This window comes from Phyllostomus discolor, chromosome 7, assembly GCF_004126475.2.
Source record: "Phyllostomus discolor isolate MPI-MPIP mPhyDis1 chromosome 7, mPhyDis1.pri.v3, whole genome shotgun sequence".
Taxonomy (NCBI): Eukaryota; Metazoa; Chordata; class Mammalia; order Chiroptera; family Phyllostomidae; genus Phyllostomus; species Phyllostomus discolor.
Genome location: NC_040909.2, coordinates 73,173,860 through 73,417,652, shown reverse-complemented (window position 1 = coordinate 73,417,652; position 243,793 = coordinate 73,173,860). Strand labels below are relative to the sequence as shown.

The following is a 243,793-nucleotide window of genomic DNA, read 5'->3' as shown; positions in this document are numbered from 1 at the left end:
AAAGATAAACAAAATTAATAAACCTTTAGCTAGACTCACCAACAAAAAAGAGAGAAGACTCAAACAAAATCAGAAATGAAAGAGGAAACATTATAACTGATACCACAGAAATACAAAGGATTGTAAGGAGACCACTATGAACAATTATATACCGACAAATTGGACAACCTAAAAGAAATGAACAAATGCCTAGAAACATAAAACCTATCAAAATTGAATCAGGAAGAGGTAGAAAATCTGAATAAACCACTTACTAGTAAGGAATTTTCTGTGAATGTTTATTAAGCCCATCAGCCTAATGTGTCAGTTAAGGCCAATGTTTCCTTGTTGACCTTGTATGTGGATAATCTCTCCATTTGTGTGAGGTGTTAAATTCTCCTACTATTATTGTGTTGTTGTCTCTTTCTCCCTTAGGTCTGTTAATAGTTACACACACACACACACACACACAAATACACACTAATAAACATTAGGCCATCTTGATGGATTTCCCCCTTTATCCATCTTTGTCTCGTTAGCACTTTTCTGGCTTGAAATCTATTTTGTCTGTTATAAATATGACTAGAACCACTTTCTTTTGGATACCACTTGCTTGGAGTATCATGTGGGTCTCCTGAAGAGTCTCCTTTTGATTTGTGAGTTAAGTCCATTTACATTAGGGTTGATTACTGATATATGAGAATTTACTATTCTTATTTTGTCTTTTGTTTGCTCTATACCTCCATTGTTTCTTTTCTCTTGTGTTTCTGTCTGCTATTTCAACCTGGCGGTTTTCTGATGTTTTCCTCTATTTCCTCCTTTTACGTTTCATGTCTCTGATCTAGATTTTTGTTTTGGGGCTAATATCAAGTTCATATAAAACATCTCAGATAAAATAGTCCTTTTTCTTCTGATAGCATCTTATCTTCACTTGCCTATATCACTTACATTTTTCCTCCTTCCTTTTTATATTTTCAGTCATAAGTTATTCCTTTTTGTGTTGTGCTTGTCACCAAATTGAAGTAGCTATAGTTAGTTTTAATGCTTCCCCCCTTTAACCTTTATGCTATAATTGTTTAACAGTATATTCTGTAATAGAGTTGCAGTTTTCTGATCTTGTCTATCGCCTTATTCAGAGTTTTCTGTATGGTTGCCATTTAACTTCCAGTAGACACTCCTTTCAATGTTTCTTGTAAGGAAGTTCTTGTGGTGGTGAACTCATTCAGCTTTTGTCTGTCTAGAAAAGCCTTTATTTTTCCTTCATATTTGAAGGATAACTTTTTTCTGGATAGAGTATTTTTGGCTGGAAGTTTTAATATTAAAATATTTCTCAATATTTTGAATAGCTTATTTCATTCTCTTTTGGTTTGTAGAGATTCTGGTGAGAAATCTGATAGCCTGATGGGTGGCCCTTCTTTAAAAGTTACTCCACTCCCTCCTGGCTGCTTTGGGAATTCTTTAACATTGACTTTGACACTCTTAACATAATGTGTCTTGGAGAAGGTCTTTTTGCATTGAGCTAATTGGGTGTTCTGTTAGCATCTCTTGCTTGTATGTCTAGCTCCTTCCCTAGATTGGGGATGTTCTTATCTATTAGTTCTTTAAATAGGCTCTCTGTTCCCTTCTCCTGGAATACCATTGCCTTTATAATACTTTATCTAATGGGATTGGATAATTCTAGTAGAGTTCTTCATTTTAATGTTATTTCTCCTTTTCCACCTGAAAGATTTCTCGATTTATGTCTTCAAGCTTGCCAATTCTCTCTTCCACATGGTCTGCTCTAGTTCCAGTGCTTTCTAATGCACTCTTTACCTCATTTATTGAGTTCTCATTTCCAGAATTTGTTTTGTTCTTTCTAGTTTCAATCTTTGGTATAGTACTCCTGTTCATTGTTGTTCCTGAGATCAGTTAACTGCCTTTATGAGGTCTCTTGTATCTCATTGAGTTTCTTTGTGACAGGGGTTTTTGAATTCTCTATCATTTAGATCACAGTCTTCTGTGACTTTGCATTTGGTTCTGAATTATTTCATTTTTGTGATGCCGAGTTACTGACATTGCTCATGGTGCTGGAATGTTTCTCTGCTGGGACATTTGAGGTAGTGAATACATTTAGTGTTTAGGTAAAGCTTTGTTTAAACAATTGAGCAGGTTGGTGATAAGCCTTTCCCCCCAGCCCCACCAATTAGGTTGCATTAGAGCATAAGTTTTTAGTTTTTCTTACCTGAGCTGACTCTTGTTATGTTTGAAGGCCACCCAGCACTTTTCATCACCTCTGTCAGAGGTGTTGCAGGTGTCCTCTCCATTGCAGTTTGTGCTTCTGGGTTGTTAGTGCTACCTCTGTGTGACACCAGGATAGAATGTTTGCAGCATTTGTGGGTGTCACTGTCAGGGTTACAGGGATGAGTGTGGAACTCAGGCAACTCCATTGTGGCAATGGAATGGGTGGGTGGAGGGAAGCTGGTGTTGAAAGCCCTACCACCACTGCTGCCTGTATCCCTGCAGCTGGTGGTGTGGCCCTGCTACAGTGGGAGGAGGCCAGGCACATGTGCTGATGCCACTGCTGTCCTTTCCCTTCACTGGGCCAGTGGGGTTGGACTGGAGTCTCAGTCATCTCCACCACTGCCACTGTACATGGCAGGACTTGCTCATTTGCATGGCAGCCAGAGAACCAGGGTCAAAGGCAGTGAGCCTTCCATTCCCCCAATTCTGCCTCCCCTATGCATTTCAATTCACCCACCTTCAGCTAGAGACATATAGACATCTGTAGGCATCCTAGTGTGTAAGAACAGGAATCTTTGTTGAGTTATAGATGTCCTACTCTTCGTAGTTTGAAGGGGAATAAAAATAAGAGTGTCTTACTCTGCCATGATGATGTCACTCCTTAACAGGGTTTTAAAGAGTTAGTTTAGAAAATAACTAGAGGGTTACTGTAGAAAATGTTCCAGAGAATAACTCCTGAGCCTCTGGGCCTGGTCTAGGGCAGTATCTCCTAGTGCCAGTGACTTTCTCACTGCACATCATGGATCCTGATGTGAAAGTATTACCTCCCTCAGTTGTAAACTTTTTGCAGTTGGCTTCTCATGATTCCATCGTTGTGCTTTACTCAGTGATCTCCAAATAGGAGACACACACAGGAACTCAACTATGGAAGTCTTGACAACCAAAAGTAAAAAATTGTAATCTCAGTGGTGTCATGGAAAATGCCTTAGCAGGACTCCCCGAAAATCCACACCTCCACCAAAGCAACCAATAAGCTGGCCACAAAATGACAGAATCCACATTTTTGGAACTCTGGATTCTCATCCAATACTTACAGAAACAAGGGTAGATGCTTAAGAAAGAAAGAAGCTGTGAAAATTTGACAAGTGTTGTAGTACTTTTGTTTACTTGCCTACCACCCCCACTCCCTTCCCAGCTTTCAGAAGTGACCACAGGGACTGAGCAACATGTTCTTGGTGTGGCTCACTGGTGGCAAGGGAGTGGGGTGGGTGCTGACAGGGCCTTGTTCTAAAAAAACTGTGGTTGTGCATTTTACCTGAGGGACTAGCACTGAAACTTCCTTTTGTCTTTCTCCTCAGCTCAAGCAGCTTTCCAGGATGCAGTGTCAGAGCACTTAAAGACCTATACTACCCATGGGTTTTGGGGGAGGAGGGGAAAAATGGGGCAAGTAGCAGATGGAGCCAATAGTCTGCTTAGAAGCAGGTTGAAGTGTCTTTGGAGTTAGAATAAGGGCTTTGAAAGCCTCTCATGTGCATTGTAGATGCCGAGCCCTGACACATGTAAGGCCCAAGAAAACCCTAAGACTTATACCTATAGTCAGTCCTTGGACACTACATAAGGAGGAGGTGAAGGCTATCACGGAGTTGCAGACAGCTTTGCCAAGTACCCCCATTCAAAACCAACCTGCAAAGTGAAGGAGGTAGTGTTTTTTTCATTCTCTTTGGTACCAGGTGTTTAAGGTAATCTATCATTGGTTCACTGCTAAAACAAGTGAAACAAGGATTTTGGTGATCACACATGACAAGAAATACAGTCTTTGCAAAATAAAAGAAGTTTGGAAAAGCCACTTAAAAATGGACAATTACAACCCTCGGCAAACTGCAGGGAGGGAGGAAAATGGGATTTCCAGAGTCATTGCATTATGATATTCTAAATATCTAAATCTCAACAAAAGATTATAAGGCTTACAGAGAAACACTGGTAAAAGTAACTATATAAATAAATATCGGTTAGTAACTTTCTGTTTATATGATTTGAAAGACAAATGCATAAAACAATAATTATAAATCTATATTGATGAGGATATATTACACAAAGATGTAATTTGTGACAACATAAATTGAGAGAGAGAATGGAATGTTACAGAAGCTCAGTTTTTGTATGCTATTGAAGCTATGTTAGGATCAATTCAGTATTGGAAGAATCCAAGGAAAAAAGATAAAACTTAGAGAAAACAAATAGAAAAATTACAGAAGTGTTTCCTAACCAGAAATCACTCTAAATCTAAAAGGGTGAAACTCACCACTTCAAAGAAAAATATTGACAGAAAAAATCATAAAAACATGATCCAATTATATGGTATCTGCAAGGGACTCATATTATAGACACAGTTAGAAACAGACTGAAAGTGAAAGGGTGGGAAAACACATTCCATGCAGTTATAACCAACAAAAAGATGGCATGGCTACCAATATCAAAAAATAGACTTCAAATAAAACTTATCACAAGAGACCAAAGAAGCCATTTTATATAGATAAAAAGTCAATCCATCAAAATGTTATAACAAGTATAAATATACACACACCAAATAGCAAATTCCCCAAATCTATAAAGCAAATGCTGACAAAACAGAGCCACAATAAATTTGCAGACCTTAATACCCAACATTCAATAATGGATAGGCAGAACATCTACACCAAAGAATAATAAAATAGAGGACTTGAACAACACTATAATGAATTTGACATAATGGACTCTCTACTCCAAAAAAGTGAACTAACATTCTTCAAGGTACACATGGGATATTCTCTAGGATATACCACATATTTGGCCACCAAACAAGTCTCAAAAAGTTGAAAAAGGCTGAACTTTTACAAAGTATCTTCTCTGACCAAAATATAATGAAGATAGACATCAATAAAATGGAAAAGCGAAATATTCCAAGTATGTGGAAATTCAGCAACACACTTTTAAAATATTCAAATCAAAAATGAAATCACAAGGGAAATTAGAAAATACTTTGAGACAAATGAAAACAAAAACACAATATGCTGAAACTTAAGGAATGTAGCAAAAATGATGATCACACTTTAACTCCTACATTAAAAAAGACTGCAAATGAATAACCTAACTCTACACCTTACTGACTAGAAAAAGAGCAAACTAAACAAACTAAACTTAGTTTTCAAAGCTAGCAAACTAAAGAAATAATAAAGATTATAGTACAGATAAACAAAATATAGCAAAACAATAGAACCATTAAAGCTAAAAGCCAGAAGCTCCAGCAGAAAACTAGATATCAATATCCCTTATAAATATTGATTCAAATATCCTCAACAAAATACTAGAAAACAGAACTCAACAGCATATTACAAGGATTATTTTCCATAACCGCATGGGATCTATCCTACCAATGTGGGGCTATTTTAACATCTAAGTATCAATCACTGTAATATATAACATTAATAGACAAAACAGAAAATAACCACAGGTTTATACCAATTGATGTGAAAAAAGCATTTGATAAAATTCAACATCATTTCATGATAAAAAAACACCCAGCAAACTGAGAACAGAAAGAATCTTCTTCAACACAATAAAAAGCATTTATAAAAGCCCACAGCTAACATCATGATGACATTAAAACTTTCCCCTTAAGATCATGAACAAGACAAGCATGCCCACCTCCACTGCTGCTATTCAATATTGTGCTGGGTGTTCGAGCCAAGTACTCAGGCAAGAAAAAGAGATGAAAAAGCATTCAAATTGGAGAAAATGTTAAACTCTCTATTCACAGAAAACATAATCCTATAGATAAAAAACCCTAAAGAGTACACAAAATAAGTACTAGAACTAATAAATTAATTCAGCAAAGTTTCATGAGAAAAGATTAACACACAGCCAATTAACAATCCAAAAGGAAAGTTAGGAAAAACAATTGCATTTGCAGTAGCATCACAAAGAAAATATCTAGGGATAAATTTAACCAAGGAAACTAAAAAATATACCTACCAAAACCAGTCAAGATTATAAAACATTACTGAAAGAAATCAAGACATAAATAAAGATATTCTGTGTTCATAGACTGGAAGACTTAATATTGTTAAAATCTTGATACTCCACAAAACAACCTACAAAATCAATGAAAATCCTATCAAAATTCCAAGCGCTTTTGCTTTTCTTTTTTATTTTAATCATTCTTCAAGTACAGTTTTCTCCCACTTACTCCCATTCCAGCCCACCCACCCAACCCTCCCCTCTTCCCATTACCCCCGACCCCTAGTTTTTGTCCATGTGTCCTCCAAATTTGTTCCTGTAAACCCTACCCATTCCCCCCTGAAATTCCCTCTTCTCTCCCCTCTGGTCACTGTCAGTCTGTCCCCTATTTCAGTGTCTTTGGTTATATTTTGCTTGTTTCTTTGTTTTATTGTTTAGGTTCCCGTTAAAGGTGATACCGTGTGGTATTTCTCTTTCACTGCCTGGCTTGTTTTGCTTAGCATAATGCTTTCCAGCTCCATCCATGCTGTTGCAAAGGGTAGGAGCTCCTTCTTTCTTTCTGCTGCATAGAATTCCATTGTGTAAATGTACCATAGTTTTTTGATCCATTCATTTACTGGTGGGCATCTAGGTTGCTTCCAGCACCTAGCTATTGTAAATTGTGCTGCTATGAACATCGGGGTGCAAAGGTTCTTTTGTATTGGTGTTTCAGTGTTCTTAGGATATAGTCCCAGCAGTGGAATCGCAGGGTCAAAAGGCAGATCCATTTTAGTTTTCTGAGGAAGTTCCATACTGCTTTCTATATTGGTTGTACCAATCTGCAGTCCCACCAACAGTGCACTAGGGTTCCCTTTTCTCCACAACCTCTCCAACACTTGTTGTTTGTTGCTTTGTTTATGATGGCCATTCTGACTGGTGTGGAGTGGTATCTCACTGTGGTTTTAATCTGCATCTCTCTGATAGCGAGCGATGTTGAGCATCGTTTCATGTGTCTTTGGATTTTCTGTATGTCCTCCTTGGAGAAGTGGATGTTCAAGTCCTTTGCCCATTTTTTAATTGGGTTACTTGTCTTCTTAGAGTGGAGTCTTGTAAGTTCTTTATATATTTTGGAGATTAAACCCTTGTCTGAGGTATCTGGCAAATATATTTTCCCATGCAGTTGGTTCTCTTTTTATTTTGATACTGTTTTCTTTAGCTGTGCAGAAGCTTTTAATTTTGATGATGTCCCATTTGTTTATTCTTTCCTTTATGTCCCTTGCTCTAGGAGACAAGTCAGTAAAAAAGTTTCTGTGTGAAATATCTGAGATTTTCCTACCTACGTTCTCTTCTAGAACTTTAATGGTGTCACGTTTTATATTTAAGTCTTTTATCCACCTTGAATTTATTTTTGTATAAGGTGTAAGTTGGTGCTCGAGTTTCATTTTTTTTGCACGTACCTGTCCAGTTCCCTCAAAACCATTTGTTGAAGAGGCTATTTTTATTCCATTTCATGTTGCTGCTTCCTTTGTCAAATATTAATTGACCGTAGAGACTTGGGTATATTTCTGGGTTCTCTATTCTGTTCCATTGGTCCATGTGCCTGTTTTTATGCAAGTACCAGGCAGTTTTGATTACAGTGGCCTTGTAGTATATAGTTTTGTGTCAGGTATTGTGATCCCTCCTATTTCATTCTTCTTTCTCAAAATTGCAGCAGCTATTCGGGGTCATTTATGGTTCCATATAAATTGTTGAAGTGTGTGTTCTATGTCTGTGAAATAAGCCATTGGTACCTTAATAGGTATTGCATTGAATGTGTAAATTGCTATTGGTAGTATGGACATTTTGATGATATTAATTGTTCCAATCCATGAACAGGGTATATGATTCCATTTGTTTGTGTCTTCCTTGATTTCTCTCCTCAGTGTTATGTAGTTTTCTGAATACAGGTCTTTTACCTCTTTGGTTAGGTTTATTCCTAGGTATTTTATGTTTCTTTTTGCTATTTCAAATGGGATTTTTTTCTTGATTTCTGCTTCTGCTGTTTCATTGTTGGTGTACAGTAATGCCTTTGATTTCTGCATATTAACTTTGTATCCCGCTGTTTTGCCAAATTCATTTATTAGTTTGAGCAGTTTTTTGGTGGAGTCTATAGGATGTTCTATGTACACTATCATGTCATCTGCAAACAGTGACAGTTTTGTTTCCTCCTTTCTGATTTGGATTCCTTTTATTCCTTTTTCTTGTCTGATTGCTGTGGCTAAAACTTCCAGTACTATATTGAACAGAAGTGTTGAAAGTGGACATCCTTGTCTTGTTCCTGTTCTTAGTGGAAAAGATTTTAATTTTTGCCCATTGAGTATGATGTTGGCTGTAGGTTTCTCATATATGGCCTTTATTATGTTGAGGAATGCTCCCTCTATTCCCACTTTGCTGAGTGTTTTTATCATAAACGGGTGCTGTACTTTATCAAATGCTTTTTCTGCATCTACTGATATGATCATGTGGTTTTTGTCTTTGCTTTTGTTTATGTGATGTATTACATTTACTGATTTGCGAATATTGTACCATCCTTGCATACCTGGAATGAATCCCACTTGGTCATGGTGTATGATCTTCTTTTTTTTTATTTTTTTTATTTATTATTTGTAGAGAGGGAAGGGAGGGAGATAGAGAGAGAGAAAGAGAGAGAAAGATCAATGTGTGGTTGCTGGGGGTTATAGCCTGCAACCCAGGCATGTACCCTGGCTGGGAATCGAACCTGGGACACTTTGGTTCCCAGCCCGTGCTCAATCCACTGAGCTACGCCAGCCAGGGCTGATCTTCTTAATGTACTGTTCGATGTGGTTTCCCAGTATCTTGTTGAGTATTTTAGCGTCAATGTTCATCAGCGAGATTGGCTTGTAGTTTTCTTTCTTTGTTGTGTCTTTATCTGGTTTTGGAATTAAGATGATGTTGGCCTCATAAAAAGAGTTTGGGAATCTTCCATCCTTTTGGATTTTTTGAAATAGTCTGTGAAGGATAGGTGTTAGCTCTTCCTTAAATGCTTTGTAGAATTCTCCTGTGAAATCATTTCTCCCGGGATTTTGTGTGTTGGGAGTTTTTTCATTACTGCTTCCATTTCTTTTGCTGTTATTGGTTTGTTCAGGCTTTCTTCTTCTTTTTTGTTGAGTTTTGGAAGATTATATTTTTCTAGAAATTTGTCCATTTCATCTAGGTTTTCAAATTTCTTGGCATACAATTCTTCATAGTAATTTCTTACAATCCTTTGTATTTCTGTGGTATCTTGTTGTAATCTCTCCTTTTTCATTTCTGATTGCGTTTATTTGGGTCTTCTCTCTTTTTTTCTTGATCAGTCTGCTTAAAGGCTTGCCAATTTTATCTTTTCAAAGAACCAACTCTTGGATTCATTGATCTTTATAATTGTGCTTTTAGTCTCTATGTCATTTAATTCTGCTCTGATCTTGGTTATTTCCTTCTTTCTGCTTGCTTTGGGCTGTCTTTGTTATTGTTCCTCGAGTTCTTGTAGACGTAGGATTAGGTTGTTTGTTTGGAATGTTTCTAACTTTTTAGGTGGGCCTGTATCGCTATGACCTTCCCTCTCAGGACTGCCTTGGCTGTGTCGCATGTTTTGGGTTGTTGTGAGTTCGTTTTCATTTGCTTCCAGAAACCTTTTGATTTCTTCCCTAATATCATTCTTGATCCATTCATTGTTTAATAGCATGGTATTTAATCTTTCTGATTTTGACTGTTTGGGGTTTTTTTCCTTGGGGTTGGTTTGTAGCTTCAGTCCCTTGTGGTCTGAGAAAATGCTTGGTATGATTTCAATTTTTTTGAAATTGTTGAGACTTGTTTTGTGTCCTATCATGTGGTCAATCTTTGAAAATATTCCATGTACATTTGAAAAGAATGTGTATTTAGCTTCTTTGGGATGGAGGGTTCTGTATATATCAGTAAAGTCCATTTCGTCAAGGGTATTGTTCAATGCCACAATATCTTTGTTGATATTTTGTTTGGAAGATCTGTCCATTTTTGATAGTGGGGTGTTAAAATCCCCCACAATAATTGTGTTGCTGTCAATATCTTTCTTGAAGTCCTGTAAGATTTTCTTTATGTATTTGGGTGCTCCTATGTTGGGTGCATATATATTCACAATATTTATGTCTTCTTGGTGGATTCTTCTCTTGAATATTATGAAATGACCTTCTGGGTCTCTCTTTATGGTCCTTCTTTGGAAATCTATTTTGTCAGATACGAGTATTGTTACCCCGGCTTCTTTTTCCTGTCCATTTGCTTGGAAAATTTGTTTCCAGCCTTTCACTTTCAGCCTGTGCAGATCTTTTATGCTGAGGTGGGTCTCTTGTAGGCAGCATATGTGTGGGTCATGTTTTCTTATCCATTCAGCTATTCTATGTCTTTTGATTGGAACATTTAATCCATTTACATTTAAGGTTATTATTGATAGGTACTTATTCATTGCCTTTTATGTAGGTGTGTTCCTCTCTCACTCTCTCTTTTCCTTTCTTTCCTTAAAGCAGTCCCTTTAGCATCTCTTGCAGAGCTGGTTTAGTGGAGATGTATTCTTTTAGACTTCTTTTGTCTGAGAAACTTCTTATTTGGCCTTCTGTCTTGATTGAGAGCCTTGCTGCGTAGTCGTGGTTGCAGGCCTCTGGTTCTCATTACTTGGATTATTTCTTGCCATTCTCTTCTGGCTTGGAATGTTTCCATTGAGAAGTCAGCTGCTAACCTTATTGGGGCCCCCTTGTATGTTACTTCCTGTTTCTCCCTCTCTGCCTTTAAGATTCTCTTTGTCTTGAAATTTTGCCATTTAATTATGATGTGTCTTGAGGTGGGCCTCTTTGAGTTCCTCTTGATTTGGACTCTGTTTCCTGGATTTGTGTGACTTTTTCTCTCATCAAATTAGGGAAGTTTTCCATCATTACTTTTTCAAATAGGTTTTCCATCCCTTGTTCTTCTTCTTCTCCTTCTGGTATCCCTATTATACGGATATTATTACGTTTCATATTGTCTTGCATTTCTTTTAATCCCTCTTCATTTTTTCTGAGCCTCTTTTCCTTTTCTTGCTCTTTCTGGGTGTTTTCTTCTACTTTGTCCTCTAGCTCGCTGGTCCGATCTTCTGCTTCATCGATGCTGCTTTTCATTCCTTCTACTGTGTTCTTCAGTTCAGAAATTGTATTCTTCATTTCCTCTTGGCCCTTGTTGAGAGTTTCTATTTCCTTTTTATGCTGATGTAGTTTTCAGTGAGTTCATTGTAGCTTCCCTGTAATTTCCGGTAGCTCATTGTGAGCTCATTGAGCTTCCTGACAATCATTGCTTTGAACTCAATATCTGATAGTTGAATTGCCTCTATTTCATTTAGCATTCTTTCTGAGGCTTCCTCCTTTCCTTTCATTTGGGGATTGTTTCTTTGTCTTCCCATTGTTTGTGAGAGTCTTCTTGTTCACCTCACCTTCTTATATTGATCTGTTCTGGCTCCCTGGGTTTATGTTGTGAACTTCTTTAGTAGAATAGCAGTGAGTTTCAGTGGTGCTGTTTCCTTGATCTCCCAAGCTCACTGGTCTTGGGCTGTCGTTTAAGTTGGCTTTGTGTTTGCCTTTAGGTTTTGATTGTTGTTGAGGCCTTCTTTGGTGGTTCCTTCCCACCAGCTGGTTAAATGAGGGTCACTCTGTCCACCACCTCCTGTATTTTGTTGTGCTGGTGAGGGCAGATTGTGTGGAAGCTGGTTCTTCCGTGTGTATAAGGTTTAAAGAAATCTTGTTCAGTTGTTTGTATTGGGTACTGTCTCTACTGTTTAGTTGTATTTCCAGATAGGCCCTGGATTGAGGTTTGTGTGGTTACTACTCCCTCCTTCACCTTCTTTTGCTGTTATCTGTTAGTGATTCCTTTGCTGTTGGGTTTCCTCTTCCAGTGGGTATCCTGGTGTTCACCTCCCCCACCTATTCTTTTTTGTCATCAGTTGGAGGGGGAAGGCAAAATGGTTTAAGACAGCAACAGAGAATTCTATGCTATTTACAGTAGTAGCAAGTAGGGAAGAGATAGGAGATCCTTTGACTATGTATAGTGTTAACCGTGATCTTCCACCCAGCTAGCTGATTTTTAGAAAGGATGGAAAGAAGATAAGACCCTTACGGGGAAGGAAGGATTGTGAGTTGGATCTATAAAGCTGGGAGGTTGTGGGAAGTAATTTTCTCGGGTAAGGTGAGAGTAAAGGATAGTAAATAGGTGAAGTGTGTGAGAGAACAGAGTTATCCACTATAGTAATAGAGTTCAGGAAACTTTGAAATGGGCTAAGATCTGTGTGTGTGTGTGTGGGGGGGTGTTGTGAAGTAATTACAATTGCATGGAACAGCCGTTATTTACAATAATATTATCGCAACATTCATATGACAGTCTATGAGATCTAGGTAACAAGAATAGGGAGTACAGAACATCGAGTAGTGTGCTAATGGGACACAGGTGAGTTAAAGGACAGTAGATTAGTAATACAGTATAGAAAGAGATATCAGGGGAAAGCTGTCAGGTCATACAATATATCCAGCCTAGCAAATTAGACTATACAAAAAGAGGAGGGATATAAAAATACTATTAAAAAAAGATGTAGGAATACTGGAAAAATAATAATAAAACAAATATGCAATAACTTGCAGGTTCTCTGTAATAGCAGAGTGACATTTATCTCACTGTCCCAGCTGTTGTGATGCCCCTTCTTTGGGTTCAACTTTGGTGTTTTCACAGATCCAGGATTTTGTCTCATTGTAGGTATTTAGAAAAAAAATTAAAAAAGTAAAAAATAGAAAAGGCAGACGAAGGAAGGAAGAAGAGATAAAATTGGAGGACAGGAAGGAGGAAGGAATAAAACAAGAAATCAGGTAAGAGAGGAAAAAGAAATCAAAAGAGAATAAAAACAATAAAAATTAAAAAATTAAAAATTGTTAAAAAAAATAGAATCAAATTAAAAAGTCTCTTGGTTTCAAAGTGGCCAAACTGGTTTTTCTGCTCTTGCTGGCTGAGGCAGGCTGAAGAATGATTTGTTTGGCTTTTCTTCCTTGGCCAGTGGAGTTCGCACTGGCTCCTCAGCCTTGCGCCCTGGGTGTGGGAATCAGGTCTTTCCCCAGGGTTACTGCTGTGGACTGGGGTGCGGGGATGCTCTCCTTGCAAGCGTGCGCCCGTGTGCTGGTGTGCCGGTGCACCCGCTGGTCCACCCACGGCTGGGTAGCAGGGAGGCTGGAGCCACTGATCACTTTAGGAGTATTCCCCAAACAGCGTCTGTGTCTATTCACTCCTTCCTCTTGAGAAATTCCTCCCATTCAAGCCTGCCCCTCCCCACAGTGGCCTGGCTTCTCCTACCGCCAAACGCTCCAGCCAGACCGGTGACTGTGGGGGTCTGGGTCCGCTGCACAACTCAGCCCCTCCGGTGTCCACCACCTCCAAAGGTGCTCACAGCCCCCGTGTGTTTGCCAGCAGCTGGATTCCTCCCGGAGCTGCTCAGCCCTTGTTTGGCTGGGACGGGAGCAGTTGACCTGGCTCTCTCCCAAGGACCCTGCAAACCCAGCAGCGGCCCGGGCCTGGGGCTGCAGCCCCGGGACCACACACTGGTCCTGGGACCCTACCTTGTTGCAGCACTCTTCTTAGGGTCTGGTTTTTGTTCTTTTGGTTCTGCCACAATCCTTGGTCCTCTGTTTTCAAAAATGCTGAAGTATGTTGGTTGCTTGCCTCTCTACTCCATAGATCGGTCAGGATTTTCTCCCCTGAGCAGAGGAAAGCCGAATCTGCTCCTTCTTACTCCGACGCCATCTTAGCCCCCCGTCGCACTTTTGCTTTTCAAAAGGCTAATCCTTACATTCCCCAATTCTATTATGTTCAAAGAGAGAAATGCAATCCCAATAGCAGTGCTCTCATTTCAATTCACAGCCAATATTCTGAAGTTTAAAACATACATTTTAGTAGAAGTTATTGGTTGTTAATAAATAGTGCTTCGAAATTTTTGTAGGTCAATGAAAAAAGTTTTAGTTCTCTTAGAAACAGTTTTAAAGTTTTTTTTTTTATCTGGCTAGATTAAACTTTTCAAAAAAATTCTTGTTTATTCTATTACAGTGTCCCCATTTTCCCCTTTTGCAGTCCTCCATCCTGCCCATCCCCTACTCCCACAGTCCACCCCCACCCTGCTGTCCATGCCTGTGGATCATGCACACATGTTCCGTGATGACTCCCTGATGCTTCTTTCCACCATTCCTCCCACCCCACAGCAGCTGTCAGTCTGTTCTCTGCTTCCATGTCTTTCTTTCCCCATTATTTCATCATATGTGCTCTGTGCTGGCACTGCTGGATAATGAGACAGTGATTATGACATTGCCTATATCCCAAAGGAACTTAAGACAGAGATGGTTTTAGTTTGATAAAGTACTCAAATTAATATTCATAAATTATGAATATTTATCATAAATCATGAATATAATAATAAATATTATGAGTATGTTGAATGAATGGGTTCATTCAACACCTTTTCATTGAGTTTTTAATTTTTATTTATTAATTTTAGAGCGATGGAGGTCCCCCACCCCTCATCCCCTCTGCTAATCAGCCTTCTGTTGTATGTGAGCTAAACCAAATATCTTTATTCAATAAGACTCACAGAGTTGAAGTTTGGAGCCTAAGTATGCATCAGACATTAGTCCCTAAGTGTGTAATGAGGACATTTATTATCCTGAGCAATTGTACCAATGTCTGATGAACACTGTCTACTGGAACTCTTCCTTTTCATTGCCTGCTCATGGGTTCTGACAGTATTTTCAAGCAGAAGCTTTGAAACTGGACACACACGCCCAGTCATCTTGTAACAATGAACTTATACTGACATAAAAAGTAGTTGTCAAAAAACAGGATTTCCCATAATATGAGGATTTAGTTAATGAATATAGTTCACATTTTCAGGATTCAAGTGAAAATGATGGTTATTTAATAGGCTTGTTCGGGTTGTTTTTATGCTGTAGCAAAATATTTTTACTAGATCATGTATATACTGGGTTTTCACAAACAGGATCACTTACTGTTCCTTAAATATGAAATCTCTTTGAATAGATGCCATATGTTGAGAACACAGGCATTTATTTTTAATACCATAATGCCTTCAATCTGTCAGTAACAGTAAATTTGAGAGTAAACAGAGTAGAGAGAGATATAACATATAAGATGAACATTTTGCTTTTGAAACTACATAAAAGCTATACACTAATTTGGGGAAAAAACTTTAATGTTCCATATTTTTAAGATTATTATTTCTCAAAATCACACAAGAGTTTCCAGATATAAATGTTGGAAAACAATAATAAAAAAAAGTTGAAGGCAACCTGAAAACAGTCCCAGGTGGTAGAGGAGGGGCAGATATTTTGTGAATGGAAAGAAAGACATTTTTTGTATTTCATAATTTGATCTTGCTGTTCTAGAATGCATGTTTTCTCTTCAAGTGAGGAATCTATTTCATATAGAGATTTATCTGATTTTCCTGGAACTGAAATGCTTAGTGTCATCCCTATCTTCATACCTGGAATTCTTGAAGTTATCCTGAGTTTATCTGTCTACTCATTGTGGTTCAGAACAACAAAAGTGAGTGCTAATACTGGTTGTTTTTTTTTTAATCTGTCCTAGATACTCTCTCTTCTAGAGAACAATTCTATCATAGGTGTCAAAACTAAAAGAGAATAAACTGAAAAAAGAAAAAACTCTACAAAAATATCCTAACATATCAAATGCAATCATATCTGAATATAATAAGCCACAGCCACAGTTTTACTTGCTGTCATTATTCCTGCTCTGCTAACAGAACATAGCAATGTGTCAGTTGAGCAGTGGGCTTTACTTAGTGAATACATTCATCACAGTCTTAGTGATGAAGTGTATGGGTGTGATTTCCAATGTGCCCTAATTACCAATTAGAACCCTGAATGGAATGTTTACATATACCATTTATCAAGATAGATGGTTTATTTAAGTCACAGCACTTGTAATATGCTATAATCTTTGTATGCATATGAGCCTGGGTATGTGTTTTTTATTAAAAGTCTGTTATAACCCTAGCCTAATTTTTATTATAACCCAAATATTCATTCATTTCAATATTCACTTATTCATCATAATCTTGATAAACTTCTGCTCTAAGACTATATCACTAATTAGATTTCTTCTCTTTAGCGCTTAAGGAAAATCAGCTCATTGAAAGTTTAGGAGATTCTTTAAACACTTTCATGTTCTTTATCCGCTGATTCCTACAGACCTCACATCCAGGGCTCCCATCCTGCCCAAGTTCTGCCCAGGATGTTGGGGTCTGTTGCCTGGTCAATCAAGCACTTCACTTGAACTTCTTCTGAGAGCCCACTCTCTGGTTCCTGGGCACGGATGTTGTGATCCTTGCTTCCTCGAGCTACAGCCACAAAATCATCGAAGGCAGGTGCCTTCTCATGGCCCAGGAGTAACTCCTCACTGGAAAAAATGTTACACAAGTTCAGAAACACAAACCATGCATTTTTCCTTTGTTGCCTGCATCCTAGCTACTAAATATTCCCTCTCAACGCTTATAGAATATTTCTGTTTTTCATAACCATGAAGTTAAGAGATTCACTTTGTAGAAAAATAGAACATGAATAATGCTGCTATTAATGTTTGTCTACAAGCTTTTGTGTCAGTCTATACTTTCATTTCTCTTGGTTATACACTGAGAAATTGAACTGATGAGTCAAATGGTAGCTCTGTGTTAAAATTTCTGAGGAACTGCCAGACTGCCATTTTACCTTCCTACCACCAATACATGAGGGCTCCAACATCTGCACATCCTCACCAATACTAGTTATGTTCCACTTTTTATTAGTGGGTGTGAAGTGGTATCTTGTTTGCATTTCTCTGACGCCTAATGATGTTAAGCATTCACTTGTAAAATAAGGATAATATGGCTAATACCAAGACTGAACGTAAAGTTCTCAGCACTTTACACAGCATTTAGTAATCCAATAAATGGTAGTATCAAGCATTTTGTTTGTTTTTTCCACAAATGATGATCTTACCAAGTAATAACTGCTGGATTGGAACCTGCTAGCTTTCTCTTAGCATAAGATATTTTCTGCCGGGGATACCAACTTTTTTCTGTTATATTTGTCTTTTGAATCCATGATCCTCCTTTTTTCAGCATTTTCTGTTCAAAATTCTAAAGGAAAAGAACATGATTTTTTTTTTGCTTACAATAACAGTATATATAACCACATTTGAACAGATTAAATAAGTAATGATCTTAAAACAAACAAACATCTCTGTAACTGGGGGGAGCTCCATAGCTTCTAACGGTAGTACACATAAGAGTGACAATGATCTTGAGGGGCAGTAGTTTGGCTTAACATATCACACTCTACATAAAGGGTGCCATCACTAAGCTTCATTCTTTTGGGGCCATATTATAAAGAACACTTGATATTTAAGAAAGAACTATTTGCCTTTATGATCAAGAAACACCTCTTATAGGACAGACTTTAAATTAAAAGCTGTCTCCTAGAAAAACTGAACCCTCCATCAAGGGGTCCATGTTTCCTCTCCTAGTTAGAAATATACTCTATTTAAAAAACAGTTCTGAGGGGACTTCCGGCAAGACGGAGGAATAGGTGGACGCACCGTACCTCCTTGCACAACCAAGATTAGAACAACAATAATTTACAGACAGAATAACACTCAGAGCTGACAGAGGATTTATCTGAATGGAAGTCGGACAGACAAGAAGTTGAAGTAGACCCGTACATCCAAACTGGTAGGAGATGATGATGAGCCGGGCGGGCGCGGGGCTGGTGCAGGTCGGCAAAATTTGGCGCGAAATCAGTGTGACAGCCATCCGGGGCCCAAGAACACAGCGGTGATCCCTGAGTATGCAAGCTGTGGCTGGCGGACCCAGTGAGGCAGCGATTGTGGAACAGGGCAGAGCTCGCAGCCCAGGATCCCAGAGAAGGGTCTGAGCCCAGGACAACAGAACTACCGCCACTGTTCCCTCCCGTCCCCGCTCCTGCCCCCACATATAATGTCACAATCTAGCGACTGGGGTGCCCAGCCCCGGTGAACACCTATGGCTCCGCCCCCCACCGTAACAAGAGCGACCAGACCGGGGGAAAAAAAAAAAAGGAGAGACAGGGAAAGACATAAGACATGTTTCCAACAGAACAGATCAGTCCCCCAGGACTCATCCTTTTGAGCGACCAAGAAATAGCCAATCTATCAGATGCACAGTTCAAAACACTGGTGATCAGAAAGCTCATGGAATTGGTTGATTTTGGGCGCAAATTAGATGAAAGGATGCAGGTTACCATAAAGAGATGCAGGAAGATACACGGAGGAGAGCCAATAGCGAAAGGAAGGAATCTGAGTCTCAAAACAATACAGAGGACCAGAAGGAAGATAGAATTAACCAAGTAGAAAAGCATGATGAAATAATTCAAAAAAATGAGGAAAAGCTTAAGAGCATCCAGGACACCTTTAAATGTTCCAATATCTGAATTATAGGGGTACCAGAAAGGGAAGGGGAAAAGCAACAAATTGAGCACGTATTTGAACAAATAATAAAGGAGAACTTTCCCAATCTGGCAAAGGGAACAGTCTTCCAAGAAATCCAAGCTCAGAGAGCCCCAAAGAAGTTGGACCCAAGAAGAAACACACCAAGGCACATCATAATTACATTAGCCAAGGTAAAAACGAAGGAGAGAATCCTAGAAGCAGCAAGAGATAAGGGGACAGTCACCTACAAAGGAGTTCCCATCAGACTGTCAGCTGATTTCTCCAAAGAGACCTTACAGGGAAGAAGGGGCTGGAAAGAAATATTCCAAGTCATGAAAGACAAGGACCTACATCCCAGATTGCTCTATCCAGCAAAGCTCTCATTTAGAATGGAAGGGCAGTTAAAGTGCTTTTCAGATAAGGTCAAGTTAAAGGAGTTCATCATCACCAAGCCCTTATTTTATGAAATGCTAAAGGGACTTATCTAAGAAAAGAAGATAAAGAAAAGACATGTATAGTAAAAGGACAGCAAACTCACAATTATTAACAACCACACCTAAAGCAAAACCAAAAGAAACTAAGTAAACAACTAGAACAGGAACAGAACCACAGAAATGGAGGGCACATGGAGGGTTAGCAACAGAGGGGTGGGAGGAGGAGAGAGGGGGAAAAGGTATAGAGAATAAGTAGCATAGAATGTAGGTTGAAAATAGATAGGGGGAGGGCAAGAATAGTACGGGAAATGTAGAAGCTAAAGAACTGATAAATATGACACATGGACATGAACTAAAGGGGGGAACGTGGGTGGGAGAGGGGGTACAGGGTGGAGGGGAGAGAAGGGGGGAAATGGGACAACTGTAATAGCATAATCAATAAAATATATTTAAAAAAAGACGCAAAAAAAAAAAAGTTATATCCAAATAAAAGTATGTTTTTTAGTTGGTTTTCAGGCCAAATAATCCCAAATGTTAATTTCGAGAAATGCTGTAAACAACCAGGTAAATACTTCAGTAAACACAATTTGATGCATTTCAATTATATGTAAGTAGATGGCGCATCAATCACTGGTGCACTGTAATAAATGTGAAAGTGCATATAAACAACCCTACCTTCCAGTCGAAGGAAGGTTCCTTCACAAACACGTCCATGGTGGCAGTGAGCAGGTCAGGGTGTGAGCGGAAGGCTCTCAGTGCGTGCACCATGACACTGTACATAACACCTGTTTCTTTCATTGGTAACATCAGATTGATAAACTGGCGAGTCAGACGGAAAGGCATCAGCTCAGGGACTGGAAGAAACTAAAGAGAAAAATACATGCAAGAAACAGAATATATTAACTAGAAAGAAACCTCAAAATAACAAGCACAAACAAAACATCTCCCCATAGTTACTGTTCAAATTTAGTGAGAATATGAACAACTCTTTTCTCAAAATCAGCTGCATAGATATAAATTTACTGTGCACAAGAGGAATCTACAGAATCATCCTTGCAATGCAGAAACCTATGTGCAGAGGACCATATAACCTGCAGAGATTTAAAAGTGCAATTTAAAACTTTCAGAGTTCAGAGAAAATATTTGTATCATGTCTTGTACAAAGGTATATTGATTATGGGGCTTCAAAAAACATCCTTATAGCCTTCCTTTTTCATAGGAACTCATTTTATTCTTAGCTCTGATTACATAATTTATGACCACACCCTCCATAACCTGTCTGAACCAGGACAAAATGAAGCTGAGAATATCCCTTTCTGTAAGAATGTCAAATTTAATGTTCATGATAAAACTGACTCAACTGATATGTTATTTCTCTTTTAAAAACTATCCATTTCCATACTGTGCAGCCATAAAAAGAAGGAACTCTTACTTTTATAACAGCATGGATGGACCTAGAGATTATTATGCTAAGTGAAATAAGCCAGTCAGAGAAAGAGAAATAACAAATGATCTTACTTAAACGTGGAATCTAATGAACAAAATAAAACTAATGAAAACAATAGAAACAGAGGCATGCCCTGGCTGGCGTAGCTCAGTGGACTGAGCGCGGGCTGCGAACCAAAGCATCGCAGGTTCAATTCCCAGTGAGGGCACACGCCTGAGTTGCAGGCCACGGCCCCCAGCAACTGCACATTGATGTCTCTCTCTCTTTCTCCCTCCCTTCCCTCTCTAAAAATAAATAAATAAAATCTAAAAAAAAGTATTAAAAGAAAAAGAAACAGAGGCATGGATACATGGAATAGACTGACAGCTATTGGGGACAAGGGACTGGATAAAAGGTCTTGAAGGGATTAGTCAAATAACATACATGCATAACCCACAGATACAGACAACAGTGTGGGGATGGCTAGAGGGAAGGGGGAGCATGGGTGGAGGCAGGCACAGGGGAGGAAAATGGGGATATCCGTATTAGTGTCAACAGTAAAAATAAAGAAGGGGGAGAATCTATCCATTTCCAGAGGGTATTACAAAGTCCTATGACAATTGTAAATAGCCAAGAACAATGAAAGCAAGATGAGCCTACCTGAGTAGCTGATCCAAATGCATGTCCAAAGTCGATCCCAATCATTCTGCCTGTCTCCATGCTCACCATAAAATTGTTCAGATGTCTGTCCCCAATGCCCAGAATCCAGTGGCTAATGCACATCAGAGCATGAGAGCTGGCGAAGTGGGAGCGGAGTGCCAGAAAGGCCTCCGGGCCTGTGCTCATCTTCAGGAAGGCGCGTCTAGAACAGGGAGACACAAGTCTGTGGGCTCTGCTGCCGTACCAGCAGGCTGATTAAGATAGAAGTATACTGGTACTTACTTTAAGAGACCAGCTGGTACTCTACTTTCTCTTTTTCTAAACGATGAGACTGTTTCAGTACGATTAGCTTTCCTATGATTTAATAATAGAAAATGTCTGATTAGAACAAACTTCTTGTGACTGGAAATGTAAAATTCTTTGTTTGCATTGAAGCTCAAATATCAAGTAACTGGATTTTGACTTCTTTGAGATAAAACTTTCTAAGAAACAAAAGTATATATGTAACTCTGAGAAGCATGAACTAGTTATTAAAGGGAAAAATCAGAATAAACTTACTTATATATTAGCATGTAAGCACCAATATCATGTTTTCCAGATACCTTTCTCAGCCAGTCTCTATATTCAGATGGTGGTGCTTTGGGATCCCTAACAAATAGGAAAAAGGGAATCAGCATCAGGAAGATATTTAGCATTACATGATTTTAGAGGCAAAGATCACCAAGAATTCATTGAAAAATAGTGAAGAGGTAGGAGAAATAAGTATGACTTTTAATCACATTTAATGTTACCAATGAACCCATGTTACTCTGAATCCAGAATTTCAACATATCATTATCCATTCTTAATTTCTCCTAAAGAAACCAAAGCTATTTCCTGTATAAAAATGCAGGCACAAAACAATCAGATAAAACAATCTTCCCACTTCATACAGAAAGAAACAAGATGACCTAAACATAAGTGTTTAATGATCTTGGCAAATGGTTCTAAAATTCTTGTCCTAGAAAATAACCACAACAAGATGACTGTACTACGTGCAACATTTGAATTAGGCAAGAAATGTGAAGCCATATTAGCACTTCAAACAAGACATACAGATTATTTGTTGAAGACAGACCGAGTCTGTTTTTGTCATTATTTAAAACATTGCCAAACTCTTTTTCTCATTTCCAGTATGCAGATACCTACAAAATCCATATTAAGAACAATAAAGTACTTTTTTAGATGATAATGGATTTGAATTGAATTTGAAAAGCTTTTTTCAATAATGCTTCATAGCAAAAGGCAAGTATGTGGGTAGTTGGAAACAATGTGATATTTGTATGCTTAGCCACTTTTGGGTTTGTGTCAAAGCTTTAACAAGGTTTCCTAAACACAAAACAAAACAAAAACCAGAGAAAGAACAATTTTGCAACATATTACTTAACAGTTCAATCATGTAAGTTGAATCTAATTTCATTAATAGACACTCAATTTTGAGCTAAATTCTCTCCTAGTTCCAAGTGGGATGAAAATTGTTAGTTTGAAAAACTGCAATATGTAAAAAAAAAAAAAATAGCAATGATTTTTTAGTAATGAGGGTTGGAGGTTCCTTGCTTTAAAAAGGTATAGTGGGAAAGTAATGTATACATTTCTGTATCTGAAAAGCAGTTTAAACTCTGTTGACACCTATATTTATCTTATGCATTTTACATTAGTATCCCATCTTACTAACTGGGACATTGGAATAAGTAAGAGGTGAGTTCCTTGTCTAAGATTCTCCTTGTGAGTCAGGACCACTGAGTTAGCACCTGAGTGAGCTTTGGAATGTCTGACTCCAGGAAATAATGTTCATCAGTTTTCCTGTCTCCCAGGGAAGGCAGAAACGATTCCAGACAAAGGACTCAAATGACTGAAATGAAAAGGTGGTAAATACTGTCTTATGTAGCAACTATAACCCACAAATAAGAATTTGATCAAAATGATTAATTTTATAGAAATCGTTCCTGACCGATAAGCATATTGCTCCTATGGAAATACTTTCAGGAAAGAATGAGAGCACAATGAAGAAAAAATAGGCTTTGACACTGTTTGTCACTTCTACCTTTACTCTATATCTCATCATCAAAGCTGGTTAACTGCTCTGTTGGGAACCGCCCTGACTGGTATCAGAAGCTGAAAGCCCCGCCTAGGCTAAGGCTAAGGGAACGCCCTTGGACCTTAAACCAGCAAGGAGACAAAAGCTTATCTCCCTGGCAGGAATGCTGCTTCTGCTGCTTTATTCATAACTGAACCCCAAAAAGCTTGGTCAGTTAGCCAAAGACGGGTAAGATTCCCCACGGCGGGAACGACCTAAGACAGGCACGATCACTTTGGAAGGCCCCCCAAAAGAAGGACTTGTGGGGCTGCAGCAAAAGGGGGTGATGGACCCTCACTCCTCGGCTTTGACAAAGCCTGAGTTCTCATCGTCTGGGAGAAAATCTCCTTATTGCCTTAGTTCCCTTGCTCCACCTAAGCCTGAAACAATGACAGGGTGGTGTAGCTCTGTGCTGAAAAGGGCGGATTCCCTAGGTGATCAGGCCTAAGAAAGAATATGTAAATTACTGTGAAACCTTCTTTGTTTAGAATGTTCTCAGTTGAATGAGAGGGGTACAAGGAGGAAGTTAGTTTGTTCCTCAAAGTCTTACAGCTCTTTGACCCCGACTCAATAGACTGGCAAAGTTCCTTGTTTTCTATAGTTCCTTACTTCCCCCTGATAAGTACTGTACTTTACCTGAATTACTATGCAAAATGAGCCCAATAAAAGCAGGTATGGATTGTAAATCAGGGCGATCCCCACTAGGGGGGGTGGCCATTTCGTCCCTACTTCCCCACAGAAACTGGTGTGTCTCTGTGCATGTTTTTTCTAGCGTGTTTTCGGCGAGCTATCTGCAGTGTTCTGTGGTCACTGCTGGCCAGTGACCCACGCAACACTGCTCTTTCAAAATCTCTTTCAAAGTTGTCCTTATTTTTCTTTATAGAAACAAATAACAAAAAACCTTCTGATTAGCTATACCACTTACATGCTGGCTGATTGAGCACAAATTACTTAAGCTCTTTGGACATCAGCATCCTCATCTGTACAGAGGTAATAATAATACCTCGTAGGTTTTTGTAAAAAATAAATGACTTCATTTATCTTAAGAACTGAGAATAGTGTCTAGCACATAGAAAATGTTTAATGAAATGTTAGCTGCTATTCTTATTATTTATCTTCAAAATTTTCCCTTTTTTTCAAAGTTAGTACTTTTGTTTTTATTGTGGTAAAATATATGCAACTACTGTTTAGACTTCTCTATTCTGTGTCTTATTCATCCAGCCAGGGGCAGATTAAAGACTGGGCTAGGTGTGGCTGAGAGTACCAATTAAAAGGGGCCCTAAAATGTTACTGGAAACACAAGGTGGAGGAAACTGAATTTGAAACAACTCTACTGAGAATATTGTGTCTGGGTAGCAGCAAGGCTTGCTGGGGTAAATCAGAGCAGAGGTGGAGAAAATATTTAGACTCTGTATTACCTTGTATAAGCTGTTTTCTCCTCTTCTGACATGTTACTCAAAAGAAGATCCTTTAAGGTAAAAGTATTTTCAATCCATTCAATTAATCCTAACCTGAAAAGGAGAATAAGAGGTTTATGAATACAAACCCAAACTGTCCTTTCTTCAGTAGAATCAAAGAAAATAGATTTTTTCATGTCAATTCTTCACTTACCTTCTCCACATTAAGATGAAAAGCAAAGGTTTAGGATGGGAGGTAGAAGGTGGGAGATGGGGGTGGGTGGGGTGGAGGAAAGTGGTGGTGGGAAAATGGAGACAGCTGTACTTGAACATTAATACAAAAACAATAAATAAATAAATAAAAGAAAATCATAGATTTAGAAGTGTTTATTAGTCCTGGTTAGCTCTCTGTCTGAGAAATTTAAAACACTGAATTGTAAGTGACCCCCTGCCCCATCTCAGCAAAATTAAACAAGGATTTGGCCCAGTGCTGAAACTTCCATTCATATAAATAAATCTTCTCTAGAATGATAATACCCATGTGGTCATACCTGGAGGTCATGGGAATGACGTGGTATGTCTTTAACTGCATGTTTCTCTGACTACAAGCAGCATCTTGGGACAGAATGACATTCATGACCTCGAAAAGCTGCTCAATGCGTTGGTCCTGCCGCAGGTCTTCCCCACCCTTCACAAGGAAAGGGTACTCTCGCTCATCATGGCCTCGGATGATGATGCGTTTTGGTTTTCTGATAGAAGTCATTGTTTTTACCTGTAAAAATTAAGACAATATTTTTAGGTGTAGTCTGAAAAACTGAGACACTAATCTATCAAATCATCATCCAAAGGGAAAAGCAAGGAGGCGCACATTACTCAAAGAGAGATCTCTCTTTGAAGACAGAGTCAGGTGATACAGAGAAAAAAAAAAGAGAACTTGAGGCCAGTGAAATATTTCTGATACCTGTTTCCACCGTACTATTATGCCCACAGAATTTCATATTCCTGGTTAAAATAATTGCTTATAAATGTGGATGTCCTTAGCAACAAGCCATATACAACTTTCTATAATTACTTAATTTTACATATATTTGATAGTGTATACACATATAGTTTACTCTTAAAGTGTATATGTCTTTAAATATGATTGATATTAAAACACTGGAAATATTAAGAAATTCAGTAAATAAGTGGACCAGAAAACTACATACATTTGAGACCAACAAAGGGAGCTAAATGTCTTTCTTTAGTCATGACAAATACTCTCCTATCTGAAGAACTGAGTGCCACACACTAACAGTCCTGACTGTGATGAATGGGGTCATGATCACCCACACCTACCCGCTCATCAAACCCAGCAACTCGTACGTGATATTCTGGCACTGGTTTTCCTTTGCCATCATACTGACCTAAAACAAAACAAAAAAGCCTCACTTAGATACAGCTATTACAAAACGAGCCCTGTATTTTAAAATGTATCTATTGATCTAATTTTAAAAAGCTTATCAAACATAATAAAATTTTTTACTAAAAGTTTACATTTAAAGAAAATGGCCTTAAAAAAATAAAATTAGCCCTGGCTGGTATAGCTCAGTGGATTGAGCATGGGCCTGTGAAACAAATGGTTGCCGGTTTGGTTCCTAGTCAGGGTACATGCCTGGGTTGCAGGTCAGGTCCCCAGTTGGGGGAGCATGAGGGGCAACAACACACTGATGTTTCTCTCCTTCTCTTTCTCCTTCCCTTCCTCTCTCTCTTAAAAACAAATTAAAAAACAAAACAAAACAATGTAATTACTTCTCCTCAATTTGACTAATGATAGAATTGCAAACAGGAAAAGTAATGCACTGAGCTAGAACACTGTATTATTTTAAGGAGAATCAAGCTGCATATGAGAGGGCTTATGTTTCAAATACTTTCCTTGAAACTTCCTGTATGCAGTGCACAGCTGTTGATAATAACAAAGAAAAGTACTTCTCCAAATGTTTTTTGATATCCACTGGAATGAATAACCATATTAAAACATTTTTTTTTGGTCTTGTGAATTCTAGGGTGAAGAACATGGAATGTACAAAGATTGGCTTTGAAAAATCATGCCAGCTTCATCTGACCAACTTGTCTTTATTCTCAACGTCACAATTCTTTTTCCTGGAGGTAAGTTATTGATCATTATCTCATCACTTCATATGGGACCAACATGTACATCCCAAGAAATGACTTGCATTGATACCTATATTATATTTCTGAGAAAAGGTTATTCAGGAAGAAAGCATGGTGTGTTTAGAAGAAATTACCAGTTACCATTATTATTAGATAAAAATCTGAATAGACAGACATCTTAATCAAGAATATAAGAAAACTATGATCTAATTGGACACTGGGTAAAGTGTACTGAATGACAGTAATTATTAATTTTCCTAATGATGAAAAATGTAGGAAAGTTTTAAAATTACAAAAATTACTGTCAGGATCCTGATATTATTTTAGAAATCAAAGATTCTTGCTACAGTACTATTCTCCTTCAAGTAGTTTGTCACTTCTAAAAGGTTAACTCACCAGGAATCTCCAGCTCATTTCTCAAGAATTCTACTCTGAAGTCACTCATCCAGGGGGAGCATTCTTTCAGGTTCCCAGGTGGCTTTGAGTCTTTGCCCATTTTTGAAAGTAGTAAGTTGGTAATGTCTTCAAAGTCACAAAGCTTCATTCCAGATAGCTTAGAACCTCCTTTCCCAAAGTGTTTATCAAATTCTTTTCCAAAAGCCTAAAATTAATAGCTTAATTAAATATTAACATTTACAGTAAATTTGAACTTTGGAAAAGGTTCTAGGTTTACGAATGTTTATAATACATAAGTACCCAATTAATTATATAGTTTTTTTTCTATGCTTTCACGATTTATAGTTGCTTTCCTCGAATGTTTCAACACTCAGAAACACCTGAAGCCTGTCTTTGTTTGTGTTCCTTTGAAAGAGAAACAGAATTAAATGACATAGAGACTTAAAGAACAATTCAAAGGATCAAAAATACAGGAACTGGTTCTTTGAAAAGATAAACAAAATCAACAAGCCTTTAACCAGACTCATCAAGAAAAAAAAAAAGGACCCAAGTAAATAAAATCAGAAACAACAGAGGAGAAATTACAATAGACATCACAGAAATAGAGAGAATTTTCAGAAATTACTACAAACTATATGCCAAGAAATTTGACAACCTGGGCAAAATGGAAAAATTTCTAGAAACATATAATCTTCCAAAACTGAATCAAGAAGCAGCAGAAAGCCTGAATAGACTGATAACTATTTGTGAAATTGAAGCAATAATTAAAAAAACTCCTGGCATACAAGAGCCCTGGACCAGACAGCTTCACAGGCAAATTTTACCAAACATTTAGGGAAGAGCTAACTCCTTGTCTTTCTCAAACTATTCCAAGAAACTCAAGAAGAGGGAAGACTCCCAAACTCTTTCTATGAGGCCAGTGTTACCCTCACTCCAAAACCAAGTAAAGACACAGTAAAGAAAGAAAACTACAGGCCAATGTTGCTGATGAACATAGATGCTAAAATCCTCAAACAAATATTGGCAAATCAGATCCAGCAATACATAAAAAGATCATACACTATGATCAAGTGGGATTCATCCCAGGGATGCAAGGATGGTATAATATTTGCAAATCAATAAATGTAATATACCACACAGAGAAAATCAAAGACAAAAATCACATGATCATATCAATAGATGCTGAAAATGCATTTGATAAAGGACAGAATCCATTTATGATGAAAGGCTCAGCAAAGTGGGAGTAGAGGGAGCATACCTAAACATAATAAAGGCCATATACGAGAAACCTACAGCCAACATCCACTCAATGGGCAAAAAATAAAAGCTTTCCCTCTAAGATCAGGAACATGACAAGGGTGTCTGCTTTCACCACTTTTATTCAAAATAGTACTGCAACTTCTGGCCATAGTGATCACACAAGAAGAAGAAAATAAAAGGCATCCAAATGGGAAAGGAGGAAATAAAACTGTCATTATTTGCAGATGACATAAAGGTGTACGGAAAAAAACTCTATAGATTCCACCAAAAAACACACAAAAAATTTGACCTAATAAATGAATTTGGCAAAATACCAGGACACAAAGTCAATATTCAGAAGTAAAAGGCATTTTTGTACACCAAAAATGCAATAACAGAAACAGAAACTAGGAAAAGAAATCCCATTTACTATAGCAACAAGAAAAATAAACCTAGGAATAAATTTAACCAATTAGGTAAAAGACCTATATTCAGAAAATTACAGAATACTAAAGAAAGAAATCAAGGAAGACACAAACAAATGGAAGCATGTATCGTGCTCATGGATTGGAAGAATTAACATCATCAAAATGTCCACACTACCCAAAGCAATCTATAGATTCAATTCAATCCCTATTAGAATACCAATGACATATTTCACAGATATAGAAAAAACATTTCAAAAACTTATATGGAACCAAAAATTACTGCAAATAGCTGCAGCAATTTGAGCAAGAGGAATAAAGGAGGAAGGATCACAATACCTGATATCAAACTATACTACAAGGCCACTGTAATCAAAATAGTCTGGTACTGGCATTAGAAGAGACACATAGATCAATGGAACAGAATAGAGAGCCCAGAAATAAACCTATGTCTCTATAGTCAATTAATATTTGACAAAGGGGCAGAAGCATAAAATGGAGTAAAAGTAGCCTCTTCAACAAATGGTGCTGGAAGATCTGGAATGGTACATGCACAAAAATGAAAGTAGACCACCAACTTACAACATACACCAGAATAAACTCAAAATGGATAAAACACTTAAACATAAGCTGCCACACCATAAAAGTCCTAGAGGAAAACATAAGCAGTAAAATTTCAGATATCCCATAAAGCAATATTTTCACTGATGCATCCTCTAGGGCAAGAGAAATAAAGGAAAGAAGAAACAAATGGGGGCTATATCAAATTTAAAATCTTCTGCACAGCTAAAGAAAATATCATCAAAATGGAAAGGAAACCAACCACATGGGAAATCATCCTTGCCAACAATACCTTGGACAAAAGTTTGATCTCCAAAATATATAAGGAACTCATACGACTCCACATCAGGAAGATAATCCAATTAAAAAATGGGCAAAGGACCTGAATAGAGTCTTTTCCAAGGAGGACATACAGAGGGCCTGGAGACATATGAAAAGTTGCTTAACATCACTCACTAGCCATCAGAGAGGTGCAAATTAAAACCACAATGAGATACCACCTCACACCAGTCAGAATGGCCATCATAAACAAATCAGCAAATAAGTGCTGGCAAGGATGTGGAGAAAAGAGAACCCTAGTGAGCTGTTGGTGGGAATGCGGTGAGCTGTTGGTGCAGCCACTATGGAAAACAGTATGGAATTTACTCAGAAAAAGAAAAATGGAACTACCTTTTGACCTGGCAATTCCACTGCTGGGATTATACCCTAAGAATCCTGAAACACCACTTCAAAAGAACCTATGCACTCCTATGTTCACAGCAGTGTTTTTTACGATAGCCAAATTTTGGAAAAAGACTAAGTGCCCATCAGTAAATGAGTGGATAAAAAAACCTGGAGTATATATGCACAATGGCATACTACACAGCAGAAAGAAAGAAGGAACCATGGATGGACCTGGAGAACATTACACTAAGTGAAATAAGCCAGTAGGCGAAAGGCAAATACCATATGATCTCACCTATTAGAGGAAACTAATGAACAAAACAAATGAGCAAAATAGAACCAGAGGCATGGAAACAAGGAACAAACTGACAGGGAACAGAGGGGAGGCAGAGGGGGATGAGGGAGCAAAGAAGGGGAGGGATCTAGTTAAAGAATGAGTACCAATGACCCATGGGGGACATGGACAACAGGGTGGGGACTGACTGGGGGCTAGGGGAGAGCAGTGCGGTGAAAATTGAGATAACTGCAATAGAACAACAATAAAAAAGAGAAAAAATAGAAAAGATTAGAAATAATATGGCTGGTAGTGACTTCTAGTCATAAATTTTAATAAGGGCTTTAAAAACTTGAGAAAGTCATTTAACCTCTTTGAGCCCATTATCTAGTTACTGATCTACACCATTATAATAGGAGTAATTAGAAACAAAGCATAAAACAAATGGAGTAATTCAATTAAAATGAACAGTTACTAAATATTCATCACAGCAGAAGAGAAAAATATAAGCATGCTACTTTCCTTAGTAAGGGTCTTTCAAGTCATTATTTTGAATCATAAACCAGTGTAAACATTAGATAATTTATATTTCTAAAAGCAATTATTATTATAAGTATCTTGGAACATATCAAATATTTCTTTATTTTAGGCTCTACTGAAATATTTAAATTATAATTCTGGTATCAAAATAAAAAAAGAGTTTTTACTAAATTTAGAACTAATCCCACAACCTAAATATAGTTTAAATGAAATATATTCTCTATTTTAACACAATTCACTATAGGAAAATTGACATACATAAAACAAATTTCTTCTTTGATCTATGTATGGATTAAAAATATAGAAACAATCTGCAATTCTTAGAATACATGGAAAGATCGGCTATTTCCCAAACATAACTAGTACCAACAATATATCTGAATGACTTAATGCCCTTAGGATCCTCTAAAGTGAAATTTGAGGCAATTTTGTTTTGGTAGATTATTATTTTAATTGATGCAAATTATTTGTTGATTTGGTACAAAGTAGAAAATTCTGGATTGATTTTCCCAGTAACCTCAAGATAAATATCATGCCTAGTAGAAACAAGGAAGGTAGGTTTTGCCTCTGACATATTCCCTCAGTTAGGGCTGGAGGCAGCCCTACTCAGCAGCAGTTGGGAAGAACTGTAAGTGGTCCACACTAAGAGATTTTCACGTGGAGTCTTATGGTATCCAGCATGCATGGAAAGGAAGTGGCTATGAATTCAAAAGTTGAACATGCAGTCTTTTCTGGGGGCTGTGTAGAATTATTCAACACAAAACAATGAACAGGACCACTGTAGACATTTTCACACTGGTTAAGGAGACAGACAGGTGGGAAACTACAGTGAAACACCTCCTCTCAGTCTGGGGTAGGGGCCAGAATCTCCTGGAGAACAGGGTAGATTAGGAAAGGTTTCAGAAAAGAGGTACTGCTTGAATTAAATCTTTTTACACATGATGGATCAGACCTACTAAGTTGGGAGACTGGGTTCTAATTTCCATTCTGCCACTTTGTTTGACACTGGGCAAGTCACCTAGTTTTCAACTTTAGCTTCTTTGCTTGGAGTAAGGTTTGGCAAACTACCAGTCAAATCCAGCCCCCTGCCTGTTTTTATAAGTAAAAATTTATTGGAATCCCGTCAGATATGATTTTCATTTACATACAATCTAGGGCTGCTTTTGCACTATAATGAAAGATGTGAATACCTGTAACAGAAACTGATATATGGCCTATAAAGCTGAGAATCTGGGTCTTTACAGAAAAAGTATGCCTAAAAGTTTACTAGGCCACTGGTTTAGGAAAACAAACACATACTTTTCTAAATATAGTATTCTGTAATTCTATAAATTTGTTAATGCTAGTACATTAGTTTTATGTACATTTACAATATATGTATTTCCTGTTCTGAGACCCTTGGCATATCCAATGTGCAGCGGTACTGTGAGACAGATTTGATATGATGTGGAGCCTAATGTATGTCATAAAATGAAATACAAAGGTTTATGATTTTATCTTAACTTTTAGGATACATTCCTGGTCACATTTAGGCAACAATAGTTCTGTATATATTTACTTATTCACTCATACCAGTAATTAAAACTACCCTAAGTAGGAATGACCCACCAAAATCTATCTCTGTTTATTAAAACTATACCGTTCATTCATCTAATTCAAGATTCCTCTTTCACATCAGGCAGAGTATTGTAGGTAGTGAAAAGAAAAGATGAACAAGACAAAAATCCCTGTATACAAGTCTAATTTAGGAGACATAAATTAAAGAGTTAAACATAAATATAGCTTTCCACTCCTTAGGATTTCCCCCCAAAGAACTTGTACACTGATGTTCACTGCAGCACTATTCATAAGAGTTAAGGAAGCGGAAAAACCCTAAAGTCCATCAGTTAATGAAAGGATAAACAAAATGTGGCATATTCATATAGTAAAATAATATTCAACAATAAAAAGGAATGATGTACTGACACATGTTATAACATGGATGAACTCTGAAAACATCATGTTTAGAGAAAGAGGCCAGGTCACATATTATATGATTTCATTTACAGAAAATGTCCAGAACAGGCAAATATATAGAGACAGAAAGTAGCTCAGTGGTTGCTGGGGGCTGGCAGGAGATGAGGAGGAGTAACTGCTAAGAGGTACAGGGTTTCTTTTTTTGAGTGAAATGTTCTAAAATTGATGTGGTGATTCACAACTCTGTGAATATAATAAAAACTATGGCATTGTATACTTTAAGGTAAACTGTAGGATATGTGAATTATATCTTTTTTTTCAGGTTTGTTTATTTATTTTTAGAGAGAAGGGAGGGGAGGGAGGGAAAGAAGAGAGAGATACATTAATTGGTTGTCCCTTGCTTACCTCCAACTGGGGACCTGGCCCCCAACCTAGGCATGTGCCCTAAATGGGAATTGAATCAGTGACCTTTTGGTTGGTGGGATGATGCCAAACCCATTGAGCCACACCAGTCAGGGCTGAATTACATCTTAATAAAGCAGTTATTAAACAAAACAGAAGGGGCAAAGACCTTCTTTTGCACTAGAGATTGTGGAACTTGAGAACTCTAGTGACATGAGTACCAGGACTTCTCCTTTAGGCTAACATCCTGAGGTTTAATGAATAAAGGTAGTTCAACCAAAATTGAGCGAAAAACCAGTGTGATGAATGCTAAGAGAGGTGTACATACATGCTTTAGACAGCAGAGAGGAAGGGACATCTAATTCTTCTTCGGGACAGTTAGGAGAAGGAGGTTCAGGGAAAGGCTCTACAGGAGAAATTGTACATAAGCTCTATTTCAAAGGGTGAGTTCTCCAGATGGAGGAGGGACAGAAGATGAATTCATTCAGAGGGAGCAAGAAGCACACGTATGGTGGTGTCAAATGCGGACACATCAAAGCTCATTTCCATCTCTACTTGCTCCAAGAGGCTTTTCCTCATTCACTCCAAACTGAGGTATGTTCTCTTCCTTTCAACTCTAGAACAACTTTAAAACAGGTCTCACATATCACATTTGTCTTTATGTCCCAGTTCTTTAAAGACAATATTCGCCAAACTGTCCCTCTGAATTCCGAATCTGGGTCAATCTTCCCTTTGCACCTCTGTAGCACCCAGGAGAGTGCCTTGAACAGAGATAAGTGCTCACAGATAATTAACCTATATAAAAACACGTATTTTCTTGATTCAATATTCAAATCATTCTGAGAATTAAAATATTAAACTACATGTAACCTTCATATCTAGGAATCTGTGCATGAAGGACATCAATGTAATAAAATCCCCAAGATTTTACCTATTATCCCACTTGCTATTACACATCCTAAAAATATGACATCAATATCTCAGAGAAAGCATCAAATCTGAAGAGAGTTTACATATCCAACAGACATTTTAAAACCAGAATAGTTAACAAACCAGAAAATATCATAAGTATGGGTCTTCACAATGACTCTGTCATCAGAAAGGCAGACTGCCATTTACCCGTACCTGAATAAACTTCCTCCTAAAAGCCCCAAGGCCCGGAGCCTTCGAGTCTCCCAAGGCTGCATGCATTCTTTCATACATCTTTTCAATGTTTCTTTTATTTACAGACTTTTTTGTTAATTCAACTTTGATATCATCAGTCCAGTCCTTTTCAAGGGAAAAAACGAAAAAGAAAAATCAAGCTAGATTGTAAGTAAGTTTTACCTAAGTTCTATGTTTCATGTGCTAGAAGATATAACATTACCTTAAAGATCATTTCAGGATTAGAGAGCTGTTCAAGGGCATTAATAAAATCTTGAATCACTCCTCCTAGATCCAACTTATTTTTAATCCTGTAAAAAAGTTACCAAGTTCAGGTAATCAAACATCTCCCACAGATCAAGGCCTACAGTTTATAATTATCTTTACTTATATATCTATAACCAATTATAGTCCAGGGAAAAAGCAATTTAAAAATTCTATCCAATAGTGGACGAAGGACAATGCATGTACAGTAGTCCCTCTGATCTGTAGTTTCCATGGTATAACTTGCCCAGGGCTAACTGCAGTCCAAAATATTAAATGGAAAATATCCAGAAATAAATAATTCAAAAGTTTTAAACTGCATGCCAGTCTAGTACAGTGACGAAATTTCGCACTATCCCGCTGGGACATCAGTCATCTCTCTGCCCAGTTTACCCAGCCCACTTCATCTCATCAGGTAGCCACTGTGTCATCTCACACCATCACCAGGAAGGTGAGTACAGTGCAGTAACATATTTGTGCAAGAGACGGCAATCACAGAACTTTTATAACAGTGTGTTATTATAATTGTTTTATTATTAATTATTGTTATCAATATTTCTTACTGTGCTAATTTATAAATCAAACTTTATCACAGGTATATATCTATAGGCAAAAACAAAGTATATATAGTGTTTGGTATAATCTGAAGCTTCAGGCACCCACTGGGGGGTCCTGGAACATCTCTCTCATGACTGAAGCAGGACTACTATATTCTATAAAGAGGTTAGAATCTCAATGAGATACAAGTAAATCTTCTTGCAAATAATGTCAACATTTTGACGTATACAATTTGATACATGGAGTTTTGAAGTTATGCTATCAAAGAAAAGGCCTTTCTCGACACATTTTCAAACCTTTTTCCTTTCATTGTTTTTAAAAAAAATTAGTTGCATTGCAGTTGGTTCTGCAGAGCGGCCATGGGGCAGACACCAGCAGTGGCAGATGGTGGAAACACGGCCAACCCACTGACAAACCATGACAAAGCTATGCCCAACTCTTTGCTGTTTTCTTAGAAACAAAGCACTCAATAATACAGAAAATCAGCTCATAACAACAAAAAGCCTTTGATAAAGAATGTCAGCCCTGGCTGGCATAGCTCAGTGGATTGAGCGCAGGCTGCAAACCAAAGTGTTGCAGGTTCGATTCCCAGTCAGGGTACATGCCTGGGTTGCAGGCTATGACCCCCAGCAACCGCATTGATGTTTCTCTCTTTATCTCCCTCCCTTCCCTCTCTAAAAATGAATAAATAAAATCTTTAAAAAAAGGATGTCAACTAAAATACCATGCATTTATAAAATATTCTTGCAAAAGTGATACACCACTGGTAGTTATGTCTCCAGTTATAAATCAACTAAAGAAGTGAAAAGAATGAGACTTCAGGCAGTCTACTAAATCCTAATTAAGAAGAGGGGTCTCCCAGATATTTTCAATTAAAGAAGAATTTCAAGAACTGATTTCATAAAGCATCTCAATCTAATCTGTTTCCACCAATAGATTGCTATTAATAAAAGAACTGAATGTTTCATGAATAACATTCTAAGGAGAAATGTATTTTAAAAAGGAAAGAAATTCTATAACAAATAACATACCCACAGTAAATGCATTCAACAAATATCTAAGATTTTCTATTCTTCAGTGAAAGCGCTAATTAGAAGACAAATGTAAGCTTTCATGTTTGCGCTTTTTATTAACTGTAACATTTAATGACAGTAGAAATCAACCTAATTTCTCTGCAATATTACCTTGCCACAAATTCCTTATTCTTATGACCAGTGGAAGTATCTTTGAAGGAATAGCTTTCACTGCTTATTATAAATGGGTAGACAATTGCCTGTGGATAGTTATCAGCAATCTCTTCCACAGTGCGCTGGACAGCAACGGCTTCCTCTTTGTCTAGTAAGGCCACCATGTGGCTGATCCAGCCAATGAACTGCCAGCAAGGAATGGAAGAAATCTGAAACACAGAGAGCTGTAACTTTGAATAATGACTACAACACTGAACATTGTTCTGCTATAAAAGTAATGTGTCAAAATAAAAAGTATATATATTTATAATAAGAAGTATCAAAACAGACAACTGTAAAATAAAGTGTCCTCTTCCTCTGGCCTCTCAGTTCCTATTCCACTGAGAACCATTCAATTCCTCCAGATGTTTTCTATGCAAGTGCACACATATCCTTTCTTTACAAGAATGGAATCAGACTAAGCATACTGTTGCTGATATTTCTTAGACTTACCTCATTCCTTTCAATGGCTATATGGTATTCCATGTCATTTAGCTACTGCTCTAAAATGACTTCTTAGAGTATTTTCTAATTTTTGCTATTACAGATAAATGCTACAATGGACATCCATATGTTTATGTCTTTGTACTTGTGCTATACACCCACAGGATAAATTCCTAGAAGTAAAATTACTATGTAAACATTAATTACTATGTAAACAATAAAAATTACTATGTAAACAATACAAAATTACTATGTAAACAATAAAAAACATTGCTGGACCTCTCTCCAAAAGACTTCAAATTTTCTTATCTAAAAGTAAATTATGCAAGTACCAGGCTGTTTTGCTTACTATGGTCTAACTGGGTACTAGAAATATCAGGGGGAACACTTTGTAAAGCATGTTTGTCTAACCACTATGCTGTACACCTGAAACTAATATAAAATACTATTGAATGCAAACTGCACTTGAAAAAAAAATAAAAACACAATACTCAAAAAAAGTAAATTAGATTGATACTTTCCAAAATCCTTATAATCATTTTTAAAAATTCACTGTCAACCTGAAAAGGGAAAAATATCTAATTTTAATTTTCATGTCTTATTATGCATAAGGCTGACCAGTTTCTTTGCCTCACCTACATTAATCATGCGTACATTTCTCTTGACTACTTTCTGCTGGTGTATTTATTTCTTAGAGTGGAGACATCAAGTCTATCTCCAATATATAGTGCAAATAGTTTTCTTCTAGTTTTTTAACTTGGGAATTTTTTTCCCTGTGTATCAGTGTCAAATTACTTCCTTCATGTCTTCTGGTTTCTCTTTACTCCAAGACCATTTTCAAAATTTCTTTATGTTTTCCTCTAATGCCTTTTCATGTGTTAATTTTAAGATAAAATCTGACATACTTGGTATACTGGCATGAGGAGTGAATGAATGTAGGCAAGCTTCCTAACTTCATCCATAAAATGAGGAATGAGCAGGGTATGTGAAGATAAAATGCACCAGCCTATACATCTCACAGGGAATATTTGATAAAGCTTAGCTGCCCCATCTCAGGGGTCTCCCCCAGTGTCAAGACATTGACTTAAATGCCCTGTTTATTTTCTCAAAAATTGAAAATGCTATCTTTATTATATATGCATGGAGTATTATTTAAAAAATAATACTTATTATAACTTAAAATTATAACTTATTTCTTATAACTTATAAAATGCTGTAACTTATTATAACTTATTTCTTATAACATAAGAAATTATAACTTAATTCTTTACTTATCTTTAAGAAAAATACATTTACACTGCATCTCTGAATTTACTTTAATCTGCTGTTTAAGACCTACTGAGAAACCCACCCCCATTCCACATCCACAGGAGGGTCAGAGGAGTGGTAAAGCCCTGACAGGCACTGAGTCTCCACAGCTCAGAGACCAGCATTGTTTAAAGCTTACTGTACATAGCTAATAGGGTACTATGTCATCCTTTTTGAACTATTAATTATCAACTCAAAGGTTGGCACTATTTTCCTGTTAAACATTTATTAAAGTCATTAAGGGGCCTTCCAGGTGGCCCTCTACTTTTTAGACGAGGCCTAACTGACAGGAAGGCAGCAGGATGAAGGAGCCCTGCATGGGTGAGGGCAGTAGGGCACACAAGCTGGTGAACAGAACCTATGAGGAACGGCAGGCTGCTCCTGCGAGCCCACACTCAGCAGCTGCTCACTGTGAATTAGGGTCCCTAGAACCCCTCTGGACACCGTGCTGCTGGCAGGAGCCACAGCCACTGGGGGCAGGATGCCAGCCAAAATGTACTCCTTTCTTCCTGAACTAAATAATACACTGAGCACCGGCATCAACAGGTGTTACCAACCACAGCTTTGTCTCTATGGACAGAGAACTGAGCTACAGAAAATTGCCATCTCTGTCCCAACTACACCTCCTCCTCTTTTTCTTAGGGTCCTTGTTCAGACATAGCATTATCAGTACCCACTAAAGAAAAGTAGGTAAATGTAGACATTTCTTTATATGGTTTTAAATTACATATGTTCTTAGAATGTAGCAAAAGTGCATGTCTGTTAGAAAAAGCTATAATATATGCATTATACACATTAATGTGTTTGGATGTAAATAAGAGCATGTCTTTGAGTTCTGTAGATGAAAGATATTACCTCTTTTGTCATTAGGCTCAGGGTCTCCTCGGGATACTGTTCTATAATCTGCAATAGTCTGGGAAACTTCAGCCTGGCTTCACTGGAATGTAATTTTAAAGCTTTCAACATTTTGTCCACCACAAGGGCTGGATACATCTGCAGCTCTATAGACTCAGTAACTAACAAGGAAAGGAAAAAAAACAAAACAGTGGTACATATACATAAATTATAAATTTACTATGTAATTATAGTTTCACTTTTTGGCTTCTACTTTGTAGTATGTCATTTTTTTTCTAACAACTATTTTATATCAACAAACAGCAGACGCAATTTGGACTACAGGTAAAAGTTTCTATCTGAAAGCTGAACTTTTCTATTAAATTACCCACTCTGCATGAAGCAGTTTGCTTTCTTGGTGGGAACAAAAAAGGCAGAGCTGGTTATTGAGCAAGAGGCAGGACACATAAAGCCAATAATACCAAAGCTATAGGCAAAATATGAAAGTATATAAATTAAGTAAATGGGAAGATAGAAGATAGTTTTAGAAAATAGTTTGCATCAGGATAGGAGATAAGCAGAACGTGTTGCTTGGAGATATCGTTCCCTATTAAAAATGCAAGACTTTTCCCATTTACAACAAACAAACAAGCAAACAAAACCCAAAAATATGTACAAAGTTCTTGAAACACTACATGAACATAATGTGACACTGATTTTTTTCTTTTGTAATTCACCTGATGCAGTCTCTTCCTGTTTGCGGAGCTGTTGGTCACAGAAATCCGCCAGTGTCATGTAAGCATCTGCTACCCCAGCTGCAGGCTGCTGGCCCCCATTGGAAGGACAGGCCTCCTCCTTGGCTGTCTGCACGGCCTCAGAAAGGTAATGAAACGCTCTCCGGTATAGCCCTGTGATCACCTAGAATTCACAGAGATCTCAGAAAACTTGTTGGTGTGATGGAGGCTTTGTGGAAAAACTATTTTCCACTTGTGATGATAAAGGAAGAATACTTGTGAGTCATCAGCCATAAAATAATAAATACAGAAAGCTGGCTAAATGAAAAAGGGAGAGTCTGCCCTGATTGTGAAAGAGTAAGCCATTCCAGTAAGATCCTGAGCATGTAAAATACAACCAAAGAAAGAAAAGTAAGCCAAGTGTGGGACAGACAGTCCACTAGTCATACAGAGAGGGTAACCAAAAGTCAATCCGATTGTACAGTTCTGTCAGAAATTTAAACAGAGATGGAAGTTTGGCACCCTGTGGTCAATGTCCTGCATAGATGTTGGTAACACTGTGAAGGAAGAAGGCAAGGCGACCCAACTACAGTGACGTGGACCATGGTGAGATATGGAGAAGTGGTTAACTATCAAAATACAAATAATTTTTAAAAGCAGGCATTAAATAAAAAAGAGAAAAAGGCTGATTTGTACCACAAATTAGTGGAACACCTGAGTGGCAACTACTGGTGAAATTCCATTAGGGAATTCATGAAAGAATACCCATATCATCCCGACACAAATTTCTCACTTTTAATGCTAAAAAAGTGTATCACTCAAATACACAGGAAAAACATGAAGTATGTGAATTTCCCACTAATAAACTTGGTTATGCATAATTGTCAAATATATTAGAAAAACATAAAGCAATGCCCATTATTTATTTATTTTCTTTAATTGTTGTCGCTTTTTAGCCTTTAAGGTCCAGGTTAAAACTAACCCTACCTCGGATCCTGAATGATGGCCCTCTAATCTCAGCTCACCAAAAGCAGCCTAATTCCCAACAGACTGGGAGTGAATTTCCACATTTTATTCTTTTGCAAACTGGTGTGTGACTATTTAAATAATGGAACAAAGTAGAATAAAGGAATTTCAGAGGTTTATACTTTCTCCCAAAGCTGTAATGTCTCTTTCTTGTTTGGTGCTTAACTTAATACCTGGGAAATGCATTGGCAGTAAGATTCCCATTTGGAAACAAGCAAAACGGACAATTACTGAGAATTCCCACTAACCAAAATCACAGGAGTGTATCACAAAACCTTAAAGATTAAGAGTTTAAGATGAACATATGCAAATGACAGAATATACATTTTTCCCTTTGCAGATTTTTTTTCTACAGTTGATTCAGTAAGTTTTCCGTACTTTGATTTTTTAAATTTACTTTTCAGTTATAGTTCACAAACAGTATTATATTAGTTCCCAGTGTAAAACATAAAGATTAAACATTTATACCTTACAAAAGGATTGCCCCAATGTGTCTTGTACCCATCTGGCACCATACAAGAGTTATCACAATGTTACTAACTATATTCCCTTTGCTCTATTTTCAATCCTCATAAATATTTTTATAACTGGCAATCTGTACTTAATCCCTTTCACCATTCACGCCCATCACCCCAAGTCCTCCCATCAGGCCATGATCAGATTATTCACTGGATCTATAAATTTATTTTTGTTTTTTCGTTTGTTTTTTTAGATTCCATATGTAAGTGAAAGCATATAATATTTGTCTTTGTCTGACTTATTTAACTTAGCATAATACCTCCTAGGTCCTTCCATGTTGTTGCAAATGACAAGGTTTCATTTTTATGGCCTGGGAATATTCCATTAAAAAATGTACATCTCCCTTACCCATTTTTATATTGATGGGCACTTAGATTGCTTGCATACCTTGGTGACTGTGAATAGTGCTGCAATGAACACAGGGTGCACATATCTTTTCACATTAGTCCTTTGGATTTCCTTGGGTAAATACCTGAAGTGTGATTGGTGGGTCATATGCTAATTGTTTTTAAGTTTTGAGGAACCTCCACACTGTTTTCCATAGTGGTTGCACCAATTTACAATCTGACTTACAGTGAAGGAAGGTTCCCTTTTCTTCAATCCTTGCCAACTGTTTTGTTGATTTATTGATGATAGCCATTCAGACATGTATGAGGTGATTATCTTATTGTGGTTTTAGATGCATTTCTCTGGTGATTAATGATGTTGGGCATCTTTTCACTAAGTCTATTGGCCTATTTGGAGAAGTGTCTATTCCAGTCCTCTGCTTATTTTTAAATTAATGTGGGTTTTTTTGGTGTTGATTTGTATGTATTCTTTATCAATTTTGGATATTAATGTCTTATTAGATATATCATTGATATCTTCTGCTATTCAAAAGGTTGTCTTTTTGTTTTGTTGATGGTTTCCCTTGCAGCGCAAAAGCTTTTTAGTCTGATGTAATCCTATTTGTTTATTTTTGCTTTTGTTGTATTTGCCATGGGAGATATACCCCCCAAAATATTGCTAAGAACAACATAAAATAGATTATTGACTGTGTTTTCTTCTAGGAATTTCATGGTTTCAGTTCTTATATTTAAGTCTATAACACATTTGGTTTAGTTTTGTATATGGTGCAAGAAAGAGAGTAGTCTTTTTTTTTTTTTTTTTAATTTATCTGCCCATTTTCCCAATGCCATTTATTGAAGGGACCATCTTTACCCAACTGTATATTTTTGCCTCCTTTGTGCGGATTAATTGAATATACAGGTCAGGTGTGAATCTCTGGGCTCTCTATTTTGCTCCGTTGATTTATGTTTGTTTTTATGCTAGCACCATGCTGTTTTAATTACTATAATCTTGTATTGTTTGATATCAGGTAGTGTGATACCTCCAACTTTGTTTTTCTTTCTCAAGATTGCTCTGGTAATGTTGTGGGATAAATATTTTAGGATTATTTGTTTTAGTTTTGTACAAAGCGCCAGTGATATTTTGATTGGGATTACATTGAGTCAGTAGATTCCTTTGGTGTTATAGAAATTTTAACTATGTTAATTCTTCAATTTATTTCTTCAATGTCCTAGTTTTCTGAGTAATGATCATTTACTTCCTTGGTTAAATTTATCCTCAGGTATTTTATTCTTTTTGATGAAATTGTAAATGGGTCTTTCTTTTTCTCCTTGATTGTTACTGGTATATAAAAATGCAATTCTTTCTAAATATTAATTTTGTATTCTGCTACTTTCCTGAATTCATTAATTAGTTTTAATACTTTCTTGGTGAAGCCTTTAGGGTTCTTTATATATAGTATCATGCCATGTGCAGATAATGAAAGTTTTACTTCTTCCTTACAAATTGGGTCTGCTTAATTTTTTTCTTGTTTGCTGAGGTTGGGACTCCTAACACTATGTTGAATAAAAGTGATGAGAGTGAACATCTTTTTCTTGTTCCTGATCTTAAAGAAAAAGCTTTATGCTTTTCACCATAGAGTATGTTAGCTGTGGGTTTGTCATATGTGGGCTTTATTATGTTAAGGTATATTCCCTTTATCCCCACTTTTCTGAGTTTTTTTTATCATAAATGGCTATTTTATCAAATTATTTCTCTGCAGGTATTGATATTATCATGGTATTTTCTCCTTTTTATGTGAGTTATCACTTTAGTTTGCATATATTAAACAAACCTTGCATGTTTGAAATAAATGCCACTTGATTGAGGTGCATCATCTTTTTTTTTAATTTTAATCATTGTTCAAGTACAGTTTTCTCCCCACTACTCCCATTCCAGCCCACCCACCCAACCCTCCCCCCCTTCCCCCCCATTACCCCCCACCCCTAGTTTTTGTCCATGTGTCCTCCAAATTTGTCCCTGTAAACCCTACCCATTCCTCCCTGAAATTCCCTCTTCTCTCCCCTCTGGTCACTGTCAGTCTGTCCCCTATTTCAGTGTCTTTGGTTATATTTTGCTAGTTTTTTTGTTTTGTTTTGTTGTTTAGATTCCTGTTAAAGGTGATATCATGTGGTATTTGTCTTTCACTGCCTGGCTTGTTTTGCTTAGCATAATGCTTTCCAGCTCCATCCATGCTGTTGCAAAGGGTATGAGCTCCTTCCTTCTTTCTGCTGCATAGAATTCCATTGTGTAAATGTACCATAGTTTTTGATCCATTCATTTACTGATGGGCATCTAGGTTGCTTCCAGCACCTAGCTATTGTAAATTGTGCTGCTATGAACATCGGGGTGCAAAGGTTCTTTTGTATTGGTGTTTTAGTGTTCTTAGGATAGAGTCCCAGCAATGGAATTGCCGGGTCAAAAGGCAGATCCATTTTTAGTTTTCTGAGGAAGTTCCAAACTGCTTTCCGTAGTGGTTGTACCAGTCTGCAGTCCCACCAACAGTGCACTAGGGACCCCCTTTCTCCACAGCCTCTCCAACACTTGTTGTTTGTTGCTTTGTTTATGATGGCCATTCTGACTGGTGTGAAGTGGTATCTCATTGTGGTTTTAATCTGCATCTCTCTGATGGCTAGCGATATTGAGCATCATTTCATGTGTCTTTGGATTTTCTGTATGTCCTCCTTGGAGAAGTGTCTGTTCAAGTCCTTTGCCAATTTTTTCATTGGGTTATTTGTCTTCTTAGAGTGGAGTTGTATAAGTTCTTTATATATTTTGGAGATTAAACCCTTGTCTGAGGTATCATTGGCAAATATGTTTTCCCATACAGTTGGTTCTCTTTTTATTTTGATACTGTTTTCTTTAGCTGTGCAAAAGCTTTTAATTTTGATGAGGTCCCATTTGTTTATTCTTTCCTTTATGTCCCTTGCTCTAGGAGACCAGTCAGTAAAAAAGTTTCTGCGTGAAATATCTCAGATTTTCCTACCTACGTTCTCTTCTAGCAAAAAGTCACACAAATACAGGAAACACAGAGAGACCCAATCAAGAGGAACCCAAAGAGGCCCACCTCAAGACACATCATAATTAAAATGGCAAAATTTCAAGACAAAGAGAGAATCTTAAAGGCAGCAAGGGAGAAACAGGAAGTAACATACAAGGGGGCCCCAATAAGGCTAACAGCTGACTTCTCAATGGAGACACTCCAAGCCAGAAGAGAATGGCAAGAAATAATCCAAGTAATGAGAACCAGAGGCCTGCAACCATGACTACTTTACCCAGCAAGGCTCTCAATTAAGATAGAAGGCCAAATAAGAAGCTTCTCAGACAAAAGAAGTCTAAAAGAATACACCTCCACTAAACCAGCTCTGCAAGAGATGCTGAAGGGACTGCTTTAAGGAAAGAAAGGAAAAGAGAGAGTGAGAGAGGAACACACCTACATAAAAGGCAATGAATAAGTACCTATCAATAATAACCTTAAATGTAAATGGATTAAACGCTCCAATCAAAAGACATAGAATAGCTGATTGGATAAGAAAACATGACCCACACATATGCTGCCTACAAGAGACCCACCTCAGCATAAAAGATCTGCACAGGCTGAAAGTGAAAGGCTGGAAACAAATTTTCCAAGCAAATGGACAGGAAAAAAAAGCCGGGGTAGCAATACTCATATCTGACAAAATAGACTTCCAAAGAAGGGCAATAAAGAGAGACCCAGAAGGTCATTTCATAATACTCAAGGGAAGAATTCACCAAGAAGACATAAATATTGTAAATATATATGCACCCAACATAGGAGCACCCAAATACATAAAGAAAATCTTAGAGGACTTCAAGAAAGATATGGACAGCAACACAATTATTGTGGGGGATTTTAACACCCCTCTATCAAAAATGGACAGATCTTCCAAACAAAATATCAACAAAGATATTATGGCATTGAACAATACCCTAGACGAAATGGGCTTTACTGATATTTACAGAACCCTCCATCCCAAAGAAGCTAAATACACATTTTTTTCAAATGTACATGAAACATTTTCAAAGATTGACCACATGATAGGACACAAAACAAGTCTCAACAATTTCAAAAAAATTGAAATCATACCAAGCAATTTCTCGGATCGCAAGGGACTGAAACTAGAAACCAACCCCAAGGAAAAAAAACCCAAAACACTCAAATTCATGCATCATCTTTTTAAAGTATTGCTGACTTTGGTTTGCTAATAATTTGTTAAGATTTTTGCATCTGTGTTCATTAAGGATACTGACTTGTATTTTTCCTTTTTAATATTTTTTAGTGTCTGCCTAGTTTTGGTATCAGGGTAATGTTGGCCTTATAAAATAGGCTTGGGAGACACATAGGCATCAATTCTCCTTTGGTAGAATTCACCTATAAAGCCATCTGGTCTAAAACTTTTATTTAGTGGATGTGTTATGATTACCGATTCTTTTTAATTACTAGTTATCCATCTGTTTAGATGTTCTGTTTCTTCCTGATTTATCTTGGAAGATTATGTATTTCTGAAAATTTATCCATTTCTCTTAGGTTGTCAAATTTGCTAGCATATAAATTTGCATAATTTCCTTATAAAACTATATATATTTTGGGTGTCGTTTGTCACTTCCCCTCTTTCATTATTGCTTTTATTTATTTGGGGTCCCCTTTTTTTCTTGATGAGTCTAGCTAAAGTTTATCAATTTTATCATTTCAAAGAACCAGATCTTATTTGCATTGATCTTTTCAATTTATTTTTTAAACTCATTTATTTCTGCTTTGATACTTATTATTTCTTCTGTCTATGTACTTTGGGCTTTGTTTGTTCTTCTTTTTCTAGTTCCTTTAGGTGTAAGGTTAGATTATTTGAGATTTTCCTTTTTGCTTGAGGTGGCCTGTATTGCTATAAATTTCCCTCTTAAACCTGCTTTGATTGTGTCCTATAGGTTGGGTCATTGTGTTTTCATTTTCATTTGTCTCAAGGCATCTTGATTTCCTCCTTGACCTCATAGTTAATTCATTCATTATTTACTAGCATGATGTTTAGCATCTATGTGTGTGTTTTCCAGTTTTCTTCTCATCTTTCATTCCCAGTTTCATACCATTGTGATCACAGAAGATGCTTGATATGATTTCATCCTCTTAAATTTATTGAGACTTGTTTTGTGGCCTAGTTCTATTCTGGAAAATGTGTCATGAGTCCTTGAAACAAACATACATTCTGCTGCTTTGGGGTGAAAAAAGAAGTCAATCAAATCCATCTCTTCTAATGTGCCATTTAAGGCCTCGGTTTCCTTAATTCTGTCTCACCACCCACCCCACATTTGTTTTTGCCAGTATATTTTACCTGTGTGTGTGAATCTCTTAATATATTGTATTTGCACATAAATTCATACTTTTGACTTTCAATCTAATACCTTTATAATTTTTTGAGTCACTGTTTTTACTAAGTGTTTGCCTGTGTCAGTGAGATTTTTTCTGTTCCATATTTTATTTTTACTTTTGATCTTTTTTTCCTACTTAAAGACATTCCTCCAACATTTGTTGTAATGCTACTTTAGTAGTAAAGTATTTGTTTAGCTTTGCTTATCTGGTAAAAAATCTCTCCTACAATTCCAAATGATAATGTTGTTGGGTAGAAAAACCTTGGTTATAGGTTTTTATCTTTTGTCACCTGAGTAGAATGTGTAATTCACCTTTGGGCCTGCAAAGTTTCTGTTCACCTGATGGTCTTATGGGAAATCCCTTGTATGTAAGTTGATGCTTTTCACTTGCTACTTTTAGTATTATCTTATCATCTTTAATTTTAGGGACTTTAGTTGTGGGCCTCTTTGGGTTCATTTTTTCTGGCATTCTCTATGCCTCCTGGACTTGGAGGTCTATTTCCTTCAAGAGGTTAGAAAAGTTTTCAGTCATTTTTTCTTCAGATAGGATTTTAATCTCTATCTTCTTCTTCTGGGACACCTATGATGTGAATGTTGGGACCCTTAATATTGTCCCACAGGTTCCATAAACTCTCCTTTTTAATGTTTTTTTTCTCTTAGCTGTTCTGATTGGGTGTTTTCTGCTAACTTGTCTTCCAAATCACTGATGTGATTCTCTGCTTCATCTAATCTGTAGTTGATTCTCTGTAGTGTATTTTTTAAAATATATTTTATTGATTATGCTATTACATTTGTCTCATTTTCCCCCTTCTCTCCCCTCCACCCTGTACCCCCCTCCCACCCACATTTCCCCCTTTAGTTCATGTCCATGTGTCATACTTATGAGTTCTTTAGTTTCTACATTTCCCGTACTATTCTTGCCCTCCCCCTATCTATTTTCAACCTACATTCTATGCTACTTATTCTCTGTACCTTTTCCCCCTCTCTCCTCCTCCCACCCCCCTGCTGCTAACCCTCCATGTGCCCTCCATTTCTGTGATTCTGTTCCTGTTCTAATTGTTTACTTAGTTTCTTTTGGTTTTGCTTTAGGTGTGGTTGTTAATATTTGTGAGTTTGCTGACCTTTTACTATACATGTCTTTTCTTTATCTTCTTTTCTTAGATAAGTCCCTTTAGCATTTCATAAAATAAGGGCTTGGTGATGATGAACTCCTTTAACTTGACCTTATCTGAGAAGCCCTTTATCTGCCCTTCCATTCTAAATGAGAGCTTTGCTGGATAGAGCCATCTGGGATGTAGGTCCTTGTCTTTCATGACTTGGAATATTTCTTTCCAGCTCTTTCTTGCCTGGAAGGTCTCTTTGGAGAAATCAGCTGACAGTCTGATGGGAACTCCTTTGTAGGTTACTGTCCCCTTACCTCTTGCTGCTTCTAGGATTCTCTCCTTCGTTTTTACCTTGGCTAATGTAATTATGATGTGCCTTGGTGTGTTTCTTCTTGGGTCCAACTTCTTTGGGGCTCTCTGAGCTTCTTGGATTTCTTGGAAGACTGTTCCCTTTGCCAGATTGGGGAAGTTCTCCTTTATTATTTGTTCAAATACGTGCTCAATCTGTTGCTTTTCCCCTTCCGATTCTGGTACCCCTATAATTCGGATATTGTAACGTTTAAAGGTGTCTTGGATGCTCTTAATCTTTTCCTCAATTTCTTGAATTCTTATTTCATCATTCTTTCCTGCTTGGTTGATTCTATCTTCCTTCTGGTCCACTGTATTGTTTTGAGACTCATATTCCTTCCTTTCACTATTGGCTCTCCTCTGTGTGTCTTCCTGCATCTGTTTTATGGTAATCTGCATTCTTTCATCTAAATTTTGTCCAAAATCAACCAGTTCCGTGAGCTTTCTGATCACCAGTGTTTTGAACTGCGCATCTGATAGACTGGCTAATTCTTGGTCACTCAAAAGGATGAGTCCTGGGGGACTGATCTGCTCTGTTGAAAACATGGTTTTTTCCCCCCGTCTCTCCTTTTTTTTTCTGGTCTGGTTGCTCTTGTTACGGTGGGGGGCGGAGCCTTAGGTGCTCACCGGGGCTGGGCACCCCAGTCGCTAGATTGTGATGTTATATGTGGGGGTGGGGCGGAGCGGGAGCGGGGCGGGAGAAAACAATGGTGGTAGTTCCGTTCCCCTGGACTCAGACCCTTGTCTGGGCTTCTGGGCCGCGTGTTCTGCCCTGGTCCACAATCGCTACCCCTCTGGGTCTGCCAGCCGCAGCTTGCATACTCAGGGATCACCGCTGCCTTCTTGCGCACTGGATGGCTTTTGTGCCGATTTCGCGCCAAACCTTCCCCCGACCTCCGCGTGCCGCCAACCCGAGCCATCCCCGCGCCTACCCGGCTTGTCTTTTCCTACCAGTCCGGATGAACGCGTCTACTTCAACTTCCTGGCTGCCCGACTTCCATTCAGATAAATCCTCTGCCGGATCTGGGTGTTATTCTGATAGTAAATTATTGTTGTAAATTATTGGTTTTCTAATCTTGGTTGTACGAGGAGGTACGGTGCGTCCACCTATTCCTCCATCTTGCCGGAAGTCTGTAGTGTATTTTTCATTTCAGTTATTGTAGCCTAAAACTCTGGTTCATTTTTGTGTTTTCCAAGTATTTGTTGAAGTTCTCCCTCATTTCATCTATTCTTCTCTCATGTGTTTTAATTTAGGACAAGTTTCTCATCTCCTTCTTTTTGCCAACTCTGTTTGTTTCCATGTATTAGGTATATCTGCTCCGTCTCCCATTCTTGAAAGACTGGCCTTACACAGAAAGTATCCAGCGGAGTCTGGTGATGCAGTCTTCCCTGTCACTTGAGCCACAAGCTCCAGAGATGTTTCTGTGTGTGTGTGTGGGGGGGTTATATGCACCCTGCTGATATAATTTGGGCCTCAATTGCTGCTGGGACATCAGTGGGTGGCACTGACCCTCAGGTTGACTGGCTGTGAGGGCCATCTGTGACTTCAGTGGAGCTGTCATTCTAAGGCTGATTCCACAAAGTGGGAGTCACTTTACGGGACTCTGGTGCCAGCTGAGGCTTTCTATCATGTGTGTTGATGAGATAGATGGTTTAGTGGGGCTCTGGTGCAATCTGAGGGTATCCACTGGATATGTTGGGTCTGGAGCCTCTTGGAAGAGGCTCTGGTATGGGTCAAGGTCAGCCACAGCTTGTGCTATGTTTGAGGCCAGTTAGTAGGAGCTATAGATTGACCTGTGGTTGGCTGCTGATTGTATTGGGCTTGGAGGTGCATGAGAGAGCTGAGCCAACTATTGCTTGTGCTGGTCTTAGGACCATTTGGTGGGCACTATGATATCAGCTAAAGCTGGTTGCTGCTTGTGCTAGGTTTATGGCTTCTTAGTTGGAGCTATGCTGCAGCCTGAGACTGGCCACCTCTTATGTAAAGTTTGGGGCCAACTGGTAGGAGATACGATGTAAGCTGAAGTCAGATGCTATTTGTGCTATTTGGGATTACTTGGCAGGAGCTACAATGTACATTGAAGCTGCAGGTATGAAGCTTGTGGAATTTTGAGTCTTCTGCATGAGCTGAGAGGGTGGACAATACTCTTGTGAATTTTGTGGATTTTTGGAGAATCCTCAGGGCAAGCTAAGGAGGCTTGTGATCAAGTTTGGTGGGGCATGGGGTCTCAGGGAGATAACATGGCAGGGCAAATGTTCTTTGTCAGGTTAACAAAGAACACAGATTGGTAGTCACCTGTGCTGGTCCCACTGGGTGGCAAAAGAGTTCAACAAAGGAACACTGGTGTGACTACCAGTGCTTCTGTTCCCTAGAGGGTTCCCCTATTCCCCAACCCTGCAGCTGTCACCCTGAAGTTATCAATTTAGTTCCTATCCTATATCACAAGCACAGGCTGGAGCATTGAGCAAGTGAGTTTGCACATGGGCCCTTCAGAAACAGCATTTCAGTCTTGCATAGCTATTTCTCTCTCTCAACATAATCCCTGCTGGTTTTCAAAGTCAGATGTTATGGGAACTCCTTTTCCCACATCAGGTGCCCCACACTGAAAGCCTGGTGTGGGGTTGGGATCCCTTGGTCCTCAGGGGGGCACCTCCAAAGCCTGTCTATCCTCATTTCTTAATTGCCACACTGTGGGACAGGACTTGCATGGTCTGTATCTTTGTTCCTCCTACCTGTCTTGATGTGGTTTTTTCTTTATATCCTTAGTTATGGGAATTCTGTTCAGCTAGGCTTCAGGTAGTTTATAGAGATGATCATCCTGTTATTGAGTTGTAGTTATTATGACTGATTGGGGAAGAGGCAAGCTCAGTTTATCTACTACACCATCTTGACTCTGCCCTCTACCTATTATTTCTTTCATGTAGCCAGAAGCTGCACATTAAAGACATACAACACACAAAAATAAAAGGTTCATTCTTGCAATAAACATTACCTTTTCTGCATTCTCTGAAGTGGATCCAGAAAGCTCTAAGATTCTTCTAGCCTTGCTTTCCTCAATTTCAGCAAGGCAGCTTGGCTCACTGCTGAGAGCATTAGCTATGATCCTGTAAGTTGTACCCAAGAGAATGTTATGGTGACGGAAAGCCGAAATATTTTTGCTTAAGTAGCTGGATGTGTTCTCGCCTGTTGGATTAAAACACACACATACAAACACACAAGATTTTTTCAGAAATAAATACCAAAAATTAAAAAAAAAATTCACAGTACACAAAGTTATTTTCTATTAAGAAATTAACTAAAATAAATCTTTATGTTATAAGAAACTGAATTCAAACACTGGCTGGATAACCTTGAACTAACATTAATGAAAAATGTTCTGTGTTAGCAGTGAATATATCTAAGTACACAGAGGCTAAACAAGCAATTAAAACCCTAACTTTTATTCAAGTATCATCATTCCGCATTTTGTCCAAAAACCTAATTCTATCTGTTACAAAGAACATGAGGTGCATCTGTGTATACACATTAATAACCCATTGTAGTTTTTAAATTGATACTGTCGCCCACTGCTGATAAAGCAACAGACTGCCACATTTAAAGGCCCAGTTCTTCCCAGATAAAAGCAATATTTCAAGAAATATTAAAGGGACTTCTTTAAGAAAAAGAAAAAATGAGGATGAAAATACTGCAAAAAATTCTAACTAACAAAGTTAAACATAATAAAATCAGTGGATCAACCACAGCTAGTACAACGGTTAAAAGCCCCAAGTAGAGAAAACATATATAAATATAACAGTAGATTAAGCGGTACACAAAAACACACACAAAAGGAATAAAAATAATGACAAAACATAAACATGGAGGGGTTTAGTAACAATGGTAGTGATTTTAGAATGTCTCAAAACTTAAGTGACCATGAACTTAAAGCAGACTGCTATAAAAATGCTTGGTATATATGAAGTACAAGGTAGCCACAAAGCAAAAAAATCTAGAAGAGATACATAAGAAATAAAGAGAAAGGAATCCAAACACAACACTACAGAAAGTTATCAACATATAAGAGAACAAGAGAAAAAGAAAGCAAGAGAGAACTACAAAAACAATCAGAAAACAATTAATAAAACTACATACTATTACTAATTACTTTAAATGTAAATGGATTAAATACTTCAATCAAAAGACAAAAGGATAAAGAAGATTCAGCACATATATCATGGAATATTACTTGGCAATGAAAAAGACTGAAATCTTATCATTTTTTGACAGCAATAGTGGATCTTGATGGTATTATGCTAAGTGAAATAAAACAGAAAGAATAATACTATTTATTTTCACTCATATGTTGTACCTAAAGAACAAAGTAAATGAATAAAGAAAACAGAAACAAACTCATAAATACAGACAACAAACTGATTGATGTTTACCAGAGGGGAGAGGGGTTGGGAGGCTAAATGAAAAGGTGAGGGGATTAAGAAGTACAAACTGGCAGTTACAAAATAGCCATGGGGATATAAAGTACAGCTTAGAGAATACGGTCAATAATATAATATTATAATATTGTAATAACTCTATATGGTGTCAGATGGTACAAGATTTATTGAAGGAATCACTTCATAAACTATATAAATGTCTACCCACTATGCTGTACCACTGAAACTAATATAATATAGAATGTCAACTGTAGTTGGAAAAAAAAATAAAAGGTCTAGTTCTTTGTCTTACTATGTAGCTCCAGAAAAGGAGCTCCGGTCAAGTGAGCAGCTTAGCTTGCAGAGACAAGAGAAGGAGGCATAAAAGAGAAGGGTGGTCTCCCTGTAAGTCCCATCAACTACACCACCCTGCTCATCCATGAGAAGACAATTCTGACAGATTTCTCTCAGATACATAACCACAACTACTAGCTCTGCTTATTTCACAAGACTGTTACAAAGTACAACCATATTGTAACTACTCAAAAACTAGAATTATTTTTATGAGTACCAATGTTTATCTTCAAATATCAGCACACTCCTCTTAGCTCTCCTTCCCCCTCAAAAACCCATAAAAATATTTAAACCATTGTAAGGAGGATTTTCTGATCCTGGGATCAATAAGGAAAGACTGCTTTTCTTGGTGGCACATTCCCTGAGGCCGATTCCCTGCTGAAGAGGCAAATTTGGGAATATGGTTGGGAGCATGTTCACTAATGGTGCTACAATGTACCTTTGTATATGAGGTAGCAGTGCCAGCATACCAGGTCCAAAACCCACACAGAAAAAGTTCTTCCCTCAGTCTTAAAGGCTACATTGTTATGAAAAGAGAAAATCTGAGGAGGATAAAGGCTTTTCATATCTAATTTTTTATAAGGTAATTCTTATATGTAAACATAAAGTTTCCTAAATAATTCAAATATTAGATTTGTAATCAGACTATTTAAAAAACTTTTACTTTCAATTCCATTTTATAGATACAGAAATAAAAGCTCCAAATGTCATATTCAATAGCAATACTAGGATACAAAGTACCCTGGCTCCAAAGATTCAATTCCCAAATGTCAAATAAAGCAACACACATAATAGTTTTAAAAGACAGAGACATAATATAAAATAGCATTCTTAAATTTAAATCGATAGAGCAGTCTAATACCCAACAAAGGGACTGTTTTCAACACAGTCAGAATCTGCTCAGGACGCTTCTGGGTCTGGCTCCGGCTATGGCTGAGTCGACAGTAGCTATGCACCCATTTCACCAGCCAATCATCTTTTGTTTTTGACTCTTTATGCAGCTCCTTCAGTAGTTTCATGGCAAGTGCAAAATTGTTCTATATAACAGAAGAGAGAAAGTGGTTTGATGACATAAATATAAATTTAGAAATAAAACTATTTTACAAGAGAAGTTTTTGTTAATAAGCCTGGTCTCCTTTTTGCATGACACAATTCACCTTAGAACAGCTAATCCATCTCCTTAGCTTAAATTAAATGCTTCATGATCCACTTCAAACCAGCCATCATGAACCACCCCCCGCCCCCGCCACCATCTCTCTGTTCAGAGCACACTCTGCCATTCCCAGTTTCTCACCTTCGTGATTTGGTTGGAATACATCTTATACCTATAACACACTTGTCTCCTCTCCAAGTTCAAATGCTACCATTCCCATGGAGCCAGGTCAAGATGCTTCCTTCTCCACGAAGCCTTCCTATTGCAGGTAGAATTTCTCTTCTTCCCTGTGCTCTTTTAGCATTGTTGACATCTCTTTTCTCTGCCCACCTCATGCTGCTTTTAGTTTTAAGTGCAGTTCATGCTCTGTCACTAGACAGTGATCATGAGGGCAGGGATAATATCTTTCCTCCTTAGAGTGCTGGTGTAGTTTCTCAGCTATTCCATAATCCTCATTGTTATCCAAAATTCCCTCACCACTAAATTCTTAAACTCAAACCATCCCATTCAGACCACAAACCTGCTCTTCCACTCACCAAATTCCTTCTACTGTTAACTGTATAACCTACTTAAGATCTCTGGTAAATTTACTGGCCTTTTTTTCTGCTTTTATTAACACTTCCTTCTATGCCCAATTAAGCAAACCAGCATTCCCACCATTCTCTTAGTGGTACTCTCAGAGCACTGGCTTCTAGGTGTCATTTGCCAGGTGTCACACCTATCTGGAAAACACACACTCTGGGTTAATCGAAGTGCATGCCTTCTCTGCTCTTTCACTTAAACTCCAGACTCACTGGAGACAATGCTAGCCAGGTTCAATGACATCTGACAATCCTTTCCTAGTGTGCCTGTCAGCTTTCCACACCACAGGCCCAAATTATCTTCAAATCTCCTCACTTTCTTCAAGTCTCCTTCCTGCTCACTAGCTGCAGTTGATTGACATCACCTCCCACTTCTCAGAGAAAACAGATGAGCTCTCTTGCTCTTCCTCACACATGTAAGCTCACTCTTCCTTCCTGCCCTCCATTATGATACAACACTCACCTCTACCCTGAGTCCTGTCCCTGGCTACCTCCACGAGGAATCTTATAAGGAATCTTATTTCACCAGTGAATCCTCCTCTGTCAAATCTCTCCTGATCTATTAGTTCCTTTCATTAGGATTTAAACATCTGCAGTCTCTTTAATCCAAAAAATGTGTCCTTCATGACCCTACTTGTCATGGTTTGTTGAGAAGCAGCCTATGCTCACTGTCACTATATCCTTTCTTCCAACTTTTATCCATCCCTCCACCCACTATAGTCTCATTTCTTTTACTCCAGGGAAACTGGTTCTCAGCAAACTCAACACCAACCTCTTTTTTTTATTCTTTTAAAGATTTTATTTATTTATTTTTAGACAGGGGGTTGGGAGGGAGAAAAAGAGGGTAAGAAACACCGATGTGAGAGAGAAACATTGATCATTTGCCTCTCGTATGCCCCCAAACCAGGGATCGAACCCACAACCCAGGCATGTGCCCTGACCAGGAATTGAACTGGTGACTCTTTGTTTTATAAAAAGATGCCCAACCAATTGAGCCACACCAGTCAGGGCTGAATTCTTAAAGTTGTAACACTCATTTTGTTCTGAATGTTTTACTTGTCTTCATCATAAAATGTGACAGAAAAAGAAATTTTATTTTTACTTCTTACTACCAAAAAACCCCCTACCTTTTTGATGTAGTATACACATAATTATTGTACTGCAGAGTTCCTGGGTGAAATGCCCTGACGGAATTGAATCGGTGACCTTTTGCTTTTCGGGATCATGCCCAACCAACTGAGCCACAAAGGTCACTTTTCAATCTTTTTACACCTGCACTCTCTTTGGTACTGACACTGATGATTACTGGCTTGCTACTGTGTTCTTACAGTTCCTTTGCAGACACCTCCTCCTGTGCTCACCCCATAACTATTGGTCTGTTTTGGGGATTGATACTGGTTACCTTATCCACTCCCATGGTTTCAGTGGCATGCTGATCACATTGAGACCTCTGTCACTAGAATAACTTTTTTTTAAAATCCTCACCTAAGGACACATTTATTGATTTTAGGGAAAGAGGAAGGAGGAAGAGAGAGAGAGAGAGAGAGAGAGAGAGGAAGGAACATCAATGTGAGAGAGAAACATCAATCAGCTGCCTCCTGTGTGTGCTCTGACCAGGGATAGAACCCACAACCTTTTGCTGTATGGATGATGATCCAAGCAACTAAGCCAGCCACCTGGCCAGGGCATCTTTTTCTACAGAGCTTCAGATTTCTTATATACAAATTATTTAGTGGAAATTACAAATTGCTTGCTTTAAAGGCCTTGCAAATTCAACATGTCTCAAAATCAGTATAACATCTTTCCTGCAAACTATTCTTCCTCTTGCATTCCCATCCACTCAGCTACTCAGTTAAAAAATATGGGTATCATCCTTTCTCCTCCCAAATAAAACTATTCACCATGTTTCACCTGAGCAAGTCTTCTCATTTTTCTTAAACTGGTCCACTCATCCTCATTTCTTTAACCTCTAACCTAGATACAGCCACCATCATCTCTCACATAGGGTAATACAAAAGTTTGCTAATCCTTTGCCGTTTCCTAGATCCTTTCTTATCACAACAACCAAAGTACATTTTAAGATTGCACATCTGATCACCTTGATTACAGGGCTTTCTGGCACAAAAGTTCATAGACATTAAGTAGGGGCTAAATTTAACCTTTGCTCCAGTCAGGAAACCAAGTGCTATGCATCATTCCTGGGTCTTATATGTTATTCCCACTGTCCTATTTCATCCTTGAGTTCTCAGCATTACCTCCTACTCCTTTCTCTGTTCTCATGAGGCTAAGTGAGGTCCTTCCCACATGACTGTCTTAATATTATATATTGTAATTGTTTGTCCATTTGTCCATATTTTATTCAACGTGGTATCTCTAGCACCTAATGAACTGCTTAGTAATGAAAAAAGGCAAAATTCAAATTTCGCTTCTGCTATTTTTAAATTTTGAAGAGTATGGGAAGGTTCAGTTGAAAAAGCCTGAAGGTTCTATGTCATCTGAAGATTTAAATTATTCCTTTTTTCTCCATCTTCAACATTACTGATATTGACAATTAACTCTATTTAGCCCATCTTTATAAGTGAATATATTGCTAAAATATTCTGGATAATTTTAAATGTTTCTTATTTTCTTATACAGAGAAAAATTACTAACTACTCAATTAATTTTAAGATTCAGATTATGAAGAAAAGTCAAGTTAAAAAAGACTAATCTAAAAAAATTCTGTGATACAACAGAGGAACAAAAATACAAGTACCTACCTGTTTTCTTGCGCTCTCTATCATCTTCATTTTCATGGAAAACTTACAGCTCTTAACCAGAGAACAAATATCCTCTTCCTGCTCCTGCACTTCCATCCTGTCATTGGAATCTGCATCTCCATCCATATCTATACTATGATCATCTGGAAGAAGAGTGAGTTTCTCCTCTATTTTGCTGAGAAAGAAACATCTCCACAAAACAAACAAAAATGAGAATTAATGCCTCATTAAAGAAATATTTGACATATTGAAGGTTACTGGATAGCATTCACAGAAAAAAATTCTACAGATATTAAATGTTTGCTCACTTTCTAGACTAACTTTCCATTCACCCAGGAATTAATTTCAATTTTCTTAGAAAAACTGGGGCCTGATAAACTAGCATGTCTCATAAATCTCTTCCTTTTTTTTCTTTGGTTATTCCAAAGATATAAGCCTCTCTAATAATCTATCTGCTTCTGTGTTCCTTGGCCTCTACCCAATAAACAAGGGTCCCCACACTCCCAAGAGCTGCTACAGTTTTTTAAAACTTTCTGTTTTTAATTATAAGAATAAGCAAGTAAAAGTGGTGTAAGTACTTAGTAAGTTTGAGGAAATAATTAAAGAATGAAACATAAATGTTACACTACCAGTAGGAATAAAGGGCTTTGGGCTCAAAGAAAGGAGAGCGGGGATGCATAGATGACATGAATAACTTTTCACAAAACGAGGTAGGCTTTTACCTGGGCTTTGAAAAATGGATTCAATTTCAGGTGATAGAGGAGGTAATTAAGTTTCTGATAGAAGGAACAAGTTAAACAAAGGTAGAGATCTGTTATAGAGCATAGAATGTTCTTGCATCAGATTGTGGAGAATGGAGCCAGGAAAAGCACCTTGTTTCTTTTTTTTCTTTTATTTTTTAATTTTTTTAAGATTTTATTTATTTATTTTTAGAGAGGGAGGGGAGGGAGATAGAGAGAGAAACATCAATGTGCGGTTGCTGGGGGTCATGGCCTGCAACCCAGGCATGTACCCTGACTGGGAATCGAACCTGCGACACTTTGGTTCGCAGCCCACGCTCAATCCACTGAGCTATGCCAGCCAGGGCTAGAACCATGTTTCTTAATAACAGAGTTCTGGTTCTGGTATGTCAGTGTGAGTCCCTACAGACCATGCTTTTGCTGGTAACACCTAGAAACTCTGGATAAAATGCATAGCATAGTCACCCAAGAATTCTAAGAGTATATATAAGACAGCAGACTGTATATGCAAGGAAGTCAAAACTGGGAGATGGTATGAGGGTCCTGTTTTTTCTTTCTGTCTCCAGTTTTGCCATAGGATAAAAAGAGTTGTGGAGTGAGTGGTGTGGCAGCGTGAGTGACTATGGATTCTAATAGAAACCCTCTCGTATTGTGTTGGAAGAACCTTGAAAGGAGCCTAGGCAGACCAAAGATTGTTATGGGACCCTGGAGGGGAGAAAACCAGAGAAGGGACCCTTTAACTCGGTACATGAAGCCACACAGGTCTCAGCCTACCCCCAGAAGTATGCATGTGCCAGACGGACTCAATACAGTGAAGGAAAGGATTGAAAAGTGAACTAAAACAGAAAGCAAGACAGAGTCTACTATCTAAATCTAAGTGGGATCATATAATATACATTCTCTTGATAATTATAAAAGAACTCAGAGTTGACACAAGATGATATTCACAATTTCTAAGATACAATCGAAAATTAACCAATAGACAAGGCACTAAGAAATTGTATTGTTGTCAATGGAAGACAGTTGATGCATGCCAACAAGAAAAAGCAGTCCAAATACAGACACACATATACATCACATACAAATAGGCATATGTCATTTTATTGCAGTGGGCTGGAACTACATGCAATATGTCTGAGGTATGTCTGCATATCAATATATTACTTCAACAAAATGATAGAAGAACATTTCATCAATAAGACATAGGAATCATCATTGTATGTGTGCTTAATAGCAGAGTTCAAAATACAGTACTTAAAGAGAAAAGAGAAAAAACAGACAATTCCATTATCATAGCAGATTTTTGAAGTCCCTATTTTAGCAGCCAATAGAATTGTACAAAAAAAATCAGTGAAGACATATAGATTCTGAAAAATAACCATGAACTACTCTGAACTAATTAAAATTTATCAATATTAGATTGTTTAGCTAGTTCCGGCCAAGAGGGAAGCACAGGTAGAAATGTGTTGCCTCTTTGCATAAACAAAAGAAGGATAACAACCAATTTAAAAACAACAAACAACCAGAACTGCCAGAAAATCAAACTGCATGGAACTCTGACAACCAAGGAGTTAAAGAAACATTCACCCAGACCAGTAGGAGAGGCAGAGACTGGCAGAAAGGTGGAGGATGGCATGGGTCAAGCGGGGCTGGCTGACCAAGAAACTAAAGACTCAAAACCTCTAGCTACAAAATTCTGTGGGGGATGAAAAGGCGGGAGAAACTCCCATCTCACAGGAAAGTAGATTGGAAAGTGGAGATAGAGTGGAGCAAGACAGAGGCATTGTTCCCTTTCTGACCCCACCCCCACAAACAGCTCCAGGTGTAGCAAAAAGGGTTGTTCTGCCCTGGTGAATATCTAAGGCTCCATCCCTTACAACAAAACAGGTATGCAGAGACAAAGAAATAGGTCCCAAATGAAAGAACAGATCAAAACTCCAGAAAAAGACCTAAATAGCAAGGAGACAGCCAACCTATCTGATGCTGAGTTCAAAACACTGGTCATCAAATGCTCACAGTATTAACTGAGCTCAGTTGCAAAATGAAGGAAGAAACAAAAGCTATACAAAGTGAAATAAAGGAAAATAGACAGGGAACCAACAGTGAAAGGAAGGAAACTGGGACTCAAATCAACAATTTGGAACAGAATAAAGAAATAAACATTCATCTAGAACAAAATGAAGAAACAAGAATTAATGGCCAAGATGAGGGTATAGGTAGACACACTGTACCTCGCACAACTAAAAGGACAACAACAAATATATTTATTTATTTCTTGGGGGGCCATTTATTTTTTTCATTAAATATATTTTATTGACTGTGCTATTACAGTTATCCCATTCCCCCCCCACCTTTATTCTTCTCTACTCTGCACATGCCCTTCCATCCACATTCCCCACCTTTAGTTCATGCCCATGGGTCATACATATAAACTCTTTGGCTTCTACATTTCCTATACTATTCTTAACTCCCTGTCTAATTTCTACCTACCATTTGTGCTACTCATTCACAGTATCATTTGCCCCTCTCTCCTGCTCCCACTCTCCCCCTGATAAGAATCATGGTGATCTCCATTTCTCTGATTCTCTTCCTGTTGTAGTTGTTTGCTTAGTTTGTTTTTGTTTTTGTTTTAGGTTTGGTTGTTAATAACTGTGAGTTAGTTGTCATTTTACTGTTCATATTTTTATCTTCTTTTTCTTAGATAAGTCCCTTTAACATTTCATATAATAAGGGCTTGGTGATGATGAATTCCTTTAACTTGATCTTATCTAGGAAGCACTTTATCTGCCCTTCCTTTCTAAATGACAGCTTTGCTGGATAGAGTAATCTTGGACTAGGTCCTTGCCTTTCATGACTTGGAATACTTCTTTCCAGCCCCTCCTTGCCTGCAAGATTTTTTTGAAAAATCAGCTGAGTTTTACAGGCACTCCTTTGTAGGTAACTGTCTCCTTTTCTCTTGCTGCTTTTAAGGTTCTCTCTTTATCTTAAATCTTGGGTAATGTAATTATGATGTGCCTTGGTGTGTTCCTCCTTGGGTCCAACTTCTTTGGGACTCTCTGAGCTTCCTGAACTTCCTGGGAGTCTATTTCCTTTGCCAGATTGGGAAAGTTCTTCATTATTTTTTCAAATAAGTTTTCAATTTCTTGTTCTTCCTCTTCTCCTTTTGGAACCCTTATGATTTTGATGCTGGAACATTTAAAGCAGTCCTGGAGGTTCCTAAACTTCTCATTTTTTTGAATTCTTGTTTCTTCATTCTGTTCCAGGTGGATATTTATTTCTTCATTTTGTTCCAAATCATTGATTTGAGTCCCAGTTTCCCTCCCTTCATGGTTGGTTTCCCGTCTATTTTCCTTTACTTCACTTTATATAAGCTTTCATTTCTTTCTTCACTTTTTGACCAAGCTCAGCCAGTTCTGTGAGCATCTTAATTACCAGTGTTTTGAACTATACATCTGATAGTTTGTTCATCTCTTCATTGCTTAGTTGTTTTCTTCTTGGGAGCTTTGATCTCTTCTTTCATCTGGGCCATTTTTTTTAAAATCTCGGCATGCCTATTAAGTAGCAAGGGGCAGAGCTTTACGTGTTCACCAGGGCAGGGCAACCCAAGTCACTGCTATATGTGGGGGAGGGGTCAGAGAGGGAACAATGCCCCTTGCTCTGCTCTCTGCTGATTTTCAGTCACTTCCTCTACTACCCAATCAAATTGGGCCCTTCTGGTGTTGATTCCTGGGTGGGTGGGTTTGTGCACATTCAAGGACCCTGTCAGTCTCTCCAATAAACTCTCCTAGGAGGCTGGGAGTTTCTCCCACTGCCGCTTCAACCACTCTAGGTTTCTTCAGTCAGAGTTTTTGAGGCTTTATTTCCCTGTGCTGGAGCCCTCAGTTGCACAGTCTGTCTCGCTCCCTAGTTGTTCCTCCCACTCTACCATCTGCCGCCTTGCCCTCCCTGGTCTCTCAGCTATAGCCTTGCTGGGAGTCCTCTCCACCTGGTGCCCATCTCCGCCCCTGCTACCGGTCTGGATGAATGTTTCTTCTTCAACTCCTTGGTTGTTGTACTTCCATAGAGTTCAATTTCTGTCAGTTCTGGTCGAATTTTTGTCTTTAAATTTGTGTTGTCCTTCTTTTGGTTGTGTGAGGTGGTACAGTGTGTCTACCTACACCATCATCTTGGCTGGAAGTCTATTTACAACAACAAATTTAAAAAACAAAAATGACCAGAACTGCCAGAAAACTGAACTGTATGGAAGGAAGCCTGACAACCAAGGAGGTAAAGAAGAAACATTCATCTGGATCAGTAGGAGGGATGGAGATGCGTGCCAGGTGGAGAGGACACCCGGCAAGGCTATGGCTGGAGGACTGATGGGCAAGGTGGCAGCTGGCAGAGCAGGGGGTCCCACATGTGTGTGTGGATAAACTGGGATGATCAAATGGGGAGCAAGACAGACTGTGCAACTCAGGGTTCCAATACAGGGAAATAAAGCCTCAAAAACTGACTGAAAAAACCTGTGGGGATTGAGACAGCAGGAGAAACTCCCAGCCTCACAGTATAGTTCCTTAGAGAGACCTAGAGGATCCTAGAGTATACACAAAACCACCCACTAGGGAATCAGCACCAGAGGGGCCCAATTTGCTTGTGGGTACCAGAGGAAACAACTGAAAGCTGGCTGATTGCCAAGCAAGTGGCCTTGTTCCCTTTCATGCCCCTCTCCCACAAAATGCGCCACAACGCAGTAACTTGGGTTGCCCCACCCTAGTGAATACCTAAGGATCCTCCCCATACTACATAATAGGCCTGCAAGACAAAAAAAAAAAAAAAAAAAAAAAAAAGGCCCAAATGAAAGAGCAGATCAAAGCTCCAAGAAAAATACAAGTAAGCAACAAAGAGACAGCCAACCTATCAGATGTACAGTTCAAAACATTGGTAATCAGGATGCTCACAGAAATGGCTGAGTATGGTCACAAAATAGAGGAAAATGTGAAGGCTGTGAAAAAGTGAAATAAAGGAAAATGTACAGGGAACCAACAGTGACAGGAAGGAAACTGCGACTCAAACCAATGGTTTGGAGCAGAAGTAAACATTCAAACAGAACAGAATGAAGAAACAAGAATTCAAACAATGAGGAAAGGCTTAGGAACCTCTGGGACAACTTTCAATGATCCAACATCTGAATTATAGGGATACCAGAAAGAGATGAGGAAGAGCAAGAAACTGAAAACTTACTTGAAAAAATAATGAAGGAGAACTTCCCTAATCTGGCAAAAGAAATAGACTTCCAGGAAGTCCAGGAAGCTCAGAGATTCTCAAAGAAGTTGGACCCAAGGAAGCACACACCAAGGCACATCATAATTGCACTGCCCAAGATGAAAGATAAGGAGAGGATCTTAAAAACAGCAAGAGAAAAGTAGACAGTTACCTAAAAAAGAGTTCCCATAAGAATATTAATTGATTTTTCAAAACAAATCTTGCAGGCAAGAAGGGGCTGGAAAGAAGTATCCCAAGTCATGAAAGGCAAGGACCTATATCCAAGATTACTCTAGCCAGCAAAGCTATCATTTAGAATGAGAGGGTAGATAAAGTGCTCCCAGATAAGATCAAGTTAAAGGAATTCATCATCACCAAGCCCTTATTATATGAAATGTTAAAGGGGCTTATCTAAGAAATGGAAGAAGATCAAAAGCTAAAACAATAAAATGATGACAAACTCAACTATCAACAACCAAACCTAAAACAAAAACAAAAACAAACTAAGCAAACAACTACAACAGGAAGAGAATCACAGAAATGGAGACCATGGAGGGTTATCAGTGGGGAGGGGGAGGAGGAGAATGGAGGGGGAAAGGTACAGGGAATAAGAAGCATAATTGGTAGGGATAAAATAGACAGGGGGAAGTTAAGAATATTATAGGAAACAGAGAAGCCGAAGAATTTATATGTACAACCCATGGAAATGAACTAAGGGGAGAGGGAATGCTGGAGGGTGGGGGTTACAGGGTGGATGGCGTATGAAGAGTAGAAAAAAACTGGGACAACTGTAAGGGCATAATCAATAAAATATACTTAAAAAATAAAGAATAAAATATTCTTGTTTAAATGAAAAAAATTATAAGCCCGGGCTGGCGTAGCTCAGTGGATTGAGAGCGGGCTGGGAACCAAAGCGTCCCAGGTTCGATTCCCAGCCAGGGTACATGCCTGGGTTGTATGCCAAAACCCCCAGCAACCGCACATTGAAGTTTCTCTGTCTCTCTCTCTCTATCTCCCTCCCTAAAAATAAATAAATAAATAAATAATCTAAAAAAAAAGAAAAAAAAAATTATAAACATTACCTCCAAGAACTATAGAATATATAGGAGTTTGAAGTGCAATAATATATTTATTAAAACATGTAATATGCTAGACCCTAAACCAGGTCTCAATAAATTTAAAAAGATTGGTATCGTATGTGGTTTGTGACCACAATGGAATTATTTTAGAAATCAGTAACATTAAGGAGGACCAAACATTCACCTATTTGAAAATTAAAACAGTTCTAACTATTTGAAAAAGAAATCACATGAATTTTAAAGTATTTTGAACTAAATGATAATGCAACCACAACATACCCAAATTTGAAGTATGCAGCTAATGTGATGCTTATAAAGACATGTATGACTAATGTTTATATTATGGAAAAAAGTATAAAATCAATTATCAAAGTTTCCACTCCAAGAAACTAAAAACATAAGAGTAATGTAAGTTTAAAGAAAGTAGAAAGAAGAAAATACTAAAAATGAGACCAGAAGTGAATGAAATAGAAAACAGATAGATAATAAATAAAATTAGCAAAGGCAAAAGCTGGTCCTTTGAGATCAACTGACAAACCTCTACATCTAGGCTGATCAAGAAAAAACAAACAAATAAAAAACACAAATATCACGAATGAAAAAGGAGTTCCCACTCAGATACCACAAATAATAAACCTTATGCCAACAATTGACAACTCATATGAAATGGAAAAATGCAATTTAACAAAACTGACACACAATAATAGAAAATTTAAATAGCCCTACATTTATTGAAATTACACGCATTATCAAAAACCTTCCCCAAAGCAAAACCCCATGCCCATATAGTTTTATTCATAAATACTTTCAAATGTTCAAGAAATAAAAAGATTATTACACAAACTTTTCTAAAAGGGAGAAGGGAACTTGACTTAACTCATTTTATGAAAACAGCATCATCCTAATACCAAAACTTGACAAAGACAATACAAAATAGAAAATTAAAGACCAATATCCCACTTGAATATAGACACTACAATTCTTAAAAAAATATTAGCAAATCTAAGAATATATAAAAGGGATCATTATAACGATACAGGTTATTCCAAGAATGTAATATTTGTTTCACATTCAAAGAGCAAGCAATGCAAACCACCATGAACACAAAGAAGAAGTGGTGTCATCAAGATAGAGACACAGGTTGCTCTCAAATTGTTTGAAAAAATAATGGCTAAAAACTTCCCTAATCTGGAAAAGCAAAAAGTCACACAAGTTCAGGAAGCACAGAAGGTCCCAACCAAGATGAACCCAAAGAGGCCCTCGCCAAGACACATCATAATTAAAGTGCCAAAGGTTAAAGACAATGAGAGAAATATTAAAAGCAGCAAGAGAAAAGCAATCAGTTACCTACAAGGAAGCTCCCATAAGGCTGTCAGCTGATTTCTCAACAGGAACACACTTTCAGGCCAGAAGGGACTGGCATCAAATATTCAAAGTGATGAAAAGCAAGGACTTAATCTACCCAGAAAGGCTATCATTAAAATTGAAGGCAAAATAAAGAACTTTCCAGAAAAATAAAAAGCTAAAGGAGTTTATTACCACCAAACCAATATTGCAAGAAATGTTAAAGGACACAATTTAAGAAATAAGAGAAAAAGAAATTGAGAGATAAACAAAGGTATAAAGAATAAAATGGCAGATAATAAGTACCTACCAATAGTAACCTTGAATATAAACAAATTAATATTCCAATCAAAAGACATAGGGTAGCTGGATGGATAAGAAAATATGACCAATGTATATGTTGTCTACAACAGATCCACCTCAGAACAAAAGATACACACAGACTGAAAGTGAAGGGATGGAAAAAATATTCCAAGTAAATGGAAACAAACAAACAAAAAACGCTGGGGTAGCACTACTTATATCTAACAAAACAGACTTCAAAACAAAGTCCATAACAAGAAACAAAAAGAGTCACTACATAATACTAAAGGAGATCGATCCAACAAGATATAACCCTTGTAAGCATATATGCACCCAATATAGAACCTTGGTGGACTCATAAGAAGAGATTGACAGTAATATAAATCACTGTAGTGTTGGGAATGATCCTACCAAGGCCCCACATCTAGGGGACCCTGGAACCATAAGCTACTAAGGAGACAAAACTTGTCCTCCCAGTCTAGGCACAGCCTCTGCCCCCTTTACTTCACCCTGTTTGGATCCTGGAGAATGGCTGGATAGTCAGTGATGGGTAAGATTCCTCAAGAAAGGAACAACCTAAGACAGGCACAGTCATGAAGGGGCCATCAGGGAAGGACTTAGGGGATTGTGGAGAAGGCACAAAAAATCCCTACCCCTTGGCTTTATCATAGCCTGAGTCCTCATTCTATCTGTAAAAAGTTTCCTAATCTCTTGGCTGTCTTGCTTCTCCCACCTGATTCAGGCCTGAAACAATGCCCTGTGCTGGAACCAGCAGGTCCTGGTGGGAGAGTGATCAGGCCTAAGAAAGAATGCATAAAGTCCTGCGAAACCTGCTTTGCTAAGAATGTCCTCAACTTAAATGTTAAGGGTCCAAGCACAAAATAAATTTGTTTCCCAAAGTTTTACTGCTGATTGGCATCACACTGTCTACCAGATCTTAACTCAAAAAGGACCCCCGTGATCCCAGAAATGTTATCTGTAAACTATACTTTTCTTTGATATGCATCACTATGTAAGCTAAACTCAATAAAAGCCCATTGAGAGAGAGGCAAAAGACCTTTCTCCTCTGAGAGATTCGTTAGCCTTCCTCCTCAAGCAGATCATGTCTTGGTAGAATTATTCTCATCTGCGGCAGCCAGGGGAGCTCTGCTAGACAAAGCTCCCGACACTGTAGGGGATTTTAACACCCCACTGTCACCAATGGAGAGATCTTCCAGACAAAAAATCAATAATGCAACAGTGACCTTAAATGACATACAGGATCAGATGGATATAATTGATATTTACAAAATATTCCATCCTAAAGCAGCAGAATAGACATTCTTCTCAAGTTCACATGGAACATTATCTAAGACAGACCACATGCTAGAACACTAAATAAGTCTTAACAAATTCAAGAAGACTGAAATCGTATCAAGCATCTACTCTGACCACACTGTTGTGAAACTAGAAATCAACTACAATTTAAAAAAAAAAAACCCTGAAAAACATTCAAACACATGGAGGCTAAATAGCATGTTTAAAAAAATGAACGAGTTAACAATGAGATCAAGGGAGAAATTTAAAAATTACCTGGAGAAAATGAAAATGAACACATAACCACCCAAATTCTACAGGACAGCAAAAACAGTCCTGAAAGGAAAGTACATAGCATTACAAGTCTATCTCAAGGCATAAGAAAAATCTCAAATAAACAATCTAACTTTTCATCTCAAAGAACTAAAAAAAAAATAAATAAATAAACATGCAAACCCAGACTGAGTAGAAGGAAGGAAATACTAAAGATCCAAACAGAAATAAATGACATAAAGACTAAAAAAAAAACAATAAAAATGTCAATGAAACCAAGACCTGGTTCTTTGAAAATAAAAACAAGACTGATGAATTTTAACCAGACCCATAAAGAAGAGAGGGAACCCAAATAAATAATATCAGAAATGAAAGAGAAGTGACAGCTGACACCACAAAATACAAAGGATTGTAAAAAAATACTATAAGTAATTATATGCCAAACAAACTGGACAACCTGGGTGAGATGGTAAATTCCTAGAAACATACCATGTTCCAAAACTGAATTTTGAAGTCAGAAAACCTGAACAGACTCATTGCAACTAATGAAATTGAAGCACTAATCAAAAACTCCAGCAAACAAAAGTCTTGGACTGGAGGGCTTCACAAGCGAATTTTATCTAACATTCAAAGACGTAAGACCTATCCTCCTCAAAATATTCCAAAAAATTCAAGAGGAGGGAAGGCTTCCAAGCTCTTTTTACAAGGTCTACATAATTCTAATTACAAAACCAGATAAAAGCACTACAAAGAAAAAAAATTATAGGCCAATATCCCTGATGAACATAGATGCTAAAATCCTCAACAAAGTATTAGCAAACTGGATCCAACAATACATTGTATAGCTCATGCACCACGATGAAGTGGGATTTATTCCAGAGATGTAAGGTTGATACAATTTTGTAATCAATAAACATGATATAGTACATCACATAAACAAAATGAAGAATAAAAATTAATTCACCATATCAGTAGATGCAGAAAAAACTTGATAAAATCCGGCACTCATTTATGATAAAAACTCAACAAAGTGTGAATAGAGGGATCACACCTTAACATAATAAGGGCCATATATGATAAATCCACAGCCAACATCACACTCAATAAGCAAAACTAAGTGTTTCCCTTAAGATCAGGAATAAGACAGCAATGTCTGCTTTCACCACTCTTAAACAGCATAGCACTGGAAGTGCTAGCCACAATAATCATACAACAGGAAGAAATAAAAGGCATCCAAAACTGGAAAGAAGGAGGTAAAACTGCCATTATTCACAATGATATCACATTATAAACAGAAAACCCTAAAGACTCTACCAAAAAACTAGTAGATCTAATAAATGATTTAGTCAAGTGGTAACATAAAAATTAATATTCAGGCATTGATAGCATTTTTATACAATAAGGTACTATCAGAAAGAGGAATTAAGAAAAGAATCCCATTTACCATTGCAACAAAAAAGATATCTAGGAATAAAGTTCACCAAGGAGGTAAAAGACCTTTTAGAAAATATTAGGATATTGAAGAAAGAAACTGATGAATATAGAATAAGTGGAAGCATATATCATGTTCATGGATTAGATGAATTAACATAGTTAAAATGTCCATACTATCCAAAGCAATCTATACTTCAATGCAGTTCCTATTAAAATACCTATGGCATATTTCACAGGTCTCGAAAAAAATATTCCAAAAGGTTCTATGGAACCATAAAAGACCCCCAACAGCCTCAGCAATCTTGAGAAAGAAAAACAAAGTTATCGGAGGTATCACAATACCTCCAACAAGGCTAGTGTAATCAAAACAGCCTAGAAATGTCATAAGCACAGGCATATAGATCAATGGAACAGAATACAGAGCCCAGAAATCAGCCCATGCCTTTATGGTCAATTAATATTTGACAAGGGAGGCAAGATTATACTATTGAGTAGAGAGTCTCTTCAATAAGAGGTGTTGGGGAAACTGGACAGGCACATGCAAAAAAATAAAACTAGACCACCAAAATATGACATACAGAAGAATAAACTCAAAATAGATGAAAGACTTCTATGTAAATCATGATACCACAAAAATCTTGTAAGAAAAAAAAACACAGGCAGTAAAATATCAGATATCTTTTACAGAAATATTTTTGCCAATGTATCTCGGGCAAGGCAAACAAAGGCAAAATAAACAAATGGGACTACATCAAACTAAAAAGCTTTGCACAGCAAAAGAAACCATCAACAAAATGAAAAGGGAATGCCCTGAATCGGAGAATATATTTGTTAAAAATACATCTGGTAAGGGGTTAATTTCCAAAATATATAAATAACTTATACAACTCAACACCAAGAAGACAAACAATTCTAATTAAAAACTGGGCAAAAGATCTGAATAGATACTTCTCTAAAAAGGACAGAGGGCCAGTAGACATATGAGAAAATACTCAACATCACTAATCATCAGAGAAATGTAAATTAAAATCATAATGAGATACCAACTCACACCCGCCAGAGAAGCTATCATCAATAAATCAACAAACAGCAAGTGCTGATGAGGATGTAGAGAAAGGGGAACCCTTGTGCACTGTGGGTGGGAATGCAGCTACTGTGGAAGGCACTGTGAAGTTTCCTCAAAAAATTAAAAATGGAACTTCCTTTTGACCTAGCAATTCCACTTCAGTGAGTATTTCCAAAGAAACCCAAAACATCAATTGAAAGAATATATGCACCCCTATGTTCACTGCAGTGTTATTTACAATAGCCAAAATCTGGAAACAGCCCAAGTATACATTAGTAGATGACTGGATAAAAAAGCTGTGATACATTTACACAATGGAATGCTATGTAGCCGGAAAAAAAGAAGGAAATCTTAACTTCTGTGACAGCATGGATGGACCTGGAATTTACTATGCTAAGTGAAATAAGCTAGTCAGAAAAAGACAAATACCATATGATATCTGTTATATGTGGAACCTAATGAACAAAATAAACTAAAGAGCAAAACAGAATCAGAGGCATGGATACATGGAACAGACTGATAGTGACCAGAGGGGACAGTGGTATGGGGACTGGATGAAAGAAGGGGAAGGGATTAGCCAAAAAACACATATACATAATCCACAGGCACAGACAATAGTGTGGTGATAGCCAGAGGGAAAGGAGAATGGGGGCTAGGTGCATGTAGGTAAAGTGGAGATAAATAGGGATGGAAAGAAACTTTGCTTTGGGCGATGGGATGGGTGCACAATGCAGTGTGTAGGTAATGTTTTATTGAGTTGTACACTTGAAACCTGTATGGTTTTGAGAACCAGTGTCACCCCAATAAATTCAATTAAAAAAATGAAAACTGTAAAGTTATTCTTGTACCATGGTTACTTAAGAGAATAAATACTCTTTTTCTTAGGAAATGTTTACTGATAAAAAGTAAGCATACAGATACATATATTCGACTTATCCTCAAATGGCTCAGAAAATAAAATGTGTATGTGGAGAGAGAATTAAAAAGCTAATGTGGCAACATGTTAAAAATGTTAAAAAACAGGCCATCCTAAGTCAACAAACAAGTGTTGGAGAGGATGTGGAGAAAAGGGAACCCTAGTGCACTGTTGGTGGGAATGCAGACTAGTGCAGCCACTGTGGAAAACAGTATGGAATTTCCTCAGAAAAACTAAAAATGGAACTGCCTTTTGACCCAGCAATTCCACTGCTGGGATTATACCCCAAGAGAGCTGAAACACCAATGCAAAAGAATCTATGCACCCCAATGTTCATAGCAGCACAATTTACAATAGCCAAGTGCTGGAAGCAACCTAAGTGCCCATCAGCAAGTAAGTGGACCAAAAAACTATGGTACATTTATACAATGGAATTCTACGCAGCACAGAGAAAGAAGGAGCTCCTACCCATTGCAAAAGCATGGATGGAACTAGAGAGCATTATGTTAAGTGAAATAAGCCAGGCAGTGAGGGACAAATACCATATGATCTCATCTTTCACTGGTACATAATCAACAAAAGAAAAAAGCAAACAAAATATAGCCAGAGACATCGAAATTAAGAACAATCTAACGCTAGCTAGAGGGGAGCAGGGAGAAGACCGTGAGGAGAAGTGCTTTCCAGAACTACTATAAAGGACACATGGACAAAACCAAGGGGGAGGGTGGAAGCAAGGGAGAATGGTGGGTTTGGCTGGGTGCGGGGGAGTGGTGGGGAGAAAATGCAGACAACTGTAATTAAACAATAAAGTAATTTTTAAAAAATGTTAAAAACCAGTGAATCTGGGTAAAAAGTACATAGAAGAGTTCTACTTTTTTTTTTTTAAAGATTTTATTTATTTATTTTTAGAGAGAGAAGGGAGGGGGAAAGAGAGAAAGAGAAACATCAATGTGCGGTTGTTGGGGGCCATGGCCTGCAACCCAGGCATGTGCCCTGACTGGGAATTGAACTTGCGACACTTTGATTCGCAGCCCACAACCAATTGACTGAGCTACAAGTTCTAATTTTCTTGAAACTTTTCTACACATAAGAACCTATCCCCAAATAAAAAGTAAAAGTAAGTATACAAAATTAAAAGTATAAAATGTAAATTAAAAATATAGTGGCAAGAATACTACATGTGGGATCACAGTCCTTGAGTCCTATTTACTGTGTATATTTGCATGAAATAATTCACAACCTATCTGGATCTAACGCCTCTTCTTCTGAATATATGATTAATAACTGCTTTATGGATTTACCCAGGGTTGTTACCAGTTGAGGAAAAGAAAATGATCTCAGACTTGGTAAAGTGATATATCTATATCTGTATCTATATCTATATCTGTATCTCAATTGATTGATTGATCAATATAATTATGTAATAAAGTTGGGAGGCAGGGAAGTTATAATAACAGAATAAAAAAACATTAAGGAGTATTTTCTTTGCTTCCGTATCACTACCTCACATTTAGTCCTGAGACAGAAGGACATGGACCACATCCCCTGCTGCTCCCTTGCCTTCTCTCACTGCCAGAGCATGGTCATCAACCATCCAGCACAAGATGAACTCTAAGTGACTGAGCAGCAATTCCCCCACAGGGGACAAGTAGGGACAAAGGACATATTGCTGACATGGAGAGTTTTTTCAGAACAACTTAAATGGGAAATTGGCAAGATGAGAGATATCTACACTAGAATCAAACCCCACATTTATCTAAATCATAGTTTGGGAGAAAAACAGTTCTGGCAGTTGCAGAAAATAATCTATATTCAACTCAAAAGGATCACATCTTACCGATTTGTGATGATGTCATCCCAGATGTTCATTGGATCCATTTTAGCATCTGGATATCTGTTTGTCCAGGTTTTTAGAAGTCTCTTAAGGGGAACTTGAGCTGATAAATTACCTACAAATAATGTTAGAGGATACCTCTATCCACAGCTTAATGACCAAATTACAATGTAGGGCTGTCACTAGTAAACAGGAACTTAATTTAAATTTTTTGTCCAAATTAAAATTTTTTTCTTTTATCAACAGAAATACAAAGTTACCATATTAAGTATAATATATTCTGACATTAAAACTCAATTTTTAAGGCTAAAGTGGGGAAATAAACATATAATTTTTACATTTAGTAAAGGTCTACTTCATCCACAATTCCAAAGTCAAAAAAGCACTGAAAGCTGAAAAGGTTTTCTTGGAGTTGCAGCCAACTGTCCTGGCAAATCTAATCTGAACTGGCATAGGGCTATGTATAATCTTTGTATGCCATTCACATGAATATTCAACTACTGATGCTAGAGATGCATGGTTGTATTTAATTATGGAATACTGCCCCAGCCTTGATGTGTACACAAGGTTACATAATAATAATATCTGAAACTATCTGGTTTCAAGGGTTTTGGAAAAGGGATTCATAATAATTCTCATAAAGTTTAAATTTTACATTGCTAATGCTTTCAAGCTTGACTTTTCTTTCTTTTGTTGGTAGAAAGTAGTGGTTAAGAACACAAGCTTAAATCAGACAGTTCTGGGTTCAAAATCTGGATCTTTAACTTTAATAGTATGGGAAAATTAATCTTTAAGCCTCTATAAAATGAGAAAAAAGAATATTCGTCTTATAAAATTGTTATTAAAACTAGATAATAAAGAAAAAGACATTAACATAGCTTCTGAAAATAGAAAGCACTTAATTAGTACTCTGAAAAGTATCTTCCATGCTATTTTAAATTACTTAAGACAACAATTAAAATTCAGATTTACAAGGAAGTACTCTTTCCCTTTGGCTTTGGGTGGCCTCCAATGGGCACCAGCAAAAAAAATCTATGTGATGACAGCAGAAAGACCACTGTCTGAGCACTGCAGCCTCCCTTCCCCTCAGGCCAGTGCACCTGGCAGCTAGTCACAGAACTTGGGCATCTCAAGGCAGTCTTTCTGTCAGGTAGGCACTCTGCAAACCCCTCTCCACTTCTACACTCAACTCAGGCTCTTCGCTCAGGAGCCTTTTGCACCCCTCAGTCCAGGTTCTGTCACTGTGTTTCACATGGGATCCTGTACACACCTCTGCCTCAGCCTTTATCACATCATGTTGAAACCTCCCCACTAGTTTGAAAGCTTCCTCGAGAATGGCGGTCTGTTTTATTTGGCTCTGCATTCCCTGTGCCTAGAATAGTGCTTGATCTTTTTAAACATTAATTTCAATAATCTCAAAATGCATATTTTTACAATGAACTCAAAGCAGTTTCTAACCCATATATTAACAAGATATATACTTTCAATAAGAAAAAAAGAAAAAATCAGATATTAAAATTCTTCCATAACTATGAAAGAAAAAAATAATGGTAGGTTAAAAAAATTACCTTGTTTGTTTATAAAGTTGATGAATTCCTGAGTTTCTATTAAAGTTTGTACAGACTGCAATTTGGTGAGTCTACTTCTGTGTAAAAGCACATCAATACTAGAATAGCTCTAGAAAAAAGGCATTTAGCATTGTTATAAATCAATTTAAAACTTGAAATTTTAATGTAGTGCTATAAAATGTGAAATACAGCAACTACCATACAAATACATAAATTACACAAAATGTCTCAGTGTGGTTAATAATTAGGTCATACAAGCAATTAACAAAAATTTTTTAAATTAGGTTTTCAATCATATTTTGGTTCATTGAAATTAATAAAATCAACACAAATGGCCTATCATTGCCTCTATTTGACAATGCTTTTAAAAATCACAACATTCTATAATGTAAATTGCTAAGTATAGAAGCCAATTCTTCTTTCTTCAGCAGACTTTCTCCAATGAACTATTCAACTTTTTTTAAAAACAAGAATGTTTAAAGATAAAAGGCAATAAGTAATATGCCTCCATGATCAATGTATGCCAATGATAAATGTGAGTAGGCTATATAAGACAATGATTTTAAAAATAAATGAGAAGATTTTCAGACAAGCAAAAAAAGGCAAAATAGCAGAAAATGAATAGGGAAGATTGATATTATTTTCCACAAAGCAAGCAAACTTCTATTAAACTACTCCAAATGTGCTTAATGACTTTAAAAATATCACAGAAATAGTACATTTCAGATTAGTATATCTCTATTACCTGTATAAAATTCTGAATGCAATTTTCAATATAATACTTGGCTCTGTCAACATCATTTTGTAAGATGTAAAGAAGACTCAATTCCTGACTATAATGAAGCTCTATAACAGACTTCTGGAGCTCCTTATTCACAGCCTCATCAATAAATGTCAACAGAGACTGGTCATCCTCTCCTTGAAGCAGTAACTTCAGCTTGCTGCGGATCATGTACGGTAGATAGGTCTCCTAAGGAACATGAGAATCTACTTGTAATTCCATAAAGCCAATTCAAGCATGCTTAATTATTTTATTACTATAATTTCTGTAGTACAACTTTATAGGGCAAGATTTAGAGCCAAAGTGATTATGTTCATTACTTCAAACCAAAAAACTGTGTTTTTTAAGACATATTCATTTACAATTGTTCACTGTGTAACCACAAAATATATAGGAACATGTTCTATAGAAAGTAGGAACTATGTACTTTTAGTTGAAAGAAAAATGGATGTTACATACAAAATGAGGAATCTTAAGCATAGCCAAGGTAGTAGCTGTGTGAAAGGGACCAGGAGAGCCACTTGCTTAGGAGTTGGGGTGACCCTGTGAATGGGGAACTCCAGGAATTAGGGCAGGCCCATGTGCAGCCCGTGACCCAGTGCAGAGAAAACAGAAAATATCTTTCCATGTTGTCATATCAGGAATGTTAATTTTAATTTTTAAATGCATATAATTTATTTTGAAAGGGTTAGCTACAAGTGGTAAGAGATTTAACAAAACTAAGGAGTTTGTGGGGTGAGTCAGGTTATATAAATAACCTAATGCTTCACAACTAGTACTACCTTATTTTTTTAAAGTTTTAAGCAACTTCATTAATTAGAGAATACCTGACCCTCTGAACTATTTCCTTTAGTGACAGCAAAAATTCTACTGACCTGATAAAATGGTTCACCCCACATTTTATTTAGATCTGGAGGGTTCCCACTATCAACATTGACTGTAGAACAATATGCCAATGATTTCCACTCAGCAAGTTGGTTATAACAGTCAAGGGATGCACGTTCCCAAAAATCCCTCTCGGCTTCTGTGGGCTCACCGTCTACCCACTCTTGTTTATTGAGAGCCTGGCAAAGAAAAGTTCCTAAGATTATGTTACAAAGTTTGAAAGAATACAAATGAAATATATTTGAAATAATGCAAGTAGTATAATATTCATAGCAAGGACAATCATTTTTAGGTTTATGATAAGGGAAGAGAAAACAAAAGGAATATTACAGTAACAAATAAATATAAAACCCTAACCAAACAAACACCATTTCTCTGAGAAATTCACCAATGAAACCAATTAACAAAATGAAGACTTTATATGACCCATAAGTAGAATTAAATCAATATTGTGGGTTATTTACTATGTAAAAGTTCTTAGAATAAAAATTGGAAAACAGAATATTTACAGAAAATTGCAGAGAATTATACAACCTGAATTGCTCATTCAAGGGTCTCAAAGGTCACAGACTCTGGATTTCAAATACTTGTGAGACATCTACACTTGGGATAGCCACTGACAACTCAAAACACAAAATTTATAAAACTGAGTTTATAGTCATCTCCCCAAAACCAATTCTCACTTACCTCTTCATTTTTACTTGCCAAAGGAAAACTACTCAAACAGAAATTCTTTAATACTAGCAGATATTGAAATATTAAAATATCTTAGTTTTATACTATTTGGTAATTTATGAAGTGTTTTCTCTTTTATTTTATGATGTTTTATTTTCTTTTTCTACTTATTGAGAAAGAGGGAGAGAGAGAGAGAGAGAGATTAATTTGTTGTTCCACTTATTTATGCATTCATTGGTTGATTCCTGTATGTGCCCTAACCAGGGATCGAACCCACAACCTTGGTATATCAGGATGAAGCTCTAACCAACTGAGCTACACAGCCAGGGTTTCAATGATGTTTTCTTAAAAAGTGTAAGTGACACAATATTTCACATTTTGGTTATTATAAAACCATTCTCTGCTAGTTGTGTAAAATCTAAGGAATAAAGCTAAAACACTATGAAGCTCTCAAATTTAAAACTAACAGTTTTTCCATCCAGAGAACACAAGTATTTAATCAACTGACATTTGCTAGAGATCAGTTTTACCTCGTTATACTGCTTAGCAGCTTCAGAATAATTACTTCTGGCTTCTTCTAATAATGCTTTCTGAGTGACTTGCTTTGTTCCTATCTCACTGCTAAAAATGCCACGGAGGACATCATATTCTCCAATTGATCTATATAATCTATAAAACAAATCAAAGGAAAGTCCAAATTAATAAGTGTCTCAAAAATTTTATTTATTATAATAAAATGATATTAAGTCAAGATATCACATATTAGATTAACTATATCTTTTTGTTTTATAAAATTACATAATCTTGAAAAATCTGAGGTTACCATTAGGTTTTACTACTTTAACCATACATAAGTCAGAAATTATTCTAAGGCACATTTACAGTGCAATATGAAAATACCACAGGTTTACAATGCACACATTATGATATTAAATAAATTTTTTCCATGTTAGTGGTACCATTACAGTAACACTGCACACATCCACAGGTGAGCTATTTAGAATCCTTGTCTAGCTCTAACATTTGGAAAGTAGTCAAGAACCCAGAAGTGAGTCAAAATTAATCCAGGTCTTACTGATGCTGTGCTTTAATCTGTGCTCATGGACAATCTCAATCCTATTGACAAATAATATTCTTATAGCTTAATGTTTGCTAGAACATTCTTTATCCTTTCACATTAACACGAATCTGCTTGACCCCATCAATAACATTTCTCCCTTGGTTATTCAGAAAACTAAGATATTCTAAATTAAGTGTCTAATAAGTTTGTTCCTTTCCCCATGAAAATTTTTCCCTCCTATAAGTGCTTCAACACAAATGTCACTGTTCTTAAATCTGCAGTCACTTGACTAGTCAGGCAAGTGTGGCTTCCTCTGTGGTTTTTCTCCAGTTTAGTCCCTTCCCAGGTATGAAATCTTACGTATCTTCATCAAAGAGACCCATGAGCTCTCTCTCAGAGCCTATTGTTACAAACTTAGATAAAAATCTTACACATATGGCTCTCTTATTGCCCCACTCATAGAGCATTAAAGGTAAGAAAAAAGTAAAGGTAAACCTTAAACTTTAACAACTCAAGAGCCCAAGAGGAGATGAGGGCTATAAACATTTTTCAGAAACTTGGCAAACAGATCAGCCTCATGTACAACTTACACTGGCCCTGAGATCCCTGGGTTCTATATACAATAACAGGGGAAAACCATGACTGTGACATATCAAGAAAGGCTAAATTATGTTCTCAAAACTGCTTGAAAGGAATGCAAAAGCATTATATACAAAAGTATGAGAAAGTATTAAAGTTAGAAAAAATATTTAAAAGTGTGTGCTTCATTTACCCAGTAAATACACATTACATGAGTTATCCCTCCCTCAAAATGCTAAATATACAAAGTGTTACTTGCTGATCATATACAGGGTAGGGCAAAAGTAGGTTCATAGTTGTTTGTATGGAAAATAATAAAATAGTTAAATAAATAGTACAAGAATAAACTGTGTTTCGTGCATTCACAACTATAAACCTACTTTTGCTCCACCCTATACACACAAAAGACAGAAAGCCAAGATGCACTCTTTGAACCATCCTAGGATTTATGTCGCCTCTCAGAGAACTCACCACCTCCTACTTTGTATTATGGTTAGTTAAGTATATAAGCACACACATTTCCTACTGGACAGCTAGTTTTGTGAGTTGTGAGAAAGGTTGAATTTATATTTTAATTCTTCTCAGCTGACACAATGCCTGATTCACTCATAGCCTAAATTTAAAAAGATAGAAATAATCATAAAACAGTGAAAAGTGCAAAGAATCTGTACTCCTTTACTTCTTTTTTCCTAGAACCTTGAAGATCTGAAAATCAGTGTTATAAAATAGAAGTTCAAATTAAATTTCAACCTAATCCAGCAGGCTTCTCAGGATAAGCCTTCTCAGGCTTCCCTTACCTGTGGTTTTACCTGTTATGATAAAACCACAGATAAGGGAAGAATGAGATAATGCAAAAATGACATGGCTACATGACGGGTAAATTTTTTCCTGAAATAAGGAAAATAACTGGACAAAGTTATTCCTAAAAGTTTGAATCCTGATGAAAAAAATGAATCACCCTCTATTCTGTATAGCAAAGCAGCAAAAACATTCAACATACTAAAAACTGTAAGTTACAGCCAAACTTTATAGGAAATTGACCTTGGTGCATAATACCCCAAGTCCAAAAAGACTGTATAATGAAATAAATTAATCAGGTTTAATTAACCTTTCCTTGGGCAAGACAGTCCTTGTCATGGCAACTATTCTTGACTCATGGAATGATACCCAACCTGAAAGATTTTTCAAAAAATTTTATGAGTGTTACTATCAACTTTATTTGTTCATTTTCTGCCAAAGTGAAGTCAAGGTTTTTCTGTATTACTTCAGTGAAATTCACTGTTCTCCCAAGGGTGTCTGGATCACAGAGCTTACTTGGCAAGTTCCATCCATCTGAGAACATCAGGAGAGTGGCAGAGCCTCCCCCGAACTCGCTTAGCAGGTGGCTCTTGAGGTACCAGGTGGAGCAAGGCCTCCTCCAGAAGGTGGATGCCCACCGGCTGCTGCAGACTGGCCAGGCAGCCAGCGCTGACAGAAGCTGGATCAAGGCTCAGCAAGTCTGTGTGTTGGCAACTTATTTCCTGTGAAACCACAAACACATGTAGCTATTTAGCTTGTGGAACTTTGTGTCTTCACAAGTCAGTAAGTCATTCTACTAAACATAAAAAAAAGAAGTTTTGATGTAAGTAGTGATATAACCAAAAGTTTCTCTGTATAATTCTTTTAAATTTTTCTCAACCTTCAATTTGCTCAAAGGAGCTTTTATTTTTATACTTCCAACCCACCAGGTATTAATTTAAAGTTAAAAAAAACTAGCAAAATATGAAGATTTTAATATATATTCTATATATCCAAACAATAACTGCAGTTTCCAGGAATACTCAGATGATGAGAATTGATGAGAAAAGCAGCTGAAAAACAAAGATTTCCTATCTGATCATCAAAAGTAGGCACACATATCTCTGTTATTCTATTGCATACCTTTTTTCACCATCTCTTATCACCCAGGAATTATTATATCGGCCTTTACATTGTAACCCTCAATTTGAGCCTCCTATAGACACCAAAAAATGTTTTGTCTGATTGCATGTATCTTAAGATTTATCCCTATTTGCCCAAGAGATGTCTTTCATGAGATGGTTTTAATTAATAAACTATTATTGGGATATAATTTCTTTATATGTAAATATGTACTCATAATTTAAATGAGTTCTATAAGTCTGTTTTGAGGAAGATTGACTATTCTGTATAATCTTGTTGACAGTATCATTTCACTCTATAAAGTATAATTTGCTAGCCCTGACTGGCTTGGCTCAGTGGTTCAGGCATCGTCTCACTGAGAGGTCATATTTCAATTTCAGTTTGGGGTACATGCCTGGGTTGAAGGTGAGGCCCCTGGGTGGGGGTGTGTGAGAGGCAGCCAATCCATGTTTTTCTCACACATCGATGTTTTTCTCCCTCTCTTTCTCTTCCCTTCCTCTCTCTCTAAAATAAATAAATAAAATCTTTAAAGAAAGAGAATGATTTGCTAAGCAAAAAACTTTAGGTAATTTTCACTTCTTATAATTCCAAAACAGAACAAATGAAACCTAATTTGTAAAAGATTGTCTCCTAGAACTAATAAAATCACTCCTTGTTTTTGACCTTTACCACATTGTAGTAGGTAAAGGCAGGCAGAATTTCTAGGGTGGTTAGAAGTTATTTATTTACTTAATGACAGTTAATGGCTTTCCTAAATAACAATGAAAAAACCTATTTTTTAAAATAAAGGAACAAAACTAAGTTCAGATTTTAAAAATCACTTCAAAATATCAATGTAAAGAGAAAGTTACTTTGAAACACTGGCTGATTCAATAAAATTACTCAAACTTTATCTTTATGTGGCCAGGACAAAAACAACAAAGGGATTCTACTTGTAAATTATAAACCAATAAAATTAGAATGTATTTAAAAAACTGTAACAGTTTCATGCTACATCAGAAAGAACAAAACAGAAAAACCAAGTACTCATCTTAGGGAATTATTACCCAATTAGTGTGCAAACCAAAGCTACTAATAAATAATATTTAAAAATGTAATTTTAAAAATTAGTCCATGAAGATTACTAAAAATACTAAAACAAACCAAAAAGATTTTGTATTACAGACTTATTAATGATCCATGTTTTTAATGGCAAAGAAAATATTTCTTACATGAAAAAGAAGTCTTCTGAAAAGTATGTTTTAGCAAAACTCAGAGTTTGCCTACATTAAGTTCTCTGCTCAAACCACACTGCCTTAGAAAGGCCTTTTGTGACACTCCACCTAAGTGGTATGTATAATAATACACATATCCCTGATCAAAAGGCATCTTACATGTACCTGCTTAATTATAAGTTATATTCTTTAGTTAACTTCTATACGACTCAAGCTTTTTCTTTAAAGATATTATTTATTTACTTTTAGAGAAGAGGGAAGGGAGGGAGAAAGAGAAGGAGAGAAACATTAATGTTTGAGAGACTGCATGCCCCTAACTGGGGACCTGGCTTGTAACCCAGGCATGTGCCCTGACTGGGAATTGAATCAGGAACCTTTTGGTTCACAGGCTGGTACTTGATTCACTGAGCCACACCAGCCAGGGCTATACTACTCATGTTCTAGGACACCTTCTACTATCTCAATTTCTATATCTGCCTGTTTATTATTATCTATTACTCATCTGAAATATTCCTTGAGGATGGAGAAACTTATGCCTCTTCATCAACCCCCCCCCCCCCCCCCCACTTAGAACAATGTCAATCAACATCTCTTGAAGATAGTCAGGAAGCCAGAAAGAATTTGGTGCAATACTACCTAAGGAAAAACAACTATACAATATGCAGGGGTAAGTAAAACCTGAAACGAATGGCTTATTAAAAATCAGAGAACTGTGATATCAAGTTTGATTTCTGATTATCCTGTTACATATATATACATTTTAAGTACAAATAAATTACATTTATCTATCTGGGAAGAGGTAGCCAAAACAGAGTACATTTCATCTGTTGAATACCTTGTATCTGAGCTTGTGAAACAAATGAAATTATTTATGACACTGTCATGAAAAGGCAAAGTAGATAATGCACATATTACGAAGTGTGTGTGTGTGTAGACTTTTACCTGGATACAAGAGACAAAAGGTGGGAAGAAATAGAAACTGGTGTTAAGAAAATGACTGAAGTCCTGGAGCAACTTTTGAATAATGTTGTTTTTCTCGGACATGGTCTTATATTTATCCATCTCTTTTATAATCGAGGAAAACAAGCTGCCAAAAAGCTGCTTTGCAATTATTGGGTCTCTCTGTAAAATATTCAAAACAAAAACATATTAGGATCTGCAGTAACAATGCTTTAATTTACCAACCGTCAAAGCTTTATTTGAAAATACTGTTTTTTAAAAAAATATATTTTATTATTATGCTATTACAGTTGTCCCATTTCCCCCCCTTCATTCCCCTCCACCCTGCACACCCTCTCCCACCCACACTTCTCCCCTTTAGTTCATGTCCATGTATCATAAGTTCTTTAGTTTCTACATTTCCCATACTATTCTTGCCCTCCCCCTGTCTATTTTCTACCTACCATCTATGCTACTTATTCTCTGTACCTTCTCCCCCCCTCCTCCTCCCACTCCCCTGTTGCTAACCCTCCATGTGATCTCCATTTCTGTGGTTTTGTTCCTGTTGTAGTTGTTTGCTTAGTTTGTTTTTGTTTTTGTTTTAGCTGCGGTTGTTAATAATTGTGAGTTTGCTGTCATTTTACTATACATGTTTTTTCTTTATCTTCTTTTCTTAGATAAGTCCTTTTAACATTCCATAAAATAAGAGCTTGGTGATGATGAATTCCTTTAACTTGACCTTATCTGAGAAACACTTTATCTGCCCTTCCATTCTAAATGAGAGCTTTGCTGGATAGAGCCATCTGGGATGTAGGTCCTTGCCTTTCATGACTTGGAATACTTCTTTCCAGCCCCTTCTTGCCTGCAAGGTCTCTTTTAAGAAATCAGCTGACAGTCTGACAGGAACTTCTTTGTAGGTTACTGGCTCCTTATCTCTTGCTGCTTTTAGGATTCTCTCCTTCATTTTTACCTTAGCTAATGTAAATTATGATGTGCCTTGGTGTGTTTCTCCTTGGGTCAAACTTCTTTGGGACTCTCTGAGCTTCCTGGATTTCCTCTGCCAGATTGGGGAAGTTCTCCTTTATTATTTGTTCAAATATCTTTTCCACTTGTTGTTGTTCTTCTTCTGATATCCCTATAATTAGGATGTTGGAACATTTAACGATGTCCTAGAGGTTCCTAAGCCTCTCTTCATTTTTTTGAATTCTTGTTTCTTCATTCTTTTCTGTTTGGTTGTTTCCTTCTTCCTTCTGGTCCACTCCATTGATTTAAGTCCCAGTTTCCTTCCCATCACTATTGGTTCCCTATGCACTTTCCTTCATTTCACCATCTAATCTGTGACCAAATTCAACCAATTCTGTGAGCATCCTGATCACCAGTGTTTTGAACTATGCATCTGATAGGTTGGCTACCTCTTCATTGCTCAGTTTTATTTGCTCTGGAGCTTTGATCTGTTCTTCTGTTTCGGCTTTTTTTTTTGTTTGTGGTACCTGTTACATATGGGGGGCAGAGCCTTAGGTGTTCACCAGGGCAGGGCAACTGAGTCTCTGGGTTGTGACACTGTATGTGGGGGCAGGGTCCTAGAGGGAACAATGGCGCCTGCTCCACTCTCTGACAGATTTCAGTCCCTTCCGCCGCTTCCCCCAAGCAAATTGGGCCTTTCTGGTGCTGATTCCTGTGTGGGTGGGGTTCTGTACATTCCAGGACCCTGTGGGTCTCTCCAACGAACTCTCCTGTGAGGCTGGAAGTCTCTCCCTGTGCCTCAACCCCTATAGGTATCCTCAATCGGTGCCTTGAGGCTTTATTTCTCAGTGCTGGGACTTTGGGCTGCTCCATCTATCTTGCTCCCCAGCCTTGCCTGATTTATCTGCATACAAATGTGGGACTGCCAGGTCAGCGAGCAGCCTTGCAAGCCGTGCCTCACTTCACAATCGCTGCCTTGCTGGGTCTGCCCATTGCCATCCTGCACCCAGGGTCTGCCCACTTCTATCTTGCATACCCAGTGCCACCACTTTTGGTGGCACGACCCCTCTCTGCCTGGCCACCAGACTCTGCTCTGCCTGCTGGTCTGGATGAATGTGTCTATTTTAACTCGTTGGTTGTCAGACTTCCATACAGTTCAATTTTCTGTGAGTTCTGGTGTTATTTTGTTTTTAAATTGTTGTTGTCCTTATTTTGGTTTTGTGAGGAGGCACAGTGTATCTACCTACACCTCCATCTTGGCTGGAAGTCCTGAAAACACTAACTGTTGCAAACATATCCACTAAACTTCTCTTTTCTATTTCAAAAATTTTAACAGGCATTGACAAGGGGACTATTTGGAATTTAACCAAAGATATCTGTTTGACATGTGTCTTATGAAAGGCATGACAGCACAGATTTTGGACCCAAAGACATGAATTTAAAAGCTGGCTTAATCACATATGTAACCACATACTTTAACTCCTGAGTGACTCTGGGCCTTCATACTCCTCACAATTAAAGCGAGGGTAATAGAACACTTCTCACAGGGTTTTGGTAAAGGCTAGCCAAGATAATGCATGTCAAGTGTTCAGTGCAATAACTGATAAAATCTTGGAGAAAGACTAAAATAGATTTTTAGGTATTAATCTTCACATGACCATCACTGTAAAGCTTAAGATAACTAACATAATGAACATAACTAAAATGCCACTTTTAACATTCAAAATCCCATCATTTTGACCATTCAAACTATTAAAACCAAAAGGAGCCATTTGTGTTTTCATGTTTTGGATATTCATCTCTCCACTGCTTTTACAGCTTCACCCTCATACTCCATCACCTTGGAACACTACCCTTTGTCTGTGTCTGTAACACCAGTTCTAAGGGCAGTTTCTGGCATGTTGTGTTTATTTTTTTAATGATGGCATGAGTGCATGAATAAAAATTTTAAATTACTTTGTTTCAAAAAAACTGTGTCTGAAGAAAAAGCACAATTTGACTTATACTTTGTTAATTTAAGAAATGTATTTATCTTATGAAAAGTTATAATAGTTGCTATATAAACTTTTAGAAAATACAGATTAGAATATAAAAAGAAAATAAGTATCATCCATAATTATACTACATAAAGACAGTCACTGTCACGGTTAGTCTCTTACTGACATGCACGGTCTGTTACACAGTGTCTTGTTTTGTAACCTGCTTGTTTCACTTAACATGTAGCAGACAGGTTTCCATGTTTAAAACCCACTGACTCATGTAGAAGTTCCTTTATTTTCCAGGGAGTCTCACATGGTCAGTCTGTTACGATAACTGCAGTGGTAACTAAGACAAACAATGTCTTCAGAGCAACAGGAGTCTGCTGCCAGACCTGTTAATGGCTAATTTACATGCTCCTTTCTCACTCTTTCCGCAGGCAAGGCCCCTGATGAAGACCAGCAGTCCCAGGACAGCAGAGGGGCCCTCCTCTGTTTCATCTGCAGCTGCATCCTAGCTTAGAACAGTCTGTGGCACACAAGAGGAGTTACTCCATACAGTGACATTTGTTGAATAAATAAAGTATTGGAATTTGAAAAATTAATAAAAATTTGAATAAACACATTCCTCCTTAAAGAAAAAAAATATATAGTCATGCTTTTTCAAAACAATGTCCACCATCTTTTTTTTATCCAAGAACAAATGAGATGAGCTGACTTGTACACAGGCGTCCAGCAGTCTCAGGCTTGCTAACCTATTACCAGCATCACAGATTGCATACCTCTCCAGTGTGAAGAGGAGTGAATTATGACTACAAGGGCAGGTGTGAACATCACTTTTAAAGCAGTGATGTGAACACATGCATGCAAGGCACTGGAGAAATTGGGAAATAGTAGTAACATAGAAAAAGCACTGGACGAAGCATCAAAACACAGAGGCCACTGTCCTTACTCCACAACCAGTGAGGCATATGGCTTTAGCCACACTATCCATTCTTTGCTAATCTTCAAGTCCTCATTTGTAAATGTGTCTAATAACTGCTTCAATGTCACAAAGTTACTGGGAGAATCCAATAAAAGAAATGTGAAAGCAGTCCATAACAACCAAGAGCAACTGTGATGGTAATTACATGAACCTGTACATAGGATAAAACTGCACAAAATCTCTCTTTCAAACACACACACAAATGCAGAGGAAAACGAGACTGAACAAGGTCTGCAGTCTAGTTGACACTGTTGTGTCACTACCGAAGGAAGCTAGATGAAGGGTATATGGAACTATGTGTTACTTTCACAAATTCCTGTCAATCTGTAATTATTTTATATTAAATAAAAAGCTTAAAAAATAGTCAGGAGCTATGCTGATATAACCTATTATTATAATCAATATTAGTATTGGAAACTTAAGTACAATAAAATATACGGTATTATATTTTACTAACTAGCATACTACATTCCATAAACCCTTTGATTTAAAAATTAACTCAATAAAAGTCAAAAGAATCTTAATCAAGCTGTTGGGGGATAAATATCCTGTTTTTGTAAAACAATTCAGCTAGAAAACTTCTAATGTTACGCCTAATGACTTAGAAAAAATATTTCTAATCCTCTGCTATTTAGAGAGCACAGAGAAGGAAGAATACTGATCCCACTGATAAACTGATAATCTACTGATTCTATGCCTCTCCCAAAAGGATTTTATATATGCAATGATATAAATGGCTTAGCACATTAAAGTGATTTTTTCCTTTTACTTCATTCTAACACTGTTGGTAAGATAATTACATATTACTCCCTCATTTCAAAGATTAAAACACTGGGTCAGAGCATTATGCGTCTTGACAAGCATTCCCATCGTAGAGCTATCTTCTACAGGACTCTAAGTCAGAGTCTCACTTCTTCTCACTGTGTGAAAAGAAGTTTTGGTGTGAGGAAATGGCAGAGCTCAGACTTGGAACAAGGTCTTCTAACCAAGTTCACTGTTTAGGACAAATCAACACTTCATTTATGATATAGTGGGACTGTTTTAATGGTTTTTATCCACCCATAGAAAATGCAGTGTTCAAGGACCAACCTGAGCCACAGCTTGCAAGGGGGTGATGAGGCTGCTATATTTAATCTGAATATCAGGAAGGTCTCCTTGACGGTAACTTCTGTACAAAATGACTTGGGCATCATGCTTCATTTTTAACTCACTCTTCATCTCCTATAATAATTAGAACCAAAATGGAAGATTTGAGATTTGAATTGCTATTTGAGAAAATCAGTAGTACGTGAGCTATGAAACTGTGAGTGCCTATCTTTAACATAAAAGTGAATCAATGACAATTTGTATACAAAATGGTTCAGTCACTATCTTTTACCAGTTGATAATAGATGCTAAGTCCAAAAGAAAAATCACTATGGCAAATGAACAGTAAAAATAATTTAAATATTTACTACAAAGTAATCTGAAAACTTTTTAAAGCCATAAATCAGAGAGTTGTGTTTCCTTAATTACTCTTAGAATAAACCTTAGCTATGAGGCCCAGTGAGACCATGGTTAATGTTCAACAGTGCACATATTACACCCACCTCTTTACCATCAGCACTGAGTAGTTCTAGACACTGAGCACAATGCTCCAACAAACAAACGACCACAAGTGCACGGCCTTCCGATGACTGTTTTTTTCCATGTTGTTCTTAACAAGTGGCCAGCCACTTCAAATCAGAACACCAATGTCAGAGGGAATGTGTGGCCTCATAGAGCAGGCTTTCCATATTTCTTAATTACTAAGAAGGCCTTTGGATCAGGCCAAAATAACTGCCAATTCTATCTAACCATCCTGATTTTCTCTCTTCCTTTTGCTGCCTACATATTGTTATTTCCTTCAGGCATGCCTAGTCAGGTTTCAGGTTTATTCAGGAGCCCTCCAGGTGTGATAGGGCCAGTAAGATAAACTTGGGATAGTGATTTTGGACCCTAGTCCTCAATAGTTGCAGTTACAGAGACAAAAGGAAGAAAAATAGAGTGGATACAGAAGATATGGTGGAACCATTTAACCACTTTATACTCAGATTTGGAAGTTAATTCTGTGGTTAAGGATTTAAACTGAATTAGAACAAAGACAGGGTTTCTTCTTTTACTCATAATCTATTCTTTTTTTTCTTGAAAATTTTTATCAGAATTACTGATTTAGAAGTAAGACTAAAACTATGGCAAATAAATTATTTCATTGTTTCCACATTCTGAAAAAGGTTTAACTGTTAATTCATGCCACATTTGTGCCTCAAATCACTGCTTTCAGCAAATAGCTCTGGTCTTTCTGCCTAGCCTGCTCACCGGTTCCTCTGGGTCAACCATTCCCTCCATCCAGATACCTCCAAGGAGAGTAAGTGGGTCAAGACTCTGGCCTTGAGGCAGAGGGTGGGGCAATCCCTTCCCTGCAGCTATAGTTATAATACATAAAATTCAGGAGTAATGGGTGGTCAGGGTTCCACCACATAGAGAAAGTCAGTCTGTTCAGAGAGAACAAATCTAAACTGTGATGAGAGGCTGAATGAAGGGACAGAGATGGGGTCCTGCCAGTTCCTATGAGCCAGGATGCACCAGATTCAGGGGATGATCCACTCATGTTTCATTCCAATTTCCCACAACTTCATCAGTGAGTCTTGAATGCCCTCTACATCTACATCTACATAAATACCTTCAGGTCAGACAGTTGCTGCTTCAGTGATTTTGGTTTGTAGACCAATATTGGAACCAATATCTGGCAGAAAGCTTGTTTCCTTAGTGTATGAGTATAAAATAAATATTTCAAACCAATCAAATTCTTGAGAAACATACAAACCTTCTCTCGTTTTTGTTCAACAACACTTTTTTTTGCATAAATCAAACTGAGCTTTTCCTGGTCCTTTAAAAATCGTCTGCGTAATCTTAATATTTCTGCCCAATTGTCTGTACCTAAAGAATAAAAAGCAGGTTGTTACAGTTGACCAATTTAACATTTACAGTTGACTCTGCCCCCTTCCCAGAATCCCCTAAAATAAAAGTGAGGTTTGCTTACCTCCATTTTTTACTTATATTTTATTTTTCCTTGTTTCTTTTTTTTTAAGTTTTATTTTTTTCTTATTTTTAGAGAGGGGAAGGGAAGGAGAAAGAGAAGGAGAAACATCAATGTGTGGTTGTCTCTCACATGCCCCCCTTGGGGATGTGGCCTGCAACCCAGGCATATGCCCTGACTGGGAGTCGAACTGGCAACCCTTCGGTTCACAGGTCAGCATTCAATCAACTGAACCACTGTGGCGGAAGCTTCTTTGTTTCTTTTAAATGACATAAGCCTATGCAGTGGAAATAACTGACCAGTTTTGGAAACTAGAGAACAGAAAGCTAAAACTAGCTCAATCCACCCTTAGTGCCTGGTAGAGAGAATGTGCCAGAACAGTGACAGTGGAGAAGACTTGAAAGGCTCAGGGACTGGCAGCAATGGCACCTCCAGAGAAGGGGGAGAAAAGTGAGGCTGAAGCACGAGGTGTGGACTAAAAGCTCAGTCCCCAAGCTGTGGGTGTGGAATGGGGTAATGGACACAGGGTCTGGGAGTGAAAAAAGGTTAGCAGGGTTGGAGGCAGAGAAGATACAGTGACCATGAAGACATCTGAAATCTGGAGCTTCCTCCTCCCACTTGGTCCCCAGACTTCTGCACCCAGGCCTTTATCCTGCAAGCCAGAGATCAGAGATTTTGCCACTACACAATCAGCCAGTACAAAAGAGCAGACACATACAGTGACATGAGTTTCAATGTCCTGGTGCAGTCTGACCTCTGCTCCGTGAAGACTAGTCACTATGCACTCCCAATTTGCAAGCTATTCCAAATGCCTTTTTAGTGCCCTACCTCAGAACACACACAAAAAGCCAAAAATCAACAAGTATTAGGAGGAAAGCTTCAAAATGAAAGACAGAAACCAAAATAAACAATAGCAAATGAGCCATTGCTGAAATCGGACTATGCAGAAAAAAAAAATTAAAACATTATCATTTATCAGAAAGATAAGAGTAGATACTGCAGCCATGAATCAAGTACTGAAGAAATGTTGAGAGAATAAGAAAAGCTTACAGAAATTTAAAATATGATATCATAAAAGCAAGGGTTAGAAAATAAGGTTGAAGAGATTTCTTAGAATATAGAGCAAAATGGACAAAACAATAAAATTAGAAGAATAATCCAGAAGATGTGATATCCAAGTAACAGGATTCCAAGAAGAGAAAACTGAGATAAGGAAATCATCAACACAATCGCCCAAGAACATTCTAGAACTGAAACATATGAATCAGCAGTCTGAAAGAGCCCTGAAAAATGGACTAAAATAGGCCTGAATCAAAGAATACTTTTGTGAAATTTCTTAAAGCTGGTTTAAAAGAGAAGATCATAAGAGTATCCACAGAGAAAAAATCCAGTTCTTACAAAGGATCAACAAAAAGAATGACATCATGTTTCTCAGTCACAATGCTGTGAACTAGGAAACTACTTCTGTGAGTTCACATTTGGAATTCTGTAGCTAAACTACCCATTAGGTGTGAGTACCACTAAAAGCAATGCATGGCATCAAAGATGCTTAATGCTTCTGATCCCCTTTCTCAGGAAGCTAACTGAGGAGGTATTCCACCAAAAAGAAGGAACTAAACTAAAAGAAGAAGAATCAGGAAAGGTGAACAGAATGCTCAGGATGTAGGGGAGGTCTCTAGGTGACAGCTAAGAAGACACACCAAAAGTAAGCACCCTGGAATGAGGCAGCTCGGAGGCTCCAGGAAAGATTTCTTTTATTTTTAAAGATTTTATTTATTTATTTTTAGAGTGGAAGGAAAAGAGAAAGAGAGAGAGAGAGAGAAACATCGATGTGTGGTTGCTGCTCATGGGGCCCCCACTGGGGACTAGTCCACAACCTAGGCATGTGCCCTGACTGGGAATTGAACCGGTGACTCCTTGGTTCCCAGCCCATGCTCAATCCACTGAACTACACCAGCCAGGGCGAGATTTCTTTAAGAACATGAACAATTTATATATGTTGGGATACAATAAAACTATACAACACAGAGGAAATTTTTGATAAATATGTAGAAATCTAAGCATCTAAACCAAAATACTATTAATGCCCAGAAAAAAATATTGTATAAAAAGGAAAACTAATCATCGACTCACGGTTCAACCACAAATACTATTTATGTAGTCAAAATGAAAGGAAACTGAATATTGATGAAATGAAGACTAAGACATAACTGTATCAGAAGATGAAGGCATAGAAAGAATTCATTGTGTGTGAGAGACAGATGAGGGTGCGGGGCAAGAGGGAGCCAAATCCTTAATGTTCATGATGTAAAGCCAAAAAGCATGACAAATACTGAAAGAAAATGAAGGTAAAAATATAAAAAGACTGTTTGGAGAGATGGAAGTAAACACCAAATCTTGGCTAAAATGGTATAATTGGTTGCATCTTTCACTTCTTCTAACAAGATTTGGAAAAGTATTTGACTCTTTAAACTACATGTATAAATTACTCTGATACAAATAACTAAAGGAAACTGAAATAAAAATTAAATGACAGAAAAGTGATATTTTAATTAGATTACAATTTCAAGTTTTTAAGCTGTATTCTCTTTCAATGACAGTAATTAGTAACATAGTAAGTACTAACTCTGTGTATTATAAACCTCCAAATGTTCTTCTTTGGGCAAGAAAATACATACATCTTAAAGAAGACAAGAAGTGAAAATATTTTAAATCTAAAAGGTACATGAGGAGATTCAAGTATACTACTCGAATTACTCTTAGTATTTATTTTACCTACTTAGTTCTATGACTGAGTTTTTTCAAATCCACATATAAAACTTTCATGGCAAATGGTTTAAAAATTAGGTTTCACCTCTTATCTTCCTATACACGGTCCCCCAATTCTACTTACATCATCGGTGACATTTTTTTCACTCTAAAAACGCAGACGGGGAAAAACTGTAACAATCTGTGTTCTGTACAATTACTCCTGTCATTCTTAACAATTTCATTTCTCTCTGAGCCTCATTTCCCATTCAGTGAAGAAAATTCAACCAAGAAACTAACCAGCCCAGAGCTGGTCAGTCGTAATCACTGTGAGTGAACTGGACTGCCCCAAAAGCACACATATCTTTAGCAATTTTACGGAAAGCTGCACATGGGTTTGAGATAAGCAGACGAAAAGGGCCAGAGAGACAACCTATAAAAAATGGGAAGGTAACAGTCACTTTGGGACTTCATTTTTAACTTTGGGGCTTTTATAATCAAAGTTATAGGGAGGACCGAGAACCACGCACTCTTGGAGGATCATACACTAGTTTGACGGAAAAACAGAAAAGGAAGAAGACTGTAAATAAAAAAGACTGATGGGAAGTAGTCAAGTGTGAAGGAAAAAAGAAAGAGTGGATTCACAGCCCTCTGTCAAACTCACAGTTATGAACAAAAAGAAGGATAGGGTAGATTTATCTTTCTTTAATAAACTTAGAGAATTGTGTATGGCCACAGATGTGCAGCATGAAATTGTGAAAAAAAGTAGTTGGGAGTAAGGAAAGTATTTGTGTGTGCAATTTTTAGTTCTTACAATTAAATAAAAAGGAGTTTACTGTCACTCTTAATTTTACTTATATCTATTTAAATCTATATGTTGGCATTCTCTACATTTCTGTCTTAGGACTGTTTCTCTCTTCATATATTTTTCTTCCTCTGGGTTTTCACACACTCCCAGAGCTACAATTCTCATACGGCACTAACTCCCAAACTGACCTCAACCTCAGCCCTCTCAGTGCTGCGTCTGGAGGCTCCGCCAGCCCTTTCCACTCAGCCTTCTTGCAATTGCCCATGGGCTCAAGCCTTGTCTTTCCCATCTCACCTTCCTCCCGTGACCTATAGTTGCTTTGACCTCTACCTGTCCATCCTCATTAGGCATTCCATATGCTGTTCTACACAAACCTCCCCAAGAGATCATTCAGAGACCCTGGGCCTATCTCTGCTCAGTTCCTGACCTAAAGCTGTGGTTCATTCTAAAGCCCCATCCCAGTCTGTTTTCTCAACGCTCTTTACTTTTACTCCCGGTGTGTTCTGAAGCATCGTTTAATTGGACTGCTACAATGCACTACTAGAGTGGGCTCTCAATAAATGTTGACATGTTCTATACTCCTCCATCTCTGTCCTTGTTCATCCTTTCCCTTCCCCTATCTGAATCCCCCAATACTAGTCTCAAAGGCCACCTTCTCCTGCAGGTCTTTCCTGATGCTCCCTCTGGAAAACATCTCTATTCTCTATCTGGATTTAAACCCTCTCTTTGAGACTTAGTTTACTAATTCTGCCTCATCCCAAGATCACCACCTACCTTACCTGCCCCTATTGTTCTGGAAAGTCACTAAATAAATGGATTAAGTTCAATTTATCAATAGCTTTTCTGGAACATATAAAACTATAATTTCAACATGATAAATGCCCAGACAACATTTACCAAATTAAATTTTAATTACAGGCTATAAGTATATGTGAATACAATCAGAAATGTGATTTCCTTATCTAAGCCTCTGCACTGATTTAGAGGGTAGGTCCTTTTAAACACATTTCAGCAAGCTTACTTTACCTTTTGCTTTGTCATCCACCTTGTCCCCTGGAAGGCCCAGCCTTTTCCCCCCAAAATCAGGTCCCACTGACTTCAAGGGTGTTCTTGGTGATTTTTCACTCCTCTTGTGAGCAAACAGTAAGGAGGAAGACAAGGAATCGGATGATGGAGAGACCATATAATCAACCAGTGGGTCAATACTGCTCCCAGTCAGCCAATTAAAGGAGCTTCTTCCATCTGCAAATAGGCATGACCAGAGATGTCACAACATGTCAGCACCGTACAGCCCTGCCACACCTGCCCCACTGCCACTGCACCAGGACAGTACCTGCCACAGCACTGCAAGAGAAGGAGGCTTCATCTGGCTGGCCCCTGGGGCCTCCATGTGCACACCTGTGATAGTGACTATGGGCAGCTCCTCCAGGGAGGCAGTCGTGTCATAGTAGGACACTGGGTGGAAGCTCCTTGAAGTTACCAGTAGACAACCCAAGGCAGCTCAGGTGTGTCCTCATTTGTAAAGCAGAAAACACATCACCTGTTCCTTCAGCTGCTGTGATCATTACAGGAATAATATTTTGTATCTACTAGGATCCTCGATTTCTAATATCAGTGTCATAAAATTTCCATTGTAGTTATTCAAATTAGCCCTACTTCTAGAACCAATAGAATGTGAAAAAATTTATACAAAGGAAACATGTTAAAGTGTTTCTATAAAATAATTCAGATATTTTACTCTACAACTTGTACTGTGATGATCAAATGAAACAGCTGAAGCATTTGAAAAAGTACAATATACTGTAAACAGTAAGTAAATTTGGTTTAGCTCTCCTTTGCTTCTGAGATATAAAGTTTTGAATTTGATGTACTAAACAGATTTTTCTGGACAAAACTGAAATAGAACATAATGTATTAAAACTTTTATTTTTCATAATGTATTAAAATTTTCTTTTCCAAAATAACTTTTTGTTTATAGGAAAAGCCTGGAGACAGTTTTTCCAGTCTGGAAAAACTTTTTTTCCAGAAAAACAATCTTTTTCTCCTTTTTAAAACATTTGTGATAAAATATATATAACATCAAATCGACTATTTTAATCATTTTTAAAATGTAACATTCTATGGCATCAAGTACACTCACATAGTTGGGCAACCATCACTATTATCCAATATCACCACTACCTCCAGAACTTCATCATCTTTTCCAACTGAAACGTTATACACATTAAACTGTAACTCCCCACTGTCCCCTTCCCCAGACCCTAGAAACTACCCTTCTACTTTCTGTCTCTAAGAATTTGACTATTCTAGGGGTTTCAGTCCTTTTCTCCTTGACTGACATAACCTTTTTTGTGGTTCTTATCCTTTTTTCCTATGATTGTTTCTCTTATTTTAAATGTGGTCAAGTTCTTAGAGCAGAGGTTGCCTCCACAGGTAATAAGCCTGGCACACAGAAGGCAGGCATTCAGATTGATGGTTACCTGTGTTTTGTGTAGGTGTGAAATCATACTGCTGCTGGGTGGCCCGTATATGCCTAGTCATAGCCCCTTGAGCAGAAGGGGATCCTTCCTGGGTCCAAGTCTGGAGAGCACTCTGGGAAGCCTGGGTCTCAACAAACATTGGAGTGAGAACAGTACTTCGAAAGCGCCAGTCAGAGTCAATATTATATTCCTGCATGTAAGAGAGTTTCAAATAAAATAATGGTCCTTCTTTAGCAACATGGGAATATTTTTATTTAAAATTCAATAGTACTATCAGCAAGTTTGTACTATAATTACATATATCTGTGTGGAAAACAGCTGAAGAAGCTTTTTAGATTGAAAAGTTATAATAAGAATTATTTGCCAACTAGAAAAACTAATTGGTGCTGGGGGAGAAATACCATTTTTATACTCCTTAACATTCTGCATTAAAAGGCTTAATGAACACACCCAATAATGGCACCACAACTGCAACAAGTTAAATGACTCGACTCCTTCCTAAGTACTCACCATACGCCTAGCACTGAGAAAGCTACTAGAAATACAAGTGCATGCAGAACAGAGTCAGGCTCTGCCTAGGAGCTCAGGCAGAAGGGAAGTGGACTCTTTTGTAAATGTGTATTAGCCCTTAAGGTTGCTAGGAGATAACATAAACTCAGCATGTACACAGTGAACAGGAGGGATGGTAGAAGGGAATAAAGGTAGTAAGGAGAAAGGAAAATTTAAGTGGAGGCTGAAAGAATGAGAAGTATGAGCCCTGTGAAGGGAATGTGGGCAGAGGTGGGTAAAGCAAATGTGAATGTTTCAGGAAGGAATGTGTATTCCAAGTATTAAAAAAAAACACATCACTAAACATCAGGGAAATGCAAATTAACACAATGAGATATCACAATCGTTAGAATGACTATTATCAGGAAGACACAAAACAAGTGTTGGAGAGGATATGGAGAACAGGGGACCTTTGCACTCGGTTGGTGGAAATGTAAATTGGTGCAGCCACTGTGGAAAACGCTGTGGCAGTTCCTCAAAAAATTAAAAATAGGATTACCATATTATTCAGATATACTACTCCTGGGTATTTTTCTGAAACAAAAACACTAAGTTAAAATGATACTGCACCCCCATGTTCATCGCAGCATTATTTACAATTGTGAAGACATGAAAGCAACCTAAGCGTCCACTAATAAAGAAAATGTGATATATATGTATAATATTCATCTACAAAAAAGAAGGAAATGTTGCCATTTGCAACAACATGGATGAATCTTAAGGCCATTATGCTAACTAAAGTAAGTCAGAGAAAGACCCATATGATCACTTATATGTGGAGTCTAAAAAAACAACAGCAAAACAAAACAAAAAATTTGAACTCACAGATAAAGAGAATACTGGTGGCTGCCAGAGATGGGGGCAAGGTATGGGCAAAATGGGCCAAGGGGGTCAAAAGGCACAAATCTCCAATATTTATTTCCAGTAAGTCATAGAAACATAATGCACAACATTGTGACTACAGTTAATAATACAACATATATTTGAAAGTTGCTAAGAGAGTAGATCTTAAAAGTTCTCATTGCAAGGAAAAAACTGTATCATGATGATGTTAACTAGGCTTAGTGTGGTGATCATTTTGTAATATACAAATATCAAATGGTCATGTTATGCACCTGAAACTAGTATATGTCAATTATATCTCAATAAAAAAGAAAGCCGATTTTACTCAGTAGGAAAATGTTGATAACAAAGGAAAGCTTATAAGATTTATTATTACAGAGACAAATACTTCACCTGAAATCTGCATTCTGACAGAGGATGCTCAAACACAGGGTTTAGATAATCTGGGCTCATGCTGGTCATTTCAAGGAGAAAATCTGTTGCTAAACTTAAAAAGTGCATTTCTATTTTAGGAGAATATAAGGAATTTAGTGCCAACAACCGGTTCAAGGTATTTGAAGGTAACCTAGTTTCATGGCTCCAGAAATTTCGAATAATTAATCTGAAAAGCACACAAGGAAAAAAGCATATTGCTCAGATATTGGCAAATGAAAAAAATGTCCTATACACAGTGTTATATGGAGAAGGCACAGTTTTTCATTTATATAAAGTTTACCATAGAGGGACACCACATTTAAAATAGTATAAACAGTATAGTCTGAGTTATGAATAATATGCATTAAAGGAAGGAAATATTGTCAAATTTTAGCATATTTAACCAGTGAGAAATTGGGTGGTTTTATTCTCATCTTTATTACCTGGGAAATTTTTAATGATAAGTATACATAATATTAACTGTTTTGAAACTGAGAAAACATCCTAATACATTACATATAATTCTTTGCTGCCTTGCTAAAACTAGTGACTTCAAAAATTAGTGCCATAAAATATTCAAAACTTAAACTAGTTAAAAACCAGTTTACGCTTTATAATTTATATATGCTTATGAAATCCAAATGCAATTTTTAAAGGCTCTATGAATTTAAAATTGCAGAACAGAAAATTAACTGATATTTAGAATCATATAAAAAGTTTATGCCCCTTCTTATGTCATTAGTACTTGATAAACATTCATCTAACTGACTTAGGGTAGGCATTTTAGATGAGAACAATCATCATTATTTCCATGTAAAAGTAACATTACAGTTTCCTCCTATTTTTTTTTTAAAGATTTTATTTATTTATTTTTAGAGAGGGAAGGGAGGAAGAGAGAGAGAGAGAGAGAGAAACATCAATGTGCGGTTGCTGGGGGTTATGGCCTGCAACCCAGGAATGTACCCTGGCTGGGAATCGAACCTGGGACACTTTGGTTCCCAGCCCGCGCTCAATCCACTGAGCTACGCCAGCCAGGGCTAGTTTCCTCCTATTTTTAATGTTTCAAACAGTTCATTCAAATAGTAATATGTATTGTGTGATCTCAACTATTTGAATTAAATGAAAAACATAGTAATTATCATTAGACTTTTTCATTTTTTACTGCTTTAATTCACTGCACTGGCAGAGACAGCTTTATCCACACCACTTTTATAAGAGTTTGATATTAAAGCAACTTGTCAGGGTTTTTAAGTCTAATGTGATTAAAAATACATTTTTATTTAACATTATGAACACGAGGCAGAGAAAATGCTCATACTACAAATATATTTCTAAAACTGCTAAAAACTACACTAGTCCAGAAAAAAATGCCCCTAAATTTTTTTCTGGGGCTAGTCCAGAAAAAAATGCCCCTAAATTTATTGGTCCTGGACCAATTATTACAGGAGGAGCACATACTGAAGGCCAAGGTTCTCATCAGTCAGTCCCTGAATCAACACATCTTTTGCCAACTTAAATACTTCCTGGGAGTCATCATCTGCTTGACTTTCTGGATCTCTGAGAAAAATAACAAAATGACAAAGCATTAATACTCTCTTGTATCACTTTTGTTCAAACCAGTTAACACTGTCTAGAATTAAAGAAACCCGGCTTTCCCCATGGAATTTAAATTTCAAATTAACAGTAGAATCCATTCTCATGTTTATGTACCCCAACACCCTCCCCTTTGATTCCTCTGTGAGCCCATTCAAGTGACTGCCCCTGACTCAAGTTGTGTGGGGGGTGGGAAGGGGGGGTAGTAGGTGGTGGGAGCAGGGCTTCAGAGGGTTCCCTGGGAATGCTAGGAGGTGGCCCAAGTCCCATGGAAGTGGTGTGACAGTGGTCCTGAAGGGGAAGGCATCCCAGTAGAGTTCATTTCCTTAATCTTATCAGATCTTAAAGAGATAAATATGAAAACAAATTACATTTTTCAAAAAATCCTCACTGGAGGACATTTTCTCATCATTCCTAGAGAAAGAGAAAGGGAGGGAGAGAAACAAGAGATGCCAGAAACATTGATTGGTAGCCTCCTGTATGCGCCCAGATGGGGAATCCTATGTACTCAACTGTGAATTGAACCTGCAATCTAGGTATGTCCCTGACCAGGAACTGAACCCACAGCCTTTTGGTTATGGGATGACGCTCCAACCAACTGAGCAGCACCAGCAAGGGCAAAAACAAATTATACTTTTAACTCAATAATTTCAAGATTTGAATATTTACCATAGATACATAATACAAGTTAAAATAAGGATTAAGGATACATTCTGATATACAAAAATAAACTTGTCTTAATTATTAATCATATGTTGAAAAGTTTTTATTTATTATAATCTGTTTCAGATAGCTAAAAGCACCCAAGTTTTCCCATAAGAAATATAATACAAAATGTGAATGTAGAGCTTACCGGTAATTGTCATGAATCCACATAAGAATATTATACATTTGCTCCCTACACACTGGAGAAGGATGAGAAATGAATTCTATAATAGGATTCATAAGTTCTCGGAGTTCTACTGGTTTCAATTTTGCCATCATCTTATAAATTATGTCCAAACACACTTTTTGTCTTTCATCATCTCTATAATAAGGGAGATTTTAAGAACATATAAATTTATCATTTTTTATTATTGTACTTTCAGATATGACAGGTTAACTTTTCTGTACACTGTTCTATATTTCAAAGTTTATTATAATAGCTAATACTACACATAAAATTATATCCTTAAAAATAATTATCATGGGTTAGATTATTAAAAACAAACAAATTATTTCAACATGGAATTTTGGATTGGACCCTGGGAAAACTGGTGAAATCCAAATAAAATCTACTTTGGTTAACAGTAATGTACTAACATTAATTTCTTAGTTTTTACCAATGTACCACAATCATGTAAGATGAAAAACTGGGTGAAGTGTATATAGGAACTATGTGTGCTATCTTTTAACTTTTCTGTAAATATGTTTATTCAAAATTTTAAAGCTTACTTTTTTTAAAAGATGAAAATGTCAAATACAATAAACTAAATATAAAAACAAATTTCATGATTTAACAAAATGACTTCACGTGTCATTTGTGTCAGATCTGGTGTGTTGTATGTGGAGTTAAATGCAGTCTTGGTCCCAGAGAAGGTGTACACCTATCTCCTTGTTTTGTATATTTTTTCCTCCTTAAAGTGTTTTACACACAATAGGTTTTCAGTAAATGTTTAATGCAGGATATTAGGACACAATGACATGCATTCTTTTTTACTTGCACAGTACACATTTATCAATAATTTATCAATATGTAAAACATATGAATACAGACAAGGCTGGAAAAGAGTACAGAGAAGTAAAAATATTTTAAATGGTCAGAGCATTCTCTTTTAACACTTACTGGAGATTGCAATTTTGAAAGTAAATGAACAATTTTAACAACAACCACCACAAAAAGGAAGCCTCTTACCTGGCAAAATAGATGCATTTTACATCTGAAAACAGCCTTAGACAATGCCTCAGATGTGGCTGCCTGAAGGTGCTAGGTAAGAGGAGGCAGGATGACCAGGCCCCACTACCTCTTCTTCTCATATTCATATTGAACACATTTAACAAAATTAACATATTCACGAAAACCTACAAGCTCTTTCTGAGTTGCATGAAATAGCTGAACAAATCAACATTTTATGAGCCTGTTGCACTGATAACATGAGGCTGGTCTCCCACTCACCTGTGTCTCATGACTTGAATGAAGTCCTTGCTCTTTAACTGTAAGTACAGATCTGTTATCGCCTCTGAACGACACAGCACCACTTCTAGACAGAGAGTCTTCATCACGCCATGAAATTTTGGCAACAGGAAGAACACAGTATTCATAAACCTAACCAGGGGACATGGCCAGTGAGTCAGAGGGCAGTCTCAATCACCTCTTACCACCAGACGTTCACCACCAGCATCTTACCTATCAGCAAAAGGAGGGAAGCTCTTCACAACTTTGTTCAAGCACACGATAAATTTGTCCTCCATTGTATTCTGATGTTGCTTCAACTGTTTTACAATCAGTTCACACATGGACTCCTCCAGAATCTGAAAAATTAAGTTTCTTTTCTAATATACAAAAGTGGACACTTATGTGAAGTTTCTGAAAACAGGTTTATCTTGAATAGTTAAGTGTTCGGTGCTATCATCTCCAACATCGTCACCATGGGACACTCCAGGAGCACTCGCAGGTTTGCATTAACCACTAAGCACCACAAACGCTCTGGAACCATGAGTATAGGGAAACCAGGCTGTGGATACACACGCTTGTGTTGCTAGCATCGGAGGTGTCTGGCTCATGTCATATGTCAGATTGATAAAGAAGACTAGTACTTCCTTCTGACAATGAAACATGGCCAACAAGTCATTTAAGAAGCTGAACTAAAATTAGTGTAATGCTGATTAAGACACATTGTATGGTACCAGTATTCACATCTCTGCTGGAATATTCACACAAACCACAATTTTCAAGCAACTCTATCTAAACTATCACTATCTCCCTATACCCTGCTTTCTCTTGATCATACATTTCTACCTATTATAAAAGATTTGTTTGTGAATTACCTGTCTCCCTTCACCAAGTGCCAGGTCCCTGAGGGGCACTTGAACTGTCCTGTTTCTAGCTGATAACAGGAGCCTGGAGCCAACTAGTAAGTACCTAATATAAGTATATGAGTGACCAACATGCATATCTGCCAAAGTTATAAAACAATGTGAGCCTGCCAACATGAATAAAACAGTGGAAGATGAATGCAGGCACACATGCTGATGACTGGAGTTTAGTGGTTAGAATATGAGTGACTCTTACCTCTTTATGTTTCACTTTTCCCAAATTTCTATACAGCAAGCCAATGCCATTTTATATATTTTTAAAAAAAGATGTAAAACAAAAGTGCTTCCCATTTCAATTATGTTAAACTTTAAGTTAAGAGAGATTAAGCCTGGGATCTGCTGTAATTTGCTCCATCCACAGTAAAAATGAAGCACACTATGTAAACTGATGCCAAACATTTAGGAGACATTAGAATCATGTTATAACAAGGTTATTCTGAATTTTTAAAATTGCTTATTTTACTAAAATAGCTGATAATCCTTAAATAAATTATATATTTGATCTTCCCAAAGATGTCTATTTCCTTTTAGCTTAATTTAATTCCATTTTAAATCTAAATGAATGCCTAATTGGTGAAATGGACAGGGGGTCCAACATGCTATTTGGGGGTACCCTGGGTACCTTGGGACTTCCTGACTTCCCCTCACTGACAATGAATGGAGCCCAGACTCCATTCTCACCCTTTTCTTTCAGGAGAGGAAGTGGGCTAGAAATACAACTTTGGGAATCATGAATGTAGAGGAGGTATTTAAAGCCATGAAGACGTATGATCAGCAGGGGAGCAGTGAAGCAGAGCAAGACCAAAATCATAGTTATGGACATGGCCTGAGAAACATGCAACTAAGGAAGGGAGAAGAAACTGCCCAGGAAGTAGGAAGAGAGTCAAGAAGTGTCCCAGAACCAGTGACAAAAGGAAATCAAGGAGGAGTGGTGAACGTGTCATTGTGGACAGACTGAAACAGAGAGACCCGGCACAAATATCACAATGACTGACAAGAGCAATGTAGCAGTAGACATTGTTCCACTACACTATTTTCCAGTAAGTTATAATATACTTTCCATGCAAGTTTATATATATGTGTGTGTGTATATATGTATATATATATATATATATATATCTTTAATAATTATATTTTATTGAAAATTACAGTACTCTGAATGTATACTGTGCTTAAACATTCAAGAAGGTACTTTTCAAGATCCAGTGAAGTGGGCAGAGCACACAAGACTGAGAAAGGTTCCCTAGGAAGCATTTTCTCCCATGTAATGACTGTATTATGTAAAAAACTGGAAGTAGAGGATTTTAATAGCTTACCAACCCTAACAGTAGCAGGTATCTACCTCCAAAAGGATATCCTGAGACCAAGTTCAGAGGAATGAAAGCTGGTTAAATACTTATATCCTGACTTTTAGAATAAAGAGTAAATTACCAATCTTTGAATATTTAACCAATTTCCAAGTCTTCAAAAAACCATATATCCTCTTTTAAAAAAAAGATGAGAATTATATACAGTAGGAGAGAGAGTAAAATATTAATAAATGCCAAATGCCCACTTTGGTTTCTTACAGTATAGAGCATATAAGTATCAAGTGTCATGACAAATTAAAATTGAAAAAGCATTTATTTAAAATTGTACAACATACTTACATCCTTTCTTTCAGTATAATATTGAAGAATAAGCCCCAGAACTTCTGCTGCTGCTGCATATACCTCTTTATATTTTACAAAAGACATGTTATTGACCAAAGCTTGAAAGTATCTGTAACAAATATAGAAAATAAATATGCATAAAATAATCCATCCTCTTGTTTGACATAAAATTATAACAATTTTACTCCTTACACTATATTAATTAGAAAAAATTGAGAAAATATGAAACCTAAAATGTGATCTGAATTATTTGTGTGAATATATATAAAGATTTATTTAAGGCTCTGACATCACGACATCAGGAAGGCACTTCATAGTCAGGTCAATCACACCGAACGTGCCGTAGTCAGAACAAAACCTAATCCTGTATGTAGAGGGGAGGTGACTCCAGCTGGAGAGGAGGATGGAGAATGAAGACCCTGCACATTTCCTAGGCTCCATTAGCTCATTCACCTGGAGATGCTTGGAGAATGGAGTGGCTGAAAAACAGAACTTACTTCTTTCAGGCAGACAATGATGTGCCAGTGAACTTGCAGGGTGAAGGAACTGACTATATCCTGTACTGACTTGACCACGGTGTTATCTATGTTGTGGGGGTGCTGTCTATAGCCTACATTGCATTAACCGGGCTTCCTTCCCTTACACGAAGTGAGACCAAGAAGCCCGCAGGACCTGAGGAACTTAAAGACGCATCAGTAACTGTGCTGGTTTCTTGGGGAACCCCCACCAAAAACCTTCACTGTAGTTTCATAGCATCCAGCATATAAACTATAGTGAAGAAAAAGCTATTGCCTATGATTATAATGTCACGACTCCCTCTTAAAGCCATGGACTAAGACAGAGAGCAGCAATAAAATAATGAAAAATAAAGCGAGCACGAATGCAGTGCCCCCAGATTTTATAGCCAGAGGGACTTTAAATTTCAGCCCCATAGAGTTTTTAATTTCAATTTAATTTCTCTGTAGAGTTGTCACTGGAGAAAATTAAAGCTCAAAAAATAACTTGTCTAACAATAAGCTATTTCCTGTTGACTGTGTTAAGCAACATATTTGTATAAGATACCAGGTTAGTTGGAGAGGACCAACTAGACAGAGTGAGACACTTCCAAAGAAATGGCACAGCATGGAAGGGAGATGCTGAAATCTAGAGAGTAACCACAATATTAATATTGACTTTAAGTTCCTCCACCCTGACCTGTGAAGGGTCCTAATGGGAGGGGAGCAATGTGGCTGCAACCACACATGAAAACAGAGACCAGGAAGGCCGCATGAGGACCATTAGCATCCCTTTCAGGGTCATGATTCTATAATGAATGGTCTCACAGAGCTCATGTTACTTTCAGGGGTAAATGCTAAAAATGTCACTTTAGAAAATAAGAAAAAAAAAAACCTCAACACCTCCTATTTTCCAAAATGTACATGAAAAATTACACTAATTTTTAAAAAAACTTTCTTTCCTCATTCACTCCATTAATGTACTTCTCCCAAATGACCTCTAAACCCAAATATTTAAATTAAGATAGAAATATTTAAAATGGGTTTGGCCCTTAAACTCATCAAAATTAAACCAAAATTAAACCAGTCTATTTCCAATTCAGGTATACTTTAACTTAAAAAAAAATCAAAATAAAAGTGATACTTACTTTGTACTCTCTATGCCACATTTTGGGTCATAGGGAGGGAAGTTATTGGCAATCACAATGCCTAATAATTGAATTCCTACTGAATTGTCTTTAGAATTAGGATCTTTCCTGGAAAACTTTTCAAATATTAAGCTGAAACATAAGCATAAAAATATAGATCATCATAAAATGAAATAAAAAGAAGGAAGACAAATAAAATTTTCTACAGCTAATTTTCAAGGTAAGAAATACTTTTTCCTTTCCCACATCTAACACCCTTCTTACTAATACCCTCTTTGTTCACATCCAGGTTATTCTAGCTCTGACCAGAGGCATTTTTATATCATGAAAGTTTTCTGTTGCCTAAGGCAGTGCCAAAAGGAATCAAAGAAATGTTCTACAGTCCATCCCTGGGCTGTTATAATAAAAAGCAGAGTGCTTCTAGTGTCAAACTTTGAAAGTTGTAACTTTATGAGAGCAATATTATACCCTCATAAATGGATTCTATTTCAAATTATAGTCCTTCTATCATTTCAAGTAATTAAATTTAATTGTAATCACTATTTATAACATGCTACATCTTCAAAACTTCTAAACAATATTGCATAATCTAGTAAATTTATACCTGTAAGGGATGGATAAACAATCCTTCCAGCATTCAACAAGGGTTTTTATAATTTCAAGGTTGTGGCTAAACACAGCTCTTTTTTGATGAAAAACATGTTTCATTAGGAAATGAAGCAATCGGTTTGCTAATACTTCATCTTTAGGAACCCCCTGAAATGGTATAAAAAAAATCCATATTAATGTGTAGCATTCCATTCTGAAGGAGCAGTTTTTAACCCAAAAGTCCATTTATAAGAGAAATGCGGCATTCTACTGAGGAGTCTGGCTCCTGCTTAAAAACCTGTGTGTGTTTTTCAGGTCCAACCACAGGAAATTACAAAGGCTGTCCTTGATGGGCCTTCAAGGGGTAAAGCTGCCTGTCCCCAACCCCCAAAACACTCAATGGACTTGGAACATGGCCAGTACACTGCAGTCTCAAAGGGTAGTTGCAGTCAGACACTCAGGCCTCCTGTCTGGTCATGGTCTTTCATACATGTGCATTCCTAGTCCAGGTGCCTTCCCTCCCAGGTCTCTATCTTCTTCAGGTGCCTCTGCTAAAACTTCCTCAGGAGGGAGGATAGGAAAACTTGAAGACACTCTTCCCTACTCAGACTCAGCCCTCAGTGCTTTTCAGCTCCTAGCCTTCTTCCCTCGCACTCTTCCCAATTCCATGGTCCTGCAAAACAGCTGGGGTTTTTAATTAGTGGCTCCCTGAACAGAGAAATCACCCCCATATCAGTGCTGATCCATCTGACCCTTGACTAGTATGCTGTTCCAGGAAGGAAAATGGAACAAGAGAGTCGTGGCTTCATCTGCTTTTAACCTCTTGCATATATTATTGCAATGAGTTTTTTGATTAAAGGCTTCACTGTGACTTTCACTTTGGCTCACTGTTGATTTAATCAGCTATTCTGCCACCTAAGCAATTCAGCTCCTTCAAGTCCAGCTGAGCTCCTAACATCTAAATCAATCTTTTCTAATAGTTCCTAAGTTAAACTAAACATTCTCTTAACTTTTTCACATTAGTAAGCAGACTACAATTATTTCATCACATCAAGACTAAGGAACCTACATATTGTTTACTTTGAAATGAGAGGTACATCCAGACACAAACACATGTATAAGCTCTATGTACATTATTATATTTAATAAGGACTGTTCCCAGAATGTCCTTACATGAAAACTCTTACACTTGATTAGTGCTAACGTTTTCAAGTGACTGGGCAAAGCTCCAGCACACACAAATCTATACCGGTGAATGCCACAAGCTGCAATACAAAAGAGTGTCATACAGCTCACAGTCACTTGAGGAACAATCTCAGCCATTACAGAGCACAGTCAGTACTCTGGGATTAGAGAGGCTGGCACAATAAATGCTGAAAAATTCAGGGACTTTAATCACAACAGAAGTCTACGGCCATTTATTTCTCATACTTTAATAAACCAATTTCCTAGCTTTCAAACTCCTTGCAGGTAAAAGCAACAAATAAAATTAAACAAACATCTGATAGCTTAAGAATGAAAAGGCCTGAGGAATTATCAAAGCAGACAGAAGAGAACTAAAACAGTATAACGCCATTCAGTATAATAGCACCACAACAGTATAACAATTAATTCTAAGAATGAAGACTCTAAGTCATTAAGAGGAGCTTGAATTATTTTTTATATGCTCTATTTAAGATATCAGCAAAAAAATGATAGATTACTACATAAAAGATGTATCCATGCTTACTGTAGGAGTAGCTAATCCTGTCCATGAAAGAACAGTAGCCACAACCTCAACCACCATATAGTGAATCCCTTCTCCTCCATTAGTTTCAGAAACAACCAGCTGCAGCAAGGGACTAAGCCAGTACTTCGCGTAAGGGCGAAAGACCTAGAAGAAAATTTAGAAGTCAATTATCAAAGAACTATTTTGAATAACCAAAATATTAATCCAGAAACATATCCTCCATCAGCTAAAATTTTTATGTTATGACATGACCTATATCAAAAACAGATGTAAATTCCAACAATTACCCTGATTTATCAGATCAGATTCTCTGTTGAATTCTCTTTATGGGTCCCTGAAACCACAATATAATGGAAGGAAATTTATTACTGATGTTTTCTTTGCTTAAAACCTTTCTGGTATAACTATACTCATAGAAATCAAAGTTATTCTGTATCAACATTGTCCTATCTGAATAATATGCAGCTCTAGAGAATTTAATTTTATTTTATGCCAATGCATAGGATATATGAAAAATGAGAATATGCAAGTTAGGTGCAGGTGGCTAATTTTTCCCCCATTTCTTCCTATATTGTGGAAGATTTCATATACTTAAGACTCTGAAATCTAAATAAAATGTACCTATATATTAAATTCCATTTAATTTACTCTATACATTGCAGAAGAATGCTATTTTGATATAAAATAATAGACTAAACTATGATTCAAGTTATTGTATTAACCTCTGCAACCTTTTTAAAAAAATGTTTTCTCAGATATTTATCTACTCTCGCTGCAACAAAAGATATGTTGTCTCGTATCTTTTTTGTTTATGTACCCCCAAGAGTAAAAAAAGTCTGAACACTTTCCATGTATTGGTTTATTTGTAAATTATAAATACAAACTGTACTATATTAAAATATAACAAATAGATAAATTAAAGGTTATAATTTTTTAAATGTAAATACAAGTTCTAATCTTTCTTCCATAAAACAAGAGATTCTTAAACATGTGAAAGCTGCTGTCCTGTTAATTCCGGAGCTTCAGATACACATAATGCTCCAGGGACACATCTCAGTGCTGTCTCAGCATCACCTCATATCCACACACGTGAAAAAATTGGGTAGGTTCCCTTGTCAAACCACGTATCCATACCGAGCCTACCAAGTCATCATCCAAGAAACAAAGACGCCAGTTCCTGTTTTGCTAGCCATCAAGTCAGCACTTTTAAGAATGTGAGCCAGAAAGCACGTGTGACCTCAGTGTTATTATGGCTTGAACCGAGTCCCCCAAAAGAGTGCTGAAGTTCTAACTTCCAGGACCTATAAATGTGACCTTATTTAGAAATGGGATCTTTGAAGATTACCAAGAGGTCATTGAGGGCCCTAATCCAATGACAGTGTCCTCATTAAAAGGGAAAATTACACACATGAGACAGACATAAAGGGGAAGAGAGTGTGAAGGCTCATGGAGAACACCATGCTGACATACTCGAGACCACTATTTGCTGGGTGAGAGGCCTGAAAGAGATTTTTTTCTCATGGCTTTCGGAAAGAACCAACCCTACCAACATCCTGAACTTGAACTCTGGCTTTGGATTCTGTTGTTTAAGCCATCCAGTTTTGTGGTACCTCTAAGAGCTATGTTATGGCAGCCCCAGGAGCTAGAAAACACAACCCTGAGGAACACAGGCCCTGCTGCAGTCTCAGGTCAGCCCTTTCAAGCACCTTCTGACAGCCTCATGGCTTTCAGCTCACATTCATATAGTACTACCTAGAAGAACCTTCTGTGGGGCCAAATAGATCACGTCACTACTTAGCCCCCTTCAGTAGCTCTCTACCACTCAGTGAATGAGCTAGACCTTTTGTATGAACCCCTGAGGCCTGGCTCAGCTCACCTGCCCTCAGATATGTAGCCATGGCACTTGTGCTGTTCCTCCCGACTGTGTGCCCATGCTCTGTGCAGTCAGAGCAGACATGCTTGGCCCTCTCAGAGGCCACCCTTACTCACACTGCTGTTTCTATGCAGAATGCCACCTTCCACTGCTACTTTAGAGAACTTAACTCAAGGGCTCTCTTAAAAATCTATCCTAACTCCCACCAGTGAAAGACACTCCTCCCTAACACAGTGCTGTATGTAGACCAAATGATAAATTCAGCAACTTTCTAAGAGAGTAGGTTATTTTTTTTTACATAGCGTTAAGAGAAATAATTTTGCCACTTTATTTGCTACTACAAACCAAGGAGGTTGGCAGCCATAAGAAAGGGCCATCATGTGTACTCATAAAAAGATCACTTTAACTCAATAGAGGTTAATGTACATGTTTTCAAAGGAAATGATAAAAGAATGATGTTGAGAAAATAAATAAATATGGTTGGTTAATTTCATCAGAGAACATCTTTCTTTGTGGTGGGCTTTTTAAAGGAGATGCAAAGAATACCTAAAGAAATAATAAATCACTTACTTCTTCTGTATTAATAATAAGCTTAGCTAAGAAGAGACGAATATTTAATGATACTGATGGATTTCCTAGTTTGTCATGGAGAAATTTCATCCAAGGAAGAAGAGTTCTTGGCATGGAACCCTGAAATGAGACATTCAAAATTACACTGAAAAGTAAAATAAAATAACCTCATATTTTGACATTACGAGACAACAATGACAAAGTAAAAGATGAGCAGCAAAACTCATGTTTATATGATATGGACTGTGGTTTAGTCCTTGTTATTAAATGTTCTTTCTTAATATGGTATCAATGAACAGTATTAAGTGAGACAATGAAAGATTAGCAGAAAAAGAGACCTCTTCTTCTTTAGGCAGGATCTGGTTTCTCTGCATGTGCTTAATCAGGGCTGTCATGGTTGCCATACATTCGTGTTGATTGAGTTCGTCCATCTCTAACTCTAGGAAATCATCTTGGATCTTGAGGTCTTTATGTTCCTACAAAAGGTAAGAATCCAATTATGAAAAGGACACTGTTAAAATTTCAGTGTACATGACATTCTGATTTTGGGTACAATATCATGAAAGACATACGTAAGTAACAATGCTAATTAGATAATAATATCAAATGTACTTGGTATATTTTCTTATTAAACAACCAAAAAATAAACAGGACCTCATTATGTCTTCCTTACATTCTATTTCCCCTCTAACCCTTGTCTATGTGGTCACTCCCTTGGGGTCACACACAGCATACAAAAATACATAACATGCTGCTTTGTGCCAACACCAACATTTTTACAAAGGTGTGTGTCTTGGAGGCTCTAGCACCCCCAACACCTTAACAGCAATAATCCCATGATTCTTAGTTGCTGCTTTATGGAGAAAGTGAAACTATGAAAGTAAAATTATAAGATAAATGTTTACCTACTGTTTTTCCTTGATAAACTGAAAAAAAATTTTCTCTGAAAATCTTTGTAATGTCCTTAATTAGCCTTGAAATCTTAATCAGTAAAACAAAACTTTTAAACTATTCTTGATCTTAAAATTCTCTGAGAAAACACAGCAGTGAAAATCATTTTATAAGTGTAATGATGAACTGAGGTCTGACAGACACATTTAGTAAATTACACACACACATGCACACACACAAAGGCTGAACAACTGACCTGGGTATTTTCCAGCACAGATAACTTCCAGAAAATACAGACTTGAGAAATCCTAAGAGGAAGTTTTTAGACAGCTTGGGGCTACAAAGTGCTTGCAGGATTGACTAGAAAGAGGGCTAAAAATGGCCATAGATAAATTTTCTAATTCTGTCTGTCCTGGTGGCAGTAACTATTCCAGACTGTCACATTCCAAGATGAACAGCAGTATTTGGAAATGCATTCCCCTTACAACCACTGTGCCCATGGTCTATTTCCTCCCAAAGACAATGGATCATTTCCATAAATTGAGGGTTTAGAAATGATATAAAGTGGTATCATATTTTAGCACAGCACGACTAAGCAACATTGAAAGAGAAAATTTTATACACAATCAACATTACATGTGACAAGAAAAAACAACATTCATGGGCCATGAAATCAATCACAGCTATTTTAATGTTCTATTTCCACATACCTGGTAAGGTATCAAAGGAGTTAATCATGATATTTGACTGCACTCAGATATACTCAACAATGTTTTTACTCAGAATCACTATTTTTCAACATGCTCCTCACCAGGACTGGATAGAGACTCATACTTCTTTGAAAATTCTTAGTCTACTCATGAGACAGCGTTAGACAAACACTAACCTATGGCCACTGTACTACAGGTATACTACAGGGTTGTGGCAGCTGGGTGTATCTCATGGACCTGGACTGGATCCCTATGCTACAAAGGATGTTATGAGACAACAGGCGAATCCTGAGCAATCTCTGGGTTGCAACACTTGTCTATGTTAGAAATTGTTCCAAAACTCAAAAAAAAACCCCCCAAAAACAAACATGTCACTTTAGAAAATAAAGATTAATAAGAAAGATGGAAAAAGAGCATATTCAGGTAAACTAGTCCTACCCACCTATAACATCAAAACAGATCATTTCAAAGGCAGCTAAAACTGTCATAAAGGAATGCTGAAGAATGAGTTCCTACTGGGATGCAGACAGGATGCCACAGATGATAAGAATTATACTATCACTGGTGAAAATTGACACATTCCATCATCTTTGTTTGGTAATATAACATATTTGAAAAGCTTCTTCAATCTCTCTAGAGAGAGATGGTAACAACACATCAGCACACACATTTCAGTCTTTATGGCAGTTATCTGACAGACCTAGCTAGGCCTAGAAGGAATGGAAAATCACCAGGTGGGAAAACTGTACCATGGGAAACTGTAGCCTGGGAAACTGCCTGCCAACCCTACCCAGGACAAACAGATGTCCGGCTAAGATTGGGGTTTGGGGTTGGCCTATCTGGCATCACGGGATGTAGCTTTAACTTGAGACTGACAAGATGTATCAAGAACAATGGTCAGCAGAAATGGCACCCAGCAACTAGCTCTAGCCAGTCAGACTCTAACACCCCAATCAGTTACCCTCCGCAGGTTTTTGTGCTTAAAAACCCTGCCCTAAGAACAACTGAGGGAGTCCTAACCTCCCTTGGTTGGCTCCACTTGCCCTTTAATTCCCCACTAATAAACCCTGCTCGTTAGCTCGCTGCGTCATCTGGATTCTTGAGTGATTCTGACCTAACATTATCCTTCTCATTGGGGCCCCTTAAATGCAGTTTTAATTTAATACATTAATCTCAGGGAGATTGGCTAGTGGGAGTGAGCCCTTAGAGAGAGAGTTCTTTTACTCTGCTGATGAAATCAGATTGCTGAGTACAGAAAGAGAGGCTGGGCCTTACACCTTGGAAAATTCTCCAAACTAATACTATTTCCTGAGGACTACTATAGAGAACTGGCTTCCTATAAAACACAAAGCCTTTCTTCCTTTACAAATGCTAATATATTTTAAGACGTGAAATGTGATCACCTGTCTTTGAAAATGACCAGAGGTAGATTTGGGGTCTTGGAAACTGTATGAATAGCTCTGAACTCCAGTTGAGAAGTCAAATTGACTCATTTCCTCACTGAGGCTACTGTCTGCCAAATATGATAAGGAAGATATATAACGAGGACCACCTGAAATATATAGAAAGAAATACACTTATTCAAATATAGTTAGAAATGCATTTCTCTAAGCTCAAATAATATTAAAATTAAAGGATACTGTCAACTAAGCCATTCATCAGACCTGGGATTCTCAACTCATTACCCAAATTAACAAAGCAAAAAGAAAATGGGGAAAAGACCCCTTTTGCTTTTCTCATTATTGACCAGTTATTCTCTACTGCCATGGACAAAGAAATCAAGTTAAACTTGATCCAATTTTTAGATACACTATTAAGAGAATTTCTTCGCCTTTAAAATTTTAATGTACGTTTTGCCTTTGAAGTGTAGTATAAATGTGGGAAAAGATACTACTAAATAATAACTAATCCTAAATATGTAAGAAAATAAGAAAACTGGTCCAAATTATATCCTCAAGAAAACAAAGCTATACAGAAAAAGTAAGCAGAAAATTAAAACAAAGAGTATATGGAGGGAAGAGAGGGTTAATTTTAAATAGGAAGGCCAGGGAAAACTTCCTTCAGGAGTTGGCATTAAACAAGCTGTAATAAACCATGCTGATATCTCGGGCCAAGATGATTTCAGGCTGAGGGAAGACACGTGAAAATGGAGGCACAAGTGAGCCCCGTGCTTATAGGCACACGCAGGGAGGTGGGAGCTAACGAGAGGTGTGGAAGGATGGGACTTGTTATTTTTCACAGAGATTTCTAAATATATCTAATTAAAGAATCCATATGCAAACAAATAAACACCAAGCCAATCTTGGACTTTCAAAGAAAGTGTACAGTATCCAAGTCCCCTGGGGCCACTAAGATCTTTCTATGCAGTTAAAGTTTAGCTGATTGCATTTATTTCAGGATACAATTCCATTCACCACTTAAAAATTTTTCAAACTGAATTTCAATGTTTTGGGGTATTTAAAGTATTTTCTATTATGTAACAAATACCAAGCACTAGAATCTTTTCCATCATTTTGCAAACATCCTACCTGAGTCCCCATTTGCTGTTTCCCTGGCTTCTTCCCTAATTTCAATGTACTTTTTCTTTCTTTCCATAGGAACCTATTAGGCAGAACAAATACACAATTTAAAACTTCTTAGAATCACAGCCATCTGTTTTCTACTTAGTAGTAATCTGGCAAAAATTAATTAATTAATTTTTAAATAAAACTTTTATCAAACTTATAAGTATTCAAAAATATTCACAAAGAAAGACAGGTGAGTATGCCACAGTGTTTGCCAAGCTCTTATCACCACATGCCTGGATTACCAATAGTTTGTACTTGACCTGTGAACCTCAGTTTCCTCAACTATATGGTTATGTTATATCATAGCACCTACAGTGCTATTATAAAGTTTAGAAGTAATACAGCAAATGTCTGAATGCTTAATCAACTAGTGCTACTATTTTTTATTAGTTTTTTGAACATCTGTCTAGAAAAAAGTTTCCCAGTCTTGTTCCAAAAGGGCACATGGCAGGAAGCAACCATTTATGGGAACCTGTGAACCACTAAGACATGGTCGAGGTTAGCAGCTACGCAGAGATATGTCAGTGACAGCTCCTGGCCCAGCTCTGCTTGGTAGGACATGGTGTATGAGCTCTGGCACTCTGTTCAACTTCACTTTCCAAAGGACTGAGAAGAACTGCAGCTGCTACTTTTCCACCAACTGTTTAGGGTGTTACATCAAACCTAGCTTTGCTAAAATCAAGCTCATCACATTTCCTAGAGCAAGTTTTGCAATTATCCCCATGACTTTTCATGGCACCCACATTATCCTGCCAAATAACCCAGGCAGGGCCACAGGGTCATAATTCTGTATCCAGATGGATCTCAATTTCATTGACCAGAGGAATTTACTCAGAAAACAATTCCTGGGATATGTCCTAGCAACTTCTTTTATTGGCACTACCTTTTATTTATAAGTCAATAAAGGGAAAATACAAGGTTGATGAATTTCACTGTAGTTGCTTGAAGATGTACTCAGGTTGAACCACTTGAAACTATCAGTTTTTATAGTTCCAAGCAGATCAGAGTACTGGCAATTTAATGTGTTCAGTACAATATGCATTTTTCTGTATACATACTTGGTAAGTATTTTAACTAAGAAAAGACCATTAAAAATCTCACTCACCTCAACTTCTATAGGAAATGTATAACAGCGTTTCAGGTCTATCAGATTTTCAAAGATAAGCAAGTTCTGTGAATTAGAAGAATTATATAAAAATATATGAGTGGTGAAGATCCATACTACTGATGCAACTACAAAATTAATAACTCATGGAGAAGCACTTCAGCTTTATAAATGAGGAACTAAAAAACTTCATGTACAGTATTATAAGAAGGTACAAATGATGATACTACTTTGATTGATGTAATCTACCTTTTGAAATCCTATAATGACAGCAATACTGAACACCTCAGGAAAGGCTTACCTTTTCTGGTTTTTCACTAAACAGAAAACCTTGGTAAAATTTTAATTCATTGAAGACACAGCAGATAACAGAAATGGCACAGTTGTATGCAGCACAATGGTAAAGTCTTCTCCTCTCTAGCAACTGATTCTCACCAGCCATGTTTTCTGTAAACGCATCATAGCAAAGTCTGCAGAGTAGATCCAAAATAACAATTAATTCATGCAACAGGGAGATGGTTGCTCAAGTGCAACAATGCCAGACAACATGATTTCAATTCAATTTAGCCTTTTCTGAGTGTCAGGTTTGTACCCAACATAGTACTAGTCACTGGGAACAGAAGACTAAGCAAGTCACTGTACCCCACCCACATCTCAGGGTGAAGGCCATGTCTGTGGACTTCACCACACTGCAGTAAAGCACAGAGATAGTAATAAGCACAGTAAGGTAAGAAATGCAAGCAAAAAAACAGAAAGTAGTCCAGCCCAAGAAGCCAAAAAAGAAGTTTTAAGAAGAAATATCTGAGTTTCAAATTACAAACTATCCATAGGAAAATGTACCCAGGCATTGTAAGTAGAGAAAGAATGTCACTTATAAAAAGGGATAAGCTGCATGGTGTGTTCAAAGGATAAACTGGGAAACAGCAGCAGGTGGAAAGAGATGCATCCCGGGAGAGCTCACCTGCCATAATAAGGAACTTGGACTTCTTCCTATAGGTTAGGGTCACCAGACCACTCCCTGATAACCATCTATTTTTGAAAATAGTTTTATTGGCAGCCCTGGCTGGCGTCGCTCAGTGGATTGAGCGCGGGCTGGGAACCAAAGTGTCCCAGGTTCGATTCCCAGCCAGGGCACATGCCTGGGTTGCAGGCCATAACCCCCAGCAACCGCACATTGATGTTTCTCTCTCTCTCCCTCCCTCCCATCCCTCTCTAAAAAAAAAATAAATAAATAAAATATTAAAAAAAAATAGTTTTATTGGAACACAGCCATGCCCATTATACTTGCAACAGACCAGATGGCCCACAAAGCAAAAAATAGTTTCTAAGAGGGCCTTTGAAAAAAAGTTTGTCAACCCTACGACTGAAGATAAGGTTCCTTTGAAGGTCTTTAGGCAGGGAAGTTTAGCAATCAGAACTGAGAGAGACAATCCTAGGAGCAAGGAGAATAATTATGAAGGAGACTATGGCAGTGGTTCACCAAAGAACAGCAGATGCTACAAAAAGGCTATAGAAAGGAGAATGAAATAAGGACACTGGTTTCAGGAATACTGAAGAGATAAAAATCCACTGGTGACTGACAGGGTGTGGCTGGAGGTCGAAGAGATGGAGATAAAGAAAAAATAAACTACCAATCTTGAGTCTGGTTTATGAAATGACTGGTGGGCCTGTCATCAACTGAGGAGGTAAAGTAAGGATTAGGGTGTGAGGAAAAGTAATGATACATTTGTTTTGGATACACAAAACTGATATGCCAATCAATGTCTGTGTTCAATATGTACTAAGAGTAAACCTCGTTAGAAGGCTGGTTTTAGAGAAAATATATTTGATTACTTTGTGTTTTATCAAATGCCTGCCTAAAAATATTTTAACACTCCTTTAATTTCAAATGATAGAAAAAAATAAAATATACCAAATTCCTTGTTGCTATAGAGCACATCACTAAAAAACATATAGAACTACTGAAGGGAAAAAATGGTAGGAGAAACAATGAAAAATTTTTTTTCTTTATAAAAGGTAAGTATAGGATAAAATGTTACCCAATAACATTTGTTACCCAATAACAAATTAGTTTGTGCACAAGAAAACAAGAAAACTATAAAATTCAGTATTCAAACATAAACATTTATTCACATTATATTCACATACAAACATATGTATCAAAAATATGATCATAAATACAACATAAAATCAATTAAAACCTTACTTAATAAGTGTCTTTGTAAGTTCACTTCCTTCTGTAATATAGGAGCCATGGAAAACTTGATTAATTTTGGATTCCTTAGAGTGAACATCATCTTTTGGAAGACGAGAATACATCACCTCTAGCATTTTATAATAGCCCATTTTCTTGGTGATTTGAGTATCAAAGGTAGATTCATTTAGCTAAAAAAAGATAACAAACAGATCATCTTTGATATTATCAAAAATGAAAAATATTTTATAGACTATATAAAATTTATTACTCAATGACCTTTACATAAAAAGTAATTTTACATGATGTAGGCGTAGGGAGATACACCTTGACACACTGCACAGTCATAAGAAGGAACACAACTAACAAAAATAGAAAACACCCAGAACTGCCAGAAAATTACCTAGAAAAATACCCAGAACTGTACAGAAGTCCAACAACCAAGGATTTAAAGAAGCTACATTCATCCAGATGGGTAGGAGAAGCGGAGACAGGCTCAGAGGGTAGAAGGAGTTGGGGCAGAGAGGACTCGGTGTGGCAAGCCAGGGGCAGAGAAGCAGAGAGGCTGAGAGGTGGCAGCAGCAGGCAAGTGATCCTGGCCACAGGCCAGACTGTGTAGCCCAAGGCTTCGGCATCTGGAAAAATAAAGCTGCATAACTTCTGGCTATAAACCCAGTGGGGGTTGGGGTGGTGAAAGAAACTACCTGTACATAGGCAAACCCATCCACCCCAGGAACCACAACCAGGACGGCAGCTGAAAGAGTACCAGTCCCATACGAGAAATGGGTGAAATGACTAGAAATGGGGCAAGGGCCAGGCAAGCACCCAAAAGTCAGCCAGCAGCAGTATTGTCCCTTCTTCTATCCCCTACCCACCCCCACACACAGAGCCACGGTTGCCCCGCCCTGGCAAATACCCAAGGCTCTGCTCCATATGACTTAACAGGTGTGCTAAAACAGAATCAAAGCAGCTCTACCTAGTACACACACACACACACACGCGCACACACACACACACAGGGAGACTGCCAAATCAGGAGACAAAGAAATATGGCCCAAATGAAGAAACAGAACAAAACCCCAGAAAAAGAACTTAAGTGATGTAGTAGCCAGCCTATGAGACACAGAGTTCAAAACACTGGTGGTCAGAATGCTCAAAGGTCTCACTGAATACAGCAAAAGCATAAGAGAAGAAGTGAAGGATCTACTAAGGGAAATAAAGAAAAACCACAGTGAACCAACAGTAAAGGAAAAGAAGCCAGGATTCAAATCAATGATTTGGAACATAAGGAAGAAATAAACTTAAAACCAGAACAAAATGAAGAAACAACAATTAAAAAAAAAAAAGGAGAGAATAAGATTCTGGGACATCTCCAAAAGGGCCAACATCCAAATCATAGGAGAAGAGCAAGAAATTGAAAACTTATTTGAAAAAATCATGAAACTTCCCTAATTTGGCACAGGAAATTAACACAAGTTCAGGAAGCACAGAGTCCCAAACAAGTTGAACCCAAAGAGGTCCACACAAAAACACATCATAATTAACATACCAGAAGTTAAAGGCAGATAAAGGATCTTAAAAGCAGCAAGAGAAAAGGAGACAGTTACTTACAAAGGAGTTCCCATAAGACTATCAGCTGATTTCTCAAAAGACTTTTCAGGCTAGAAGGAACTGACAAGAACTATACAAAGTGACAAAAAGAAAGGACCTACAACCAAGAATACTCTATCTGGTAAAGCTATCATTTAGAATTGAAGGACAGATAAAGTGCTTCCCAGATAAGGTAAAGCTAAAGGAGTTCATCATCATCAAGTCCTTACTATATGAAATGTTAATGGTACTTATTTAGGAAAAAGGAGGTCAAAACTAGGAACACTAAAATGATAACAAACTCACAAACATCAACTGAATCTAAAAAACAGAAACACACTAAGCAAACAACTAGAACAGGAACAGAATCATAGATATGGAGATCATTTGGAGGGTTATCACCTTGGAAGGGGAAGGGAGATAATGAGGGAGAGGGTATAGGGATTTAGAAGCATAACTGGGTAGGTACAAAATAGACAGGGAATGTCATTAACAGTATAGGCAACAGAGAAAGAAGCCAAAGAACTTACATGTACAACCCATGGAAAGGACCTAAGGGGGGATTTCTAGAGGAAAAAGGGGAACTGGGCAGAGGGGAGCAAAGGGGGAAATTGGGACAACTGTAATAGCATAACCAATAAAATATACTTTAAAAATTAAAAACAAGTAATTTTAGCAAAGAAGATAAATCACTTCAATATGAGACAGCTCAGCTTAAATATTGATGTGTTATATTCAGTGCAGCAGGAAATGTCCAAATAGTGTGCTTAGGGTATGGGTATAAAACTTTTGCATAAAATCTTATTGAAGGTATAATAATAGCAAGGCAAAATTCAATTCTTAAAAAGTAAAAATTTCAACTATGTATATTGAAATCTATTTTAAGAATCTGCCATTTGGGTATTCATACTATTTCCAACAGTATTCTGCAGACACTAAATGATGCCTCGCACCCCCAAAAGTTATCCAAATCTCAATCCCCGGAATCTGTGGAAATAACTTCATAAGGCAAAAAAAAGGAGCTTTGCAAATGTGATTAAGTTAAGGATCTTAAGATAGGGAAACATTCTAGGTTGTTCACGTGGACCCTATAAAAACCACATATAGTAAGAGGGATAAAGAGGGAGATCAAATAGACAGGAAAAGGCAATGTGAGAACAGAGGCAGAGAGTGGTGTGATGCAGTCACAAGCCAAGAATGCCACCAGCCACCAGGGGCAAGAGGCAAGGAATGAATACTCAAAGCTGTGGGGCAAGTGAGGTCCCTGTAACACCTTTATTTTGGCTCAGTGAAACTGATTTTGGCCTTCTGGCCTCCAAAACTATGAGAGAATAAATTTCTGTTGTTCTAAGCCACTATATTTATGGTAATTTATTATAGCAGATACATGAAACTAACACAGATTTTGGTACCAAGAGTTGGGGGCTGCTATAACAAATGCCCAAAATATGAAAGGGGCCTTGGAATTGGATGACGGGTACAGGTTAAAGTATATGACATAAAAAGCCTAGACTGTCTTGTAGAGATTGTTGGTAGAAATAGTGACATTAAAGGTGTTGGTAGTAAGGGCTCAAAAGGAAGTGAAGAGCATGGGCAAGAAAGCCAATATTGTCTTAGAGAACATCTCAATCATGATAAACAAGCTTTCATAGAAATAGGGACATTAAGTAGTTGCTGCAAGGTCTCAAAAGGAGATACAAAACATATTTTCACAAACTTGAAGTAAGAGATCTTTGTTATATAGTGGCAGAAAACTTAGTTTAATACTAGTCTATAGTTATGCAGAAAGCAGAACTTAAAAACTATGCAATTGCATATTTAGCTGAGAAGACTTACAAACAAATTTGCTGAAGGTGCTGTCTGGTTTCTTCTTTGATGCTTCGAATAAAATGTGAGGTATAAGAAATACACTGAGAAGGACACATGGACAAAACCAAGGGGGAGTGAAATTAGGGGAGGGAGGTGGAGATGTCTAGGGTGGGAGGGGAGTGGTGGGGGGTAAATGCAGACAACTGTACTTGAACAGCAATAAAATAATTTAAAAAACCAAACAAGCCATGGTACATCCATACAATAGAATATGACTCAACAATAAAAAGGAACTATTGATAAACGAAGTGTTTAATCCATCTGGAGTTTACTCTTGTGTATGGTATAAACAGGTGGTCTAATTTCATTATTTGTATGTATCTGTCCAGATTTCCCAACACCATCTGTTGAATAAACTATCTTTACTCCATTGTTTAAAAAAAAAAAAAAGGATACACTGAGGTAAAAACTGTTAAGTAAAAAGAACCAGAACTTGTTAACTTGGGAAATTTTCTGTGTATCCACACTATGAAAGATGCTAACATTAGAAGATTCACTGTGAGGAAACTGTGCTCTGGAGAGAAGACTAAGGACAATCTTTGGTGCTGAAAAAATTAAACATGTGATTCATAGACCAGGAATAGAGATGAAATCATTCCTCAGACACTGGTGGTGACTGGTGGTGGCATACAGTTTTTGAGAAAGTTATACTGGAGGAAATACCACTGGATAAAATGGAAAAAGGCTACTGTACTCCCAAGATTCTACAGGCAAGAAACACATTGATAAAACTACTCAACTGTAAACATATGCTACCTTCAAGAAAAAAGAATAACTCTAAGGATGTTGCCTTTTGGTCCAGAGGACAGAGCATCAGGCTACAGAGCATTGTTTCTGGTCTTGAAACCTAATAGAATTTAGCTAGTTGAATTTTGAGATTGCTTTGGAACACTAACTCCTTTCACATATCCACTTTCTGATTTTGGAATAAAAATATCTATAACTGTCATTCTATACTGGTTCCACCACTGAGTTATGGAAGCAAATTGTTTTCTAGTTTCACAGGTCCACAGATAGAAAGAATTTTGTCCCAAAAGGGATCCTACACAGAATCCCACCTATACTTGATTTATATGATACAACTTTGGACTTTGAGCTGATAATATTTAAATGAGATTTGGCACTTAAAAGTTGATGCTGTAAAGAGTTTCGACTTTGGGGGAGGTTAGGGTGACAGAAACCTAGTTTATAAGTGAAAACATCTGGGCAGGTGAACAGTGTTAAACTGAGTAACAGCCCCTAAAACATATCCACATTCTAATCCCTAGAACCTGTGAATTATACTTTATATGACAAAAAAGGATTATACAGTTGAAATGAAGTAAAGGACCCTGACATAAGTAGTTATTCAGTGGGTCCTAAATGCAATTACATATTTATAAGATGGAGGCAGAGAAAGAGATTAGACAAAAGAAAAGGAGGCAATGTGACCACATAAGCAGAGATAGGAGTAATGCAGCCACAAGCCAAGGATTGCGGAAAGCCTCCAGAACCTGGAAGAGGCAAGGAATGGATTTTCTAAAGCAAGCGCAGTCCTGATCCTCAGAGGAGAGTGCCACAGCAGAGGTATCCTCCTGATATTTAACTATGTGTAGATGTGGGACCTGCCAGTTCTGTGTCTCCACCCCTCCTACCAGCCTCAAGGAGGTTTATTCTGTGCGTCTTTAGTTATAGGGCTTCTGTTCAGCCAGAGTTGAGGCAGTTCTCAATGTGTTGTTCTGTAGTTTAGTTGTAATTTTGATGTGGTTTAGGAAGGATGAGAGGACCACATTTACCTACTCCATCATCTGGACCAGAAGCCCCCACTTGGCAGATTCTAATGACACTGATCAAGATCTGTCAATTCTTATTAACATTTAATTAATAACAGATACATGATACCTTTATGAATCTGGACTTCAACATGTCAATGGCATCCACCACAATTTTGCAAAAAAATTCTCTCAAGGCATCCTGGCCACAGTGCAACAGCAGCGTGAGAAGAGAACGGTCTACAAATGCTTGGCGAGTGATACTTGAAGGTAGGTCATCCCTCCTGAACATTTTGTATACACTTTCCAGAAGGCTAACTTGTGTGGCACATGAACTCCTAAGAAAAAAAGAAAATTATATAAATATTTATGCTTTGAACACACACTTTATAAATGCCTACTACATAACAAAGTAGATGCCAAAGATCATTAATTAGAAAAATAAAGATGTTACATACATAAAAACCATGAAATAAAAAAGCATGTGTATATAAACCTATTATTTTACCCATACCCAGAAATCTTCATGACAAATTCAGGCATTAGGAAGAATTTTTTCATTTACTTTCCAATCTGGTCTTCTTTAGAGAACATCTAGAAGGCTTTGGGAGAGCCTAAGGCCTAAAGATGATCGCATTTATAGAATCTAAAACTCATGAATTATGATTTAAAAATTCTAGTAATGAAGTACCACTTCTATTTCCTATACACAGATACATTCAGTTTTTTCTAATGTTGGAAGCAAGATATTTCAATGATCACTACAAGGTTTTATCTATAAATTTATATAATTAAGGCTACAGGTTAAGAGGTAAGGACCAAACAAACATGAAAATTCTTTCCACTTTTAAAATCCCAATGCTCAGAAGTTAGACATGAATTAGGTCAAAAACATTAGATTCGGAAGGCAATTCAGTCATAAAATTTTAAGGTTGCAGGGCACTACTAGAAGCAACATGGACTTTTGTAATATTCATTTGGTCACTGTCTTAGATTTAAATTCTCTTGAGGGGCTTCCTATACTGAGCACCATAGAAATGTACAGCCCTAAAACATTCAAACCACAGAGCTAAAAAATCTAATTTTAAAAATGGTTCAACAGCCCTGACTGACATGGCTCAGTTGGTTGAGTGTCTCCCACAAAGAAAAAGGTTGTCGGTTTGATTCCCAGTCGGGGTACATGCCTGGGTTGTAGGCCAGGTCCCTGGTTGGGGGAGTAGGAAAGGTAACCAGTTGATGTTTCTCTCCCTCTCTACCTCCTCTCTTTAAATAAATAAATAAACAAATAAATAAATATAATCTTTTTTTTTTAAAGATTTTTTATTTATTCACTTTTAGAGAGGGAAGGGAGGGAGACAGAGAGAGAGAGAGAGAGAGAGAGAGAGAGAGAGAGAGAGAGAGAGAGAGAAACATCAATGTGCGGTTGCTGGGGGTTATGGCCTGCAACCTAAGCATGTACTCTGGCTGGGAATCGAACCTGCGACACTTTGGTTCGCAGCCCGCACTCAATCCACTGAGCGACGCCAGCCAGGGCAATAAATATAATCTTTATAAAAGGGATTTACTGAAATGTAAACCAACAGATGGTTTACTAAAATATAAATGCAAATAAAGGTTAAATATTTGATCTATTTCACTCATAACAAAAGAAATACAAATTAAAGTAACACTGACAAATGCTTTCTAAAATAAAAAATTGAGAAAAATCTAAATATATGACAATATACTCTATTGTCAAGACTGGGATGAAACAGGCATTCTTATACATTGATGAAGAGAATGCAAATATAGCCCTCAAAGAAGTTACATGGAGCCCTGGTTGGCGTAGCTCAGTGGATTGAGCGCGGGCCACAAACCAAAGCATCGCAGGTTCGATTCCCAGTCAGGGCACATGCCTGGGTTGCAGGCCATGGCCCCCAGCAACCACACATTGATGTTTCTCTCTCTCCCTCCCTCCCTTCCCTCTCTAAAAATAAATAAATAAAATTTTTTAAAAAATAAAAATAAAATTAAAAAGTTACATGACATTTTATTTTTTGATGCAATTATAAATGTGATTCTTTTCTTAGATTCCCTTTCTCATGGTTCATTACTAACATATAAAAATGTACCCTGGTTCTGAATATTAATTTTGTATCTTCCTACTTTACTGAATTCATTAATCAGTTCTGATAGTTCTTTGGTATAATTTTAGGGTTCTCTATATAGGGAACCCTGTATCATGTCATCTGCAAATAATGACAGTTTTACTTTTTCCAATTTGGTGCCAGTGCTTTAGTCCCCACAGAAAGCTACTCCTACACCTAATCCTCCAGCCCTCACCCTGAAGTTAGTCAATTTAGTTCCCCCAATAGACTCTTGGCACTTTTTGAGCTACTGCTCTTGCAAGGCAGCTCAGAGTAAATTTGTGATAAGTAAGTCTCTGCATGGTCCCCTTGAGGCCTATGTCTCAGTCTCCCACAGTCCTTCGTATTTCTCAAATACAAAGTATTACCTGCTACTTTCCCAGCCAGATATTATGGGGACTCCTCAGCACTGATACCCTGTGTTGGGAAGCCCAGTGCAGGGCTGGAACCCCTCACTCCACAGGGGGAATTTCCACAGCAGAGATATCCCTCCCCGTTTCTTAACCACCACACCATGGGGTGCCCACCTGTTCCGCATCTCCTGCCCTCCTACCAATCTAAGCATGGCTTCTTCTTTATATCCTTAGTGATAGAAACTCTGTTTAGTTAGTCTTCAGGTCGTTTTCAATAATTATTATTCTATAATTTAGTGGTAATTTTCTTGTGGTCATTGGAGGGGGCAGGCAGAGTTTACCTACTCTGCCATCTTGGCAAGAACTCCCTCACAGTGAAAGCGGACATCCCTGTCTTGTTCCTCACTTTAAGGGTAACACTTTTAGTTTTTCCCCAGTGAGTGTGATGTTAAGTGTGTGTTTGTCATATATAGCCTTTATTATGCTGAGGCATGTTCCCTGTATTCCCCACTTTGTTGAGAGTTTTTCATCATAATTTGGATATTATTTAATTAGTTCAGTGTTTAGAAATATTTTTGGATTTCCAACGTTCATTTTGTTTGTCCATTTATAATCTAACTTTACATACTTAGAGAATATACTTTGTAAGATTTTAATATTTTAAATGTATTAGGACTTCTTTAATGACCTACCATATGGTGTGTCCTGAAGAATGTTCCATATATGCTCAGAAAGAATGTATTTTTCTGTAGTTGTGTGGAATGTTCTATAGTTGGTTAACTATGATTTTTTAAAATGTCAATAGAAAGGAACAAATTACTGCATCATGCGACATCATGAATGAACCTCAAAAACATGCTGAATAAAGAAGTCACGCCAAAAAGGGGTGATGAAGCTGGAAAATGCTGATGCTTGTTTAATCTGGAGATTCATTTATAGTTTTACCTTCAAATTTGAGTATGTTTAAAATTTTTAAGATAAAAATCTTTTTTTCTTATGAAAAACAAAATAAAATTTAGTTATAACAGTTGAGTTCAATTGTCACTCAACTAATTTTTGGAATGGAGAAGATAAATTTCCCACAGAAACATAATGAATATGGTTCCTGGCATCCCAGACAAGAATGACTTACTTTCTCGCAATATTTTTGAAAGTGGATTGAAATAAATCTTCCATAATGTGTTGTTGTTCTCGACAAAGAATTTCAGTCATCAACTGCAACAATACAGGACTTTGAGATAATTCCAATGCATCTAAAAGCTGAAAAAACAAAACAAAACCCAAAAATATTGATAATAATAATTTCATTGGATTTTCATTTTTGTTTTGTATTTAACAGTTCTAAATAAAAAACTGATTATAACATAATTTCATAGAGAATTAAGAAATACTAATATTTTAGTCATTGTGCAGATGTAATAAATGTCTGGCATATAACAATTTTGTTAAATATTTGAGCTTTCGTTTTTGAGGTTTTGTAGATATTTTTCCCTCTAATACCTTTTAGAATTTCCTCTTTATTACCAGGTTTTGAAATTCTATAATTACAGTTCTTCACTAAGGTCACTTTCCTTCACCATTCCAAGTGGGACTCTGTGGGGTCTTTTATTCCAGAAATGGGCGTGTTTTCAACACTGTCTTAATTGTACAGATGGCTAGGCTGCACATGTAGCATTTTCACTTTTACTCCCAATTTCTATCTCAATGCCTGTTTGTTCTACTTTCTAGGAAATATATTCAATTTTATCTTTTGTTCAGTAGAGAAATGAGGCAGTCATAAACTTAACCAGGCCACAAGACTTGAGGTCAGTAACAATGGGACAGTGGCACTATTTGCCTCCTGATGTGCTTTTGGCCAAAAAGATTAGCCTGAATTTCATGACCAAGCTTTAAGCCTCACTCCAGTTTGGAGGAAATACAAAAGATTAGGGACAAGTTAAAGAACACTCCAAGGAAGCCCTGCCTGTTGTGGCTCAGTGGATTGAGTGCCAGCCTGCGAACCAAAGCATTGCTCGTTCAATTCCCAGTCAGGGCACGTGCCTGGGTTGTGGGTCAGGTGCCCAGTAGGGGGCACCCGAGAGGCAAGCACACACTGATGTTTCTCTACCTCTCTTTCTCTCTCCCGTCCCCTCTCTCTAAAAAGTAAATAAATAAATAAAAATCTTAAAAAAAAAAAAGAACACTACTAGGAAATAATCATCCAAATATGGGACAACATCCAAATGGGACAATGTCCAAGAGTAGTATACTCTGGTTTCTTCCAAAAATTAAATATCATGAAAAAATAAAAGGGACAGGGTAAAGTAGTTCTAGAGTAAAAGATATGAGAGACATGACAATTCAGTGCAATCATTATAGATCCTGGTTTGAAAAATCAGCTAAACATGAAGGTACCCAAAGAAATGTGAATGTGGACTACATAACACATGACATTAGAGAAGTGTTCATTTGCTTAGGTATGATAACAATATTGTGGCTTATTGGTAGGACATGTATAATGAAGTATTTAAGAGTGAAATATCATATCTGAAACTAACTTGCAAATATTTCAGTCAACACACACACACACACACACAACAGGATGTTAACTGTTCAATATAGGAGATGGTAATATAAATGCTTGTTTTACTTTCCTTTCATTTTTCCTGTATGTTGGAAAAATTATATAAAAAGAATGGGGAAGAGAGATTCTGTATAGTTGGGCAGGGTTTGTACACTGTTTTTTTCCATGTGACTGAGTCCTACAAAGAAGAGTCCCAGGAAACAGAAAGTCGGGAGGAAACTGTAAGCCTTTATAACTAGTGTTGCAAGTCACGCAGCATTACTTCCTCTGCATTCTTTTTATTGACTCTTTAAGGACAACCCACCCCCAACAGGAGGAAAATCAGACTTTGTCTTTCAATGGAAAAGCCACACAATAAGAAAAACATGTGGAAGGGGATACACTGGTAAATATCTTTGGAAAATACTGTATAATCTGTCACACCTATGTTTATCTCTATCCTAGCATTTAGTAAAGTGTGTTTTAATCATCCAGTTTTGTTTATTTGTTTCTTCTTTGTTTTACTTGTAAACTTTTTGAACACAAAGACTGTCTTCATTACTTTTAAGTATTCAGATATCAGTTCAGGGCTTAGTCCATCATGAGTATGAGAGACCACTACTCACTGTGCAATGGTCATTGCCTTAGTTTTTCTTGACCCCTGCCTGAGTTTTGGTTGAGTATATGTTTGCTCTCATAACAACATTCACAGCCTTGCTTACAGATGTATATGGCAAATTGTGTATCAGCAGAATTGATATGTACAAGTTCAGAATTAAGTACTTAAAAGGAAGCAATATGTTCTCTACTACACTTCTCTACTTCTTATTGGATACAAAGGAACAAGACAGGAGTTGCTGGAGCAGCCATTCTGGACAAAATAGAAGCTATATATGAAGAATGACAGAGAACAAGGTAAAAGGAGATTGGGTCCCTGTTGACTGAGAAGCTACCCTAAGTAGTCAATCTAGAATTGTACAGAAGAGAGAAATAATCTAACACTTTGTTTACTGGTATTTCAGGGACCTTCTGCTGTATATTAAATAACATGGGTAATCATCACTGAATGTTTCTCAAATAACGAGTACTCAAATTTTAGAAAATGAAACATACTGATAATAATCTATTTCTTAGCTCTTTTTGATACTATTCTTTAAGACTTATCCATTACACATAAAATAATTCACAATATGTTTATGCATAAAATATTTCATAATTTAAAATTAGAGAGAAAAGTGAATTCCACAGGATTTAGATATGTATCTGCTTCCAGTGTTACCCAGCTTTCAAAATTAAATACCAGTGAATTATTTTATTTTAAGATTTTATTTATTTATTTTTAGAGAAGGAGAAGGAAGGGAGAGAAACATAGATGTGAGAGAAAAACATTGACCATTTGTCTCTTGTATGCATCCTGACCAGGGACCTAACCCACAACTTAGGCATGTGCACTGACTACAAACAGAACTGGTGACTCTTCATTTTACAGAACAACACCCAACCAATTGAGCTACATCAGTCAGGGCTGAATTCTTAAAGTTATAACATTCATCTTATTCTGAATGTTTCACTTATTTCTCTTCATTACAAAATATGACAGAAAAAAACACATTTTAAATTTACTTGTTATTACTAAAAAAAGAACTACCTTTTTCATGCAGTCCACATAATTATTGTACTGCAGAGTTCCTGGGTGAAATTCTTCTGACTTCATAGGAAAATTAGAAACGATGAGCTTTTCAAGAACATGCTTAAGGTCCTCAAGGCTGCCTCCAGTAAGACCGGTGAAGAATGGAAGCAGAATTATAGCTTGACCCTGTGGAGCAATGCAGACATAAGAAATTGCACTAGTTGTGGCTTATAGATCCAATGGGATAAATAAAATTACTGCTTCTAAAGACTTTGCAAATAAAACACTAGTAGTAGATTCAATAAAACACTTCAGAATACCTTCTAGATTACATTTAAAAACCCTCAACGCCTTGTGTATCATGGCTCTTACTCTAGAGGGAAGTAAGCCAAGTCAGGGCTGTATATACGTAAATACAAAGGGCATTGTATAATTCTCTTTGTTGTTTCTCCTCAAAATATAGACTCTAGTAGAAATAAACCAGACAAATTTTGAGTGGAAAGAACATCATCAATAACCTATGGAATAATTTACAGATATTTCTTGCAGAACTAACTCAGAACTTCATACCAAGCTTCAAAGAAACTAGCTGTTATTTCCTATCTCCGTTATGTGGCAGGTAAGTTCATAGACTCCCTCCTACTGAGAAAGGAGAAACTTGATTAACCACAGAGAGCAAACATTCTAAAGAAAATCTTCATGATACAGTAAAACAATGATTTTCATTAGGCCACATTTTATTAGACTGTAAAGTCTAATTATTAAAGAACTCTAAAAATGAAAATATTATGTCTTCACCTAAAAATTATCAAGATACTTTATATTATCTATTAATAGAAAAATGATTAATAGTTTAAAGTCTATCATTCATTAATTAATACAGCAATTCTCAAAAAAGCCAATTTAAATAATCTACATGTAAAGACAAATGTAATTTCTTCTAAGTTTGGTAATCTCATTGTGGTTTTACTTGTCTTTGTGGAGAGACATACTAAACAAAGTATGTGCAGATCAGATAACATGACGCCAAGGGTTTCCTTCACGTGATGGGTAGGAATGTCTGTATAGTTGGAACAAACAAGCCCGCAGACAGATGGCTATCAAGGTTGGGTAAAAACTGCATGGGGATTTATTGTGCTAGCCTCTCTGTCTTTGAATATTTGGAATTTTTCATTATAAAAAATAGTAAGCATCACAAATAAGCAAAAATATAAAATGGAAAAATAATGAAAAACATAATCTGAAAAAAAATTCTTTTTAAGACTTACCTTCAAATGTAGACCCAACTTCGAATCAGCAAGTATACTAGTATATGTTGTAAAGACTTCAGGGAATGCACTGTGATTTGTATTAAAAGATACAGATGAATCAATCTAAAGGAGAGGAGATAAAAACATAATACATTCCTATATCATGTCTCTAATTTCCTTTAACATAGTTTTCAAATTTTTAAATTTCAGAAATAACCTATAAAGTTGTTTCTGGGCTTCAACAGTATTTCAGCAATTCTTGTTCAAAAATACTTTAAATGCATGTAAAGACACACTAAAAAGATAAAGTATTGTACAAGAAATGATAATGAGCATGAATGATAATGAAGTAAAATAACAGAAAAAGTATAAAATGTAAGATAATCACCAGTTGTCCAGTGAAAATATTTTTATCAAACTTCCATCAAATTTTTAAAGATACAAGGTACAGAGTCCAAAACAATAAACACAATTGTATTTTTAATGTTTCTCAAATTACCTGCAAAATTTTTGCCAGTAAAGTCAGCACTGCCACTTTACTTTCAGGAGCAGAATCACTGGCCCACCACAAATCACACTTTTTCCAGTTTTGCAGAATTACAGTCACAAGTTTTAGTGCTTGATGTTTCTGACTGGCCCGATCCCTGAAGCTCTGATCTAACATACCATTCAAAACGGTGCTCACCTGAAACAATTGTATGGTGGTTGAAGAAAAATTCTTAACATCAAGACCAACATATATAACAAAATTTACTTTTATTTCAAAACCATTCTTGAAACATAAACATGTTAATTTTATAATAGCTGTTAACTTTGCAACTCCTCCAATTTGAGAACAGCACTTGAACATGTAAATTTTCCCATAGAAATATAATGTTTCTCATTCATGAAATGATGCTCATACCGCTATTTCTTGTGTTCTTAGTTTGGGGCATTCTCGATGGGAGGAGGAATTAGCTTTCTTCTGCCACCATCACCACTTTATATGCACATACATTCACAGACCTGCACATCTGTACACATGAGCACAAGATGGCATACACACATTTCCTGTCCCACCACCTTTTCAACAGTGCTTTCTATTTGGCTAGACAAATATTCAATATATTCCTATCATTATAACAATGTAATCATTTTTCACAGGTGATCCAAGTCATGTATGACCAATGCTTTTCCTTTCTTTGTTCTTTTCAATGTGCCTACCATTGTTTGTCATCAAACTCTCTCAAATTAATCAAATCTCCTCAAGACATTCAAATATCAAGAAGTCTATCAGCTCCCTCTCTGTGATAACGGCTCTCACTCTGGAGTGTTGTGACTGCTGCCCTCAGGTGTTGCTTCAATACTCTCTGGGAGACTCATCCACTTTTATATGTTCAGGCCATCTTCCTAGATCCAACATCATCCTCTTTCTTGGCTGACTGCTTAATTTTAGTGAAGTACATACTTCCTCTAGGAGCTTCCTGGTGAGAAAGGCACAGAAACATTCCTTTGGCACATCTGAAACATTTATTCGACTTTTGCACATAATTGATAATCCAGTCAGATTCAGAACTCTGTGTTGGGAATCTTCTCTCCTTAATTGTGAAGAAAATTTGACAGCATCCACTTTGCTGCTACAAAGATAAAAGCAACCCAATCTCTTGATCCTTTTAATGTAATCAGGCTTTCTCCTACAGAAACTTTTCAGGATCATTTCTAATGGTGAAACACCAGGGTTCTAAATTTTTGAGAAATGTGGAGGTGTTCTCATCCACTGTCCTGGGCACTCAACAACCCTCTTCCACCTGGAAACCCAAGGTCTTCCTTTGTGGGAAATTCTTTTCTGTGGTGTTAGTCATGCAGGTGTATCTTCCCTATGGGGTAGAGGCTCTGGTATTCCACCTTGTAGACTGATCCAAGTTTCCTCATCTTCCACTCCTATTTTCTGTTTTGTCCTTTTTCCTCTATTCTTTGTAAGAGTTCCTGAATATTATCTCCCAAACGCATTTCATTTTTAATTTCTGATGCCTGTGCATAATTCCCTAAAATTCTCTTCTGTCTTGTGATGTTTCTTTTCAGTAACAAGTTTTATTTCGTGGATACACTCTCTTCTCTCATTCTTCTGAAGTGTTTTGCTTTTTACATTTCCATCTCACTGAATAGTCTCCACTTCACGTGTCTTTTTCCCTGTCTGCCCCTTTGGAATCCCTTTCCTCAGAATCCCTTTGCTGTTAGTACATAATAAGGAACTGACTAGAAGCCCTGTGCAGTGGGCTGGGCTCACTGGTCATGATCATTGCTATAAACTGATCTGGCTTGGCGGTAAGGACAATATATTTATTTTCTCTTAGGCTTATTACAAAAATTCCAATATTCTACCTGAGAGTATATTCCTAGAAGACCATCTTCTAGAAGCCAAACTGGGAGGAAAGGCCTAAGCCCTAAAGATCAGAATTTAGGCAGGCTTTAATTTAACTTCCCTGTATTCAAGAAGGTATCCTTACACCACAAAAAATACAAAGGATCATGAGACTACTATAAACAGTTATACACTAACAAATTGGACAATTTGGGAGAAATGTATAAATACCTAGAAACAAACAACCTAACAAGAATGAGTTAGGAAGAAATAGATAATCTGAATAGACCAATTAACTAGTAAGAAGAGTGAATCAGTAATCAAAAACATCCCAACAATCAAAAGCCCAGGAAATGATGGCTTCTCTGGTGAATTCTACCAAACATTTAAAGAAAAATGAATGCCAATCATTATAAAACTATTATAAAAAATAACAAAGGGAACACATCAAAACTCACTTTACAAAGCCAGAATTGCCATGATACCAAAACCAGATAAGAAAATACCAAACATACGAGACAAGAAGAAACCAAAAATACAAGAAAAGAAAATTACAGGAAAATATCACTGATGAATATAGATGCAAAATCCTCAAGAAAACAATAGTGAACCAAATTCAGCAGTACATTAAAAAGATCATACACCATGATCAAGTGGGATTTATCCCAGGGAGGAAGGTTGGCACAATATCTGCAAATCAATTATGTGAGACACACTACATAAACAAAATGAAGGATAAAAACCCACGATCGTTATCAACAGATACAGAAAAAGTGTTTGACAAAATTCAGAATCTACTTATGATAAGAAGTCTCAATTAAGCGGAAACAGAGGAAACATACCTCAACACAATAAAAACCATATATGACAAGCCCACACTAACATCATATTCAATGATGAAAAGTTGAAAGAATTTCCTCTAAGACTGGGAACAGGACAAGGATACCCACTCTAAACACTTTTATAATGGAAGTCCCAACCAAAGCAGTTGATCCAGAAAAACAAAAGGCATCCAAATCAGAAAGGAAGAAGTAAAAATGTCTCTATTAGCAGTTGACATATTACATATAGAAAATCTTAAAGACTCCACTAAACCTATTAAAAATAATTAACAAATTCAGAAAAGCTGAAGGATATAAAAATCAATATTCAAAAATCTATACTCCATGACAAACTATCAAAAAAGGAATTAAGAAAGCAATCCCATTTAAAATTGAATCAAAAAGAATAAAATACCCAGGAATAAACTTAACCGAGGAGATGAAAGACATGTAATCTGAAAACTAAAAAATACTGATAAAAATGGTAAAAGACATAAATAAAGACATTCCAAGCTGATAGAAGAATTAATATTGTTAAAACATTCATACTACACAAAGAAATAAACAGATTCAAAATTCCAATGGCATTTTCACAGAAATAGAATAATCCTAAAATTTGAAGGGAACCCTAAGAGATACCAAATAGCCAAAGTAATCTTGAGAAAGAACAATTCTGGAGGCATCACATTTCCTAATTTTATATTATACTACAATGTCAAAGTATTCAAAGTAGTATGGTTCTGGTATAAAAACAGACACACAGATCAATGGAACAGAATAAAGAACCCCAAAATAACCCACACAAAAAAATAGAGTAGTAAAGGATATACAAGGGTGAAAGGATAGTCTCTTCAATAAAAAGTGCTGGGAAAACTGGATAGCCACATGCAAAAGAATAAAATTTGACCCCTATCTCACACCGTACACAAAATCAACTCAAAATGTATTAAACACTTGGATGTAAGACCCGAAGCTATGAAGCTCCTAGAAGAAAGCTTGGAAGGTAGGACTCTTGACATTGGTCTTGGCAATAAATTTTTGGATTTCACACCAAAAGCAACGGAACAAAAACAAAATAAACAAGGACTACACTGAACTAAAAAAGCTTCTGCATAACAAAGAAAATCATCAACAAAATGAAAAGGTAAGTTATAGGAGAAAACATTTGCAAATCATACCTGATAAGGAGTTAATATCCAAAAATATAAATAACTCATACAACTTAGTAGAAAAACCCAAACAATCCAATTTAAGAATGGTCAGAGAACTGAATAGCCATTTTTTTAAAGAAGACACACAGATAACCAACAGGTACACAAAAAGGTGCTCAGCATCACTAATTATCAGGGATATGCAAATTTAAATCACAATATCACCACATACCTGTTAAAATGGGTATTATAAAAAAGACAAGAAATAAGAAGTGCTGGTGAGAACGTGAAGAAAAGTGAACCCTGTGTACTGTTGGTGGGAATGTAAACTGGTACAACTACTATAGAATACAGTGTGGTGGTTCCTCAAAAAATTAAAAATACAATGACCATACAGCAACTCCACTTCTGGGTATATATCTGAAAAAAAACAAAATCACTTCCTAGAAAGGATGTTCACTGCAGCATTATTTACTATAGCCAAGACATGGAAACAATGTAAGTATACATCAACAGATAAATGGATAAAAAAGATGTATTATGTACAAAGAATAGAATGTTATTCTACCATTTAAAAGAGGAAATTCTATCAATTGCCATAATATGAATGAACCTTGAAGACACTATACTAAGTGAAATAAGCTAGACAGGGAAAGATAAACACTATGATATAATATATGTGGAGTCTAAAAAAACCTAAACTCATAGGTATTGAGAACAGACTGTTTGCTAGAGGCAGGGTGGGGTTAAATAGTTGAAATGGGTCAAGGTGGTCAAAAGTTACACATTTCCTATTACAGATTCTGGGGATGTAATATACAGCATCATGACAATATCACAAAGTTAACAATACTGTGCAGCATATTTAAAAGATGGTTAGAGAGTAAATCTTAAAATTTCTCATCACAGGTAAGAAAACTGTAATGATGTGAAGTGAGAGATGTTAACTAAACTTACTGTGGTGATCACTTCACAATGTACACATATATTGAATCAGCATGTTGTACAGTGAAAACTAATACAATGTTATTTGTCAACCACATCTCAATAAATCTGGAAAAGAGAATATCCACTAATGAGAGTGATTACCAAATAAATAAATAAAATTAGTAGTTTTCTAATATACCACATCTTATAAAGAAAATATTAAAAAAATATTCCATTTACATTTATAATAGTGTATAGTATCTAGAAATAGTCTCAGCAAGAAATGTGCAGAAAAAAAAAAGAGGTCAATTCCATTTAAATGTACTCTATACATAGTATATTATTAATCAAAATCCCTAAATGTTATGGAGAGGGTGGTGAGGAACTTAACAAAATGATTCTAAATTTCATTTTGAAGAATAAACATGTGAGCATATCTAGAAGAATTCTGATAAACAAAAATATGAAGAAACATTGCCTTACTGCATGTTAAAATGTATTTTTAAATTGCTGAAATTAAAACAATGCAGTACTGACTGAGAAACAGATAGTTAAGTAACAGGTTAAAAATGTTTAACCTCAGACCCAAATATGTATAGGGATTTAGCATTTGAAAAAGTTGGAATCTTGAGTCAGTGAGGAAAATACGCATTAGAGAATAAATGTTGTCCAATATGTAATCATTTGGGGAAAAAACGTCATATACAGTGCTCTTTGTATTATTTAGATTTGCTTTAAAAAAGAAACCATAAAAGTAATAGAAGAAAATATAGGCAGATTTAAAAGACAATATAGGGGTGGAGAATGCCTTTCTCCAAAAGACAGAAATAATAAAAAATAAGTGAGGTTCACTATGAAAAAATAAAATACTTCTGTACAGAAGAAACACTCTGAGTGAGAATGAAAAGACAAATGGCCAGTAGGAAAAAGTCCTTTCAACATACAGAGAGAGAGAGGTCTACCATGCTTAATGTACTAAAATCTCTTAGAAATAATAAGAATGTACATCCCATCATAAAAGTGGAAAAATATAGCATATACCAGAAATACTTTGGTGGTTTAAAAAAATTAGTGGGAGACCAAGAATTGGAGAACTGACATTAGACTAATAAGACAAAAGTACATAACAGAACTCTCCCTAATAATTACTTGTTAGTTAAATAATAAAATGTTTGTGTTATGGTACAAAATACTCCAAACTTTACTATATTGCTTAAAGAGCTACTTGTATTATATACTAAAAATGAGTCTAAATCTTCACTAAAGGTCTTTAAAAAAAAAAAAAAGTATCCTTACATTCACCTATGCCTAGGGTCCTCCAGTCCCCCTGTCCAGAGACTCTCCAGTGTCCTCAATTTAGGAAGGGCCAGTCCCCTGTCCATACGGCACGACTAACCTTCAAGCAGTTTTCCTCTTTTCAGTTTGTTCTTCACACCCTGCCCTCTTTCTTCTTCAGAATCCCAGGGTCTCCTTCACATGGCCCCTTTCTGAGTTCCGCAGCACCACAAGCTGCCCATGTTCACACTCTCACTCTCAGACTCTGAAGTCTGTTAATGACAACTTGTGCTTTGCCTTCCAGCTTCAAAGTTTTGCACTCTTGTCCATTTTCCTTTCCCGTGTCCTTTAACATTGTACTTTTTTTGAAAACCCTGTTTCTGTCATTTTAAAGGTATTTGAGGTGGAGGTAAGTGCATGTGATATTCATCCATCATCTTCACCAGAGGTATGAGTAGTTTAAATCCTGAAATTGTATTTTCTGAGTGTTGTGACTCTACTATTATTTTAATTCTAACTTTAAAAAATACAAATTACTAGTGCAATCTATCACAAAATATTCCCCTTTAGTAGACAGCAAGCACTGTTTGGAATAAAAGCTTAACCCAGTAGGAAAGTACACACTCTTCCCTTAAAATTGACATTCTAACAAGTAACAGTTTCTGATCATCTACAGGCCAGATTAAATTTCAAAATTTTGTTATGTTTAGCAAGCCAGAGTCAACCGTATATTAAATATTGATCTCTGAAGGTTTGATGTGAGGTGGCAAAGTAGGCTATAACAGGAATTTTCAGGAAATTATACCAGAATGTACAGGACCTGCTAAGCACTGGAGGAGAAACAAAGGCAGGCTTGGACCTCAGAATATGTTCATGAGTTCCACTGCCAAATCTTGACAAAAGTCATTATCCTGTATAGCTGTGCCTTACACAATTAGGCCTAGAGATTGTGGGAGAGTGAGAGATTAGAAAAAATGTTTCAACATCCATTATTAACTATTCATAAAGGCTGTGTTTAGTTTCCTTCAATTTTGTTTTTAAGCATCGGCAAGAACTTTAAACCTTGGAAGAAGAAATCTTGTTTTTGTTTTTAATAATATATTTTAGGAATATAAGCATTATATAAGAAAATAGACTTAAAGTAAAATTTCATTACCATTTTGGGATTATCCACAGATGATTTCATAAGCTCCAATACAGCAAGATCTAGATTTTTCAACAATTCAGTATTGACTGTTTCTGAGAACAAGCTATAAAAATACTCCCCATGACAGAAGCTGACGATGCTTCTCTGGGAGCCCCCTGAGGATGGCATGGACAACACGGCCGCATCCAGGAGAAGGTTCACAAGGCACTCACACTGAGAAGAAAAAAGAGAAGTGCGATGACGGGAATACATATCTTAAAGGTTACAGAAAGACTCCTTGGATGGCTGTTAACTTAAAGTGGAAAATCACACGAGAGCCTGATATTTAAAGGCCTGGGTTCAAGTTTGAATTGTATACGTTTCAATGAGTCTCCATTTTCTAGGTTTCAATTTTGGAAAAATATTTTCCCTGACTCATGTTTCTCCCAAATTGCCAGACATCTTATTGTTGTATTGAAGGGAGAGTCTAGTAAAGGTGAGTATTATTTGACAATTCAAGCATGTAATTTGTTTACATTAAGTGGACAAAGAAACAAAAAGGTTTCTGCTGCAGGAGGAAAGATGGGTCCAAAGGAGTGAATAACGGTACTGTCCGGCAGGTCTCAACTACAGCAGAGACTACTGAGGCCAATCCTGTACAGTTCAGACAGTGAAGATGTTTTTGTGTGGTGCCTCTGGAATTATCCACCAGGGGCTTTCCCAAATCAGCCATCTGGAGAAACACCAGGAACAAGGGGAAAAGGTCACTGAGTCAACACTGCTCTCAGCTTTAAATTTACAAAATGTTCTTTATCTAAAGTCCTTTTGGAAACAAAGAGGGATAGACAAAACCTTAATTTAAGAGAATGTCCTTTCTTTCTTTCTTTCTTTCTTTCTTTCTTTCTTTCTTTCTTTTATTTATTTATTTATTTTTGTTTATTTCTAAAAAACCTTTCAGAAAGTCAGCTCATGTAAATTAACTGAAGTACTTGTGCAGCTAAGAATTTATCCAACTAAATTCCTGTTTTTAAAGACAGAGTACATGTGAATTACATATTTACATTATTAGGATGGAATAGCATGTAGCTCTTTTTCCTACCAGTCCTCCAAAAGCAAAGGCCAACTCCAGAAGTCCATTGGCTAGTCGCTTACAACTGGGGTCAAGTGAAGGAAGGCACTGTTGCTCATGTCCAGGCGCAATGCTTTTATAAACCAGGGAGAGAAGTTTTGTGCCAAGAGAATGATTCTGATCTACAGACTAAAATAAAATCAACATTGTAATATTTAGCAATAAAATATTTTCTAGAAAAATAGTTTCACACCTTTCATTAATTAAAAATCCATTATGGCTAACACTGCCAACTGCCTTCCAATGGTCAGAAAAAATTTCACCCCTCCCTGCTGTCCAGGTTGCATTTTTCACTGGTTCTGCCCAGCCACAAAGGCACAGGAGCAGTTAAATTTTTCAGAAGGCAGCTGGAAACATTCAGATATCCTTTATTATATTTTCATTTTATATTTATAAATTTTTATATTTATATTCATATTTATATTTCTGGTAACACCTACATGACTGAATCAAGTGTTTCTGTAATTCCCATTTCAGCATGATAAAGGATGTTTTGAAAAGAATACAAATAATAGACTAATTAGCTTAATGACACTAAGAAAAATGTAAAACAAAATGTGGTTACCTGAGATGACAATATAACATGCAAAAATCCAGCTTTATGAAGCTGTTTACAAGCCGACACAATAGACGACAACTTGGCCCTCTCCACAGAAGCATCAAGTGCGTACAGGTCAGCAGCACAGAGCTCCTCGATGCTGGCCATTCGAGAAAAGCAAAAAGGAAACCAGATGAGTGCTATCTCATTCAATTATTAGGACACACTGAAAAATGTGTGTCTTCTGTTACTAACTACCCGCACGGGAATTCCCTACACGGCCCTGGAAAACAATCATGGGCTAATACAAAACAAAGGGGCTGTGAAAATCAACAAGGGGAACAGGCTAGACTTGCGTGCACTAAGGGGCAGGGAAGGCATTTGCCAAGTGGATAACTTTCAAACTGACGAGATCCTCTGTACCAGACACTCCACTGATGAGATGCTTAACTTGAAGAAATGGAGTTGGAGTGGACATGCACACAGCCAGCTGACAGAGCACACTGCAACCTTCAATTCCACCACAACACTGACGCTCGGCATGCTCCGAATGCCCACCTCTGTGCTGTTATTTTTTCCTTGAGGTGTATCTCTAGGATATCTTCATACGGGGACTTCTTTAGTGCTTTCATCAGGTTCACACAAACATCAGGGAGATGATCCATAATGTGGACATCACTGATATTGAAACCTATGCTTGAGGGCTCACATAGAGTTCTCACCAAAAGTTTCATAAGGTTTGTGTTACATAAATACTTCTCAAGAAGCTGTAAAAGACAGATTTAGATAAAAACACATCATCAGCATTCAGATTTTCACGAGAGTGTAACATCCATGAAATTGGGAATTTTGCCTTGCTAGGGCAAGGGTTGGCAAATGTTCTCTGTAAAGTGTCAGACAATAAATGTGCTTGGCTTTATGGGCCGTAGAGTCACTGCTGCAATGACTTGAATAATTGCCATCGTAGTGTGAAAGCCTCCATGAACAATAGGTGAACACATGAACCTGGATGTTCTATAAAGCCTGCTTTACACGAGCAGGCAGCAGGTAGGATCTGGCCTAGGGACCATAGGTTTCCAGCCCTTGGTTTAGGTCAATCTTGTACTGGCAGGACAGAACCTGGTACACAGTAGGTGCTTAGTATATATTAGCTAGATGAACTGACTGGAGTTTGTTTATGTAATAAGCCTGACAGATACATTTATAAATATTTGCTAAATACATATTTCCTAAGGCAGATGTTTGGTCATAGTATAAAATAAAACAATCCAACAAAAATTTGGAAAAATTATTTGTATTTTATTCACAGAATGGGTATCTGAAGTACATGAAAATTTTTATTATCTTTAAGAACAGATAAATCCTGCAGCAATGGGTAATTCTAACAAAGCAAAAGCCACTTCTAGTAAGTACTTTACTGTATTTTTCCAATGCCAAGCACTATTCTCAGATTAATGAAGCAGCAGGAGTGATCCTACCTTCCAGCCTTCTGGGTGGATGCTGAGCAGCGTTGTGGTAAATTCCATAATCCGAACAACAATCGTGCATTTGCTGTAATTATATCTCTCTTCTTCCTGTGGGCTGGGTCTGTTTCCTGCTGCCCCAGTGCCAAAGCACTTCTCGGCTGCCATACTGTCATGCAGAGAGATGTTTTCTAAAAAGAAAGCCACTGCTTCCCAAAGTGAGGACTGTGTCTCAGTACCTAGGAAAAAATTCATTAAAATATCAACCTTTGCTTCCTTCTCAAATGAGGTTAATGTAAAATCCCTTCTTTAAATAGAGGCATGATGTCAAAACTCAAAAGTTCAATAAAAGCTGAATAAAATGGCACTCATTTCTTTTCATTTCAAAATTTCAGAATTAATACCACCCAAATAGAATTCAACTTTAAACTCATAGAGTAACAACACATCTATGGAAGATCTAGTCTTGCTTCTTAAACACCACTTGTAAGATATAAATTAATATGATCTTTTTGAAGGGGACTTTGGCAAATCATACCAAAAGCTTTTTTTTTAATCTGAATGCTAGTTTCTATCATATGTTGAAAAGCTCATATACTTTAACCCAGCACTGAAATTTTATCCTAGTGAAATAATGGCAGAATTATGAAGATGAGTTTGTAAGGATATTCATTTTATCACTGTTCTTAATAATGGAAAAATAGAAACAACCTAAATATCCTTCAAAGGGCCACAGAGAAACCAATTATGGCAGTCAACTGCAAACAGGTGTATTATGGAATCAATTTCCGATCCGCTCCCAAATGAAATTTTTCATAAAATTCATCTATCTGAAAGGATGATTGTGCTGGGTGCTCCTTTACCCTCTCCACCCCTTTCATGATTGCTCTTCTGTTTAACAAAAGAAACACAGATACACATTCCTTCTCTCCTCAATCTTACTGTAGTTTACTGTCCCAGGGTACAAAGACCTTCAGAGCCGCAAAGTGATTATTTAAAATAGTGACACACATGTTGAAAGAGTGAGTAAATATAATATCTGAGTAAGAAATCCTTTTGTAAGTCTGAATGTTTCCAATTCTTTGTTCTCATAAAGTTTTTTAAAATTAATCAAGCTGTCAAATTATTAAAAATAATATTGTAGACAGGTCACTATGTATTCAAAGAATGGGCAAAAATACATTAAGAATTACATTCTCAAATACCAAATATTCTTGACAACAACAGACCATGAACTGTTTAACACCTTCCAACTGAAGATATGTTAAATATGCAAAAATTATGCATTTTAGAATTATTCAAATATGGCACATGTTTATGTGAACATTTTTAGTACTAAAATCTAAATAAAACAAAAATAGAATTCTAGACATTTTATTTTTTATATGTAGTAATTATAAAAATGTTTATTATATTTATATTGTGGTGGTGGTAGTGAATATAATGTGCCCTAGTAACAAAGTAATGATAACTCAACACAGAAGAAACCTTTAAACAAACAGACCCTTTGTTCCAAAGAAACAAGTAAGGTAATATGTGAAAACATAAGCATAAAAGCAAAAATACTTTAGAATAAAAACATGTTAAGAGGCTCTGGCTGGTGTGGTTCAGTGGGTTGAGTCCGGCCTGTGAACTAAAGCATCACTAATTTGATCCCGTCAGGGCACATGCCTTGGTTGTGGGCCAGGTTCCCAGTAGGGGGTGGGTGAGAGGCAACCACATATCAATGTTTCTCTCCCTCTTTCTCCCCTCATTCCCCTCTCTCTAAAAATAGATAAAAATAAAAATCTTCAAAAAAAAATGTTAAAAGGAATGAAATAATAATAATAATACAAGGACTTTGCAAAATTTGCAGTAAAGAAACTATTTTAAAGCTTATTATGTTGACTATAAAACTACTATTGTATTTAGGGTCCACTGAATACATTTTTTCCATGTAATATTAATAATTTTATATTAAAATGTTAATGTTTACAACACATCAGAAAGATATAAGGAAAGTATGATATTTTGGTCAACTTTAATGTTTGAAAGAAACATATTGTTTTTAATGTCTCTCTCCCCTCACAGGGTAAATGAATAAAACAGTTTTAAGACTATTTAGTGGTAACACATTCACATAACTTAGAAATATGTTGTCATTTAAATTAAAACAAGCTATATATATATACCTATATAAAAAGATGTCTAATATACTGTTTCTTTTTAAAAAACAAATTATAGTAAATCATGTTAATCATCCCACGAACTACAAAAATGAAAATTTAAAACAATATATAATACATATATAAAAGTTTTAGAAAAGTAAATACTAAACTGTTAGAGTGTTTAGCACTAGGAAATGTGATAGGGAAGGGATTCTGCATATTTTCTATGCTATTTTCCTTGTTTAAATTTTCAAAATGAGGGTATCTAAGAGTTCTTAAAACAATAAATTTAAGGTACTATTGGCAATTGAACAGCTACTATTGCTGTTTTTAAAGTTTCACAACTTTCTGACTAACCTACTGAGAATCTTGTACTGAAGAGTCATACTTTCTCAGAGAGGTATAAAATCTCTTTTCCAGAACCCCAGCATGGATGCATACATGCATATTATACACTCCACACTATGCCTGGCTCTGTCATCCTCAAGCTAGAAGAAAAATATCCTGGTTCCTTTTCCCCAAATTCCTATAATATGGACGTCACCTCTGACAAAATAAAAGAGAGAACAGTAGTCCTTTAGTCAGCCACCACCACTAGAGTAGATTCTCCACCTATGTTAAAAATCAGTTAAGTAACTATGTTCTGAATGGCAAGTCTTAGATTCAGCTCAGAGAGAGTCTTCTGAGGTTTCATTTAAGTGAAACCTCAGAAGACTAATACATGCCTGCTCGGAGAACCCTGAAGCAGAGAGCACATCTGTAAGCCAATAGTCTGCTCCAAAGATTCTAGGCTCAGAGACTTGTACCTCCCAAAAGCCACTTCCAGCCCTCACAGATCCCATTTAAGTCACTAGAAGGATGGAGCCCACCTATCTCTTCCCAGCATGGGTTAAGCAACACACAAAACATTCCACATTACATTGTTCTTCTCTGAAATCAACAATGTTGTTACTGTATTACAATAAAAATGCTAGGAATAAAAAAAAAACTAGGAAAAAACACACTATCTAGAAACATGGAATGAAATCGTAAAACCTCAGATCAGGAAGAACTCTTTTAATGCACTACCTGGAAACAAAAACCTCAAAGGTTATTTTTATAAAAGGGTCAGGAACCCATGGACGGGGCAAAAAGAACATGGCACTGTAGCCTTAGTTGTATCATCAATATGCACACCCTCATTGTAAGAGTAAGTAAAATTGCAGATAAAACACTTTGCATAGCACTAAACAAATGATATGTTATCACCACTGTTATTATTATTTTGTGATAGCAGCAAACTAACCCAAAATGCCTCTAACCTTTTCCCCAGAATGACTCCAGGCAGAACTGAATAACACTAACGTATGGGTAAGCTTTACCTACCCAGGACCTCGGATGTTTCCAAGGTTTTCTCTGCAATGAATGTGTTGTAGCACTCCAATGCCGCCAGGAGCATGTCCATCCACTGCAGGGTGGCTCTCAGACTGAACTGCCCTTGCACATGGAAGAGGGTTGGCTGAGCAAGGATGCCTGACTGCTGATCACAACCTCCTCCTCCCCCCTCGAATATGTTTATGAGAAAGGAAGCATCTTCTTTCTTGATAGTATCTTTCAGCCATAAAGAAGGGGATTTGTTGCCTTAAAAAAAGAAACAAGATTAAACACAATAAGTAACTTTCACATAATCAAATTATTTAATCTAACCACTGTGCCTATTTAGAAATAGCATCCCCCTGAAATAATGATAATAAGTCTTTCAAGTTAAAAAATGTAATCAGACCAGAACAGGACTGGTACTACACAATATTTCAAATGTAGTTTCCCATAAAAGTCCCACATAAACTATCTACCAAAGCAGCATAATTTTAAAATAATGCAGGACAATCTTTTTTTAACTATACTTGTTTGACTATAATTATTGCGAAGAAGTATTTCCACCAAAAGCCATTCTCTTTAGTTTCTTTAAACATTATAAAAATAGTTGGACACTATTTGAATAGCTATAAATTTCATGCCCTTTCCTTTGCCTTTTTTCTTAAATATTATTATTCCTTTTTTAATGGAATTATTTAAGAAATAAACACACACAAAAACCACTGTGACTCTTAGGTTCCTGTGCCAGCTGTTCCTGTCCTGGCAGTGGGAGCCTGGTTTTTCTTGGGTCTTAGTTTACTTATTTGTAAATGAGAGCCATAGAGTATCCACCTCTGAGGTTGTTATAAAGATTACATGAATTAAAGTAGTAAACATTTAAAAAAAGTGCTTAGACTAGCACCTACCATACTTAGCTGTTGCATTTATTAAATAAGAATCAAATGATCTGCTTCTTAAAAGGTATTTTTCTTTTAAGAATTATTTTCTAAATTAGAGAAAAAATAAAATTTTATTTTTTATTTTCTCATGAGAGGCTCTGAAACGTCAAATCATTTTAAGCTAATAAAGTCAGTGAAGAATCCAAAACAGTAATGTAACTCTGATGTATTAAGAAAAGCTTTTCTATTGTGTCAAAAAAATCCATTACTAGTTGTATAAGAAAAAGATTAATATCATGTTTGCAGGTTTTGTTTTAGAAAAAAGTATTAATAAAGCTATAATACGTGAAAAGTAAGATATTTAAATTCCACATTAAGTGCTAGCTAAGAATGATATAAAGCATAGAAATAAAGGACACAAAAAGATCTAAAGAAAGAAGACAAAAACAATGAATAAGAAGGAAGACAAGGCTGAGAAAAATAGGAAAGCACATTTGGAGAACTTGGAAACTTCCCAGCTCTCCACTTCTTTTTCACTATTCTCCTCGTGACTGTGTCACTCGCTTTCTGTACAACATGTCCCACCCAGAACAGAAGCCCCTGACACATGCCGTAGGGACATACCTGCACTGCACTCCACTGATGTGGGTGTTGATGTGCCCAGGACCCCCACTCATACTGCAGGACCTCTGGACACAGAACCTCTAATCTAAAAAAATGCTTAATGCTGTCTCTTAAAAACCAGTGGAGGAAACGGTACAGAAGAGAGAGGTAGATGCACCATGGAGGACACAGAAAAGGTAAGTCAGAAAATGTTCATTAATTTATAAAAATTATATGTTGATAGCGGGCCAAGGTTCACCTACTTGGCACCTGTAGTTTAACCAAAACAATTCTAAGAGATAGAGCTCATTTATCCCATTGAAAATATATGAGGTTCCTTTTAGAAGCAATTGAAAAGAACATCAATAGAAATGTCTGGGATTTGTCAAGTTGACATCACTAGAAATCACTTGGGCCAGAGAGAGCCAGAGAACCAAATGTGAAGTAGGGCTTGCCAATGAATGGTTCTACCTGTGTAGTATCTGGGCCTTGGTTTTCTTTAAGAATAATAAAAACATGCCCCACGTCTCCACCCATTCACTCTTCACTGACTTTACAGGATTGGTGATTTAATTATAAAACAAATTTTAAATGCTGTAGGCAAATATAAAATACAAGTAAACAATTCTCTAAATTAAACAAACAAATATATATATTTCTACTATATAAATTATAGTATAGCAAGTAAATATATACCATATTATATCATATGGTATACAATATGGCACACATAATATATAATATGAATACAACTATAATATATACTATCTAAAATATGGTACATGGGACTCTTGTCTGTTAATGAAACTACAGTCCCTGAAACCAGGCATGACAGCTCCCAGCATGTAACACTGTAATATATTCCATAATATAACAAAACACTGAATCCTTCTAAGTTTTAGAATTACATGAAGTAACTTTTACCTCTTCATCCATGAAGAAAAAGCCAAAAGTAGCACTCCACCCCATTTTCTAAAGAGAACTAGCTGTTATGATACGCTCACTGTGCGCTGCCACCTTCTCACCCAGATGCACATGCCAGAGCGTGTACTGATTCTAGACTAGTACACAGTGCACTCCAAGTGGGTAAGCCAGAGCCTGTGTCTATCCTGAGGCACAGCTTCACCATGCCAAAGCTACCAAATCTGGGGTTCAACTTCTTGGAGAAAACAGAACAGATTTATTCTTGAGAAGCTTAATAATTATTTCAAGTCTATTAAGTTCAGTATAATGATTTAGTGCAGTAATTACTGAAAAGCAAAGGTTCACTTCTTTCCTTTAATCTCATAATGATCTGAGATCATTCAGACTTAGGAGATGAGCAGTTTCTTATTAATTACACATTAAAATAAAACAAATGCATTACTTCAATAACAATACAATTTTTAAATTTTAATTGAGTGTCATGTTAACAATCTGACTCTTCTTTATTTCTTTTAAATGAGACAGAAAAGAGAAAACTGTAGTGGAATAAATAATGATGCTGGGGGATTCTAAATTTATTTCCTCTGTACCATTTGACTAACATCAAAAGAATGTCTTTTTTCTTTCCTTCTCCAAATCTTTGAGAAATATAAAGTCATAATTTATCACTTGTCATAAAATTGATCTGTAATGATTATGGAACTTATTTATTTTTTATATTTGTTGGAAACATATTATTTGTTACATTCATGTAAATAATGGAAAGATCACACTTTAAACAAGTATGCATCTTTAAACTACTTGTAAAGCAAAACCATCATTAATATGGCATGAAGGTCACCATACCTGGCAATAAAGGAACAAATTTATAAAACAGCTCCATGGATTTGTGTCGACATTCTGTCTGGGGCCTCCCACAATTGGCTAAAAGCCACTGGACCACATCCAATAAACACAATGACGCCACAGGTGGAAATCCTCTAAATGGAAATAATACATGGTATATAATATACAACCCAAGATTCAACATTTAACTGATCCAAAAGTCTAGAAATCATAAACTCAATTTTGCCACTCTGATATATATAAAAACCTCATTAAAAGGTAGTCAACTTATTTTACTGTATTATTATAATATAATAAAAATGTTACAGATTAAATAGGCCCTAAATGCTGCTTACTTTCATTTTTTAGAGAAAAATTTAAAAGCATTTCTTTAAAAAAAAACAGCATCAAATATTTTCATGTTTCCTTTATACTATACTTTAAAACAAAATAAGGTTTAAGGTATAAAACAGTGCTGCTCAAATTGTGGTCCCTTGACCAGCTGCCTCAGTATTACCTGTAAACATAGCAGAAATGCAAACTCTTGGCCCCACCTCTGACCTACTGAAAGGTTCTGAGGGTAGGGCCCAGCAACCTGCATTTTAACTAAACCTCCAGATAATTCTGATGTATGTTCAAGTTTGAGAGCCAATGATTTAAAGAAATAGAAGTTAATGGAAGAATCTGGGAGAATACATTTTAACATAGAGGACATAGTACTACCCAGCCTACATGAGCCAATGGTTTCACAGAGTAACAGCCACCAGCAGACACCAGAGTTCCCTGCACAGATGCAGAGGGGCGACTGTGTGGCACACCCCCATCCTGTCTGAGAATGAGCCCTTGCTGGGATGGAAATGGGAGCAGGAACTGAAAACCACTCAATAACCTAGCCTTTGTTTTGAGCAGCTTTATCTCATAATGTATGATTCCATGTCTGTCAAAATCTTACTATTTCAATATTTCAGTTCTTATATTTTAATTACTCCAAAATTCATGAATATTTTCATCAAATAATTCCATCTTGAATTTGTATTCAAATTAGTGCAAGTAAAATAAATTCTCAGTTACAAAACAAATTTTCAAATTGCATAAACTATCCAAACTGAGATCAAATTATAGCTTAAGTCATTTTTAAACATAAAGCTTTTTATTGTGTTTGGAAAAGTGACTCTTCATTACATCCATATATTCCTTGTTTAGAAAACTAATTGTTCCTATTTTCACACATTCCTCCTGTATTCTCTTTTATTAACTGAGAATTAATGTTATGTTGGGGGAAAAAATGGAAAATGAAGCAATATCACCTACCGTGGCCTACGTCGTTTTTTTTCTTCATTTAGAGAAACGTGCTTCTTTTCAATGATACGCCTTAGGTGATCAATGGCATCACAACACTGTTGAACTGTACCTATTCTCAAATACAAAAACATGTTTACAATGTTGACTACCATTAATAAATTAATATTATACATTTATTCGTCTAATTTTTAATTAGAGGTAATTTTACAACAGCTAGTATCTTTTCATCCTTCAGAATATAAAATATAAATAAATTATTTACATTGTATGCCCAAACCAAAATTAAATCCTGTGTTTATGAATACAATACAGGGAGGGGGGACTGGATAAAAGAAGGTGAAGGGATTAGCCAAAGAACATATATACATAACCCACAGACACAGACAACTGTATGGTGATGACCACAGGAAAGGTGGGTATCGGGGACTGAGTGGGGTGGGCAAGTGGGGAAAAGTGGGGATATCTATAATAGCCGACAATAAATTTTTTTAAGTACAAGATAATATAGTGCACACTCACACATTTAGCAATACCACACTTAATTAGAAACTGCTCTACCAGCCCATCAGTTGGCCAAAGCAAAGCCTCATGTAACGGATTTCAGATGGAAGAGACTTTGGATGTATTACAAAACCCACATAGCACACAAAAGCCTCTGTACTTCAATTTAAGGCTTTTATTTAAGGGGTATAACTTCATGACATTCCCTTCTTCTTATGTATGTTGAACTATTATAGCTTAATAATACAACCACCAAAGGAGGATGGAAATAAAATAGTAAAACCATCCACAGACAACTAGGGTTATTTAGGAAAGAAGCCTTACACAACCTGTAACTTCTGTTATCAAGAAAAAGTTTCCTTTCTATGCTTTTTAACTATGGCAGTGATTTTTAAAAGAGTAAAGTTTCACTTGTTGAAAAAGTAACTTATATAAAATAATAAGATAAATAATACAATATTAAGCTATTTTATGGCAAGGACTAAATTTTAAGCATTTGTGTCACTATCAAGCAACGTGGACTATCAACATGAAAGCTACTAGAGCTCAACTTGTCTTTTAAAAAAATAATCATAAACCATTACCCAAATAAATGAAAGAGAAATTCTGCCACCCAGCAGCTTTGTGACCTCTATCAGTGCTTACATTCTTTGGGTCCCTGTGTGCTGACTAGTATGGAAGCTGAATGGGGAGATCTTTAAGAAGTCTTCCAGCTAAAAAATTCCGTGATGTTTTTAAGTACTTCTGGACAGAATTTAATTGTAAAGACTATCATGTATTATTCTCTTAGTCTCCTCAGCCTATTCCCGACTTAATTTTTTAATTTCTTAATTATGGTCAAAATAGTTTTATCATAATCTTGTAATGAGACCTATGTTCACTCTCTAAATTATCGTTAGTGAGTTCTGAGACACTGACCACATCTCAGGGGTTATTACACCTAGCTTTCCTTACATTGTACAATCCACACACTTTCACATTTTGTGTCATCATAGCAACTGGTTGGCTTCACTGAAACTCACAATAAAATTGTCTCACATGCCCTGGGCGGGATCTCCCACCAACCAAGGGTCAACCTCAGTGGCCACCAGGGGTACATGGTGAGTCTTAGAGAAGAAGGGCTGGCAGTCTCTTCTACAAACTGGAACTGAGGCACTGGAGGGGTATAACTCCCCTCAAATTTATCACCCTAAATGGGAGGGGAGAGAAAAGCATACCACTGTGTGACAAAAGTAACTGAGGCTTAACCCGAGTGAAAAAACTCTTAAGACTTGAAAGGCACCCTACTGGTGTGGCCTAGAGGACTGACCCTGCAAACTGAAAGGTCACAGGTTTGGTTCCCAGTCAGGGCAACATGCCTGCATTGCGGTGAGGTCCCCACTTTGAGACATGTGAGAGGCAACTGATCACTGTATCTTTTGCACATTTACGTTTCTCTCCCTTTCCTTCCCGCTCCTTCCCCTCTCTCTAAAAGTAAATAAATAAAATCTTAAAAAAAAAGAGTTGTAAGGCACACAGAATTGGCATGCAAAGGAAGCTCAGATAAAACCTACCTAAGGCTTTCTCATCTGTATGTGCTAAGGCCAGACTTTCCATATATGTAACCAAGGCTTCAAACACAAACTGTTCTACCAGAGACTCTTCTTCCCTGTAAAATAAGGAATACTGATTCTTACATAAGAAAACAATGAAGCAGAAAAATGAGGACAAAAAGTAATGTTATTAAACAATAAAGACATTAATTTTGTTTTTAAAAAAATGGCCTAAATGTTTTAAAACATAAAACCATCTAAAATATTTTCAGGAAGAAAACTTCCTCAAGAGCAGGCCAAAGATGACATATATCAAAAGAGGAAGCACTGGCTTATTCTCTGTGTACAAGTACCCCTCCCTCTTCCTCTTATATCTGCAATTGCTCATAGCACATAATCTTAGAACTGCTGTTGTGACCACACTTTTACATGTATCATTAAAATTAAATGTAGTAGAAAAGTGGTATCCGGCAAGAGAATGGTGCTGTGACCTGCTCCCGACAGATAGGGGTAGGACACTGGGAACTGAAAAGTAGAATTAAAGGGTGTTCCACACCCTGTGATGATATTTCTCCCAGGTATCAGTCGCTGGTCTACTTCGTAACATTTCTGGAGAGCTCTGCTTCCCACATCTATATTCTTTTAAAATAACGGAATTTTAAAAGCTCTCAACCTATCCAAAACTAAGTCAACACCAAGAGTTAACTCTAAGCCTTTTGCAAGCATATCCAGTAAATGTAAATAAATGTCTGTGGACCACTTATACAGAGTAAACTCGTGGATTGGCCAAAGACAGAAGCTAGATCTCTCACTAAAAAATATGATCTTTAATAACATCAGACAGTAAATATTTAAGTATACAAAATGACAGGTATAGGCACTAAGTCTCATAGGAGTTCAGAGAAAACTAAGTGTAAAAAGTTCCAGTTGTGTGAGGAAGGGCTGGGTCACAGCACAGCCACTGGGAAGGACCATTTTCCTGGAACAAACAAAACCAGAGAGTGATGCTGGAGAATGGGGAGGATTTAAACAAGAATTGCAAACTGGTATTTGGTTTCGCAGAAATATCATCCAAATTTGTTTTTTTAAAGAATCTTAGGAGGTGCAGGGCCTCTCAGACTTCCAAGAGGAACATATCTCCCCCAATGTTGAACACTCAAATCTGACACTGAAAAATGAAGGCTATTGCCCAATAAATGAACGGTATGGGCACGGACATAGAGCGCAAGCTGAAAAACATGCGTCAGCAAGCACATTGGCAAAGCTAGGAGGTTCATTTGGAAGAGCAATTTGGGATGAGACTGCAAAAGTTAGAGCTGAACTGTAGAAGTCTTCCAAGGTCAGACAAAACACAAGTGTTTTTATCTTAGACACCAAAACCAGTTAAAGTAGGTAGGTTGAGAAATAACATGACAAAATGATACTCTAAAACTGGTCTCCCCAAAGGTGTACAAAACAGTTCATTATCATGCAAAAAGGAAACAAAACTAGTAAGATCTCAAAATATTGATGTCTCAGATCTTTTCTCAAAGAGACACTTAAAATGCAGTCCAACAAGCCAGAGAAAAGGAAACAGAAGACCAAACAAGGAAAGGAAGAAAGAGAACACCTAAGAAAATTGTCAAGGAGATTCAGACAAGAAAGTTAAGCAGGAACCCAAAAAAGAGACTTGACAGCTATCTGCATGAAGATACCATAGTATGGGTTTTTTGATCTGGACAGAATGGCCAGGTGAGCTTAATTCAAATTCTTCTTTTTGGGAATCTGGCCCACCAGCAGCCCTATGATAGCCATGTACTTGGAAGTTTTCTCCTGTCCATGTTCAGCCCCCATCAGCTGACAGTGCTATTTTATCCCACAAAAGAATGGTGCTGTGACCTGCTCCTGACAGACAGGGGTAGGACACTAAGAACTGAAAAGTAGAATTAAAGGGTGGTCCACATCCTGTGATGATATTTCTCCCAGGTATCAGTTGCTGGTCTACTTCACAACATTTCTGGACAGCTCTGCTTCCCAGAATTAATGATGGACCTTGTCAATGTACTGTAATTCCTTGCAACAGGCCCCTGAAATTTCTCAGAAAAGCTGATGCCAGTTTCCATTTGGTAGAGAATGTCCTGGGATCCATCACCTAACAGTGAAAACACTACCACATGCTTACAGTTGTGTCTATGCTTACTGCTTTCCAAAACAAACCTATAGACGTTAGGGTACATACAAAAACAATGAAACAGAAAAGAAGAGCAAGAGAGTAAGTTAACATAAATTTCAGGATAATGAGTAACTTATGGCAGGGGAGGTTCTAAAATATTAACAGTATTCTATATCAATTCGTTAGTAAGCAAAAACATCTTTTGTTATTATTACTCCATATTAAGAATTTTAAAAGAAGTGTAATTGATACATAACATTATAGTAGTTTCAGGTATACTGCATACTAATTTGATTTTTGTATATAACAAAATGATCATCAATCAACTTAGTATCTGACACCACATAGTTACAAATGTTTTCTTGTGATGAGAACTTTTAAGATCTATTCTCTTAGCAATTTTCAAATATGCAATGCAGTATTATTAACTACAGTCACAATGCTATACATTGCCTCCCTATAACTTATTTATAGCTAGAAACTTCTACCTTTGCACTCCTTTACCCATTTCACCCATTCCCTCTTGCTGCCCCTAGCTACCACCAATTTGTTCTCTGTATCTATCACATTTTTTTAAAGATTACACATATAAATAATATTATCAGTATTTGTCTTTCTCTCCTTGACTTATTTGACTTAGCATAATGACATCAAGGCTGATCCACGTTGTCTCAAATGGCATATCCTTTTTCTTTATACCTGAGTATACATTGTGTATATATGAGACATATCTTTAGCCATTCATCCACCAGTACACACTTATGTTTCCATGTCTTGGCTATTGTAACTAATGCTGAAATAAACATGGGAGTGCATATATCCTCTTTCCTTCAAGTATATTTTGTTGATTATGCCATTACAGTTGTCCCATTTTCTTCTGCCCTTTATCTACCTCTGCCCTGTGCCCCTCTCCCACCAGCATTCCACCCCCCTTAGTTCATGTCCATGGCTCATACATGTAAGTTCTTCCCCTTCACGATTTCCTATAGTATTTTTAACCTCCCGCTGTCTATTTTGTACCCACCAATTATGTTTCTTATTCCCTGTACCTTTTCCTCCACTCTCCCACCACCCACTCCCTGCTGGTAATCCTTCATGTGCTCTCCAATTCTGTGATTCCTGCTCCTGTAGCTGTTTGCTTAGTTTATTTTTGTGGGTTTTTTTAGGTTCAGTTGTTGATAGTTGTTTTTGTTGTCATTTTACTGTTCAGAGTTTTGATCTTCTTCTTTTTCTTAGATAAGTCTCTTTAACATTTCATATAACAAGGACTTGGTGATGATGAACTCCTTTGACTTTTTCTGGGAAGCACTTTACCTGCCCCTCCCTTCTGAATGACAGCTTTACTGGATAGAGTAATCTTGGATGTAGGTCCTTGCCTTTCATGACTTCAATTACTTCTTTCCAGCCCCTTCTTGCCAGTAAGGCTTCTTTTGATAAATCAGCTGATAGTCTTATGGGAACTCCTTTTTAGGTAACTGTCTCCTTTTCTCTTGCTGTTTTTAAGATTCTCTCCTTATCTTTAATCTTGGGTAATGTAATTATGATGTGCCTTGGGTGTGTGCTTCCTTGGGTCCAACTTTTTGGGGACGGTCTGAGCTTCCTGGACTTCCTGAAAGTCTATTTCCTTTGCCAGATCAGAGAAGTTCTCCTTCATTACTTTTTCAATAAGTTTCAATTTCTTGCTCTTCCTCTTCTCCTCTGGCACCCCTATGATTCAAATGTTGGAACATTTAAAGATGTCCTGGAGGTTCCTATGCCTCACCTCATTGTTTTGAATTCTTGTTTCTTCATTCTTTTTTGTTTGAATGTTTATTTCCTCCTTCTGCTCCAAACTGCTGATGTGAGTCCCAGTTACCTTCCTGTCACTGTTGGTTCCCTGTACATTTTCCTTTATTTCACTTTTCATAGCCTTCACATTTTACTCTATATTGCAACCATACTCAACCATTTCTGTGAGCATCCTGATTACCAGTATTTTGAACTCCTCATCTGATAGGTTGGCTTTCTCTTCAGTGCTTCGTCATTTTTGGAGTTTTGATCTGTACTTCCATTTGGGCCACATTTCTTATATTGGCACACTTGTTATGTACCAAAGGGCAGAGCCTTAGGTATTTGCCAGGGCTGCATTGTGGTGCTATATGTGGGGGAGGAGTCAGAGAGGGAAGAGTGCCACTTGCTTGGCTCTGGTCAGCTTTCAGTCACTTCTACTGCTACCCACAAGTAAACTGGGCCCTTCTGGTGCTGATTCCTGGGTGGGTGGGTTTGTGTATATTCTAGGAGCCTGTGGTCTCTCCAACAAACTCCTGTGAGGCTGGGAGTTTTTCCCACCGCTGCAAGCCCCGGAAGTTTTTACAGCCACAGGTTTTGAGGCTTAATTTCCCCACATTGGAACCCTGGGTTGTGCGGTCTGTCTCACTCCCTAGCTGTTCCTCCTGGCTTATCCACATGCAAGTGTGGGACTGCCAGCCACTGCCTTACCCACCCAGTTCTCCAGCTGCTGCCTTGCCACACATTCTCTTCCAAAGTATAGTATTTTGGATATCAGCACCCTGGCTGCCTATCTCTGCCCCTCCTACCAGTCTGGATGAATGTTTCTTCTTTAACTCCTTGGTTGTCAGACTTCTATACAGTTCAGTTTTCTGGCAGTTTTGGTTGTTTTCTGTTTTTAAATTTGTTGTTGTCATTCTTTTGGTTGTGTGAAGAGGCCAAGTGTATCTACCTGTGCCTCCATGTTGGCCAGCAGTCCAATTATCTCTTTCTTAAATGCAAGCTTCATGATGGGCTACATTTTTAAGTCAGCAGTCTTTGGCACATATTTTAAATATTTTTATTAAATTTATTTCAGTAACAGTGGTTAATATCATTATATAATTTTGAAGTATGTAATTCTGTAATACATATATATATATATGTAAAACATACATATATTCCTCACCTGAGGTATGTTCATTGATTTTTTATTTTTTACAGAGAGAGAGAAAAAAAAACATTGATGTGGGAGAAAACACTGATTGATTGCCTTCCATAGGACTCCAAACAGGAATCAGACCACAACCTAAGTATATGCCCTGACTGGGAATCGAACCTGCAACAATTTGGTATACTAGAAAATACTACAACTGAACAACCCAGCTGGGTCCCATAACCGTATATTTGACCTCCTTCCCTTCTGGTAACTATAATATGGTTGCCTATATCTGAGTTTGTTTGATCATTTGTTGCTTTCTGTTTTATATCCCACATATGATTGAAATCATATGGTTCTTTTTCTTTTCCATCTGACTCATGTCCCTTAGCATGGTACTCTCAAGATCCATTGATGTTGTTGTAAATGGCAGTAGTCCATTTTTCTTATGACTGAGTAGTATTCCACTGTATATATGTACTACATCTTTTTTATCCAATCACCCATCGAAGGATGCTTAGGTTGTTTCTGTATCTTAGCTACCCTGAACAATGCTACAATGAACAAAGAGGTACATGTTTTTGTTCAAATAAATGTTGCAAATTTTTCAGGTAGATATCCAGAAGAGGGACTTCTGGGTTATATGGTAGCTCTATTCTTAACTTTCTGAAAAACCTCCATATTGTTTTCCATAGTGGCAGCACCAATTTACGTTTCTGGCAGAGTATGAGGTTTCCTTTTTCTCCACAGCCCTTCCAACACTTTTTATTTCTTGTTTTGTTGATTATATTCATTCTAACAGGTATGAGGTGTATCTCATTATGGTTTTGATTTTGCATTTCTTATACTAATGATGTTGAGCATCTTTTTATATATTTGTTGGCCATCTGTATGTCCCTTGGGAGAAGTGCCTGTTTTGGTCCTCAACCAATTTTTAATTAGATTATTTCTTTTTTTGTTGTTGAGTTCTATTAGTTCTTAATATAGTATTTTGGATATCAGCACCTTATCAAAGATATTATTTGCAAGTATCTTCTGTCATTTGGCTGGTTGTGTTTCTTTGTAGTTTTCTGTTGCTGTCCAAAACCTTTTATTTTGATGTAGTGTCATTCACTTATTTTGGCTTTTACTTCCCTTGCAATTGAGATCAAATTCATAAAATCCTTGAGACTAAGGTCTGTAAGATTAGTGCCTATGTTTTCTTCTATGTATTTTGTTGCTTCAGATCTTATATTTGGGTCATTGATCCATTTTGAGTTAATTTTTGTGTACAGTGTCAACATGCAATTTTCATTCTTTTGCATGTGCCTTATCAATTTCCCCAGCACCATTTATTGAATAGGCTTTCTTTTCTCCACCATATATTTTTGGCTCCTTTGTTGAAAAGTAGTTACCCATATATGTGTGTTTATTTCTGGGCTCCTAATTTTGTCCCATTGGTCTATGTGCCTGTTTTCCCACTAAAACATACTGTTTTGCTTCACAGTCCAGTGCTCAATTCATTAAGCCACACCAGTGAGGGCTATACTGTTTTGAGTGGTAATAAAAGCGATGGTAATAGCTTTGTAGTATAACTTTAAGTCAGGGAGTATGATATATCCAGCTTTGTTCTTTTTTTTTCAGGACTGTTTTAGCTATTTAGGATCTTTGGTTGTTCCATACAAATTTGATGATTTTTTTGTACTATATCCTTGAAAAATGTCATTTGGATTTTGATGGGGATTGTATTAAATCGGTATATTGCTTTGGGTAATATGGCCATTTTAACTATGTTAATTCTTTCATTCCATGAACATGGATATCTTTCCATTTCTTTCTGTGTCTTCCTCAATTTTTTCAGCAATGTCTCGTAGTTCTCAGTGTATAGGTTTTTCATATCCTTCGTTAAATCTATTCCTAGGTATTTCATTCTTTTTGTTGCAGTTGCAAATGGAATTTTTTTCTGAAATTTCATTGTTGGTATACTGGAACACAACAGATTTTTGTACATTGATTTTTGTATCCTTCAAATTCACTACATTTATTTACTGTTTGTAATACTTTTTTGGTGGCCTTGGGGTTTACTTTATAAAGAATTGTGTCGCCCTGGCTGGCGTAGCTCAGTGGATTGAGCGCGGGCTGAGAACCAAAGCATCGCAGGTTCGATTCCCAGTCAGGGCACATGCCTGGGTTGCAGGCCACGGCCCCCAGCAACCACACATTCATGTTTCTCTCTGTCTCTCTTCCTCCCTCCCTTCCCTCTCTAAAAATAAATAAAATCTTAAAAAAAAAAAGAATTGTGTCATCTACAAAAATAACAATTTTACTTCATTCCCTATTTGGATGCCTTTTATTTGTTCCTGTTACCTGATTGATCTGGATAGGACTTGCAGTACTATGTTCAATAACAGTGGTGAAAGTGGTTATCCTTGTCTGTTCCAAATCTTAGAGGTAAAGCTTTCAGGTTTTTTGCCACTGAGTATGTTATTAGCTGAGGCTTTGTCATATATGGCATATAATATTTTAATAAGTTAAATATAAATTATAAACTATAATGATAAATTATGAAATAGAAATGTTAATAAGCTAATTGAATGAATAAATAATTAAAATACAACTATCACTTTAGGTCAAGGACTAATTATCTTTTCTTGGTCTTTTACAGCAGTACCTTCATTGGCTCTCAGTCTTGCCCACTCAGATTCACAATCCATACAGCTATCAGCAGGTGAATTTAGTAGGAAATCTAACCACGCCACTCCCTGTTCCCATACTCTAGACTTGTCATCACTAAAAGTAACCTGTGTTTCTTTATTCAACAGATAAAGGCTCCTGGTTGGCCTCACTATGTTCCCTTCCAAGCTTCAAACTCCATTGTCTGCACAAATATAAAATGTCTTTATCTTCTTATTTACTATTATATTTCATATCTGAAATGCTCTAGCTGGTTTTCATTTTTCCCTTAGTCTCATCTCAAGTACAAATGCTATAGGAAGCCTTCCCTAACTTACTCACACTGTGTTAGATACTTGGTTCTGGTGCTCCAAAACCATACTCATACTGTAGGATATCTTTTGTTTTATTTAAGACTACTGTGGTATTATGTTTGTACGCATTTCTCAGCAGTTTGCGCTTCATGACTACAAACTACATTTTATTATTGTTTTAATCCCCAGAAAACAGTATTGCATCCAGCATGCACTTACTAAATACTTGATATATGAATACATGAACACAAAAACACCAAGTAACTTTTCCAAATCAATACAGGTAATTTGAAGAAATTGTTTTACACTCTCTCCTGTCATGTGGCTTACTTACCTGAATTCCTTGTAGATATTATTAAAAGCAAGTGATGCTCCTAGCCTCTTGAAAGCATTGGGGTGAAGTGCAAAGCTATACAGTCGCTTAAAAAGTGATTTGGTGTTTACTGAACTTTTCTCCTGCTGCTGTGGTGTTGTCTGCTTAATGGACCATTTGAGGAATTCTTGAATACACCGACCACAAAAGTCTCTCAAAGTACTGTCAATGGGGTCCACAATTCCATCCTAAAACAAAGCATAAAATAACAACTGAATACCCTGGTGAGTCTCTGAGCATAATTAGAATATATTATAAAAATGTATAGCACTATTCAAGAAAAAATAAACTCCAGTAATACCAATATGTCTAGAATCTAAATTCTAATAATTTCCTTTTGACATAACAACACTTTCTTTTTAAAAATCCAGACTGAAAAATCCATTAAAAAAGGGAATACTTCAATAAGTAACAACAACAAAGCAGTCTTCCCTTTCCCTGAAGCAACACAATGACTGCATCCTAGAAATTTTTGTTGATTTGACCTTATAATAGTATCTGAGATGCTTTATTTATTGAGGTTAAAGAGAATAGACCCTTGACAGTTCCAAAGAAATTGTACTGCTACATAAAGAAAAATCACATGGAGATGTGGTTTTGAAAACATAACTTTCTATAAGGGCAGTCTCCATAAAGGCACAATCTCTAAATACCTGAAAAAAACACCTAAGGAAATTTGAATGCTTTTTGTTTCCCATAGGTATTATTTCCTCTCAGATCTATAGAGAAAAAGTTTAACTTGAAAAAGTACACTGAATACTGAAATAAGGGAGTACTTTCTGCCTAATACCCCCAGATATTTGCTACATGCAAAATCTTTGATTACAGTGTTGATTAGAATCCAAGAAGGTAGTAATCTATGAAAATGTGAAGAGGTGTTATTTACCGCTTCTCAGAGCAGAAGTATACAGTGTACGTGTTCACATTAGGAAAGAAACAGTTCTTAATAGAAGACATGCTCTTTCACTGGAGTGCTGTATTGCTGACTTTACATTTCCTCCTTTATCTTTTCTTTCCTCAAGTGTCTCATTTTATATTATCATTATCTTACCTGGTTTCTTTCTGAAGCCCTTACTTAAGCTAATTTCAAGGTTCAAAAGAGGAAAAAATAGCTAAAATTAAAACTTCAGAATAGAAACATTAGAATAAATCAATATGAATGCAAATTAGCCAGAAATTAAATTTAATTTAATATGCTTACATGAAGTTTAATATACACAAAGCTAATCTATGATAATAAAGTCAGAGTGGTAATTTCTAAGTAAAAGGTAGTCTATACTGAACTTATGTAAATGGGGTCACTCTGTACCTACTCTTTTGTGTCTGGCTTCTTTTATTCAACTTAATGTTTTTTAGACTCATCCAGATATTACATGTGTCACCAGTTCATTTTTAATATTGCAGTGTAGTATGAATATAACAGTTTATGCATTCATTATTCTGTTATTTTCAGTAGTGGGCTTGTTACAAAGTTGCTTTAAACTTTAAAAAATAATTCAATGTGTTTATTATAGGCAGGATTCACTGGTAGATACCACAGAGAAATAAACCATAGGTATAATTATGTCACTATCCAAATAAAAGTGTACAGTAACTCCCCACTCCCTACAACATGGCATCCATCCAATAAGGGTCACCTCAAGAGTGAAAGAAGTACTATCAATAATTACATACACAACAGGCATAACCAGGACTGTCCTGGACAAACTAGAATGTATGTTCACCCTATCTACAATGTTCTGCTATTTTGCCCCAATATACCTTCCCAGCCCCACCTTGCACAATGTTCCAATGCAAGCAAAACTCAAAACACCTAATTCCTCACAAACTCACCAACCACCTAATGCCTTTATTCTCTGTCTAGATGCCCTTGTTAAATTCCCTATTTCCTCTGGCTTATCTAAAACTAAACAGAAAGTAACACACAGATTCAAACTGGAATCAATTTGCGAAAACATGGAAGTGAAGGACATTGTTTGGATGAATTTACTATATGTTTAACCGGCTTTTCATTCCAAGTCAACACATGGTAAAATAAAAACTATAAGCTAAGATGATAGGGAAAATCAAATAAATGACATTTAGTGAGTCAAATTTAAAGTTATTTGTATGAGTTCAGAAATTATAATAAAATGTCAAAAGACGCTACGGGCTTTAGATGACCTCATTTTTTCTACCTTTAATGCACCTGTGATCAAATCTTAATATTCCACCTCTATAGTCTCAGGATAGTTTTAAGTAAATGGTGAACTGCTGTTTCTAAAGTTCCTTTAGTTGTTGAATCTGAATGCAGGAGAAAACTGGATAAGCTCAAAAAATCCTTTTACTCTAAAGTGAATTATTGTACTATAGATATTTTTTGAAAGAAGGGTACTACAATTCTGATGAAAGAACATTTTTACTCCTTCCACCCTCAACCCCCAACCACAGCCTTAACATAGATGAAGTTTATCAAATTTATAACCATTCTCCCAAAAATCAGAAAACAAGTAAAATGTGAATATTTGCTTGCAGAGGTTTAAAAGTATCACTTAAGCAAATAAATACGGTATCCTGATTATTAAAATGCCATTTCACCAGTTCTCCAAAACAAAAGAAAAAAGATAATATGATCCAGCTAAATGTTATTATTTTGGTATCTTGACTGGTAACTTTGTGAAAAGAACTAAATATACATTAAAATATAGCTAGTCAATTGGAGTAGCAGGAAAAGAATCAGCCATTACTCACCAATATCGTTTCTAGTAAGGCAACAGTATCCTGACTTTCAAATTTCTTATTGTTAGTGAACCAGTGAATCAGTTGCATAACTAGTGGCTCATATAGTTGTCTTGTCACCTGAAGAAAAAAATACTAGAGTTTATTTTCTTCACATTAAAGTAATTTTATATTGGAAAAGAGTTTCATATATGGCAGAGGCCAAATTAAGTGATAATACTAACATGGTTTTATTAGTTTCCTTTTCTAGTTAAATTCTACAGTATAATGAGCAGATTCTTCCCATTTTCTCCTCCCTAGAAGTTCAACAAGGAAAAATATACATACTACAACTAACTCATTGTTCTTCTAAGTAAAAGGGCAATTTAGGGTAGATTTTTAAAAAATATTCATCTTTATTAATTTGATCTTGAACATGCCCTTGAGGCATTATGGATCAGAGACATTATCATTATTTAACTAAAAAGTAAATAATGAGTGCATGATTCCCTATACTCAAATTCACATACCTGCAGAGACAAAAAGAAAGCTGCACTTCAAAATCTGTATCTTTGGAGAAGACACCTGCCTCTCCCAATACCGCCCAAAGGAAGAAGAAAAATCCTTACTCCTTGGAGATAAGATGGAAAAGATCCTGAGTTCTCACTTTAAACTTCCAGAATGTAAACAAAGTCTCTCTAGGGGCCAGAGAGCCTGGCTTTTACTATCCAAAGTGTCTCCAGACCTGGGCCACTCCCTTCAAAAAGGAAACACCCAAGGAAACAGTGCTTATCTTTCTGGAACCTTGGGAGTTAACTTAAGTGGCCTAGTCTGATGTGACCATGTGAGCATCTTGGGAGAGAGGAATTTTATTATCCTTTTGGATCAGAGCACTTTCCTAGACAAATCTAACCCTCATTATATATGAAGAGTGAAATGTCTGTAGTGAAAGTGAAGGGAAACATTCCCTGTATTTAAACGTTATACATTTCTGCATCTCCCAAGACTAGGGCTCCTACAGCAGCCCTAGAAATCCAGGAGGGTTTCATTTCCCAACTCAGTGACCTTATGCTCTGTCTGCATAGAGTGCATGCAAACCTACACTCTCACCAGCCAGAATTCACAGGGCCCTTTCCCTACGTGCTTGGCAATATCAACACTGTCAACTTTTAAAATACTTGACAAAAGTTGAAAACATTATCATTTTAATTTCTTTTTTTTTTACTAAAAAAGTTAAATGTTTTTAAATAGTTCATTGGCCATATATATTTCTTTATAGGCTATCTATTTTTGTTTTTTATCCATTGCCTATTTTTAGATCTTGTATCTTCAGTAGAATATAGCAAAAACATTCTTCCCACAATATGTGTGTTAAAATTGTGGGTTTTATGCTATTTGCTAGTTTTAAACATTTGTAAAGTCAAATTATCACTATATTAGCATATTCTATATATTTGCCTTCAATATCTCATAGGAAAATCTCCCTATACAAACTTTATGAAAGGACAATCTATCTATAGATAGATAGATATAGATATAGATATAGATAGATAGAGAGAGAGATATATGAGGTTTGTCCAGAAGGTACCCAACCATGTAACATGAAAAATAGAGACACTTACTGAAGAAGATACAAGATACAAGAAACATTGTACTTAGGACAATGACACCTCAGTCCCCTTCAAAGTTGGCACCTTGGTACTACCTCATACAGTTCTCCCAATCCCCATCAGGTACCCTGCTGTATCTTCCTGAATCTTATCAATGGTCTGAAATCTCTTTCCTATCAAAGGTGACTTCAGTTTTGGGAAAAGCCAGCAGTCACAGGGTGCCAAATCTGGACTGCAGGGGGGTTGAGTCATCTGGGTGATTTGATGTTTTGCCAAAAACCTCTGTAGGAGACATGATGCATGAGCAGGCACCTGGTCATGATGAAGCTATCAATCACCAGCTGCCCATAGCTGTGACCTTCTAAATCATCTGAACAGTTTCTATAGAGGAATGTTTGAGCTTAACACAAAATTTTATGCAGATTTGTTGCTCTACTCGCTCAGTCATTTTGAATATGATGGCTGCTCATACCCATGCTCACTCAACAGTGTCTACTGCCCCCACTGACTAGTACAATGAAGTCATCATTGCTCACGCATGTGCATTCCAGTCCATTCTCCTTGGTTGCCAGGTTACATAGGTGTTGCACAAACCATTCTTGTTCTACTAACAATGGCTGGACTTTTTCCGGACAGACCTCGTGCATGTGCGTGTGTGTAAAATCTATTATGAATGGGATGTTGTAAATATATTTTTCAAGTGGTCAATAGTAATATATGACACATATGATGATATACAAGAATTTATCAGCTTCCAGCTTTATTAATGCTTAGAGTTTATCAGTTAATACCCTTGAGATTTCCAGAATGTTAAAAAACTGTATTACAAATAATAATCTTTTCTCCTTCCTTTCTAATGTCCCTACCCTCAGGAAACTCACAGCCTGAGTTGAGAAGCCCAGACAGTGACCACTGTAAATAACTCAGTGTAAGTGAAGCTATACTGAGCAACCAACAACTCCAAGCCATAGGCGCTGCTCCTGCAGGTGCTGGAGGCACCTATAAATAGGTCACATCACTGTTCACCAAAGGCTCTGTCCAAGCCAAAGTAGAAGGCAGCACTGGTGCTTCAGGACTGGGAGTGATTTGTGACGTTCAGGTAGACATTCTTTATCATATTAAGATTAATAGTGAACTATCCCTAGTTTACCAGGAGCTAACAAATGCCCTTTGGGCTTCTACAGAGAAGGGCAATGCTTCTGAAATCCTTTCTGTGGTAAATTTCCAGTTCTAACCAAAAATCCTGTTTAATCATGGTGCAACTCAATACTGCTGGATTGTATTCATTCATATACATATTGAAGATTTTTCCATTTATGAGTTTTTCATTTTCTTTTTTATCTGTGTACCCTGATATCAGAGTTATGCGAGCTTAATAAAGTAAACTGAGAATTCCACTGTTTTCTGCTTCATGACATCAGTAAGAATTTGTCCAGGAACAGGCCATTTGCCAACATTTCCAATCTCTTTCATGACTACTGTGTGAGTTCCTACATGTGAGGGGCAATGGTTAATTCAGCTTTAGATGCCTAGACTCAACCCTAACCAGAACAGCGATTCCCAAAATTTGTGGCATGTGAAAAACCACCAGGACAACCTTTAAAAGCCAGGATCCCCAGATCAAATTCCTGAGGGATTAAATCTGAGTCTGGGGTAGCAACCAGGCAGCAGCACTTTTTAAAAAGATCCCTTGGTGATTCTAATGTGAAGCAAAATCTAATGTTCACTGAACTAGAAAGAACTTAAAAAAATTTTTGCAACTGTTTCAGATTCAAAATCAATCACTTACTTGATCTACATCACATGCAAGTTGAAGTAGCACAGGAAAAGTTCGCTTATAGAGTTGGTACATGGGTGGGGAACCCTGACCACCTTCAGGTATTTGAGTGGCTTTTCCCAACATAAACATAACCATGCTGTGTAAAAGTTCACAAGCTGCAACCTAAAATAGGCCAGGAGTTCAAAAAAGTTTAATTTTTCAAGTTAACAAGAGAAGAACATTTTGAAATAATACTCAGTTTAAGCCCTTTAAAAAACAACTATCATATCCAAACACAAATTAACTGGAAGAACCACTTCTTGTATAAAATTAATGCTTTTCTATTCACTTCAATCTTTACTTGAGTTCACTGAAATTTAGAAGCTTCAGATATTGAGATTAATACATTCATAAGAAATATATTTCAATGCTCCCATATTGCAGAACTTTGCTTTATTTGTTAGCACATTTTCAATTATGGCTACTTCAATGAATATTTGAAGCATTCTGAAAATTTACAAATTAAAAGAAAAACCTGAAATTATATGTTTCTAGTCTCCTTGGTTGAGAAAATAATCAAGCACAGACTGGAAAATCACTTTTAAATGCCCTTTGCACTGCACTTTCTAATATAAAGTTTTTGGTATACTAATGTTTTGCCAGGTCATCACCTAGTAAGACGATTTATGTTTAAGTTGCATTTATCAATGACATTTACTTCTGATAATTAAGTAGTTTTGTAATTATTATACTACAGGAAATATATAATTAATAATAGTGGAATGGCTGAAATATATTATTAATTTCCTAACAAAAATATGTCTTAATAACAAGACTCTATATAATGAGCAAAATGAAAAACACAAGTACCTTAGTTTGTCGGTCACTAGCTGAAAGAGCTAGTTCTGTAACCCGAGGCAAGAATATATCCAGGTAAATGACAGGCTTCATGTCTTTAAATGGTACTGCAAAACTGAGTCTTTTTTCTCTATCCCATGCTACGTATTTCTTCATCATTTCATCTGAGGATGCAGCTGTTAAAAAAGATTAAGAAGAGCGTTTTTTTCATTCAAAATCATTCTAATACCATTTCATTAGTGAAACCACAGTACTTTGTTATACTTTTAAGTTGAGCACTTTATTCATCATTCCTTTTTTTGGTTATTTCACACATGTAACTACATTAGAAATCACTGTTATATACTCTTTTTGAATTTAATTTGAAGTAATATTATTTTTAAATAAGTCTAACAGTGTGGGATGTTGAATTTTCAATTTCAGCAAAGACTTAAGGTAGTCTGTGGAAAAATGATAAACAATATTCTTATTAAAAATCTCTTTATGACACTATTTTCCCAACATAGACTGTAACTTCTTAAAATAACCAAAAGTCACTAGTATACTAAATATAAAATCCCAAAAGTAAAACTAAAGATGAATTCTTACTAAAGAAAAATGTTAATTTTCACAAAAAAAACACTCCAAATATCCAACTATTAAAAATACCAGGTTTAAAAAATCTTGACTTTGAATTTCTGACACATGTTTAATATAGAAAATCATGCCAAAATAGGTTCTGTTTTAAAACAAAAAATATGTTTTAACATTTCAAACTAAGACATTTTCCCTAGTAGTATACTGAATAAACAGATTGCTTGGGTACAATCAAAGCAATTCATTAGGCAATTATTCTTTGTAATCCTATTTGAAAATATGTAAATCACATATAGGAGCAAATATCCGAATATATAAGGATCTACATAAATCTAAATTAAAGCACAAATATATCTATAGAGGTTTACTTATTTTAAAGGAAAGTTTATTTACCTGTTATAAGATTTTTGCTTACTTTTCCTCCTAGAGTGCCAAGTATTTGTACTACTCTAATCCTTATTTCTTCTAAGGACAGTGCTTCATTCTGCAATTGAATAATTGTATTACATGTGATGATAATCGAGTTGACAAAGAGAATTACAAGAGAAGAGAAAAACTATTTTGAAAACTTCTCTATGTTAATGTCTCCCAATGGTTCATCATATAACAGAACTGCTGTTAATTTTATTGCAAATTCATAAAGTCACATCTCTTCCAACTTTGCAGTTAAATGTCCATTTCCTAGTCCAAAGTTTTCACAGAACCCTTCATACTCCTAAAATTTGATACTAAGGATTCCACAAAAGAGCTTCAATATTGGTCATATATATCAATATTTATCTAGTATGATCTATATAGTAGATAAATAGATAAATATTAGTACATATAAATTATAATTTATCATAAATATGATAAATGTATTTACCATATAGATAGATCTACTATCTATCTAAAATGTATGCTCTACTATATAGATCATACTAGATAAGTACATTTATCATATTAGATAAATATTGAGAAATATGATAAATATATTAGATAAATGTTGATAAATTCAAATAATTATTTTATTTAAAAAAACTAAACCCATTACGTGTTAACAAGTGAAATAATATTAGGAAAAATAACTATACAGGATGCAGCAAAAGTAGGTTTACAGTTGTGAGTATGCAAAACCCAAAATTTATTCTTGTATTATTATTCATTAACTAATGTGTTATATCCATAGGAACAACTGTAAACCTACTTTTTGCACCACCCTGTATTTTCCAAATAAACAAACAAAAAACCTTAGAAAAATGGAATTCTTTAATTGCTTTATTATCTGGCTCACTAGAAGACAGTTCTCCTGTTGTTAGGGCTACAGTTGGAAGGTAGAGAAGGAGCAAATAGTATTTTGATATTCCTTTCAGATGACTGGATGATTATTCTTTGATAGTACACAGAAACTAAGCAAGTGATAGTATTTTGATATTCCTTCAGTTGGTGATTATTATTTGATAGTACACCAACGCTAAGCAAGTGGTAGTTTCTTAGATTAATTACAGTGAGAAATCTTAAACTTTATCAATATATATTATATACTCTATTACATTAAAATTCACTGGTTTATCTTGCACATTGAATGGATTTCTTTTATCCATGCATGGTCTGATAACATATTGATCATTTGAAGCCACTGGTTCACTGGGTTATTCAGATCTGCCAAATATCGACACAATTCATTATATATGCAAAAAAATCACACTTGGTAATGTTACTACCAATGTCATCAGAAAAATCTGTTTTAAGTATTGAGGAGCTGTCAAACTCATAGTGATGGTTACTAGTTTTCCATCACTAGCTTTAAAATTTTAATTTTAACTTTCACGAAATATAACTGCTTAGATTTCATCATTGCCAAGAAATATTTTCAGATGTTTTCTTTAAAGTGACAGGCTCACTATTTATTCATAAAAAATATTTGCCAAATACTACTTAGCCAGTATGTCTGTCATTTGTTCTTTCAAATAAATATGTTCTTGAAAAAAAAAAGTGGCTACCATACTTGAAAGCTCACAGAAAGCATCACACAAGTGCTCTTTCTGAAGACGACTGTCACACTTCACTATGCAGCAGGTTGGTTTAGGCAAACTCCATTTCATCACAAAGAATATGAAAAGGATGTGTGCTCAAGAATCATGATTCAATAAAGTGCTAAGGAGCCAACAGTGTTACCCATCATTACACCACAGTACAAATGTCAATGAGTAAAAAGTAGCACATTGAAATTAAAAAAAGCTGTCCTAGGGAACAGAGGTGATGTATCTGTAAAGAAATTTTATTTGCAACACTGAAAACAGGCTCAAATACTTTGACACCTTGTTTCATGCATGTAATAAAATAATTTTTAAAAATTAGACAACCACCTGGCTGGCACAGCTCAGTGGACTGAGCGAGAGCTGTGAACCAAAGCATCGCAGGTTCGATTCCCAGTAAGGGCACATGCCTGGGTTGCAGGCCATGGCCCCCAGCAGCCGCACATTGATGTTTCTCTCTCTCTTTCTTTCTCCCTCCCTTCCCTCTCTAAAAATAAATAAATAAAATCTTTTAAAAAAATTAGACAACCATTTCTAATTTCATTCCAGTCTCTCAACCAAAAAACTATCAAATATAATGGGGGAAGAGTTTACCTTAGAATTTGCATGATCAGTTCTAGACAGTAACAATATTTCAAATTTTTATAGTACAAAGTAAGAATTATCAAAATAGCACAATATCAGCAGAAAAACAGACCAACAAAACAGAACTGAGCCCAGAAATAAACCCACATAAATGGGCAAATAATTTTTGCAAAGGAGCCAAAAGTATACAATGAAGAAAAGAAAGCCTCTTCAATAAATAGTGCTGGAAAAACTGGAAAACACATTTCATAAGAATAAAACTAGACTATTTGTCACCATACACAAAAAATAACTAAAAATGGATCAAAGCCCTAAATAAATATAATAGCCGGAACAATAAACTATTAATACATAGAAGATAACATAGGTACTAAACTTGTGGACATTGGTCTTACAGAGGGTTTTATGAATTTGCCCTCATACGCAAGGAAAGTAAAAGCAAAAATAAATGAATGAGATTATATCAAACTAAATAAATAGCTTCTGCAGAGCACAAAGAAACCATCAACAAAACAAAAAGACAACGAACAAATGGGAGAAGATATTTGCAAACAATACCTCTAATAAGGGGTTAATATCTAAAATGTATAAAGAACTCATACAACTCAACACCACCACCAAAAAACAATCCAATTAAAAAATGGGCAGAGAATCTGAACAGATACTTCTCTCAAGACAACATACAAATGGCCAATAGATTATATGAAAATATGCTCAACCTCACTAACTATTAGAGAAATGTAAATCAAAACTACAGTGAGCTACCACCTCATACCTGTTAGAATGGCTATCATCAACATAACAAGGAATAACAAGTGTTGGAGAGGTTGTGGAGAAAAAGGAATCCTCATTCATTGCTGGTGGGAATGTATAGTCACTATTGAAAACAGTATGGAGGTTCCTCAAAAAATTAAGAACAGAACTACCATATGACCCAGCAAGCCTTCTTCTGGGTATCTGGCTGAAAAATTTGAAAACATTTATTTGTAAAGATACGTGCATTCCTATGTTCATTGCAGCATTATTCATGGTGGCAAATACATGGAAACAACCGAAATGTCCTTCAAAAGAGAATTAAATAAAAAAGATGTGGTACATATATACAATGGACAATATACAATACTCAGCCATAAAGGATGAAATACTGTCATTTGTGACATGGATGGACATTGAAAATATCATGCTAAGTGAAATAAATAAGACAGAAAAAAGTCAAGAACCATATGAATCCACTCATATATGGTATATAAAACTGAAAACAATAAATGAGCAAACAAGATAAACAAAAACTCACAGATAAAGACACAGCATGGTGGATACCAAAGGGAAAGAGAGGTGGGGAAAGAAGCAAAAGGCAAAGACAGTCAATTATGTGGTGATGAAAAGAGGTTTGTTTAACTTTGGGTAGTAAACACAAAATGTAGTATACAGATGATGTAATTACAGAATTCTACACCTGAAATCTATATAATTTTATTAAAGTGTCACCCCAATAAATTTAATTCTTAAAATTTTAAGTTTTGCAAATTTTAATGTTTACTTTATACTAAGTTATTTTCCCTATACTAATTCAATTTTTTCTATTTACATCATTTTTCCAATTATATTATATGCCATGTCTGAAAAATACTGTCAACAAATTATCAGAAAAAAATGATATGAATTACACTTGACAAAATTATATACTTAATATCCAATCAGTAAATAAATCAATCTTACATAATATCAAAATTCCCATTGTTTACTGAATATGAACTAATTACTTTTTATTATCTACTAACTATACTTAAAGAGTAAATAGGAAAACAAGATCAAGACAATAAATCAAACAGTTAATTTAGCTACATTATTATTGCTAAAAATATACTGAAATTATTTCTATATTGCCTTTTTATATGTAAGACTAACATTTTAAATGAAGATTTTTCCTATTCACAAGCATTAGAATCTGATCTTTGCATTATTTAAGGTAAAGAAAATGCAAGGGATTTCTTACTGATAAAGTGTTCTTTGTCCTTTTCAGATGCTTTAACAAAACTTTATTAAATCCTTTCTGGGCAGCCCGAGAAAGTGCTGACACTTCCCAGGTACTCTTGTTCTCATCTATCAACAGAAAACAAATGTCAATTTTAAAAAGCATTCATTCATTTACTTGATGAATATTAGGGTGAACATACTATATTACTAAATGGAGACATTAAAATCCTAATTTTTTAAAGATTTTATTTATTTATTATTAGACAGAGGGGAAGGGAGGCAGAAAGAGAGGGAGAGAAACATCAGTGTTTGAGAAAAACATTGGTCAGTTGGTTGCCTCTTACACACCCCCAACTGGGCACCTGGCCTGCAACCCAGACATGTGCCCTGACCAGGAATCAAACCAATGAATGACCTTTCAGTTTGCAGGATGCTGCCGAACTCAATGAGCCACACCAGTCAGGACAAAAATACTAATTTTAATTATGATTGAAAATTACATTTCTAGAAAGAAAATATATTAATAGTGGCTCTGTTGGTCTTAAATGTCATTGCCTACACAAAGAAATATGGTTCCTTGGAGAACCATATGAACCAGAGACTGGGCATGAAATACACTAAGGTAATAATCAGAGGTGGTGGGGCTTTCGGAAAGAAGGTTATACTACACATCCAAATTTTATGTAAGTTTATAATTATTTTCAAAAAACATTTCTCTATATAACAGCCACACAACTATCAAAATCAGGACAGTGCCCTTGAGACATTACCCACATTTAATCCTTAGCCCCGTTCAGGTTCCAGCATTGATCCTAAGTTCAGAATCACATTACATTTTGTTGTCTGTGTATTTAGTACCCTTTACACTGAAACAGTTCTTCACTCCTTCCTTGCATTTCATGATTTAAACATTTTTAAAATTATATGCTAGTAATTTTGTACACTGTCCCTCCATTTGGGTTTGTCTCATGTTTTCTTGTGGTTAGATTTAGGTTAAAGAAGTCAGCTCTAACATCCTGCTAGCTCCTTTATTAATTACTTAGTTAAATAAAATCTTTGACACATGTTCACTTATATCAGCACAGAGTCATACTTTTACAGCTATAAAGTTACTTCTCACTAGCTATGGAGATGCCTAGCATTTGCTGGTAGAGCCAGGTAAACTGCATTGCTCGAAGATGCCTCACAGATGACTTAATCCCAGCCTATCTTTTTTTAGCTCTAAGGAAGTATTTACTTTTTTTAAATTTTATTTTAATTATTGTTCAAGTACAGTTTTCTTTCCTTTACTCCCATCCTAGCCCACCCACCCATCCCTCCCCACCTCCCTCCCATTTCCACCCCCCTTGTTTTTATCCATGTGTCCTTTATACTTGTTCCTGTATACCCTTCCCCTTTTCCCCTGAAATTCCTTCCCCTTTATTTCCAAATGACAAGAAAACCTTATCCAGCTTTCTGCTACTCTAGTTCCTGTCTTTCATATGATTTCATGCTTTTGGTTTGGTCCCCATGGGTGTGAGTAGTGTCTAAAAATTTGGGTTTATGGTCTACTGACCATTTGGTAACCTTCTGTGGATAGATGCTAGAGATCTACTCTCTGATGAGCCAGAGATGAAAAGAGGACTTGGTTTTCCATGTCTTTTTATTACCATTATTTTCTAGCTCAAATGTCAATCAAATCAGTTCAGAATTTCATACACTGAGAAAAAAAAGCCCTTTGATATATGTACCAGTCAGTGTTTTGTTGGTGTCCTCTGTCTCTTGAGCTGATTCAAATTGAAGAATTGAAGCTATTAGCTCTCCATGTGTCTGTGTATCTAAAGGCCTTATTTGAAAAAGGCTTTTACTTCCCTCCTTATGTGTGTGATGTTCTCCTATATTTGGAGGATATTAATAAATGAGGAATAAAGCCTCTTAAAGATCTTTTCTGACTTACACAGATTAATAAGCTTATATAAAACGAACAGTAGTAAAATTTTTTGAAAATAAGGATACTGCTTACAATGCCTTAAATGGACCAGAGTCTTTTAAAACTCTTGCAGAAACTAGCTCAGGAGCATTTTAGGAATCCGTCTTTGGCAAACGAGACAAGATTAATTAAGGCACATCTTTGGTAAATGAGACAAGTTTAATAAAATGTCTTTTTTTTGCCTTTTAGTGTTAAACATAATATAGTATGCATTTTATTCTACTTAGGTTTGTTTTTCCTAAATGTATTCGGGCTTATTAAGCCTGGAAGTTAAATTACTTCTCATAACCTTTTATTGTGGCATAAAACATATAACACAAAATGTAATCTTCTAACTATTTTTAAATGTACAATTAAGTGGCATTAATAACTTTTATAATGTTGTGTTACCATCACTATTATCCATCTCCAGACTTTTTCATCATCACAAGCAGTCCTGCACAACTTCTAAGATTATGTTCAAATAAACTGAATCTTTAGGCAAAATTTTTATTTTGCAACATGCCAGCTAACTAAAAGATAACTTCTAAGATCTACTGGTAACTTGAAAATTTGGACTGAGTTAATTAATAGATAATTACTGAGTACCCAGATAATTTATAAGTAAAATATAGCTATACAACACTGATTACTAAGCATCACTTTTAAGTTTGTGTGCTTTCACTTCTTGTTTTTACAGGTTATAATGAGACTAGAGCTGGGACCATGTGAATGAATGTATCAGCAGATGTGTGCCCACAGGCTCCATGAGTCTGGCAGACAATTTTCAATTATCCACTTCAAGTTTCCTCAGTGAAAGAGGTAATTTAGTACTAAGATATAATTAATGAGTGGTTGAAACTATAGAAGCAATAGCACAGAAATACAATTGCGGGTGTGTTTTTGATTTTCAAGGAAGGAGAGTTTTTCATAAGCAAGAGAATCTTGTGCTTTTTGTTGTCTGTCTGGATCTCTTTCCACAACTGCGAAACTCCACAGGTCTTTGTTTATGTGGGTTAAAACTAGCAATAACTACCACATTGGAAGTAGAAGTGATTTTTTTTAAAGACTTACATATTTATTTGAAGATCACAAGTTAATATACATAACACATTAGTATTACTCTTAAACAATTTGTTATTACTGACTCCCTAAGACAGGCTGCTATTTTAAATTTGTGTTAGTTTATTTTAGAATATAAGAGTATAATAAAGTTGTAAAGTCAATCTGAAAAGAAACCATAAAATGAGTTAAAATTTTAGCAAAGGTGATTCCATTTTAAAGGATGTACTTCGTTGGTTTCCTTTGTCTATAATATGAAAAGTTCTCCTTACTTTCTGTGTAATCTTCCAAGACTGCAAAATTCAGGATCTTATCAGAATAATTTCTGAGCTGCTCTGGCTGGTGTAGCTCAGTAGATTGAGCATGGGCTGTGAGCCAAAAGAATAATTTCTGAGCTTCAAGTTGACTTTATGGCCTAAAAAAGAAGACGGAGGCTGTGCACCTTTGGCAGGAGTGGCACAGAGCAACTCTGCATTCTTCTCAGCAAACCATTATCAAGAAGCACTGCTATGAACTGGTCCCACTACCAGCAGTTGGCCAAGGAGGTGTCTGCCAGGTGTCTCCACTATAAAGTTGCTATTTTTACCCATGGTCATTGGGTAAAACAATGTATGTTTTGGGCTAAGGTGCTTTAAAAGTACATGTGATAGGCAGAATTTTAAGATAGCCCTATGACCTTCCACCTGGTATTATTCCCATGACTGTGTTCCCTAATATAACAAAAGGGAGATTAACCAGGTAGGCCAAATTGCATTATATAAGCCCCTTAGAAGCAGAGTTTTCTCCAGCTAGTAGAAGAAGAAGTTACAGAGATTTGAAGCATGAAAAGGATTCAGTGCTGTTGCTGGATGTAAAGATGGAGGGGGCCATGAGCAAGAACCAGAAATAGGCCTCCAGGGGCTGAGAATTAGCCCTGACCATCAGCCAGCAAAGAAGTGAAATATCAGATCCTACCAACAACCTGGAAAAAACTGAAAGAAAATTCTTACCCAGAGTTTCCAGTGAAGAGCCCAGCATGGCCAACACTTCACTGAAACTGTGAAACTCTGAGTAGAGGACCAGCTAAGCCTCCCTGGACTTCTGACCTCCAAAACTGAAATAATAGATGGGAAGTTTTTTGCTTTTTTATGGATGTTGACTTTAATTGCTAAATATGTGGTAACTTATTACACGGCAACAAAAAACATTATGAAACTTTCGATTTGCTCATTTTATTTATGTCTCTACTCAATATTTCCTACTTGAGCCAACGGAATATAACTTCTTTTTAGAATGATTTACTTTGATGCCCAAATTATCCTAAATTTTGCCTGTGACATTTTCCCATCATCCTTTGAACAATTCCTTGCTTTCTGGATGTTTCAGAAAATACAATGTTCTAGGTTTATCTTGTATTTTCCCTATCCCAAGCTGCAACCAGTCATTTACCCAAGGAATGCTGGTTTCTTTTAATGGAAAATGACATTTAAAAGCCATGATCTTGACACTAGGTTTGCTCATTACTATTAAGGTGTTACTACTCCCAAGAAGGCCCTTCCAATGTCTAGAACTAGAATATACAAGGTCTGTCTGGAAAAGCCCAGTCATTGTTAATATGAGAACGGTTTGCATGACATCAATGTAATGTGGCAGCCAAGAAGAGTGGACTGGAATGCACATGCATGAACAATGATGACTTCATTGTACTAGTCAGTGGGGACAGTAGACACTGTTGAGTGAGCATGTGTACTGTGTGGCTGTCACATTCAAAATTCAAAATGACTGAGCAAGGAGAGCAACAAATCTGCATCAAATTTTGCGTTAATCTTGAACGTTCCTCCATGGGGACTATTCAGATTCAAAAGGCTGCAGCTACGGGCAACTGGTGATTGGCAACTTCATCACGAGCACACACCCGCTCATGCATCACATCTTGTGGAGAGGTTTTTAGTGAAACATCAAATCACCCAGGTGATTCCACCCTCCTACCATCCAGATTTGGCACCCTGTGACTTCTGGCTTTTCCCAAAACTAAAATTGCCTTTGAAAGGAAAGAGATTTCAGACCATCAATGAGATTCAGAAAAATACAATGTGGCATCTAATGGTGATTGGGAGAATTGTGTGAGGTTCCAAGGTGCCTACTTTGAAGGGGACTAAGGTATTGTCCTATGTACAATGTTTCTTGTATCTTCTTCAATAAATATCTCTATTTTTCATATTACATGGCTGAAAACCTTCCAAACAGACCTCATATATGTGTTACATATACATATACACACATACTTTCATCTCCATTTCTACATTTATTTTTCCATGTGTACATGTTTATGTACATATAAATATGTATAGATGGACACATATAAAATAGTCACCCTCCTCATCCTTCCTGTCTGGACCCCCATATCTCACAAGGTTGCCCCAACATGTTAGCTCCCCCCCACCCTGCTCCAGCTCTGACCCCAATGCCAGGCCAACCCACAGGGCTGCATTCCTCATGCTCCTCAGGACCGCCACAGCTACCCTGACATCTACCTTCCTCTATGCCATCTAAAGGCCTTAGGACTCAATTCTTCAAGAAGGTGAGAGGGAGAGGACCTCAAATGACTGACTCATACAAAGGGGAAAAGAGTTACTTTAAAACTATAAAAGATGGAGCAGACACTCACTAATCAAATGGTCAAAATGAACATGACTGGTAATGGCACCAACTGCCATCATGATGCTATGAGGACACAGCATCGGTTCTGAGTGTTTCTGCCAAAATGTATGAAGCTTAACCGCATCATAAGAAAACATCAGACAAACCCACACTGAAAGATAGTCTATAAAATAACCAGCCTGTAATACTCAAAAATGTCAATGTTGTGAGAACTAAAAAAGATTGAAGAACTATCCCACATTAAAAGAGGCTACAAAGTTACAACAAACAAATGCAATGCATGGTCCTAAATTGGAATTCTAGAAGACAAAGAAATACATCTATAAGTACTGCTATAAAAGAAATTAATGAGCCCTGGCGGGTATGGCTTAGTGGATTGAGCGCTAGCCTATGAACCAAAGGGTCACTGGTTTGACTCCCAGTCAGGGCACATGCCTAGGTTGCGGGCCATGTCCTCAATAGGGGGTGCATTACAGACAACCACATACTGATGTTTCTCTCCCTCTCTCCCTCCCTTCCTTCTCTCTAAAAATAAGTAAATAAAACCTTAAAAGAAAGAAATTAACAAGACAACTAAAATTTGCATATGGACTGTATTGTATCCATGTTATTTTTCCTAATTTTTCCTGATTTTGATAATGATACTATGGTTATGTAAAAAAATATCCTTCTTGCTCTGGCTGGTGTGGCTCAGTGGATTGAGTGCTGGCCTGCAAACCAAAGGATGGCGGTTTTGACTGCCAGTCAGGCCACATGCCTGGGTTGCAGGTCAGGTCACCAGTTAGGAGTGTACAAGAGGCAACCACACATTGCTGTTTCTCTCCCTTTCTTCCTCCCTTCACCCTCTCTAAAAATAAATAAATAAAGTCTGAAAAAAAAAAAAAAAAAAAAAAGAATATCCTTGCTCTTAACAAATATATACTGTAGTATTTAGGCATAAATACCTGCAATGCCTGCAACTTACTCTAAGAGTTCATATATGTCAGTATATATTGTATATGTTAAAATGTACAGGGTAGGGCAATAGATGTACATTTATGAGAACACAAAACAGAGTTTATTCTTATATTATTATATATTAATTATTGTATTATTTTCCATACAAACAACTCTAAATCCTGTAAAACTTTGCCCCATCCTGTATACACACACACACATTATCACACAATAGAGAGTGAAAGTACCTGCAATAATAAAGCATAAGGGACAAAAATCCTAACTGCTGAATTTTGACAAAGAATATACAGGAATTCTTTTAATATTAATGCAACTGTTCTGGAAGTTTGATATAGCAAATAAAACATTACTAAAATTAGTGACTGTCTTTAAGATTATGGATTTTCTTGTTATTTAACTTTACTTAGTCTCTGCTTTTCCCTATCTTCTATTTATCTACAGTTACATATAGTTATCAATAGATAAATCCTTTGCTTAAAAGAATCACAATAATTTCCCTTATTAATTTAAAAGCATAAATCATTTCAATGAGCTGACAGAGCTAAATTCTGAAAAGCAAATAAAAGCACCACAATATTTGCCTCTAAATATATTAATTTTTAGTGAACTACTCAACAAGCAACATTCCTTATATAATGTGAATTTTAAAAGCCTACGTAAGCTATACACATTAACTAGTTTGTATTTTTTATCTCTACATGATATTGGTTATTACTATCATTTACAGAAATATCTCTCAAAATTTGACTCCTTCATGATCTCTGCAGTGAATGAAATTTGTCACACACCTTTTAATGTTCCCAAACCAACAATATTTAAGTTGAACAATAAAATCACGATTAACATAGATGAAATTTTACAAAATAACACTAGATTTTCTTTTTCTTTAAATTTATTTATTTATTTATTTATTTTTAGAGAGGGAAGGGAGGGGGAGAGGGAGAGAGAGAGAGAGAGAGAGAGAGAGAGAGAGAGAGAGAGAGAGAGAGAGGGAGAGAGGAACATCAATGTGCGGTTGCTGGGGGTTACAGCCTGCAACCCAGGCATGTACCCTGGCTGGGAATCGAACCTGGGGCACTTTGGTTCCCAGCCCGCGCTCAATCCACTGAGCTACGCCAGCCAGGGCCTAGATTTTCTATTTTGATGATAGTGAAGTTTCGGTTCTTACCAATATTTCAGTGTCTTTCTTCAAACTGAATCTTTTTGTTTCATCTGATTACAATGTCCCTTTTCACTGTGGTTAAAGTAAAATCGTTCCCCTCAACTGTGAGTACCACTTTTCTTGCCTGATAAAACTTTTGTCTGGAATTTTTTTCTCTGAACCTTTCCCCAAGCCTATTTCTCCTATGACAATTCTTAACTGGTTAACAATAGCGCTTCATCAGTTATATTTGAAAAACAAGTGAAAATCAAATGAGATTAGGTCAAAATATAAAATTACTACTGAAATCTCTTATAGTTTTAATTTCTGTTTGATTGATTGAAAACACTTTTTTACAAGGCAGTGTATCAGAAGCTATAAGGAGTTCAAGATATTTAAGGTAAGTTCTAAGCCTTAAAGATTGTATAAAGCTTGGTAGGATATAAGAGAATAAAATGAAAAATAGGTATAATGCTTCAGTTGTATGTCCTATCTCCCAGTTATATTGAAATGAATTGGGGAGATTATAAAAAATACTAATAAATATATTTTGAATAAATGGGGTTCATATTTCAGAAGTTACAAAATTACAAACAGTAGTTGTATTATGATGATTACATTCCCATTTTATTTAAGATACACACCATAACTCTTTTAAGCCTTACCTGATAAGGCTGAAGTTTTCAAGTATCCATCAAGTCCAGGTAGAATGTCCTTATAATAGGGCTGAATTACTTGTTTGTCGATGTAAGCTGACCATTCTTCCAGGGCGTTAAGGCCTACTTCTGCCAGTGGGGTATAGCTCAGGCCAAGTTTAAAAGCCATCTATATATTAATACAAACATGGTAAACAGAAACGCAGGGAATTTAAGAGAAAAACACCACCAATTAATTGTGGCTTCTAATGAATAAACCTTTCTAGTGCCACAACACCAGGCACTGCTGGAGGTGGGTGGGTACATCCCAGGTCATTGTCAGAAAAACAAGCACCACTATCTACATGGTTGGTGATATACTGCAGAATTTCAACACGTGGAGGTTCAAACCTCATATCCAGCTGTAAAGAAAGTTCAGAGAGGCCAAGCTAGGTTCCAAGTCCCAAAGCTACTAAGTAGCATAAGTAGAACTTAAACCAGGGGTGTCTGTTTGGTAAACACGTCCTGTGACTACTATGGGAAGACCTGGATATTTTTGTGTTTTCTAGGAAATCCTACATAAATGAAATGGATTTACCCAAGACAATGCGTCTACCTGTAATGCAGGAACGTAGGCTCTAACATCAAGTTCAATGATGTCACATGGCAGGGACAGAATAAAAGTCAAACAGGAGGCCAAAAGTTCATCTTTGTACTGCTTCATTTTAACTGATACCTTAACAAGAAAGAAGAAGAAAGACAGTGCTGTGCACCTGAATAGAGCTTGTGCTTTGAAAATCAACTAAAAATATTTACCTATTAAAATGATTATGTAGCCTCTAGATGACATGGCCATGATCATTTTCAAATTAAAAAATAACCTAGAAAAAGTTCATTTCAAGTCATTAAATCCCCATATATGGAAAAGCTAAACAATCTACTAATTTAGAGTTTTCACCAAATTATTTTAAGAAAACTCAAGGGACTTTTGTAGCACCATGGCTTCCTGTGTTAGTATTTTTTAATCCTTTAATTTTGATCTGCAAACAAATTTTTAAGTAAATAAACCATTTATGATCACTAGGAATTTGTTAATACATTTTTAAATAGTCCATGGTAACACTGGATAAATCATTTAAAAATTACCTCTTTACCAAATTTTGCAAATAAAGCAAAGCAAGAATACTTTTCTGGGTCCTCAGGAGATTTTTTCTGACTCTTAGGACCAACTCCCTGTTGAATAAAATAGTAAATTATAAATTAATACAATGAATAATAATCAGTTAATTCTGTGTCCTTTAAAATAGTAGTTCCCAGCCTTCCTTCTGAGGGATGAATCCATTTTCACTTTGCCAACCTCTCATGTGGAAAAGAAGGAAAAACTAGCTCTGAAAACATTTCAGGCAGATGCCAGTGAGAAACAGAGCAGAGGTGGGAGGTGGATGGCTGATCAAGGGCCACAGGCCTACATCCATTCCTTCTTCCCCGTCTTCTAATACATGCGCTTAGGAGCACTGAACCCTGCTCATCCTGTAATTAACTAGTGGGACTGCTCATGACTGACTGGAGCCTTAGGTAAACTAATCCAGTTATTCTCAGACTTCACTAGCCATCTGAGTGGCCTGGTAGCACAGGATGCTGAGCCTTGTCCCAGTGTTTCCAATAAGCCTGGAAGGGGTATTAGATTTCCCAAGTAATGCGGGTGATGCTGGTCCTAGGATCCCACTTTAAAACCTCTGTTAACATACCATAACTAGCTAGGTGCTTATAAATCAGAACAGAATATGCTACTAGTTAACTTTTTTAAGAGTGTCATCCAATTGCTACTCACACAGCAGTCTTTACAAATACATAATAAATTTAGATTTTTAGAGTGCAATATGCTATAATCTCATATTTTATAATGTCTTCATACACTCATGCAATCTAAAAAACACAAGCAGCCCTGGCTGGTGTGGCTCAGTGGCTTGAGCACCGGCCTACGAACCAAAGGGTCACCAGTTCAATTCCCAGTCGGGGTACATGCCTGGGTTTCGGGCCAGGTCCCTGGTGGGGAGTGCCTGAGAGGCAACCACAAATTGATGTTTCTCTCCCTCTTTCTCCCTCCCTTACCCTCTGCCTAGAAATAAATAAAATCTTTAAAAGTAACTAAACAAATAAAAAAACATAGGTATATTCAATGTCCTCTAAATTAAAATACTTACCTCAAAATATTTTATTTTCTTGGCATTATTCACAGCAGTAGAAAGCAATTTGTAAAAACCACTAACAAGTGGCAACCGTGTACATTGCAAAATTAAGTCATATGCAAATGAGTATACCCATGGCTCAAAATATTCTACATGCTTCTCAGGAAGAATCTCTCTGTAAAAACAAATTAAAAGTTTACTGTAGGAGAAAAAGTGGGACAACTAGAATGGTATAAACAATAAAATATTTTTTAAAATAGAAGAGTTTAATGTAGAAATTTTTTGTCATTATTTTTATTGAGCTTTGAAATTATACGGCAAATAATGAAAAGGTCTATGGTTCTATTATATTACATTTTTAGATGTGTGTGTGTCCATGTATATATATATATTCCTTTGTTTCCTACTTGAGAATCTTTTAAATATTAAAATAACATCTCCAAGCTGGTACACTTAGCTCTATTTTAATGATTCATATAAACCAATTAGATTATATGTCTTTTGCTATTTTATTTTTTATATCTATGTAAGGATGTTTCCTATATTACAGCCAATAACTGATCATTTTCACTCGTAAATAATTAGAATTTTAAAAAAATACCTGCAGGCTTTCCCCCTCTCTTTCTCCCTCCCTTCCCCTCTCTCTAAAAATAAATAAATAAACATTTTTTAAGATACCTGCAAAATTCCACCAGGTTAATGAAAGCTGAAAAATCCTTAGGTTTAGCAGGATGCAAGTTGGCTGCTGGATCTGAAGTTGGGATCACCCAAACACCAGTAGGTTCATTTTCATCCTTAAAAATTGTACCAAAACAAACATTGTACCATTCTATCACACATTCATTCGTTCTCTGACCAATTGACTTCACAGTTAAGGCCTCATGCGATAAGTAAGGGATGCAAAAGTGAAAAAAGTACTGATGGATCCTCAAAGCTTACAGTTTGAGAAAAAAGATGGAATGCACAGAAAACATTAAATAAAAGGATACATGGGAAATGATGAAGTGATAAAAATGGTACAAAAACAAACATACAAAGGGAGAAATATCATTTCTTAAAGGAGCTAGCAATGAGGCTTTGACAGAGGTAGAATTCTAAAACTTGAAGTTTTACAAACTATCAATAATGACTTGGAAGTTTCAAACTAAGAAATAGAAATAATTAACAGTATTAAGTAACAATAACTTAATATTAAGCTGTGTTATCAAGTTTAGGGAGAAATGTTAAACAACTAGTTAGGAATGCTTTATTTGGGATGTGCTACCATAGGTGGCACACCTGACCTGCTGCAATGAAGCAAGAAGGGCAGGAAACATGAAGAAAATAAAAGTGCAAGGGAAGCCACTGAAGACAAGAAAAATTATAAACATGCATGCTCTAAAAAGCAGGTTTGTTTGCTTATGCAGTTCCACAAAGCACCTTTTGACAAGTTTTTTTAATTATTCAGACATACAGAAGGCATAAAAAGCAATGAAACACAATTGGTGTTCCCATCAACCAGCATAAAAATTTGATTACAAATGTAATAAAGCCCATGTGACAAATGAACTTTTTCTGTTTATTATTCTCTGCATATACTTCCCATTATCTCTTGTCTAACCTCATAGTATAACCATGGAATTACATATGCACTAACTCAAACAATCATCATCTAGTCCATAAAAAAAAAGTCACTGGCCTCAAAAGCAAACTAGATGTTTTTACTAAAACTCAAGCCCTTTGACACTAGTCTTATTACCATAGTGTTTTGTTGCTAAAACTCTCCAGATGTAAGCAGAGCGACTCCCAGCTGGCAGCCAAAAGCCATGAAAACTGGGTACAGAGAAAAGGGAAACTGCATTCTTCCCCTTCTGACTATTGTGTATATTCTACAATCTCAAGAATCAATTTAACATTGGTGCAGCCCGAATCTGGAGCTTCCTTAGCTATGAACAAGAGGAATCTCAGGTTTTCCTAACCTACTACAGGGTCATCTCTGCACAAAATGAGATTTGACTCTTCGCTGTTGCTAAGGAATAAATAGTAAATAAGCCTAGCAAACAACTTTTCATTAAAAAAATTGTTTTAGACTTCCGGCCATGATGGAGGTGTAGGTAGACACACTGTGCCTCCTTGCACAACCAGAACAAAATAAGGACAAAATAAGGACAAAAACAATTTAGAAACAAAATAACAACCAGAACTGACAGAAAATTGAACTGTATAGAAGTCTGACAACCAAGGAGTTAAAATAGACACATTCATCCAGACCGGTAGGAGAGACAGAGTCGGATGGCTGGGCGGAGAGGGGGCACAAAAAGCAGTGGCACCGGGCATGAAAGGAACCCCAGGGGTGAAAGACGGAAGCGGGTAGACCCTGGGTGAGTAGGTGGCGACTGGCAGACCCTGGGTGCGGGGTGGCAATGGGCAGACCCAGTGAGGTGGTGATTGTGAAGCGAGGCACTGCGTGCCAGGTGGCTGGCTGTCCAGGCGGTCCCACACCTGCACACAGATAAACCAGGCAAAACTGGGGAGCAAAACAGGCCTCGCAACCCAGGGTCCTAGCGCTGGGAAATAAGGCCTCAAAACACGGACTGGAAACACTGACTGAAAACACCTGTGGGGGTTGAGGGGTAGGGAAACACTCCCAGCCTCACAGGAGAGTTCATTGGAGAGACCCACAGGGTCTTGGAACTTATACAGGCCCACCCACACAAGAATCAGCACCCGAAGGGCCCAGTTTGCTTGGGGGAAGCGGGGGAGAGGACTGGGATCCGATAGAGAGCAGAGCAGGCACCACTGTTCCCTCTTGGACCCTACCCCACATACAGTGTCACAACCCAGTGACTGGGTTGCCCCACCCCAGTGAACACCTAAGGCTCTGCCCCTTACACGTAACAGGCAAGACAAGATTAAAAACAAAAAACAAAAAACAAAAAACACAATGGCCCAAATGGAGGAACAGATCAAAGTTCCACAGCAAATACAACTAAGTGACCAAGAGATAGCCAACCTATCAGATGTACAGTTCAAAGCACTGGTGATCAGGATGCTCACAAAATTGGTTGATTATGGTCACAAATTAGATTAAAAAAATGAAGGCTACGCTAAGTGAAATGAAGGAAAATGCACAGGGAACCAATAGTAATGGGAAGAAAACTGGGACTCAAATCAATGGAGTGGATCAGAAGGAAGAAAGAAACAACCAAACAGAAAAGAATGAAGAAACAAAAATTCAAAAAAAATGAGGAGAGGCTTAGAAACCTACAGGACATCTTTAAACGTTCCAACATCCGAATTATAGGGGTACCAGAAGGGGAAGAGGGAGAGCAACAAGTGGAAAAGTTATTTGAACAAATAATAAAGGAGAACTTCCCCAATCTGGCAAAGAAACTTCCAGGAAGTCCAGAAAGCTCAGAGAGTCCCAAAGACGTTGGACCCAAGGAGGAACACACCAAGGCACATCATAATTACATTAGCCAAGATAAAAATGAGCAAGAGAATCCTAGAAGCAGCAAGAGATAAGGAGCCAGTAACCTACAAAGGAGTTCTCATAAGACTGTCAGCTGATTTCTCAAAAGAGACCTTACAGGCAAGAAGGGGCTGGAAAGTATTCCAAGTCATGAAAGGCAAGGACCCACATCCAAGATTGCTCTACCCAGCAAAGCTATCATTTAGAATAGAAGGGGAGATAAAGTACTTCTCAGATAAGGTCAAGTTAAAGGAATTCATCATCACCAAGCCCTTATTATATGAAATGTTAAAGAATGTTATCTAAGAAAAAGAAGATCAAAAACATGTATATTAAAATGATAGCAAACTCACAATTATTAACAACCACCCCTAAAACAAAAACAAAAACTAAGCAAACAACTACAACCAGGAACAGAATCACAGAAATGGAGATCACATGGAGGGTTAGCAACAGGGGAGTGGGAAGAGGAGAGAGGGGGAGAAGGTACAGAGAATAAATAAGTAGCATAGATGGTAGGTAGAAAATAGACAGGGAGAGGGCAAGAATAGTATGGGAAATGTAGAAGCTAAAGAACTTATGACACATGGACATGAACTAAAGGGGAGGAGTGTTGGTGGGAGAGGTTGTGCAGGGTGGAGGGGAATGAAGGGGGGGAAATGGGACAACTGTAATAGCATAATCAATAACATGTATTTTAAAAATTGTTTTAACATAGTAAACATATAAATTACTTTTTTGGAAAATCTAGTGAAAACATTTTCTACACATTAGGCTATTAGAATAGAAGAATCAACAGGACAACAACTTGCTGCAATACTCTCTAAATGTGCTCTCCTTACAGAGCTGGTACACAAACAATGCAAAATTATTAGTAACAGAAGCTCTAACCTCTTGTTCCCCAACATTCTGTTTTTCTAGCGTAAGATCCAGTTTGTCAACAATCTTCAAAACAGATTTTACAAATTCATCATATAGCAAACGATTCAGCCTTTGAAGGGAGGAATTCGCAAATGAACATGCTTCATCCACTAAAAAAGAATCCTTTAAAAAAATCATAAATGTCAAAATTTTGTGCAAAAAGCATCAGAATGAATACTAAATAAGCATTTTTAATCCTGATATATACAGATATACGTGCATATTTAGGTATTATGAAAACTGCTGTGTACACTGTAACAGATTTATCTGGAAGTTTTCAAGCTCAAATTGTAGACACCTTCTTAAATTATTAGGCGAGTATCATTTTGGTCAGATGATACAACTTATCCAGTCATGTAGCAAATAGTAAATAAGGATAGGCAGTAAATGAGAAGATTTAGGCCAATCCTTATTAAATCATTTGCCTCAATTCATTTGGTTTTGTGTGTATACACATGTATACTATACACACACACCGTGTGTATGTGCAAATGCACAGACATGTACATGTGTATGTACATATAGGCACATACACACGTCGATAAATAATATATATCCTCAAAATGGATTTAAAAATATAATCTATCATTTCCTTAAAAGTGAAACTACTCTACCATTCCAAAAATATAAGCCAATTACTTTGCCTTTACTCAGTCAAATATTCTATGGAACTTAACCTCAAAATATAGGGCTATCTATATCATATAAGAAAGGAATGTTTTACCTTATATAGGTAAAATTAGTAACACTGCTATTTTACCTCAGTAAAAAAACAATTAAAAATCCCTAATGTTTTTCACCAGATAGGAACCATCTACTGACAAAAATTGCTTTTCCTACTCTATTAAAGGCTTTGTCAGTTTATATGAAAATGGTGCCCAAGCCTGGCTTCAATATATTTATATATTATTTATTACATACATAATAGCCATACACCAATTTCCTCCATACAAATTAAATTGGATTTATATCTCCATCTTTAACAAAAAAAGAATAGCTCTTCCATAATGATGACATTGTTATATTATTCATTGGATCTATTAAAAGAAAAACTTTAAAAATAAACTATTAAAAGTCAAATATAATTCCAAAATAAGTAAGTCTTAAGTACATAAACTATGCAGATTGATAAAGAGGAAGAAGGGTATTTTATGGCTTTAAAATTGTCATTTTACCATCATCTGGTCACAGCTTAGAAGATTTCTAAACAGATCCAAATAGTCTTTGTATGTGGGCACTTTCCATTTGCCAGTTCTAACTTCTCCTGATGCACGAAAGTCTTCCAATTCAGACTCAGCACCCTGGGCAAGAAGACATCATCCCAATATTTACTAATGAATTCAACAAAATAAACTCTGCTGCCAGAACTTTATTTCCAGAATTTTCTAAGCTAAAACAGCTACCAGTAAGAGACTATAATTTGATTGAAGTAGATTATATAAGCATAATAAAAAAGGAAGCTGAAAAGAAGTTATGTTTATTCTATTTCCTATAATTTCAAGTAACTAAGATACGCCTCCCATAACATGCCTAAGTACAATATAATGTCCTAGAATTTCAAGAGAGAGAAAATATTTCTTTCTTATAAAAATGTGTATATAACATGAAATTTATGTTTAAGGATGTTTCATAACTTAGGAGTTCATTCACCTGTAAAAATATAGAAGGATTACATCCTACACTTTTCAAAATGTAAACCATGGCTACTAGCTAAAAGGGCTACTTTTATATATTAACAGACTTCAAACCACAGTAATATTTCTAACTTTCAGTGACAAAGAACTAATTTTCAAAACATTAGATTAAGAAAACTGTACTTGAACAATGATTAAAATTTAAAAAAAAAAATTAGATGAAGAATTTACCTTCTGAAGGATCACTGGTTTAGAACATATTCTGATTAAACTCTGATGCACTGAAAAAAGGAAATGAAAACGAAAATGAAGTAAACAATGAAAAATATAAACAAACACCCAACAAAAAATGACAGCTATTATTTTTTGAATATAACTTTACTTCTCAATTTTTTCTCTATAGTTTGTTAAAATCTTTAATTTTAGATGTGGGACTATAAAGATTCAGAAGCACAAGGAAAATTAAAAAAAATTTTTAAACAGAAGATTTTGGTACACCAAAGTATCAAAAGATACAAAAGAATTTGGCAACCAGATGCTCTTTATCTATATCATATAACATGTGAAGTGTTCATTATTCATTATCATAGAAACAAAAAAGAATTCCAAACTTACCTACAGTACTAATGCAATTCCAGAGAACTGGTCCTTTTTCTGCTAGGGCTAGGAAAACTTTCACTATGGCTCTACAACATACCAACTGCATTTTTGGACTATACTGTGGGAAGCTGTCTATCTGTACCACTATGAGATGTTCCAGAACTGAAGTATACACCGCAGGAACCTACCAGAAATGGAGAGCAAACTAAAAGTTAGGGGAGGGAATAAATAAATATGGGAATAATATAAATATTCAAAGTAATTACAACTTAATTAGATACATATTAGATAAATGAAAAACTTTACTTATCTCCATCTACTAATACAATTTTTAAAAACTTTACAGATTTGAAATAGAAAAGCAGAGAGAGAGAAACATCAATTTGTTGCTCCACTTAAGGCTGCATTCATTGGTTGATTCTTGTATGTGCTCTGACTGGGGATTGAAGCCACAAACTTGGTATATCAGGACAACACTCTAACCAACTGAGCTACCTAGGCAGGGCATAAATTTAACATTTATAACTGTGATTACATTTTTTAAAATCACAGAAAAACCTTCTGAATGATAGGATGAAATTCTATCCCAAGCAGCAATCTTAACCTTTTAGAAACAAATGAACAAAAAGTAGTTTTATGACTATAAATTCTAGTGACACAAAATACTAATTAAAAATATCACCTTAGCCCTGGCTAGAGTGGTTCAGTGGATTGAGCACTGGCCTGCAGACCAAAGGGTCACCGGTTCAGTTCCCAGATGGGGCACATGCATCAGTTGCAGGCGCCAGGTCCTCAGTAGGGGGCACATGAGAGGCAGCCATACACTGATGTTTCTCTCCCTCTCTTCTCCTCTTTTTCTCTCACTAAAAATAAATAAATAAAATGTTTTAAAAAATGTCACCTTAATCATAACAGGGTCTTTGCTGAGTGTGTACAATTCACACAACTCCATCACATTATTTGAAAGCTGAGATTAATGCTCAGTTTAATTAATTATTCCACTTACTGCATCAAGGTGAAGTAAGACACTTGCAATCGACTGGAGGAAGCTTGGCATCTGGTAAACATGGTCATCAATAGTGTCCATCTGGGTGAGGAAGAGCTGCTTGCAGCGTTGAATGAGCTCAACATACATGAAGTCTACATCTTTTGCATTGATAACTTTGCAAGACTTTCGGAAGGGTAAATATAAATTTTTATCAATCTTATGAATGTCAAAATAACATTGAAGGTGTCTTATTAAGCCATGATTATAAACTAAATAATAAAACGGTTTTTAATGGAGAATATAGATATAAAATACAGTATATCTTATAAAAAATGCTTTTTAAAACAATGTTTTTTAAAAAATGCTTTTTAAAATAAACATTCTAAATATTTATTCATATACAAAACATCTACAGATTTCAACTATATTCTAGGTACTGTTTAGATAGTCAGTATTAAAGGCAAATAAGATGCAGTCCTTGACCCCCTGAGGCTAGTCACCCAGAAGGAGAGGCTAAGAACTAAATTCAAAGTTGGAATACACTGCTATACCACACTGAACACTATGAGCCATCTTTAGAATTCACAAATCTGATAATGCTACTACCCAGCTTCAAATTTCCCAAAGGCTTCCTTAGATTTCAGATTTAGTTTAGCCTCCTTGAGGATCTGACTAGTTTTTAGAGTCCTCTCTCCTGCCTTCCTTTGTCTATCATGGTCTACCTACACTGTGAACATATCTAACTATGGTGAACACGTTGAAGTTGGTTAGACTATAGTGTATGAAATTGAAAATTCTATGGTCTCGTTTACCTCTGAACCTTCTTACATATTATTTCTTCTGCTCTAAGTATATTTAAAGGAGACAACAGAAACAAATGGAAGAAAATGAGGAAGTATGAGGCATAAAATGAATAGTGATAGGGAAGGCTAGAAAGATGAGCTATCATTCTCTGAAACAAGGGAATAGACACTGAAAGGATAAATTTGTAGAAAGAGAAGTAGCAAGTGATTTTCTCCATAAAATAGAAGAGACCCACTAAGAGGGAAATAACTGAGTATTCTCACTATTCATAAATATATCTCTTTCTGTCACTAGAATTTTTCTTTTTAAGATGTTGAATACCATCAACTACAATATTACTTCATAAATGAGGCAATACAGCATAGTGGAAGACAGCATGGTGTTTCTAGTTTTCACACCCGAATTTATGTCTTGGTTCTGTCTATTATCAACTGTGTCCTTTAACAAGTCACTCAATTTTTCTAGGTGTCAGATTCCTCATCTGTAAAGTGAAATAATAACCCTAAATGCCTGGAGGGGATTTACAAGGATTAGAGATAATAGATATACAGAATCCTAGTACATTAGTAGGCACTAAACAACTTAACAGTAAAGTAACGATGATATTGTCACAGGTGTGAGATACTTTAAAGATGCAATAAATTATATTCCTTTAAACTCTCAAATAAAACTAAACAGTTAAGAGAAAATTAATGAATCATACTCCTGCAAAAAGTCCATATCCACGGATCGCAATAGATAAATCCTTGCTGTTTGAATCCATGTTCCTGATGATTCCATAGAATTGCTCCATAAAGTACTGAAGCTTACTCTTATGCATTTCTGCATCTTTTGCCACCAAAAAAGAAACCTGCAATTGCATAATATTAAATTTTTAAAAAGACATAATGTCAAAGCAAGACAATCTAGATAAACAAGAAAGGCTAGAACTGTTTAATTAGATAGCATTAATGTGTTTTATAGTTTCATACAAGTACTTTTATTCACAAAGAACCACTGATTCAACCTACATAGTCTCCACCAAGTTCAGGAAAGACATCCCTTAAATAAAGCGTTATTATATGTCATGCATTTTTCCTAGAGAAGACCAGAGAAATGCTGGAAGATATAAGAAAAAAAGGAGAAAAAAAGGTTTTCTTTTTCTTTTGGTCTCTATATTATTATCTTTTTATTTTTTAATATATTTTACGGATTGTGCTGTTGTAGTTGTCTCATTTTCTTCTCCCCTTTATTCTCTCCCACCCTGTACCCCCTCCGACCAGCAATCCCCCACCTTAGTTCAAGGTCCGTAGGTCTTACATGTAAGTTCTTTGGCTTCTCCACTTCCTGTACTATTCTTAACCTCCCCCTGTCTATTTTGTACCTACCAGTTATGTTTCTTATTCCCTGTACCTTTCCCCCATTCTCTCCTCACCCCCTCCCTGCTGATAACTGTTCATGTGATCTTCATTTCTGTGATTGTTTCTGCTCTAGTTGTTTGCTTTGTTTGTTTGTTTTTGTTCAGTTGTTGATACTAGTGCACTTGTGGTCATTTTACTGTTCAGAGTTTTGATCATCTTTTTCTTAGGTAAGTCCCTTTAACATTTCATATAGTAAAGGCTTGGTAATGATGAACTCCTTTAACTTGACCTTATCTGGGAAGTACTTTATCTGCCTTTCCCTTCTGAATGATAGCTTTACTGGATAGAGTAATCTTGGATGTAGGTCCTTGCCTTTCATGACTCCAATTATTTCTTTTCAGCCCCTTCTTGCCTGCAAGATTTCTTTGGAGAAATCAGATGAGAGTCTATGAGAATTCCCTTGTGGGTAACTCTCTCTTTTTCTCTTGCTCCTTTTAAGAATCTCTCCTTATCTTTCATCTTGGGTAATCTAATTATGATGTGCCTTGGTGTGTCCTTCCTTGGGTCCAACTTCTTTGGGACTCTCTGAGCTTCCTGGACTTCCTAGAAGTTTATTTCCTTTGCCAGATCAGAGAACTTCTCCATTATTTTTTCAAATAAGTTTTCAATTTCTTGCTCTTCCTCTTCTCTTTCTGGTATCCCTATAATTCAGATGTTGGAACATTGAAAGTTGTCCCGGAGGTTCCTAAGCCTCAACTTATATTTTTGAATTCTTGTTTCTTCATTCTTTTCTGATTGAATATTTATTTTCCTTCTGGTCCAGATCATTCATCTTTGTCCCCATTTCCTCCCCTTCACTGTTGGTTCTCTATACATTTTCCTTTCACAGCCTTCACTTTTTCCTCTGTTTTGGGACCATACTCAAGCATTTATATGAGCATCCTGATTACCAGTGTTTTGAACTCTGCATCTGATGGGCTGTCTCTCTTCATTGCTTAGTTCTCTTTTTGGAGCTTTATCTCTTTGGTCATTTGGGCCATATTTGTCTCAGTGGGCCTGTTATGTAGTAAGGAGCAGAGCCTTAGGTATTTGCCTAGGCAGGGCAACCCACTTTGCTGTGTTGTGACGCTGTTTGTGAGGAAGGAGTCAGAGAGGGAACAATGCCACATATTCAGGTCTCTGCCGCCACTACCTGCAAGCCAACTGGGCCCTTCTGGTGCTGATTCCCAGGTGGGTGGGTTTGTTACGTTCTAAGACCCTGTGGGTCTCTCCAATGAACTCTTCTGTGACACTGGGAATTTCTCCCACCAAGTCAACCCCCACAGGTTTTTTCAGTCAGAAGTTTTGAGGCTTTATTTCCCCGCACTGGAATCCTTGGTTTGCAGCTGTCTCACTCCCCAGTTGTTCCTTCCAGTTTGTCCACACACAAATATGGGACCACCCAGTCTACCAGCCATTGCCAGTTTGCCCACTCGTCTTCCAGTAGCTGCCTTGCTGTGAGTCCTCTCTGCCAGGCTGCCCCTCTCCGCCCCTCCTACCTGTCTGCATGAATGTTTCTTCTTTAACTCCTTGGTTGTCAGACTTCCATACAGTTCAATTTTCTGGCGGTTCTGGTTATTTTTTGTTTTAAAATTTGCTGTTGTCCTTCTTTTAGTTATCCAAGGAGGCAATGTATATCCACCTATGCCTCCATCTTGGCCAGAAGAAAAAGGTTTTCAATTAAGCTCCCTGATGAAGCTCATCACCTGAATCACCTGAGAGCTCACCTGTGACTTATAGGGTAACACCTAGGTATGCAAGCCAAGTGGCCAGCAGATTAAGTCATCAACAGACTGGGAGCCTCATTAGCAGCACAAAGTAAGTTCAGCACTAAAATTCAGAAAGACAAATCATCTCATTTTAAAAAAGCCACAGACTACAAGGCTTAAATTAGGTGAGGAAAGAAAAAAGGTACTTATAGAAGCAAGTAGATAGATCACTATCTACCAAACAACAGCCTAAATGCAAGAACATAAGCATTCAAAAAGCATTCCCAGTTTCAGCACAAAGAGACTCTCATGACTAGGATAAAAAGAACCTAGACAACTATCAAAGGCACAGAAAAGACACCTTTCATCTCCATGCTTCAACCTCACACAAAGTCCAACAGGTCTTTAACACATGTTCTTCTAGACACTTTTCTCCCTATTTATTTTAGAAGAAAAGGATACCATACATACTGCTTCATAATTTCTTTTTCCATAAACATATCATGAACATCTTCCTCAAAAAGTAAACAAACATCACCTACGTAATCATAGAATAGTTTTTTATTTTATGAATATACTATAATGTTTTTTAATTTAAAACATTCCTCATTTTTTTATTTTTGTACTTTCAACAAACATCCTTTTAATGTATTTTTATCCAAATGTTTTGTTTATAGTAGCAAAAAACTTGGAAACAATTATATAATAGTAGAAAAGAGGTTTAAATATTATGGCTTGTAATAATGATATATATCAACTATCTTGCCATTAAAATTAATCATGCAGACTTCAGTGTGCTATCAGAAAAACATTCAACACAGCTAAGTCTTAAGGCTACAAAAATTGTAAGTAATGTGCCTCTATATCAAGATATCTCTCTTCCTCTGGCCTCATTCCTTTCTTGTATGGACACAAGAACAAAAGGAGAATAAAATAGACGGAGGGACAGAGGAAGGGAGGGGGAGATCTAAAAGTATCACCACAAAAATAGTGATTTTTTTCTCTTGGTGCTAAGTTTTCAGAAGATTTTAATAGCCGTCTTTGTACCTTTCTATATTTTTTGAAGTATAGACAACTAACCTGCAGTGTTTTTCATAAAAACTTTGGCCTTGGCTGGTGTGGCTCAATGGACTGGGTGCCAGCCTGGGAACCAAAGGGTCACCAGTTCAATTCCCAGTCAGGACACATGCCTGGGTTGAGGGCCAGGTCCCCAGTTGGGGGTGTGCGAGAGACAACTAACCAGTCGATGTTTCTCTCACACATCACTGTTTGTCTCCCTCTCTTTCTCCCTCCCTTCCCCTCTCTGTAAAAATAAATACATAAAATCTTTTAAAAAATTATCTCTTTTAAAAAAATTCTTTGTATATAGGTATTACATGAAAAATACAAATTTCTTTCCTACAAGAGTAATGTTTACATTTTAAAATTCAGGTCACATAATAGTAAAAACAATAATGGAAAAGAAAAAAAAGAGGTTGGAAGACATCCAGTAACTTATTTCAAGACTTAATATACAGAGTAATCAAGACAGTGAGGAAGTAGACGTAAGGATAGACAAAAAGATAAAATGGAACAAAACAAAGTACGCAACTAAACCCATCCATCTTGGTTCTACTGGTTTTTAACAAAAGTACCAAGGTAAGTCAATGAGGAGAAAGAGTATTCTCAGCAAGTGGTGCTCTAACCAAAAAAGTGAGGGGGAAAAAAACTCCAAACATTACTCTACACCATACACAAAAATGATTCAAAATAGATTACAGACCTAAATGTAAATGCTGAAAACTATAAACTATAAAACTCCTTGAAGGAAAAAAAAAGAAAATCTGTGTGCACCCATGGGATAAACAAATATTTCTTACACAGGGTATAGAAAGGAGGAACTAGCTGGAAAATTGGTAAAGTATACTTAATCAAACTTTTTAAACTTCTGTTCTTTGGAAGATACTATTAAGAAAATGAAAAGGCAAGCACCATGGCAGTGGAAGACCACCTCTTTTTACCTCTTCTTAAATCCACAACTAGTCAAGCATCTATAATCCAACAAACATCCCTCTGCTCAACACATTAGATCATCTAAGAGATCCACACATGAGTACATCAGAAGGTGGACATATTTTAACATGTACAGGACACAGGCTAAAGAAGGACAGGGATGACATCCATATTTGCAATTATCTGGACACCATGTTTGAACCTGTAGCTCATTGGGAACAGAGGAGTGGAGGAGGAGACAGGGTCTGGACCCTCATAAGAAGGACTTCGATGGAGGGTAAGAGAGGCAGCAGCAATGTTGGCACCGAGAATCTGGCTCCCTATTCCAAGTTCAGTGATGCTTCCACTACCAGAAGGACTGGTAGCAGCAGCAGAGACACGTCTCTAGCCTCCCACACACAGTGCAACAGTGCTAGCTGCCAGAAGGAACCAGCTAACCAGGCATGATTAGTTCATGAACAGAGTCCCCCCTCACTTGCCACATCCCTGCACTTGATGGTGGTTCCTTGAGACACAGGTGACCTGAATACAGTGAGGGCACCCACCACACCAGTCACCCAGGCAACAACTACTACAGTCACAGCAATGTCCCCCCTATGAGAGCTGGGAGGCACAAGCAGCTCAGCGAAAAAAAAAAAACTTGCATTATTGCACTCTCTACTGGAAAACAAAAGAAAGACCTATATTACTAATATATTGAATTTTCAAAATCAAAATTGTACCTAAATAAGTGTTCACTACTGCTAATGTGCTGGCAGAAGAACAAACCATTAAGCACCATGAACAACCAAGGTAACCAGAGGGAAAAAAAATGAAATTCTTCAGAAACCAAACTCAAAGTCATGGAAGATTGTGTTCTAAATGATAAGAGAATTCAAAATAGCAATCTTGAAGAAACTCAATGACATATGAGAACACTCAGAAAGGCAGTTCATAAGCTCAGGAATAAAATAAATGAACAGAAGTTGAACTTTATTAAAGTCATTGAAACTATAAATAAAAATCAAACATTCTATAGCTAAAGAACTTCTAGATAATTTTTTTCCCAGATAAGAAAAAACTAAAGGAGTTCATCATCATCCAACCATTATTACATGAAATGCTAAAGGGACTTTTTAAAGAAAAAGATCAAAACTATGAGGTCTGTCTGGAAAAAGTCCAATCATTGTTATTGTAACAAGAAAGGTTTGTGCAACATTGATGTAATCTGGCAGCCAAGCTACAAGTAGAGTGGACTGGACTATGCGTATGTGAACAGTGACGACTTCACTGTACTAGTCAATGAGGGCAGTAGACACCACTGAGTGAGCATGTGTATTGTGTAGCCATCACATTCAAAATGACTGAAGTAGGAAAGCAATGAATTTGCACAAAATTTTGTGTTAAGCTTGAATATTCCTCCACAGAAACTATTCAGATGAATCAGAAGGCCACAGCTATGGGCAACTGGTGACCGGCAGCTCCATCACAACAACGCATCCACTCATGCCATCATCACATGCAGAGTTTTTTGTGAAACATCAAATCGCCAGATGAGTCAACCCCCCTACAGCCCAGATTTGGCACCCTGTGACCTCTGGCTTTTCCCAAAACTAAAATCATCTTTGAAAGGGATGAGATTCAGAAAGATATGACAAGGCACCTGATGGCAACCGGGAGAACTGTGTGAGGTCCCAAGGTGCCTACTTTGAAGGGGACTGAGGCATCACTGTCCTATGTACAATGTTTTTTGTATCTTGTATCTTCTTCAATAAATGTTTTCATTTTTCATATTACATGGCTGGATATCTTTTGGACAGGCCTCAGATGAAGAATAAAATGGCAATAAATACATGTCTATCAATAATTGAATCTAAAACAAACCAACCAAACAAGAAGAACAGGGACAGAATCATGGATATAGAGAGCGCTTTGATGACTGTCAGAGGGGAGCTGATTGTGGGGGAATGGATGAAAGGTGGGGGTATTAAGAAGTACAAATTGGTGGTTACAGAATAGCCATGGGGATGTAAAGTACAGCACAGGAAATGGAGTAGCCAAAGAACTTATACACATGACCCATGGACATGAACAATAGTGGGGAGATTGACTGAGGGAGTGGGAGGGGGTGCAAAGGGGAAAAACTGGGACAACTGTAACAGCATAATCAATAAAATATAATAACTAAATAAATAAAATGGGGGGGAAGAAACCTTATGGTAATCACAAAACAATAATGCAGAATTTAGACATAAAACACTAAAAAGGAGGAAATGAAGAAAAACATTATAGAAAACCATGAAACTAAAACAGAACACAGAAACACAAAAGAAACAATGGAGATATGAAGCAATCAGAAAACAAAATATAAAATGGCAGTAGTAAGTCTTCATATATCAATAATCACCCTAAATTTAAATTGACTGAATTCACCAATTAAAAGGTGAAAAGTAATTGCATGGATTTTAAAAATAAGACTCAACTATATGCTGCCTTCAAGAGACCCATCTCAGCTCCAAAGATAAGCAGGCTGGAAGTGAAGGGGTGGAAGATGAATACTCCAAGCAAATAGCAGTCAGAGAAATGTGGGGATAGCTATACTTAGATAAAATGATTTCAAGATAAAAAGTGGTAAAAATAGAAAAAGATGAACATTTAAAAATGAAAAGTAGACAATCCATCAAGATGATGTAACATTTACTAACATATACACTCCCAACATAGAAGCACAAAAATATAACATTATTAACAGACCTAAAGGAAGAAAAACAGTAACATAATAATGGAAGATTTTAATACCCCACTTGCACCAATAGATAGATCATCCAAACAGAAAGTCAATTAAAGAAATATCAGCATTAAATTACACTGTAAAGTGGATGGACTTAATAAGTATGTACAAAATGTCCATTCTAGAACAATAAAATACACATTGTTCTCAAGCTCACATGGAACAATGTAATGACAGCCCATATGTTGGGGCACAACAGTCTCAACAAATTTAAGACTGAAATCATATCAAGTATCTTTTTTGACCACAATGGTATGAAATGGGAAGTCAACCGTAAGAAGATTTAAAAATCACAAATAGGTCATTAAACAACATGCTACTGAACAACTATTGGGTCAATAAAGAAATAAAAAAAGAAATGAAGACACAGATACAAATGAAAACAAAGATATGGCATACTCAAATCTTTGGGATACAGTAAAGTGGTAAGAGAGAAATTTACAGCAACACAGGCCTACCTCAAGAAATAAGAAAAATCTCAACCAATTTAACACTGTAGCTTACAGACTTAGAAAAAGGTGAACAAATGAAATTCAATGTCAATAAAAGAAATAAAAATAAGGTGGAAATAACTAAAAAGAAAAAGAAAAAGAAATAAAAATCAAGGTGGAAATAAATAAAATAGAAACTGAAAAGACAATGGAAAAGATTAATGAAACCAAGAGATGGGTCTTTGCAAAAATAAACATCGACAAATCCTTAGCTACATTCACTAAAGGAAAAAGACACTCAAATAAATAAAATTAGAAATGAGAGCAAAGTTTCAGTTGAAGAACCACAAAAAGACAAAGCACCACAAAAGAATGCTATAAAATGCTATATGTCACCAAATTAAACAACCTAGAAGAAATACACAAATTCTTAGAATCATACAACCTTCCTAGACTGAATCATGAAGAAATAAATAATCTGAATAAACTGATCGCTAGTAAGGCAATTTAAATAATAATCTAAAAGCTCCTAAAGAACTAAAGTCCAGAACCAGATAGCCTCACTGGTAAATTCCACCAAAAAAATTCAAAGATGATTTAATACCTATCCTTCTCAAACGGTTCTAAAACACTGAAGAGGAGAAAATGCTTCCTCTTTTCATGAGGCAATATTACCCTATTACTAAAACCAGGCAAGGTCAACACGAATAAAGTAATTGCAGGCCAATATCTCTGATGAGCACAGATGCAGAAATCCTCAATAAAATACTAGCAAATCAAATACAACACTACATTAATAGGATCATACACCACAATCAAGTGGGATTCATTCCAGGGATACAGAATGGCTCATCATCTACAAATCAATATGATACACCACATTAACAAAATGAATACCTTATGATTGGCTCAATATAGATGCATTTACAACACCCATTTGACAAGCTACAACATCCATGTTTGATTTAAAAAAACCCACCTCTCAATTAAGTGGGTATAAAAGGAATGTAGTTCAACATAACATAAAAAAGACTATATATGACAAACTCACAGCTAACATTATACCCAATAGTGAAAAATTGAAAGCTTTTTCTCTAAGATGAGAAGAAAGAAAAGGATGCAAATTCTTGCCACTTTTATTCAACATAGCTGGATAAAAGTCCATAGTTTTAAGACTACTTGAAGTCTTAGCCAGGACAAGAAATAAAAGGTATACAAATTGGAAAGAGAGAAGTAAAACTGTTACTATTTACAGATGACACAAGTGTACTATATATAAATTTAGTAGATATGTAACTTGCTATATGAAATTAAGGGTTTTCTTTATAATACCCCAAAACACTCGACCAAAAAAACTTAGAAGTAATAAATGCAGTAAACACAACACTAATATACAAAAATATGCTGTGTTTCTATATACTAACAATGAACTATTAAACAGAGAAATGAAAAACACTTTCCATTTACAATTGGAACAAAAATATAAAATTCCTAGGAATAAACAAAGGTGAAAGACGTGTATATTGAAAACTACAAGACACTGTTGAAAATGGGAGAATTCACAAAGAAATGGAAAGACACTCCATGTTCACCGACTGGAAGAATTAACATTGTTAAAATGCCCCATATTTCATAAAGCCATCTACAGATTCAATGCAATTCTTATCAAAATCCCAATGACATTATTCACAGAAGTAGAACAAAAAATCTAAAATTTGAATGGAAACAAAAAAAGAATCTGAATAGCCAAAGCAATCCTTAGAAAAAAAAACAATAGAGGTACTACACTCCCTGACTTCAAAGTATACTACAAAGATAAAGTAATCAAAACAGTATGGTATTTGCAGAAAGAAAGCTACACAGACCAATGGAACAAAATTGAGATCCCAGAAATAAACCTACACACATATGGCATATATGGGCAACTAATCTATGATGAAGGAGTCAAAAACATACAACAGAGTCTCTTCAATAAGCAGAGTTGAGATAACTAGACAGATACATGCAAAACAATAAAACTAAGGCAGGTTACTAACCATGCAGAAAAAATTGACTCAAAATGAACTAAAGACTTGAATGTAAGACCTGAAACAATAAGACACATAGAAAACATAGGTACTAAACTTTGGACATCAGTCTCAGTGGGGTTTTTGTGACTTTGGCTCCAAAGGCAAGAGAATACAAATTAAACAAGTGGGATTACATCAAACTAGAAAGCTTCCGCACAGCAACAAAAACCATCAGCAAAACAAAAATGCAACCAAACCAATGGGAGAATATATTTGCAAATGATATTTCTCATGAGGAGTTAATATCCAAAATATATAAAGAACTAATACAACTCAACAATGAAACTAACAACCCTATTTAAAAAAAGGCAGAGGATCTAAATAGACATTTTTCTAAGAAAGACAACAACCATATGAAAAGATGTTCAATATCATCTGTTATCTGGGAAATAAAAATCAAAACCACAATGAGATGACATCTCACACCTGCCAGAATGGCTATTATCAAAAAGACAAACAACAGATGTTGGAGGGGATATAGAGAAAGGGGGGACACTCGTACACTGATGGTAGGAATGTAAACTGGTAACAGCCACTGTAGAAAACAATATGAAGGTTCCTCAAAAAATTAGGAATAGAATTACCATATGATTCTTCAATTCCTCTTCTACATATTTATCTGTCAAATATGAAAACTCCCATTTGAAAAGATACATGCACCCCATGTTCATTACAGCACTATTCACAATAGCCCAGTTATGAAAACAATCTAGGGGTCCACTGACAGATAAATGGGAAAAGGTGTGGTATATTTATATACAATGAAATACTACTCTGCCATAAAAAATGAAATCTTGCCACTTGTGACAAAATGGATAGATCCTGAAGGTATTATGCTAAGTGAAATAAGTCAAAGAGAAAAGAACAAAAAACAATGATTTCACTCATATGTGAAATTAAAACAAACAAAAACTGAAATACTGACAACAGAATAACACCTCTGGGGTGTTACCACAGAGGAAGAGGATTAGGAGGAGGGTGAAATGGGTAAAGGGGATCTTATATTCGTGTTCATATGCTAGGGAATGGAAATTAGACTTTTGGTGGTGAGCACACAAGAGAATACACAGATATCAAATTATAATGGTATACATCTGAAATTTACAAAATGTTCTTAACCAATATACCTCAATAAAAAATTTTTTTAAGAAAATAAAAAGGCAAGCCAGAAGAAAACCTATTTGCAATATTTTCAGAAAAGGACTTATATTCAAATTATGTAGAGCACTATTAGAATTCATTAATAAAAATACATACAACCAAATTTTAAGATGAGCAAAATATCTGAATGAATAGTTCACAAAGCAAGATGCAAGTATGGCTAATAACCACAGCAAAAAAAGATCATTATCAACTGTCACCACAACTGTTAAAGCCATATTTGGTTAACATTTAAACCCATAAAAAGGACTAAAAACTACCAATAGAACCAGATGTTGATAAGAATGTGGGAATGACTGTGTCAAGCATCGTTGGTTGGAAGGTAAAATGAAGCAACCCACCTGAAGAAGAGTTCAGTAGTTTCTTATAAAGTTTAATATATACTTACCATGTGACACAACAATTCCACTTCTAGATTTTTACTCCAGAGAAATGAAAATATATGTCCACAAAAATAATTGATCACAAATGTTCTTAGCGATTTTATTTCAAATAGCCCCAAACTGGAAACCATCAAATGTCTATAAACCATGATATGTCCCTAGAATGGAATACTATCTGTGCCATAGTTCAAATTATTTTTCATTAATTAGCTTATGAATTTAACTACCACTTAAACAGTGATCCAAAAAAAAGTTTTATTGTGACTTTTTAATATTTTCCTTTAAAGCCAACCTAAGAAGTTTAATTTCATAACACAGCCTGAACAGCAGGTATTTCCAGACACCTTTAGATGTTCAGAACCACAGTCACAAGCACATTCTCCTTAGCCAACTGAGACACGTTTCCAAACTTGAAGGCTCAAATTCTGCAACCACATTCTATCCAGATGAAAAATACCCAAAAGTAAATGGGGTCTCCTTGTTCTTAGTGTAACAGAAACACAAGCAACTTCTCCTAACATGATAGCTGACCCTCATCTCCCAGGAGATGTGTTTCCTCAACCCCACTTGGCTCCCCAGGCTCAAAGAAGTCCTGACATCAGAGCCATTGTTTCCTTCTTGCTCCTCATTGCCACTTTTGAAGAATCTGGGCTCTGAGGTATGGATCAGATCTGGTATCTTCCTATCTTTCTTTCAGTCCTGATGTTATTTATGTTGTTCATCAATAACCAAGCTTTTTTTGTTAAAATACTACAAAGCTAATGAATAAACTTGTATTTATTTATCAAATGTGCATGTACAAGACTGGAATTTAATTTTTCGCATAAAAAATTTTTTAAATGTTACATTTTAGTACCTGTTTCAAAAAGATTCCAGAGCTGAATGTGCAGCTTTTTTCAATTCAATGTTTGTATGGCTACACCACTTTGACAGTACTTCAAATATAGAAACATAGTTGTCCAAAAGGCAGGTGCTAAATTGAGATGCATGCAGGGTAAATAAGCATAAGCCAGCTGCAAATACAAAAATCATTTTATTTAAAATAGGACCACAAAAGGCACAATAAAGAACTTAACTAAGCTTCAGTATATGTCAAAATTAACTGTGTTCATGAAGATCCAGTATCACTACACTATAATGACCTAGGGATCCTGCCTCCATCCTCCATTTGAATTAATAGGCTCATGATTTGGCCAATAATCCCCAAAACAAAGGTCAGAAACAGGAGTAAGCCACCTGGATCCCCTAAAATATACTCTAAAGTAACTTTTTTTAAAATCATGAAATCTAGATCTATCTCAACTAAAATTTGTGCACTAAAAACAAAGTCTTAAAAACCTCTCTGTAAATAGTTTCATGTGAAATATCACAGATGTTATCACTCTTTCTTTTCTTTCTTTCTTTTTGTTAAATCAACAGCTTTATTTCACGTCGGCCTGAGAGTCAAGCCATCCAGGCATCAGCCCTAGAGCCTCATTTACTTTCATTTGTAGTTTAAGTAAAAGTTTACCAAAGGCATTCATTTAATAACCTGAAATATTCTACCTTATTAAATATAGAATTTGCCCTGGCTGGTGTGGCTCAGTGGGTTGAGTGCCAGCCTGCAAACCAAAGGGTCACTGGTTGGATTCCCAGTCAGGGCACATGCCTGGGTTGCAGGCCAGGTCCCACTGGGGGGGTGTACGAGAGGCAAGGACACATTGGTGTTTCTCCCTCCCTTCCCCTCTTTCTAAAAATAAATAAATAAAATCTTTAAAAAATAAATAAATATAGACTCTTACCTAAGGGCACCGCATATCTCTTCAGATCAATCTATTTAAAAAAAAATTACCATCAATGTTTGACAATCATTAGTCTCAACTGTAAAAGAATCAGAATATTAATCCCACCTGAGGATGAATTGCCTTTAATGCAAAATCAAAAATCTCCCTTGAAGTCTGGGGCTCTGGGGGAAAAACAAAAAGAAGCCTCTGTTACAAATCATAATACTATTATCTGACAAACCTCACAAATAACTTTACAACTAACAACTTTATTTCAGATAGCCTGACAACTACATTAACCCTACTGTCTCTTATAAATTTACGAGTAATATCTTCTCTCATTCAATTCATCTAGAGAGCTGCAAGTTATCACTGCTACATAGTTATTACTTCAGTAAAGTGGCAAAAAATCTGGAATAAAGACATGTTTATTTTTTTAAAGATTTTACTTATTTATTTTTAGAGAGGGAAGGGAGGGAGAAAGAGAGAGAGAGAGAAACATCAATGTGTGGTTGCTGTGGGCTGTGGCCTGCAACCCAGGCATGTGCCCTGACTGGGAATGGAACCTGTGATGCTTTGGTTCGCAGCCCACACTCAATTCACTGAGCTACACCAACCAGGGCGACATAAGTTTATTTTTCAACTCATCACTTACAAACTCTGCTAGATAATCTCTCAGAGCCTCAGTTTTCTCATCTGTAAAAAGGGGCACTATATACCTTCTTTAGAGTTTTATGGAGGATTAAACAAGGCCAAACACATTGTTCTCCCACTGCTTCCAAGCATTTATTCTACACATAGTGTACACCAAATACTTATGGCAATTACGATAATGAAAATATGATCTTTGACCTTGGTACACTTATTACCTAAAAGGGAAGATAAGATAGATAACCAACTATAATCTGAGGCTCTTATTTGGCCTGACAGACATCACAATTACTACTAACTCTCTCCCACCCGTAGTCACTGCTGCTGTCCAGAAATCATACTTTATGCATCACTGAGTTCTCTCCTCTTATTAACAGCGAACTGTAAATAGCAAAGATTCAAGAATTGTTTGCTTTGCCAGGATTGATATATTTGAAAACTCAGCCTAGATGCGACAGAGGGAGAAGGGGTCAGAGAGAGCTTAACATAAGAGACATAAGCATGTTTGGGAGGATACTGCCATGAAATAGATACCAAAAGCTACTTTGGCATTCAATACAAGGAAAGAGTTCTGGCTGCAAGTATTCAAGATAGGCTTTATAGACAAAGTAGCACCTGAGCTAGGCCTAAAAGGATAGGTACTAGTTGGGGAAAAGGTCACTTCATAGAAAGTGACAGTGTAAACACAAGTGTGTAAACACAGGTATGCAGACACAAGGCACACTAGTCAGTGCACAGGTAGTCTGGAATGAGTGAATTTGTGAACACAGTGAGGCCCAGGGATTCTAGGGCCTGATGGCTCAGTGGTGGAAATGAACACCTTCCTAGCCTTCATGCCTTCTCCCAGGTTCTGCCTCCCACTGCACACTCCCAGTGTCCACGTCTCCCTTCTAATGAACCACTTCCTCTACAGGCATGCTCAAATGAAGCTGCCCTTGTTGAGCTAGACACACTCTGTCACTCTGGTCTCTCTGTACTCAGACTCCTCCCAGGGCAAGGCAGTAACACACTCCATCCTCCCGACTTTTTCCTTATATCCTTAGCTTGGTCTCTTTGCACTTGCTCTCTAGCTAATCTTGCTCACACTCATAGCTTTATGTATTATCTCCATGCTGAAGACCTCCGTATTTGTATCTTAAAGCCTAATTTCTCCCGCAAGCTCCAGTCTTACATATGCAATTTAAGCTTGGATGTTCCTTAGCTTCCAGGTTTCTGCCTGATACCTGGTCCTCTCCCACATCCCACCCAGCTTAAAAATCAGTGCACAGACTTCAGTTGCTTACTCTCACACTCAAGAGCAAAGTCTCTCAATCCTACACCAATATATCTCTCACACCCAACAGCAGTCAAGCAGACCACTACAAAATAACAATTGGCCCATACACATTCTTTATTTTTAAAAACCCATGGTTTTCTATTCCATTTGGAATAAAATCACAACTCAGAAGCTCATCACACACTGGCTCCACATCCTGCCCAATGTCACCCCAGGCCTTCTCTGTGTGCTGCTAAGCTCCAGATACTCTAGCTCCCTTGAGCCTCTCTGACCACCACATGCTAGCCAGGCTTGCGACCTGCTTACTTGCTGGTCACTCTGCTTGGAATACTCTTCCCAGCTCTTCCCTAGCTGGCCCCTTGCCATCTTGCAGGACTTATCTTCTTGTTACCTCCTCAGGAAGAACTGGACACACGCATCCTCCATCTCTCCATACTCCAATATTCCTACTTACTGCACCCAACTTGTTTGCATAACCGAACCTTGAATTCTCTAACAGTTTGTCCATCTGTTTATTGCCTGTCTCTTCCATTAGGCTGAGCTCATGATTGTAGAAACTTGGTAACTCTGGAGGAATCCAACACCTAATTCATTACTCTTTACATCAGAAGTGTCCAATCTTTTGGCATCTCTGAGCCACATTGGAAGAAGAAGAGTTGTCTTGGACCCCACACTAAATACATTGTGATACATAATCACAAAAAAAATCACATAAGGGTTTAAATAAATTTACAATTTTGTGTTGGGCCACATACATAGCCATCCTGGGCTGCATGTGGCCTGTGGGTCACAGATTAGATACTCCTGCTTTAAATAGAAGGCACCCAGGAAATACATACCATGTAAGTGAATGTTTTAGTATTAGTATTTAGTGCTTGAAGCTGCATAATCATGGCATTACAGAAAAACTATAAATATTAGCCACAGACCAATGCTTAAATCCCAGTCTTGCCACTTATTATATTAGTTTCCTATGGCTGTTATGACATAATTGTCAGTGTCTAGAAATAATACAAACTCATTACCATACAGTTTTGGAGGTGAGAAACCTGAAATAAGTCTCACTGAGCTAAATTAAGATGTCAGCAGAGCTCTGTTCTTTTCTAGGGGCTATAGCAGCTGTCTTTTCCAGCTTCTGGAGGCCACTTACATTCCTTGATCCTTCCATCTTCAAAATGGGCAATGGCTGATTGAGTCTTTCTCACATTGCATCATTGTGACATTGACTTTTCTGCCTCCTTCTTCCACGTTTAAGGACACTTGTGACCGCATTAAACCCACATGGATAATCTCATTTCAAGGTCAGCTGATCAGTAACCTAAATTCCACCTGCAACCTTGATTCCCTTTGCAAGTGGCCTAACATATTCACAGGTTCTGGGGATTAGAATGAGGACCTCAGGAGCCATCATTCTTCCTACCATGCTAATTGTGTTACCTTGGAAAAGTTAGTTAACTTGTCTTGGTTCTAGCTTTCTAATATATAAATCGAGATATTACTACCTATCTTAAGACAGTTACTTCACCAAATGTCAATTAATATGCCAAGTAAACACAGACAAATGATCAATATTACCTGACAGCAGTTTCAAGTGATAGGAATAAACACACAATCTAGTAAATTAAAAATATATTATAGTAACTGCTGTAACAAAGGGAAATATAGAAGCCATAAAAAGTCACTCACCTCAGCAGAATCATAAACGCTTTATAAAATGAGTGAAATTTGAGCAAGAACTCAATGGAGTAAGAAGCTGGCAAGAGGATATGTGAGATATGAGAGAGAGGAAAAGGAAGGGAAATCACATAGAGCTAGTCCAATATTCTTGGTAAGAAGCAATAAAGGAGGAGTGAGTAGGAATGTTAGGTCAAAAAGTATGAAATTCCTATTTTTATAGGTTAAAAGTAATTGGATATAGGCAGTTTCAACCTAATGAACGCAAACACACACTGGAGGTAGAAAAATATGGAAATTACTTGAACAAAAATGATAAAGAAGGGCATACAGAGTTTTGTTTTTTTTTAAGAATCTTTTAGGTTTAAAAGTTTTACTTAATTTTAGAAAAGAAGTGAATTTTTGACTCCAGTTCAGTTGGTGGGGTAGGTAAACGCTGTGCTCACCTTCTCCCATAGCTACATCAAAATTACAACTAAACTATAGAACACCCACCTGAAGACTAGCTGAACATAAGTCCTATAACTAAGAATACAAAGAAGCCATGTCAAGACTTAGTAGGAAGGGTGGAGATGCTGATTGTGTACACCCACTAGTCACTAGTGACTAGTGCCAATTAAAAATCAGGAGGGATATCTCAGCTGCAGAGGTTCCCTCTAAGGAGCAAGGGATCCAGCCCACATCAGCTCCCCATCCCAGGACACCAGTACAAGAAAGAGAAGTCCCCATAACTTATGGCTATAAAAACTAGTGGCTGAGTGACACATAAAGTAGAGTGTCCTAGGCTTTAATTTATTTTTCTTAAGAGAGAGAGGGGAAGGGAGAGAGAAAGGGAGGGAGAAAAGCATTGATATGTGAGAGAAACATCAATTGGTTGCCTTTTATATGCCCCACTGGGAACCTAGCCCCCAGCTCAGGCATGTGCCCTGATCAGGAATCAAACCAGAGACCTTTCAGTTTGCAGGATGACATTCAACCCATGTAACCCTGAGCTACACCAGTCAGGGTGGCATTATTCTTAAAGGGCCCATTACTTTTAAAAGGCCCATGCATGAATTTAATTGCTGATAGACTCACTCATTCTAACCTCTGGGGCTGGAGCAGCAGCTTGAAAAGCACAATGGACAAATGGGGAGGAAATAAACTGTGGCTGCAGAGTAAGGGCTGGAGGGGCAGCTATTTCCCAGGTAGAAGTGATGGCAGAAGCCATTATTCCTTTGCTGAGCCTTCCCATACCTGAGTTTCTGTCATCTTGGCTAACACTGTTCATCCCACCTTGATGATTCAGAGACCTGACTCACCAACTTGCAGGCCCAATAAAGCCATTTCCAGTTGCTTTCCCATATTTCTTGGCTCATACTGGGGATTTTTCTAAAATCTCTCAAAGGTTCACAAGCCCCAAACAAGTAACACCTAGCCTCAGCATGCCATGTACCTCTTGCTAAGTAGCTCCAAACCTGAAACTAGCAGCAGTGGCCTCGAATCACAGCTTAACTTCATCTAGGCCGCTCCAAGAGTAGCAGAAGCAACAACCATCTACAGATCACTTCATAGCTCATACCAGGTGGCCCCAGGCAGAGCAAAGGCAGAGGCTAACGTCGACCTGCACCAGAGCTCTTCTTCATAAGAGACCCAGAACTAACACATCCAGTGATCACTTCAGACCATACCAGAGCACCACACAACTACCTCCAGAAACAACAAACCCAAAGGGCAGACTCAGCAGATACCAGACCCCCTTCAGGCACCAAAGCCTAGCTAAAGCAAATCTTACTCTTTGGGGTCAGTCCCTGTACAACAGCTTCTCCACTGTAGTCACAGCTGGTGCTCAGCCAATCAGCTTGAAGGTCAATCCCTCCCACTTAGGTGCCACAGAAACCAAGGCTCAATTGCAACAAGAGGGTGCACACAAGCCACACAAGGGATGCATGTGGAGCACTCAGCTCAAGTAACTAAGGAGACTGGGCCCCTACTAAATAAGGCCAATCTACTAAGACTAGGAGATATATAGCAGATCTATGCAGGATGGCAGTCAAAATGAGGAGACAAAGAATCATGTCCTAAGTGAAGGATCAGAACAGAACTCCCCCCAAAAAACTAAATAAAATGGAAACAAGCAATTTAACACAAGCAGAGTTCAAACTTTTTATAAGTATGTGTAATGAAACTGAATGAGAACTTTAACAGATTAAAAAATGTAGAAGTAAATACAAAACATAAATAAAATTAAAAAATTAAGAATACATTAGATGAAATCAATAGTAGATTGGATGGTATAGACTCTCTACTACCGAGGATGGAATCAGAGATTTGGAAGACAAGGTGGCAGAAAACTCCCAATCAGAACAGCAAAAGGGAAAAAAAATCTTTAAAAAATGAGGGTGGTTTAAGGGTTCTCTGGGAAACATCAAGCATAACAACACTGGAATCACAGGGATACCAGGAGGAGAAGAAAAACAGCAAGGAATTAAAAACTTATTTGAAGAAATAATGACAGAAAACTGCCCTAACCAGGTGACCTAGAAGCCTAGGAAGCACAGAGTGCTTCCAAACAAGATGAACCCACAGAGGACTGCATGTAGACAAATCATAATTAAAATGCTAAAGGTTAAAGACAAAAGAAAAATCTTAAAATCAGCAAAAGAAAAGCAGTTAGTTACCTACAAGGGAGCTCCCATAAGACTGTCAACTGATTACTCAACAGAAACTTTGCAGGCCAGAAGGGACTGGCACAATATATTCAAAGTGATGAAAAGCAAGGATATACAACCAAGTTTGTTGTACACAGAGTAAAGCTATCATTTAGAATCTAAGCATAGATAAACAGCTTCTCAGACAAGAAAAAGCTAAATAAGTTCACCACCACAAAATCAATAGTATAAGAAATGTTAAAGGGACATCTTTAAGAAGAAGGGGGAAAAAAGATAAAAAATGTGAAGAATAAAATAGCAACAACTACACACCTATAACTAAATCCTTTAATATTCATGGATTAAACGTTCCTATCAAAAGACAGAGGGTGGCTGGATGGGTGAGAAAAAACAAGACCCATACATATGCTGGAAACTCACTTCCAGATCAAAAAACACACATAGACTGAAAGTAAAGGGATGAAAATAGATATGTCATGCAGATAGAAACAAAAAAGCTGTGGTAAGCAAAACTTATATCAGACTTTAAAACAGGGGTGTCAAACTCATTTTCATGGGGGGGCCACATCAGCCTCATGGTTGCCTTCAAAGGGCCGAATGTAATTTAGGACTGTATAAATGTTAACTATTCCTTAACTAGAGTCAAGGAGCTCAGTGCTGCCGCCAGGTAGAAACAAGGTGTCAGTGGGTAAAATAATGTGGAGGGCCAGATTCGGCCTGTGGGCCTTGTGTTTGCCATCTGTGCTTTAAAACAAAGGCTATAACAAGAGACAAAGAAGGGCCCAACAATTTCACTTCTATGTATTTATCTAAAGAAACTCAGAACAGTAATTCGAACAGACATGAATTACTATTTGCATTGCAGCATTATTTACAATGGCCAAGATGTGGAAGTAACCTAAGTATCCATTGATAGATAAATTGGTAAAAAAAGAGACTTATACACAATGGAATTATTACTCAGCCATAAAAAATGAAATCTTGCTTCTGCAACAACATGGACAGAGCTAGAAGGTATTATGCTAAGTGAAATAAGTCAGACAGAGCAAGTTAAATAGCATATGATCTCATTTATATGAGGAATTAGAAAAACAAAATAAACAGCAGAAACTCATAGATACAAAGAATACTTCAATGAATGCCAGATGGAAAGGGAGTTTAGGGGAATAGGTCTAAGGGGGAAGAGATTAAGATGTGCAAATTGCCATAAATAAAACTAGTCACAGGGATGTAAAGCACAGCACAGGGAATATAGTCAATATTGTAATAACTATGTGTGGTGTCAGATGGGTACTAGACTTATTGAGGTGATCACTTTGTAAGTTATATAAATGCCTAATCACTACATTGTACACCTGAAACCAGTATAATATTGTATGCCAACTATGATTGAATAACAAAAAATTCTTTAAAAAAGAAATTTATTTCATAATGCTTATAATACTATCATAGCTAGATTATCCTCTAAACCTTTTTGAGATACTTTAGTAGAACACAACTTACTGTTCTGGGAACTTACTGTTGCAGGGAAGATGCACTTCCCCCTGCAATTTGGGAGGAAACAGGGATGTGTCTTATAGTCCAAATGTAGTTTTACATTTACATTGAAGTATTATGTTATTTATGTTATTAAATATTTTACCACATTTTTTGCTTCAAAATTTTTTTTTCCTATTTTCCTCCTCTTAAAACCTAGGTGAGCTTTATGGTCCAAAAAACACGGGTAATATATAGGAAGAAAGGTATAGTAAACAGAATTTTATACTGGTAATCAAGGATCCTAAGAATTAGAAAATGCTGATAAAAAAAAATCAAAGTAGATCTAAACAAATGGAGGGACATATTGTGTGCAGGGATTAAAAAAAACTCAACACAGTAGAGAGGTCAATTATCTCCAAATTAATGTACAAGATTAATACAGCAACTACAAAAATCCAAGCAGTTTTTTTGTAGATACAAACTTATGCGAAACTGGACATGAAATAACAAAGGCCTGAAAATGCTAAAATGACTCTGATAAAGAATAAGATGGGAGGACTTAATTTGTATCAGACATTAAGACTTATTATATAGTTAATATCAAAAGAGTGTGGTGCTGACAGGGGCATAGACACATAATGGACCAAGGCAACAAAACAGAAATCAGAAACCCACACAATGGCACAAAACTAATTTAACAGTAATTTGGCAATGATTTCATAGATGATGCCCAAAATACAGGCAACAAAAGAAAAATAATAGATAAACTGGACTTCAAACTAAAGAATTTTTGTGCATCAAAGGATACAATCAAGAGTGAAAAGGTAACCAACCCACAGAATGGGACAGCAATTTTCAACCTTTTTTTACCACATGGCACACATAAATTAACTACTAAAATTCTGTGGCATACCATAAAAGATATTATAATTTTTGCCAACCTGACAAAAAAAAATAGGTATAATTTTGATTCATTCACACTGCACAGCTATTGTTATGTTGGCTATTGCCATTGTTTTTTATGGGTTGGCTAAAAAGGTTCATTTAGTTTCTTCCATAAACTAAAAGACACACAATAACTTTACTGATTTGGATATTTTATGGCGGCTATCTTCCACATGGTATAACATTTATTGTTTTCAATTAATGTCTCAATTTGATCACTATCAACTCCTACTGGTCTACCCAACCATGCAGCATTGTCCAGCGAGAAATCTACAGCATGAAACCTCACAAACCACTTTTGGTATGTTTAATCAGTCATGGTACCTCCATACACTGCACAAATCTTTTCTTGCATTTCAGTTGCGTTTTTACATTTCTTGAAATAATAAAGCAAAATATGCTGAAAATGTTGCTTATTTTTTCCATCTTCAATATTAAAATGGTTACACAAAAATTTATCAGTTTTCATTTTTTTAATGCATGCTGTCACAATTGACAGCTGTCACAATTCAATCCAACAAATTTTTTTTCTTTTTTTTTTTTAAGATTTTATTTGTTTATTTTTAGAGGGGAAGGGAGGGAGATAGACAGAGAGAGAGAGAAACATTAATGTGCGGTTGCTGGGGTTATGGTCTGCAACCCAGGCATGTACCCTGGCTAGGAATCGAACCTGGGACACTTTGGTTCCCAGTCCGCGTTCAATTCACTGAGCTACGCCAGCCAGGGCTACAAAATTTTTTTCAGATGAAGTTAAAGACAACTAAGTGCTACTAGGGCCATCTTATGAAAAAAAAAAAAAAAGAACAATCTTTTTTGGCCAACCCATATTAGACAATCTACAGGAAAAGAGGTCAGTGCCCCTTACTAAATAGTTAGGTATTGCATGTTTTAAAAATTCTTGCAGTATACCAGTATGCCATGGCACAATGGTTGAAGATCACTGGAATGGGAGAAAACAATTGCAAATCATGTATGTGATAAGGAATTGATATCCAGAATATAAACTCCTACAACTCAATAATGAAATTCAAACGATCCAACTGAAAAATAGGCAAAGTACTTGAACAGATATTCCTCCAAAGAAAATAAATAGCCAATAAGCAAATGCAAAGACACTCAAAATTAATTATAAGGGAAATGCAAATCAAAACCAAAGTGAGACTGCACTTCACACCCACTGCTGTAGATATTACCAAAAAGCAGTAACAAATAAGCATTGGTGAGGATGTGGAGAAATTGGAACCCCTGTGCACTGCTGGTGCCTATGTAAAATAGGGCAACTCTTGTAGAAAATAGTACAATTCCTCAGAAAATTAAATACAGAATGACCATATTAGCCAATAATCCAAACTTGTGGGTATGTACCCCCCAAAATGAAAACAGGACTCCAACAGAAACTGCATACCTATTTTCCAGCAGCAGTATTTACAAGTGTCCTCTGATGTATGAATGGATAAACAAAATAGAGTATACACATTCATAAAATTGAATTATTATTCAGCATTAAAAAGGAAATTCTGACACACATACAACGTGGATGAACCTTGAAGACACTGTGCTAAGTGAATAAGCCAGCCAAGAAAAGTTAGATATTATGAGTCCATTCATATAGCCTTGAAATAACAAAACTTAAGATGGAGATAGATCAATTGTGGTGGCAATAGCAGGGAGGAGAAAGAGAGGTGAGTATGACTACAAAAGGTTAGCAAGAAGGAAACTTACGGTGATGGATTGTTTAACATCTTGACTTTGGGGGTACACACAAACTACACAGGATAAAACTGCACAGAAATTAATAGAGACACACAAATGTGTGCACATAAAACTAGTGAAATCTGAATAAAGTCTGTAAGTTTTATCAATGGCAATATTCTGTTGTGCTATGAATGTACTATATCACTAGCTGAAACTGGGTGAAGAACATATGGAATTTCTCTGTATAATTTTTCACAACTGCATGTGAATCAGAAATTGGTTTAACTGTTTAAAAAATAAATGGGCAATTTATTTCGGACCTATAATTTTGAATAAACAAAGATAATCAAGTGAAGTCAAGCAATACCTTCTTCCATGGATTTAGTGAAGTTACACATAAGAGATGACAGTCCCTTCAGACAACCTGCCACGACAGGTAGTTTGGGCTCCCTTACTGTTGATGTCATCTAAAAGGAAAGTTTTAAGAAATTACCATTAAAAGACAAAATACAACCAAAAATATGGAAGCAGAATATCATCAAATTTACATACCTGGGTCTTAAGCTCACCCAAAAAAGCTCGGAACAGTTTTTCCGAATGATTTATCATATCACTAGGATGAACTTCCCCTAATACTCCTAGGAGCTCATATATTTTTTCTAAAACTGAAAAATAAATTCTAAATAAATAAAGGTCTAAAATAACATTAAAATAAGTTGAATAAACAAAAATGTATGAGACAGAAAATGAGAGGATGTTTAGTTTAAAAATAACAAAACATATAAAATATCTACTTTTATGTACTAGAACCTTTCCTGATAAGTTTTATGCAAATCTAGTATTATAAACTAAACATTTGACACATATTGTGAGATTTATATTTAGAGAAATCATGTTGTAAAGATTAAAATTTTTATAAGCAGAAGTCTTCACACAGTTTTTGACATATATGTAAATACCCTGGTAGAGACAAACCTAAGTTTTACATGTAAAATTTTTAATGTAAACTTGTTAAAATATTTTAAAATAACACTTTAATGCATCTCACCTGTATCTGGTATTTTTGTTTTCAATGCAACTTCTCCATAGAATTTGCTAAATAATTCCCCAACTCTAAATTCATCCATGAGTCTAGAGCTTCTCAAAGTCTGAAGTAACTAAAAGAATACAAATAGGCATCAACTACCTAAGTCCACATATAGCAAAGTTCCAGAATTATGTGTCTCTAGGGGATTTATGTTTAGTTTCTCAGGACTTGTATTAGCCAGATTATTTGGGAGGTAGAGGGTAAGGATGGTGGTAGAAGAGCACAGGAGAGTTTCAAAAGGAAAGAAGGTATAAACTTATTTTTACTTTCTCAAGAAACCAGTAACATGAGTGGAACCATTCTCTTTGAGGCACTTAAGAACAGACCCAAAGGAATTCCAAAACAGAGATGCAAAAAGATCCATGTAAAAGAGAGATGAGAGTGGGAGTGAGTCCCAATGGTCACTTAAATACAACATACAGACCCATTCTCATGGGAAGGTTTTAGGAAAAAACTCAGAGATGTCATGAGGTGAATTCTGATAATTCTTAGTAATTTTAAGAGTAGGGATAATGAAAGTAGTGGAGGAGCAGTAAATTTCTCAGTTATTTTTCCCTTTAATTCCCCTCAAAAACCCAAATATTTCCTTTGCTATCCAGTAGTCTGAGAACAGAATATCAAGGTCTTGTTAAGTGATGATTGCAAAATGTGCACCTTATGCACACATGAGTGTTTTGAGCCTATTCTCCAATATCTCCCCCCAAAACTCCAATTTTCAGTTTTTTTTTAAGTTACATGTTTAATATAAAATGCATGCACTTACAAATATAAAATTACCTTAATAAGAAGGTCTAGGGCTGGAATTTTACATTTAGCAGCTTTATCTTTTATGTAAACACTGGTACAAGTATTCTAGGTTTTAAAAGGGAAAATATCAAAAAAATAAGATTTAAAACTATATCTCCGAGAGGAACAACATCAATTTATAACACAATTTAATATTTAGCTGTTAAAATAATATACAGTATATAACTATACAGATTAAAGATTATTGAAAACACATTGATGTAATATGCAATGGTAATAACATCAACAACAAACAAAAAACACAATACAAATGGAAACCTCAGCAGGATAAAAAAAGAGAAGAAGAAAAATAAAAATCACTCCTCCTTATACACTTCCCACAGCACTTGTTGCCACAGATCAAGAAAGAAAGAACAAAGAACAAAAAAGATAACTAAAGCAATTCAGAGAAGAATGTTTGGGGCTCTATAGGAAACAGAGTGTAATGAAAGAAGCAGGAGCTTTGGACTACAGCAACCTCGCTCCAAGACTGGGGTGGGTTTCTTAACTTCTAAACCTCATTTGTAAAACTAGAGAGATGAAGAATACTTAAGAGAGATTTGGTAAAAATTAAACGACAAACTGCATATTAAAGAACTTTGTAAACTATGTAGAAGTATTCTACAAATGTTACTCTTACCCTTTAGACAATATTTTTAAATATTAAGATTCCAATCAAGAAAGATTAGAAGTCAAAAGAGAATAAAATCAAAACCTATTTTAAAAGACTAATTATCATTAAGAGCATTTTATATATTAAAGCTACTTATAATTTATAAAGTAACTTTCTATAAATTCCTCAAATTGAATACATGCTTCTTCATCAAAACTTAGCATCAAACACTAGAAGCAAATTTGGGACCAATAAAAACACTTACCTCAAGATGTGGCACTTGTTAAAAGTATAAATAAGTCTAAGAAAAAACAACTTAATTTATGGTTACCAGTTCCATAGTAAGTATGAGGAAACCTTGTAGAAGGCAGATTTAAAGAAAATGGGAGGTACAAGACAAGCAAACTTTCAGACTGTTGTCAAAAAGAACACAGGAACTATAGGAAATATGAATTTTACTCTTAGGAAGAATTCTTTAAAGTCATTTTTAAAGTGTTCTAAAATCTTCCCACAATTTAAAAACCCAACTTATTATAACTTCTTATAAAAAGCATTATCAATCCTCTGTGCAAAAAGTTATCAAACCAACTATAAAAGTTATCAAAATAGTTCTTGACATGTGCCTTGGCTTATTAAATATAAAAAAAATAAAAAATAAAACAGCCCACTTCATTTCTAACACAATCAAGCAGAAATAAACTCCCCCATGAGAAAGGAAGAAATAAAATAAAAATCCAAGTTTAATTTACACCATAGATTAAAATGAGCCCTGGCTGGTGTGGCACAGGGGATTGAGTACTGGCCTGAGAACCAAAGTCACTGGTTTGATTCTCAATCAATGCACATGCCTGGGTTGCTGGCCAGGTCCCCAGCTGGGGGCATGCAAGAAGCAACTGATTGATGTATCTTTCACACATTGATGTTTCTCCCCCTCTCTTTCTCCCTCCCTTCCCCTCTCTCTAAAAAGAAGTAAATTAAATTAAATAAATTTAAATAGAATAAAATGAATGTTGGTATATCGTGAGACGTTTTTTTCCTCCTTACCTTAATATCAAGAGAATAAGGTATAATCTTCTGCCCAATTTTTTCTAAGAAAATACATAAGAATTTTAGGACTTCTTCTCGACAATCACGAAACTATAATAAAAGAAATACACGTTGTAGTAAATATGGATAAGAAAAAGAGTCACTCCAACATAACAATATACAAGAAAAGCAAAATGAAATTTTCCAACTTACTTCATCAATGCTAAGTGATTTCCGAACGAATACAAGCAAACCGAAATCTTTGGAAAAAACTAAGGAAGTCTGCAATGCTGTACCAAAAAAAAAAAAAAAATTTTTAAGGTAACACAGCTATAGGGGAACAATCTATAAACTCACCCTAAATGAAATGCATGTTTCTCAATTCAGCTTTTTAAGTGATAATATGCTACCCTATGGTTGCTGTGTTTAGAGAAGAGAGAGGAAATTCTAGATGATGTTCCACAGGGATGCATGGGTATCTCATACCTGTAAATCTGCTCACTTTAAAAGGCAAATGGAATTACGGTTGTTAATCAACTGATTTTAAAATAGAGAGATTATCCTGGATTACCCATGTAATCACATAAATGAGTCCTTGTCAGTGGAGGTAGGAAGTGACTTGGGAAGACAGGAGAGCAGGAGAGATTCCAAGTTTAAGATTTACTTGACCCCCTATTTACTACTGGCTTTGAATATGGAGGATGGGGGCCTGTGATAGAAAAAACATGGGTGGCTTCTAGAAGCAAGGAATGTCAGGGAGAAAAAAGGTACCTCAGTTCTACAACTGCAAAGACCTGAATTTTGCTAAAGCCCTAAATGAAAAAGAAAATGAATTCTCCCCCAAAAGCCTGCCTGATACTTTGGTTTTAACTTGGTAGAGCCTGTGTTGACTTCTGATTACAAAACTGTAATATTAACAAACCTGTGTTACTTTAAGCCACTAAATTTAACAGCAGCAATAGAAAACTAACACAGTCCTCTGTAATTTCTCAAGTGAAAGGACATACATTGAATATTCAGAGTAAACTCAGAACTGCATTATAAACAAGTTACTAAAGGTACAACAAAGAATTCCAACTTAGAAACACTGAGGCTAGAAAGAATTTACATAATTCTGTTAGTCTTTAAGTTTTTCCCCATTAATATATCCTTGACAATATATAGGTACTAAGTACCATCTTGTTTAACGTGTTGTTCACATTATTTCTCCACTATATTCAGCAACGACCCCTAGGAAGAAAATCTCACCTTTTTTAATTAAGAGGACACACCAGGAGAAGTTCTGCACACTTTTGTTTTTTAAAACGGAATATTGTGGTTTTCTAGCAGTCTATTTTACAAGTACAAAAAGAGGAACTTTTACTCAAAGAGAAAAGGTTTTCATCCAGGCATTGCTAAAAAGTTAAAAGAACATGATTTTTCAGTTTATTTCTGCAATGTTTCTCAAAAGTAGGAACAGCACTTATAACTATTCGGAAACTGGTGAGTTTAGGCCAGATTAAGGTGAAAGAAAATACTTTCCTCCCGTTGTTTCCCATTTTGCACAGCAATGGTTGACAAATTTAGGGCATTTTCACCAAGTTGTTTTACGGTATGTCCTCTGGTGTTTTAAAAAAAGTATGACAAATCACTTTTTATACACAGCCACAGAAATTATGGTGACCCATAATCGAATGTCTGGACTTCAAAACACTTGGAAAAACGCTGGGCTGAAACTCTAGCCCAACTCTAAACCTATAAAAGCCACAGACCTCGGCGCAGTTCCACCGCGACGGATCCGGTAGGATACCCACCCAGAACCGCGGGGCTGGTGCTTAGCACGCACTCCTGACCCAGGCCCCGAATCAGCTGATGACTGGCCACCGCAGCGCTGTAACGGTCCGCAGTGGACAAAAATTCTTGCAGCTGCAGCAGGGAACCCTGCACACCAGACCTAGAGTCAGCCATGATGCCCAGCCTGGGCCAGGATACTGCGCCCACCTTGCCCGGACCGGAAATTTCGCCAGCACGGAGGCGGGGCTCGCGGATACGGGGGCGGAGCTCGCGGCGGCAGTGATACCTTCCCGGGATGATCTTCCTGGTAGGAATACCCCGCTTAGACGTGAGCTTATTTTTGTCAGGGTTGTGGGTTCATATTGCACAGAATGCACTTAGCATCCATACATCGACGCTTAGAGAGAAACAGAAATCCAACGGTGTGAGGTCCGGAAATAGACCGGGAGGACAGTCGGTGAATTGGAGTTGACTTACTCGAGGCACGAAAAGAAAAGCTAATGTCTCTGACCGAGATCTACAGTTTGTCCCTTGATAAAGAGTGAAGGTGCATTTGGACTGTCTTTAAAAGTAAAAATGCTTAAGTGATAAAGAACTATTCTAACCTTGGCCAGCGCTACAGTCAAGATCTACTCTGCAGAGAACAGAGTCCAGTTGGACTCCCCAGATTTCCCGCGAAACAGCGGTCCAACACTGGGTCAGACCATCTGAATGGAAGGGGGTACCGAGCGAGGTCTGAGTCGGCTTTCTGCGAAGAGCCAAAGAAGGTCGTTCAGTCCCCCTCTCGGTGGGCAGTGGAGCCTCCCATAGGCGGAGCTATGCGAGAGTGCCTCTATGATTGGTGGGGCGCCACCGAAGATGGTGACGACACTGCTGCTGGCGGGAAACCTTGGGCCAGGCTCCTGCAGTACCGGAGGGCGCTCCACAAAGTGCTACCTGAGTCTCTACTTGCGTCCGGAGCAGCGGCTTTTCTCCGGTAACTGTGGACCACGGGAAGAGCAGTGTCTCTGCTGCGTGGCGGAGGAAGCCGGAAGTGGGTGCGGCGTGATCTTCTACTGTTAGTCTCGTAGGTACCCGCAGCATCATGTCGTCCCCGGCTTCTACCCCGAGCAGCCGTCGAAATCGTCGCGGTAGAGCCACGCCCGCTCAGACGCGTAAGTCTTGCCAGCGAATCTGCTCTGACAAGTACCACCTCTCTCCCCATACCCCGGTTCTGCCTTGTCCACCTTCTGGCCTTTCTCCGCCACCTCTGAGAAGCATTGGCTTGTGAATAAGGCCTCTGGACGCTGAGTCCAGGTTCCGATTGGGGGGGGGGGGGGCGGGAAATAAGAAGTTGTGCGGGCGACAAACGTTTGTATGTGCCCTACTCGTTGTAGTGTGAAGAGACTTAGTGCTGGACGCTCATTTCCACCCTTTCCATAGCACTTCCTAGTGTTGATTGGTTAAACATGTCCGTACTCATTTGTTTCGTTTCTGTTTGGCTTGTATTTGTTCAGTAATGAAAAAAACTGTCCCAATAGAAAGACAGCTTCAGGAAGATCCACCATGAGAATTGATGGCCATCTTTTCTGTTTTGTATGTCACAAGCTCGAAGTGAGGATGCCAGATCATCTCCATCTAGGAGACGGAGAGGCGAGGATTCTACCTCCACAGGAGAGCTGCAGCCATTGCCCACCTCACCTGGAGCTGACCTGCAGAGCCCTGCTGCACAGGACACAATATTTTCCAGCCCTCCTCAGATACATTCTTCAGGTGTGTTTCTGAACGTCTAAGTTATACTGTGGCTAGTATACAAATGATGCTTCATTGTTCACCAAGAGTACAAAGATAATACATCTTAGAACTTAGTGAGCAGAGAAAGAAAGTTGGTGCTTTTTTATAGGGCATTTAGTAGTCCTCAGAATCTTAACCATCAGAGATTACAATAAACATTTAGTTTAATACTTGCGTTCAGATGACTTAAAACAACTAAAATAACATGCTATATTTTCCTGTTTGATATACTACCAGAATTTCATTGTAAATTTCCAAGTTTTGTTTTTATAGCTATTCCCCTTGACTTTGATGTTAGTTCACCACTGACATATGGCACTCCCAGCTCCCGAGTAGAGGGAACCCCAAGGAGTGGTGTTAGGGGTACACCCCTGAGGCAGAGGCCTGACCTGGGGTCTGCACGGAAGGGCCTGCAGGTGGATTTGCAGTCGGATGGGGTAAGTACACAAATACAGTCTTCTGATAGATTTATTTGGGGAACATAAAATGATTCACTAACATGGTTCTGTCATATTTTTCTTTGTAGCCAGCAGCAGAAGATACAGTAGCAAGTGAGCAGTCTCTAGGCCAAAAACTTGTGATTTGGGGAACAGATGTAAATGTGGCAACATGCAAAGAAAATTTTCAGGTGAGCTGTATGTGTTCAAATTCATACTCTTAGGGCTGAAAATGCTGGGAGCAAGTGTTTGTAACTTGTATCTAAGTAGCCATAATACTTAGAGATAGATTTTTAGGTGGCCTAGAATTGTTAATGTTTTTCTTGTTTTTAATAGGAACACACTGGCTTCAAATAGTGACTGACTCGTAACTTTGTATTTTGAATTTTTGCTTATTTTAAATGCATTAAGCTTAATATTTCTCTTTTCACATCAAGAGATTTCTTCAGCATTTTATTGACCCTCTGGCTAAAGAAGAAGAAAATATTGGTATAGATATTACTGAACCTCTATACATGCAACGACTTGGGGAGGTAATTATATTTTTACTTGCAAATTCAAATTATGTGTTTCAAAATAATGAGACTATAGCTTGTTCATTTGATCTTATAGATTAATGTTATTGGGGAGCCATTTTTAAATGTGAACTGTGAACACATAAAATCATTTGACAAAAATCTATACAGACAGCTCATCTGCTACCCACAGGTAAGAATTTGGCTTTGACTTTGATTAATTACAGTAGACATCTAGAATATCTTAAGAGTTTCTGAATAGCAGAATTTTCTTTGTGGTAACAGAGAATGTTCCTCCCATAAAAAGAACCTTTCTAGAAAGCCATGTTTAATCTCCTTTAAGATAAGCACTTTTTCACACTGACATTTCTGAAATTGGGATGTGTATTACTGTCAGTGACATTGTAGTTTAATTGGCAGTGTATCAGATATAGATACATATACATACACATATATGTATATATATGCAGGCTTGGTTTTAAATCTTGTTTGTTTTTTTTCCTAGTCAGGTTAATAGGTATGTAACCTGAATCAAGTTACTTATTTCCCTCTCCCCCAAAGGCTGTTTTCTTATCTGCAGAATGGGAACAAGTATTAGCAAATTTGAATAAAATAATTATGATTCAGTGTATTGCTATCATTTTATTGTGGAGAAAAAGACATGAAAGTATGTGCTCAAAATTCATTTTATTATTAATTAAAAGCCTAAAATATGACAGTACATATTGGAGTTACTTTCATTTCATATATAATCACACTTAATCCCAATAAGAGCATGCAGATGTAAGATAGTTGAATGAGTTGAGTGTGCTCAAGATTTATAAATGATATACGTGTAAGTATGTAGGGTAATGCTTTTGGATTATGCCATGTGTTTTTACTTTTACACTTTACTAATATGAAATGCTTTATTTATATCTAACCCTAAGATGGGCACACAAACACATCTTGACATCCTCTCTCATTTTTTGTAGGAGGTTATTCCAACTTTTGACATGGCCGTCAATGAAATCTTTTTTGACTGTTACCCTGACTCAATTTTAGAACATCAGATTCAAGTAAGACCATTCAATGCGTTGAAGACTAAGAATATGAGAAACCTGAATCCAGAAGGTAATATTTCTAATAGCAGAGAAATACTTTACATGAAAATAAACAAAACCTTACTTTATCAAGGAACTTTAAAAGAATTGGTGGTGCTAGATTACCAATGACAAAATGATAGTAGATTTAGTTACCCTATGCAATTATGGCCCCACTATACCTTTATTATAAAAGATTTTGTAACTATTCTCTATCTTAAGAAGAACTATCCAGGTGTTACAATTTTATACTTTCTTAGAATCACTGTAGAAAACAAGTACAAATATGTTCCTACCCTAGTGCTTAAGAAATAAATCTAGATGGGAAAGTAAATAAAAGAAGAGGTAGAATAACTGAAGAATGGTGCAGGAAATGTCTTAGCCCAGGGAGAGAAGGAGAGCGCCAGGCCCAAATGTGAAGAAATCATGGTGAAACAGAAATTGGGAGCATAGTAAGGATTTGGGAAACAGACATAAAGGATTCTCTAGACAGCAGAAAGAAGCAATATACCCAGAAACAAAGAAGCAAAACAACTATATGTGGACAATAAGTGATGCTGAAGCAGGTTGTTTGTGTGGAGGCTGGAAAGCTTAGGTCCTAAAGAACTCTGTATTTCAAGTTAAGATTTTTATTCCAAAGTCAATAGGGAGCCATTAAGGAGAAAGATTTTCCACTCTTGAGAAGTCTGTGGTAGGTCTAGTATGCAAAGTATGTTGAGGTTCAGTAAGAAGACAGTAGTTCAAATATGGGGCAGCAGGTTCCTAAACTAGACAGTGGCCATAGAAGTAAAAAAAATAGGACAAGTGTATATTTGCCATGAAGATTGAGGTATAAAAGCTATTGAGAATTAACGAACACTGCTTCAGGTAAGTGTAAAAGACACAAATTCCAGTAAAAGAAAATAAGACAGTTAATCAATATGAGCAAGTATTAGACTTCATTATTGAAGAATCGTAATTTTTTTTCATTTTATGAGATTGCCTCCTTATGTCAAATCTGTGATAGGGATTTCTGGGGGACCTGGAGGAGGGAGAGCTGTTGGGTAAGTGTGCTGCATTTACATTTTCAGAGACAGCTTGTTACACAAAGAATTCCAGGTTAAGATTAGAGATTATAAATTACCGGGTACTTAACTGATTTCAAAAGTATTTAGCTTTACCCTTATGTTTGTAACTTATTACAAAAGTGACATTTTAAAGTAAAAGAAAGGTTAGTGAGGAGAGAAGCAAAGATTTACAAGTAGGTGGAAGGAGGGCAGGATCAAAGGGAAGATCTTGTGAATCCGCAGTAAGGCCTTAAGGGATGGGAAGTTATGCCAGGCCAGCAGTAGCCAACTATGGGGCGTGTTTTGGTTTTGGTTTTGGTTTTTTGTTTTGTTTTGTTTTGTTTTGTTTTTTACTACAAATAACAATGTAACTCATTTAGAACCAGCAAGGGGAATTAGCTGGGGGGAAAGTATGTCAGGGAAAGTCCAAATGATAGAGCAAGAGCTCAAAATAGTCTATAAAAGACCTTTCTTATATAGTGCAGATTAGCTAAATTACGTAATGCCTATTCTTTGTCAGGCACAATTCTTAATAGGCTTGTATTATGTATGCTGACTCTTAATCCTCAACAGCTCTCTGAGGTATATATTGTCATTACTCTCATTCCCTAAATGAAACACAGAGAAGCTGAGGGTGTCTCCAGTGTCACACAGATACTTATTAGTCCAGGCCATGTGGCTCCAGAACCCATGTTTTTTTTTGTTGTTTTTGGTTTGTTGTTCTTTTTTTAAGATTTTATTTACTTATTTTTAGAGAGAGAGAGAGAGAGAGACACATCAATGTGCGGTTGCTGGGAGCCATGGCCTGCAACCCAGGCATGTACCCTGACTGGAAATCGAACCTGCGATGCTTTGGTTCGCAGCCCACACTCAATCCACTGAGCTATGCCAGCCAGGGCCCATGCTTTTTCACATACACTGAGACAGCAGAACTTGCATGTGACACACTGAGTGAGGTGGAAGGCCATAGGACAAAATAGGCAAAAGCATTGAGGTTATATTATGAAACTGGAATGTGGAACCAGACAGGAGGCAGCTGAGAAAGACATTGGTGGAATGCTTATCAGATAGGGGTCCCTGAGGAAAGAAGGGCAAGAGGTTCATTGGGGTTGAGAGGGAGGCAGACTGGACACGGGAAAGGCACTCCAGGCCAGACTAGAACATACCCAATGAGATGTTTGTGCTCTGGCCACAATGCCTACCTCTGACTCCAGCCATTGCCAGATATCTCTGCATCTCCAAGGATGGTTCTTCTGGGCTTGACAGCAGACCCAGATCTGCCTTGGCAGGAATCGAGCTCAAGGAGATACCACATCTGACTGAGCCAAGGGCAGTGGCTAATGGACAAGCTGTCCTTTCTCTCTTCCTTGCAGACATTGACCAACTTATCACCATCAGTGGCATGGTGATCAGGACATCCCAGCTGATACCAGAGATGCAGGAGGCCTTCTTTCAGTGCCAGGTGTGCGCCCAAACAGCCCAGGTGGAGATTGACCGCGGCCGCATTGCTGAGCCCTGCGTGTGTGAGCGCTGCCACACCACCCACAGCATGGCATTGATCCACAACCGCTCTGTGTTCTCCGACAAGCAGATGGTGTGTGGCCTTCCTGAGTGCTCTGGTTGGCGTCCCCTTTGGCTTGTTTTGCCTTTGTTTTGCCTCAACCTGATTTCTCAAAAAGCCAAATATAATTTGTCTACTCATGAAGCCTTAAAACTTTGCTTCCTCTTATCCACATACTAACCAGGCTCGACCTTGCTTAGCTTCCTAGACCAGGCACAAAACCTTGCTTTCTAAATGGTATTCAGTTACTTCATTCCTTCTCTGACAGTGTAGGTTTTGTTACAGGGCTGTGGGTGGTTGGATACTTGGAGCACACTTAAGTCTTCTACTTTGGGATAGCAGTGTCCCAGTTGTTGCCAGTGAGTACCAGTTCATTATTAAATGCTTCACATTCTCATGGCCTAAAATACTTCATAAGAAGAAATAGAGTGCATTCTCTCATGATACATATCTCAAACTTAATGATATTAAGTTAACAGATCCAGTTAGCCTTTTTGATTTATTTAATTTAACTTGAGATGTTTCCATGAGAAATATTTAATATATTTTTTTAGTATTTCAGATAAGTACATAAGACATTTTAAGATCAGTAAAAATTATTTGGTTAAATTCTGTCATTTTGCAACTTTTATAGTAAAGAATGGTTTGAGGAGTTTTTCTGAAGTTTTTCTCACTGATTTTATTGTATAGGAAATCTGACCTTTTTCCTGTTAATCATGAAATTCTTAAGATAAATATTAACATGACAAGTGGGGAAAGGCAGGAAAATTATTTACTATGATCATAATGATGTAAAAGTATGCACCAGGACCAGGACTTCAGTTTTATTTCATTACAGAGTTTAAACACTTTTAATGTATTTTAAATAGAATGTGTTCAAAATACTACAAAAGATAATTTCCCTTGTTGGGAGTCAATAAGAAAAAATATTAGCAATTGTGAAAAATAATTACTAACCAAATAATTGCAAATTAAATTAAGATGTAAATTTTTATCTGATATTGATACAAATTATTACAGCAAATGTACCTCAACTCCTGGAGATATGAAGGTGGAACCGCTGCTCCCAGAGAGCTTTGATGTAGTGTTCTTAGAGGGCTTCAAAGACTCCCAAACTTAGAATAAAACCTAATGTCTTAGTCTCTAAGAGTACATGGCCCATCATTACCCACACTACAACTTTGTACCCACAGACCTCGCTGATGACTTCATCGAAACTATTTCCATATTCCTAGATCATTAGCAAAGCCCAAACCTGCCCTGGGACCTCGGAACTTAACTGTTCTTTACATTGTGAACACATGCTTCTTCCCTAACACTCTTAGACCTCTGTCCAGAGGTCAGCTAACTTGTGAAGGGCCTTCCCTAGCCTTGCTTTATGTAAAGCATCTCCTACATCCCCACTGCCTGTGCTTCTTATTCTTCTGTCTCTTGCATTTGTTATTGTCAGAGCTGTTACATGTTCACTTGTGTGTTTGTGTATTGCCTATCCCCTCTCCACTGTGAGGGAAGAGATTTCATTCACTATGGAGTCCCCAGCACCTAAACAGTGCTTAACAGAGCTTATCAGATGAGTGGCTATAATTATGTAAACTGGCAGGTATCTGTGAGTTGCATGCAGTGACTAGGAGAGATGCACAGAAGTGCTTAACCCTGAACCTAAAAAGTGTTTCCTTTCCACCCAGGAAATCTGCTAGAAATAACCTCTAAAAATTATTTAGAAATGTAGACAAACATTTATGCAAAGAGATATCCACTATAGTCTTAAAATGGCCAAAACTACTTAAATTGCCACCTCCTGTTCCCCCCCAAGTAGGGGAATATTTAAATAAATACAACATCCTCACCAAAAGTGTATTCATGTCATGTACAAGCTTTAAAAAAAAAAAAAACAAACAAAAAAAACAGCTATCTAGAGGTTAAAACAAAGAACAATGTTTTAAAAGGTGAAGATGCTAGGCGTGAGAAATGGTTCTAAGTGGTACACACTTGTGGTTTTGTCTCTAATATGCTTTCTTCTCTGAGTTTCTGTTTTCACTGCTTTTTTTTCAGGTCAAACTTCAAGAGTCTCCTGAAGATATGCCTGCAGGTCAGACACCTCACACTGTCATCCTTTTTGCTCACAATGATCTTGTTGACAAGGTTCAACCTGGGGACAGGGTGAATGTTACAGGTAAGACTGTAGGTTGTATTAATGGTATAAGTCTGTCTTGCTTTTAATGATAGTTTTTAGTCCTTTGACTTCGTCATGAATTCTTTGGCATGGGCATTGGTCCTGCCTCCTCCAGCTGTCACTCAGTTCTTCAGAAGATAATGGTGTACTGTTTTAGTCACCTTTTTTTTTTAAATCCTCACTTGAGGCCATGATTATTGATTTTAGGGAGAGATGAAGGGAGAAGGAGAAACATTGACTAGTTGCCTCCTATATGCACCCCAACTAGGAATTGAACCAGCACCCTAGGTGTGTGCCCTGACCAGAGATCAAACCTGCAGCCTTTTGGTGTATAGGTTGACATTCCGACTAACTGAGGCAGCCAGCCAAGGCTTATCACATTCTTCCTAACCTACTTAGCAGGACAGAATGTTTCAATGCATTGTGCATGCAGTCACTTGCTTCTTTTTAAAAAAGATTTAACTTTATTGATTTTTTAGAGAGGAGGGAAGAGACAGAGGGAAACATTGATCAGTTACCTCTTGTATATACCCCAACAGGGTACCAAACCCCCAACCTAGGCATGTGCCCTGACTCGGAATCAAACTGGTGGCCTTTGGCTTTGTGGGACAACTCCCAACCAACTAAGCCACACTGGTCAGGGCATTTGCTTCTTGCCATTACAGTATCCCAGAGCCATGTGTGTATCTTGATTTGATAGCATTGGTATGTTGAGAAGACAAGTTTGATATTGGTAATTTTGAGCTATGCCAACAGCTCTAGGAAGTAGTGCTCCCAAGTCTGAAGTTTTAAATTTCTACTTCCCAAATGCACAGCTAAGGGTTAAAATGTATTATAGGATAGGATGGATCAGAGCACCCTGCATCCATGTTGGGAGTTACATAATGGTATTTTTAGAGATAAGGAGGCTGAGATTCAGAGAAGTGTAGATGCCTGCAGCTTAAGATTTTATAGTAATTTGTGACACTGGGACTTGTGCTCTGTTACTGCCAACAGAGTCATCTTTCCACTGCAACACATGAATGTGCCAGTTTCATGTCATGCTTCACAGCAGTGTGGGCACTTGGTTTCCCACAGGGGTGGGGGTAGTTGTGTGTGTTTGTGGCAGGCATAGTTATTTATTTAGGGACAGTGTGGGAATTGCGTGTAAGGAGCGGCCAGGGCTCCCAGAGAGGTCCATCTCTTCCATTCAGTGAGTCAGCCTTCTTATCCTATGTCTTCCCCAGTATGAAGTTGAGCAGCTGTCACTAGTGATTTTCAGTTATAAAGGTAGGTGTAGTAGTTACAGATTTGAAAGAATGTGTCATCTTTCATGAAAGAGATCAGCTATCCTAGTTCTGCCACTCTACTACTCTGAAACCCTTGATATTATATTTTATTAGTGTATACTTTTATACTAATGAAAGTTTATTAAATACTCAATAAAGTATTTAATCCAATATTTTAAATGGGATATTGGAATTAATGTGATACACATGAAAGTATTTGGGAGGAAGGGGTTGTGAAGAATGCTGTTTACAGGTAAAAGGAGTATTAGTGCTGTTCTATAAAGATGGATCATTATAGGCATCAATAAAGACAACTAAGCTGCTTTATACATAATAAACATAGCCATCCATTCCTAATCTCTCTTGATGTGAAGGATAGTATGTATTCTAAGACCGTTTACTTGTAAAATGATTTTTATGTTTTAAAAAGAATTGATCTGTTAAACGGACGAAGGACAGGTGATCTATGGCAGTGGGTTGTGAAAACTGTGAGAGAGATTTTTCTCTTCAAAAAACAGCAAGAAACTGAGTGGTCCAGGGCTCGAGGATTCTAGTTTGAAATTAAAAAAAGATAAACAGCGCACACATCAATTTAGGAAATTTTTGTTCTTAGAGAATGTATGAGTTAGTATGGTTGAAGGGTTGATTGTTCATCTACTTCTTTTAATGTTCTTATATTGTATTAGAAAGCAGGGCATGGTTATTCACTTAGAAATATCTTATTATGAACAAAATTGTAATTTTTCCTGTATCATATCTTTGCTTTTAACTCAGTAGTTTGTCTTACTGTGTATGAAATAATTCATGAGTGATTTTAAAAGACTTGAGCTTTTAGAATTTTCTTTCTTTCCAAGTTTCTGATGCAGGATTTTGGTAGTATTTTGTTCCAGTAAAAAATTACTAAGATTCTGTACACTCAGCTTAAGGGAAATGAAAATACTGTTTTTGAAGTATTTATTGAACACAGCCACGAGCCAAGCATTGTTCTAAAAGCAAAGTAATTCCATTTAAACCTCAGAATGATTATATGCAGCATGGTTATCCTCATATAGGTGCCCAAGGTCACAGAACTAGCAGGTAGTCACTGATGAACACATTTTTAGGTCTGCTTTTTTCAGACACATGTATTCTCTCCAACTTGTTCCTGTCACCTTGAGCAAAGAGTTTTACAGTGCAATCCTGCATCCTCCTCACTGGGAGGCCCATGGAAGCAATGTGCTTATTAGCTCACCTCTCCTCCAGTGCCACAGTTCTCAGCGCTGCCTGTTGTCTGTGCTGGTTTACTGAGTCCATTAATGGAAAGTAAAAATATATCTCATGGTTTTTCCCCAGGCATCTATCGAGCTGTGCCTATTCGAGTCAATCCAAGAGTGAGTAATGTGAAGTCTGTCTACAAAACGCACATTGATGTCATTCATTATCGAAAAACTGACGCAAAACGTCTGCATGGCCTTGATGAAGAAACAGAGCAGAAACTTTTTTCAGAGAAGCGTGTGGAATTGCTTAAGGAACTTTCCAGAAAACCAGACATTTATGAGCGACTTGCTTCAGCCTTGGCACCAAGCATTTATGAACATGAAGATATAAAGAAGGTAACAATGGATTTTTAATTTGTAGTTGGGGTTTATAGTTCTTTGGAATCAAATAATGTAAACATCCATCCCTCCTTTCACACCCCCACCATAAAGGATAAGAGCTGCTGCCTGCTTGGCTGAATAAGGAACTCACAACCTGACTTGGTTATAGGTTGAGGAGAATCACAGCATTATTGTCCATTTCTTTATACCAAACTCACATGCTACTTCTATAAGAAGAGGCACACAGAGCCAGAGAGGGATTTACATGACCACCATTCTGGCATGATGGTGTGTGCTTATGTATAAATAGGTTAGTAGTAACTTAAAGCAGTGTCATACATTTTTATGCTTTTTTTTAAATTTCTTAATTGTAATTCATGGAGTAGAAAAGTACCTCTAACATTTAAACTATATCTCAGTTACTCTACAGTAAATGAACATTTAGACATGTTTCTTTGTTTAGGGAATCTTGCTTCAGCTCTTTGGTGGAACAAGAAAGGATTTTAGTCACACAGGAAGGGGCAAGTTTCGTGCGGAGATCAACATTTTGCTATGTGGTGACCCTGGGACCAGCAAGTCTCAGCTGTTGCAGTATGTGTACAACCTGGTGCCCAGGGGCCAGTACACATCGGGAAAGGGCTCCAGTGCAGTCGGTCTCACTGCCTATGTAATGAAAGACCCTGAGACAAGGCAGCTCGTCCTGCAGACTGGTGCCCTTGTCCTCAGTGACAATGGTATCTGCTGTATTGATGAGTTTGACAAGATGAATGAAAGTACAAGATCAGTACTGCATGAAGTCATGGAACAGCAGACTCTTTCTATTGCAAAGGTATGTCACATTCTCCATCCATAAATATGGACATATTTAAAATGTGTGGACACTTCAAATAAAACATCTATGGAACTGTTCAGTGTTACCTTGGTTCTAAACTTTGGGAAACTGGTAAATACTTTCACTATTAGATTTCAGCCAGATGTGAATATTTTCTACAGGGTCTTCTATTTATTTTTGCTATACTAACCCATTAATGATTTTGTCCTAAATCTCATGCAAGGGGGTTAGTTTCTAAGAAGGATGCAATTATAGCATATATATTTACCTATAACTCAGTCCTTTACATAAATCCAAGGACAGGGTATTGTCCCAAGTGGAACTGCTGAAGTCACCTTTGCAAGGTGATACAGCTCTAGGTGACATTGCAGACATGACAAAAGCCATGCCAGGCAAAGATGTTTCACACAGTTCCTGCCATCATGATGAGACTTCTAACTGCAGTATTTTCTCTGATAGGCTGGGATTATTTGTCAGCTTAATGCACGCACCTCTGTCTTGGCAGCAGCAAATCCTATTGAATCTCAATGGAATCCTAAAAAAACTACCATTGAAAATATCCAGCTACCACACACGTTATTATCAAGGTATGAAAACATTTTTATATATAACAGGTGTTTGTTCTGTGCTTATTTGTAGAGTTTTCAAGGTGAGGTTGAGAAAATACTAATACTCAGCAACTGCTAATATCAAACTTTTTAATGCAAAAGTTCAAATTTGGTTGCTCAAGGGTTTTCATGACAAGGAGTTTGTGTTTCTCTACTCAGCTATGGGTAGTACCTTAACAGTCACTTGTGTTTTGAAGCAAATAGGACGCTTCACCTCAACATCTATTTTAGAAGCTCCTCACTCACTACTCTTGTCGGTCTTAAAGCCACTAGTGAGAATCAAGCACTACGCTCTGTTCTGCAGAGAATAGCTTCCCATGGATAGATAAGATTCTGAAAGTTAAATTTGTTAAAGCAGAGTCATATCATCCACACTTTTGCTCAACCTGGTATTCCAAATATTCCTGTGCATCATAAAGTTATTTTAGGGTTTTTTTTGTTATTTTCATTTTTAATTTACTTTTTTACCAAATAGTTGCTTTTTTTACAGAATATTTGCATGTGTTTTCATTCCTATCTTCTAGTCTTCAAAATTATAGTAACATTTGCCTCAGGGAAATCTTAATTCTTTGACTCAGATGTTTGATGGCTACCTATTTTCTGAGCAAATCTAAGGGCCAGGAGAACAATCACCTGCTGGGGACATAGCAGGGTGAATTGGATTTATCTGAAGGCTCTGTAGACAACCTGGGCAGAAGATACTTGGAGAGAATCCCCAGCAGCCCTGACCAAATGTATGTTCACTATATATGCCTAGGTGACCCAAGAGCAAATTTTATTTACTTTATTTTATATAATTATTTATTTTTATTTATTTAGAAAGAGAAAGAAAAACGTCAGTTATTCCATTTACTAATGCATTCATTGGTTGATACTTGTATGTGCCCTTACCAGGAATTGAACCTGCAATCTTGGTGTATCAAGACAACATCTAACCAACTGAGCTACCTGGCCAGAGCCCTAAGGGCAATTTTTAACTTATGCTTATAGGTGTGTTGGTGTCCCAACTAGGAAAACATTGTTTTTACAATATCTTCTCAGGTTTGATTTGATCTTCCTCATGCTGGACCCTCAGGATGAAGCCTATGACAGGCGTCTGGCTCACCACCTTGTTGCTCTTTACTACCAGAGTGAGGAGCAAGTAGAGGAGGAGTTCATGGACATGGCAGTGCTAAAGGACTACATTGCTTATGCTCACAGCATGGTCATGCCTCGGCTGAGCCAGGAAGCTAGCCAAGCTCTCATTGAGGTAACACGTGTCCATGTTTAAAGCCTGAAAAAATGTCTTGCTGAGCCTCTAGCTAAAAACCTTATGTCCTCTTGAAGGAGTAATTATTTTATTAAGAAAAGTATGCTATTATCTATAACTATTTCTTCTCTGTTGCAAAATGACTTTTCCAAATGTAAAATGGGGGAAATAATTCATTTATATAGGCTGTACAAACACTTTTTACATTTAAATACTAAGTATAGTGAATTTACAGTTGGAATATTGGAGCTAAACTAATAGGTCATGCTACTTAGTAACTTTGTAACTCTGGACAAGTCATCCAATTTCTCCAAGCTTCCATTTTCTTATTTCTAAAAAATAAATTGAATTAAAATATTTTATGTTGACTTTTCAGTATCTTCTTATGTGGGCAGCCATGCATGATGATGCATATTAGGTAATTAAAACATTGTGATAGGAAGAGGATTTTGATGGGCTTTGCATCATAATGAAGCTCCCCAAAATGCTGTAATGAAAGTTGCAGGTGATATATAATTTTCCATTTGTATCATTCTTGGGGGTTACTCAATAAGAAATAAAATTATGCCATCTATATATAAGTTGAATGCAACTAACCTATGTGACATCCCTATACTCCTTCGTGTGCCTTATCAAAAGGATCCTCAGTTGGGGTATAAATCAGAGTAAGTGCCTGAGGAACATTTTCAGATGGGCAACCTTATTGTCCTCTGCTCTAATTGCAGCCTACCCCTTACCCCAATATATGTGTCTTCTGAGTACTGGGCTTCATGAACCTTCACTGTCCATTTTCGTTCTCATTCTTTAAAGCTGCATTCAGACACCACCTTCTTGGCTTTGAGGCACAAAGCTTGATCTCATTTTTTTTAATATATATTTTATTGATTATGCTATTACAGTTGTCCCATTTCCCCCCTTCACTCCCCTCCACCCTGTACACCCTCTCCCACCCACATTCCCCCCCTTTAGTTCACATCCATGTGTCATACTTTTAAGTTCTTTAGCTTCTACATTTCCCATATTATTCTTACCCTCCCCCTGCCTATTTTCTACCTACCATCTATGCTATTTATTCTATATATCTTTCCTCCCTCCCTCCTCCTCCCCTTCCCCTGTTGCTAACACTCCATGTGATCTCCATTTCTGTGGTTCTGTTCCTGTTCTAGTTGTTTGCTTAGTTTCTTTTAGTTTTGCTTTAGGTGTGGTTGTTAATAATTATGAGTTTGCTGTCATTTTACTATGCATTTTTTTTATCTTTTCTTAGATAAGTCCCTTTAACATTTCATAAAATAAGGGCTTGGTGTTGATGAGCTCCTTTAACTTGATCTTATCTGAGAAGCACTTTATCTGCCCTTCCATTTAAATGAAAGCTTTGCGCCCTGGCTGGTATAGCTCAGTGGATTGAGCTCGGGCTGTGAACCAAAGTGTCACGGTTCGATTCCCAGTCAGGGTACATGCCTGGGTTGCAGGCCATGACCCCCAGCAGCTGCACATTGATGTTTCTCTCTCTCTCTTTCTCCCTCCCTTCCCTCTCTAAAAATAAGTAAATAAAATCTTTTTTTAAAAAATAATTAAATGAAAGCTTTGCTGGATAGAGCAATCTGGGATATAGGTCCTTGTCTTTCATGACTTGAAATACTTCTATCCAGCCCCTTGCCTGTAGGTCTCTTTTGAGAAATCAGCTCACAGTCTGATGGGAACTCCTTTGTAGGCTACTGACCCCTTATTTCTTGCTGCTTCTAGGAGTCTCTCCTTCATTTTTACCTTGGCTAATGTAATTATGATGTTCCTTGGTGTGTTCCTCCTTGGGTCCAACGTCTTTGGGACTCTCTGAGCTTCCTGGACTTCCTGGAAGTCTATTTCCTTTGCCAGAATGGGGAAGTTCTCCTTTATTATTTGTTCAAATATATTTTCAATCTGTTGCACATTCTCTTCCCCTTCTGGTATCCCTATAATTCGGATGTTGGAACGTTTAAAGATGTCCTGGAGGTTCCTAAGCTTATCCTCATTTTTTTGAATTCTTATTTCTCCATTCTTTCCTGTTTAGTTGTTTCTTTCTTCCTTCTGGTCCACTCTATTGTTTTGAGTCCCAGTTTCCTTCCTATCACTGTTGGTTCCCTGTGCATTTTCCTTCATTTCTTTAATCGTAACCTGCATATGTTCATCTAATTTGTGACCAAAATCAACCAATTCTGTGAGCTTCCTGATCACCAGTGTTTTGAACTGTGCATCTGATAGGTTAGCTTTCTCTCTGTTGCTTAAAAAGATGAGTTCTGGGGCACTGATTTGTTCTTTTGTTTGAGCCATCTCTCTCTCTCTCTCTTTCTCTCTCTCTCTCTTTCTCTTTTTGGTCTGGTTCCTGTTATGATGAGGAGCAGAGCCTTGGGTGTTCACCAGGGCTGAGCACCCCAGTCGCTAGATTGTGACGTTGTATGAGGGGTGCAGGGTCGAGAGGGAACAATGGTAGTTGCTCCGTTCCCAGTGAGACCTCAGTCCCTTCTCTGGGTCCCTGGGTTGCATGCTCTGCCCTGCTCCACAATCGCTGCTTCACTGGGTCTGCCACTTCCGCTTGGGTACTCAGGGTCCACCTGCTGCGATCTTGCGCCCCCCGGATGCCTTATGCTCCCAACTCTGTCTGCTGTCCACCACGACCCGCTCCTGTCTGCTTGTCTCCGCCCCTCCTACAGGTCTGGATGAACGGGTCTATTTCAACTTCTTGGCTGTCTGACTTCCATTCAGATAAATTTTCTGTCAGTTCTGGTTGTTACTCTGCCTCTAAATTGTTGTTGTTCCAATCTTGGTTGTGCATGGAGTTACAGTGTGTCCACCTATGCCTCCATCTTGGCAAAAGTCCCTTGATCTCACTTTTAATTCCCTTCAGTACCTACACCTGGCAGCCAGGCAGAAGCTTGGTTTATTTAATGGAATCCTAAATGTTCAAGGTTTAACCATGAAACTAAAGTAATTGTTAACAAGGAATTGTGGGGTTTTTTTCCTATCTACATTAGGCTTATGTAGACATGAGAAAGATTGGCAGTAGCCGAGGAATGGTTTCTGCATACCCTCGACAGCTGGAATCTTTGATTCGCTTAGCAGAAGCCCATGCTAAAGTACGGTTTTCAAACAAAGTTGAAGCAATTGATGTCGAAGAGGCGAAACGTTTGCATCGGGAGGCCCTAAAGCAGTCTGCCACTGATCCCCGGACTGGCATTGTGGACATATCTATTCTTACTACAGGTTTGTTATTTGCATTAAACATAAAAGCACATGAAAATTATTTAATATACAACTGAGTGATTTTTTTTTTTGTCACTCAACCATTATCCCCTAACTTTAGCGGAAATTTGAAACATTTTACTTTCTCATAGAAGAAATATTTTCATTGATTTCTTTTAAATCAGGAATGAGTGCAACATCTCGCAAACGGAAAGAAGAGTTAGCTGAAGCATTGAGAAAACTTATTTTATCTAAAGGTAAAACACCAGCTCTAAAATACCAGCAACTTTTTGAAGATATCCGTGGACAATCTGATATAGTAAGTATTCATATAGTTTGTTCTGTGTGTAATAGAGTTTTTTTCTCTGAATACTGCTTTAAGGTTTTTTTCTTTTTTCCTTCATTTATTGTTTAGTAAATATTGATAAGGATAATGAAGAAAGATAACCCATAAATCTATCAAGAAAACACTACAGATAAAATTTCTGTTATCTTTTATAACTTTTCTATGTGTACATGTTCACATGAGGTCTTTTCTTTGAAAAATGAACAGTTATATTGTTCTGTAACTTGCTGTTTCTTTTTTAATTAACAAGTTAATATTACTAGTATCATCTTTAAAAGTAAATAGATTTCATGACATTAATCATAATGGTTGGTAACATTCTTCTGCATGCATATTTCATCATTCACTTAATGAGTTGTTGGACATTTAGGATATTTGCAGGTTTTGCTATTATAAATAGTGTTATAATCACATATCCCAATTTGATTAATAACTATCAAATTTATTATATAAATTTGTTTTGGGAATGAAATACTCAGGTGCCCTTTTGTGAATAAGTAAAGCAGAGCTGGTTAGTAAACCAACCCTTTACCTGCTATCATAATGCCCCTTATGTATTATTCATGACTGCATTGGCACAGGGACAGAGTTGAGTAGTTACAACAGATACCAAGCCTATGATATTTATCATCTGGCCCTTTATGGGAAATTTTTGCCACTCCTGAGTTAGAAAATAATAAATGTATATAACCACCAAAAAAAGAAAGACTGAAATTATTGTATCGCTATGACAGATAAGGAAGTACTTCATATATAAAATATTTCTTTCCTTTTCCTCAAAGGCAATTACCAAAGATATGTTTGAAGAAGCATTGCATGCCTTGGCTGATGATGACTTCTTGACAGTAACTGGAAAAACTGTTCGCTTACTCTGAAGTTAATGTGAGCAGTGCTGTGTGTTCTGCTTGTCTGTACTGTCATTTGGCTCCATAGAATTTTCTAACCTCGGTTTGATTTTTGTAGTGAAATCTGTGCTTTCATTTTTTTTAGCATTTTCAGTAAAAAGTCTCTGCCAGTTTACATACAGTAGATACTATTTTTCTGAAGTGATAGTTCTTTCAGTACCAAAACTTTACTTTGTATTTACATTCAGATAAGAGGATATCAGTCTTTTTTTTTTTTTTTTCTTAATCCTCACCTGAGGATTTTTCAGCGTTTTTGTTTTGTTTTGTTTTTGAGAGAGAGACACACACACACACACATTAATCGGTAGCCTCCCGTACATACCCCAACTGGAGATCAAACTCACAGCCTAAATATGTGCCCTGACCAGGAACAGAACTGTAACCTTCTGGTGTATGGGATGATGCTTCAACCAACTGAAGGCACCTGGCCAGGGCAGTATATTACTCTTGAAGATAGCAGTCTAGATCATGGTATTTGTGCTAGACATTCTAATATCAATCATTCTTATGCTTGACGTGTTTGCAGCATGAGATAAGACTTTTAGCCAGTGCGTATCATTCCGAATGAAGTAATAAAAGATCATACCCTTTCTTTTCTCCTAACAGCTTTCAAGTGTAATTACTTCTAGCGGCTTGTTCTTATGGCTGTCATAAGTTCAAAAATGGATGGTTGAAAAGGATTAGGTTCTAGGTTAACTTTTACTACTCTATTCTAGTGTGTAAAACTTTCTACTAAATAAATGATAGATGAAATAATACTTCTTTATCTGGCATTATTTTTAATAGAGAAAAAAACTTTAATAAATAGAGTATATTCATGAAAATTCAGCATGCTAAGTACTTTATAAGTCATTAAAGCATAATATAGTGAATTCCGATTTTATTTATTATTTATTTATTTATTTTATTGGCTGTAATATTTGTTCAACTTTTTAAAATCTTTTTTATTGTTTTCCAAGTACAGTAGTCTTCATTTTACCCCCATCACTTCCCCCAACCCTAGCCATTCTCACCTCCCTCCCCTGATCCCACCCCTCTTTGGTTTTGTCCATGTGTCCTTTATAGTAGTTCCTGAAAACCCTTCTCCATTTTCCCCTATTATTCCCTCCCACCACCCCTCTGGTTACTGTCAGATTGCTCTTAATTTCGGTGTTTCTGGTTATATTTTGCTTGCTTGTTTGTTTTGTTGATTAGGTGCTAGTTAAAGGTGAGATCATATGGTATTCATCCCTCACTGCCTTCCTTATTTCACTTAGTATAATCCTCTCTAGTTCCATCCATGCTGTCGCAAAGTGAAGGAACTCCTTTCTCTCTGCTGTGTAGTATTCCATTGTGTAAATGTACCGTAGTTTTTTTGATCTACTCATTTGCTGATGGGCACTTAGGTTGCTTCCAGTGCTTGGCTATTGTAGATTTTGCTGCTATGAACATTGAGGTGCCTAGGTTCTTTTGGATTGGTGTTTAAGGGTTCTTAGGATATAATAACAGCAGCGGAATTGCTGTGTCAGAAGGCAGTTCCATTTTGTTTTCTGAGGAAATTCCATACTGTTTTCCATAGAGGTTGCACCAGCTGCATTCCCACCAACAGTGTATTAGGGTTCCCTTTTCTCCACATCTCTCCAACACTTGTTTATTGCTTTGTTTATGATGGCCATTCTGACCAGTGTGAAATAGTATCTCATTGTGGTTTTAATTTGCATCTCTCTGATGGCTAGTGATGCTGAGCATCTTTTCATATGTCTCTGGACCCTCTGGATGTTCTCCTTGGAGAAGTGTCTGTTCAGGTCTTTTTCCCATTTTTTTTTAAAGATTTTATCTATTTATTTTTAGAGACAGGGGAAGGGAGAGACACAGCAGTGTGTGGTTGCCTCTTGTGCACCCCCCACTGGGAACCTGGCCCACAACCCAGGCATGTTCCCCGACTGAGAATCGAACCAACAACCCTTTGAATCACAGGCCAACACTTAGTTTACTGAGCCACACCAGCCAGAGCCTTTTACCCATTTTTTAGTTGGGTTTTTTGTCTTCCTGGAGTAGAGTCATGTAAATGCTTTGTGTATTTTGGAGATCAAACCCTTGTCCAAGGTATCACTGGCAAATATGTTTTCCCATATAGTTTGTTCTCTTTTCATTTTAATGCTTTTTTCTTTAGCCATGAAGAAGCTTTTTATTCTGATAAAGTCACATTTGTTTATTCTTTTTTTTTCTGTCCCTTTCTCTATGAGACATTGGTAAAAAAAAAATTGCTGCATAGAATATCTGAGATTTTCCTTCCTAATCTGTGAAGGATGGGGGTTAGCTCTTCCTTAAATGTTTTATAAAATTTTCCTCTGAAACCATCCATTCTAAGGCTTTTATGTGTCAGTAGTATTTTGATTACCACTTTGATTTCATCACCTGTTATTGTTCTGTTAAGGCTTTCTGCTGCTGCATTCAATTTTGGAAGATTATATTTTTCTAGAAATTTGCCCATTTCACCCAGGTTTTCAAATTTCTTGGCATATAGTTCTTTGTGGTACTTTCTTAGAACCCTTTGTATATCTATGGTGTCAGTTGTAATTTCTTTTGTTTCTGATTGTGTTTATTTGAGTCCACTCTTTTTTTTCCTTGGTAAGTCTGCTAAAAGGCTTATCAATTTTGTTTATCTTTTCAAAGAACCAGCTCCTGGACTTATTGATCCTTAGAATTATTCCTTTAATATCTATGTCATTTAATTCTGCTTTGATCTTGGTTATTTCCTTCCTTCTACTTGCTCAGGGCTATCTTTGTTGTTGTTCCTCTAGTTCTCATAGATGTAGGGTTAGGTTGTTTATTTGAAATGTTTCTATCTTTTTTAGGTGGGCCTGGATCGCTATGAACTTCCCTTTCAGGCCTGCCTTCACTGTGTCCCATAAGTTTTGAATTGTTGTGAGTTCATTTTCAGTTGTTTCCACAAACTTCTTGATTTCTCCCTTGATCTCATTCTTAACTCATTCATTGTTTAATAGCATGCTATTCAATCTCCATGAGTTTGAGTGATTTTGAGTGTTTTCCTTGGAATTGGCTTCTAGTTTCAGTCCCTTGTGATAAGAGAAGATGCTTGACATGATTTCAGTTTTCTTGAATTTGCTGAGGCTTTTTTTGTGCCCTATCATGTGGACTGTCTTTGAAAATGTTCCATATGCATTTGAAAAGAATGTGTATTTTGCTTCTTTGGGATGAAAGGCTTTATATATACCAGTTAGGTTCATTTGATCTAGGGCATTATTCAATGCCCCAATATCTTTGTTGATGTTTTGTTTGGAAGATCTATCCATTTTTGACAGTGGTGTGTTAAAATCCCCTATTACAACTGTGTTGCTGTCCATATCTTTCTTGAATTCCTCCAATATTTTCCTTATGTATTTGGGTGCTCCTGTGTTGGGTGCATGTATATTTACAGTGTTTATGTCTTCTTGATGGATTCTTCCTTTGAGCAGTATGAAGTGACCTTCTGGGTCTCTTTTTATGGCCCTTTTTTTGAAGTCTATTTTGTCTGATACAAGTATTGCTACCCTGGCTTTTTTCCCTGTCCATTTGCTTGGAATATTTGTTTCCAGCCCTTCATTTTCAGTCTGTGTAGGTCTTTTGTTCTGAGATGGGTCTCTTACAGGCAGCATATGTGTGGGTCATGTTTTCTTATCCATTCAGCTAACATATGTCTTTTGATTGGAGGATTTAATCCATTTATGTTTCAGGGTATTATTGATTGGTACTTATTCATTGCCATTTTTTCATACCTGGGTACCCCTCTCTCCTTCCCTCCCTCCCTCTCTCTTTCTCTCTCTTTCCCCCCCCTCCCCTTTTCTTTAAGCAGACCCTTTAGCATCTCTTGCAGAGCTGGTTTGGAGTAGGTATATTCTTTGAGGCTTTTTTTGTCTGGGAAAATCTTTATTCAGCCTTTCTTTTAATTGAGAGTCTTGCTGGGTAGAGTAATCTTAATCTTGCAGACTTTTGTTTTTCATTACGTGGACTATTCCTTGCCAATCTCTTCTGGCTTGGAGTGTTTCCATTGAGAAGTCCGCTGCTGGTCCTATCAGGGCTCCCTTGTATGTTACTTACTGTTTTTCTTTTGCTGCCTTTAAGATTCTCTCTTTGTCTTAGAACTTTGCCATTTTAATTTTGATGTGTCTTGAAGTGGGCCTCTTTGGGTTCCTCTTGATTGGGACTCTGTGTTTCCTGGGTTTGTGTGGCTTTTCTCTCATCAAAATAGAGAAATTTTCCATCATTACTTTTTCAAACAGGTTGTCTATCCCTTGCTCTTTTTCTTCTCCTTCTGGTATTCCTATTATATGGATATTATTATGTTACATGTTGTCCGGCATTTTCTTTAACCCTTCTTTGTTCTTTCTCAGCCTCTTTTTCTTCTCTTGCTCTTTCTGGGTGTTTTTTTCTATCTTGTCCTCCAGCTCTCTGATCTGAACCTCTGCTTCATTTAGCATGCTTTTGATT

General features: G+C 36.9%; 3 protein-coding genes across 4 annotated transcripts; 1 reads left to right on the top strand and 2 right to left on the bottom strand.

The window, feature by feature from the left end:
- Nucleotides 1-15,021: 15,021 nt before the first annotated feature.
- LOC114501989 (DNA-dependent protein kinase catalytic subunit) lies at nt 15,022-204,308 on the bottom strand. Of its 2 annotated transcripts, XM_036031017.1 has the most exons (77): nt 204,173-204,308; nt 192,126-192,272; nt 190,637-190,801; nt 189,646-189,814; nt 189,262-189,311; nt 188,572-188,697; nt 187,367-187,519; nt 183,703-183,818; nt 183,040-183,199; nt 181,982-182,068; nt 181,452-181,571; nt 180,866-181,025; nt 172,472-172,578; nt 168,266-168,356; nt 167,309-167,472; nt 166,469-166,621; nt 163,103-163,210; nt 160,334-160,560; nt 151,998-152,092; nt 149,953-150,052; nt 148,663-148,796; nt 145,421-145,675; nt 141,924-142,147; nt 141,004-141,212; nt 140,473-140,605; nt 139,878-140,036; nt 138,809-139,012; nt 131,637-131,822; nt 131,156-131,260; nt 129,906-130,073; nt 126,848-126,975; nt 123,367-123,574; nt 118,039-118,217; nt 116,134-116,302; nt 115,833-115,898; nt 114,689-114,761; nt 113,564-113,712; nt 110,898-111,035; nt 110,560-110,679; nt 108,117-108,260; nt 106,404-106,555; nt 105,800-105,931; nt 104,155-104,266; nt 101,817-101,941; nt 101,586-101,735; nt 100,284-100,457; nt 99,296-99,394; nt 97,817-98,024; nt 96,032-96,221; nt 94,578-94,793; nt 89,783-89,895; nt 88,027-88,158; nt 83,017-83,196; nt 80,255-80,460; nt 77,832-77,970; nt 76,617-76,805; nt 75,706-75,930; nt 74,961-75,069; nt 73,396-73,507; nt 57,867-58,056; nt 54,236-54,410; nt 51,603-51,793; nt 39,869-40,049; nt 39,153-39,313; nt 36,504-36,715; nt 34,721-34,808; nt 34,480-34,623; nt 27,295-27,499; nt 26,083-26,150; nt 25,296-25,516; nt 24,766-24,858; nt 21,790-21,879; nt 21,514-21,585; nt 21,232-21,433; nt 19,821-20,009; nt 17,247-17,386; nt 15,022-16,668 (listed from the first exon to the last, which is right to left on the bottom strand). In XM_036031017.1, the coding sequence occupies exons 2-77, from the start codon at nt 192,240-192,242 to the stop codon at nt 16,464-16,466; spliced, it is 11,409 nt and encodes a 3,802-aa protein (XP_035886910.1). In that variant the 5' UTR covers nt 192,243-192,272; nt 204,173-204,308; the 3' UTR covers nt 15,022-16,463. The 2 variants fall into 2 exon arrangements, with proteins under 2 accessions (XP_035886910.1, XP_035886911.1); XM_036031018.1 differs by lacking the exons at nt 167,309-167,472; nt 180,866-181,025; nt 181,452-181,571; ... (8 more) ...; nt 192,126-192,272; nt 204,173-204,308 and having other exon boundaries at nt 172,472-172,487.
- Nucleotides 204,309-218,094: 13,786 nt separating this feature from the next.
- Nucleotides 218,095-220,997, bottom strand: LOC118501679 (DNA-dependent protein kinase catalytic subunit-like). The gene is made up of 4 exons (XM_036031019.1): nt 220,756-220,997; nt 219,176-219,252; nt 218,981-219,073; nt 218,095-218,373 (listed from the first exon to the last, which is right to left on the bottom strand). The coding sequence occupies exons 1-4, from the start codon at nt 220,907-220,909 to the stop codon at nt 218,356-218,358; spliced, it is 342 nt and encodes a 113-aa protein (XP_035886912.1). The 5' UTR covers nt 220,910-220,997; the 3' UTR covers nt 218,095-218,355.
- A 601-nt stretch (nt 220,998-221,598) lies between these two features.
- Nucleotides 221,599-240,081, top strand: MCM4 (minichromosome maintenance complex component 4). Its single transcript, XM_028518204.2, has 16 exons — nt 221,599-221,889; nt 222,323-222,487; nt 222,782-222,945; nt 223,035-223,136; nt 223,383-223,478; nt 223,558-223,653; nt 224,435-224,573; nt 226,962-227,182; nt 229,202-229,322; nt 231,923-232,182; nt 232,631-232,996; nt 233,459-233,586; nt 234,649-234,856; nt 237,865-238,093; nt 238,258-238,391; nt 239,201-240,081. Exons 1-16 carry the CDS (start codon nt 221,820-221,822, stop codon nt 239,291-239,293), a joined length of 2,592 nt encoding a protein of 863 aa, XP_028374005.1. The 5' UTR covers nt 221,599-221,819; the 3' UTR covers nt 239,294-240,081.
- Nucleotides 240,082-243,793: the final 3,712 nt, after the last annotated feature.

Coding starts and splice junctions, on each gene's coding strand:
- LOC114501989 (XM_036031017.1), bottom strand. CDS start 192,242: ATGCATAAGAGTAAGCTTCAGTACTTTATGGAGCAATTCTATGGAATC. Junction 40,050..51,602: donor CTTCAGAGAATGCAGAAAAG/GTAATGTTTATT, acceptor TGTGAATTCTAG/GTGATCACAGGGCTATACCG. Junction 24,859..25,295: donor GTCATTCCCATGACCTCCAG/GTATGACCACAT, acceptor TCTCCTTTTCAG/GTTAGGATTAATTGAATGGA.
- LOC118501679 (XM_036031019.1), bottom strand. CDS start 220,909: ATGGCTGACTCTAGGTCTGGTGTGCAGGGTTCCCTGCTGCAGCTGCAA. Junction 219,253..220,755: donor CACCAGCCCCGCGGTTCTGG/GTGGGTATCCTA, acceptor TTTTTGGTACAG/CATTGCAGACTTCCTTAGTT. Junction 219,074..219,175: donor AATCACTTAGCATTGATGAA/GTAAGTTGGAAA, acceptor CTTTTATTATAG/TTTCGTGATTGTCGAGAAGA.
- MCM4 (XM_028518204.2), top strand. CDS start 221,820: ATGTCGTCCCCGGCTTCTACCCCGAGCAGCCGTCGAAATCGTCGCGGT. Junction 221,890..222,322: donor AGCCACGCCCGCTCAGACGC/GTAAGTCTTGCC, acceptor GTATGTCACAAG/CTCGAAGTGAGGATGCCAGA. Junction 232,183..232,630: donor AACATGAAGATATAAAGAAG/GTAACAATGGAT, acceptor TTCTTTGTTTAG/GGAATCTTGCTTCAGCTCTT.